At 40.2% G+C, this 221,704-nt stretch overlaps 9 protein-coding genes across 11 annotated transcripts; 3 read left to right on the forward strand and 6 right to left on the reverse strand.

The window, feature by feature from the left end:
* Positions 1-18,202: 18,202 nt before the first annotated feature.
* Positions 18,203-44,164, reverse strand: LOC134491244 (protein regulator of cytokinesis 1-like). 2 transcript variants are annotated; one of them, XM_063294854.1, is made up of 14 exons: positions 44,017-44,164; positions 41,774-41,906; positions 40,007-40,129; positions 38,318-38,551; positions 36,306-36,485; positions 34,585-34,737; positions 33,883-34,030; positions 33,498-33,634; positions 31,278-31,373; positions 30,651-30,791; positions 30,057-30,146; positions 28,423-28,515; positions 23,785-23,886; positions 18,203-18,762 (listed from the first exon to the last, which is right to left on the reverse strand). In XM_063294854.1, the coding sequence occupies exons 1-14, from the start codon at positions 44,037-44,039 to the stop codon at positions 18,688-18,690; spliced, it is 1,728 nt and encodes a 575-aa protein (XP_063150924.1). In that variant the 5' UTR covers positions 44,040-44,164; the 3' UTR covers positions 18,203-18,687. The 2 variants fall into 2 exon arrangements, with proteins under 2 accessions (XP_063150924.1, XP_063150925.1); XM_063294855.1 differs by lacking the exon at positions 23,785-23,886.
* Positions 44,165-48,941: 4,777 nt separating this feature from the next.
* On the forward strand, positions 48,942-96,900 carry IDUA (alpha-L-iduronidase). The gene is made up of 14 exons (XM_063294858.1): positions 48,942-49,172; positions 52,269-52,409; positions 69,963-70,045; positions 71,366-71,473; positions 72,166-72,261; positions 73,747-73,949; positions 75,403-75,582; positions 84,942-85,158; positions 85,733-85,942; positions 87,342-87,463; positions 91,591-91,716; positions 94,027-94,103; positions 94,731-94,831; positions 95,929-96,900. The coding sequence occupies exons 1-14, from the start codon at positions 49,030-49,032 to the stop codon at positions 96,024-96,026; spliced, it is 1,905 nt and encodes a 634-aa protein (XP_063150928.1). The 5' UTR covers positions 48,942-49,029; the 3' UTR covers positions 96,027-96,900.
* Positions 56,687-60,895, reverse strand: SLC26A1 (solute carrier family 26 member 1). Its single transcript, XM_063294857.1, has 2 exons — positions 60,290-60,895; positions 56,687-58,741 (listed from the first exon to the last, which is right to left on the reverse strand). The coding sequence occupies exons 1-2, from the start codon at positions 60,893-60,895 to the stop codon at positions 57,239-57,241; spliced, it is 2,109 nt and encodes a 702-aa protein (XP_063150927.1). The 3' UTR covers positions 56,687-57,238.
* Positions 96,901-100,194: 3,294 nt separating the features above from the next.
* On the reverse strand, positions 100,195-106,071 carry LOC134490180 (purpurin). The gene is made up of 5 exons (XM_063293070.1): positions 105,952-106,071; positions 104,526-104,662; positions 102,682-102,794; positions 100,993-101,205; positions 100,195-100,205 (listed from the first exon to the last, which is right to left on the reverse strand). Exons 1-5 carry the CDS (start codon positions 106,069-106,071, stop codon positions 100,195-100,197), a joined length of 594 nt encoding a protein of 197 aa, XP_063149140.1.
* An 11,788-nt stretch (positions 106,072-117,859) lies between these two features.
* On the forward strand, positions 117,860-147,618 carry PDE6B (phosphodiesterase 6B). Of its 2 annotated transcripts, XM_063294859.1 has the most exons (22): positions 117,860-118,958; positions 123,005-123,157; positions 123,270-123,359; positions 127,556-127,696; positions 128,398-128,472; positions 128,563-128,627; positions 129,860-129,926; positions 130,399-130,446; positions 131,124-131,273; positions 132,535-132,678; positions 132,972-133,037; positions 134,197-134,343; positions 135,945-136,052; positions 137,128-137,237; positions 138,729-138,816; positions 140,044-140,144; positions 141,061-141,168; positions 142,733-142,796; positions 143,429-143,503; positions 144,301-144,384; positions 146,790-146,946; positions 147,485-147,618. In XM_063294859.1, the coding sequence occupies exons 1-22, from the start codon at positions 118,491-118,493 to the stop codon at positions 147,538-147,540; spliced, it is 2,565 nt and encodes an 854-aa protein (XP_063150929.1). In that variant the 5' UTR covers positions 117,860-118,490; the 3' UTR covers positions 147,541-147,618. The 2 variants fall into 2 exon arrangements, 1 of the variants encoding a protein (XP_063150929.1); XR_010067304.1 differs by lacking the exons at positions 146,790-146,946; positions 147,485-147,618 and having other exon boundaries at positions 142,733-142,791; positions 144,301-144,385.
* A 4,876-nt stretch (positions 147,619-152,494) lies between these two features.
* Positions 152,495-157,070, reverse strand: ATP5ME (ATP synthase membrane subunit e). Its single transcript, XM_063294875.1, has 4 exons — positions 156,963-157,070; positions 155,723-155,777; positions 154,519-154,617; positions 152,495-152,621 (listed from the first exon to the last, which is right to left on the reverse strand). The coding sequence occupies exons 1-4, from the start codon at positions 156,996-156,998 to the stop codon at positions 152,599-152,601; spliced, it is 213 nt and encodes a 70-aa protein (XP_063150945.1). The 5' UTR covers positions 156,999-157,070; the 3' UTR covers positions 152,495-152,598.
* Positions 157,071-159,723: 2,653 nt separating this feature from the next.
* On the forward strand, positions 159,724-165,334 carry MYL5 (myosin light chain 5). Its single transcript, XM_063294873.1, has 7 exons — positions 159,724-159,898; positions 160,231-160,338; positions 160,888-160,963; positions 161,476-161,580; positions 162,250-162,328; positions 164,016-164,064; positions 165,181-165,334. The coding sequence occupies exons 1-7, from the start codon at positions 159,896-159,898 to the stop codon at positions 165,277-165,279; spliced, it is 519 nt and encodes a 172-aa protein (XP_063150943.1). The 5' UTR covers positions 159,724-159,895; the 3' UTR covers positions 165,280-165,334.
* Positions 165,335-168,802: 3,468 nt separating this feature from the next.
* Positions 168,803-187,308, reverse strand: TMEM175 (transmembrane protein 175). The gene is made up of 10 exons (XM_063294867.1): positions 187,096-187,308; positions 183,330-183,368; positions 182,091-182,188; positions 180,374-180,425; positions 177,875-177,910; positions 177,262-177,345; positions 176,329-176,493; positions 173,600-173,678; positions 172,339-172,468; positions 168,803-171,232 (listed from the first exon to the last, which is right to left on the reverse strand). The coding sequence occupies exons 1-10, from the start codon at positions 187,240-187,242 to the stop codon at positions 170,569-170,571; spliced, it is 1,494 nt and encodes a 497-aa protein (XP_063150937.1). The 5' UTR covers positions 187,243-187,308; the 3' UTR covers positions 168,803-170,568.
* A 9,736-nt stretch (positions 187,309-197,044) lies between these two features.
* On the reverse strand, positions 197,045-200,490 carry LOC134492513 (uncharacterized). The gene is made up of 9 exons (XM_063296684.1): positions 200,233-200,490; positions 199,762-199,899; positions 199,451-199,627; positions 199,180-199,323; positions 198,949-199,068; positions 198,733-198,841; positions 198,349-198,411; positions 197,468-197,659; positions 197,045-197,206 (listed from the first exon to the last, which is right to left on the reverse strand). Exons 2-8 carry the CDS (start codon positions 199,867-199,869, stop codon positions 197,475-197,477), a joined length of 906 nt encoding a protein of 301 aa, XP_063152754.1. The 5' UTR covers positions 199,870-199,899; positions 200,233-200,490; the 3' UTR covers positions 197,045-197,206; positions 197,468-197,474.
* Positions 200,491-221,704: the final 21,214 nt, after the last annotated feature.

Here is a 221,704-nt window from a genome sequence, read left to right on the forward strand (position 1 = left end):
CTTCCCAGGGCTGAGGGAGAGTGACTGGCCCAAGGTCACCCAGCTGGCTTTGTGCCCAAGGCAGCATGAGAACTCACCCCTCCTTAACCACTACAGCAACCTGGCTCTCAACTTAACTTATAGCTTCTTGTTTTTCCCCTTTGAAAACCTGGGGCAATGGTCACCTCAGACAAGGCATTCAGAGATACAGAGCCTCCTCCAGGGTGTTTTTAGAAACAAGCAGCCTAGACATGCTCAGAGAATCTTCTTCTGGATACATGTGTTTTAAAATGTCATGCTTAAAAAAAATGATGTGACTGTTTTGGAACAATGTGTGTGTGGAAAACAATTGGGGGGCGGGGAGTTGCATTGGGCCCATTATCTGATAAATTCTGCTTGATGCAATCAAATGTTTAAACTGCACACACTAAACAGAGTGTGGTTATTGATTTATTTTAAGTTATTCTGGGTTGGAATAAATTTGTCCTTCACAGATACAGGAACATTGACCTAGCAATGTTTTAAAACATTGACTGATTACCAGCATTTTTGTTTAACTAGTCATGTCCTTGTTCAGTTAATATTAAAAGGAGTAAGGGTAGGTTCATACATCTCTCAGGGCCATTCTGCACAACTACAAGTGGGCAACATTTCAGCAGTCACACTGTAGAGCTCTTAAACCAATGATATCATCCTCAGCATACCTCTGTCCCAACAAGGAGGCAGCAGTCATTACTTTCCTGCATCACTTCAAAAGTGGTGTTTCCATCCATGCAGTTTCTCTGCCACAACCTAGACAATGTCTGTGCTCCTGTTATTCACTATGCGGAGCTGCTTGCATGCCTTTTCTCTCTGGTCACTGGTTGCTGTCCTCCACAGCCATTTTCAGGATGTCTGAATCTGAGGAGAAAAACAAACTCAAAGCCTGAACCCCACTTTTTGCTGGGTACATCTCAAGTCCCTTCTATAACTTCAGTAAGTGGTGCTCTGAAGCCTCCATTATCTGCACATGCAACCAGTGTACCAGTTGTTAGGACAAGTAATAGCTGGAGAGGACCAGTGAATCCCTAGACATTTCCCCACCACCACCCCAGACCTAGATCTCTCTATCTAAGAAACAAGTTCATGAGTGGATCAGTAACAAGTGGATCTTCCTTGGGTTTTTTTCTTTTTGGGTTTTTTTTTAAACAGGATAAAATTGACAAGCATTTTGCCAGTTTCCCATTCTGTCCCAAATGATAAGACGATAAAATTGAGGATGGTACTGTACTGTAATGTGGTTTTTCTACCACTCTGCTGGTAGATGATTTGGATGGGAAGGTGTCAAGTGTGAGGGGTGGTGAGTGGAGGTGGGATCATTAAAGAGCTCTATCAATAAAAGACACATTTCCTCAAGACCCACCCATGGAAAGGAAAGGATTTGGCATTTTTTAAAGAAGTAGAGAAGCAGGGAAATCAATCAGGGCCTGTGGTAACTGCTATCTGGAGAGAACACGTGGCCAAAATTATCGTCAAAGCTTAAAATCCAGACAGAAATTTCCTAAGCTGGTTTCATCTCCAGCCAGTTTCAACAAAGAAGACAAGCAGCTTAAGACTGCAATGCAGAAGAGTCTTTAAGCCACAAACACATTATGTTATGACTTAGAGCTATGTGTGAACCATATCATTGTTTATTTCTGATTACACTGGAAACATCTTCATTTGCTTATTCAAAATCCTGAAAAGTTTTAACATGCACACCTTGAGAATATTAAAATAAAAGAAAGTATCATGGTTGATTTCATGACACTACAGGAAATCAAAAGCTGAATTAAAGTGATATCAGATCTTCAAAATTATTCATTGTAAATACTACTGTCACCCCATATAAAATAGATTTGGCAATGAAAAAGTGGAACATCAATGTATTATTTGAACATACTGCATAAGCTACAGCAGAAAAAAACTGCTTTTAATTTGAAAAGTGGAATTATTCCTACAAACAGATATATACATATACATATACATGTATGCATTAATTCTGTGGGAGTGCAGAACATGGCATCAGACACAAAATAGTTTGACCTCATGAGCTTTCATTTGGGGAGGGATAGATGGCTAGGCAGAACAGGTTTCCAGTTTTGAAGATTGAGAAAAAATGTGCTTGAAAGAGAGCCAGACTGGTGTATCACATTCCTATGCCAGCTAGGAATTATTTAAGGCATCAGGCTAGAAACCAGGAGACTGGGAGTTCTAGTCCCAACTTGGGCACAAAGCCAGCTGGGTGACCTTGGGCCAGTCTCTCTCTCTCAGCCCTAGGAAGGAGGCAATGACAAGCCACTTCTGAAAAACCTTGCCAAGAAAACTGCAGGGACTTGTCCAGGCAGTTTCCGAGAATTGGACATGATTGAACTGATAAAAAAAGAAATGCCTGCCTACATCTTCCATGAGAAAATACAGCTCTGCAATCTCTGCTCTTGTGACATGCAACTCTTCCACACACCCCTCCAGGAGAAACATGCCCATCTATTCCTTCATTTTCTTGCCTGTTGACTACTTATCATCTGGTTACTCATATAGTTTCATTCATTTAATAGAACTGACTTCTATTAAAGTATCATCTTTACTGGATATCAACATTTTACTTTGATAGTTCAGGACGCTCTAAAACATAGATTCAGAATATCTAGGCTTTGTCACAGAATGGCCATGCAACCTAGAAGTTCAGAGGAAATGCCAATCCTAGTAAGTATAGCTTATAGCTTATAGATATTGTGTAGCATATACGTATTTTTGACTACTAGTCAATTCACGACCCAGAGACAGGTTATTCACAGGAGCTTTGCTCACCCCACCAAAACCAGCAGGATTGGCATGCTTCAGGACCCCTCTATTAGTCAGTGTCATCTAGTGGGACCCAGAAAGTGTGTCTTCTTTGTCACTGTGCCTGCCCTGTAGAACAGCATCCTTTCAGAGATCCAGATGGGCCCCAACCCTGTTGGTTTTTTTCTAAGTCAGTAATGATCTGGATGATCCCACAGGCATTTCAGGTGGGAGTTAAGTGAGACTTATTGCTTGATTGTTTGAGTTATTGACTAGAAGTAGAATTATTTTTTGACCCCCAGCTTCTGTTACATTATTGTTTCTGGATATTTATTTTTGGAGTGAGTATATGTTTTTGTTTTTGACTTTTAACCCTCTGTACATCATCTAGAGTCACTTTGGGAATTGATTGATTGTTTCAATTTTGAGGCCAACAAATGCCACAACGACTCTGGGCAGCTTACAAATGAGAAATTAAAAGGAAGCAAAACATAACAAGAAAAAGAAAACAACTGATGGTAGGCAGACCAAACAGCAAAAAACCAGTCCAAAGGAATTCAACTAGCATCCTAACCCAAGGCCGAGGAGAACAACCGTATGAGGTGAACAGCTATATTAATTGTCTAAACATAATAAAATAACATTGCATTTTTAGACATGCATTTGAAAAGAAATTTGGTATATTCCCCCATGCAATAAGAATTGGACATTGATGTGTAAATCATGGATTAAATTCATGGATTAAGAAATATGTGTAGATCATGGATTAAGAAATATAGCGTAGTGCAAAGTATAAATCTAGCTTTTGATTTATGGGCCTCCTGAAAACAAAACAAAAAAAGATAAGAGCAAATAGATTTTGCTTTGCCTTTTTACCCCTTTTAGCAATCGGTGGTATTAACAATTATGAAAAATGGGGTAATTAATCACAGAAATTATTTAAAAGTCTATCTTATAGTACACTGAACTTCAAAGTAAATTTTCTGAATTTTGGGGATATATAGATTTTAAGTTAATCATCTACCACATTAGTTGGGTAACATTTAGATGCAGAATTTACAAATCAGCTTAATTTCAGCAAGTTCTGCCTTTCCCTCATGCAAGAAACCATGAGATTATTGAAATAATTTTAATGCTCAGCGATCCTGCCTGATTTTATAATGGATACAAATCACACACTGCCGTACTTAAACCATGGTTTGAAAGAGAGCATTGAAGTGCTACTTTAAAATTCCTCTTTTGTTTCTATAAATCAAGTTGTCGACAATATAGGCTGACAAGTATTTCATAGTCTATATTTGTTATCTCCAGTCTTACCTGTTGTCCATTGAGTAGTTATGGTGATACAACCTAGGTACCCAAGTGTTTCTTTTATACAGAGTCATCTTATTTTGGCTGACCTTGAAATAAAGGCAAAATCTGCTGCTGTCAGTCCCCTGATCTGAGACATAATACAACCTAGAAAATACTTTCTTAAGAATTCTTAACTCTTAATTTATTTACACCGCTAAAATATAAGTTTTAGAGCAGCCAGAAAGTATTTGTAACCCTTAATAAGGGAGACAGCATTATGCTTGTAAAGTCATGGTGGGACTATGTGTAGGATGAAAACACTCAGTTTTGCCTTAAAAAGTGTAAAGATAAATGGAAGGATTGATTTCCCTTGACGTTAAGTCCAGTCATGTCCGACTCTAGGGGGCGGTGCTCATCTCCGTTTCAAAGCCGAAGAGCCGGCGTTTGTCCAAAGACACTTCCTCCGTGGTCATGTGGCCGGCATGACTACACGGAACGCCGTCACCTGCCCGCCGAAGCGGTACCTATTAATCTACTCAAATTTGCATGTTTTCGAACTGCTAGGTTGGCAGGAGCTGGGACTAGCAACGGGAGCTCACCCCGTCACGCGGATTTGAACCGCCGACCTTCTGATCGGCAAGCTCAGCAGCTCAGCGGTTTAACCCACAGCGCCATCACATCCCCCAAATGGAAGGATAAATACATATAAATGGATTAACGTGATACTGCTGAAATAGCTTGAAAAGCCCAACCAAAAATTCCATATATCAATTTTACCTGTTTCCAGAAGTCAGAGCTGGTCCAGGGAAGCAACCCTGAGTTGTTTAAGGGTCCTCTGCAGTGTTGGTAAGGACCTATGCTATAGCAATTCCCATGCCATAAATTTAATGGGAAAAGACATAAAAGTGACCAAAAGATTCCAGCCGAATATTGTATTTTTTTTAAAAAAGTCATTTTGCCCTTGAGTATTTCCAGCATGGCTGTTTATTTAATTCTGGCTTTCCCAATGTGGTATCCTCTAGATGTGCTGGTGTAGAATCCCCCCAACACCCAACTATGCTAGCTAGGAATTATAGACCTCATACATCAACTTGGTAAGAAGGCTGGCTTAGTACTGTCCCAGTCTAGCCAAGTGGGATTTCCTTAATAATCCACAGTAAACAAATCATAGTTTAGTGCAATGAGCAAAATCAGCCTACTTGGCTGTTACAGGCAGATTGCTACTTAGTAGCCCAGAATGGGCAGCTCAGTAGGAGCTGCTGAAGCTTCCTAGTAGATGAAGGATCTCTTTGCAAATCTGAGTGAAACACTCAACAGATTTTGGAGAAGGTGACAGCTGTCCAGTTAAGGGTGTGAAAGAGAAGGACAAGGAAAGACATAAGGAAAATGTTTTTTTTCCTGCCTTTCTGTAGCTGCTTGGAGGCATCCCACTAGATGGCAAATAAGAGGTAAAACTGTAAAAAATGAAATCATTTTTATAGCACAACCTGGCAGTATAGCATCAAGGTGCATAACTAGAGGATTCAGAACTCCCTTCCCCCCTTTTGATACATAGAGCAATTCTCACAAGAGATAAACAAAATCAAACTTTGTTAAAAAGAAAAAAGATCAAATATTAATAACTTGGTGGCCATTCCTTGTTGAAGGGGAGAAAGTAAAGCTGCTTTGATAAAACAACTGCTTCCAAATGAGTTTTTAAAAAGACAATATCTAAAACATGATATAACAGATCAGGCCAGAAGACTGTGCTGGTCAACTCCAACTTGCTTCTTTACTTTACTGGGCTCAGGATATGATCAAGGAATAACAATGACTTAAAGACGGTAAAGCTATATCCAAGCAAAAGCATATAATAACTGTGGTAATTATGCACTATTTTCCAATTTGTGTAAAGACATAAGCAAAAGAATCAACCAGACTTATTGAACACACACACACACCAGCATAAATCAAAGATCTAATGCAGATTCCTGGCAAAAAAACAGTCCTTTTTCATCACTTCATTGTCAGTTTTAGAAAAGATCTCACAAACCATGTAATAGATAGTGTTTGCACAGGATCACACACATTTTGGCAAAACATACACAATAAAACAGAAAGCATTAAATCAAGTTGAAGGAACACAGTAAGCAGACATTTGAAATAATAATTCCATCACATATGTAGTTTGACACTCTGAGATTCTGCTTTTACTGGCATCTGATCAGTGTAAATAACAAACAAATGATCTATTGTTCTTTGTTGGTTTTGTCTCAGATACACAAGTTTCATTCCAGATCTGGAAAGCATAGTTGAAGAAACATATGGCAACACAACACAAAAACTCCTTGCTTTTCAGGCAATGTTGCTGCTGTTAAACATCCAGCTGGCATACCTGGGCAGAAGTATTTTCTCAACAGGACATTCAGAAAACCATATGGGCCTCACTACATTCAGTTGGCAGAAGACAGAATACTGCATACGGTAAAGATGCACAACCAAACAAATGTATTCAAAATATTTTGGAAGTTCCAGCAGTCTTGGAAAGCCAATGCAACTTATTCTGGAAGCTGAATCCAAACGCCAGAGGAACTGCAATGACAATAATTCCAAAGTACTTCCTTTCATGCTGCAGGATGGGGCAGCTTCCCATTGGATGGAACTCCCAGTTTGTCTGTCTTCCTGTCTCTGGAAGTTCTACTGTCTCTCTGGAAGCCAAGTCACCCTGGCTTCTTTCCCCATTTTACCATTAAGATTGAAGGAGTGGATTTACTATTCCCCCAACAGTAGCTGGCTTGCTTTTTTTTTTTTAACCTCCTTTCCTCATTGCTCACCACAGTGAGATGAAGAGCAAGGATGAAGTGGGACAGAGGGGCTTTTGACCAACTGAGTGGTTAAATGAGCTACTCTACAGAGGATAGGGATCTGTTGGCAGGGCTGGAAGATGACACCTCTCCATTTGGTACATCCTCTACTACAAACTTTGGTAAACTTTTCAAGCCATGGGCAACATCACAAATATTCATGCAATCGCTTAAATGCCTTTGATAAAACATGTCCTGAGATTTACCCTGAGATTTTGCAAAACTTGATGAGAGATTGTCCCCAAACTTTTGATATCTCCCCCAAGATTCTAGTATTGTAATGTAAATTCTTATGAGATGACTCAAGTCTTGAAAAGTTGCAACATGGATAAAAATGAGGCAGAGTTTCAATTGCACCATCATGGCCTCTATCTTGACTTTTTTGACCATACCCTGGAAAAGTCCCAGGATCAAAGTGAAAATAATCTACTTAGCATTCCCCCAACAGTCACATTTTTAAAATAGTATAAGTACGCAGATCAATTGTTAGGTCATATATACTTTTTCTTCCATAATGTTCTTAAGCAGTTATTTCATTGTTGGGGAAGTGAATATTTTGCTTAAAATCAGATTTGATGTAATACTACTATTTAACAAGAAGCTCAAAGACATAAATACTGCAGTAAAGGGACCTACAGTTACAAGGTCAAAAATGAACAACAGGTCAAATTCACAAACAGGGCAGCTGTACTAGAAGTAACTAAATAAAATTTAAACACCTATAATAAATGTCTAAGATCAGAATTGTGCAAGCCATGATATTCCCTGTGATACTCTATGGAAGAGAAAGTTGAGCTTGAAGAAGAAAGATAGAAAGAGTATTGACGCTTTTGAACTTTGGTGTTGGAGAAAACTCCTGCAAATACCATGGACAGCCAAGAAAACAAACAAATGGATCATTGAACAAATCAAACCATTGTTCTCACTCGAGGCACAAATGATGAGGCTCAAATTATCCTACTTTGGACGTATTATTGGAAGACCTAGCTCTCTGGAGAAGGCTCTAATGCTGGGAAAAGTGGAAGGAAAGAGAATAGGACGACTAGCAGCAAGGTGGATGGACTCATTTACAATGCTGATGGGTTCACCATTGTAAAACTTGAAGGACCAAATTAGGTTTTCTCCATGATGTTCTGTCCTTATCTATGTTGTCACTAACAGTCAACACCAACTTGATGGCACATAATCAATCAATCAATAATCAATGTCTAGACTCACTGGTTATCCCAGAACCTTTATACTGAATGGCTACAACAACAACAGAAAAGTTCATGTCTAAGCAAGCAATCTCTGTATTTGATATTACATGTAAGGGACAAAAAATGCAAGAAAAGGGCTTGGTATTTATCTAAATTAGACACAATCACTATCATTCTCTTACCTTAGTTATAGCTGTAATTATTTGATGGGATTATTCTCTGATTTTCCCCTTTCATTATTTTATTGTGACTTCTTTCTTAGTTCTATTTCACCAAAAAGTCAAACACATTTTATTATAGTCTCTCCATGTATAAAAAATAAAAAAGAAAGGATACACTGGCTGGGGTGAGATACCATGCCAAGCTATGGCTTGGTGCAATAGGAATGATTCTTGAGTTCCAACCCCTCCATTTTTTACTGCAGGATATACTTCTTTCCCCTCTTGAATTGGAGGTTGCTCTCCATATGATGAGCTTGGCCTATAACCTAGAACCAAAAGCCAATGGAGAGCTTGGGGTCTATTTTGTGAGCTCCTATAATGACAGCCATTACAAGAGTGGTTAAGATGGAGGAGATTCAGATTCTAGACCATCCTCAACTATGGAAGCCAGCTGGGTACCTTTGGGCCAGACGTTCTGTTTCAGCCGAACCTATCTCACAAGGTTGTTACTTGGGGAAAAATGGGGGGAGGGAGAATATTGTATATCCTCTTGAGCTCCTGAACAGAAAATAAGATATAAAACCAATAAATAAATAATACTAAACCATGCAAATGCCAAACTGTAAAAGTAAACATCTGTCTTTTTTTTTTTAAAGGAAGAATAATAGCAAAATAAACTTGCTTTTTTGCAAAATATAGTACAGATAAAATCTTAGTCTTAAACAGGATGGAGGGAACCCTCTGAGTCACTGGACTAAGCTACAAACTGGTCAGATAGCAGCTTGCCCAAAATTAACTCAATCATGGCTGAGTCAACCCAATTTTCTGGATTTTCTAGAGCAGTGTTTCTCAACCTTGGCAACTTTAAGATGTGTGGACTTCAGCTCCCAGAATTCCACAGCCAGCCATGCTGGATGGGGAATTCTGGGAGTTGAAGTCTTCACATCTTAAAGTTGCCGAGGCTGAGAAATACTGGTCTAGACCTTCTGAATCACAAACTAAACATATAGGCTGGGTTCACATGACATGCTAGGCTAAACTGTGGTTAACTACTTGACAGCTCAGTGTGTCATACAAACTCACTCACTGAGTTGTTACCTTGTCTTAAATGTCACTATTATGTTTTTGCACAGATGCACTTCTGAGGATGCATTATGAGTAGGCAATGTCAGTGCTGAAGCAGCAGCGTATTAAGGATTTGGAAGGACAATTGGATCAGGCTGCCCTTCATAGAATAATATATACAAGTAGTTGATCTTCCTTTTTTAGGTCAATAAGATATCTCAATCAAATAGCTGTCTCCAATTTTAGATCTCTAACACATGTACCTCCAACAGCTGTCCTTGAGGGGAAATTTACATATACATTAAGATTGCCCTTGTAGCAAAGGGACCATTCAAACTACAGCCCATGTTCCACTGTATTAATCTTTTTGTAAAGATGTGTGATTATGCTTTATATCCCCTTTCTAAATAGATTTTCCAGGCCATTCAGGTTTTTTTATGTACAGTTGCTGCAGTCTAATTTTGTTTTATTGAACATGGCAAAATTCTGCTTTGTTGTTTGTAGAACTCACTCTGACTTGATTATGTTGAGTTTATAACTTCCCTGCTTTTGTTGTTCTTTGTATTTTGTATTCATTTTGTTATGTATTTGCAGAATTCTGGTTGTTGACTGCAATAATGTTTTGTTGTTTTGCTGTTCTATAGAATATCTTGGCTGAATATAGACATAACACTGAAGTAGATTTAAAAAAAAACACCATAGTTTGTTGGACAGCCATAATAATCACACAATATTGATCACTGTAACATCAATCATACAACTGATGTAAAGGAAAATAAAATCAGAGCACTTTGCACTAAGTTAGACAAAGGAAGACAAATTTCTTATAGGTAGAGTGGGGAAAAGAAGTTTAGAAAAAGAGCTATTGTTATAAAAAGGATTGAGGGCAACTGGGACAGGTTCAGAGAAGAGCAATGAGGATCATCAAGGGACTCAAAAGCAGTCCTAACCCTAACCCTAAGACTGAAGAATCTGGCATGTCCTTGAGGAGACAGAAGACAGAAGATGACAAATGCAGTCTTCAAATCCCTGAAAAGATAACACACAGAAGGTCAAGAGTGTTTCTCTAATGTCAGAGTGCAGGACCCAGAATAAATGGATTTAAGAGATAAGAAGGCACATTCCAGCTAAATAGAAAAAGCTTCCTAAGAGTTACAGCAGTTTGACAGTCAAACAAAATATTTGAGAAGTAGCAGCCCACTCTTCCCTGGATGTGTTCAAGCACAGGCTGGACAGCCATATAGCAGGAGTGAGTGCTTTAATGTGGACTCCTGTACAAAGCAGGGATTTGACTCAGTGGCCTAAATGGTCTCTACCAACCCTTTGATTTTATAAAGAAAAAATATGGCAGTACCACAGCACAGCTTGGTTTGCATTCTTAAACAGATTTAATTAAACAGATGTCATCTCTGTTTACAAAACTCCCACCTATGCAAGAGCGTAGCCTCTCAACCCAATGGCTTCAAAGATGCTTCAAAGGAAAGGAAATCAGGGACCCTCTTCCCCATCACAGGAGATCAGCTCTGACTCATGCAGCTGCATAACCCCCTAATTTTCCAACAATAAACAAACACACTTGGTACAAAGCAACTACTCTAAATTTTAATTCATCTCTGATGAAATGGTGCTCTGGCCAATAATCAGTATTACTTTCTGTAAAACGAGTATTTCCAGCTTCTGCCAGCCACATATCATTCACAACATGTGGGATCTTGCTAATAGCTTCCACCTAGTCACAAAGTTTTGATTTGCCTCCTAGTTTCTCTAATCTACCTTCTGTTCAGAGTCCACCTGGTTCAGCATCTAATCTAGTTTAAATCTAAAACCGGCTAGCATGCTTCCCCTTCTGGCAAAGCGAAACAGCCTTAAATGTATACAACAGTAGACAAATGGGAAGGTGATAGTGATATGATGATTTTCCGGCAGGTATAGGCATAAGAGCTGAAGCTGCCAAGACTAGAGTCAACAATTCTCAGCCAAACAGAACCATTAGGTAGACACTAAGCAAATGTTCTGACTTTCAAGGCCAGGAAAAGAACTACTCAAAGTTAATTGATTCAAAAAGGCAGCAGCTTAAACTATGGACACAGAGACAAAGCTTGATTTCTATATTCCACAGTAGATGGATCTTTTGCAATAAAGCAATTTATCTGGCCAGGTGGTGTGTATGAGGCTTCTGCTGCAAGCAGGTTTCTCAGTATGACTGGAGAGTTGAGATTCATTGCCCGCCCTTCTGTGAAGTCTGATGACAGAGGGAAGGGCTAGGTATAAAGTTCAGCCTGTTAGCCTTCATGAAGAATCAAGCGGCCTTCCTTCCCTTCCCCAGCACTTTATAGACATACCGTTAGCAAGAGATGGCTATATTAAGCTCAGAGGAGTAGGTGGAATAGGTTCACGCACAGTTAAATAAAATAGCTATTTTTTTCCAGATCCACTTGAATATACCTAAACTGCTGAGACTCTGCCCCGCAAAGCAAGTTCTACTATCCTTTGTCTCTTTGCAGGACAGATGGGCACATTTCCAAACATTGCTGGAAATGCAGATTATACTTTCGGCCGGTGTTTTGCTTTGCAGCGGTTCATAGAATAATATTTTAAAATAAATAGGTCAGTCCAATGAGACAGGGCAAGTGGTGGACAGTGAGAGAAATCTTATTTATTTACTGTTTTGGTAGCTCATCAGATCAGAAGATGCTGGCTGGATTGCAACATGTTAAAATTATAAAAGCAACAACAGAAATACATCAGTAATAATAAGTCACGCCTCCCCCAAAGGTGGATACCAGTAAAATCTAGCTGGGATTGAAGACCCGCTAAATTTACAGTGTTGGGGAGAGGGAGAGACCTATTTTTTTCCTACAGGTACAACATTGCCTGCTCCTGTTCTTGAAAATGTGTGATTTTGAACTACAGAAATAAGTTTGTCAAGGATCCAGGGCAGGCACAACAAAAACTCATTGATAAGGCTCCAGACCCATTATGGGCTATCAGAGATGTTGCCAGCTTGGGATTTCAGTCCAGAGGAATGAAATACCTCCTCCACTTCCTATTCCCATCTTTTTGCATTCTCTCTCTTAAGCTCTCAATTAAAAAAGTATAAAACACTTTGAGTGCCTTGGTCATGAAGAGAATTGCTGGAAATGAGATTATACTTTAGGCTAGTGTTTTGCTTTGCAGTGGTTCATAGAATAATATTTTAAAATAAATAAATAAATATTTTAAAATAAATAAATGTCAGCAGTTGATCCACCAGAATTCATTCATGCTCCTTTCTCCGCACAAATACAAGCTGCCAATATCACAAAACACCTCAAAGCCTTCATCCTCCTTTTTCTTCAGAAGAAGGTCACAAGTTCTTATTTGGATGGACCTGGAGAGTGAGTACCCAGGACGTCTGTGAACCAGGATGTAGTGGAGTCTTTTTGCTTGGATTTCTTTCATGTGATAGAAGCACATCTTGAGATGCTTTTCATTTGACAGCATAACCAATTTCTATACATGCTTATTTCTCTCACAACTGAGCTGAAATACACTTCCTCTCCACCCAGAAATTTCAAAACACCTCCTTATTCAAGGATTGTAAAGCATGTTTTGCCAACAAAAAGTTGACTCCTTTGTTTCTGTTGTCCTCTTCTACACTCAGGAGCGTTCAGAGAGAAAACGAAAATAAGACAGAACTTTCCATAAAACAGCCTTTTCCTGCTACTCTCTTTTTTGTGCTGTGGCTCCAAGGAGATTCAAACAGAAAAAATGCTCTGCTTCCCTCCTCAGAACCGGAGGGAGGGGGGGCAGATTGCATAGCTGAACGAGGTTCCTAATCTGTCCAAATGACATCCTATAGCTTAACCCCATAGCTCCTAATATCATGACATCATCCGTTTTCAGGTTATCTCCAATTGGCTGTGATAAGCACTGTGTCTGTGGAAAACACCAGAATACAGTGCCTAAGGACAGAGCTTAAAGAGGACAGACAAGTTAGAATAAAAGCTAATATTTACAATCATCATCATCATCCAGGCAATACTTTTACTCACTGGGGAAAAAATGCAAAAAAGGCTTTTGGAAGGCCTAGTGCAGCTTTCTCACACAAACAGAAAGCCCCCTTTCATTTCCATGTCTGTCTCTTTGCGTAAAAACGTTCACCCAAAGCAAGCCTCTCTCTGATGGAAAACCAGTTTTCTTACATAATCAGATTTCACAGATTATTTTCCCTGGCTTCACAGTTAAAAGATGGAAAAGAGGACTGGAAATGGTAAAGTATAGAATTGGGGGAGGAGGAGTTCCTTTTTTTTCTTAATTTACCCAAATATAGACAAGAGCTGAAATGAGAAACTTCAAATTAAATTCTTATGTTGGCATTTATCTACATGTTTTGCCTGCTGTCAATGAAAGCTGTCTGAGCATGTTCAGGAAACCTACTTCATACGTGTTGGTGAATCTCATTCTATTTTATGGGCAATTATTTTCAGCTTCATAATTCCAAGTTTTAAGAACATATTCCATTTATAACTTAGGTGAGGTATACTATCGATCTGATTTTATCTTCTGGAAAGTATCTATGTATCTACGTTGACTTGTTGATGTAAACAGAACTTTGAATGACACATAGCAAATCTAAGGCTCTCTTCATGTTCCATACATCATTTGAGTTATTAACCTCTTCAGACACAATGGTCCTTTTATTAAACCAATTCCAATAATATTTCTTTGTTCTGCTAGGAAAAAAAGTCTACGAATAAAAGAAAGTGGTTCGTGTATCATGGATCTAAAAAGTTCTTGTTACGGGATTTATTTTTGAAGTCTGCCTCTGTTATTAATATGTTCCTGTGATTAACATTTCCCCAGCCTTTTACTGCCATGGCTGCAGACTATCTCTCCGAATATCCCAAAAGAACCATTATTCCATCATTCCTCAGTAGATTTCTATTTCTATTCCAGGAAGAATATGGAAGACAAGGGGGAGTTACAAATGCAAGGCATTATCCAGACCTGTGGGAAAATCCTGTGAATGAGGCTGGGTAACCACATGATAAAAGCCCCCTTTAGAAGATCTGATGGTCTTGGTCCCCGTTGTATTGTGTTGCCAAGAAGCAAGTGTCTTAACTGCAGTGGGTTGGAGGTGAGTGCCCCCAAGTGGTTGATTTATGCTCTGCAGATGACCAGAAGGAATCTGCATAAAAGTTTATGCCTTTTAATAGAACGTGTTACAGGTAGTCCTTGTTTAGCAACCACAATTAGAACCAGCAACTTGGTTGTTAAGACAAGTGGTTGCTAAGTGAAACCGTGACTATGCTTATGATCTTACTTGGGCTCTCCTTTGCTTTACAGACCTGCAAAGGAGGATTGGTTGTAAAGTTACTTTTTCATCACTGTTATAACTGCAAACAGTTGCTAAATGAGGCAGTCACTAAACAAGGACTACCTGTAGTCAGAAAAGGTGCTATCAGACTCCTGATTTTTTGCTACCATAGACTAAGGCAAGTCTCCTCCTACAATGCTCTGCCAATGGTAAGTTTCAGCTCCCAAGTCTCCAATTTTCAAGAAAACGAATTAGAAAGATTCTCACCTATGGGTGTGGTCTTCTTTTTTTAGAAGGAACTTAGCTTAAATATATGAATTAATAGTAGTCAACTATTTCATTCTCTCACGGTTTGTGTAATAAGGAAAACAAAATAACTCCATCCTCTGTAATACAGTTTGTGCCATGAAGTAAATAGGAATGTTTACACCTATTTGAGGTAATTTTTCATCCATAAATTATAATTATGCACATCTGATTTTATTAACAAGGAATCAAGAGGAATTAACTACTTCATTAGGTGCTTAAATCCCAGCATTTTAAATACAATTAGAGGTAAGCTAGAAACTCAGTTCTACGGGGACAAGCTGGATGTCCTATTAGGACACTGATCCCTGTCAGACACACTCAATTGCAGTTCCCAAGAAGCCTTCAAGGGGAGCCCCCAGGTAATATTCTTGCAGTAAGAATCCTGAAGTAGAAGCTTCTTGTGAACAGAAAGGGATTTGGTTCAATCAAGATGAAAAAAGAGAAATAGGCTAACTTCTGGGGATTCTCAAACACTGCATTGGTATGACCCCCAGAATAATAAATGCATTTGTGTGCCTCCTCCATGGATGATGATGATGATATGGATATCAATAGTTGCTGAAAGAATTAAACTTTCTCCAGTTGTGTGGTGCTCTTTGTACTGGGCAACTCTGTTTGCACATACAAAGTTGGGGCCTTGGTAAACTTTGCTCAGAGCTTTGCTCCGTCAAGCTAGCCACCCATCCTGTTCTCTGGCTAATCCTTGGTTGTCACACTAGCAGCTTTTTCCACAGTGGGCCCTGGACTCCAGAGACTTCTCAAAACCTGTTGCTGCCCATTGTGCTAACACCCTGCCTGCTGACACTTCTTCTTCCGCTATGTACCTTCCCTTCCCCACCAGCAGACCAGGTATTTGGATTACCAGGAATCCACAGCAACCTTGGTCTCGTGGACACTGCACTAATTGTCACAATAACATCTGAGAAACCCAAACCTTTGCTTAGCATCCTTCTATCTCTGCTGCTACAATCATTATAAAGTCAAGACCTTCAGCTGCTGCTCCGTCAGCGTGTGAGAAGTAGCGCAAGAGGCAGATTGAGTGGGCAATCACTGCCAGAACATGGTTACTGTTACACATGTGGGAAAGAGGAGGTAGCATGTGGAAGAAGAAAAAAGTAGACAGGGAAGGTTGTAGAGATTTTGGAAGGCTGGAATGAAGCTGCTAGATCAGCCAGAGAATCCAACAAGTAGTGCTTGTCCAGGCTGAAGAGGAGTGTGGTCTGACAGGCGCTGGCTTTGTCTGTGCAAGACCTCCCCAACTGTGATCCTCCCCCACCCGCATGGTGAAAGACCCACATGTCTGAAATCACTGATGATTTAGGCAGCTGAGAAGCATATTGCAGTGGTTGGGTTAGTTTTAAATGGATTATTCAGAGACAAGCACTGGGTGTCTTTAGATTTCTAAGTCTGGTACCAACGTACCAGATCCTCTAGAGAGCAGTGTTTAGCTACCGAAGAATGTAGGGTTATCACAAGAAGCCATTAAAACAATGCTAAAATTGTTTTGATTTGTTGATTAGCACTAGCAATTTTACTTTTGGTTATGGTTTGATTTCATTATCATTGCAGTGGTGTTAGTAAAACCTGCATTTGTGCACAGGCATGTACACATTTAAAACTTGTAATAAAATGAAACAGTACAGAATATTGCCAAAACCACAATCAAACGTAGGGATAAAAAATCTTTTTTGCAATACTGGTGTGAGAGACTATGGAAAGAAATTGCTTCAAAGAGAGTCCACCTTAATTAACTCAGTCTAACAGTAGCTGGGAATTTACTCTTGCAGTTTTAAAGATTCTGCTTTTGACCCAAACTAGGTATCTTCCTGAAATACGTGAGAGTTGGTTACTTTGGTTTGTGAGCTACATGGGGTTGGACAACTATAACTTTGTTTTCTAAACATTTGGGGGGCAAATCCAATATAGTTAAAATAGGTTTGTTAATAAAATTATCCCCATAGTTTAATTTCTTGCACTTACCATTTCTTAGAAAATATTGAAATGACGTAAGTATGTGGCATTTATTGTGAGCCTGAGACAAATATAAAAGTTATGGTAAACTACTGTATGTAAGCACTTTTTTCCCCTGCTGGAGTCAGACTTAGCTATAGTAAATGCTATGGGTAGTTACAAGTAATACAGCATCTGTCACATTTATCCCACATATTTAAAATGCATAAACAAATATCTTTCCATATATTAAAGATGCCTTTTCAAACATAGTCTATCCCTTCAAAATTATGAAAATATTTTACTGAGCGATATGTGTTAAAATTGGAAACACAATCATTTATAACCTGTCCTTGACATCCCACTCACTATTGGACCATCTTTTATTTATTCCAGGAACTCTGATACCAGCAGGTAATGTATTTTAGTGATGTGATTACAGATAAGGTTCTAGCTGGTTTGTATGTGTGTGGGGCAGGGATTCTCTGAAGACTCTGAAAATCAGTAGTTCTTTTTTGGCCTTGGAGCCACAATCCACTGGCCCACCAGCTGGCAAGTAGTAGAAATGTCACAAGTAGTGGTGGATTAAATACTGTTTGGCCTAGTTTGGAAGGACTTGGGGGAAGGCTCAGCGGGTTAACAATGGGAATGGAAACATTTCATCCACATACTGTACACTTTGGCTCCTATTCCTACCTTTTTAATCCAAAAATTGTACCACCAGATTTTGTTCATGACCCTGCCAAATTTTGGCATATATTATAGGGGTTCTTGGAGGGCCCCAAATAGAGTGCTTAGAAGGCCACCTGCAGCTAACAGGTTTCCCAACACTGTTTCAAGGAAAAGGTACCCTGAACTACCACTATTCAGAAGCCATCATCATCATCACCATCATCTTAGATTTATTATGGCCATCCACTCCAAAAGACTGGACAATAACCAGCCCCTTAAAAATCAGTATAATTAAACCAGGGAAGTGCATAAAACAAACAAAAAGGAATTTTAATTCCTCTTTGTAGTCTTTCTGAGCCAGGACAACTTCAGTATCAGTGCAAAAGCCATCTTATCAAAGCCATCTCAGAAATTAATTTTATTATTAACAATAAATATTGTTGCTTGATGAATAGCTATAATTACAATGGGCCCATCCCAAATTTTGCAGCAAAACATTCTTATGATTTGAGAAGAGCTGAACACCATCCTTTAAATGCCTCCAACGCATTGCATCATAGCATGTATTACTACATCAACACTTCAGAGAAAGCAGCCCATTTCTTGAAAAACTGTTTTCCAAAATAGATGAACTGAAACGTCAATTCTTTATTTTTTATATTAACATAAAACACATATTTTGTAACCTTAAAATGGAGACAATGGAAACAGGAAAACATATCAACGGATAACCTGAATTTTACATATTCTGTTAAATAAAACGTAAGGTGGTCTGATACTGTACATCAGAGAACAGCTCTGCTCTTTATCACCTCCTCAGTTTATACACAATTGTACCTTTAATCATACAGGGTACCCTTCATTCTATATTTTCATTCTGCATTTAACACAGAGAAAGGAAAGTGCTTAAGCTTTCCATTTGCCTAGATAGCACATGGTAAATATTTGGTGGTATTCCCACATTTTACATACATGTAACCAGAACAGAAACAGTGATTATTACAAAAAGGTTACATATTAGTATCTTGATTATATAATTATATAGTGTTCACATATTATTTATTTACAGTTCCCATTGACTCAACGAGCTTTGTAACAGAGGAATCAAGAAGGGTTCATTCATCCAAATTCTCTTTGAGTGTGGAATTCAGAATCTTCTTGTTGATGCTTGATTTAACTGTAAGTTCCTTCTGTAATATTACAAAAAAAAAAAAAATATGCAGTCGAGCCAACAAGAAATAAATTCATAAATTAGTTTATATCTCAATAAATTTCTTCTTTGTGCTTCAGTGAAGCTGTAAATCGGATGATCATATTGTTCTGGTGACCCCAACAACGCAGTACATTTCTTGAATAGGCTCACATCACATATTGCACTAAACTATGGCTTGCTTAAATACAGGTAGCCCTAATTGCAATTGGGATTGGCAACTCTATCGCTAAGTAATGTGGTTGTTAAGTGAAACATCAAGTGACTGCACCAACTTATGATGTCAGTTCTGGCTGTGGTTGTGAAGCAAATCTCCCATTGGGGGAGATGGGCGGTGATATAAATTTAATAAATAAATAAATAAATAAATAATAAATCACCTGCGGTCGTTAAGCATGATGTGTAACTGTGATTTGCACCTTCCTACCAGCTTCCTCATTCACTTTGCTTATTGGAAGCTGGCTGTGAAGGTCACAAATGGCAATCACATGATCATAGGACACTGTGATCATTGCAAATGTGTGCCAGTTGCCAACCACCCAAGTTGTCTTCACTTGACCACGGGGATGCTGTGATGGTCCTAAGTGCAAGGACCAATCATAAATCTCCTTTTCCAGTGCCATCGTAACTTCAAATGGTCACTGAACAAGTGGTCGCTAAGCAAGGACTACCTGTATAGGTTACTGAATTAATCAAAATTGACTGAGTTTATAGAACACATTCCCTTGGGGTCAGACTTCTGCCCCACCTGACTTAAAAACATTTTAATTAAAAAAACCAGGGAGATGGCACCCTGGAAAGCAAACCACCAGCATCACCTTTATTTTCAGTGCTGTCCCAAAAGCATGATGCAGAGTTGCAGCACAGTGCTTTGCATAGAAGTATCTGTATCTGACTAGATAATGGAGAAAGGTAAACAGGGATGGTAGAGCATGGGCTGGGGTGGGGGCAGCTTTTGGTAAGCCAGTGCTTTGTAGCTAGTTATCTCCCACCAGATAGCTGTACTATGAATGGGCAATCCTCCCAGCACCCATTTTGCAAGCCTACCTACACCTTGTTCTCAAAGTTAACACAGGCCAAAAAAAGATGAGCTCCACACCAAGCAAGCAATGCTATAGTTTAGTGTGATTTGTGAACGGAGTGACTCAATCTGATTCCAGAATATCTGGAGCGCTACTGGTTTACATTCTTGACCTGAAGTTACTTTGATGTTTACAATATTCTTGTGTTACTGTGATATCCAATGCATATTATTTCCAAAGTAACTCCCTACTAGATTTAGTGGGACTTATATACTCACATTAAGCCTATGTGGGACTGCAAACTAAGCTGCTGAGTGGGATTTAATTCATGGTTAACTGTTTTCATCTTTACTTTCAACCATGACAGTTCCATAATACTATCTGGCAGAATTAACCCGTAACAGTGCTCAGCACTGTGAATAACACTTCACAGTATTCCAAACAGTAATGAAATAATTGAGAATAGCACTATTCTAGTCAGTTCTTTTTAGCTTAATTTCTGGCAGTGATTCTTAAAGCATTATTCAATATAAACAAGCATTTTCTAAAGATTTGCCAACATCAGTACATGACAGAGGGACAGATGATCGTATTGTGCCATGCCCTTTATACAGTGCATTATTTGACAAGGCACTTGAAGAGAATTTTTTCACAGGGAGCCAATTATCCAAATTATTGGGAAGCAGAGAAATGGAGATGAGAGTCAAAATGGTATCAGGTAATTAAGCCTAAAGACTCCTTCTCTCTAAATAAAACCTTGGATTTAAGGTAGGACTTGAAGAAAGAGATGACATAATTCGCAGAAGAGGTTCAAAGTGAAGAATGCAGAGAATCCTGAGAGTGAACAGCAGAAGCCATGGGCCAATAAAGAACCTCCTGAATGATTAAGTAGGATATGCTGGGAAGAGCTGTATCTTTAAAACAGGGAACCACTGGCTACTCTCATTGGGGTGAATAGCAATTTTAGATTAGGATACAAAAGGGATTAGAAATTAGAAAATTAGTGAATGGACCATGAATATGCATCGTATTGCCTAAGTATTTTGAATGGTATATTATTTTAGAAAATGGTGAGAAGATTATGATGTGATAGTATTGTCTCACAAAAAAAGACAAAAATAACCAAGAGGAAGAGGATGAGTTGAAAGGTTTTGGCTTTTTTTTAGTGGTAGGCAGCAGGATATATGAACCAAGTTGGGAAAGTGGGAGAGGAAGAAAAGAAAACCAGTGAAAAATATAACCACAGAACTGGATCAAAAGAGCATAGTTTGCATTACTTATCAATCTTACGCTATACCTAGAGCTTCAGTTAGTGTATTTGCCTTATTTTTGATATGCAGCTATCTGGTTACAGTTATCCACGGTTTGGTTAGATCAAGCTTAAGCCTTTGCAACCACACACCCTACAATGGACATTTCTTGCAAAGCACCATAAAGCTTAAATTGGTGCAAAGTTCAAAATATAATAACTAGAAAGAACAGTACTAATTGATGAACATTTTCCAGGCTCTTTATTTGGCCTTAACTATTGGACAGGTTAAGGTCTTATATTCTCCCCCCCTCCCTGTCAAAATGTATAGGGAAAAGATCAAGAAACCATACAGTACTATTATATGTGTGTGTGTATAAGTGTATTACATTATACTTATGCTACTGTGTAATGTATATTACACAGTAATATAAGCATTTACATAAAATATGTATTACAACAGTATTTTTTTTAAACAGAAGCTATTAAGTTTTCATAAAATTGAAATTGAGCTTTGACCACACGGAATAACATTGGTCAGTCCTTCCATTACATTAATAACAAGGACATACAAAGGCAGAGTAAACATATATCTTCAATCCAAGATTGAAGTTAGCAGGTTTTTAAATTGCTGTTTTAGTTTATTTTAATATGGTTATATGTTTTCTTTTCCTTTTAACTTGTGACAACTTGGTGACACTTATAAAGAATATATGCATCAAGTTTTGGTGAAGGCAGTAGACCGCCTATCTCAAAAGAAACTGGGCTAAAAAATACAGTAAATGGGATGTAGATAACTGAATTTTGCCACAAGACAAGAAAATAGGTTCCTAGAAAAAGATGTCAGGGGAAAGAATAGGGCAGAATTTTCATTTGGGGCTAGTTGGAATGGATTCTTTTTCCAGACAGAGCAAAGCATGATTTTTAACAAGCAGTTAGATGTATATTTTCATTTTCTCCAAAAGGTCATTAACAACTCAATAGCATGGGCTGAGGTAATATACAAAGGAAGTAAGTCAGAGGACCTATTATACCCTGCCCTTCTGGTGCAAAGATAGCACTTGGAGCAATTTACAGCATTTTCAAATGAGAAAACTAGAAATACACACACACACACTGTGCAGATGTTCCTATATAACATCTGCACAATGTATGGGCTAGACCCTCCCAAGTCCAGATGGGAGATTCCACAGAAAGTTGTGGAGAATGACAGGGCTAAGATCCTGTGGGGCTTCCAGATCCAGACAGACAGGCAGATACTGGCCAATCAACCAGACATTGTGGTAGTAGACAAGGACCAGAAGACAGCGGTGGTGATAGATGTAGCAGTGCCAAGTGACAGCAACACCAGGAAGAAGGCCAGGAAGAATATGAGATGCTGGAGAAGAACCAGAGAGGATGTGGGAAATGAAGGGAAAAGTGGTCCCGGTGGTGATAGGGGCACTTGGGGCTGTGACTCCCAAGCTGGGAGAGGGGCTCCAACAGATCCCAGGAGCAACATCAGAGCTCTTGGTCCAGAAGAGTGCAGTGCTAGGAACAACTAAGATACTGCGCAGAACCCCCAAACTCCCAGGCCTCTGGTAGAGGACCCGGGGTTGAGGAAGCACATAACACCCAAGTGGGTGAGAAGGGGAATTTATATATAATCTCCAACAAAAATGTATTATCCAAAAAGACAGGACTACACACAGAGACACACAGATTTTAACAGGCATATTAGTCAAAAGCCTCCTAGAATAAAATGATCTTCAGGAAAAAAAATTACACCAAAGACCAATCTCGCTTCAAATGAATGGGCATAAGTTTCAAAATAAGCAGGAAAGGAGAATAGTTCAAAGAAAATATTTGAAAGACATAAATTTATGGGACAGCAAGAAACTCAAAATGTAGCAGCTTGGTTACCAACTGGAACACATTCAACTGAGAATATTTCACAAGTATTAAATGAGGTACTATTTCCCGTATTTGTTTTTAGGTGCAATTAGAAATAGGATTTAACCGAAAATGCCATAAAATTATTGAAAAAGGGACTAAAGAAAGGGACTTAGAACAGGTAAGGGAAGGCAAATCAGATAAAGGGACATCATAAATGTCAACTCCCTAGCTAGAAGAATAATGTAAAATGTAATGATTTCTTAGCCATTGTTGCTAATGAAGACCCCTTGATAAACTAAAATATTTGATTCTGCTTTTTCAATAGAAGTATATTTTGTTAGATTACAGGTAGACACAAAATCAGAATTATGGGTGGAGGAAGAAAAAGATATTAACAGCAGAAACTATACCTGGGTTTCCTACGGTTAGCCTGTTTTGTGCAGAGAATACTATTATTTGTAACTAAGCTGAGAATAAACAAAATGGGACTATTTATATAGCCCTGAACTGCTTGAAGGAAAAAATAGCTAAAAAGCAAGGGCAACTAAAAGGAAGAGTGTTAATTTGTGAGTTTGACAAATCAATCTCACCATCATGGGCCTTCGCTCTATCTTTAGCTAGTCAACATTTGTGAAGCAATCTTCAAATAATCCCAGACAGGATAAGGATTAACATTCCCTTCATGCAAAGCAATCATACAGCCAATGATTATTTGCACTCCCAAGGTAATTTTAGGACTCTTGGCTCCTATCAGTACCATTACCAATATGCAATAAACCAATATTTAGCAATTGCTCTGGATGTTCTGCTTATTTCCTATGAATCTATACAATAAGAAAACACAAGTTAGACATACCAGAAAATCTGAATAACTAAGTTGGTTGGTAGATTTGCTTTTCTTGCACTCTTCTAATGATGGTTGGTACAGGGAATATAGAGGTGTGCTTTTGGAAGGAGTCTGCAAAATGTAATTGTAATACACACCTAGTCTCAAATTATACCAAATACAAAATATAGCTAAGCAGATAGCTGTTGCAGGACTGGAGGAAAAATTGCATCTGATTTAAAAAACTATTTTCATTATCAAGCAAAAGCCTGAAGACAGCTCCTGTTCAGAATGCAGCTTGTAAGATTCATACATTTCCATTTCTCTGCTCATTACTTACACTATCTGCCAGAAAATCTAACTGGTAAACAATATCTATTTGGAATCCATTCCAAGTTTTCCCCTTAGCAACATATCTGATTAGGCCTTATCTTTGCTTTTATGGCCTTTCTTGATATTCAATGAATAAGAGTCTTATTTGAGAGCTCATAAATTACTCCAGTACTGTTCCAATGTCTGCTCTCTAGTTTTTCCAGTATAAACTACCCAACATTTCTCATGAGTTATGAGATAACATAACCATTTAGTTAGAAATGTTTTAAGATAACCACTGACATGGCAAATTGCAGAACCAAGCCAGCCTTGAGTGATTGGGGGAAAAGCCAAGCAAGGTCAGACTGTTTAGTATTTGGATGGGAGACCACTAGGCTAGAATGAAAAAAGAAAGAAAGAAAACAAAAAAGCCATTCTGGTAGAAGGCGATAGCAAATTCGTATGTAATGCTGCCAAGAAAATTTCACAGAAGTGTCCAAGGCGTTGAACACAACTTGAGAAACCTGTTTGATGACTATATTGCCTCCCAAGCCATGGCTTATAAAATCTATTTCATGTCTCGCACAGTTATTGTTCAACTCATTATCTCATCTAGCTGGTTAAGAATCAAAACTTCACTTTTAAAAAGAGGGTAAAAAGTAAATAAAGAGGAGACCAAAAACAGAAACACAGGGAACAGCATCCACAGCGATAGTCTGCTTAAATAGGCCTTTTGCCTATTGAATGCCATCAATGATCATTATATAATGATGGTATTTACTTTAAAGGTAAACTAGACCTTTTTTCTCTGAATAATTTATTTTTAAAATGAATGGGGTCATCCAGGATTCACTGAGAATATACTAGAAAAGAGGCAGCTTTCTGGATATTCTTTCGGGGGATAGGATGTCTACTGAAATTCAGGCTTGTCTTTTAATCGAGATACTCTGGGAGGAAGCTGACAATTACTTTCTCCTTTCTTGAAACAACTGCTTTCTCCAGGAGTTTGCAGCAGTCATCTGCATACTCACAAGAGAAAGTAAGTCATATTTAATGTAATGAAACTTACTTCCAGATATCTATTCAGAGAACTGGGTTGTTAGTCATACAATAACCTGCATAAAGCAACAGTAAAATCACAATTCTTCTTGCTTATAACTGAATATTTATAGCTGAAGCTATATATCTACTTGCTTATAACCAAAAACATCCAGCTGAAGTAAGGATAACTTTTTACATACTGCTGTTTGTTAAGAGAACAATCATCATACATCATGAGCATCTGCAGGATAAAATTGCTCAGATCTGTTCCAAGTTGGACTCCAAACATGAAGCATGGTCTGGGGAGATGCTGAGGGAATGTACTTACCCAGTTACCTGGGATCGGTTTGATCCTGTTGGACCCGAGGAAGTGGACAGGATCCTCTGGACTGTAAATGCCACCACTTGTCATCTAGATCCATGCCCCTCCTGGCTGGTGAAGGCAGCCCAGGCAGTGACATGTGGTTGGGTCCAGGCGATGGTTAATGCACCCTTGAGAGAGGGGGCATTTGCGGCTGCCTTTAAGGAGGCACTGGTGCACCCCCTCCTCAAGAAACTGTTGCTGGACCCTACTGTACTGGACAATTTTCATCCAATCTCCCACCTCCCCTTTTTGGGGAAAGTGGTTGAGAAAGTGGTGGCATTGCAGCTCCAGAGAATTCTGGATGAAACGGATTATCTAGACCCCTTTCAGTTAGGTTTCAGGCCTGGATATGGGACAGTGCATCCATCCTTGCTTTCCTTGACCTCTCAGCGCTTTCGATGCCATCGACTATGGTATCCTTTTGGGACGGCTCAGGGAGTTGCGGGTGGGTGGCTGGTTCACCTCCTTCCTCCGGAGCTGGTCCCAATCGGTGTTGATAGGGAGCAAGAGATTCGACCCTCGGCTCCTCCTTTGTGGTGTGCCACAGGGTTCGGTTCTCTCTCCGCTCCTATTCAACATCTACATGAAACCACTGGGTGAGATCATCCATCACCATGGGATGAGGTATCAATTATACATCGCTGTCCCGAGAGAGGTAAGTGATGTTGTGACTGCTCTCTCTTGGTGCCTGGGGGCTGTGGAGGTCTGGATAGGGAACAGGCTTCAACTGAACCCTGGTAAGATGGAGTGGCTGTGGGTTAACAGCTCCTTGCTATCTGGGAAATTGTCATCTTTAGTTCTGGATGGGGTTGCACTGCCCCAGACAGACCCGGTGCGTAATTTGGGGGTCCTCCTGGACTCACGACTCCTGCTCAAAGAGCAGGTGGCAGTTGTGGCCAGAAGGGCTTGTGCGCAACTTCCTGTTGTGCGCCAGTTATGCCCTTTCCTGGGTCAGGAAGCCCTTTGAACAGTCACTCATGCCCTGGTCATCTCCCATATAGACTACTGCAACACGCTGAACATGGGGCTACCCTTGAAGAGTATCTGGAAGCTCCAGCTGGTCCAGAATGTGGCCGTGTGGGCAATTCTTTGTGCTCCAAGATCACGAGCTGCACTGGGTGCCAGTCTGCTTCTGGGTCCAATTCAAGGTGTTGGTTATCACTTTTAAAGCCCTACATGGCAGGGGTCCAGGTCATCTGAGGGACTGCCTCTTCCCCATTACATCAACCCATCCCACCCAGTCATGTAGAGAGGGCACGCTGCAGACCCCGTCTGTAAGAGAACTCCGTTTGGCGGGGTCCAGGAAGCAGGCCTCTCTGCAGCCACTCCTGCCCTTTGGAAAATTCTGCCCCCAGAGATGAGGCTAGCCCCATCGCTCCTGGCCTTCTGGAAGAACCTGAAGACCTGGCTCTGCCACCTCGCCTGGGGTGGTAAGGGGAGTAGCTATTCTTGGGGATGGCTGGCATCTTAGAGTGTTCCTCACATATATATGAACTGAATTAGATCTTTATTGCCATCTGGATTTTATTTTTATTTTTATATTTTGTATTTATATTTTTATACTACTTATGGTTATTGTTTTTAACTTGCTAGTTTTATTGTACACCAGCCAGAGTCCCTCTTCTTGGGGGAGATGGGTGGTGGCAAAATTTGATTGATAAACAAACAAACAAACAAATAAAACAAAGGTTCTTCATTCTGTACTATGACATTTCCCTAGCAAATAAAAAACCTTATTAAGTTTATGATATTTTCAACTGTATATATTATTTTCAGCAGAACATAAATCTTATGCAAGCACACATTACGAAGAAGTATTTTCTCAGAAATGGAAAAATACTGATCTTTGTTACTTTTCAAAAAAATATCTGAATGTGAGATGCCACGCAGCATACACTTTGGGAAGTCATGTCCTAAACATTTAAGATTACAGCTCTAATCAAGTTTTATACAAGTAATTTTGTATAAACACGTGACCTGAGCACATGCTAAGAATGTGAGCTTTTCTTAACATGTTCAGCTTTGCTCTTTTGGTTCATATGCAATATTTTCTGTAAAATATTTTGTATGCAAAAAATGGACCAGTAAGGTGTCCTTTAGAACTCTGCATGTCATTTTTCCTGGGATTAATAAGACAATAGCTGAGCTTTCATTGGGCAGCAGTCAAAACTTTTTTGCTAAGTTTGGAAAGGTACAAACACCCTTCAATACTCTAAGAAAAACATATAGGTAAATATGGATTATAGTTATATATCAAATAAACTTTCATAAGTAACATCAGAAAAGGCAGCACAATCATTTGCTTACCAAAGGTGAAATAAGACTAAATTCTTTCTCCAAAAAATCTTAACCTCAAATACAAAGCACAAAACTAAATAATGACTTATTTTTCCTGATCTATTTTTGCAATAAAAATTATCTTGCCAGAGCCAGATACAGATGTTAATTATACACATAAACATAGAAAGCATAGCTTGCATATCATTAATATCCAAATCAGACAAGAAATTAGTGGAACATTAAAGTAGATTTATATAAGCTCTTATGGAAAGATATTAACACCTGCCAATTGAAGCAAGTCTGGTTTTTTGGTTTTTTGTTCAAAGCTCTACTAGCTTCAGGTCACAGCTTGCAAGTCAAGTCCAATCTGTCATATGGGGTCTCTCAAACACATTGTTAACTTCTCCCTAATCCTGGAGGAAACTTCCCTGTATTTCAATCACTGAGCAGATCAGTTAGCAATAGTGCAATCAGGGAGAAGGATATATCAGACCAACTCATGTGTCATGTTATCCACAAATGCCTTGCCCACAATGAAAGAAACCCAACCTAGGTTGATCAAGAAGGAATTTGCGTTGTGTCCCCCCAAACCCGAAGATACAACTACTCTTTATTTTATTACCTTCCACAACCAGTCCAAGTTTTTAAAAACCAAGATTCATCTTACTCACCTTGCTTTGAACTGACGGTTTGCCAGCAACAGCAATGTTGGTTGCTATGTTACTGCAGCTGGATGCTTTGAGTACAGTTAGGTTTGAGGCTACCTAAAAAATACAGTTCTAGTCAGAAATAAGAAACTTGTGGACATTTCAATAAGCAGCACACTAAGGTTTAAATCCAATATTAATCTCTAAGAACATAGTCTGAGATATGTGTCTTATCTCAAAGATGACAAAGACCTTTACTCAGCTGAAAGTGTCTTCTTTTTCAGGACTATTATACTAAACTATTATACTATTATAGGAGGAGACAAAATTCAGAAAAAAGACAGAAAAAAATTAACCTCTTCCTGCCATCTAATGGGCAACAACTATACCTGGATTAAACTGTCAGTTACCTGTGCCCTGGAAACCTGCCTTTCAATATTATTTGGAAACTGCAGTTGACCCCAAACAGAATAGCATGTTTGATAACTGGAACCAGGATTATTATGATGCTAATATTGTGGGATTTCCAGCCCTAATACAAAACAGTCTACTGATTTTAATTTGTAAAGCTGTAAGTGATCTAGAACTAGCATACCTAAAAATCAACTTCTTGAGATCTTTATCAAAAGCCAGATGACCTTATCAAGTGAAGTGAGATAGGCAGCTACTAAAGAGTGTATCTTCTTAGTGCCGGCATTAATTGTGAAATGGCCTCCTCCAAGAGAAGGCATCTTTGCTCTGATCATTTGGATACCTAGGCAAAGAGTTTCTTCTAGCCTTTTGCAGAATTTATGATTTTTCTGTTTTGTGCTATTATTGGTACAAGTATTGGTGTTGCTATGCTGTTGTTGCTATTATTATTGTTGCGGTTGTCATTATTCTGTTACGCTGATTTTATTCCTTTCTGTTGGAAATATTTATCTTGTAACTTGTTTTAGAATATTTGAAAGCTGTATTTTTATTATTTCATGCTGAGAGCTGCTGCTCAGGAAACAAAGATCTGAAGTAGCCTATGCTACAGACAATCAAGATAGGATTCTACTAGATTTAGTCTCATTTTTTAAAGTAGCTAATAATCCAGATGTTACCATAATTATAATTCCAATGTATTTATCAAATTTTGTGCAGAATAGTTAAATGGCTATTCTGAAACGATTATAGAAATGTTTAAGACATTCCTGGGGACAATGTACCTGCTAAAATTCCTAAGACATCTGTCAGGTTCCAAGCACCATCTGATTTTAAGATTATTTTAATTTAAAAAAAGAAAAAAGAAAGTTGCTAACTAAAGGGCCAGCTTCAAACATAATCTTTATTTCCAAGAATATTTTTGAGTCCTATACAGCTTTAGAAACTGAAAATGGTGGGTGGTTTCAGTCTAGTGTTTGACTTGAACCTCCGCAGACCTGCCCAGAAAAAAGTCAAAAATAGGAGGGAGGGAGCAGTTGGGGGCCTGGAGGGATGAGGAGGAGAAAACTCAACAATTTGCCTCTTGGGATATAGGAGTTTCAAGACTAGCCATGCCCTTCACAACAGATCCTGCAGTATTGTGTTATATTCCCGGCTTTTCATACCACATCTCATTTATACACAGGACAAACCCCATCCAGAACAGGATGAAAGTTTGTTACCAAGTAAGCATTCAGAAAATATTTTACTTTGCGTATCTTGTTTGGAGTTGGAGTGTGCACATGGGCAGATCTTTTCATAGCTGCTTTTGGAGTTGCAGATTCATCCCACTTCACTGACTGGAACATAAAAAGTTACTTTAATGTAGTTAATGTTGATACATTTTACATTACATCCAATCACACAGAGACACCCATGATCATCACAGAAAGATATGGATCACCTCCACCTTTTAATTATTGTTAAAAGATGGACAAGGGTGCTGTTTTGTGTTTTCATTCTCTCCTTCAAAAATTACATTTAGATAAAGTAATAATTATTGCTCACTAATCTAGCCAAAATTCACCCCTAATATTATATTTGCAAGCAGATGCTAATCATGGTTTGAATTAAGTGACTTATTGACCAACTTCAAAAAAAGCAGAAAGGGGACAAGAAGACAGCAAAATAAAAGTATAATTAAATTAAAAAACACTTTCCTAATGTACAGAATAATTTGCTCAATAGTCAGATGCATACTTCCTATCTTTACAGCTAACAACATGTAAAAGACCTATGACTTCAAGCACAAAAGCCACTTTACACAATAACACCGAAACCATGAAGAATATCTTACAACTTACAGTTTTGGGTTGATCTTTTTTAAGTTTGTGATGTTGCAGCTGATGGGCCATGGAATCCAGAAACCTCTGGCTTCTAATAAGGAAATCTGAACTATGTTCCTTCTCCCAGTTTTCAATTTTTTTCTTCAGTTCTTCCCCTAACTAATTTTGTAAAAGGAAGTGTCTATGTTAATTATTTCTGCAACTTTAATTAGAGTTTCAAATATACAATGGCTTACTCCAAGACCAGTTTCATGTACTACTTAGTACAGAACTTTTACGTCTTGACTGCATTCTACTAAAAGACACAACAGCCACCCAAATCATCAATAATTCTAAGATGTACGTGTCAGTGGCAACGTGTAATTAAACATCTTCCATTTGAGCTCGTTATAGATACATTTACAGACACAGAAGATTTTGCAATCTACAGAAGAACCTTATAAAATGATGCCAGAATAAAAGAGCTAACATGATTATGTTAATTTCATGTTACAACTCTTTTAACTTGCCACTGTTACAGTATTTGCTTTTGCCTTTTTTATTTAGGAAGGTTCATGATTGCTAAGACCTTCCCACTATTACCCCAGCTCAGAATGCACCCACACAAATAAGAGAAGCGACGAGAACATTGCCCTAGCATTTTACCTTTGACAACTGCTTTTGAATCTTCGATCGTTCCCTTTCATCTTTGAGCAAGTTGCCCCCTCTGTTTAGGAGCCGGCTTGGATCTGTTGATTTTTTCTAAACACAAACACTGAATAGATTATATACCGAAGAACTAAACATGCATTTATTGATAGCAACTTCAACATTACTACCAACCCTGACGTGGGGGGGCCCTCCTTCAGGCCTGCAGCCAGATCACAATGCTAAATGCCTCTATATTGGATGCAATTTCTTGATTTCATCAACTGATGCTAGAGTAGCTTTTATTTCAGTTATGCGTTTAACAAGCAAGCAAATCGGACAAGTCTAAAACCTCTGAGAATAACAACATGATAATGACATACTGTTTATTTGGTCAATGACCAGCAAAATTTGAAACTATACAACACAGAAGTAAAATCAAATGGGTAAGATAAAATGCTAGCATAACAAGGAATCAAACGGTAATATTTCTAGGTAAATAAATTTTCCCAATTCAGATTTTGTACCTGAAACAGAGTTTAAGTATGCTAGAAATGAAGAAAAACTGTGGTGTGCCAGGTTTTATGAATGAGCTAATTTCACAAGTCGTTAGGGGTTATGACTGAAATTTTGAGTTGGATTTCTTCTCCCAATCTATTAAAATTTGCAGCTGTAAAGAGCAAGGTCAATAATCAGTTGGATACTGGAATCAGCTTCACTGAGTTCATGGCAAAAAACCTATTACTCTGAATTTTATGATCCACGTATCATAGTTGCAACATCCTTTTCCTAGCATCTACATTTTAAAGTCAAGTCAAATAACTTTCTTCTCATTCAGCTTACCTAGGCTGGCATCCTCCAAATCTGTTTCTCTGGGGACAGTGGGGAGATATTATAATACTTCTGGAAAATACCAGGATTAGGCAAATACTGTGTTCTAACTCGTGTCAGAAAACAGTATTTGCCATGAGTAAAAATTTTAAAAACAGTAAATTATCCCAGACAATAAAAAAAAAAGATCCTTGTTTGAAAAAGGAAATTATGAGGGATTTCACAACATAGCAAGTTATGCTTTCAGTTGCTGGAGTGGCCCTTTTGAAACCTAGCCAGAATATTGCCCTGACCTTCCAGAAAGACTGAAGAAGCTCAGTATTTTAGATAGTGTGATTGCACATTTCTAATCCAAAGAATGCAATGTAGCACTGTGTGGTAATTTACCTAAAATACAGATGCAGTGTGAGTGGTGTGCAGCCCACAAAAGCCCCTCTGAATATTTCCACCAAATCGTAATCTTCAACTGCATGAAATTATTTTAATTTAAATTAATTATATAGTTTAACTATCTAATTTAAATTTAAATCAAATTTAAGTTTTCTTCCGTCCAAAACAGCATGTTAATCTTTGCCTGCTTTTGAGATACAGCACCAACATGCCACTCAAAGGCTAAGTGTAGCCCTAAGCCTAAAAATGTGGTATGTCCATAATCTAAAATTTTTATTTTATTAAATCACTTTAAATCAAATGTAACTTTTTTAGATTACGTCTGCAAGCAAACTGATGTACATTTGGTGACAATAACTAATTAGCCATCTGTTTTGATTAAGTATTTTTGGTCATTGGTTATTGTCTATTTTTCTTAAAGCAAATAATACGATGAAGCATAACAAATTCATTCTATTTATTTATTTATTTATTTTATTATTCACATTTCTATTACTGCCCACCTTCCCCCAATTTGTGCCCTTAGCATATTATTAAAAAACACTGGATATGGTACCTCACTTTTCGTATCAATAGAATTTTAAGGTATGAAAAAGTGTTTTAGGCAAAATAATTTAAAGCAAACATCTTTAAAGATTCCTATAATTAAAGTTATATTTATTCAATATAGATTAGCTATATTAACATAATTGTGCTTAATTGATTACCTTTGTTGAAAAGATTCTGGCAGAAGTATTTAATACAATTATTTAAAATGTTTATATTTTCCTTTAAGATTAAATAAATACTCATCTATAGTTACCCCTAATTTCTTTTTCTTTTATTGGTTTGGCTTTAGTTTTTATCTTTTTAAACTCTGCATTTCTAGTTTTCAATCTGATTTTTTGTTTGTTTAATATTAAGCAAAAAACAAAAGCCTTACCAGCAGGCGGCCTATTAGATTTTACCTTTTCTGTGAATGGTGCCATATTTTTCCCTTCTCCAGTGAGATAATGTAAGAATGGAAAGAGCATCTACCTCTAATTCAATGAAGCGATCCAGGATGGCCTCCCATTTATGAATACTATCATAAAGACACTTGGTTTCCTCGTAAATCTCTTTTATTTTCAGAAGTTCTTCATCATGTTCATTCAACAATTCTTCTGAGAAATTGTCTATATAAGTTGGAAATCATAACTTTCATTAAACATAGCAAAAGGTAACATGGACATCAAACACATCTATTGTAATTCAACCTAGAAACTTTTTAGCATTTATCCCGCTATTCCAACAGACAATACAGTATGTTAAATATTTTTTGAATGACAAAGAAACTTTTCATCTGCTTTCAAACAAAGGACTCATGCCTAAAGTAGATAATGATTACATTCTGAATTTAAAGACATGTGCTACAATCAATTACCGTTATAAAAAGGCTGAAATGCAGCTTTTTGTTCATCAGAATAAAAGCATTTTTGCCAATAGCTGTCAAGCTCTTGCCTGACTTTCAAAGTAATTTCTTTAAGTTTCTCTTTCTTCAGCTCTTCCAGGGTTTGTAATTCTTCTTCCCACTAATGAAAACAAAATGAATTTCTCTCAATGAAAATAGCATATTTCAGAATATATAAGTAGACTTGCAGTTTTCTCATACTTAATTCTATGTTAGATCTGATTTGAAAGAGAACTATGTAGTCAAAACACATTAGGAAACTGAACTTCAAAAGGAAAACCTATCTACTTTCATATTTATCTTATATATATATATACACTTCCATGATATGGTAATGCCCTCATCCCTTACATTCCATCAGTAAATCAAAGGCAGTAGATTTAGATTCCATGGCAAAGTCAATACCCATGGATATTTTAAATAAACTCTCATCTGTCACTTCATCTCCATATAATTCCCTGAAGATATAGAGCTAAAAACCACAAGCCAATAAAATCCTTACTCTGTAAGCATTCACGGATTTTTGCTAGAATGAATTACTGTCTTACATATTTACAGTTCTATACTGATGTAAATTAGGGGCTCCAAACCATTAATTGTGGTGGTTACAAAATATACTTAACCTATGCCATTCATGTTAGTAATGGAGAGATGTCAAAATTCTCATTCTATTACCATCTTTGTGGCTTCACAGATTGAACACTGGCTGGTCATTTTTGTGAATTGTTCTTGTTTTTCTTGTGGCCAATGAAGTCTGTCCCACAGAAGTTGGACCTGTTTCACCAGAACCTCCTTGGTGGCAGTCAGAGACTCTTTCTTTTTCTGCAACTACAGAGGCACAGTCAGTGCATGCAAAAAGGTTACCTAAAGACCGGAGAAATAAGGCAAGTGATCTGTGTATTTCTTTAAACAGTAGCCTAAAGGGGAAAGTAAGTCAGATCCAATATTCTATCAGGAGTGACCTCTAGGGAAGAGCACGTCAACGTGATTTCCTGTCTATTGTACTATGATTTATTTATAGGGAATGCTGTGTTATCAGATTTGTGAAGAGTGTACAGGTTCTTTCCGTAAATAAGCCCAGATTAAAGTCAGTGCCAGCTGTTTTACTGCAATCCTGAAAAACACAGAATGTGGCTCTGACAATAGCATTAACTTTCTTGAAAGATCAGCTTTAATATTTTCCAAAACCAGATGTTTAGTTCTAGCCATGTGATGCATACCTTTACAAACACAACAGGCATACAGTGCTGCTGGGCAGGGCAGATTTCCCAGCATACTGTAGAAAGATCCATTCACCTTCCAGTTCATTGAATTCTCTTCATTAAATGAGACTCCTTTAAGGTAAGGTCTCTGTCTGTCTGTCTCTCCACACATACACTCCTAATACACTTTTTGGTACCATTTAGTCTCCTAAACTGGATTGCCTAACCCCTTCTCTTGCTCTCCTTAGCCATCCTGATTTTCCCACTTTCTTCTCCCACTTCATTCTGTCACCCCAGATTGGCTACAGATCTCACTAGTTTTAAGTATGTCTTCTTCTTTGTTGACTGTTCATCATTATATAGGACAAGCGGTACAAATTTTGCTGATAAAACCTATGTGGCATTGGTAAGCCAATACATTTAGGAGTCAACAGGAAAAAGAGAGACTCAGTTTCCATGTTCCAGGGTCAACCATTATCCTTCAGTAAGTAAAAAGGATCTACAGTATATGTGCATGTATGTATACAGACACACACACACACAGACACACACACACGTACACATACAAGGCCTGTTCAAGTGTTATGAGAGACTGAACAACACAACAGTAACTAAAATGCCATTAAACAGCTTTCCTAGTTGCTGAAAAGACACAAGATAGTTCTTTTTTAGCTGCTGCTGGCACAAGACAAAATCTTCAAGGGTAATTGAAGATAATTGCTACTCTTGCTCAAGGAAATAATGAATGGGGGTTGCAATAAAGGCCAAAATTGCTCCTTCAGAAATGGCCCTATCCACCTTTATGATGCTACAAAACATCTCCACACCATATTTGTAAAGCCTAAAAAGAAAGGAAAGCAATCTCAGGATCTTGCCCTGGTCAAGTGTTTGCACAGGCTGCTGATATTAAGTTCCAAAAGATGGGCTCCAACTAAAGAAAACACTAATTAAAACAGAACCTTCATTTATTACCCATTACTATCACCCCTTAAGTTTTGTAATATTATAAAGTACAGTAGACCGATAGCCCACATGCTATAAATGCTATAAATCTGCACCAAGAGAAATTGGGATTCTTTCACTTGGAGCCTTCCTTGCTTTCTATGAAGTGTGGCTTTAAACAATATTGTGAACTAATAGTTCAAGTAATAGATTCACTCATATGAATATAATCTTTTACGTAAGAAGCCCAACCTGATGGATAAGCAGTTGAAGATCTTCAAGGTACTTTTTTGTAAGGCAAATATACCCTTCTTCTTCTTCATCATCACATAATATATTATTTTCCAGTGTTCCATCAGGTGTGTGCCCAATTTCTTTACTATATAGTTTGATTTCTCTTCTCAGTTTATGAAACTCTTCTAATCTTTGCTCCTGTTCAAATGAATAATTTAAATAGTTTAAATATATCAAATTAAAGAGCTTATTTTATTCAGTTTAGGATCTGCCCAACTCCAAAACAACTCTGGGAGGCTCACAATGTAACAGAGAAAATAAAATACAATATCAATAATCAATATCAAATAACAAATATAAGAAAGAACAAGATGGCTAATCTGATCAACAATATAGAAAATCCCCAAGGAGTTCCAGCCATTCTAGCCCAGGCTCCTGGGAAAGCAGCCAGGCCTTGAAGGCCTTCTGGGAGGCCATCAGAGTGGGAGCCACCCAGACCTCATTCCAGAGGGTGAGCACTGCAACAGAGAAGGCCCACTTCCTGGCTCCTGAAAGATGACGCTGTTTGAGTGAAGGGACCCGGAACATGCTAATCCGGTTGGCTCATATTAGCCAGGCAGATACTACGGGAGATAGGCAGTCCCTCAGACAATCAGGCCCTACATGCAGAGAGCAAGGAAGATGACCTTGACAAAAATATGTAAGAACTGTTACCTAGGCAAAAGGGGCTAAAATATTTCCACGTTCCTGTGGAGCTGATTTCCTGGTCTGGTCTATCTCGTTGAGCTGACACTACAACATGTAGGGCTTTATAGGTCATAATGCACACTTGAATCACACCCAGAAGCAAACTATTTTAATTGATATCATAAGGCTTAAGATACCAAGAACTTCTAAACATTATATTTAATACAACTTCCTATTTCAAAATGCACTGAGAAAATTCACGTTATAGTGTCCATCTTATTGCAACATAGCCCAAAATTAAACCTAGTAAAATAAGACCAGACTGCATACAATGTCATATGCTAAGCCCGTGTATTTTATAATGTTGAAAAGCATGACACTAAATTCTGAACTGAATTTCAGAACAAGTGTTCAAATTAATTCATTAGAAAACAGAGATAAAGCATTTTAGTTCTGCTAGACAAGGTCCTCATAACCTGTATCAGACTGATTAGAAAGCTAAGCTATTCTCCCTACCATAAACTTTAGAAATAGTCTGTTTTATTCACACATCATTCTAAAATCAGAAACCTATTTCATCCATTCAGCCAATTCTAAAACTGTAATTTGCAATCAGGAACTATGGAAATTCTCAAAGCTCACCAGTTCTCAGTTGTAGCTCTTGCAGTGAAATCTTCCTGCAGCTGGAAAGTAATCATTTATTACTTGTGACCTTCCAGAAATCCCTTAAAACATGGCTGCAGTTGTATAATATTCTGTGACCCCCATGCATTGGCTGCATCATATATAATATTCCAATGTGTTTTTGTACACTGTTTTAACTGTTGGTTTTATTGTACGCTGCCCAGAGTCATCTTGTGTGAGATGGGCGGCCATATAAATTTGATAAATAAATCATTTATAGTACAAGAGGGTTAGGAAGCTGCCGCCCTGAAAACACCCAGGAAAAGTGTTCCCACAAGAACCCTGTAACAAGAGGATATTTAACGGAGTTTGGACATCGACATTATATCTGAGTAGAAGAGAAATCTCTTTTCTCAAATAGAAGAGGAGCTCCTATCTACAACGGGAGCTGGCTTTCTATCAATCATAAAACGGAATCCCTGCGTATTCCTCCACTTCATGCTCAGTTTTATTTCAAAATCTTTGTATAGTCTGGATAAAAGCCAAAGCTTGTCTTCTGGAAGCAACCTTTCTAGGATTTTGGGTCTAGATGGGATGAAGAACAGAGAGATCTCACAATATTCATTCTTTTTTTTGCCTAAGAAAGCAGAATGTTCATTTAGCTTATTTTTTATTGCAATGTTTGATTTCCTAATGAAGAGACATAATCAGTACCATACCTTTACTTTCAAAAGATTTGTAACATGTTCTTTTAGTTCTTCCAGTTCTGTGCCACTTGGAATACTGCCAGTAGGGATATAGTAGGGGGTTGCACAAAGCTCTGTGCATAGTTCCTGGTCATCTTGTTGCAGCTGGGTCAACTTCTTCAGCCTCTCCTGTTTTTCTTTAAGAGCACTTTCTAAAGCCAGACGATACTCCTTCTCTAACTGAAGGATAGTTAAACCATCATCAACCTGTAAAGTTGTACAGCAAAAAAATATATATATATATTATTTCTATCTGTGGGGTGGCCTCTCTCTAGTTGTCTGCTTGTTCCCCTAGATCTAGTACAGCAGACATGCTCCGTGTTCCATCTTTAAAATTATGTCATCTTAAGGGGCCTTGGAGACATACCTTTTCCACGGCTACTCCTACCTTACAGAACAGTATCCTCCCACCCTCAAAGTCCACCTGGTCCTGACCCTGTTGTTGTATAGGGAAGCCCTTAAGACGTGGCTCTTTCAGTAGACCAGTGGGTGATTTGTGACCCCATACTGATACTGGGATTTTATACCTTGATTCTTGGGATCCCCCCACACCTGGCCAGTATAGCTAGCTAGGTATATGTCCCCAGGGTGCTGCTGCAGTGGTCATTAATTATCTGTGCTAACTATCTTCCTGCAAGACTGCTTTTTTGGTGTTTGCTTTATGTTTCCAGCTGAGTCTTGATTACAAAATCAGAGCATATGGCTAGAGAAAGACAAATTATTCAAATCGTGGAAGGCCTCTGGGGAGCTGTAGAGCAAAAAACATTTGGTGCTAGACAGGCATTGGGAACTGCAATATTGGGACGCAAGAGGCCTCACACTTAACATTGCTAGCATGTAACTCCAATTCATAGGAGTAAAAAAACAGGAAGAAACCACTTACAAGAACTTTAGCTCCAGTAGAATAACTGAACAGTCAACTGAAATAAGTTTATTACTCCCCCCACCATGTTGAGAAACATACCATTTTCCCCAGTCTGCTTCAAAAAGTAAGAAGCCCCTCAGAGAATTCCTGTCCCAGGCCCACAATTTTCAGTCACTGTCATCAAGCTGCATTCAATTTGAGTTACTCTTATTTCTTACAGTATTTCTATATGAGTGTTACTAATAAATCAAAGCAATTTACATAAAACCAAAAAACCACAATAATAGAAACTGCTAAACCAGTAAAAACACTAAAACATTAAAATGTTAAAAGTAGTAAATATTGAGATCATCAATTTCAATATTAAATTGTATTACAATTTTAAAAATCAGTTAGGGCACTTGATATAAAGAAATTAAGGAGATCACAAAAGAGTCTGGGTAAACAGATAACTTTTAAATTTTCTGCAAAAAACCTTTATTGTAAATGGCAACTTAACTTCCACCAGATTTTTTTTCACACTTTGGATGCTCCTGGCAAGAAAATTACAGTACAGAAACACTGGAAATAAGGAGACTGACATGTTTCTCAAAACATGTGTCATATGTCAGATAATCTCCTATTTTTCATAATACATAGATTCCACATATTCCACCCTAGAATAATGAAATACACATGAAATGTTATTTACAGTATTGCTCTAAGGAGAAATTATAAATAAAAACTCATTTATGGCAGGTAGCTTAATATCACTTTAGTTTTCTGTTCTTGGGAATAATAAGCAGCTGAGAACTTACCTGGTAAGGGTCCAGACTGAGTTGGCATCTGAGCATATTCAGCTGATTTTTCTGAATGTCAATGTCATTTTCAATTTTTTCTTTCAAGCTGATTTCTTCATCGATCATTTCATTCAACAACACCTGTCCAAAAACCCCCGCAAAACATGTCAGCATAGATTTCTAAGATTTAATTTAATTTAATCTGCTTATATGATCAGAACCCATCAGAATCCATAGCTCGAATAAAGGCCTATGTCAATTAGCCCAGGATTTGATATATGTCCAGAGGCAGTCAAAGATGGTATCAATTGTTGTCAGTCACTGATAGTAGGCTTTCATTCATGAATGGAATGAAGAGAAGAGTTTTGCTGACTCCCTTTCCTCTGTATCCCTCATGCCAACTTCTACATGGTTTCAATAAAAACTAATTTGGTGCATGGGGGCAAAACAGAGAATGGTCAAAACCGGGCCTCCCTATCTTCCTGCTATAAACTTTGCAGTCAGAGACATACATCTGGCAGATAAAATGACTGCTTACTAAAAAGTGAAAAATAATTGGTAACCAAGTAGGCTTTCAGTTTATAATACTTTGTTCTAATATATATTAAAGTGACAGTTGCTCAGAGACTTGTTGATACTTGCATTAATTGACTCACTGGGTTTAAAGGTAAATAGCCTCTTCCCTTGAGCAATTTATTTTGCAGGAAAAAAAAAAGAATCCTGCTGTTTCAGGTGCTTTTAACTTCCCTGTATGATTAGAGAGATGTAATGTATTTAATGGATCTTTCAAAGGCCAGGTTTCCAGGTCTTTTAATTAGCTGTGCTAAGAAAATCAACATTTTTTGAAGGGGATATGTTCAAACAAGTGAATTTTACTTGAACCGCAATACATCTTACACTAGCCCCCCCCACAAAAAACCTAGGTTTTACAAAAAGAAATGCTAGCTATCATAATTTGGATATAGCATGCAAACTATTTAGGAAACATAATTTCCATAACATTTGCAAAGGGACTTCTGTGCACAGGACTTCTAAACAAAACAAAAAAAAAGGATAGGAGAAAAAGACGAGAACTTGGTGAGGCACCCCCACCCCAGTTTGCTGTATTTTGAAGAATTCAGACACCATTGTACTTATTTAATGTTTTTCTTATTATTTTCCCATCAAGTAGTGTTCCCTTTCTAGTTTCAAAATCTCTGAAAAGCCTTGAATTTTTATCGTTATAGTGAAAGGCTAGAACTATGCAGAATAGCCTGATCTCTGAACATGTTGTGTATTTCAGAGACTTTATGTGGCATTGCCCACATATTTATTTTCACAGCTGTTATGACTCTTTGTCCCAGAGTCAGCAACTCTACATATTGGAGGCCTCCAAGGACTGCAATTATCATGTCCCGGTGACATTTTGACATTTACAGACATGTGGGGGTGAAATCATGTTAAACTTTTTTTGGGGTGGGGTCATTTTGAAAATGAAAATGGATCTTAAACTTGCAGGAAAAGTATCTAAAAATCACTGTGCTGAAAATGGTCATCTTGGGATACTCCAGTGGCAGCAATTAGGAATCTAGCATGATTATATACAGACTGCCTGTTGCCCATCCCTATTTTACTCCAATGAAACCAGAATTACTAATGAGCAACATTTGATGCCCAATATCACATCATAAAACAAAAATAGCAATTTCCCCCTAAAATGGGTACTGGGAATTGGTACTGGATATTTGTGCAGTCCAGCTTCACATAGAACACTTTACATTTCAAGGCCGTTGCTATGATCCATACCTCAATGTGAACCTTTGCAGCCTGCATGCGTTCTAGCTGCATCTCTTTGCTAATTCCCATTGCATTCCATAAATCTAGAAGCCTTCCCAGTGCTTGAGTCACACTATTAACCAGGGAGGAAGCCAAGGCTTCACTGAACAAGAAAAGAGAGTTAGTAATTTCAACGCCATGATGCCACTTAATACAAACATTGCCTTTGCTTCCCACACCAGAATTCTCATTTGCATTACATTAGTATGAATATTATATATGAATCTAATATAGCAATAGTTTACTTTTGAACAGAAAATGTCAAGGACTGAGCTTGTGACACCTGTATAGAAAGAATGTTCAGGTAGTCCTCACTAAACAACCATTTGTTCAGTGACTGTTCAGTCATGATGGTACTGAATGAATGCTAGTTACGACTGGTCCTTGAAGTTATGGCTGTTGCAGTGCCCCTGCAGTCATGTGATCAAAATTCGGGTGAATGGCAGCCTGCCTGCATTTACAACCACTGTGTGCACTTCAACTCCCCCACCTGCCTATCTCACCTCCATCTCTGCCCTTATGGCTGCCCTGTACTCCGCTACCATCTACCCCTGCCTCCCCCCGCTGACCGCCATCTTCTTCCTCCTGGTGCTGAGGCATGCCCAGCTGAGGCAGCAGCTGGCCCTTCATGAGGACTTCGCAATGGCTGCCTATCTTCCCCTCCCATCTCTGCCCTTTTGGCCACCCTGCACGCCACTACCTTCTATTTATTTATTTATCTATCAAATTTTGTCACTGCCCCTCTCCCACAAAAGAGGGACTCCTGCTGCCCCCTGCCGGCCTCAAGAAATCCAGCTGGGGGTGGTAGGGGTAGACGGTGTGCAGGGTGGCCAAAAGGGCAGAGACGTGGGGGGAGATAGGCGGGTGGGGCAAGTTGAAACGGAGGCAAGCACGGCAGGGCAAGAGAAGCATGAGGTCCTTGCCTAATGACCGCAACCAGGATTACCAGAACTGCCATCCCTAAGTGGGGCGGTCACGTGATGTTTCACCTACCACTTCACTTAGTGATGGAAATTCTGGTCCCAGTTAAGGTTGTTAAGCAAGGACTACCTGTACTCTGCCAGTGAAATTATCAACAGGTCTTAAGAAACAAAAGGGCCAATTGCTATGTTCATATTTCACTATATGCCTCAACCCTTTGCAGTTCTGTTTTATTGAGAACAGTTGTTTGGCTCCTTTTGCCAGGAACTAACAAAATGAACCATATAAACTTCAACTGATTGTTGACCATGCAATGTGATCAGGAGCCCTCAGAAGAACTAGAAGCCAAGGACAAACTTGGCTTCTAACTTGTTAAGGGGTGACCAAAACAGAGTTCCTGATAAGTGTTCAGAGCTCCCCCTACCTCATTTTGAAACAACACTGTAAAATAAGCCAGTGTTGTTATCCTTATAATATACAACAGGAGGATAGGGAAAGCCCAGACGATCTTTCCCAAAGCCACTTGGTGACTTTATAGGGGTTATAAAGTTTATATAGTTGACTTAAAGACCAGTAACCATATACTTAATGGATTAGTCAATTGATCATATCAAACCATAGGCATCAGCTACAGTGAGATACAATTAAACAAAACAAAGTGAGATACAATAAATAAAATAGGCTACAGTGAGATAAGAGAGATAAAATATAATAAGGTTAGATAAAGTCAGGTAAAAGAGTATGAGATAAAAGAGTACAGAAATGTATAATTAGATGAATATTAATTGATATGGTCAATTTACTGATCAATAAACTATACTGTTACTGACTTAAAGAACCACAGCCCACATGTTAGGATAAAGATATCCTGGGACTTTGTGGGCACACCCATGCTGTTTTCTTGGCAACAAAATATAAGTAGTTACTCACTGCCTTCTTTTCACCTTTTTTTAAAAAAAATCTCCCAGTCCACAGCTCTGGTCTTCCCATATGAATTCTAACCAAGCCCAACCAAAGCTTCACTGCTTAGCCGAGAGGGAGGCGCTGTCATTTAAGGAGAAAAAGATGAAACCTGTTGCGTCTGGAGGATCCCACATCGAGCCCCCTTCGGACCTTCCGCTGCTTCTGAGGCTGCTTTACTTGGGGGAGCGAGTCCCATGGCATTAAAGGGGGTCCCACTCACTCCCAAAGGAGCCGACGCAGTCCGGACAGCCGTTCAGCGCTCCAGAGGCAGGCTGTCCCCTTCCCCACACGACACAACCTGGACTCAGAAAAATCCCTCATACTCTCACCTTTCCCGCAGAGGTTTCGCCATCTGAAGCCAAGAGACGGCCGCCACCGCCGCTCCAAGTAAAACCCGAACGGAAGGATTCCAAAGAACGACCCGAACGAGCGGCCCACTGCCGCCAAAATTCAAACCAAGGAAAAAGTTTGACCGAACGCCAGACTGCACCGGAGCGCCCTCTGATTGGTCAAAGGGCCAACCATTGGTGCGTCGCTTCCGGCACCGCCGAGGCAGCAAACCAACGGGAGAGAAGAAAAGGAGGGGTGGAGCTCGTTCGGGTTTAACTGAGAGTTCCGTGGTTGGAGCTTTGCAGCAGGTGATTAGTCGCCGAGCTAGGAGCGAGTTGACGTCTTTCGCCAATTTAAAAACAAGCCGGAGGCGAAGGGGAGGTATTGAGGATGCATGGCTGAAGGAGGGAGGCTGGGGAGGGATTGAGGAAAGCTTACTGAAGACCGATCCGGATTCAGTCTACCTTCGTTTGGATGTATGGAAGAGATGCATAATGGCCCTGTTGGCTAGTCCATATACTCTAGGCTGTTTCAGAAATCAATCCCATTGATTCCAATGGAACTTGCTCGCTAGTAAACGAATTTGGCATCATTGAGACATTACAGCCCCAGACGGTTTCCCCGGATATGAATCCCAATTTGGCCAGAGTCACTCTCTATAGCAGTTGTAAATACTAAATCCCACAGTATATAGGATTAACTGATCGCAGTTTTGAAAGGATGTGTACGTGCATGGTGCTGAAAGACTCAGTCGAGATTGAATGAAACTTGTAGGATTATTTGGGGCTTATTTATTTAACCAATTTGTGAAGCCGCCCGTCTCAGCAAGTGACTCTTATGCGTAAACTTGTGCATCCCTTGTCTGTTTTCTAGGAAGCTAAGGCAGCCAGAAGTTAAGCTAAAAGCTAAGAAAAGACTAACTCCCATTGACAGCTGTTTTTCTCGGCTGTTATGTATGTATGTATATACACATCTGTGGATATATATATATATATTCAGACACACACTATAGAGCAATGTTTCTCAACCTTGGCAACTTTAAGATATGTGAACTTCGGTTTACAACAGGGATAAAAACATTAAAATACCATAAATAAATACAAATACAATATTGAAGATAAATACCATATAAAATCCAGATGACGATACTAGTTGGAATATCACTCATGTGTATCTAAGGGGCCATTTTAGGGCATTAACCATCTCCAGGGGTGATTACTCCCCCTCCCATATAAATTAAGATGCCTAGTACCTATTTCTTCAGCAAAGGATCGTTACCTTGTTGTGGTGCTGGAGCCTGAGCACCTCAATGATGCCATGAGCTAAACCGTGAAGGGCCACCCAAGACGGGAAGGTCATGACAGAGAGGTCAGACTAAATGTGATCCCTGGGGGAGGTAATGGCAACCCACCCCAGTATTCTTGTCGTGAAAACTAAATGGATCAGTACAACCAGAGATATGTCGGTATACCATTGGAAGATGAGACCCCCAGGTGGGAAGATGGTCCAAATGCTACTGGGGAGGAACAGAGGATGAGTTCAACTAGCCCCAGATGTGATGACGCAGCTAGCTCAAAGCCGAAAGGACGGCTAGCGGCCGACGGCGCTGGTGGTGAACGGCGAATCCGATGTTCTAAGGATCAACACACCATTGGAACCTGGAATGTAAGATCTATGAGCCAGGGCAAATTGGATGTGGTTATTGGTGAGATGTCAAGATTAAAGATAGACGTTTTGGGCGTCAGTGAACTGAAATGGACTGGAATGGGCCACTTCACATCAAATGACCACCAGATCTACTACTGTGGACAAGAGGACCACAGAAGAAAAGGAGTAGCCTTCATAATTAATAGTAAAGTGGCTAAAGCAGTGCTTGGATACAATCCAAAAAACGATAGAATGATCTCAATTCGAATTCAGGGCAAGCCATCTAACATCACAGTGATCCAAATATACGCCCCAACCACAGATGCTGAAGCTGAAGTAGAACAGTTCTATGAGGATCTGCAGCACCTACTGCACAACACACCTAAAAGAGATGTTATTTTCATCACAGGAGACTGGAATGCTAAGGTGGGCAGTCAAAGGACACCTGGAATTACAGGTAAGCATGGCCTGGAAGAACAAAACGAAGCAGGACATAGGCTGATAGAATTTTGCCAAGACAACTCACTCTGCATAACAAACACTCTCTTCCAACAACCTAAGAGATGGCTTTATACATGGACTTCACCAGATGGACAACACCGAAATCAGATTGACTACATCCTTTGCAGCCAAAGGTGGCAGACATCCATACAGTCGGTAAAAACAAGACCTGGAGCTGACTGTAGTTCAGATCACGAACTTCTTATTGCACGATTTAGGATCAGACTAAAGAGATTAGGGAAGACCCACAGATCAGCTAGATATGAGCTCACTAATATTCCTAAGGAATATGCAGTGGAGGTGAAGAATAGATTTAAGGGACTGGACTTAGTAGATAGGGTCCCGGAAGAACTCTGGACAGAAGTTGGCAACATTGTTCAGGAGGTGGCAACAAAATACATCCCAAAGGAAGAGAAAACCAAGAAGACAAAATGGCTGTCTGCTGAGACACTAGAAGTAGCCCAAGAAAGAAGGAAAGCAAAAGGCCACAGTGATAGGGGGAGATATGCCCAATTAAATGCAAAATTCCAGAGGTTAGCCAGAAGAGATATGGAATTATTTTTAAACAAGCAATGCGCAGAAGTGGAAGAAGACAATAGAATAGGAAGGACAAGAGACCTCTTCCAGAAAATTAGAAACATCGGAGGTAAATTCCAGGCAAAAATGGGCATGATCAAAAACAAAGATGGCAAGGACCTAACAGAAGAAGAGATCAAGAAAAGGTGGCAAGAATATATGGAAGACCTGTAAAGGAAGGATAACAATATCAGGGATAGCTTTGACGGTGTGGTCAGTGAGCTAGAGCCAGACATCCTGAAGAGTGAGGTTGAATGGGCCTTAAGAAGCATTGCTAATAACAAGGCAGCAAGAGAGGACGGCATCCCAGCTGAACTGTTCAAAATCTTGCGAGATGATGCTGTCAAGGTAATGCATGCTAAACACTAAAGAATGTTCAAACTATCCAACAGTGGCACTCATTTCACATCCCAGTAAGGTAATGCTAAGATCCTGCAAGGTAGACTTCAGCAATTCATGGAGCGAGAATTGCCAGATGTATAAGCTGGGTTTAGAAAAGGCAGAGGAACTAGGGACCAAATTGCCAATATCCAATGGATAATGGAAAAGGCCAGGGAGTTTCAGAAAAACATCTATTTCTGTTTTATTGACTATTCTAAAGCCTTTGACTGTGTGGACCAGAACAAATTGTGGCAAGTTCTTAGTGGTATGGGGATACCAAGTCATCTTGTCTGCCTCCTGAAGAATCTGTATAACAACCAAGTAGCAACAGTAAGAACAGACCACGGAACAACGGGCTGGTTTAAGATTGGGAAAGGAGTACGGCAGGGCTGTATACTCTCACCCTACCTATTCAACTTGTATGCAGAACACATCATGCGACATGCTGGGCTTGAGGAATCCAAGGCTGGAGTTAAAATCGCTGGAAGAAACATTAACAATCTCAGATATGCAGATGATACCACTTTGATGGCTGAAAGCGAAGAGGAACTGAGGAGCCTTATGATGAAGGTGAAAGAAGAAAGTGCAAAAGCTGGCTTGCAGCCAAACCTCAAAAAAACCAAGATTATGGCAACCAGCTTGATTGATAACTGGCAAATAGAGGGAGAAAACGTAGAAGCAGTGAAAGACTTTGTATTTCTAGGTGCGAAGATTACTGCAGATGCTGACTGCAGTCAGGAAATCAGAAGACACTTAATCCTTGGGAGAAGAGCAATGACAAATCTCGATAAAATAGTTAAGAGCAGAGACATCACACTGACAACAAAGGTCGCATATTTAAAGCAATGGTGTTCCCTGTAGTAACATATGGCTGCAAGAGCTGGACCATAAGGAAGGCTGAGAGAAGGAAGATAGATGCTTTTGAACTGTGGTGTTGGAGGAAAATTCTGAGTGCCTTGGACTGCAAGAAGATCAAACCAGTCCATCCTCCAGGAAATAAAGCCAGACTGCTCACTTGAGGGAATGATATTAAAGGCAAAACTGAAATACTTTGGCCACATAATGAGAAGACAGGACACCCTGGAGAAGATGCTGATGCTAGGGAGAGTGGAAGGCAAAAGGAAGAGGGGCCGACCAAGGGCAAGGTGGATGGATGATATTCTAGAGGTGATGGATTTGTCCCTGGGGGAGCTGGGGGTGTTGATGACCAACAGGAAGCTCTGGCGTGGGCTGGTCTATGTAGTCACAAGGAGTCGGAAGCGACTGAACGAATAAACAACAAAAAGTACTTATTTAAATAAGCATATATTAATAGCAGCCGCTTGTTGCTCACTCTCACATTCTCTCAGAAGCTGAGTGAGCTATGCATGGAACTTGCTCACACCTAATTACCGCTTAACATTTGGCAAGTCATGGAGTTGAATGTATCGTTTTCCACAATAAATGGGTTGCAACACTACCGCCTTTGTTTTCCTCTTCCAGCGCAATCTTTCGGTTTTTCTCGGAAATACGTCCCTTGTGCTGGCTGGTGTTCCTTACTCCAGTAAAGATAATTGTTCTTGCGAGGAAGCCCATCCAATCAAGTTTCCTTTTCGGGCAAAATACGAGCCAGCTGAGGGGAAAAGCAGGAAGGAAAAAGGAGGGAACGACCATATTTCGTTAGGGGAGGGGTTGGTTGGCATATATTTACAGCATCTATGGAATAAAACAGAAGGCAGTGATGTCTCCAGCGTCCATTTTCTAATGAAAACTACTCACCACACTAGTGAAGAAATTGGCTCATAAGGTAGGCAAAAGTAGATAGTAGTTTGGACATCAAGGTGCTCCCCCGCTCGAGGAATAGAGCGTGCCGGGAAGTGGTGCAAAGGGCAGCTGAAGAGGCGGGCGAATTTTAGACCCGTTGCGCTATGAAGTTCGGTAAAACATGGAGTTTTGCGGGGTTACTGAGCCTAATCATAGTGAAAGGGACCGTGGGGGCTTTCTTTGTAAACGTGGATCTCTCGCGCGCCACAGGCGAGTTGAGGCATTTTTGGAAAAGCACGGGATATTGGTAAGAAATGACGGGTTGCTTATGCAGTGACGCCATTCACACATGACACTTAAGTCGGCAGGCGGAACACTTGGGCATCTCCTGACTTGGGGAATGACTGGCCGAAAGAGAAAGAGCTGTCGGTGCGTTTGCGCAAATACTGTGCGGCGCAGCTGTGACCGATCCTGAGCCATTCGGATTTATCAGTACTGTAGTTGCACCAAGGTTTTTCACAGGAAAGATGAGAAAGCAGAGTACAGTATTGCGCATTCTTTTCCATCCGCGATCCTATCTGAAAAAGATGGGGTAAGCCTCTAAGCTACTGTACTCAGTTGCAAATAGTGCTACTTAGCCACAGATCTGTATAAAATCATAACTGGATGACATCTTCATCTGGGCCAATCAAATTACCACAACCTATTGGGTTGAAATTTGTGCAAGGAGTGGAATTTCGCAGAACTCTGGCACCTGAAGACAAGCGTTAAGGAACAAGATATTCAAGAGATTAGGCTGTAAAGTTAAAGTCATGAGATTGGTGGTTTCAGGTCAGCAGACCAAGACAGATTGTTTACATATTTGCAGTTAACTTCATAATGTTAAAGTTTTCCCTTACTTCGTTTTTTATAATGCAAAAGTAAGATAAAGCAAAGGCAATCAAAATATGCATTCCTCTAGACCAGTGTTTCTCAACCTTTGCAACTTTAAGATGTGTGGACTTCAACTCCCAGAATTCCCCAGCCAGCTCATGCTTTAATTTGCTAGCTAATTGTGGTTGGGGAATTCTGGGAGTTGAAGTCTATACATCTTAAAGTTGCAAAGGTTGAGAAACACTGCTCTAGACAGTACATACCTCTGGCTTTTCAAAATTGGTCTGTGATGTGTGTTTTTGTGTGAATGGCTTCAATATTATTTATTTGTGAATACAATCTGCTCAGTAAGATTTAATACAATTTGTTTTAGCCCTGAAGTTGGTGTGCAATTCTAAATATAGCAAGATTTTTTTCTTTAAGGAAACATAATCGAATCGTGAAAAAATAAGCTATGAATTCAGAAATATCTGATTCAGAATCTCACACCATGAACCCACTGGCAAGCTATGATCTGATGCAACCCTCCCTCTTTTTGCAATATGTAAATAATAATACTGGCATACCTAATGGTAGCAGAAAACATGAGCACGTAGGGTGAAAGGTTGGAGATCTTAAACCCCTCTCCCAGAATCCTTTGGGACTACCCACTGTAGCTCCCTTCAACCTTGGTGTGCGGCTTGGTAGTTACTGCTGACACCACTTGCTTTCTAAGGGGATGCCTTTATTATGTCTTTTTCCTGCCCAATCCCAGTGTGTAAATGTGGGAATGACCTTGAGAGATGGGAGGGAGAGCCGCAGACTGGACAACTGGTGTGTAAAAGATATCTCAGCCCACAGAAGGAGGGAGGGTGTGGGAAATGTTTTGGAAGGGACCCTGCCTAGTTTTCTGGAGAGTAAAAGGAAAGGAGGGGAGAAATACTTTCAGTCTTGCAAGATTCTATTAATGTAATCCTACAATAAATATAGAGCTAGTGCTCCAACTTGTACTTCTTGTCTGGACTCAGGCTAATAGTATAAGAGAAGAGACCCACAGTCTTTGCATGCTACTGGCAAGTAAAATGGGACAAAAAGAGGGTAGAAATCCTATAACTCCATCTCCTGTAGTGTTTAGGGCACATGTCTAGGGCAGCCTTCTTAAACTGGGTTTCTCCAGAACTCTAGGGTTCCATAAGAGGTCACTTAGGGGTTCCATGAGAGACCATGACTGGAACAAAAAATAAACTTTTTAAAAAAATTTCATGTGCTAGGCTCACAGTAGTGGGTATTTTTATGCACTGCAATCAGCTGCCAGTCTGCCACTTTGCTGCTGTTGTAAATGTTGCAAAGTGTAGATTGTGTGGGTTAGAAGTGAATTCTGTTGTGACATAAAAAGGTTGAGAAAGGCTGGTCTAGGGAAATCAGCCCCTTCTGTGTGGAGAGATGGACCAATCTCACTGGAGAAAAAAATGAATGAATTTTTTTTTTTTATGGAAATCTAAATATCTTTTAAAGTGGTCACCTGTAAAATATTCATTGGCAAAGGGGATAAAAAGGTAAAGCAATTCAAAAGCATCCGAAAGAACTTCCAATAGAAAAAAATATCTAGGACAATATAAATTTCTGAGCAAATCACAAGAGTGAACTGCTACTGATATAATAGCAGCTCTGATGTAAAGAAGTGCCAATTTGTGTAAGGAAAGGACAAGGACTGAGCTTGCATAGAGTAATCACCAGAAAAAATAAACATAAAAACCTTTAAAATAAAAATAGCCTTGTGCATTAGTTCTAACTAAACTTGTTACCTGTTCTTGCTGGCTGAAGCTAAAGTCCTTTGTTTGCTTCGTTGTTGTTGTTCTCTATCCTAACTTCTTGTAATTTTTCCCCCTTTTTATCAGAGGGTGGAGAGATTCCCTGTTCCTAACTCAGCACACCATTTCTTGCCCGTTTTCTGCCTGAGTTCTTCTCCAAACTTTTCCTTTCTAGAAATCTGACTTTGCATATGACTCAGGGCATTCAGTTGTCACTTGTGCAGGTGTAGATTGGGACTGAGAGGATGTCTGTTTGGAATACAGGTAGTCCTTGCTTACCGACCACTCATTCAGCAACTGTTTGAAGTTACAACAGCATTGAAAAAGGAAATTTACAACCAGTCCTCAGAGTTGTGGTCGTTGTGGTGTCTCGCGGTCACCTGATTACCATTTGCGAGCTTCACAGCCAGCTTCCAACAACCAAAGTCAGTGGGGAAGCCAGCAGGAAGTCACAAGTTGCAGCCAGGTGATGTTGCGCTTAATGACTGTGGCTGATTCGCTTAATGAGTTGGGCACGGTCCCATGATTTTTCACTTTATGACCACGTCACTTGGCGATGGAGTTGCCAGTCCCAATTGTGGTCGGTAAGTGAAGACTACCTGTATCTGAGTTCTGCCAGCTGGTAAGAAAACTCCATTTACAAGGATGTTGTATGGATTGCTAAGATATCGGATATGAGGAACTTTGAGCTCTCAGAAGTACTAACTATGTTAAGTAATATATTTTTCTCCTCTTTTCAGTCCTCCTCTACCACACAGGCGAGCAGATTCGTTTAATCTCAGTAAAGACCAAATAATTAATTTGGCTTATATTTCTTCTGTGCCACACAATGGCATTGAACAAATTCGAATCCATTGGCTGCTGGAACTTATTCAAGCTGGGTAAGTTAAATTCTTTGCTCTCTTTCATTTGTGGTTGATTTAGGTTTGTCTAAGTGGTCAGAAGGGGACATGGTGGCGCTGTGGGTTAAACCGCTGAGCTGCTGAGCTTGCTGATCGGAAGGTCGGCGGTTCGAATCTGCGTGACGGGGTGAGCTCCCATTGCTAGTCCCAGCTCCTGCCAACCTAGCAGTTCGAAAACATGCCAATGTGAGTAGATTAATAGGTACCGCTTCGGCGGGAAGGTAACGGCGTTCCATGTAGTCATGCCAGCCACGTGACCACAGAAGTGTCTACGGACAAATGCCGGCTCTTCGGCTTTGAAACAGAGATGAGCACCGCCCCCTAGAGTCGGACACAACTGGACTTAATGTCAAGGGAAACCTTTACCTTTACCTAAGTGGTCAGAAGGTTTTTCTGAACTGAAAAAAGGAGGTCTAATCTTGTAAACTGTGTGGCTGGGAGACAGCTTGGGTACCATTTGTAAGCAATGCTGGTTTTGGAGGAAGAACTAGGTTTTCAAAATAAGGATTGCTTATACCAGACAATGTTTGTTGAACTATGTTTGTAAGACTCCCCAGCTTGCATATTCATAAGGGATCATTTAGCATATTCTAAAGCATAACATCTCAGTTTGCACTGGGCCTGGTTGGTTATTACAAGGGCTACCTAGAAAATGCCTTGGATGGCTTTTTTTGCTTTAAAGATGATTTTATGGTTGAACTAGACAACTCGTGACCCGCTGAGTCATTGTTTCAGAGATATATCTTGACCAGATTCCTCAATGCCTTCAACACTGGCAGAGCTTCTAATGTATTACCTTCACTGGAAAAAGTTCTTAAAAATTCAAGGAGATATTCAGAGATATATCTGCCTTGAAAATAGCCCATGTCTTTCATATTGAACTGTATAGCACTGTCAAACATCAGAAGCTGACCACAGGAATTGTTTTATGACATTTTGTATTACGTCATAAAATGTTTTATGATAATTTTTAATGTCATAAAATGTTTTATAAAAATTGCCAAATTTCTATTCCACGGGAGTCATGGGTCCTGGAATTTGGACAGATTCTGTAAGTTAGCCCATTTGAGGTATCTTGGTTCAAAAATTGTTGCCCTATGATGTGCCGTTTCACCCAGTTAAAGCTTACACACAGACCAACAGGAGAGTTTTAGTAGTATATAGACAATTAAGGAATACCACAGGGTCCCTTGCATGTGAAATCCCTTGGTTAAACATGGACATGTATTTTCTTGAAGTTAAAAAGTCAAAACATGGCCAGGTATGCTATGTAGCCTTTCCAAATACAGTAGAAAGAGGAGATTCTTCTGTTGTTTCCGAGAAAAAGCAGACTGATATGGCTGCTCTGTGGTTACACCCTGGTTTGGCTTTGATAGGAGATGGCAAAGCAGTGAGAAAGTCTTCCAATGAATAGTGCAAGCCAGACAGATAAAACATGTTAATTAAGATGGGAGTCCACTGCTCTAGCCTAACCTTCCAATTTCCAGGCTCAGAAGGTAGGTAAGGGAGGTCTGTATTTGGAGAAATGTGAAAGGGTGATGTTGCAGATGATTACCAAGGAAGATGCAAGATTCCCGTTGTTAGATGTATTCAAACAGAGTTTGGAGAGTCAACTAATGAGAACGTTTTTATTTGGATTTTTGTGCTGAGTAGGGGTATGGGGTTGGGCTCAATGGTCTATGTGGCCTCTTTGATTCTATGTGATTCTGTATGGTACTTTGAATTGTGTCTACTTTAGTAGAAAGTTGGACACTTGGAGGAGCTTAAATTTGCTCGCTGGTATAAGATACAAGCCAATAAGCAGATTTGTGAATTGCAATTAGTTTTTGGTAGAATTTATGTATACTTGCTTCAAGTGTTAATGAAGAACTATGTGGTACACTGCCTTCTGATGGCCCCTGAATCAACGGTTTTTAAAAAATAAATTAAGCATTCCACTTTGTGGGCCTCATTTAAAGAAGCAGCTATCTTCCAGTTCAGAGATTTCCAGGCAATGAGTTAATTGCAAGAACACATCAGATGGTATCAGAACTGTAACTTCCCTCCCTGGTATGAACTCCTGGAAGAAACAGTAGAAAGGTTTCCTTAAATACATGTGGTGTGCACAGTGTTTTTCAGAGGAGATACTAATTTATCTATTACAACTGACACATTCAAGTTACTTAACTTTTCTGGCTTTCAGTTGAGGCCCCTTTGAAGATGGAGGACTATTTTCTTATAAAGCAATTGGGGACATCCATTGGGGAAAATAGAAATACTGGATGGGAACCCTTGTGGGGTGTGGTACAGTGATTTCCTTAATCATTTTTTTGTACTATTGAAGGGTGTTGCATATCATATATTTTCTAAAAGTACACAAAAGGCCTTTAGTGAATACTTACAAGTATTAGTGAATTCTGTGAAGGAAGAGAAGAAGATTGAGACCGATAAATAGAGCGTAGTGGGCAAAATGTAGGAAAGAGGAACTGTATGGAATGATAACTGTAAGCAGTTGGTTTCTTCTGATCAGAGATTAATTTCTTCAAAGCGGTCCTGAGGTTGAAATCATACAGTCTGGTTTTTTGTTTTTTTTAATTTTCAGTGTTTGAGAATAGCCTACATATCTCAAGTATGCTGCGAGACACTATTGCATAAAGTATTTCAGAGCAAAGTCCTGGTTTTCAACAAAAATTTGGAATATGTCCTTAAATCATTGAAGGCCTGCAGATTTAGCCTGGGCTTAGAGGCCAGGTAGGGTCAAGTTTGGTTAGTACATGGATGGGAAACCACCAGGAAGTTTCAGGCTATAAGCTACACTGGGAAGTTGAAAATACATTCCAGAAAAAGGCAATGGCAAATAACTTCTCAATTGTTGCCCAGAAAACCACAAGGATGTGCCATGTAGTCATCAGGAGCTGAGCTTGACTTGAGGGCTGTTCTATCTTCTCCTGCCCCCCAAAAAACAAAATAATTAAGATTTATAAAAAATACAGTCTTCTCTGATATTGCCTAAAATGCCCTAGATAGCAAGACTAATTCCACTAAAGTAAACTGCATCAATTGCAGTTTTGTCTTTGATCACAAAATGCTTTGAGTTGTTTTTGGTTGATGGGTTGTTGTTGTTTATTCGTTCAGTCGCTTCTGACTCTTCGTGACTTCACGGACCAGCCCACGCCAGAGCTTCCTGTCGGTCGTCAACACCCCCAGCTCCCCCAGGGACGGGTCCATCACCTCTAGAATATCATCCATCCACCTTGCCCTTGGTCGGCCCCTCTTCCTTTTGCCCTCCACTCTCCCTAGCATCAGCATCTTCTCCAGGGTGTCCTGTCTTCTCATTATGTGGCCAAAGTACTTCAGTTTTGCCTTTAATATCATTCCCTCAAGTGAGCAGTCTGGCTTGATTTCCTGGAGGATGGACTGGTTTGATCTTCTGGCAGTCCAAGGCACTCTCAGAATTTTCCTCCAACACCACAGTTCAAAGGCATCGATCTTCCTTCGCTCAGCCTTCCTTATGGTCCAGCTCTCACAGCCATATGTTACTACGGGGAACATCATTGCTTCAACTATGCGGGACGTTGTTGTCAGTGTGATGTCTCTGCTCTTAACTATTTTATCGAGATTGGTCATTGCTCTTCTCCCAAGGATTAAGCATCTTCTGATTTCCTGACTGCAGTCAGCATCTGCAGTAATCTTTGCACCTAGAAATACAGAGTCTTTCACTGCTTCTACATTTTCTCCCTCTATTGGTTGATGGGACACACATTTAAAATCCCGTTTGAGGAGAAGACTTACCAATGCCCTGCAGTTTAGCAAGCAAAGAATCGCCAACATTTTATTTATTTATTTATTTATTTATTTTTCTATCCCACCTTTTATTATTTTTATAAATAACTCAAGGCAGGAAACATACCTAATACTTCTTCCTCTTCCTATTTTCCCCACAACAACAATCCTGTGAGGTGGGTTGGGCTGAGAGAGAGTGACTGGCTCAAGGTCACCCAGCCGGCTTTCATGCCTAAGGCGGGACTAGAACTCTCAGTCTCCTGGTTTCTAGCTGAGCACCTCAACCACTAGACCAAACTGGCTCTCTCACATAAGTAAGTGAAGCTATTGTCTCTCTGTGGCTATTTGATTTTTGAAAAACTGTCCTTTCTGAACATGACTTCTGATGTTTCTTGCTTTTATCTTGACTACCCTCAAGATAAAATCAAGAAATAGAGCTTTCATTCACCCCTGCTGGATGAAACTTTAAGAAGAAAAAGAAGTACAAGACCCCATGAAAGAAATATCTGATCTTCATAAAAGAAGACCTACGATAACTGTGTCATATCCTGAGGCAGATATAATGCTAAATAATGGCTTAGTATTATGAATATGTGTTAAACCAAGTTAACAAACTACAGTATGAAACTACACCTTGAACCTTATTAGTTCATAGAAACACTTGCTATGAATCACATTTCCTTGAGGTTGAACTTAATGACAAATTTTGCTTTGTTCAACACTGAGGATGGAAGTTTTGGTCTTCCTTTGCATGAAAAACAGGAAGAGGAACACAGGAGCCTGTGGCAAGATGTCAAAACACTAAACAATGATCAGAGTTAGATTAGAACTGGTTTTGTTTATAGTTACATTGAACAGTAGACCATGTCTAACTTTATTTGACTAAGATTTCATTTTGGGGTTACACATTCACTGCTTAGTTAAAGGCTTTGAGAGTGTATTCCATATTACCAAATGGTTCTCAAGGAAGAACTCAGGTTCAGGCAGGTTGAAAACCACAATCTGTGTTTAATGAACACAGAATCTTCAAACAGCCAATTATTGAACTAGACAACAGAGTCATCTGTTGTAATTTCCCTCTCTCTTACGAACTGGACAGCACTAGATATGCTATGAAACAGCAATTCATGCATGTCTTTGTCTGCACTCTTAAAGTAGCCTCCTTTTTCCAGGGAAGATATCACTGAGGGATTGCAGCAAGCCAAATATACACTGATCTTCAATTCCTGATGGTCTTTGAGGGTTTCTTTCAATGTGCTCACTCCAGCTGTGTCCAAAAATGGAATGGAAGAGCAGTCTATGATGATTGCATGAAAGTCTCTGTCTTTAGTAACCAAGCATGGTGATACTTCTTTCTGTCCAAGTGGCTTATCCAGATTTTTCTGCCCTTTCCTCTTGGACTTCTTCCTTTTGGCAATTTCAAGTGCAGGATCCAGCCCTGTCCTGTTGTGGAGGCACTTTAGGAAGAAGTCCTTGTTCACATAATAAAGTGGTGCTTCAAAACGAAAGATTTTGATCTTTGGAACTGGAAGAAGGTCTTTATATTCCTCATCATCTTCATAGAAGACAGTGTTCCCGATTTGCCCTAACAAGGCAGCATGAGGGCACTGGGTGCGGCCAATAATGCAGAAGACTGAAAAAACAGCTCCAACCAGCAGCCCCATTTCTGTGCTGATCAAAGCAGATGAGAGCATGGTAACACACCAGACCAGCGCATCTACTTTGTCCAGGCGGAAGCGTCGAGGAATATCTTTGAATTTCCTAAGGGCTCCTCTAAGGCTCACTATGATAATGCAAGCCAAAACACATTTCTGTAGATTGAAGAAGAGGGGGGCGAAGAATAGCAGCACCAGCAGTACCACCACTGCACTCACAATGCTGGATACCTGAGTCTGGCACCCTGTGGATGTTTTGACCAGAGTCTTGGCCAGAGCTGCACTGGTGGCAAAGCAGTGGAAGAAAGCTGGAATGATGTTACAGAAGCCAATGGCAAACATTTCCTGGTTGGCCTTGACAGTATAGGCATACTTTTTGGCAAACATTTCAGAGAGTGAAACCGTGAAAGCAAAGCCAACTATGGCAAGAGGGAGAGCATCAACCGCAACTCTTTGCATGAGGTGAAAGCTGGGCACTTGGGGTGGTATAAATCCAGTAGGGATTTCACCTGATATGCTGGATGCGTAAACTTCTTTCAACTTCCCGTAATGGGACACCAGGGTGGCAATCACAATTACCACCAGCTCTGTGGGAAGAGGGATCCTGAGCCTGTGTTTATACTTATCTCCCAGTTCCTTAGCAGTGACCAGCACAGCAATGCAGATAGCGCTTGTGATCACGTCACAGAGATTTGCTTGAGAAACGTTCTGAAAAATGTTAGCCCAAGTGGTTATCAGGATCCCATATCCCTGGGTACGTGGGATTTTTATTCCAATGAGGTATTTAACTTGAGCTGTTAAAATAGTTAACGAAGCACCAGTGGCAAAGCCATCCAACACAGGTTCGGAAAGATACACTGATACAAACCCAAGGTGAAAAATTCCCATCAGAACCTACAAGAAAAACAAGATCAGGTTAACGCTGCTTGGGATATGCAGGGGGGAGATGTTTCTACCTTTAGAATGTCTTATTTTCTCTCAGGTTATCTTAGACCAAAGAAGAGCACATTTTTACAGATAAATAATGGCAAGCCTGGGATGATCCAACCAGTTATTAGTACAATAAAAGTATTCTGCTGTTGCAGAAGTGTTTATCTGTGCATCACACATTTGACATTTTTAAAGTAAACCCCCGCTCCAAATCTGTGGCAGTCCTCTCTTTACTCTTTGAGTACGTTATATAAATAGTTATTACTGTGCCTAGCCCTGTTTGACCCGTATTTCTTCAACCCTACTTTACCTCCCAGTCTCTCTCTTGCCTGGTTTGATGTCTCATTGGAAAAGAGTTGTACAGTATGTGTGTATGAAATTACACAAAATTATTCCTAAGTCCAGATGCAGGGTGTTTTGCTAAGATCCCACCCAGCGACCATCAGAGAGAACTGGGAGGCAAAATGAGCAAGGTGCCACCCTATCTCTCAGTGTGAGACCCAGTTTTCAGAAGGTTGCAAGCAGACAGCCTAAAAACAGGTTAGTCCATTTGCAAAACAAGAGATAGGTGTCCTCGCACTCAGAAGAGGCTGGCTTCAAGCTGGCTAAACAGTGCTATAAATAGGTCTGCATTTGATATGGTATTCTTTAATAATAGCTCAATTCTCTTTTCTGCTGTAAATTTACTTACCAGAAATTCTTTTATCCCTGAGTGCCTGCTTCTCTGTTTCCAATCTAGCTTGCTGGGAGAAGCTTTACACTTGCAAGTGTAGGTTTTAGATAAGTAAAATAATAGGGAAAACAGCCTGTCCTTTTTCTCCTAGCTTTATTTACTTCATCAAAGGCACACTTAATTCTCTGGGCATCCAGATAAGATAAAAACAAACAGACAAAATAATAACATGGCAATAACATGAAGCAGATAAAGGAGCAGATAAAATAGCCTCTTTTGTGCTTTCTCAGTGGTGGTGCCTGCTCTCTGAAATGAACCTCCAGAGATCCATGTTGTTCCCACCTCAATGACTTTCCATAAACTGTTAAAAACTTAGTTGCTCTCCCAGGCTTTGGGAGAAGATGGTGGTCAAGTTCCTATGTTTGTTTTTGTGATGTGGAATTAGTCTTTCAATCAACTGTTTTGGGTTGGTTGGTTTTTTAATATATACATGTAATTTCCTTTTCAACTGTAATCCACCCAGAGTTGTGGCGGGGTTGGATGGCTTCAAAGTTGAATTAAATAAATAAACAAACCTGCCAAGTAACTTAATTTGGATCCATCTGCCGAGCCTTATTCTAGAATCGAAGCATTCACTCTATTGGTCTGTGTGTTTACTATTTCTTTGTTTTACTATGCTTACTTCTGTTTGATCTTTGATCGTTTTTAATTGTCCTTGGAGAGTGGGTTTCCCAATTTCCCTAGTTTCCCTAGAAATGTTTGCCTCTTAAGGTGGACTACACCTTAAGCTTACATTTGCAAATCTATATGTGTTGAGGAAGGGTAGGGAAAGATAATACCTGATAAACTCCCGCCATGAAGGTCAGTGCTGTAGCTACCCCAATAGCATAGCACTCTTTCCCACATTCATTGCTCATCACACCAAGGGTAAAATTGTAGAGGGTGAAGTTCAAATGGACTTCGTCACCAACAACTTGCTGGGGGTCATCGTTCAGGTTGAATCCTGCCAGCAGCAATTCTCGATCCACAACCTGTCCAACCATTAAGCTTAATAAGCTGAAAATGCCAACAGACACGTGTCTGGAGGTACCCATGAGAAAATAGATGATGTTGGCAAAGAACGAGGTGTAAAGGCTGTAAATTGGCTTCAGACCAGCTAACAAAGAATAGGCTATTGCTTGAGGAACTAAAATGATCCCAATGATCAGTCCTGACATAACGTCTCCCCAGATGTATTCTTTGCAGTTGTATTTAGGAAGCCATTGTAACACAGGAAAGAAATCCAGAATGGCCTTTTTCATTGTTTTCATGCTGCAGGAACATTTTTTTCTTAGTTGGTTCTTGATGACTGCTCTTTTGCTAACCTTTTCAGGAATCTTTCTTTCCATATAAAACTGGAGAAGAGGTCCATTTTCTGTTGTGGCTGTCTCCATTTCCTGTTTCATTCTTTAATCAATTCCTGTGATTTAAAAAGATTAGTCTTTGAAATTGGTACATCATAAAAAACACTTGCAACTTTCTTATATTGGGACTCAAGTGAACCAATGCATTACCTGAACATTCATTATTATTTTTATTCAGTATATATCCTGCTTAATCCCACTGATTCTGGGCCAGAGAAACCAAATTTGTAAAATACTGAGTTTACTGAAATAGTGTAGGCTAGGAAAAAAAAATAATTCTGTACTTTGATTTTTATGATTGCTACAACTGCTTATTATGCCATGTGATTTAATAAACCATTCTAAACAATAAAAGCTTAGAAGAGGATCTCGTTGCACAACTTTGAAGCAGTATGTTTAAAAATGTTACACCTGTGTTCGGCAAGGATCAGAGAAATGACACTACTAGATGGAACATATGCTGTTTTCAGTTCATGCTTTGCCTAGGAAAAGGAAGAAATATCAAAAAGCCCCCCCCCCCAGGAATGATGGATGAATGATAGACCATTTTCCGTGTCTTTCATAGGCACTTGGGTTGGTTCCAGGATGCCCTGAATGATTTCTCTGAAGAGAGGCAACCAAATAATTTGCAGTGGCCAGGATACATATAGTTTATCACCTAGGCATAATATACCACAAGAAACCATTGTGCTCCTTGTCCCTCATCCCTGAATGACAACCAATGGCTACACAAATTTGTTTATTTTAGATATTTGGGGGGGGGGAGTTGGAAATTGGAAAAATCAAACTGCAACAGTGTGGCTTTATTGTCCATTTTTGGTAAGATATACAGAATAAAACATCAGTTCCATTTTCGTTGATGGTTACCAGTTTTATTATAAAAACAGTAATACTCTGTAAAAAGCGGGATATAAATCTGCTAAGTGACAATAAAAGTGTGGGAAACAGTATCTCCTGAAAAAATAATGCAACAGCAAAGAGTCTTGAATCTTTTATCTAAGGATTGTTTTATAAATATGGCATTTCTCTTTTATTTATTTATTTTTATCCCACCTTTATTATTATTTTTTATAAATCACTCAAGGTGGCAAACATACCTAATACTCCTTCCTCCTCCTATTTTCTCCACAACAACCACCTTGTGAGGTGAGTTGGGCTGAGAGAGGGGGACTGGCCCAAGGTCTATTTCTTGGTTATATTACCAAAGTAATTGCTAATAATTATCTTCATCTTTACAAGTATCTTTTTAACGAATCTTAAATCTTAAATATAGTAGCAGGCCAACCTTGTTTATAGCAGGTGATAATGCCTAACTGACCTTGACTGATCTTCTAAATGTTAACCAGGATCAGAGCTGGTTAGTACCTGGATGGGAAAGTACCAGGAGACCTGAGGACTGGAGACAAGGCTAGGAACTTGAAAAATATTTTGGAATAAGGCAGCAATGAACCACTTCCATACTGTTGCCAAAAGTACTACAAAAAATGTGCATAAAGTTACCAGGAACTGAGCGTTACCTTGATTATCTTTCTTTAAGATATTCTTGTATATATCCCAGAACTATGTCTTTTTTTAAAAAAAAATGGTCCTATGTAGTTTTGTTGCTGCTTCATTTTTATTTTTTTATTATGCGTTTTTTAATTTCAACATTTAATTAATGCATTTTTAAAATTCAAATGAAAATTATAAATCCACAAATTTTGATTTTGGTATTTTGGGTGTCATTGGGTTTGTTCCCCCCCCCCCCAATTCCTTAAGGAACAGAGAGGCACCTATTTTGTATGTGGGGAATGAGATGGGACAAAATATGGAAATCAATCAGCAGCTCTTAATATTCCCAAACTTTAAATGAGCTGAGCATGAACAGCCGAGGCAGGCAGGAAAGGAGACAGTTCTACAGTCCCCGGTGCCCTAACTGATAACACTATACTCCTATCTACAGATCTAATAGGTAAAGGTTTCCCTTGACATTAAGTCCAGTTGTGTCCAACTCTAGGGGGCGGTGCTCATCTCCGTTTCAAAGCCGAAGAGCCGGCATTTGTCCGTAGACACTTCCGTGGTCATGTGGCCGGCATGACTACACGGAATGCTGTTACCTGCCCGCCGAAGCGGTATCTATTAATCTACTCACATTTGCATGTTTTTGAACTGCTAGGTTGGCAGGAGCTGGGACTAGCAACGAGAGCTCACCCTGTCACACGGATTCGAACTGCTGACCTTCTGATCGGCAAGCTCAGCAGCTCAGCGGTTTAACCCGCAGCGCCACCGCATCAAATAATTAAATCAAATGAATACATCTTCTGTTGAGCTGCACCCTCAGTAGCAAGGTCATTGAAGTATATGGCTGAATTAAATTATAATAAAGATTCCTTATAGTATAAACAGTATATATTTAGAATAATCAAGAGAAAAGCTACGCAAATCTTACGGCTTTGTATGGTCCACTATAACAAAGAGAGTGCCCAGAACTCCTTGCTGAATAAAAATGGAGGAAAGTCTTTATTGAATAGAAAACTGGGCTTAAGATTTTATTTTTTTTTAGAAAATATATTGTATACAGTAAATTCTCAACAGTAATTGTTCTGAGAAATATTTCACTTATTTTTAAGGCATCCTCTTCAGGTTTACTAAAAGAGACCTGAACTATACATTCTGCAAAACACCAAATGTAAATAACCATAGGAGTAGAAAATCTTGTACTGTATTAAAAAACTATTTCTTCTGATTAAAAAAACCTATTGTTCTAATGAATCTGCTGCTGCATTAACATTCATGTGGTTCCTTCATCTGTGAAATGTGGGGAAAAATCTTTATTCTTACTTGTCTTGTTCTGCAGTGTAGGTGTGATATGAAGAGCCCACTCGAATCTCACAGTCTTCCTGGTCTGCTGCATTGAAGCGAGTCAGTGCTAAGGACTGTAGAAGATACATTTTAATACTAGTAGGCGGTAACGAATGTGCAGTAGTCAGAACTAGGTAAACATTGAAGAGCATGAACGAAGGATTACAAAGTACAATCTGAAGCTTCTTCATGTTTCTTCATGTCTTCTTCTAAATTATAGATCAGTTGACCTCAGCTGTTTGTTCAAGTTTCAGTGGCAAACATTAAACAAGCAATATTCCTTTAAAGCATAGACTGTGTAATAATTGATCCAACACCCCCACCCCACCCAATAGTCTTGTAACTGGAAGAAGTTACGAGTTAAAGAGCAATCCCAGTAACTCGGTTCTCTTTACTGATGAACCTTTTAGAAAACTACTTGTACTTATTTTCATGTGATGCACACAGCTGGCTTAATCTATAGGGGAGTCAGCAAGAAATTCTGATGTACTTAAATTGCAAGGATTAAATTATTATTAACAATAATGGCTGTAATTGAAACAAGGCTACAAGGTACAGCTTCACTTACTTTAAATAGAAAATTCAAAAACCCATATTAAAGTAATATATATTAGTCCAATCCAGAGTTCACAAAATTACATGTAAGCCTTTATGTTCTGCAGAATTCTACATGATAAACAAAGAAAGCTGGTATTTGCCTTTAGCCTTAGAATGTGTAAGAAAATTGCAGAAATTGAAACTTGGTATCCTAGGTCATAATTTCAGGTGTCCCTTAGAGCTAATAAGGTGAATAATTACATTGATGTGAAGACACAAACCCATATCCGATATTTTCTGTTTCAAATGTTTTTCCTGGTACTGGAATCAATCAAATGTTTAGCTATTCAACCTTGTATTTGTTATTTTGAGAGTGATCAAAATAACCAGATGAACAGTGAGACATTAGCTGTTTTGAGCAATTAATTATACCCTTGGTCTGAAAATGTCATACCCTGTATTTCTTGGCTAAAGGTATGTCTGGAAATTTTTGCTTATTTTAATATTACCTATCACCACCCTTTCTGGATGCCATTTTTAGTGCATAAATAGCTATTAGAGTTACTACTGAGTGGATTAATAACTCTACCTATCCATCTAAATGACATGTCAAGCAGATTTTCATAATTTATGTTTTGCAAAATTTAGTCTTAGAAGTTATGGTTTAGGTGAAACCACGATGAAATAATTTATAACAAGAAAGCTATTTTTAAAAAATCAAGAATTCTACTTTGCCTTTTCCATTTCCATGATGGAAGATGCATCTATTCATAGGAATTCTTCCTTTCACCTCCCTAATAACTTTTTGTACCAAAATATCCAGAACTTCCTCTGGCTGTAGTTTTTGAGCCAGTTTGTTGATTAATGAATTTATATTGCTTTACCTCTTAAAAAGTTACCACTATGTACCATATGACCTCTTATTGCTGGAATTTAGAACTCTGGTGCCACTTCCAATATTGTCTTCTACTACATCCAAGTAACATTTAACCTAACAATGGTTAGTTTTTAATTTGTGAAACCATTCTTTCAGCAATTGTCTTTGATTTTTAACCAAGAATAGGGTTGGCTCACTGGTTCAGGTGACTGGTCAAATATTGTCAGATTATTTACAGCAGCCAAGATTGCAGCTTTTCTTAGCAAGAGCAGAAGTAAGGGGTCCTTGCACTCTTGTTTGGCAATTATTTGAATCAAGTCTGGTACCATAGAAAAATCTTGCTTATATTGACTGCCTGCTATGATTATAAGCAGGCCTCATACAGTAGCAAATATTATTATTTCAATCATCTCATGTCCCCATACAATTTTACATTTTCTCATGTCCCCATGCAGTTTGTTTTTATTGATAGGAATTTCAGTTGTGTATTTGTAAACATTCTTTTGTAAGCTGATTGAGATGCCCACTGACCATCAGAAAGCAGCCTACATCTTTTATAAATGAATTAGGGACTTTTTTCCGACAGTATCAGCTAACTAATTTGTTTTTGTAATTCACACCAGTATCCAAGCAGGTTTTGGTTGTACAGTAGTTTTCTTGCTCTTCTTATTCTAAAAAGATATTTGGAAAGAATCTTAAGGGGTCCCAATATGACTGTAGAATTAGCTTGATTGGCTCAGAAAACACAGTGAAAAAGAAAGAGGATCATAAACTGTCCCTCTTGCTGTCATGTTTGCTCATACAGAAGTCAGTGTAGCTTAACCCCAGGTGAGTGTGAATTGGAATGCCATCCTCCTGTGTAGGTTCTTGATATGGAAGAGCTAACAGATTTTCTAAAACTGCTAAAAAGCAAGAATAGCCACGATGGCTTGAAAAAAAGATCTAAAATCTACAGAGGCACTGTCTTTATTAGTGCTATTGAAGGTTTACAAAACCACTGCAAACACTTAGGTTTCAACAACTGTCTATGAGGCAAGAGGGTTAAAAAATGGAAGGGAGAAGAACCTAAGTGATCTTACAAACATGTCTTTACCAGACATGTTCACATTATTAGATGAGGTGATAGAGCCTTAGAATATGACAGATACACACACACACACACACACACACACACAACACCTGAGCTCTGCTACTATTTCTACTTTTCTTTTAAAAATTCCACATCCATGTGTATATATCTGCCATGAATATATATGTTGTTTTTATTTCATGTAAATGCAACTTCAGTCTTGTTACCATAATGACATGGAAGGAAGGGAATGTTTAACCTGGCTGTGTGACCCCTAGACACAGCACCAAACACTCCAATTTTAAAAAAATAAAAACGTTTAAAAACAAAATTAAAGATGACTAATCTTTTGAGATAGCAAGATCTTCGTTCTCAAAAGAAGCTGTGTTTTAAAAAGCAGTGCTATTGAATATTTATTTATACCCCATATTTAAAGCAGAATTTACTAGATTTATTGACATATTATCTTTATAGACTGCCGTATTCAAACTGACTCTCAATGGTTTACAGTCCAGTAAGAAACAGACATGCAGTAAAACTGTAATTAAAGCATTAGTCAGTAAAAACAATGAACAAAAATAATAATCAAAAGATAATGCTGGTGCCACATTTCAGCTTTCATAGCCTGAGTCTGAATTCAGAAATATATCAACAAAATTATGGACATATCCATTTCAAGCTTGTTTGCTGATTAAATAGCCTTTGAGACAGTTCTGATTTGCTTCAATTCTGCTATTGTTTTTCTTCCTCTTCTAGAATGCTAGAATGAATGACTCTGAACACTGAGTTACCGTTAATATATTGAAGGCTGATTTAGAAACATACCTCCATCAGGCAAGGAGCTGTAAGGTTCCTGATTTTCATGTCTCTTCTGTTCCCCGCCTCTTGCTCTGTGCCCGTTGCCGAGGGAAGCATGGAGAATTGGCTAGCCGAGCTAGGCTGGCTGAGAAGCAGAAAATAGCAGGCCGCATTCTTTTTTATCGGGTTGAAAGCTCTCTTTGTCTGTTCTCAGTTCTGTGTCTTATGTGTGTCTTGCTTATTTGTAGGCATTTTGCAGTGGCGGTTTGCAGAATTATTGGCTTTCAATGCTCAGAAACCCACTGGAGGGATTTTGTTGGGGGAAGGGGAAAGAACAGCAAAGATACATGGAACTTCCTTCTATGGCTTGAAATTAAATGTGGATGTCAGACTTTATATTCTTAAACAGGGCTAAACAGATGGAAGCTGTTTCATTAGGGACTAGCTTTTGAAGTTTCTTCTGTTCCTTTTACTTTCAAATTAAATATCGGACTTGCTCTGCTGGGGTGGGATTACTTAAAATACTGGGTTCCTTAGGACTACAATACAGTTTGAGCAAAAAAGCTCCCTGCACAGTTTTACTCCTTGCTCAGTAGACTTCTCCCTCTTCCATCTGTTCCAAAGCCTGTAGCCTGAGACTTGATTCTACTTCCTGATTTCAAAAAAGATTAGCTTTTAAGCAAGAATGACAGAAAGAATCAAATACAGAGAGCTAGAGCAGAATCTTGCGAGTGAGTTTGAAGAACGGAAGTTCATCCTACCAGAATCTGGAGTTTATATGTTTTTCAGTACATGAGTTTACTGATTAGACTGATAAAAGCCTTGTTGGTTGGAAACATTAAAGCCTTGCTATTGCTTGCTGTAATAATGTTTGAGGGATTCACACATTCAGCCAGCCAGCTTTGTCTTGGCTGGAAAGTTTATCCTTCTTTATGGAGCTGTCCTTGGTCCTGAGAGCTTGGCCCAACCAATTACAAAATAAAAGGCTCCTTAGAAGCTCAACTCCTGATGATTTGAGATCTTATTCTGCTTTTTTTTTTCATGTGTATATCTGTCATATGACTTGGAAATTTTTTTAGCATGCAAAGGAATTGTCAGCTGCCTGGAACAGCATGGGTTGTATTATAAGCGAGCTGCATTACGTGTGAACCAGTTCTACATGTATATTTCAAATACATTAAGATACTTTAATTGGATCCAAACTTAGATGCCATTGCATTAAAATGAATGGGAATTAAGCTAGTCATGACTAACTTGCACCTCTGATTTCCACTGGTTTATTTCAGTCATGACTGAGTGAGGGTCCCACTCATCACTGCTCACATACCTAGAGCATAATGTGTCTTTAGCCACATCCCATATGCAGATTTAGAATATTTGGTTGGTTCTTTCATGAGATAAAGATAATAATGATCATTTTCTCACAGTATATTATTATGCAGACTAAAGGGTTGTTGAAGATTTCTCCAACATAGTATATTTACTTTTTTGTGTCTGCATGTCACTTGAGATGTATTCAACTAATACAAATTCTAAGGTTTGTTTACAATGCAAGAAACTGTTTAGTGCTGTTTAACAGAGCACCTGGCAGATATTCAGTTAACTAATCTAAATGTATAATACTATATTTTTCCAAAGATGTGTTTTGCAATAGAATAAGGAACTAACATCTTTGCTTAATACAGTAGCCAACTTTCATGAAATCTAGGTCTCTACATCATTCCCACGAGTTTTGTTTACTTAAATAAGAAGAAAAATTTAGGTTCTGATATCAGAAAAGAAAATCTCAGTGATGTCTTTATAGAAGGCAAACAATATCAGAAGTTAAATTTCCCGAATAATATATGTATGTATATATGTATGTATGTATATACATAGGTATGTTTGGGGAATGTAACTTCTGGTTTTGTTTGCAGCCAGCATCTCTGATGCTGAAGCTCTGGTAGCCTATTTGCATGTGCCATTTGCATGTGCCAGCTGTTGTTTGCATTTGCATGTGCCAGCTATTGTTTCATGCTGCAGTCATCAAGTTAGAAATATGCATGTATGAACCAGTTCATAGTCTTGGTATTTGAAGGAAATTATCAAGTCCTGTGTTGCTGGCAAACTGAAAAAGTGAGAACCACATGGATTTCAAAAAGACATCTTTAATGCTAATCAAAGTTAAAAATATAAACTTGAAAACTGAAAGAGTAAGTTCCCAGGCAGACTTATAGTAACTGACTTAAAGCAGAGTCTTTCTGAAACACTTCCTTTCCATGGCCCCCACATCTGGGCTGTATTGCCTCTTCTTTCTTAAACTGAACTCCTCCTCCCCTATAATATCTCACAGAAATAGACTTAGCTTGTAGTGGACACCATCAAACTTGCTTTCTGTAAGAAATGATTCTCAGACTGATGAAGATTCAAGCAACTGTTAGGTAACCAACCAGCTGCAGACATCTCTATTATCAGTTAGAAGACCACAGGCCCTCTGGTGCACCATAAGGCTGGGAAAAAAAGATTCAAAAAGTCTCTGCCCTATTGTAAACTGAGATATATTGTTCTAAGTTGAAAATTGGTTTGCTGCTCTTTTATCTTACTAAAGGGGGCTGTGGTGGCTCAGTGGTTAAGACGCTGAGCCAGGGGACCGTTAAGGTCGGCAGCTCGGGAGTTTGAAACCTGAAAGTGCGAGCCGTACGACGGAGTAAGCTCCCATCAACTTGTCCCAGCTCCTGCTAACCTAGCAGTTCGAAAGTATGCAAATGCAAGTAGATGAATAGGTACCATTTCGGTGGGAAAATAACAGGGACATGAAAGGAGCCCCCTCGGGCATCCCCTGGGCAACGGTGACGTTACTGGCAAATCCTTTCAATACAGAAGCGGCTTGGTAGGTGCTTCTGACACGAAAAGGAAAATCTTACTAAAGAAAAGTTTGTGAAATTATGCTTGGGAAAAAATTACTTTCACTTCAAGCAGCTGTCAAAGACTTGCACTTTCTTTTTCAGGGTGATAAATGGGACACTTCACTACAATTTCACAAACCTGGATAACTTTATGGATCTTCTTTGGGAAAACAAGCTACGTCCTGGTAAATGTAAAATCAGCCAATTCAGAGCTCTGTTTTACAATGTTTAGGTGAAGGTGTCTGGAGTTCTGTGCAGTCATTTGCTTACCTTGAAGACTGCAAGAATTTAACAAGCAAATGTTGCAATTCATGAAGTTAAACTTCCACCATATCTGATGGATATTTTTGCATTCCCTCCAGGACAAAGGGCAGTTGCAAGTTACCACAGCCTTTGCAAATAATATTAACACTGAAGTGCTTATGCTCCACACACCTGAATGATTTTTTTTTTTAAATATCAGATCCCAGGAAAATCTATAGCTTGCATCGGAGAGGCGCATATTCTAATAGGCACCTTATCCCATGCCAGTGAATGTGTTGGCTTTCCATATTTAGCCAATGTTGTCAGAAACAGAGACTCCGCAACTATCGGTTGTGACTAGAAACAAAATACAATGGCCTTGCTATTATACAACTCCATTTTGTGGACAGCAGCATGGTTACATCTAGCCTTTCAATGGATGTGGAATATTATTATGAGACTCTGAATGAATAAAAATTGTAGCATCATTTTAATTGAATACAATATATATTCTAGCTTCATGGGTGCTTGTGTCTTTTAAAGCCAGAGGATTGTGCTCTCTCTCTTTTTTTTTTTTTAGGATGGGCTAAACATTACTCCTGTTGTTCATATGAAACTACTTCTTATCAGCCATTAGCCTATCTATAGGTTAGGCTATTTGTTGGCCTACTTTCTTGGAACCTGCCAGTCTCCCTGGTAAAGCTGATTTTTTTTACATACACACATGCATCCACACACGTGTGGGAATGAAATGGTAAGCTGACATACAGCAGGTTAAAGCAACAATGTTTAGCCTCATTCTTATTTCTAAAAATGCCTGGACTTCATTTTATATTTTAGTGTAAAATACTAAATATTGTATTAAAGTAGATTAATACTTAAATTATATTCTCACTGACCTACTTTGTTCACCCGAACACCAATAATTAAACTGATAGTGTTTAAATTATTGGTAAGAGTGCATGTGGCTATAATTATGGTCTGAAATCTGAAGTGCCACCTTCAGATATATCTAGTAGAGGATTTGAATTTTTAAGAAATTAATTGGCTTATCTCTGTGTCATTATCATAAATTATTAGCTGTAGAGTGTCAGGGTCCCTTCTTGCTTTATGCACTATAAATGAAATTGGTCCCATGGTTCCTTGGATGTTAACTATAGTACACAGTTGAGGACTAAAGTAGGCTTACATTGAAAAATTCAAAACTGCTATCAATTCTTGATTGATTGAATCATTTTGCCTTTGTTTTGTCTTAAATGAAGGTTTTGAATTGATGGGAAGTCCTTCAGGATACTTCACCAACTTTGATGATAAAAAGCAGGTGGTGGAGTGGAAGAACCTGATTGTGCAATTGGCCAAAAGATATATAGGTGAGTTGAACAAACTCAGTGTTGGCACAAACATTCATAAAAAGCAATGCTATGAAAATATTTCTGCATTTTTCATTTAAATTTTATGTAATTGGTTTGGATATGCCGTGGCTTATAATTTATACAGCTGGGTATGGCTCTGGTTGGTTAGGTGGGAGAACATTAGCAGGGAGTTCCGTAGCCCACAGACAACTTTTGGTATGGGATTTAGAAGCTAGCTTAATGCTGAGATAAAGCAAATTTTAGCACATGGATGTACCAGCTTTTGGGTTGAGGATCACACTAGACCTTTGTGTGATAGAGTGATATACTGAGGGTCACACTATACACAGTTGAACTCTATTTTAATTCAAAAATAGTTAATATGGTTATTTTCCTTTCTTTCACATTAAACATTACAATTCAGCAACACATCTTGGAAGGGCTGCAGTGATTATCTGCAAGTCTTTGGGAAAGTTGCATCCACTTCAGAGGTTCCTGGTTCTGTTCTCCTTGTAGACAAATCTGAAGCCCTGTTGTAGAATAAATCATCTGTAAATCTATCCTGTCCTAGTTTGATTGTCCGTGTATACCTCTTAAAGGCAGAGTCTGCTAATGTGGAATAAGAAATTACCTAGCACAAAAGTCCTTCACTTGGGACTTTGCTTATAGCCTAATGAATGAGTTTTAATAACTGTAAGCTTGGTTTCCAGAGAGGTATGGATTGAAACATGTTTCTAAGTGGAATTTTGAGACTTGGAATGAACCAGATCACCGTGACTTTGACAATGTATCAATGACTGTAAATGGTAAGCTGTTTTAAATCCTTTTTAAAAAAAACTGTGAATGGTGTGGGAAGAATTCCAAGAAGTTAGATGCAAGCAAGAGAAATGCTGTTCATTTTAGATCTTGTAAAACCCAGGGTCAATATCAAAAAGATACTGGTTTTGCCATCCAAGCTGTTCCAAAGCTAGATCATTGTGTCTAAGTTAGCAAACAGGTCTATAGGGACGTTACTTGCCTTTTATAACAATTTTAATGATGCTTGTATTACTTGGCCAACTTTTCTTTGTTGTTAAGAATGTGGATTTGAATACATGAAGTGAATCAATAAGGACAGGAACAAAAAACATTTTTTCCCATGCAGTTTCCAGGAAACTATAGTCTATCACTTTCTGGAGGCACTGTAGCCCCATTTTAGAAAATGCAACCATTTCTCAACTTTTAAAATCCTCAGACTGTCTCAGAAAGGAGGCCCTAACCATTTTGCATGAAATGCCTGAGCTTTTCCAGTTGCCTTGTCACTTGCTTGCTTAAGCCTTCAGCTGGTGAAAAAGGTGGAAGAAAATATTTTTTTTCCCCCTCCCAACGATTATTGTTGCACGGTGCTGCAAACACAGCAGCACCCAGCTGACCCTAGCTGATCCCAAAAAGTTAAGCAGGGTCAAGCTTGTTAGCACTTGCATGAGAAATCACTGGGAATGCCCAAAGCTGTTGACTAGACTGCAGAGTTGAAAAACTACCCCTGAAGAAAGTCAAAGGGCGTCTGGTGAAAGTGTGTCTGTTTGAGGTGCTTATGCATGTGCATATAATGACCTGATTATCATAAGGTTCCTGATAGTATCTGGTAGCTCCTGTAATTTGGATGAGAAATCAGTTTTCTGTAAAATAGTTTACACTGTAATTGTTTCCGAATTACGTGTATAGACGGAAGCTAGTACAAATTTTATGCAAATTGGTGTTTATGGGCTCATAGCTCACCTGCTGTTAGGAGTTCTGTCACTGCTGCTGAATAATTGTCCTGCACTCAGGCCCATTATCCCAAATATTTGAGAGGTTGTGCATAATTCTGGCAGTCATATAACTCATTGGATGAAGTGGACTTTTAGTTCATAAAGTCTGAGCCACAATAAAACTGTCCTTCACTCAGCTGCCCCTTTATAGCTTTTTAAAAAGGAAATTGTCCTCTAATTCATATGTCCAGGGCCATGCCTACACAAGGGCTAGCTAGCAGTGTGCTTTGAAACATGTTAGGATTGTGTGCTTTATTGGCATCTGTAATGGAATCTGTAGCCCCAAGTTCCAGAGTCCAAAACAAGGCGCACACGTTCATGCAAATGTGACATTTCTTAATCAGCTGGTGTTAATACAGCAGATGTAATGGAATATGCCCTGCTTTGTTAGATTTCAGCCTAGTGTGTTTTGAGGAGCAAGCTATTTTTCTGTTCCACTGACAAGATACCATGTTGCTATCATACGCTGAGACTTTCACAACTCTTCCATTTTCCATCTAGGATTTCTCAACTACTATGACGCTTGTTCTGAAGGATTAAGGGAAGCTAGTTGTCAGCTAAAATTGGGAGGCCCTGGAGATTCCTTTCATCCATTTCCAAAGTCTCCAATATGTTGGAGCCTCCTCAGTCATTGTTACAACGGCACTAATTTTTTCACCGGGGAGACAGGAGTCCGGCTAGACTACATCGCCATGCATAAGAAGGTCAGCTATCTTTTTTTCATTGCTGAGAATTTAAAAAGTTCCTCATCCAAGTTAAATGCTCTCATTTATTTATTTTTATACAATTAAAAAAAAAAGCACAGGCAAGATGGAAGACGCTGGAGTGAATAAAAAGTGGCTGTTACCTCTTGCAGAGAATTATGTGCAGTGTTCAAAGTGCCAGTATGTATATTACTTGGTTTGCTTGTTTATATCTAAAGCTTTAGCTTCCTGAACTAAACTTGGAAGCTACAGTTAGTGCAGAATGCAGCAGTGTGGGCAACGTTGGGCATGCCTCATTAGGCCTGGGTGACCCCCCTGTTCCATGAGCTGATATCAGGGATTCAAGGACAAGAACCAATGCCAAAATGGTATTCCAACTCTAGTTCTTTATTGCTCTTATCCTATGGACAGAATCTTGCTGGACTGAGGCTACTACACTAAGCTAAAGGAAATAACTCAAAAAGGGCTGTAGGGAGGGGCTGCCTTGAACTTCTTAACCTTCCCAGCCATAGAGTCTGGGCTGCGAAGTCTTTTATCGGCCTGGAATGCTCTGTTTCCCTGGGAACCAGCTTCAGCGCTGGAATCCACCACATCTTCTCTGGTTACCAGTTAACTTCCAGTTGAAATTCAAGGTGCTGGTTATCACCTATAAAGCCTTTCATGACATAGGTCCTTTATCTGAGGGACCACCTGTCTCCAATTGTTTCTGCCAATCTGGTGTGATAGGGCAGAGTGGATACAATCCAGGTCCCATCGATTAAGCAGTGTCACCTTGTGGGATTTCTCCCTGCCCTCTGGAATGATATTCCTCTAGAGATCTGGACAGCTCCCACCCTCATGATGTTCAGGAAGCTATGACAGACCTGGCTTTTCTCCCAAGCTTTGGGCAGGGTTGAGGTTGTGCCCCTGTTGGATGGGTTTTCCTTGGTTATATGTAGTTTTTGAGGCCATTAACTTTGCATGTGTGTTTTGTATTTTATACTTCTAATTTTAAGTTGCCCAGAGTTGTTGGGAGTTGAGTGAACTCTACACTGAATAAATAAATAAAATAAAACCATTTCAGGTGGAAAGACTCCCAGTAGGGATTATTGATCAGGATGGACAGCCTAGTGTGGTCAAGGGCTTAGAGAGCCACACAGTCACAAGTGGGGTGAGAACAAAATAGAAACTTAGTATTATCTGTATCTACAGAAATGTAGTAAAATTAATTACTCACCTAACATTATTTAATAATATTCCTCTTGCACATTTGAGAATCTGAATTTGGTGATAAATTTTGGAGCTTCTGCGGGCCTCAGGTTGTATATCTTTATATAGATCAATAAAAAGAGAGACTCCCTGCTCTCATCTAAAACAGTGTGACACAATAGTATAAGAGTATAAGAGTATAGTATAAGAGCAGGCGACAAGTTGAATAGATAGTAACAGTCATCACAATACTTCTTACCCCCAGGGAGCTGGGAGTTCTCTTCATATCTTGGAACAGGAAACTGAGGCCATGGGACAGATCCAGAAGACCTTTCCAAATTTTGCCTCGGTGCCTATATACAATGACGAGGCTGATCCCCTAGTAGGATGGTCGATTCCACAGGAGTGGAGAGCTGATGTGACCTATGCGGCTATGGTGGTGAAGGTAAGGTTGATGCTGATAGAAGTAGAGGAGTCCTTTTTGTTTTTGCATTTTCATTGGATAATTGGGATCACAAAGTAAACAGCAGCTTGCCTAGATTCTCTTGCACAATTTGCTCTGCTTGCTCTGAGAAACATTCAGCGTGTCAGGGCTAGGCCAGGGCTGTAAGCATTTAGACTTGAATCTAGACCAGGAAGGCACCTTCTCAAGGTTGTGGTCTTAAGAGCATCTGGAAGTTGGTAATATCATTATGATTTCAGGTGACAAATCAAGCCCTTCTTAGCCTTGACTACTACTGCTTGCCAATTGACTACTACTGCTTGCCAATTGACTAATACTGCTTGCCAATTGCAGGAGCCAACAAAACATATTCCTGTTACTTCCAGGTCTCAGGGCTATTCTGTGGCTAAGCACTGCAGCTCAGAAGAACTGGAAGTAAATAGTGCCTTTTCCATGTGTCTGTCTGGGCTTGTTCTTCTGTTAGAAATAGCAGCCAGAGGTAAAAGGAAGAATCTGTATGGGAGGAGTGGCATATGGGAAAGGTGGTCTGATCTTCCCTCCATACTGTTTTCCTACCAATCTTGTCCCTGCTCCCTCCATTATAGCACTATTAGAAGAAACAAACAACATGGAAGGAGATGATTCTCCATGGGAAGAGTGAACTCACCTTCTTCCTGGGTGCTTAGGTCCTTATCTAGATTCAGCACCTTCTCAGTGGGTACTGTTCTTAGAAGAAAAATCCAAGATTGATGCTCCCATGGCAAATACATAGCCCAATCCCATCTTAGTCTACTTGTGAGCCACTGATTTTGATTCAGACTTAAAAAAAAATGTTTTTCTCTGCAAAAGTCCATGAATGTTGTGGTCCACTATGTTCCCTTTGCATCCATGCATTATTCAGAAATACAAAGATACACAGACACACCAAAATAGATTCCCCTGATTCTGCATAAAGAACTGTACTGGAGCTGGATGGCTACTAAATTGAAAGTGGCCTGAGAATGCTTTAGCTTTGTCTGTTGTTTGGTAGGCTTTGCAGTGTTGCAAAGTCAGGACTTGTCCACCACCTAATGGAGGAAAACTGTATCTGCAGCTTGTGATTTTTATAATCATAAACACACTGTAATAATAGTGTCTGCTTACCATATTTAGATAACAAACTACAATTAAAAATACAGTTTGGGGGAAAGGAGGTATTAAGTCTGGCATATGATCTTGACCTAGTCCCACATTCCCCTTTGCCATTTAATCCTACAATTGTCAATCAGTGAAGAGTTCAGCTTGATTTTAGCCAGATAAGAAATCCATCCATCATACCTTATAGCTTGGTAAACAATTGGAGAATGGTCACTCTCGACTTTGTGGCAAGACTAGATGAGACCATTAATCTCCAGGATGGAGTTAGTGGTTTTGAGAATTTATTTGTTTCTCTTCAGTCATTTGCATGCACCTCCCTTCCAAGACTCAAAGCAACTCACAATTCAGTAGTACCATAAAAACCATACGAACAATCAAACAATACCCCAAAATAAATAATATCATAACATTATGTGTCTCAAATAAGGTATTTTAACAATCAGCCAGGCATTCATGTGCGATAATGGGATGGGAATCACCTATCAGCATGTTGGCCATTGTTTTCTGGTTAATATACTGGATGACCTCAAAACAACCAGCTGATGTCCCAGATCAGTTTGTTCAGCTGGGGATCACCAGTGTTTGAATAAATTAGTGAAGATAAATCAAGTGATTTATATACATATGTGGCTCACTATTGCATGAATCCTTGGGAGAAGAGCAATGACAAATCTCGATAAAATAGTTAAGAGCAGAGACATCACACTGACAACAAAGGCCCACATAGTTAAAGCAATGGTGTTCCCCGTAGTAACATATGGCTGCGAGAGCTGGACCATAAGGAAGGCTGAGAGAAGGAAGATTGATGCTTTTGAACTGTGGTGTTGGAGGAAAATTCTGAGAGTGCCTTGGACTGCAAGAAGATCAAACCAGTCCATCCTCCAGGAAATTAAGCCAGACTGCTCACTTGAGGGAATGATATTCAAGGCAAAACTGAAATACTTTGGCCACATAATGAGAAGACAGGACACCCTGGAGAAGATGCTGATGCTAGGGAGAGTGGAGGGCAAAAGGAAGAGGGGCCGACCAAGGGCAAGGTGGATGGATGATATTCTAGAGGTGACGGACTCGTCCCTGGGGGAGCTGGGGGTGTTGACGACCGACAGGAAGTTCTGGCGTGGGCTGGTCCATGAAGTCACGAAGAGTCGGAAGCGACTAAACGAATAACAACAACATTGCATGAATATTAAGCAGCATTTTGAGAAAAACTCCTAGTAAAAAGGAATGGTGGAAGAGGGTTTTTTTCTCATACATTGGTTGTATACTTTGAGACACTGCTATGCATATGTCATTTTTCCAATACAGAATCATCTCCTGACATTGATTTGGGAGGATATGAGAAATTGGCCATTCCTCTGGAATACTGTTAACATTGTCTTTCCAGAGCAAATAACAATTATAATTATCTCCATTAAAAAAACAAAACAGAAACACCCACAAATACTTCAGTTCATTGCTTTCATATAGAATTCCAAGGCTGTTGAGTCCCTAGAGCTCATATTCTGTTTTAAAAGAGGGTGGTACAGAAAGCTAGCCAAACTTGATCAGGGCTCAGCAGTACCTCAAATCTTCTTTGTTTTGTATATTCTGGTAAGATGTAGAAGCTGGAGGACAGTTCAGCAAAGAAATCATCCTAGGGCTTTAAAAGAAACAAAGGTCATCCCCTTTTTTGAAAAGGTCCTCACTTTTTTTTAATTTTTCAATTTAAAAAAACGGTAGATCTCTTGAGCTACTGAGAATCAAGCATAGCTTAAAATGTTCATCTGACAGAGCGTCTCTGTCCCTACTTGTGGGTTTTGTTGACTGAAGGCTAATTTTTGCACTTGGGGAATGAGTATCTGGTTGAGAAGTTTCTCCCAAGATAGCTATTGAAGGATCATCTTGAGAAGCCCACTAGCAAGTTCTTGGTAGTCCAGAAATGGACTGGCTGTTCCCCTAAGTGACACCTTAGAGCTGTTTTCCTCATCTTTCCCAGAGGAGAGAAGAGCCTTGGGTTTCCAAAAAAGAAATTTCCTGTAGGTTTATTATCTGCATCATTGTGTTGTATAAGGAAAACAGTAACTGCTTTTCTTAAATAATTAGACTGAATGCTTAGGGGACCAGAATTATTCTTACATTCCCTGGTGCCCTGGGTACCATGGCTAGATTAGGGCAGAAACCGATGTCAGTGCGTGTCAGAGTTCTTGGAGCCAGTTGGCATCTACATCACCGCAAGCGGTGTGCCTGGCACTGCTCCTGCCTTTTGCCACCAACAGTCACTCCACACTTCCTAGTCGTCGTTACACAGGGGAGAGGAGAGCTAAGCAGTGAGACTTTCAAGCAAACTTGTCATTATTTATATAAGAGGTTTACATCGTACTGCTGAGATGTGTTTCCCACAAAGCGAAATAGATATATGCCATTATTCAAATGTTACTGCTAGTCTGAATGTATTAGGTGGAGAAAGTTTATGGAAGAATGATTGTGACTTGTTGGAAACCAAATTCATACTTGTAGTCAATTCAATTCAATAGTTTATTGCGGTCTTAGACCAGTACACGGATGATGCTCTGTGAACATATACATAATCTGTCTTAAAATGATAGCAATCTAGAATAAAATAAAATTAAAGGTTAAAATAAAGTTAAAATACATTTATAAAACTACCTAGCTAAACTCTATGGGTGCAATCTAAGGTGCAGCCTATACCAGATGATAATATAGTCACTAAGATTATATATAAAGATTAATATAAAATGTCATTTTAGATACTTACATTTTACAACTATGCTAATATATAAAAATTTAAATGAATTACTGTTACATAAGGTACATTACAAAAATTAGCCCATCAGGGTCTGACGAATCTTCGTTGCTGCTGTGTAAAACCTGGCTACCTGCGCTGTAACAATAGGCTTTCCATCTATAAGCAGCATTTGAGTATAGTCTGAATCTGGGTGACCAGGATATTTTCTAATCAGAGGTGAGATGAGTTGTAGTCAATCCCTTTTCAAAATGTATTCTGGAATAACAGGATTTCCATCAATAATTAAGTCACCAATTCTGTAAAATCCTGTACCTTCTCATTTCTTGTATTTGATAAATCCTCTCACTTTAAAAGATCAAGGAAGGACAGAACAGAATGATAAAGAGCCAAACATAATTTGCATCTTTTTCAAACTTCACTTTTCAGTATGGATTTCAGGTAGTAGATGTCAATTTCTGAATGCTGGGAAGGAATGAGAGTCCATTCTTTCATTCATTCATTCAGACAGGCAGGCAGACAGACAGACAGAAAGTCCAGGATTACTTCAGTTTGTACCCAGTGAACTTTATTTAAATGCCATGTGGTATAAATGAGTAATTGTACTTGAAAGATTCCAAACTAATATTTCAAATTTGGTGTACTCAAAACTTCATCACATTTTTGTTTATAGTGTACTGTATGGGTTGCCTAGTCTTCAGTTTCTCTATAGCTATGAATGAAGAACTGGTACTTAGCCATACATGATTTTTTTTTTCCTGAAGAATAGTCATTTTAAATACAGCTCTGTTACTAAACAGTGATAATGAAATGTGTTGCCTTGACATAAATTCCACCTTAATCTTGACAGACCTAACCTCTCTGATCTCCATCCCAAGCCTCAAGCAACTTGCTTATTCTACCTGTTCTGTACTGCAGCTGGGGAGGCATGAAGTAACCAGTGGGGGAAACGTTGGGTTATGGCGTTCTTATTAGGGACAGTGATCTTGATCAGGATTGCTGAAAGGAAGGATTTAACTCTCCTCCATGCCACCTCAGTGACCACGACGGAGCAAAGAGGAAACAGCAATCTTGATTGGGACAAGTAAGAAACTAATGGTTTCCCCAATCTGAGAATCTCATTCTCTCGTGCAGTGTTTCTCAACCTTGGCAACTTTAAGATGTGTGGACTTCAACTCCCAGAATTCCCCAGCCAGCCACGCTGAAGTCCACACATCTTAAAAGTTGCCAAGGTTGAGAAACACTGCTCTAGTGCATTTTTCTTTTTCCAGACAGTTAAATTATTATTTTCTCTGATGTGAGATATTTTCTCCCTGGGGTAAAGAGAAGGTTGTTGTCCAACAAATCATGGAAAATCTGTGTGGGTATGAGTCCAGTATATAAAGATCTCTCCCTTGGCAAACTCTTTCCCCAATTCAGTTCACTGTTGATTTTGTAACTATACAGTGACTAAACAAAGACTAAAAAGTGAATGAGTAGTATGTATTCTGTGTTATTCTGTTGTACAAAATAAGGAGGAAACTGGTGATAGAGTTAGCAGTTCTTCTCTCCAAGCTGGGTGGTAAGATTGTGGGAAGAGACAAAGATCTTCTTGGGAAAGGAATGTACTCAAAGCAACAGAAGAGAGCATTTGCTGTGATTTACCTAGTGTCAACTAGGCCCAGCATTGTTGCAGCTCCCTCCAGGGATACAGTTACCTTGATATTTCTAGATGGTATTATTGCACTCCTCTCTTAGCTTGTGGAGATGAGAAAGTTTAAACCTATCTTCACTGAATTCCAGCATGCATCTTCATCCCTAAATCACTAAGCTGAGTGGTTCCGGGGAAATTGCCATGCAGGAGCAAAAGCGTCTGTGCCGCCTTCGCTATGTTCCTTGTGCTCCAGCTGACCAATCCAACCAATTGCTTGCATGGCTGTTAGAAGCATAGAAGAGATGGGGAGGAAAGCAAACAGGTAGAACTATCACTGTAGGCCTTTGTCCCCAGTTTAATTTTGCTGCATTTAGTAGGGTGTGGGAGCATGATTGGGACAAAGAATGACAAGCAAGGAAAACCATTCCTATGTACCTCCTTGCCATCACAATTCAGTAATGGAATTCAGGGGCTTGGACACAGGGAAGTTGTGCTCAAGGATTTCAGGAACTAGATTAAGCTACAGGTTGATCGTTGTAATCCAGCCAGGAAAATTAACTGCAGATAAAGGGAAAATGTTCCTTGGTTCTCAGTGTTTGCCATTAAGTTCCATGGGATTAAAACAGATTGAAACACAGCTGAGAAGGCCCCTTCCTCACAGGCATTAGAATCATCAGGGTAGGGTACTTGTTTAGCTCCCACCCCTGTGTTGTCCAAAATTAGCCTCTTTCCTTTCCTCCCCTCCCTAGAAGTGAATGGCCACCACTTATTCAGACAGAAAAAATTGTTCATACTGCACTTCAAGTCATTGCTTTCAGTGCAGCAAAAGCTTTGTTCCATCCCTCATGTATCTGAGAAATCTTGGAGGTTGTTCCTGTTTTCAGAAAGACAGAAAAGAGATCTAGGGAACTGTAGATGGTCAATCTGACAATCTGGGAAGATCCTACAACAAATCAGCAAGAGACTGATTTATAAGTACTTTGAAAGCAATGCAAGGATCCCCAGAAGCCAGCCTGAATGGTAAAGAACAAGTTTTGCCAGATTAAATTTATTTCGTTTTCAATTGGGTATCTTGCTTAGTAATTGTGGTGATGCTATAGATATATCTTGAGCTTACAAACCATTTGGCAAAATATTCTATGACATTTTGATGAGCAGTTTGGTTAAGAATGGGCTGGAGGACATAACAAGTGGATATATTGTTGGCTTGCAAATCATACTCAACGAAAGCTTATTAATGTTCCCTCATCAAATTTCATAGTGGAAATGGACACCTGGACCCTTCGTTCTTTAGTATTTTTGTGAGTGATTTGAAAGAGGTGGAGGAAATGCTTATCTTTGCACACAACACAAAATTAAGTGGGATATCCTAGAATATAGAAATAACAATTTCATGATAGAGTAGAGAAATGGGCTGAAAATAATGGAATGAAATTGGGTAGAGACAAGTGCAAAATTCTGCATGCAGGAAATAGCTGCCCAGAGTCGTCGTGTAAGAGTTGGGCGGCAAAGAATTTGATAGATAGATAAATAAATAAATAAATAAATAACTATAAACAACTGTATAAGTTTAAGATACGTTGCTCGGCTTTGTAATAGCACTCATGAAAAAGATCTTGGAACAGTAGTTGAGTCAACAGTGTGATGTTGCTACAAAAAACTCATAACGCAATTTCAGGCTCGTGCAAGAGAAGTATAACTTCTACATCTGCAGAAATAATAGTTTCATTTTATTACATTAGTCTAGTCTCATCTCAGGTCCTTTGCTGGGCACTGCACTTCAAGAAGCACTCAGATGAGCTGGAACTTCAGAGAACAGTGATGAGGATGATCAGCAACTAAGTCATATGAAGGAAAAATGGAAGGAATTAGGAATGTTTAGCATTGAGAAGAAAAGATTTGGGAATATGAAGTTATGCAGAAGAGAGTCATGACCTATGCTGTGTCATCCTAGAGTACAGGACATGGAATAATAGATTTAAGTTACAGGAAGGTACATTCAGATTGAATGTTGGGGGAAAAAGCCTTCATAACAATACGTGTTTGCCAGTAGAACTCATAAACCAGAGAGATGGTGGGTTGTCCTTTATTGGATTCATCCAAACAGACTATAGATTGCATGTTCTGGATGTTTTAATTTGGATTCCTACATCATGCAAGGGGCTCAGATTCAAAGTCTGAAAAGGCCTTTTCCAATTCTGTAAATCCTACAGACAGACAGATAGATAATTTGTGCACTGCATTCTAACTCACTCCTGGATTCTTGTAATATTCAGGTCTTCAGATGACTCCTACCTGTCATTTTGCTGCTCTTATTAATTCATTTGTGTAGATAGCAGTGTCTTACCTGGGTAACATTTCTCAAAACACACATAATTGAGAGAGCCAGTTTGGTCTAGTGGGTAAGGTGCTGGGCTAGAAACCAGGAGTCTGTGAGTTCTAGTCCCGCCTCAGGTACGAAAGCCGGCTGGGTGATCTTGGGCCAGTCCCTCTCTCTCAGCCCAACCCACCTCGCAGGGTGGTTGTTGTGGGGAAAATAGGAGGAGGAAGGAGTATTAGCTATGTTCGCCGCCTTGAGTTATTTATAAAAAAAAATAAAGGCGGGATAAAAAAAAATAAATTAATTAAATAATCCACTGTATTCTTGGAAAAATAGAGAAATGAAAACTAAACAATGTGTGTTTATTTCATTTACACATACAGTCAATTAAGAGTGCTAGAAATGGTAAGAATTGGCTCTGTTTCTTGTGCCTCATTCAGTATTACGTGAACAGTTTTTTGTGATTTTAAAAGCATTTTTACACAACTCCTTTCTGCAGAACTCAGTGTTCTTAAGAGCTAATCTGCTTTTTTGTGAGTATTTTGGCATGGAACATAAATCCTTCTCCATCTGATTAGTTATGTTGTTGCAATCCTCCTCTTAAGTTCCTAATTTTAGCTGGCTCAGGAATTAGGTCAATTTAAGCTATCGGAAAGGCTTTCTTAATGGATCCTGATGCTAAGATGCTACAGTGCCTTTCTTGTTTTCAAATTGTTCACAGTGATCCTGCAACTGGGTTTAATTTCTTCTATAAGCAGAGATAAATATCAGTGCACAGTCATCTGTTTGGAATTAGAAATGAGGCAGAAGAAAGGAAAGCTGTAATCCCAATACTAAATATTTGTGTTCAGAGCTGTGTATATTGTATGGTTCTGTAGGAAGACGGCAAAAGATGATATTTGACCCAGCATACAGCTGAAAATCTCAGCTTTTATTTAAACAGGCTGAAACAACTTTCTAATTTTTTCATTGTTGGAGCATTATACTTGAAAATACATCATCATAAATACCTGTTGAATTCCTACTTTGGAGTTTCAATGCATTGCACAATCCGATATTTCTCCCTACTGCAAACCAAAGGAGACTAAGTTCTGCTAAGCACACACTAAATAGTACTGATGCAGAATAAAGCATGCAAGTTAAGAGGAAACATTGCAAATCCATTTTAATTTATATGGGTTTCAGAATTTGAGTTGCTTTGTTGCAGATTTTTTATTGAATACAGAATACTCACAGCCATGAGTATTTATATACTTTATATACTGTATAATAATTTCATATGAGAGATGTAAATCACTCTTTCCCCAACCTAGTGCCTTTTAATCATTCCTAGCCTGGTTGTAGATGATGAGAATTGTTATCCAGCACATTTGGAGGGCAGCAGGTTAGATAGGATTGATTTAAAATAATGATCTTGTCCTGCAGTAGATTTGCTGTCAAAAATCTTGAAACGTCTCCTGTGACCTATTGTTTTGTTGGACTAACATCATGGCTCATGTATTTTCAAATGATATTCCTTTACTGTACAGGTAATTGCTCAACATCAAAATCTTCTGATCGCTAAACCCAACAATACCATTAACTACACTTTGCTAAGCAATGACAACGCGTTTCTGAGCTACCATCCATATTACTTCACCCAGAGGACACTCACGGCACGCTTTCAGATGAATAACACAAAGCCCCCACATGTCCAGATGGTGAGGAAACCAGTGCTGACAGTAATGGGCTTGCTGGCTCTGCTAGGTACAAAAAACACTCATTCTGACAACTGCTAATTCCACTTAACTGTTCCAGGAAATGAAGTATCTTGTATTTGATAATCAAAGAAGAAGAAGTATATCATGTTGGCCAGCTGATGTTAATTCAGCTGAACTGGGAAATAAGTCAATCACAGTGTCACGATTCCTTAAACCCTCATACTTGCTACCACCTACAATATACTGGGGGAAAACATGGTGGCAGAGGTTGTGGGGTAGTAAGTGATAGGACCCCCCCCTTCCAACAGCAAATAGCTTAGAGGTAGTTGAAAAGGAAGGGGATGTGGCACAGTCTTGGAAGGACAGTTTTTAACAAACAGGAGAGGAACCAATTCAACAAGATCAGGTGTCTTCAACTAAATGTTTATCTGTTATTTCAAAACTTCAGCTCTCCTTATGCCCACATGGAATCTGAATCTTTTGGATGAAATGTTCTATCGTGGAGCTACAGTTCATGTGGCCCATTCCTGGAACTGTGATAACATGCTTTAAATGCTCCTTTGTAAGTTTCTCATTTCAAGCCCCTTTTTTTGGTTCAAGGTTTTCTCCCTCTTGTGCAGGGGAAGAGCAAATTTCTGCCAACATTTCCAGTCACAGATCAGAAGACTGTAATGCCCTGGGAATACTAGCCAGCTTGCACAAACCTTCAGGACTACAGTTGTCGGACAGCTGGCAAGCATCAATACTGATCTATTCAAGCAATGATAACAAGACATCCTCAAACATCAGTACTGTGATTCTAAATGTAGCCAATTATCCTAAACACAGAGGTAAAATTTTGCTATGACTACTTGAAGAGCTGTTGAGCTAATGCCCTCCAGAAACAGATTTACATTCAAGTTGGGGAAAGTAGGCTTCATGCACTATTAAACAAATACAAGAGATGTCCCATCTGTACAGTTCCTAACAGCTACAGCACGACACACATACTGCCTCTTCCTAAAGAGATCATTAAATATTTATTTTTAAATTAGTATTTATTTATTTATTTTTCAAATTTCTATCACCGCCCATCTCTCCCGAAAAGGGGACTCTGGACGGTTTACAATAAAATCACAAAGCATATAAATTACAATATAAATAGATCTATAAAAATAAAATAGATATAAAATATAAAATCCAAGCAGTGCAGATCTTGTTTGTTGGGGAGAGATCTATGATACTAGCCACCCCCAAGATGAACTGGTGGCCCTCCCACACTATTTAGTTTAAATAGTGGCAGAGGAGGGTTATTCTTTAAGAAATATGGGAAGAGGTTTTGAGATTTGAACTCAGAAGGAGCTTGGTCTTTTAAAAAGCCCTTCAAATCTGGGTCAGCAGATCATTCCTGATGGCTTCACTTCACCTAAGTAGGACGTTTTAGATACACAGTTTTGTGACACAATTGTATGTTCTCTGTTAGGGTTTTTGTTGTTGTTGTTGTTCTAGTGGTGAGAATGAGATTTCTTGGTGTGGTTTAATTTCTTAATTTCTAATTGTGGGAAAAATTCACTTGGTGAAAAGCTTGTTACCCTTTGGATCTTTCCCTTGAGCAAAATGTTGCTTTCATTCCCGTAGAGAGAGTTGTTCCCAAGCAGCATACGGAAGAGTCAGAAAACAGTGACACAGCCTCCCAGGTTTTACTTCAGCGATAGCCAGGGTTTGAGTTCTGAAATAACAATTATAATTTATTGATTGTTGTATCTCACTCATCAAGGTACGTTTCAAGAAGTCCCCTGCCTTTTTCGCTGGGCATTGTGTAGGAGAGAGAGAGAAGTTTTGAGCAGCTATTGGAGTCACAGACATCAACTCAGGGGCTGAAGAATCCATTTTGAGATTTGGCTGTTACATCACCTTCATCAGAACAGTTTACTGAGGATTGTACCTCGGTCAAGCTCAGTGTTTTGCTTATTCTTTTCCTTTTCCTTTTACATTTTAAAGTGCAAAACCTTTTCAATGGCCTACAGGATGAAACAGTGCCAGTTTGGATTTTTCAGGCTCCTGATGACCCACTTCTCTGTTTCTTTCTAAAGCTACTCCATCCAAGATTTGAGGCCTAAAACTTACCTCTTGAATTCATTAAATAACAGGCCGTGAACCAGAACACTATATTTGTAAGCTACCGTCTTTGATTTGATGTTTAACTAAAGCCAGACCTTAAACTAGTACATTTTCTTTGTCTTCCCAAAGAACTGGCGTATGTAACATACTACATGGATAACAACCTAACCAATCCATATTTGCAATGGAAGAAAATGGGAATGCCAGACTTTCCTTCTCAGATTCAGTTGGAGCAAATAAGAGATGCTGAGGTATTGTGCATTTGAGAAATGGCTATATGTGAAATCAAACCCAGTGCATGCTTATTCCAGAGCAAATATTCCTGAATTCAGTGAGCTTCTTCCTATTTTGTAGCCCCCGTCTCACAAACATGTACTTCAAAATAATCACCATTGTGTTGTGTATATGTTTATGGTGTAAACCTGAAAGAAAAGAGTTTCTTTTTCATCGATCTGCAAACTGCTCTAGGAACCTTTCTGCTTAAGTTAGCTTTCCCTAACTTCATCCTTCAGATGCATGGGTTTCAACTCCCATAATTCTCAGCCATGGTTGGGGAAAGCTAACATAATGGAAAATTTAGAAGGGAAGGGGAGGAAGGAAATTTCAGCATTAAAACATCCAGATAAGAATAAACATAATAAAGTTTCTCTACAGCTTTGGGGTGGTATGTTGCTGTTAAATGAACAGATGATAGGATAATATAATCCTTGGGATTTTAGCTCAGCCTTGCAACAAGAAGGTCCCTCACATGCCCACAACCAAAGGGTGAGGGGGTGAAAGGCATTTTTATTTCTTCTCTCCATTGGTTTTAGGCTTAACCTTCACAACAAGGCTCAGACTACTCTCTCTCTTACACTGTATATTTTCTATGTACTCTTTTGAGCTGTCTTCTACTGCTCCCTGGTTTCAAATGCATTCTTTGCTCTGCTGGATTAGACCCAGACTGAACCAATCCAGCATTCCCTTTTTAACAGCAGTCCCTTGAACATTTCTGAGAGTTCATAAGGAGAGCCTGACAGGGTGGCTGGATTGGGTATTCAAAGGCAGACTGCTCCAGCAAACGGAGGTTCCATTGACTCCTGGTTGTTCAAAGCAAACTCCCTACCAGCCTTTATTAGGTTCTTTTCATGTTTTTGTAATGTGGACCAGGAACAAAGCTTTCCTTCTGTTTGTTCTCTCCATCGCATTCATAACAGTGTATGCCTCTGTCATACTTTTTCAGTGAATCCTAAACATTAGAGAGTAAGTCCCCCTGGATTGAGACAGATTTACTTCTGAATTTATTTAGGGTTGCACTTATTATTATTATTATTTTTTTAAAAAAAACCCACAATACTTCAAATTCTATCTTTTCTTGACAAAAAAAATAAAACATCTGAACCTCCAGATCTCTTCATGCTAGTAGCCCTTTTGAACATTCTGCTTTTCCTGGCAATACAGAGCTCCCTTGAGAAGGGTTCTGAGAGAAAACTCACACTTGGCTGTCAACCTCCAGCCTTACTTCTGACCGCTTCACTCTGCCATCTGCTCTTGAATTCCTGCCTTTAACATGAATTTGTATTATATGGAAGTCAAGGTTGAATGGCTATAGTAGTTCTGAATAGTACAGGAACTACTCCCATCTGAAGATTCCCTTTCTGGTAAAACTTTAAAACCTCCATCTTCATTAACTACACCTGGTATAATGACAGTTTGTTTATTCTCCAGATGTGAATAGATATGTATATTCGTTGCTTCTCCCCAAGCAATTAAAGGAACTCTAATTCTGAAGGGAGGTGGTGGCACAGTCTCTCAAACAAGAATTGTCATTGCTTTCTCCAAATTAGATTTCCCAGGATGCTTTGTGGGGAGAGTCAAAATGGCATAAAACTAATATATATCTGCAGCATCACTAGCACCATGGAATGATCCCTAAATGAGGGCACCCCCTTCCCCGAATCTACTTACCTATCCTCTATGCCTCTTTTATCTCGTCCTGTAGAGATAAACAAGGGAATTCTCCCAATTTGATTCATCCCTTTTATGCTAGCCAGATGTTTGCTTCCTGTGGGCCAGCTTTTCCATAGATCTGACACTGTGGAAGAGGTTATGTAAACATTTTTGCTAAGAGATATCTTAACAAACAAAGCCAGAAGGAATGCTTTCCTTGTGGTTTTATTTTTCATCTTTTCCCCATGCTCTTTTGTTAGGACATGCTTGAGCACTAGGGAACCTGCGCTCCACCTGTTTCCCCTTGAAGCTGCTCAGTGGTTAAATGCAAACTGGGCTGTTTTTAAAAACAAAAGAAGGCATTGCAGACCATCTTAGCAAAACACTCAGAGAATTGCTGGAGAGAATCAGAGATCAGAAGCGTTTGCTTTGGCTTCTCCCACCTATTGTGAACAATATTCCCTCTTGGGGTGTCACGTGCCAACTAGTGGATGAATCTGAAACAAACAGGGAATGGAGTCTAAGCAAGAAATTGATGGGGTCTCCCATCTATATTTCTCCATATTTCTCTTTTTGACACTGTCTTATGTCTCCCACATCCTGTCCATTAGCTATATGCATACTGTAGGTGGCAGAAAGCAGGGCCAGTTGACATTGCCTCCTCTCCACTTACTCTTTGAATGTGACTTTTCCATTGTAGTGTCTGCCCTCTGGAATGACCTTACCCACATCCATGATATATGGTTGGCCCTGTCCCTGCTGGCTTTTAGAAAGTTTCTAAAAACCTGATTCTTTCCTTGGCCATTAGGGCAAAGTTAATTGGAGTACCTGCCTGAAAGGATGTAATATAAATTTGAGTTCCTGATGTATTGTGTACATGTTGCTAGTTGATTGTACACCCAGAGTCACAATTGTTCAAGTTAGGCATCCATGTATGTTTCTTAAATAAATAAATAAAACTTGGGACATTATTTAATGTCTGGAGAGCCAGTTTAGTCTAGTGGTTAAAGGTACTGGGCTAGAAACCAGGAGACCAAGAGTTCTAGTCCCGCCTTAGGCATGAAAGCCGGCTGGGTGACCTTGGGCCAGTCACACACTCTCAGCCCAAGAGCCAATCAGGCATAGTAGGAGAGTTCTAGTCCCACCTTAGGCATGAAAGACAGCTGGGTGACCTTGGGTCAGTCCCTCTCTCTCAGCTCAACTCACCTCACAGGGTTGCTGTTGTGGAGAAAACAGGAGAAGGAAGGAGTATTAGGTATGTTCCCCGCCTTGAGTTATTTATAAAAATAAAAATTAAGGGAGGATAAAAATTAATTAAATAAATAAATAAAATTTGCCCAGAAACATACATGGATGCCTAACTTGAACAATTGTGACTCTGGGTGGTGTACAATCAATTAGCAACATGTACACAATACATCAGGAGCTCAAATTTATATTACATCCTTTCAGGCAGGTACTCCAATTAACTTTGCCTAATGGCCAAGGAAAGAATCAGGTTTTTAGAAACTTTCTAAAAGGGAATGAGAAAGGAGTCTGGCTAGATTCTGTTAATGTAGCCTTACAATAAAGTAGAATTAACTCATCTAGTCTTGTTTCCTGTCTGGTTGGAGGGCTGACATCAATCTAACAAGTCTGAAAGTACAAACCTCCTGCCCTTGCTATTTACCACCTGAGTAATTAGGGCGGGTCCTTCCTAAGTTTCTTTCTCTGGCCATTACTCTGTTGCGGGCTCCTTTCTCTTTTATCTAATCATTCCCTAGGTGGCATCTCTTCTACCCCCCCGTCTTCCAAGGGCACCCTCACATTCCATCACAGTTACACCTCACCTTTCCTCCAGATGGTGTGCATTACTCTCCCTCCCCTTTTTCCTTAAAATCACAATCCCAAGAGGCAGGTTGGGCTGAAAGAGAGTGAGTGAAGCAAAGTCACCCAGGGAGCTTCCATGGCTGAAAAGAGATTTGGAGCTGGATCATCCTAGTCCAACATCTGAGTATGCAGGAGTGCAAATGTAGCACTCATCTGCAGTTCTTTAATTCAGCTGCATCTCATCCTGGGAATGCATCCCCTAAAGCACCTTTTGGACCTGGTGAGCATATATTCTGCAAAGAGTTAGAAAAGGTAAAGACCTCTGCTCCAGATGGTCATGATAGACTCCCAGAGTTCAACTTATGAGGCCAGTTGATCTTCACAACAGCCATATTTTTCTATGAAGTCTTAAACATAAAATATCTTATGTAAAAATGCAGAAGCCACCCAAATTACAATGAGGGATCTGAGTACAAGAGTCAAGGAAGTGGGTTCTTTAGATGTCCTTGGTGGTCTTCTACTGATAACATTCAACTTGCTTAACTATAGCAGTGCAACTTGTATGTGTCACTGAGGTTCTAGATAATATTCTCCAGCATCTCTGCATTTTTAAAAAATTATTTTTAAATCTATTTCATAGGACCTTTTGGTGAAAGGGCCATTTCCACTACCTGCAAAAGGCCGTTTGATGCTGAAACAAGAACTTCCAATTCCAGCTGTCTTCCTCCTTCATATTTGTGCAAAGCCCCGCTCTGCTCCCAGTCAGGTGGGTGCTCTGTCGTGCCAGTTGCTCGCAAACACCAAAAGTTTTATAAGGCGCAAACCAAGAAACTTTGATTCTGAGCCTGAATTCACTCTGGAGTTAGGAGAGGCTGGAAGATTCTTGGCATTCTTTCAGTGACTCCCACAGTTATTTTATTGTCCTTTATCAGCTCTATCTGATCCAAAAATGGTTTTTACACTGCTGTGCACCAGATGCTGCTTATCTCCCTCCGCCTGCCCCCATGGCAAATATACCATTATACAGAACCTGTAAAAACTATCAAGGTTAGAAAGGAAAGAAACAGCTTTGCAGCCAAAGTGAAAGCCTGCCCTATAAAGCAACTGTGAAGAACTTTGGGCTATTTAACTACAGGTCTCTGGTTCTCTCACCACTGGCAATGCTTGCTGTTATAGTCCAACAATATATGAAAGATTACAGGTTTCTGTTCTTTCTCTAAGACGTACTTGCCACTGAGGCAGTAAATATATGTCTTAGGGATATTGCTTCTGGCTACTCCTAAAGGGTGCACAGGATAGACTGGAGCATCTTCGTTTCCTAGGCCTAGAAGACAAGCAGGTCTCAGAGAACAAGGATGTCAAGTTTGCGCTAAAAGAGCTGCATTCCCCAAGATGCTTTTAACTTGAAAAGAAACATCTGCCTCTTCCTCACTTTTATCAAAGAGTTTGCTGGAGTTGGAGGAAAGGGAAATTGACACAGACATTACATCATGAGTTGTGTCCTTCCAACTGGAGACCGCCTCACGTTTGTTTATTTATTTATTTATCATATTTTTATCACCGCCCATCTCCCTCATATGGGGGAATCTGGGTGGTTCAGAATAAAACAGTTTAAAATTCAGTAAAATCATAAATAATATCATTAATCAATAAATATCAATATCAATAAATAAATATAAAATGTAATGAGATCCAAGTAATGGCAGATCTAATACCACCCAAAGGGGAACAAGACCGGCCTCGGCAGGACTAGGGAGCCAACCAACCCCAAGAGTGGCTCTTCCTCTCCCCACTCCAGGCATGGTGACAAAGCCAGGTCTTCAATCGTTTCCTGAAGTCCAAAAGAGAGGAGGCTAGCCTCACTTCCAGGGGAAGGGTGTTCCAAAGGGCGGGAGCTGCTGCAGAGAAGGCCAGCCTCCTGGACCCCGCCAGATGGAGATGGGTCCGCAGCATGGGACGGGTTGATGTAATGGGGATGAGACACTTGGGGTATTCTGAGATTCTTGTGCTCTGGCTTCATGAGAGAAGAACAGCCTGCTCTGCATATTGCTCCAGATTTTCTCTGTCGAGGTACTATCCTATGTACACTTATCTCAGAGTAACTGTGTCAGAATCAAATCAGATCAACATATCTAGGGCTGCCCTTTTGAAGTGGCAAAGCCACCAAAGTGGATTTTATTATGTTGGACCATTTGGCCAATCTTCTCCCATCTTCTGCTGTCATAAGCTCTGGTGTCTAAGCAAAGCCTACCAACTAGTAGGCCCTGTTAAGAAGCAAAGATAGATTTTTTTTTTTACTTCTGTGTTAGTTGTGAACAATGTGTAAGGCTGTGTTGGGTTTTTCTTACAAGTAGAGCTTTTGCCACATGCCAAGCACTTACAAAAGTTCAAGAACTTGACAAAACGTGTTCTTAAGATCTTTTCCGTAATGTCCCTGAAAGCAAAAGACATCCATCTAGAGTACACACTGTCTTACCCTACTAAGGACTAGCCCTCTGCCCAGTCTTGAGGTTGGGAAAATGCAACCATGATTCACAATCACAAGACAGCAGGTATTTGTGCTCAGCAGTATGCCTAATTTTCAGGGGGTAGAAGGGGTTACCAAAGCATGTGGTTAACAATTACAAGAGCAATCCTCACTATAGGCGTTTTTCAAGTTACCGTATTATTTGTCAATTCCTCAAACTCCTTAAAAGGTGTTGGATTAAGGAGAAAGCATCAAGGTACAGCTTGCAGTCTCCAGGTATGTGAAATGATACTCATATTTTGAGCTCCTTTATTGCACACACATCTAAGTGCATGGACTGAGTGAACACAATAATTGTAACATCCCACTTAATCCTCTCAAGATGCTACGCTGAGAGAAAGTATTCTAGCAAAGTTCAAAGCCTGTATTTTCCTGGTCAGTCAGCCATCCCTCAAGGTTTTGTTATTTTTGTTATTTGGGAGGACTGATGTGTTATCGACTCCTCCAAACCTAAAATGAATCAATTCAAACATTAAATAACCCGAACTGAATCATAGCTCACGCTTTCCATGCGTGCAGAATTTAATCCAAGTGATTCTGTCTTGTCAGGTGAATGGTGTTCGCTTCATTGGTCTCATGAAGGGACAAGTTCTGATAACATGGGATGACAGCTGTGTGAATTCAAAGTAGGTAATTTTCAAGAAATCCATCACTGTTTTCCATTTTTTCATTCATTTTCACGATTAAATGTTGCTAATTTAATAGCTACTTTTAATTTTGCATGCTGTAATGGTTCTCTGTTAGAAAGCAACTAACTGGAAAATTTCTTCCCCATCATATCTCTACCCTCCACTATAGTTATTAAGACTACAGAAACCTGGTATTGATGAATAGTTTCCAGCTCACCTTGACTTGCATCTGTAGCACCAAAAAGTCTGAGTTGTGTAATATAGGAAGTGGCTTGTACTATTTGGGACATTTGCGGGAAAGAGTTGAAATCTGTGTCTCCATCATATTTTCACCAATAATCCTTTTATTAGAAGCAAGTGAAAAAGTGTTCTTTTTCACAAGTGAAAAAGAAGAAGGCTGAGAGCAGAATCTCTAATAACAAAACAACTAGAGAAATGGCCTTGAGACAGTTTAATCTGCCCCCATTTTCCAACAAAATTGATCAGTTACTTTAATATCCAGCATATTTATCAGCCTCAAAGGCAGCTCTTTGTCCAATGCATGAGACTGAATTTTTTTTTTGCAATGTACTACACATAATCCTGTGACCCTTGTGATATATATGCATGTGTATTTTCACACAGATGTTTGAAAAAATTTGAAGTGATGTTTTCAGTGGATGGGAAAGAGTATCACCAAATCAGTGTCAAGGACAGCATATTTACAATGTTAGTCTACAGTCCAGGTAAAACCCACTTTCTGCGTTTTTAAAGATACAGCCGTTCATCTTAAAACCCTTAAGCATGCCTTCAGATTTTTGTTGGAAATGATAATTATTATTAAAACTATTTACAGTATTTATTATTAACACTGTGTTTCTTATTAAAACTATAATTATTATAGGCTTGCTGGTTTTGGAAGGAAAGCTTTAGCTTTAAGCCTTGAAAAGGCTTGAGATCTTTTTCTAAATCAGGAAAAAAGGGGAAATAGTTTCTTTTCAAAAAGTGTCTTTAAGAACTTCCCTAAAATTCTGTTGCTGGATTATTGGTCTAAGCATTCCTCTAGTCCTTACTTAGTAAAACATATAATGCTGCATTCATTTCCAAAGAACACACCTAATGTTTTGAAGCCTCTGTAGGCAGTTTGTGGAATGGAATATTTTTAAAGGGGGAAATTCAAGAGAGATACTGAACATACACACAAAGGACATATCTTTTTTAAAGTGCTTGATGCTAAATCTGTAAATTGATTTTTGAACTGAAGGGAGGATTAATAAACATTTCTGCAGGGCACCTTCTGGAGGACAGTTCCTTGAGTTTAAAGGTGGGGGGAGCCTGTAGTCCTTGCCACCTTTCGAATTTCAAATTTCCTTTGGTAGACAGTCATTTACTGTAGATCTCTGGTGAAAGGGGCCTGTCCCTTTCTTGAAAAAAGGTGCCAGAGAGGAAATGCAGCCCCACCTACCATTCACATGTAATATAGCCCCAACAAATTTGCCTACTCCAGTTGCATTGGAATGCAAATCTAGATGCCTATACCATTGTTCAGTCATTCTGTTTCCAAAATGTTCCATTGGTAACATGTTTTCCTCATTATATTTGAATGCAAAAAAATCATCTTTAAAAAAAATGAATGGATTGACATCTTGATTTCAGGAACTGTCAACACAAGATAAGATTTGCAATGTCAGTTATAACTGGATATTTTTAATGTGGATTAAAATTAAATGGTCAATTGCAGTTGTATTTATAGAAATATTTCAGCCTGCTAAGCCAATTTAGGAATGACTCATAAAGGAATTAAAAATTCACAATTCCTATATTTGTTGGGCTTTCTTTACAGGAACAACAGTCATGGGCCTTTACAAAGTGCGTGCTGTGGATTACTGGGACAGGCCAGGTCTGTTTTCTCTGCCTACATTCTACAGAGAACCATTTTAGAAAGAAGCAAAAATGCCCACTGGAAGTTATGTACTTAAACCTGCTAGTTGCAGGAAGCTTTTTACTACAGGCAAACCATAACTGTTAGAAGGATGATTCTCATGTTCTTGACAAAATTCTTCTGCCTTCCTTGGTTCAGTTTTCTGTTCTTCCTCCACTGATAATATGGAGAGATTCTTCTCTCCCAGATCATCTTGGAGCACCCTTCTGAAATCACACCCAAGAAATTATGAGAACAAAGTAGAGTACTGCTGAACTCTGTTTTCTTCCCTAGTTTGCATAGTTGGCAACCAGCCAGTCCAGTTTTTACCTGGAGTGAAACAATGGTAATTTCAAGCAGCAGAATCTGGGTTGCATGAAAACAAGGTGGATCTGTTAACCTTTCCTTAAGGCTATGTATGTAAGTGTGCGCCATTTAGACTTCCAGCCATAATATGGTCTGTTCATAGAGAACCAACCTCTAAATGAGCACTCGTTCCCACACAACTGGTGCAGCTCAAAGAAGATCCCATTCTAAAAGCACTGAGCTTCTACCCAAGCCTTGGAATAAGGAAGCTTCATCTGCCTCAGTCCATTTCATTCTTTTCTTCAAACTTTGCATCATCCAAATACATCACACACTCTCTTTTTTGTGGCATCAGGAAGGAGGGATGGCCTCACTCTTTCTCATCGCACCTCGACCTTTGCAAAGAGTGGAGGACAGCAGAAGTGATGGATAGCCCAGCTGAATACTTGTATAAGGGGAAATGTCCCTGTGAAGCTTGTAGTAAACAAGGACGTTTTTAGCACAGGGATTATATTTTAAATAAATATTTATTTGCATGAAAAAGAGTTTACCTAGAGGCAGGTGAGATAACATATTCAGTTTTTCCTGTCAGAAGGAATTAGACAATGTATAGACAATGTATTTCTAATAAATGCCTTATTAGAAAATGTGTGTCATTCTAATACACTAGTCTTAAAAGACAACTCTCTTCTCGGTCTGCTGTAACTGGTTCTTTCTTACCTTTTCTCCAATGAGCTACAGTGTCAAGGGGATCCACAAGGTGTGGTCAAAAAAGTCAAGATGATGGCCACGACAGTGCAATCAAAGCTCCATCTGTTTTGTTTGCACATTGCAGAGCTCTGATCGCACTGTCATGGCCGTCACCTTGACATTTTTGACCATACCCAGTGGATGTCCCTGTATTGTGCTCAGCAATTAGCTTTAAGGTATAGGGATCCTCAACTAACATGACAGAGAGGGCTAAAACAATGAGTAGCTCTTTGTGTTGAGACATAAGCAAGTAGAATGGGGAGAAGTTTGAGTCAGGGAATTCCCAACTCAACTCCCATTTCTCCTCAGCTACAAGCTTAGTAGGTTTTCTTAAGTGACCCACTTCCAAGTGTTTGTAAAGATTGCCAATTTTTTTAAAAAAACCAAATGAGCAAAAATGACTAATCTTCTGGGTCATGGTGGGGAACAAAAGATAGAGACCAGAACTGAGGGCATCAGAGCCCAATAGATTTTTTTTAAGTTTTCTTTGAAAAAGTTAAGAGATATCACAGTGATGGTACTAAACTTTTTGCACCTGTCCAAACATGTAAAGTCTGAATTATCAAAAATAACCTTTGCTTTCATTGGCAAAAAGGTATTTTATTTTGATTGTAGGAGTTCAAATGTTCAGCTTTGATGCTAAATGTAAATTTTATATTAATAAAGATTTTCTATGAAAACAAAGTTGCATATATATTTATATGGGAGTGATTGACGATCCACATGGCCTGGGAACGTGTTATTCATGTGGAAGTTATATCATCTAATCCCATTTCAGGCAGGCTTACAATACGCATAGTTCTGACCTGTTCCTACAGTGACAAGTATACCATTCTTGTTTTGCATTTTACATTTGCATCACTGCAAGCAATGTGAAGTGGTCAAGGAAGTGTTACAGTGAAGTGGAAGTTTCTGTACAATCACTAATAGTTGTTTAGTGCATACAAAACGGGTTCATAGGAGTGCAGTCCTTTCCATTGCTTCTCAGGCAGCCTTCGAATCAGTTCTTGTGGTGAATACAAAATCAATGGTGGCTTGCATATCTGAAATGGTCACTGCTGGTCAAGTAAGCCCCCCCCCCCAAAAAACCCCTTCACATCCTCATGTATGAGTACAAGCCCAGTATTTTTCAGTGGAGAACAGTTCATGTGCTTAGGTTGAGAGTCATTAAGTGATGTGTGTGAATCAACAATTCCATGAGGGTGCAGCTGGCTGTCCTGATGAAAACCTACCCCAGTGTACTAGACATGTGAGTCTTCCCCTTCCCTAGTATGGCAGGATTGGTGTGTTTCTCATCCTGCCCACCCATGCTATGCAAGCACTTCATAGAAAAGCTTGTGACTATTATGACTGTTAGATTATTTAAAGGTCTCTCCTAAAGCTATGGTTGCAAATTTAAGTAGAAAGGAAGAAAAAGGCATTTCTATTGACAGGAAAGGATCACAACAAGGTTTATTCATTCAAATGAATTCTTATCCTTATTCATTCAAACGCTTATTCTTACATATTTGTAAATTAAATTGCAGCATTATAAGGATGATTGTGGTGACCATTTTTTTCCATACTTCCAAGATACTTCACCAGTAGGAATTGAAGAAAATGTCTCAAGGAATAAAGGGAAGGAGGAGGTGCCTAACCTAAAGGATAGTTGTGCTCTGATGTCATCCATAAGCTATGTCCGGCATCTGTAGGAGGTGAAATGGTAAATTTTGGAACAAGTGAGGGATCTGGAAATGTTCATAGGGAAGGTATACTTTTGTTTTAAGGATCTTTAAGCATGGGCTAATTAATGGATGTGATGCCCCTTTTGACCAACTTAAATAAAAAACCTAGCTCAAGCTTAGAAGATAAATGTCTCTGTAACTGAGCATCATTTTCTGATAGTCTAGTATATGATTGCCAGCTCTGAACGCTACTAAGAATTTTGGGATGTGCCAGGAGACCAGACAGTTTGTTAAACTATTAGACAAGGGCAATAAGGGGTAAAGCTGAAGCCAGGGTTGAAGAACCACCAAGAGCTCAGGAAAACCTCATCTGTTGAATAAAAAGCTCAAACAAAATAGAAAGCCACGTTGTTCTCTTTCCTTGGTAAGCAGATGCCGTGCATGGCCTGCAGGATCTTTACTGAGAAACTTCTTCAGTTCTATAATTCTCTACATGGGACAGTCACACATGGATCTAGCAGATGCTGGCAACAGCTTATTGGAGATTGTCTACTTTGGATGGAACTCCACAAAGAGTAGTGGAGGTTCCATAGGAAGTCTCCCTTTGTAATACCCAGGTCAGTTTATTCTGTGAACTACAATTTTCAAATGGATTGTCCCCCGCCATGCAAACTCTTGTGTATCACTGATGTTTCAGTATATAAAGTAATTAGTCAAGAGATGAAATGAATGCAGGGCAAGGGGAACTTGGCATAGGATTTTGAGAAAGTTTGCATTAGGAAAATTACATCCATAAGACCTTTATCTCTTGCAGAACGACTCAGCACCAAAAGAGATGAACACTGCCCAGGAAAGATTAAACTAAAATTTAGTTTAGGAGAAAACTAAGAAAAACCAGTTTGGTCTAGTGGTGAAGGTGCTGGACTAGAAACCAGGAGACTGAGAGTTCTAGTCCCGCCTTAGGCATGAAAGCTGGCTGGGTGACCTTAGGCCAGTCACTCTCTCTCAGCCGAAGAGCCAATCAGGCATAGTAGGAGAGTTCTAGTCCCGCCTTAGGCCTGAAAGCCGGCTGGGTGACCTTGCGCCAGTCACTCCCTCTCAGCCCAACTCACCTCACAGGGTGGTGGTTGTGGGGAAAAAAGGAGGAGGAAGGAGTATTAGGTATGTTCGCTGCCTTGAGTTATTTATAAAAATAATAAAGGGTTAAAAATTAAATAAAATAAAAATAAAATTAAGAGATCATTGAAAAAGGTCTATATTTTTTAACTTGTGCATTGCATCATTTTGGTTCTTAAGAATTCATACAAGAAATGATGTACTGCACCCTTGTGCCAATTTTTTTTAAAAACTCCATATACTGGAAGCCATGTGCTTTGAAAAAAAAACTGATTCAAAGAATTTGTGAGGGACATGTTTGAGATGTAGAGATTAGGCCTTTGCTCCATGTCTGGCCTGGAGGAATTTTGGTTTAACAAGCCCCTGTGGAGACAAACAAAATAAACACCCTTTAGTGCAACAAGAAGTTGCTCAGAACATTTATTTACTTATTTCTGTACTGGCAATTCCACAAGGCATTGTTACATTATTTACCTCTAACTATAGGAAAATCAAAACTACAGCTAGGGTTCAGTCCATAAAATTAACTGGCAATAGTACAACTTTAATTATGAGGCAGATTTAATTTAAGGGATTCATTACTAGAAAAGATGACTGCAATCTCTAGCTTGAGAAAGCTTCTAAAAAGCTTAAAGAAAATCATAATCAAGGTTGAACCAACTGCAGAAGCATTTTTGTCATCTTTTGTTGGAGACCTTGGCTGGATTAACTCATCACACTACGGTATAATTGTGTTTATAATTTATTAAACCACAATTTGTTGGATCCTACTATGGTTTACAAAATGCTTCAGCTGGGTTCACACAACATGCTAAGCCAAACCAATCAAACAACATTATGGTTTAGTGCAACATATGAACCAGATCACTTTGCTGAACTGGAGTGATCCTGCAATGGGAATTCCCATGATCTTAGAATCTGAGTCCAGGGCTGGAACTGCCTAGATCAAACAGCTTTTTATTTATTTATTTATTTATCAATCAATCAAATTTATCACCACCCATCTCCCAAAAGGGACTCTTTTCCACATTCTTCCTTTCCATAGACAATACCAGTTCTCCCTTCTGGTAGGTCAGTGACTCATGACCCACAGAAGTCAAATTCATGACTTGTCCTAAGGTGACTGGAGCAACATCACTTTTCCACATACCTGACTGTAGCACAGGCTGGAACTGGTCAGTCATGCAGATTTCTTCCTGCTTCTGGTGCACAATTTGCTGAATGGCGGGGGGAAGACCCCGAGGATTGCGGGAGAAAACAAGGGCGTAGCCATCATCGCAGGACCCATCCTCCTTCAGAGTGCGGCAGGCATATGTGATGGCATAGTTATCATAATCTGTGTCAATCACCCAGTAATTGTCACCTGGAATATCAAATCTAGTATAGGTAACGAGTTCTGATATTACTGATGGTGTCAGAAATAAGAGTATCATTATTAATTCATGTGCACAATGTCCTTCTTGCTTCTTGTTGTTCACACACACAAAAATAGTCCAGAACTTCGAAAAATCCTCCTGAGAGTGTAGGACATAGACCTTGAAGTCATATTCACAGGACAAGAACAGCTGAACATCCAGATTTGTCATATGAGGGGTTAATATCTTAATGTCTCCAAGTTATGGCTCATTTTATTTAACAAAGCAAAAAGGAGAGAGGATAAAAAAGCAGAATAACAGAATTTTTTCTTGCCAGCAAATATAACTGTAGGTTTTCCCACCACTACTAAAATGTGTCTCAAGTTAAGATGCCCACCATTTGAAATACCCTCTAAAGGGAGATCTGCCTGGCCCCATCACTAAGTTCCAGTCTTAGTGGATTGTGTGACTTTGCTTAGAATTTAAATTGAATTTATTTTAGGATGCTCTGCTGGTATTACTGGAAGGGATCGGCGGGTTTTTAGAATTAGGACATAAATTTTCATTCTTACTGAAGCCATCCTGAATATTTTTTAATAAAATATGAGTCATACAATTAACAATAAATAGAGGGGCATGCATACATAGGATGTTGTTTTTAAGATAACGGCAGTAAGGCTGCAAACATTCAAAAGGATATAATTTTGGATTTTAAGCTCTATTTCAGAAATATAGAACATTCTGACATTTTAAGGATTACATGGATGTATGATGCATAATTTTTCTCTAGATTCTTGGCTATAATCTTACAGGAGAAGCAACAATGGCTGGGAACAGGTAGAGTAGCGGTGGTGCCTAAAGTTATTCACAATATGGTGAAAGTAGGTAGAAGTTTCTCTCCCTCTCTCATAATAAGAATCTGGAGTCACCTAATGAAGCTAGTGAGAGATTCAGAACTTCCTGTTTTCTTCTATACAGCACCTAATTAAACTATGGAATTCTCTACCAGAAGATGAAATAATGGCCATTAAAGATATGATATATAAATGGCAGATAATGCAATCAATGGACCATATGTTTTCTCCGTTATCAGAGATGATACGCCTCTCAATTCTAGCTGAGAAAAAGTGTAAGTAGTTTGATGATTAGACAGGATAGATTATAGAAAGAAGAGAATCATGATGTAACTTTAGAGAAAGAGGTAAATTTATAATTGAACTTATAACTGCTGCAATGAAGATCAGAAGCCACTTCTTTGTATCTTTGCTTTCTTTTCTATTTTTCTTCTTTCTTTTTTGCACTTTTAGCTTTCTCTTTGATTTCTTTCTTTTTCTTTCCCTTACTTTATATTAGTTTGTATTAGTTTTTACCTTCATTTTTAAAACTTTTAATAAAAATACATATAAAAAAGCAGAAAGAGTATACAGTAAGTAGGAAAAATGATGTTGTGCCCATGTCCCTGCTTAAAAACTGAAATAACTGACCTCCACTTGACAAATAGCTTGCCAGGCCTTGGTAATTCATGAACATCTTGGCTGGTGTGGTGGGGTCAGGCACCAAGTATTGAGCAGCCATATCAGCACAGATCAGCCAGAATCTGAAACAGAAAGATGGTGAAATGAATTTTAACATTTTAGTGTGCAACTAACATTCTGCTCTTTTGCCTGGAGCATAGTCTGCTTTGATCCTCTTCTGGTTTCAATACAGTATTGTTTATTAAGATGACAGCTCAAAGCCATGCCATGCCAAGTGCAATCTGCTTGCCTTGCATCTGCCCTGCATTACTTCCTGGTTTTTGTTCATACAACATGTGCAACAAAATGCAGCCACTTAAAACCTAGTGTCTGCATTTGCACAACAGTGCTAAATTTAGTATCTTTTCAACTTGGCTGGTTTTTTTTGTGGCTTAGTATGATGCATACTAAGCCACAAAAAGGTATGATGCATACCACATGACCACGGAAGTGTCTATGGACAAACGCCGGCTCTTCGGCTTTGAAACAGAGATGGGCACCGCCCCCTAGAGTCAGACATGACTGGACTTAATGTCAAGGGAAACCTTTACCTTTACCTTATGATGCATAAACCCAAGTCATTCTGTGACTTTCTGGTTTGCTGTATTGTGTAAATTCAGGAACCACGTTCATGTGATAATCCCTGCTTCCCACACTTTTATTCACGTACATGTCAGTCTTTGGTGCTAATAGAACAGGCTTTGGGGAGACATTCAGCTCTTCTCCCCCTCCCTCCCTTATAAATCCACTTACTCCATCAAGCCATGGCCTCAGCTTCCGACCTATGCACGCATTGCTGTGTGATATTCAGTCACCCCTTGCAAGGATTTACATCCTTCCCTAAACATGCTCAGATCCTGTAAACAGTTACTGCACTTCATGAAGGCACAGCACAGCAACATTGCAGCTATCCTACTATATCAGTTGCAGTTGTGAACAGGCCAAAGACTTATGTGAATCTACTGCTAGATAATACCATTTGCCTACAAAGGGGCCATCAAACATTCAGAGGCTTCCAGTTCTAACACAACTTTACTGCTGTTTCAAAGTTTCATAGCAAGGTACATTGAAAATACGGTACATTAAAAAAAAAAACCTAAAAAGCAAGAAAGCTGTTTTTTGTCCATGTTGACTTTTCCATCTTCCAGATGTTCGACTAAAGAAGATCATTTATAACTTCGGCATAATAACATAGTTGCTCTGGTTATTTTTGGCACCTTAATATACAGGTTTAAAAAAAAAGACTGGCCTCCATTAAGCAAGAGTCTTCTGCCTGTTTAATATGAGTATGTTCATAGCTCAATTTTATTCCAGTCATTAGTGACAACAGACAACTGAATTGACACTACTAATTGCTGATGGATCATCTAAACATGCATCATAATTTTCAGCAAAGGTAGGCAACTCAGTGTCCTCCATATCCTTTGATTTACAATTCCCAATTTTCTTGATGGCCCTAGTGTTGAAGGCTTTGATAGCCAAATCATCTGGAAGACCCCATCTTCCCTATTTGTAATCTTCACAATACCTGAATTCACATATCATGTGCTATAACATGGGTTGTTTGGCTTGGCCTTATCATGCTGGGGGAAACCAGTCCTTGTGGCTTGTGAGTCATGGGCTACATTTGTGCAAACTCAGCCAATTCTGTTTTATTCAATGAACCACGGTTAAACAAGCCAGGGTTCTCACTTAGCAACTTCCACATCAGTAGTCATTGGGCATCTTGATCACAAGGATGTAATACTGTATAAAATGAACAAGTGACTAATGTCCATAGAAACACTGGTTACCCATGTGTAGCTGCAACATACCCAAAAAGCTTCATTCTGCCTTTGGAAGATGCAGTCATAATCCCATCCTCCTCGATGGTGTATTCAGCTGAGATATTATCCTGTAGAAACAAACCTTCTGGGTCTTTCTTGGCCAGTGCATACCATTTACCTGCATACTGAAATGCAAAAAATATTTAAGGTTACAAGGACAGTGAATACATCTTCAAGATGAAGACTAGCCAACACATGACTTCAAGACTAGCCAACACAAGATTAACTGGATCTGAAGGGGAGATGGAGCTAAACTTGCGGATTGATTGTGTATGTGTCCTTAATTTAAGCACAAATCATAAACAATTGCCTGATCTGGGTACAGTGAAGCCTAATACCATCTCCTGGAATCCTTCCAAATAATTAATGAAACCTTGCTGAAAGCTACTCACAGCAGAATCAAGTAATAATCCATTTCTTACAGTAGGGAAGTTGTAGTCATCACTGTTGTTTCTGACAGCAAAACTAGATAGCTATTGGCAAGATGATACATTCAGTTGCACATCAAGAAAACACTTGATGTAAGAGACCACTTAATAATGGAACCAAATGCTTGCAGGAAGACTGTTCTTGTTCTTCCTCACTGAAGGCCATCCAGCAGAGTCTGAATTAGGAAATTTGTGGCCTTACAGATTTATTGAATTATATCATCCCTCACTATTGGCCATATAGGTCGGGTCTGCTGAGAGTTATAATTCAGCAAGAACTGGACAGTCACAGGTTCCCCAACCAGTCATTTATCTATGTGGGACATCTAGCTCTGCCCCAATGTTGTGGATTCAGTGGCACAAAGCCCCACTCCATCTTCTATGATCACTGGCCCTGCCTGGATGAGCCTCAGAGATGGCAGCACTTCTTTGGGCTAGGAAACTAAACCAAGTCAAGCATACTTAGAACTTAAATGGGAACCACCAAGAAATGTGAGGACTGTAGAGTAGACTGGGAAGTTAAAACAACAACAACAACAACAACCAAACAATCAGGAGAAAGCAATGGGATGCTACTCTCTCATATTATTATGAAGAAAACAATATGGACCTGTTTATGAAGTCAGCAAGAGTAGAGCTGGACTTGAAAGAGATTTTAGGTTTTTTTACCTGCCTTGGTGATCACCTCCTTCCTAAGTGAGCTGCAGCAGGGGAATGAAACAGATACAGCAGAACATTCCCCGCACCCCATATGTAACATATGTATGTCCTAAGCCAAAACTATAAAACAAAGGAGAATAAGGCTGACTTACAAGTAAGTTCCCAGGAGCACAGTAAGTTGAGATTTTTTTTTTAAAAAAAAATCTGATCCTCTGGTAGACTGACACATTTTAGAAACCAATTATAGTTCCTGTGCACTAATGACTTGCATTCAAGTCATTAAATTTCATTCTTTACCCTTGATATTAGAAAGCATTCAGAGTTACCCGTTTGGGATCAAAGTTGTCCTTCACGGAGAAAGAGTCCACCACACATGAAGGCTGCCCCATGCAATCATTAATCATGAAGATCAGGGTCATCAGGAATGTGTAGTGACTGCATTTCATTCTGTAAAGGAACACAATTCAGCCCAGATTAAAAATCTGAAACACTATCATATCCACCATAATGTATTGGTTTTATTTACTTAACTAAAAAATTCTTGGCTTGCTTTGACATCTAAGTCAGGGAATACATTCCTAAATGTAATCTCTGCCAGATACTGTCACAAAGCAGATAAACTGGGAAAATCAAGAATTTCAGGTCAAGTCACAGAACAAGGTGAGCACTTAGCAACACAAAAGACCAATATAATTAGCTTGCTCACTGCTAACTTCACACAGCATCACAGTATATTTTTTTTAAGAAAAAGAGGTGAAATAGGTCCCTTCCACACCACTCTCCAAATTCATGCCACAGGTTCTTAGAAACAGTTCCCTCTTGAACCACAATTGTCCTCACCTCAGCTGACCTCAAAATTCTGAGATTCCCCACATGATCTAATTAATGGATCCCTCCAACTGACCAATGGTAGAATATTACAAAAGCACCCTGTGTGCCATCCCACCCCCTTTTGTTTGCTTGTTCAGTATTTTGTAAAAAATCACCTCAGTTGCTAAAACACAGGAGAGCTGTCAGAGGACCATCTTTCTGTTCACAATTTTTAAAAAGTGGTAGCTGATGGGATGGGAACAACAGGGCATGGTACCACTGCAGCTAAGTCTTTACGGGGAAAGGGAAGAGCTAAGAGGTTGGAGTTCCTGGCAATGGGAGTGGTCTGCTCCCAAACTTCAGTTTGGTCTAGTGCAGTGTTTCTCTACCTTGGCAACTTTAAGATATGTGGACTTCAACTCTCAGAATTCCCCACTCAGCCATGCTGGTTGAGGAATTCTGGGAGTTGAAGTCCACACATCTCAAAGTTGCCAAGGTTGAGAAACATTGATCTAGTGATTAAGACTCCAGGCTAGCAACTAGGAGACTGAGAGTTCTAGTCCCGCCTTAGGCCTGAAAGCTGGCTGGGTGACCTTGGGCCAGTCACACTCTCTCAGCCCAAGAGCCAATCAGGTGTAGCAGGAGACTTCCAGTCCCGCCTTAGGCCTGAACACCGGCTGGGTGACTCTGGGCCAGTCACTCTCTCTCAGTCCAACCCACCTCACAGGGTGGTGGTTGTGGGGAAAATAGGAGGAGGAAGGAGTACTAGGTGTGTCCGCCAGCTTGAGTTATTTTTTAAAAATAATAAAGGTGGGATAAAAAAAATCTAATAAAATAACCTTCACAGAGTTCCAGCATTTCCATTGGAAAACCAGGCCCTCAGTGTCTTGGGATGCACCACAACAGCAACACTGTAGGCTCACAAGAGTGGGGAGATGGAGCCATGGAAGTGGGAACACTACGTGCAGAGTTGCCCTAGGTTTTATTGGGCCAAAATCTGACCTGTCTGTATCTATTATAAAGCACTTGAATGGTGGCAGACGATTATGGGTGACAGCTACGGCCCTTCTTAAACTGTGTCAGCCAGCTGTGGCTGAGGAAGATAAGGGAACATATTTTCCCTTTCTTGGGGAGGGGTGGGCGAGTACCCTTTTTTCCTTAAATCAAAATGTAGAAATGTGCTATATCAACTTTTGGCTGTGATACAGTTAAGTAATTTTAGGCCATAAATGTTGCAGTCAGATGCTAGGGAGGAGGTTCCCTTTGTAGGCAAAGCATATTATTTAGGCCTAACAAAGGATAAGTTATTTTAAAAGCAAAGGGGGGGGGGGGAAAGCATATTTAATAGTATATATGTCTCGGTGACTCCCTCTGTACAATATAATTTTTTAAAACGGTAAGAAGAAAAGAATGCTGTGGAAAACAACATCAGTCCTGGAGATCCCTGTGGGGCCATGCCAGCCACAGGAAGGGATGCTGGGCCTCTCTGTTCCTGCCCCCTCCCCAAGCAATCACTGTAGCTCTGACTTTCAAAACATTTTGGGAGGGCTGCCCTTGGCTTTTAAAGGGGCATGCTGAGAACCACACTGAAAAAAGAAAAAAAGAAAAAATAGGCAAAGTCAGCACAAAAGAGTGGCTGTGACAAGGCTGTTACAATTTAATGTAATATAATCTAAAGAGAAATTAAAGTGTAATTAAACCAAAATTATATTATACAAAATTATAATTATAAAATTATTATACAAAATTATTGTAAACCGCCCAGAATCCCTCTTTTGGGGGACATGGACGGTAGCAAAATTTGAATAATAAATAAAATAAATATTAGCGCAATTAATATGGTTATTCTCCATGTATGTAGTGATTTCCATGAATGTAGTAATCAAACACTATAATTTGGCAGCAGCTTCGGCGGGGGGGGTACATGTACTTCTGGTTATTTGGGTCAGGTGCATTGCAAGAACCAAGATGAAAATGATTGAGGGCCCCTTTTAGGGCTATATTGAGAGAACGAAGAAATGTGGGACCCTGTAGATCATGGACTGTCCTAAACATACCTCTGACATTCATTATTTCCCCTTTGGGTGGAACACTCCTCCTGCACCATTCGCTCCCAAACTTTCCATGCATGCATTAAATGCCCACTGGTAGAGTAAATCTTTTTGCCATTGGCCACCCTCTCCCTCCCTCACATCCTACAGCCCCTCAGCCAGTCTTTGACTGATTTTATGACTGCAATCTTATTCTTTCTTCTGTATCCATTGAGGTCCTTTCTCCAAAATGTTGCTTTCCTGAAGAGGCCTGCCACCATCTACCATCCCTGAAATGCAATTGTAGAGATTGATAGTTTCAGCATCTCCAGCAGAGAGAATTGCTTGAATCCAAGATAGCAGGTTATTATCTCCCCAGTTAAGATCTGCTTATGATCACAGATGTCATTTATCTCTTGGGCTTTCTAAAGCAAATGGCTCTTGTCCTCACTTGATCTGATTAACTTACATGCACTTCCAAGTTGCTTGTTCCTTTCCTCAAACTGATTGTTTCTGACACCTTTGCATCTTACTCTGAGATTATTTACTCAAAAGACAATTCCAAGAACTTAAAATTCACTGTTGATCAATATTCATTGTCTCAAGAGTTTAACCAAAAAAGTGAGAAAAGGCCTATTTCTCTGTTGAACCTCTGGCCATACCACTTCAAACTGAAGGAGAAATATCACCTGAACAAATGTGCCACCTTGCAAAACTATCAGCACTGCATATCCCCGTCTACTAGTTAGCATACTTTTGAATCTAGATTAGGAAGTGTACTATATTGTAGTCAACATTTGGTGTGCTCTCTCATAAGTGATTCTCACTGGGCTCCCTTAAGCTAGATAAGGCACTCCATAATTTTTCTCAGGCTGCCTCTGCCCTTTTTGAATTGTTTATGGAAAATGAGAACAGCAGTGCTATAAGTAAGGTTGCCCCTTGGTTGTCCTTGGTCTCTGAGCAAGGTCTGGTTTCTGGCCTTCCTGGTTGCCAAAGACTAAATGTGTGTCCTCTTTTGTTCTGTGATGTTGGGATCTAACAATGCCAACAGCCTGCACTGCTGAGAGCTAGTTCACACCTTCTGAAGACTGAAATGAAAAAGTTCTTTTCTGGATTTTAATACTCCAACAACTGAAACTTCATAGAAAGCAAAATGTAAAGTCTCACTTGAGTTGTTGCCTAAACCACAACATGTAATCCTCATTCTTCAGTGTGCTGGCTGGGAAATTCTGGGAATTGAAGTCCATGCATCTTAAAGTTGGCAAGGTTGAGAAACACTGGTCTAGAAAGTCCATTCAGCAGGCATCAAGGTGATGATATCACATATTGTGGCTTCCTACCTAACACTTGGTTAACAGCAGAGAATAGCTTCTAGCTGACCTTAGCTGATCTTGGAAAAGCCATACAGGCTAAGAATTGATTAATACTTGGATGTGAGACTACTAGGAAAGTTGAGGCTTGTAGGCTAAGAAGATGAAAAGAAGACATCTTGGAAAAAAGTAATAGAAACCCACTTCCATAATGTTGCCAAGAAACTCACATGGATGTGTCCATAAAATCTTCATGGAGTTGAGCTCATCTCAGAGAAGACTTTATTTTTTTCCTTTACATAATATTTCAGTTGCTTTACTATTTTGCTGAGACAACATCCTTAATTCTATTGTCCTAATAGGGGAGAATTCACACAGAGCTATCCCAGTGTTATTCCTGCTGCACACCAGAAATCCTGACTTTGTCTGCAATGCCTGATATATCTCTTTATCTGCTTAGACTGGACTGATTTAACCTGGCAAGTTCTTTCCTAACAAGATCTGGCACCTCTGATATTCATACAATTGCTAATACCTTCATGGGCTACATGTTCCAGGCCTAACCCATGAAACAGAGGGCAAATGTCTTTTAGACATTTACCCATGAATCCTGGTATCTGACTTCTGTCTCATGTAATGAAGAAAATAAAGAGGTAACTCATTGCCCTGTGTGAAACAAATCACACCCCTAACATTGTATCTGGGCTTACTCATTATCTGCTAACACAGGAACAATAGTATTTCTTTTAACAGCAAAAGAAAACAGACTTTCCTTCTAAACAAACCTTCTAAAACCTACCTTGATACCTTGTTGGAGCTTCTGAAATTCATTCCAAATAATTCTTGCTGTTGTTGGACTATAGATGGCTCTGCTCTTCTTGCCTTTAAATAAGGTGGCTTGAAAAGACCCTAATTGGCTATTTATCTCCTGAATCTGAATAAGATGCTTAAGTATGGATAATCCATTATATAAAAACCATCATCTGTAATCTTTGTACTAGACTGTCCATCTTCAATTATGAATCCACACATCTTTTACATAACAAAAGAAACCATCCCAACCCAAAAACTTCTGGAACCAAAACACCTTTGTCATTTCAGCCTTGTGAAACATACAGCCAGCTAAATGTGAAGATGTCCAATTTTAAAACTGCACCAGAAGAGCTGCATTGGGTTAAACATATTTTTCCTAGCTAAGCCCATACCCACATAGCTTTTGCAAAATATATAAGACCAGTGAGACCTTTAGACCATTTTAATTCTTTGTTGCCAAAAGCAATAAAAAAGCTGTTTGCTTACACATATCTTGCTAGCTCAGGACTCTTCTTTTTCCCTCCATCCATCCCCAGTACCAACATCCTTCCGTTAAGCAAGGGTCTGTCTTCTTTGCAAAGCACAAAGTACCACAGTGCTTCAGCTATAGTTTAATATTTACAATAAATCATTTTGAAAGCCTGATAATGGAAATATCAGCAAAATTGGATGATGGTATGTACTAAGTCAGCTTTTCTAGATCTTGTACTTCCATTGGGATCGCTACTTCCAGAATCATGGAGGCAAAGAATTCTGTAAGATGTAGTCCTAAGGCACTTGGAGAACACCATGTTGGGAAATTTGGTGGTGAGAAGATGAAGACTACCAGAGGGAGCATCCATCATGCCTGGATACAGCTCTGGCAGAGAGCACCTTCTGTCCATCTGCCATTAGCAAGAGTATTGGAAATATACTTATAGCTTGCTGAAGTTTATTTAAATTTGCTTCATTCCCACCCAATTTGCTTCATTATGTATTAGTTTTTTTTAGATTGTAAGGCTGCAGGTCAAGATTTCCTCATTTTGATACACTATGTGTAGGCCATTCTGATAGCATATCTTTTAAGGCTTTAGAGAAATGTAAAACAAGCTTTAAAAATTCATTAGCAAAGGTGAACAATTCCTTCAAGAAGGTTTAATAATAAACCGTTTACTGTACTTGATTGGTGTCAAGATGTTTCCTTCACCTATATTCTAGTTATCTCCAAACTTCTACCACGGTAGAAGATTGGGATGAAGAGATCATTAGCTGTAAACTAAGAGGGGATGAAGAGTTACAAAAACGTTTATACTTGTGATGAAGGTTGGAAGTCTATTTTTTTCCTCTCTCTCTTCACTATATTTTTATTTTCTTTCTTTCTTCTTTCTATTTTCTATGTTCTTTTTTCTTCTTCTCTTTTGCACCTTTTCTCGTATGTATGTATGTGTGTGTATGTGTGTGTGTATATGCACACACACACACACACATTTATATATATGTATGAAATTCATTAGAATCCATTCACCTCTGAGAATAGATTATCCTATATTTACAGCTATTGTTGGGACTTATTGTTACTGCAGACCAAATCTCAACAGGAAATGTAAACACCCAGAAAACGAGCTTCCTTCATCAATAAACACTCACTCTGATGATACCTCTTTATAACTCATCATTTATATTGTATTTCTATACTGTAGAAATATAATAAACTTCTCCTTACTCTATTCTGCAAAGCTTTTGGGGAGAGGAGATTCACGCATGCCTTGTGGGTTTTTTTACATTACCCTGGTGACATAATTGTTTCTGTTGTGCCTTCTGTGCCATACTTAGAACATAAGAATGGGCTACATTGGACTAGATTATCCACTGACTGTTTTCCTTTCACATGGGATCAACTCACAATAGATAGCCAGATCCAGGCAATAGTAGGTCATAAATCTGATAGGCATTCTAGTTATTCACCAGTTGAATAAGAGACAAAATAATCAGGATATGAAGAGTCTTTTGTGATCACGATTATAGGCATAGGTGTGCATTCACTTTTAAGAGAATGAAATTGTTTCAGACGTGATCTGAGAGTGATGGTGATAGAGATGGCACTGTGATGACAGTAGAATATTGATTAACTATCAAAATTCATCCACAGCTTCATCATTCATATGAAATTAATGTTTATTTGTCAGGATGTTGTTTCTTATCCAATGGCTTGTGGCAACAAAAACAGCATGCAAATTCAGTCCAGAGTGATCATTTTATGCATAAGCTGAGTTCCAAAAATAGGAAAATCCCATCAAAATCCATCCTCAAACTCATCATTCATAAATCATATGAAATTAGCACTTATTTGTCAGGAAATTGTTTTTCATGCAAGTGTGGCAAAAATGATATACAAAACTCTATCCAAAGCTATCATTTTATATATAAATTGAGTTCCAAAAATATGAACAATCCATAAAAATTCATACACATGAATACATGGGTGACAACTTTTAGGCTGATAGAGTTTCTTGCCACTGGAATCATTTATGTACTCCAGGGCTAGGCAGACTGTTGCCCTCCAAATATGGCTGAACTACAAATCCCAACATTCCTCACCATGATGGCTGGGATTTCTGGAAACAGAATTCAGGGAATACTGGAAGACCAAAGGTTGCTCAGCCCTGGTATTGTTCATCCCATGTATGTTTTTCCATTGGGAAAGGGTGAAAAATATTCAAGGGAATAACTAGCAGAGTTTTTCTCACCCCCCTTCCATTGCATTTTCTTCACAGAGTCAAACTGGGTGGCCCAGCAATTTTGCCTTGGTGTAACCAAACTGAAATTTGACTTCCTATACTGTATTAACCAGTTGGAGGTTAAGGAGGCTAGTGAGATGTATTAAAAGAACAGCAAAGGATGCCCTGTGAGTGGGGCTATGTGCATAGGATTGACATCATCCTGATTTTCTGGGGTCCCAGAATTTGAGTTCTTCAAGTTCTTGATACATCTTTTGAGTTCTTCAAATTCTTGATACATCTTTTCAATCAGAAATGTTAGTGGATGAATCTGTACACAACCTCCTATGTACTTCTGTCTTCATTGCCTGCTGCCTGTGGGAGGTCGGGAAATCGAGTGGCCATCACTTAATGCTGCTTTTTTATCAGATATTATTAGGGGTTGCTGCCTTCATTGACAGCAGGCACTCATCCCTTGCAGTATCTTATTTGATCCAATCCTTCCTCAACTGCTCTAACAACTGGGATCAGGGGCTCACACCATCAGACTTCCAAAATTCCCCAGGGATTTCCTTTTCTTGCTCTTCACCTACCTTCTCCAAGGAAGCAAGGTATAAGAGTAGAATCTTTGTCCTGTGGAGAGTTATGTGGATTGGATCCATAGGATGAGAAAAGAGAGTAGAGCAAAGCAGTGGTAGCAGAAAGGAAAAGTATACCTCTTGAGGGCATCTTGCCCAGCAGCTCCTAACTGGTGGCATCTACTTAATGCAGTTGGATGTTTTAAAAAAGAAAAGCTAAGACAGCCTTGATTTGCAAGGGGAAAGGAAAACACAGGAACATTGCCAAATGTATACAGTGGATCCAACTCATTTGCCGTAATTTTGTGTTCTGCACGACAAGCTTCTCTTGGATCAGTCAGTTGGATGCCTTACCACTCCTTCCAGGCCAGAGCAATGAGCTGCCTGCCTACTCAGTTATAGATAAGCTAAGCTGAATGTGATAACTTTCTTGAAGCTAGATTTAAATAGTTGAAGAGTCCAAGGCCGAAGACTTTCATATCCCAGACAGTCAGTGTCTCAATTAGGTATCAAATACTGCTTCAACTGTGGAAAAAGGCATACAGACTTCAACAAAACTTTTTTATGAGGCCACTTTAGGCCAGATTTTGAAGTGAGGAAACATGTGATTTGCTGAATTGCCATCTTCTAAAAATGGACATGGGCGTTGTCAAAACTGTCTTTTCTGTTTTAATGGGGCCAGATTATGTTATATCAGGAGACACATGATAGTCCCATTTCTTTATAAAATATAGTTGGGGCTCTGTTATATTTCTCCTCAAACCATGACTTGTTCTATAAAAGCAATAAATGTAGATGCTATATTTATCTTATATAGGATAAAGAGGAATCCTATACATGTCAACTCAGATGTAAGTGCATTTAGGGCTGCAATTTTAGTAATCACGCTGCAATCAGCATCACCCAACATGGTGGGACAAATGCCAGGTTCCATCTCAGCTAATATTCATCTCTTCCTCTCTCTGCCTGCTTACTTAGATCAGCAGGAGGGGTTCTTCTGAAGGTCCTTTTGCCCCAAACTTGCCTATCTAGTACATGGGAGAGGACTTTTTCTGCATGGCTCTCCAACCTAAGTATGGAATGGTCTCCCCAAGGAAGTGTGCTTGGACCCTACACCCCCCAGTCCCTAGGAAAATGGCAACATCCATCTATTTTGTCCAACTTCTAATGGTTCATTGAATTAATATAAGCTTCTTCTTACAGTCATTTTAACTTGGCCTTGGTTTTCATTGCATACTTTTAATTGCTGTGTTTTATCATTTTAATTTTTAATGGCTGAAAGCTGCCTTAAGTGACATGCAGGCAGAACCACAGAATAGAAATTTAATAAATAAATGCAGAATAATGGCTTACTATTCTGAGGAAAAGATCTGGGCTGTTAGCCACAGCCACTGGAATCTCTCCTGTTCCCAATTCCTCTCTGAACTTTATTTCTTTCTTGATTGGGTTTATTTATTGGGTTTATTTACCACTGACTCAGCCATATCCACAGGGGAAGTGTGAGAGAGGCTGGGAAAGGAATAGAAGAGAGAGTAGGCATAAGTAGTCAAAAGACAGTGAGCAACTGTCCATCATCATCATCAAAATAATCCAAACAGAAATTAGTACTAATGTCCAAAGTATACAGTGGTATTAAAATATCCAAGTAGCAACTAGTGGTTGAGGAAAAAACAGTTTGGTGGATAGAAAGGAAGAGAGGGTGGCTACCAGAATATGCTTCCTCCTGGCCACTGGCAAAAGGAAACCTGCTTTTCTGCTTTTCTCAGCAAAGGAAGCATGAGCTGGTATTTATGGATGATGGATGGGTTGAATGAGAGAAGATGGAGGGGGTATAAAGGTCCAGAGATGGATGGGGAGTGTGGCAACCAGATTTGGCCTTCTCAGCTTACTGCTGGCATCAAGCCCAAGAAGGTTTCCAATGAGGGAAGATGACATTTGGACTGTGCACATGAACTAAGGCATCATAGCAAAACTTACTCTTTTACAAATGTGAGCAAATATAATATAAGGCATTTGGAATCAATATTTTTATAGACAGAGAAAAAATCAAATATTTGACATTAAGATAAATAGTGGATTGGAAAATTATAATATAGTATAGAACGATCCTCAGCAACAAATCTAAACTATTTACTGTAAATCAGGGAGAAAGAAAATAGCCTCAGGACATCTGCCTGGACAAATGTAAGTCAGTGGATATGACCGAACTTGATCTCAGGATGACAGCAATTTTCTCAATATATTTGTCAAAATCCACTGATTTACCAAACGTGATCTTAAAATAATTTATTAGTCATGTTTGTTGAATGGACTACCAAGGTATGTGTTAATATTATCATTTGATCAGTCAGTAATATTAAGGTCATGCACAGTCCATAGGATATGAACTTTGGGAAACCAGCTTCAGAACTTTGGAAGTGTCCCAACAACTTGGACTGAATCAGAGGCAGTTGGTCTACCTGAATCTAAAGTGCAATTTGAAGCTCCATGTTTCCCATTATCTAGTGTAGGAAGAACACAAACAACTCTATCTTTTGGGTAAAAGAAGAAGAAGGAAGTGCCATACTTTTGGTTGACTGGAGATAGATTTAATGATGTTTACAGTGATAGATGTCCATTCTCTGTGAAACAACCATTGAAAATTTCAGAAAGAACTACAGGAGTTCTGTGCAAAATGTGCTCAAGGGAATAATATTATTCCTTGGTAAGGCACTGGAACAAGGAGCTGATTTTGGAGATGGGGAGAAGGGAGGCAATATACAATATAAATATTCTACTTAATTGTTTGCAGGTATAGGCTTCCACAGGTCACTTGATTAACAAGATTTGATAATCATGTCTTCAAAGAATAAACTAAGAAAAAAAGAATCAATTAAGGGGCAATGAACTTTATCTAAACACCAGCAAGTAATTGTAGGATCATCTGACAACACAGACTGTTCATGGTGGAGACTGCTGAAAAATTAGAAAGATACATGTGAAGCAAATCATAATAGATTTATCATTATTCCACTGTGATTAAGTTGACCTCGGTGGTCTAATTTATTAGATCCCTTTGATATGGAGTCCTGTCAAATACTGAATCCAACTGTCTCAATCACTCGTCTCCATAATTTGGTTTTTTCTAAAGAAGCCAAAACAATTTTTTACGGAAGCAATAACCCTCTTTAGCATCTCAGTCTTATGAATTGGATTGGAGCTTCTTGAAATCCAGATTCAATTCAAGCTAGTTGTGTCTGGTCCCAGTTTGCTTCAAAATACTTCAGTTTTGGCCCAAATTATCTTGCTTCTCCTTGGGATTCAAGATTTTTCTGAATATGATGTGCATACTCCTATTTAATCATCTTGCACAAAGCTGAGGATTAACATGCCTTGGTCATCAGTGATTTATAGCTCTCTGGACCTCATAATTTAATTCAAGATCTTCAATATGTGCTGGAAGGAGAGATTACTCTGGATACAATAGTCTTTGGAATTGCAGTTGTTGAGCTGTGGTGCCACCTAAAGGACTGATGTAAAAATGAAACACTCTGACACAACAAGGAAATGTTTTGGTCACATATAAAAAGCAGGTAGAGCTTCTATTGCACCACCATCTAGACTTTTTTGACCACACCTTGCAGACACCTGTGTGCCACATTGCCATTCATCAAGCCTTTGTTTCCCCAGGCTAGACATATCTAAGCCTCCTATTCTTTGTGAGTTTTTCCTTCCAAACACTTTGTTATCTTGGCTGCTTTCCTCTGGAGACATTCAAGTTCTTCAGTGTTTTTCCAGGAAGGCAGTGCCCAGAACTAGAGCCAATATTTTGGGTGCATTCTGATTAATGCAGAATTGAGAGGAACTAGGTCTTCTTTTGCCCCTGACTCAAGATTATTTAATTTCAGGTAATATAACTGAAGTATGTGCTTCTCTCTTTGATTTTCCAAGCTGCCTCAAAAATCTAAGCTAGGGAAGACCTAGAGCATTTTAGTGCCTTAAGCAAAAATCCAAATCATGTGCCCCCCACCCCACTGATAAATAGGCCAGCCTGAAATGAGCCAGCTCTCCCATCAAAAGATAGGTCATCACTTTCTAGGGAAAATGCAGAGTCCAGTAAATACTGCCTCTTCTGGACCTTTCTGTGTCAGTCCATTTATAGAATTAATTTAGCTCATTTTTCCTGGTTTGATATACTGCTGAGAGCAGGTATAATAAGATAGGAACCTGGTTGGCTAAGGATTAGAATTGAACCATGTGTGTTTAATTAGACTCCAAGAAGCTTATTTTAGTTCTACTATCACCATCAGGAGAGGGGGGAAATCATAATCACATATACATATGTCCTAGTTTGAAACAAATTATGGAAGTCAGGATATATGATTAGTATATCCTTCTGATATGAAATGATCAGAGGGCTTACATATGAGAATAAAGAAGCAGGAATTATTGACAGCTTTGGAACCAGTCATTTAAGCTGCTTGGTTAAGAAGATCTGCCCTCCCACACCCTGGCCAAACCATTAGCTTGCTGATGGATAATTGCCTCACTGATCATAGTCTCCACACCCTACACAGAGACAGTATTTCTGGGACCAGGTTATTTTGCACAGCCATTGCCTGAAGGCTCCAGAACCAAAAGCTTCCATCATGAGCATCAACAAAGAGGAAGTTGAAACTTTCTTGGATAGCAATCCAGATTTTGCTAAGCAGTATTTTGAGAAGAAACTGGAGGATAGCGCCTTCTGTGCCAAGAAGAACTGTGAACAGCCCTCAGAAAATTGCACAGGTTTTGAAGGGATGGACCCAGTAGAAACGGAAACTCTTTTTGAACTGATACAAGACATGCAGGAAAGCATCAACATGGAGAAGGTGGTCTTCAAGACCCTAAAAAGAATCAGTGCTCTCATCAATGCCGAGTGGTGCAGCCTGTTTATGTACAGGCAGCGAAATGGCACCCCAGAGCTGGCTAGCCGGCTGTTCAACGTTCACAAGGACAGCACCTTGGAAGAATGTCTGGTGACCTCTGACTGTGAAATTGTTTTCCCATTGGACATAGGCGTATTGGGGCATGTTGCTCAGACCAAGAAGACCATAAACATCCAGGATACTGTTGAGGTAAGGCTACTTAAATTGTTACTCTGTTATTGGTAAATGTCAAAGAATAAAAATTAGCTGGTATTCATATTTCATGAGGATTTTAAGATGGCAGAGGTTCATTCACTATGATTTAGGGACCAGCAGCAACAGCTGACCACTCTTAGCTGATCTCAAAAAGCTAAGCCTGAATAGTACATATTTGGGAGACCGAGGATGTAGGCTAGATTGAAAAGCTGCAAAAAATATCCCAGAAAAGGACAATAGCAAATTACTTGCACATTGCTGGCAAGAAAATTGCATGGATGTGTCCGTTAAATCACAAGGAGATGAACCTGATTAGTAGGAAGCTTTATCTTTATCTAGCGATCCCTTGTGGACTTTCAGGAAGCCCCTGGAGATTCAGCTCCCCTTGAAGAAAGAATAACGTCTTTTTAGCTCAAGATAGACAACCTTATACCAACCTCAGCTGCCATTAGCTCCAATTGGCATGCCCCAAGCAAGTGATTGTGGGAATTACCTTGCAAAACATCTGGAGATCATCAGGTTGCCTATCCTTGGCTTAAGAACATATGTGTATTGAGATACATAAAATAATTCATAGTGAGTTAAAAATAGGAAAGGTTTTTCTTCCTCTCAGATAATATTTAATGAGAGATCATCCAGTGACTTTAAATGTAGGAATTCAGAAGTAATTAAAGACATCAGACAGCTGATTGTTAAACTAGGGAATTTGCTCCTACAAAATGTCCTGGTAGCCATAAATGTAAGTTTCAAAGGAAGACCAGACAAACACATGGGAAAGGACTTTCAGTGGACAAAACTCTTGCTGACCGTGTATCATCCACAGAATTGAAGGCAGAATAGCCTAACTTCCATTGGCTATAAGCAATGTAGAGAAGATAATTGCCCTTATATCATGATCTTGGTTTCCTGGATTCATCTGCCTGGCCAACACAAAATGTTGGACTAGATAGGCCTTTGGTCTGATCCAGTGCAGTCTGCTTGTGTGCTTAATAGAAGAAAATGATACATGTAATGGAAGCTTATATAATATGGGGTTGTGCCTATTTCTCTACTTGGTGTGCCTAGATAGGACAAGAGCAGCAGCTCCTTAAATCAGAGGCCTGCCACACATCATGAGATGTAGCGTAAGAAGTCCATTAGAAATCTACAAAGAATAAGGAAAACAGAACAATTGTGTTTATGTTCTTCTTATGCTTGTCTGTTTTTCCTTCCTCTTGTTGTGGTTTAGAATAGCAAAGGTCTCTTTGTTGGCTTCCTCTTCTCTAGAGGTTAAGTTCTCTTATTTACTCTCTTCGTAATTCTCTCTTTGTTTTTCCTTTGTTTTCCTTCTTGGCCCATTCATTCATTCATTCATTTCAAAATGCATTTTCAATTCTGCTATCTTTTTGGCTAGACTTTCTTATTAGTATTTTGTTATTCTGGACATGTGGAATGTGCTTCCAAGCCAGTGGTTTGCTCCATCTTTCTACCAGTTTGCATTTTTCCTCCTATATTTTCTTCATGGGTTCTTCTTGACTGGTCTGTGGTACATTACTAGATCACATTACTAGGTCTTTTTCCCTCTCCATACCTTTCTTTCCAGTGCCATAGCTATTCAGTTGGCTATCTCTGGCCATGCTGGCTGGGAATGATGGGGTTTAAATGGGACACATTGGGGAAAATATGGACATTTTTATAGTGATGATATGGAATATAAGGCTATTAGCTCTGACTCTGCATTGTTATATGCAACTCTCCCACTTCAGAACAATGGGCTGTTTAGCATCTTCTGATCTTCTCTTGCCAGACTGGTGACTTCTCTCGGAGACTGATGGCATTTGCATGATAGGCCTATGTAAAGGTTTTTTAAAAAATGTATTTATCACAATTATATAGCCACCCATCTCACATAGTGAATTAGGTTGAACATAAGAAGAGTGGTTCACAGCATTGGCTGTCCATTAAATTTTCAGACCACATGAGATCTTCAGGAGAGCCCATAGGAGTTTAGGATTTCTTGCAGAGAATCAATTCTATATCTATTTTCCTAGTTCTAGTCCAAAGTGACTATTTGCTGCAAATGCATACACAAACCTGCTATCTTACTCTCATCCCTCAACTATAAGGGGAAGTAAGTTGAGTGAAACCAGCTCATAAATATCTATCTGAGCATCTATTGTTAATATATAACAGAGTATCGTTGGCAATCACCTTTCCTTGGTCCTTGAAACATCATTAGAACTATCAATAGCCTTGCTTCAAGCAACCAAACTGAAAGTTGTACTCATCAAATAATTTTGAAGACTTGCAATAATTGGAAGGTATCCCTAAGAGGTTCTGAATCAGTAAAGTATGATAGGTGCACAAGAAGGAACATGCCTCTAAATGCCAGTTGTCTAGTAGCATGGACAGGGGATTGCTCTTCCCTTACTAGTGGTTGGACGCTAAAGTAGACGGATCTTTAGTCCAATACTACAGGGCTGTTCCTAAGTTCTTCAAAGAGTTCTCAATGCAAATTTTAGTCACCTTTGAGCAGTAACATTCAAAGGATTTTCAAATATAATTTTCTGGCACTGATTTGCTTAAAGAAAGTTTTTCAAGAGAGACGGGTGTGACTACATTACAAGGTAGTAATAATTTTTATTTCAAAAGCGCTTCCACACTACTAGTTTCACTCTCCAAGCCCACAGAAACAGGTTGAAGCTGACCAGGTTTGCTCACCCTGCAGTTGACCTTGAAGTGCTGAGAATCAACCAATGGTCCTTCTAGCTGACCAGCTGGAGAGCACTGTATCCCTATTGTCATCCATTGGGTAATCACTACTGTTGCTAAGAGGAGGAAGTCAAGCTGCCAGGGTACATCTCCCTGCTAAAAAAAGAAATAGATACTCCTAAATGATGGTGGGAGGGAGAGATCCCAAGAGATGAGAGGTGGAAATTCCTGACAGTGGAAAATGACTCACCTGCACTTAAGCTCCTCAGAACACCAGCCTCTCAAGTTAGAAACTAGAACATTTCCAGTTTGTGCTATCTTGTAGCTGAGCTGAAAGTAAATCAACTTGGTTAGCCAAGGACAACAGAGCAGAATCAACAAAAGTGTTGGGGCAGTCTAGGAATAGTGCCTTGGGGGAAGGGCCTGAGTGGAAAACAAAAGTATCCCACCCCCCAGATGACAAATGTTTGATCTGTCATATGGCACAAACATTAAACATGTTCTTTCCAGTCTTCAAATCCAGATTGTGTCCTTTCATGTCTGCATATGCAAACAGCGTCATTAATTTCAAATCCCTACAGTTCATAAATGGTTTCTGCTGGGATTATTACACTGTTAAGTACGCTTTCAATAACTAGGTCATTTGCTCATCACAGAACTGTAGGTAGGATACAGTAGGTAAGGTAAACAAATAGTTTATCCCACGTGGAATTAAAACCAGCTTGTACTCCCCTTTCCCTGAGGTGTGGCATTTTAAATAGCCTTTATTGTATAATTCACCCTTCCCTGAATGAATGCCCTCTAGATATATTAAGACAGCAGCTCCCAAAATTCCCCACTACACTGGAGAATTTATCATATTTATATTTCCAACACATCTCTGTGGCATCCAGTTGGGTAAAGCGGTGAATTTTACTTTGAAGGAAAGAGCAAATAAAACCTTATTGACAAATATATAATCTGCAGATGAAATAAGACAGAGATGAGTTTGCAGAGAGGCAATGCTAGACTCAGATACTTAAATGTCATGGTAAAATCTCAAACATGGTTTTCCCCCAGGATGAATGTAGCTTTGCTACCTATCCATTCCAAATTTGTATTAAACTCCTCCCATCCAGTGTGACCTGCATGTTAGAGTCTCCCTATCATTGTACCTCTGGAGGATAATCTACCTAACACAACAACATTATTTTTAACAGTATTTTAGAAGTGGTACAAAGATGTTTTTGGAACAAAAAATCAAATACGATTTCTACATAATTATATATTCTGTATTAAGAAGGGTGAAAAAAGGCCAGTCTGTTAGGTTAGATGCTTAGTTTTCTAATTTCTTTTTTTTAAAAAAACAGTGCCAACAGTTTAGTACCTTTGTTGATGAACTCACTCAGTCGGCTACGAAGAACATTCTTGCAACACCAATAATGAATGGCAAAGACGTGGTTGCTGTGATCATGGCAGTGAATAAGATTGGAGGTCCTTTCTTCACCAGTGCAGATGAAAATGTAAGGACTGGGAAAGTGTCTTCTGAGAAATTCTCTAGTCCCCAATCTCTACATTTAAATGTAACTGCATTGTCATATGTTGCGGAACTGAACCAAGTTTTTTATGTCACAGCTGTTCCTGAAGTATCTCAATTTTGCCTCCTTGAACCTAAAAATTTACCATCTGAGCTACCTTCACAACTGTGAAACACGAAAAGGTCAGGTAAGGAAACTTCTCTCCAGCCCCCACCCCAGACTAGATCTTTACCAGATAACTACCCACTTGTTTTACCTAACTCTGTGTGTGTTTGTATTTTATGAAACTCTCAAAAAATTGTAACTCTTCACAAAGCTCTGTTTGAACGAGGAATAAGCTGACTGTGCCACACAGCTATTGGCTAGGACCTGCAAAATCACTGACAAACCTCTCTGAGCCTTCATGGATGTTTAAAAAACTTTTTGTTAAAGGGTTTCCATCAAAGAAATGCAGAAATATCCAGATTTGGAGTGGGAAAAACGAAGGAGAAGCTTAACAATTTAGGCTGATTCTTGTTATTCAAGTTGGTAAAACTAACCAAGATCAGGAATTGTTTCTGTATTTTAGATCTCTCCACAAGGTGCTGGCCCTGTTTTTTTTACTTTCAAATTTTACTTTTTTCACGTTTTGACATATAGCCCATTCATTCCTTCTCCAACCTGGCCTTGATGGAGGGTGTGGCAACTGAATCCACTTTCTGTCTAATATAGGCAAGGAATCGGCTGAAGTTATTTCCAACTTTTTTTCTTTATAAAACCTTGTGAATTTAAAGTTGAGAAACTATTAAAGAAATGGAAAAATAAACAGTTGCTTACATGCTATGAAACAGCAATTATGCACATTAGAAGCATAATTATGAATGTTAGCAGGTACTGTTAGCATCACAATTAGTCTGTGTATTTTAGAAATGGGATCTGTCACCCCAACAACTGAGCAGGAAGGGTAAATGATGTCCTTCTCCATCTCAAACAAAATGAAACACAAGTAGCAACTGGCCTTTTCCTTCCAACAGACATGCAAGGGGGTGTAAAAAAATTAGAGTAGAGAATCTGGGAAACTATTCTACAAATGAGCACTGATTCTAGCTACTATTGACTAGTAAATTAGTTTTAAATTAACTCTGCTGTTGTTTTGAAGAGTTGTGAAGACCTGGCTCTTCACCCAGGCCTTTGGCGAGGGAGAATGAGACCACTTGCTTTGTTGTGCTTGCCATCTTTTATCTTTTTTCCTTTTATTGCTTTATTGTGATTTCTTTGTTTTGACTGTTGTGAGCTGCCCAGAGTCATTGGGCATCTGGCAGTATACAAGTTTAATAAATCATCATTATCATCATCATTTGAAGCTCGTACCACAGTTAACTCTGCTCAAACTCAACATTCTTTGCTGTCTTTGCCACTCCTCTGGAACAGCCTGCTTGATATCTAATTAACCAAAAACTGCATTTCTCTGCTCAATCTTTGGTAATTTGGGCATTAAGAGAACAAGCAAATAAGTCTTTCAAGAATAATAAACAAGATCAGTATGGGTTCTAGTTATTTTTTCTTTTCTTTGACTTCTTGGGCTATCTTGCTGCTGTGACTGATGGCTGGAGTTTTATTCCATAGAAGTTGTGCAGGAAGAAATATCCATCAGTTGCCACAATAAGAATAATGGCTAATATTCCATAACATTTGCACTGTGCAAGTAGAGCAGCCAAAAGAAAGGCAAAGAGATGCCAAGAAGCCATAAAAAGCGGTCTAAACTTACATGTTTTGATTACCAGTCTCAGAAGATATACCAATAAGTGTAGGAGATGAACTTCCACCAAATTCTCAAAATAATATATGTGCTTGTGGCCCAGGACCCCATTTTCTTTTGACAAGAACATCTCCTCCTGTTAAATGGCTTTCAGAAATTATTGACTATTAATATCTGTTGAAGATGATCATAGAAAGGTCTCAAGGCCAGAAAGGGACTGCAACAAACATAATGCTAAAAGAGGTTGAACCTTTCTGCCTTCTTACACTTCTTTTTACTCTTGGCTCTTGTCCTTCTCTCTCTACTTAGTTTCAAAATCTTGAAGAGTTCAGTTCTGTACACAGGAGCCCCTTAACACCCGGCCAGGGAATGAATTATCACAGTAGACTGATCAAATGCCAAATTACAGTAAAAAAAATGCATCAACTTGGGATCTGAGTATTTTCAGAATGCTGATGGAAAATGAGCCTCTCCAAGGCAATACACAATTTGGTATCCTCTGTATTTGTGTGAATGTTCAAAAATAGAGATTTAAAAAGGGTGATTATATTCTATGGAAATCTGAATCGTTTATGCTTTGCCTGTAAACAGTATCTTTCACAATTTGAAATGAGGAGAGTTAGATGAAAGCACAAAGCTACAGCTTCATTTGAAAAAACTTCAAGCTGTTTTTTTTAAAATTGTAAATTGGCTTCATAATGGAGAAGTGTTCATAAAACCATCCAATCCATCTGCATTATCTAAGAAGAGAAGGAAAGTGCCAGTTTTGAGGAAAGAGAAATTTGGAGCTCTCACAAAAGAAGCTGCATCCTTCTTTAAAGAATTCTGACTTTGGATAGTTTGATCAAGTCTTGTCAAGAAACCAAATAGATTCACAATGTCTATATAAACAAAGAAGATGATAGAGATAGAGAGATAGATGATAGATAAAGATATTTCCACCTGTTAGCCTGAAGTTACATTTTCGGTTAGGGAAAATTGATGTATTCTCCATGCTGCAGGTCTTTTACCTAAATTTATGTTTTTTGTAGTGGGAGGACTTTTTTTTGCTTTTTCATAATTTATTTTCATAAACAGATGTAAGGAAGGAAGTAATTCTTTCCCTAACGTGGCATCAAGGTTGAGTTTTTGTAGGATTTTGCTGTCATAGTCAAGTCTGCAAATGACATTATGCCAAAATGTTGCTATAAAAGCCATTTCAAATGCCTTCAGCTTTTTTTACTAAAGAGTTTCTTTATAACTTCAGCACCATTCACAGCATTCTTCAGGGTTTCCAGATGCTGTCATAATATATCAGTTCTTCAAGATAAGCCAGGTGAGAAATGAGCACTGCAGGGATTCCAGGAATGCTCTTTATTATTGTAGGATAGAATAACAAAATCTTGAAAGGCTGTCAGAATTCCTCTCTTCTCCATCTTATACCAGTCAAAATCAAGGCAGGTTTATGTTGATCTTCTTTCTTATACTCTCCACTTTCTCTGGACTGAGTAAACTTTTCTGAAACTCCCTTAACAGTTTGATCATTCTTTCTCCCTTCCTAAGGCCAGGTCTACATTCTTCCACATAACAGAAGACAAGTGTCAGTCATAATTTATTTCAGTCCATAATCAGAATTTTGAAGACAAATATTTGAATGATGTTTGTTCTGCTGGACCATTTGTTCGTGATCTTTTTTTTTTTAAATATGATCTTTGGAGCATTTTGTTTTTCTAGGACCTACAGTATTCAATATTTACTCAAAGTACTTGCCACTTTAGACAGATGCTGAATAGAAAGTATATGCAGCTTGAAGCATCTGAAATAACTTTGCAGCATAAAGGATATTGTTCACACTGTCTGCCCAATCCAGTTCAGGAAATGTCCAGCACAAGGCATAAAGAGAGCTTAGTTGTTCATGCTTTTGTGTGAGTTTGCGGTTTCTGATACTTCCCAGTCATATTCCTTGCATTATCACATACCTGTTTTCAACAACTCTTGAAGTCAAGGTTGTACTTCTGAAAAATGCTGAGGGGGGAAAAAAAGCATTACATGGGACACGCTGAGAGGGAAATGGGGTGGGATAGCCCTTCAGACTAGTACTTGACTGCTCAGAGTCTTAAAGACGTGGCCATGATTCAAAAACTTAAATGATTGTCTATAAATGACCTAGGTTCTGTTCAGTTCCACCCATAAACTCCTAGATTTTGCTGGTTACCACCCACTTTTTCTATTTTCACCTATATCCTGCTATTTTCTCTCTTAACTCTACTGTGTGGCCATCAGAGTCTTCCAATTTGATTGATGGTGTATCTAAATCATATTCATACACACACACACACATATTCATATATAATCATCATCATCAAACACACACACACACAGTCCCATAGCGCGATCATGTTATTTTTTTCCAGAGAAAATATTACTGTACTTAGGAATGTTCAAAGATCATGCGTCAAACGAGTAAGGAAATGTTTAGAAGAAAATGGCAACAAATTTTAACATTTAATGTAATTTATATAATAAATTGTCTATGGAGCCTGGCCTGAGTTTGTCTATGAGGCCTGACTTTTATTAAGACAGAAAGAGAGAGCAGTCAGAAATGATGCTCCTGAATCCACTAGACTGTCTAGGCAATTTATCTTTCTGGTTTTGCTCTTCTGCAGGTTTTACTGTGGTCAGCCAATAAAGTATTTGAGGAACTGACTGACATCGAAAGACAATTCCACAAAGCTTTTTACACAGTGAGAGCATATTTGAACTGTGACAGGTATTCTGTGGGTCTTCTGGATATGAGCAAGCAAAAGGTAAATTGTTCCCAAGTATGGCTCAGTGTAAACTTGTCCGTTTCAGTTCCACAGGTTTTCAAATCCTCTTCCATTTATGTCAAAATGTTTGTGGAGCAAAATCAGAATGAAACAAACACACAAAACACTGCAACATTTACAGTAGTGTTGTCTGATATTTTTCCAAATATTCCCCTAATATATTTAGTTTTGCAAATTGGCCTTTCTGCATACAAACCATGTGCTCAGTCATTGAAATACAGCACTTGCCTGCCACAGTTTCCTACAGAATTGTGCAAGTCGAATGATTTTTGCAGAATCCCAGTTTTTCCAAAATTGAATTGGATAATTATTCATTCATTATTTCCATGGTGGTGGGCAACAGCTCACCTTTTCCAGTCTTGGGATTTTTCACATGCAAAATTCATGTACTTAAACTTTTACTTTGCCCTGGTGAATGTTTTAATGTTAGTGATGAAAAATGTATCTGCTATGGATTTCTGCGAGAGAAAAATGGTGCAAGCTTTCAAAACAGACTCCATTATAGCACAGATGAGTAACTGCAAACTTAATCCACTAAAATCTATTATACTCTACTAAAACTAGTCTCAAAAAGAACATATATTTGGAAAAGATATTTCTCCCAACCAAAAAAAAAGTATATTCATAATAGGTCCACTTTTTAAATTGTATTTCTCTTATAACTTCTATTTACTTTCTAGGAATTTTTTGACTTATGGCCAGTACTAATGGGTGAAGTTCCAGCTTATTCAGGACCTCGAACTCCAGATGGCAGAGTAAGATATTAAACAGATAAAAAAAAAATCTCTCCTTTCTCTATTTACTCTCTTATTATGAATGTCATCTCTGGTTTCTATTTTTTATAGGAAATTGTCTTTTATAAGGTCATTGATTATATTTTACATGGAAAGGAAGAAATTAAAGTTATTCCGTAAGTAAAGTAAAATAAATAAAGTAAAATGTATTGATAAAAAGTTGCATACAGTCAATTCCTCCAATCTATTCTACAGAATACTACGGCATTTCTAACATAAAAATCAGTGTGCTGCTGTGTGTAGAGTCCCAGTGTGGTGCCCTTCAGATGTGTTGAAATTGTATTCCCAACCAGCATAACTAAGAGATACATTATTTAGGAATTTCTGGAGTTGTGATCTTTACCCATCTGGAGAGCATCAAGCTGAGGAAGAAAGAGAGTGATGTGACTCAGCTCAGATGTTCATTCACCTATAAAGATAATTGACTCTCAACCTAACATATTTTACACCTTTTTATGAGAATAAGTAAGTACACTGCATCTTATTTTGGTGGGAGGTGAGACTCTCTCTTTAAAATATTAATGTTTGAATTAAAGCACAGATCCTGAATCTGTAATCTTTGATGAATTTGTAGCTAATAACAAGGCCACCATGTAAGTAAGATAAATATACAGATGTTCTAGAATTATCAGTGAAGAAAATTAAACTGAAAATGTATCTCCTTGGACACTCCAGTGTAATGAGGGAAGGGAAGGGAATTAATATATAGTTTCTTTGCATATACTCCTATCATAAAGTCTCTCAAGCAGTATGTGTTATATAACTGGATCAACTGGAAGTTATCTTGACAAGTAAATGTGTCAGTGACATTGAATATGTGTAAATGGATTAGACTTGCCATGTGTTCTGTGATGAAATGCTATCAGAAGAATATCCAAAGATATACTCTAAGATGACTTCAGTAGAAAGTAATTCATTGTCTCATACAAGCTTCTGTCATTCCTTCCCAGGTTTGATTTGTTCCTTCAGTACAAATCTATTGTTCTGAGGAGTTAAAATGAACATATTCAATATTTAAAATATTTAAAACTCTGAACGATCAACTTCTGTGCCACAATATTTCATAATATTTTCATGTTTCCAACCGATATTTGTAAAACAACTTGGTTTATTCTTGAAATGCTGAGAATGCAGCCATATCTTCACTTCATCAGAAAGTTATTCATTGTTGCTCCTGCCCTCAATTAATTGTTCAGATTAATAGTCTTTGTAGAAATAGTAGACCTCTTTAAAAAGCATGTAAAAAAGAATAAACAGGAAAGTAAATTTCATGATGGACTTAAGTGCCTTCCTTTTCTATCCAAGCCTAATTTGATCGTTATTTTCATGTTTTTTCCTTTCCATTTAGAAATCCCAAGGAAGATCACTGGGCATTGAGTAGTGGCCTCCCTACTTATGTAGCAGAAACTGGTTTTGTAAGTATTTATGTTGACATTTTTGCATAACCCAAAAGTATTTTGGCCAAGAACTAAAGACCTATGTGATATGTTTTGCATGGATAAGAAGCTCTGGGCTTATTTTCACAAACAGGAACTATCTTTGAAGCAGTTTTAATAGCCACTTATCATATGAGGATGGTCTGAGTTTAAAAAAAAAATCAAATATATACAAGTCCTTGGGTACTCTTTGGATTACAGCCAGGCCCGCAACTAGGGTCTGTGTCACCCGGGGCAAACATGGATTCCACGCCCATTTTGGCACTCCCCTGCACTCATTTTGGCACCCCCCCCAGAGCCGCGCCCAGGCACATGCCCTGCTTGCCCCTCCCCCAGTTGCGGCCCTGATCACAGCCATCATATGTCAACCACATGTAAATACTTTCATTTTTATTTAATTTTCAAAAGAGTAAAATATATATTTGCATATAATTTTTCTGCAATTTTTCAGATTTGCAATGTTATGAACGTAGCAGCGGATGAAATGTTTACATTTCAGGTATTGTAAGCATGTTCATAAGGATTTTATATTTGCTCTCCTGGGGAAGGGGCTTTCTATATGAATAGGCAACCAAATGTTTTGATCTACTGCCTAAAGCTTTTTACATATTTTGGCCAGCTAACATGACCAAGGGGCCAGGGACGCAGTGACGCTGCAGGTTAAACCGCTGAGCTGCTGAGCTTGCCGATCGGAAGGTCGGCGGTTCGAATCCGCGTGACGGGGTGAACTCCCGTTGCTAGTCCCAGCTCCTGCCAACCTAGCAGTTCGAAAACATGCAAATGTGAGTAGATTAATAGGTACCGCTTCGGCGGGCAGGTAACGGCGTTCCGTGTAGTCATGCCGGCCACATGGCCACGGAAGTGTCTACGGACAAACGCCGGCTCTTCGGCTTTGAAACGGAGATGAGCACCGCCCCCTAGAGTCGGACACGACTGGACTTAATGTCAAGGGAACCCTTTACCTTTACCTAACATGACCAAAGGTCTCAGTTTAAAGAGCATATCATCTAGAGGGCATCAATTTTTCTATTTCTATGAAAATCACATTAAGTATAAAACTTTGCACACAACATTTGCTTTAGTAACAGATTTGCATTGTATAAATACAGCTTTACTATTGCTAGACCTGCAAGTTAGCACTGGATATGTTTTATACTGACATGCTGCTGTTTTAAGGAAGGTCCTGTTGATGAATCGGGATGGATCATCAAAAATGTTCTTTCAATGCCAATAGTCAACAAAAAAGAAGAAATTGTGGGTGTTGCTACATTTTACAATAGAAAAGATGGGAAGCCCTTTGATGAACAGGATGAAGTAATAATGGAGGTAGGCATAATTAATGGATATGAAAATATAATCTGTGTTTTCTACAAAGCAGTTGATTACACATAGAATTCTGTGGTGGTGAATGTAACTTCCAGTGTGTCTAAACAGAATAAACCAACCCATTCAGCACAATTCTATTTCTCTTGCTGCCTCGAGTTTTGACTTCATACAGTACTTAAAGAAATACCAGGCTGAGAACATCTAACTAACAAGGTTAGGATCCATATTATAAATGGTGGTTTTATATTATTTCCATCATACCTCTCCTCTATAGCCCACTCATTTAACCTGCAAGCTGATGTCTCATTTCTTCCTTTGTATCAATCTTGAATTGGCCATTGGCCATGCTGTGAGGAATTTTGGGAGTTGTAGTCCTCTAGATAAGGGACGTGGTGGCACTGCGGGTTAAACCGCTGAGCTGCTGGGCTTGCCGATTGGAAGGTCGGCAGTTCGAATCTGTGTGACGGGGTGAGCTCCCGTTGCTAGTCCCAGCTCCTGCCAACCTAGCAGTTCGAAAACATGCAAATGTGAGTAGATTAATAGGGACCGCTTTGGTGGGCAGGTAACAGCGTTCCATTTAGTCATGCTGGCCACATGACCATGGAGGAAGTGTCTACGGACAAACGCCGGCTCTTCGGTTTTGAAACGGAGATGAGCACCGCCCCCTAGAGTTGGACACAACTGGACTTAATGTCAAGGGAAACCTTTACCTTTACCTAGTCCTCTAGATGTCCTCAAGCACATCTAGAGGATACCAGTTTGGGAAAAGCTATTCTTTTCTGTTATACTTACCAATTTTTTTTTACTTATCTAATCTCCCATTCTTCCTGTCTATCTTCTCATCATTCACTTTCTTTGCCTCATATACAATTTGTTCCTGTTTTGAGCTCAAATTCCCCTTGAGACTCCTTATCAGTGAAATGCACTCATAACTTCCTGGGTGTGTTATTGTGTTTACCAGTCAGCATTATTAACAGATTATGACTGACAACAAAACAGTCCCATCAATCCCACTGCCCCGAAATCCTTTTTGAAATCACTGCTGGTTGTTTTTTATTTGCTATTCTCTGACTTTAATCAATGAAGATAGCACTTCATTTTCACATGGAAAGGGTGGTAGTGATGTACAATTCCATAAAATAACCAAACATATAATCATCAAGAATATTAAAAATTGAAAGCTCAGAGAAAAAGAAATGGTCAGAGCAAAAAGAAGATCAGATCATGTTTAGTAATAAACAAAATACTTTTGTTTTTCAAGTCCCTGACACAGTTTCTGGGATGGTCTGTGCTCAACACTGATACTTATGATAAGATGAATAAACTGGAGAATAGAAAGGACATTGCACAGGATATGATACTCTACCATGTACGATGTGACCAGGATGAACTTCAAGAGATCTTGGTATGACTTTTAAAGCTTTGGCTCAATTCTCTTTCTCTCTATTCCTTATTTGTTCATTAAGTCTATTTCAGCTGTTAAGGGATTGGGAACCATTTGGCTCTTCAGTGCTACAAGGCCAGCTCTGTCATTAAGCATGATTAGATAACAAGCATTAAACAGGGGGTTTTTTTTGGAAATCATTAACGTGTGGATGGTACGGGAGGGTAGCAGGCTTCATCCATCTCCTGCTTTAGACTCCAAAATGTCCTTATAGGCTTCTAGCTCATAACTTCAACATGCCTGTTTTTCCACAGCCAACACGAGAGAAGCTTGGCAAAGAGGTAGACGAATGTGAAGAGGATGAACTAATCGAAATTCTAGTGAGTGCCAACTTGCCTTATTATGGCATCGTGCCCCCTTTTTAAATGTTATAGATCTAAATTGGGAAACCTTTTATTCTGTGTGTATTACAACTGAGAATACTACATAGGCAGATACGATGTCTTTCCTGATATGTCTCCTCTGATACATATAAAGTGTGCTTCAGCCAAGTACAATATCAGCCATCATTATTGGATTCATAGTTCATTAAGCAAGGACCATACATGGACAAAAATGATTTGATTTACCATATTCATCACAGCAATTTTTCTAGACTTTAATTAAAACCGTTCTCTATTTCACCCATGAGTTTTATTGAAAGAATGAAAACTGTTTGCAAAAATAATTAACTTTCAGCAAAGTGTTTCTTCTATAATAATTCCCTAGAACTTTCCAGTTTCACTTACTGACATGCTTTGCACGAAGCAAGAACCTCAGTTCACAAACTTAGAGCAGGAAAGTAGGCTGGCAATGTGGATTCTGCATTAATATGGCATAATCCCTGCCAGAAAAATATTACCCATTGTTATAAAAGTAATTCCATTACAGAGGAAAACACTGGCATCATTTGCACATAGTGGTCATAGATTACAAATGTTGGCCATGTTTCAATGCAGGAATGGACAATTACCTGCAAACACATGCACACACATGGCTAGAGGTGGCATGGCAGTAAGCCAGGAACCTGGAAACAGGCAAGACAGTTATTTAAATACAGCACACATGCCATCAAGAATTCATACTGAGAAATTGGCTATGAGTAGTCTTCCTATTTCACAATATCATTGTGAGTTTGTAGATGATTACAAGCTCTGATCAATTACAAAGCAAGGTAACTACAATAATGGATCTGTAAATGGTTTGTTTAGCTAACCAGAGCTTAAGTAAATCACAGTTCCAGTTTTGCAAACACTAGCAAATCAAGATCACGGTAAAGTAAAATTAAATGCTGGCAAAGCTGTTCTGCAAGATAGGAATAGGACAGAAGTGTATCTAGACCTGAAGTTTGGCTTGGTTCATTCCAGTTATGCAGTGTTTGCTAACGCATGGTGTAGCTTTAGATGCAAGCATAGTCCCATTTTATGGCAGTTCAGAGAGCAGAGCTTTTGCTTCAGCTTCGGAATCTAAACTAGAAGTGCTATTCTTTTTTGCCCCCAGAAAGAAGAGCTTCCAGATCCTGAAGAATGTGAAATCTACGCCTTTCACTTTTCTGATTTTGAATGGACTGAATTTGATCTTGTAAAATGTGGCATTCAAATGTATTATGAACTTGGAGTGGTGAAAAAATTCCAAATTCCACAGGAGGTAAACAGCAACATTAATGCAGACCCTTTCTCACATATGAAGAAGTGAAGAAGTTAAATAATGAACCCGCTGCGGCTTTGCACTCATCCACTTTTAAGTCGACAGTGCCATTTTGAACTTTCCACAAATGAGTTGGCTTTTTAAAAAGTATTTCTCAGTCAGCCATTATATCCCACCTTTCCTTCAAACGTTCAAAGCAGAATTCATAGCGTCCTTCCTCCAAAATTTCCCACAACTCTAGGGGATAGATTGGACTGAGAGGTAGTTACTTAACCCAATGTCATCTTGCGAGCTTCCATGTCTGAGAGTAGACTTGAACCTGGGTCTCCCAAGTCATAATCCAACACCTAGCCATTCCATCATGGTTGTCCTAACAGCCAGGAACCACGCTGAGACAAGGAGTAGGTCTCTAGTGCTTTATTACTGCTACATTAGACAGAAAATCCTACCAAACTGAAGAAGCGTGGGAAAAACCCAGACAGATAAACCCCAAAGGTTAAGGCAGGTCTGATCTGTGTCTCTTTGAATGGCTGCTTAACTCCTCAGTACTACGCCTGCGTTTTTCCCCCCTGGATAGGGGCCCCCTCCTGCTCACCATCAGTGCTCATGACAATGGTGGTATAAAATAAAAGCCAAAAATCTGCATAGAAAGGGAACAGGAAATCAGATATACATATTGGATGTAAATAATCCCAGGGACAGTAGGAACATCTAAGGGCTGCAAGTAGATTTGAAATATCTGTGCTCCTTGGGTGATCCTTGTATCTCTCACTAGACTCAGAAACCATAGGAGCTTCCAGATGGCCAGACTTTCTGTACCCAAACCCTCTAATTTCAATCTACAGTCTTTTCAGTAATGCTTCAGGCTGTTCTGGTCCTTCCATTTTTGAAAACCAGGATGCTGTGAGAACGCAGCATGTTTACCTGCAAGAGTCCATCAGCCAGTCAGTGCTGGCTAGCACTTTTTGACCACCTGTGGAGCACAGGGAACTGCCAGTCAATCAGTACTTGGATGCTGGCCACTAATTGACTACATACTTGTTTTCGTAAGCCTCCAGCCATGGCGTCATCTAATCTGCAGGGGGATCACCGCAATCCTTTTTGGATCTGCATCTATCTGGAAATGACCTGTGAGAGATAGTAGTAGCAGAAATAACTGCTAAGTCTAAGCTGGGGCTCCTCTGGTAGCCATTTCCAGAGGCCAGGCTGATTTCTTCTAAAACTTCTAAAGTTGTAAAACTTACTAGGTTCCCAAGGTTCAGAAGCCAACTGGCCACTGAACATGGAGGCCAAGGAGTAAAGATATGTGTGCTTTTACCCTTCCTTAGTACTTCTTTACCCGAATGCATTTTAGATAGATCGTACACTGCTTCAAAACCTTAAATTAACAGGTGGGGTATCATTGATCCAAATTAATAAAGAAAATAAATTGTGGGGTCACTAAGGAAGAAAGAGTAATATATTTCTCCTGAACATCTGAATACCGAAAATTTGATAAGAAACTTTTTTAGAAGTTTCTTACTTCACTTTGAGACAATCATTGCTTGCATTCCCATAAAGCTGTGCAAGTTTCCACTGATTAACTGTTCTTATTTTCACAGGTACTGGTGAGGTTTGTTTTTTCAGTCAGCAAAGGCTACCGAAAGATTACCTATCACAACTGGCGCCATGGCTTCAATGTTGCCCAAACCATGTTCACCCTTCTTATGGTACTTTTTACTGACTCTTCTCTCTCTGCAGAAACTGTTTCAGTTTAGAGCAAGTGGCATTTCCTGATAGAACAGAACAGAACAGAACAGAACAGAACAGAACAGAACAGAACAGAATAGAATAGAATAGAATACTTTATTGGCCAAGTATGATTAGACATACAAGGAATTTGACTTCAGTGCAAGAGCTCTCAATATATTTACATAACATCAGAAAATAAACAATAATAAAGTAGTAATGTTATTTACTAAAACTATACAATCAAGAAAAGAATTAAAGGAAAATAATACTATGGCTATTCATTAACACACACTCATATTTAAAGGGAGAATTAAGGGACAATATACTGCATCTGTTGTCTAACATATGTTTACATTTAACAGAGCATTACCAGTCCCATCTTAGCAGTATAACTCTTATTCTACCGTTTAGTGGTATATAATTGCCTCTGTCCTTAAAACAATGAAATTCATAACTCACTCCCCCCCAAAATTCTTAGTTTGTCTATATATCTGCAACAATTTCTAGCTGAGACTTTCCAACTTCCTTCTTGCTTAAAAGCCTAAATTCACATATTCCATCCACTTGACAAGAAACCAGGAGACACAGTAGTTTCTACAGTACAACCAGTGAAATCAAGTATTCATGATTTTCGTGGCCACACTATTTCAGGCTACCAAGCCCTTACGTGAAAATTAAGTTTATTTGGGTGCAGATTTAGGAATGTTGAGATGAGTTACTTAAGCATCCTCAAGGCTTCTGATCCTAAGAACATGCCCAATTGCCCCCTCCCTCCCCCCAAAAAAGCAAAACAAAGGCCCACGAGCTTGGTTCCACTAATTCTCGAAAGGGCTTTATGGGTTACAAAAGGATGGTGGCAGGCCACACATATGCAGCTGTTTTAAGATTTTTGAATGAATTACTTTCATTTAATTTTAGTGCAAAGACTAAGATACCATGTAATATGGCTAGCAGTGGAAATTCAGCCTGTAGGGTTTTAAAGAAAATCTCTAAGAGAATAAAAGCTAGATCTGATGAGAATACTTTTTAAAAAAAAATCTTTGCTTTGTATAGACAGGTAAATTGAAGCAGTACTACACAGATCTTGAAGCCTTTGCCATGGTCACTGCAGCTTTGTGTCATGATATTGACCACCGAGGAACCAACAATCTTTATCAGATGAAGTAGGTACTTTTCTTTTAATATCAATGCAATTTATATTGGGACTGATTAATTCAGAATAGATTTCATATTAAATTCTACAGGCTGCCCCAAAAAAGTAAAATGATTTTCCCCCCAGATAGGAAAAATCGATTGTGTTCACGTACAGATTGATGGAGAATCATGTGCTTCTTCTCAGTGATAGTCTAGAAGATTTCCACCAGTGGGTTTTTAATGATCCCAACCAATGGAACTTAAGAAATTGCCATCTGAAACAGACAACAGATTCCTACCTTCTTTCCCCCAAACTAGTTAGCCATTTCAGAAATGTTTTGATTTTCCTCTTGAATATCCACAAGGCTATTCAACTGTGCAGAAGTAGCACCCGGCCCTTCAAGAAGTATTTTAGCTCTTCACCAAAGGCAACTCCAGTCACTACAGACTGTCAAGCAGAACAACTCCATTAGTGGTGGTAACAGAAGCGTCAATTCATTTTCCTGCCCATTAACAGTGTCCCCCTCCCCCATGCAAATGAAATAAGCCCAGTGATAAGGCCAAGGTCGGGTCTTTCCCTACTGTACTTACCTTTGTAGTAAAGGAGCATTTGAAATCATTTTCCTTTCACTTTTTCTTGAGATCAGTAGGCAACTTACAGTACTGGGTTGCACCCACTGAATATTTTTATTTTCTGAGAGGCATTCTTGGAAACAGAGATGATGTCTCTGGGGGAGGAGGGAGGTGAATAGTGCTTTGCTTGGCAGCATGCTAGCTTTCAACTTAAAAGAACAGTAAGGAGAAGCAGAAAGCTTCTGATGCAGGTGTTCCAGTCACCCTAGGCCCTGTGGGCACACGTTGCCAACAGCTACCAGATGTGGCGTGCAATAATGAAGAGGACCACCAGATGGCATCAGAGGGTTTCTGAATCTTTTTGTGGTCATCAGATTTTGCAGCCCAGATTTGATAGTCACAGCCCATGTTTGTGATGGCATATAGCCTCTATAAATATATTTAATAACTTCATAAACAACCATTTTTAAAGACTGTGGCCTTCCTCACATGAATTTATCACTCTTTGCATAAAGAATCATACGGAAAAAGAATGATTCAGTAGATATGCAGCTGTGCAGTGGTGATGTATATACTTCTAACGTGTATTCACATTTAAATATCTGTCTGACATTTTTGCTGTTTAGAATTTTACAACTGATTTTCTTATTGTTTCATTTCTGCATTGTTTGCCTGTTATTGTTTAAAACAGCCTTGTAAACTGCTTTGGAATCAGTGAAGCACAACCAAATGTATTAAATAATAGTTGTAGTAATATACCACAACTCAAGGAAATCATCATTTTGGACAGAGCTTTCATCAGCAAAGATTAGAGCAATGTCTGGTTGCTGTTCTTGCACCTCCAATCTTAATGCAATCATTTACAAAGCTTAAGGCTAGAGATAGGGAAGTATTTGGCATTCTTGTGATTATTCCGTTCTTTACTCTTCCAATGTGTTGGCTAACAGGTCTCAAAACCCCTTAGCAAAACTTCATGGCTCATCCATTCTAGAGAGACACCATCTGGAATTTGGCAAATTTCTGCTCTCAGAAGAGGTGGGTGACCAATATTTTGAATGGGAGAAGTAATTTGGTGGATCCACATTTTGTTTTTATGAAAGTGTAATCTGTAATAGACACAACTCAAATTTTGATCAGAATTAAGTATTGGCTTAAAACTCTGCACCAATTACAATGCACCTATTAACCTTGTTTTCCCCCCAAATACAGGATTTATAGAAGTCAATTCCTCCCATTCCCAAGTAGCATAGCCTGCCTTGGGACTGCATTTAACTTCCATGTTAATATCCTGTCAGTAGAAAATAAAATTGGCATGTTCACAATTCAACAGCTACCAGGTTCAGCTGATCATTTTATCAGAATCCTGGTGGTTCAGGGTGCACACACACTTAACATTAATTGGATTTAAGCCAGTTAATTGGGAATTTATGCTAGCTCACTCTATTTCATAATTTAGATTATCAGTACTGAAATTAAAAATGAGGGTATTTCTATGCAAGGACCACTTTGAAAGCAGCATCTCAAGTTGGTAAAAGTGAGGAGAATGATTTATCACCTTCAAATAGGAGCTGGGAGTAAAATTGGTGGCAGTATTGAAGCGCCCTGAGGAATAACAGGCATCAGCACACTTCAAAATCAAGTCTGCAGAATAATTGGAGAACTACCAAAAAAACCACCATCCTATCTAAGGATCAATTTCTCTGAATAAAACACCAATAAAAACTCCATGCTCAATAGTTATGGAATGATGGATCAACTGGGGGAAAACGGAAATTGGAAAAGTCAGATGGGGGTAATAGAATGGACTGGAAGAGACCATGTTTGATTGGCTGGTATCTGAACATGATCCATCTTGTTTTTCTATATGCTGTTCTTTCCAAATGATTAAGGTGTTTACTTGCATTTTTTAATATATTCTTAGCAGACAGCAGAGCACAGAGGTCGTTGAACACAAGCCCAGTAAAATCAGTTCAAAAGTAATCTGAACACTTTCCATTGGCTTCTGGAAAATTTTCCTTTGGCTTCTGGAAAACCATCAGCAGAAATCCATTATGAGATCTGAGATAGTGTGTGTGAGAGAGAGAGAGAGAGAGAGAGAATTTTAGGCCCTGAGAATTAGTACATTTCTCTGCATCCACTTGCTATAAAAATAATCCATGGCTTTGAAGGAAGTACTGTGAGGAAAAGGTAGAGGTACCCAATATGATGCATGACAGGAAATTATCAATCTTCCATTCTGATTTATGTATTTCTCTCCTTTAGTCCCTGAACATTTACCAGAATCTCAACAGGAGGCAGTATGAACACGTACTTCACCTAATGGATATTGCCATTATAGCCACCGACTTAGCACTGTACTTCAAGTAAGTTAATTATGTGTTAATTTCTACAGGTAGAACATGGTTGACACAGTTCTTCAAAATATTTCTACAGTTTGAGTGAAACAACACAAATAGGAAAGGAATAGTGGAGTGGCTTCAGTATCACAAGAGCTTTTGTGGTCTGCTTAGGTTCTACTCAATAAAACACAGGCAGGAGTGAGAGGATCTGAAGTATAATTTGAAGTGGCTTTCGTGTCAATTGCTGTTCAGTTTTTCTCCTCGATAACCCTGTAATTTAGGTAAGGCTGAGAGAGCGACTGGCCAAAAGTCACCCATTTGACTTTCATGGACAAGGATGTTTCTCTGATCTTAATCCAACACCTTAATCCCTACACTACATTCCTGATGTTTTCTATATACAGACTATAGTTTCATTGTGCTGGGATAAATTAAGCTAAGCTAAGGATAGGACTGCATTGGGTTTATTCTCCCAGAATAGCATTTGCTTGTAAATCTTAATGAAGTTCCTGATTTCTTGACATAAAGGCAATATTCTGTTGTCTTTGGGTCTCTAAAATAATCAAGGGTGAATCAAGACATTTATACACCCAAGGCATTAAAGAACAGGGACTTGCTTATATTTCACAGGTATCAAATTCTGCTTCACACTTCCAATATTACGGCTAATCCCATGGAGAGTCTATAGAGGGGGTTTTGTTTGATTTTTTTTATAGGTAATGCTTGGGGTAGAGGGGTGGGGTTGAACCTTTATCAGAAGGAAGTGAGCCCAAGAGAACAGTCTTTCCCTGGATTATGTGAATTCCTTTCCTTTCTAGGACTTTTGCTTATACTACTCAGTTATTAAGAAAATTCTGTGAATTTTGATGATACTCAAGCTACAAAAAGTGGGTTAATGTCTCTTGTTTGTTTGCTGTCTGCAATCTTCTTTTTTTTAAAGAAAGAGAACAATGTTTCAAAAAATTGTTGAAGAATCAAAGACCTATGATGATCAGAAAAAGTGGGTGGAATATTTGTCTCTGGAAACAACAAGGAAAGAGATTGTCATGTAAGTAATCTTTTTTTAAAAAAAAAAAAGCTGAATAAATAAATGGCAACAATTAGAAAACCAAAACAGCACATTATCTCAGGTTAAATATTTGTCTTGAGACAAGGTGTACTATTTTGGGGAGGCAAATGATGCTCTTGAGATTCTTTTATTGTGTGACTTGTATCAGAACAGGCCCACAGCAATAAGGAAAGGGTAATAAGTAGCCAGGGTTACTAATCTATAAAGGAAGATGCCTCTCACACACAGTCTTCACTTGGTAGTCTAACACAGTGTTCCTCAGCCAGGACCACTGGTGGTATATAGAAGTCTTCTGGGGAGAAGCCATCCCCTGACTTGACCCAAGAAAGAGAAAAGAGGAAAGCAGAAAAGATGGATGGTGCAACTAATCTCTAGTTGAGGGCACTCAGGCAAAGGGAACTTAGCATCTCAGGAAGAGATTCTTAAAATCTGGAACTGGAGTAACCTCTAAGAGGTTTGAGTTTAGGAATTAAAACAGAATAAAATGCTGTTTTACATTGGTCAGTTGTTTCTTATTATTTGGAGGTACAAGGTAGAGATAGAGATACATTTTTGGTTTGGGGAAGACTAGTTCCACAATGGCAAGCATCTCTTGAACCCCAGTTACTCCTCAGTCATTATTTTGCTATTACAGTTATCAACAGTTTTATTGCAATTTTTGCTATAACTGATACACAAAACGCCTGTAAATACAAAATGTGGGTATGTATATATGGGCATGCATGTGCACACATTAGGTGCTTTTGGAAAAACTGGCTCTCTGGGTGGGACCTAGGTTCTTTGACAGAGTTGTTGGTGTGACTTAAGATATGGAAAGTTGAGAATTACTGATGTGTAGGTTCTCAGTGTTTGTCCTAGGAGGGATTACACTGAGGGCGGAGCATACATTGAAGTAATTTAAGCCACTTGGATTGGATGAGAAAATTTTAACAGCTGCCTTATGGAACCAACAATCCTAGCATTGCTGTAAATTAAAACATCATGGTCATAAAACCTTAAAGGACTCAGGCAATCTGGCCAGAAGCTACCTAGAAGCTACACACACATGTATGTATACTGACCATCAGAAACACATGGAAAGAGGAGGTTTTGCCAAGTCCTTTCTAAGAATTATACATGTGCAGAACTATGATTTGAACACTGGGTCACTGGAGGAAAATATATCATTTTGACATATCAGGGTGCCATTTCTAACTCCAACTCATTTTAAAAATTTAACTCAGAGTAAAACGATGTGAGCACTTTGATTCGGAACCCCAAGAGTGACCTGATGGAGGCGTCTAAGCATTCTAGAGCTGTTTCCCTTTTCCTCTCCACTAGGTAGCTTTCTCCCAAGGCACAATTCCCTGTTTCTCAGTGGGCAACTTTTGGGTCAGGCCTTCCTGGTATCCTCTTAAGGATATGCATGTATCTGCCCTGGAGGGCTACTTGGAAACTGGCTTTGTGCAAAACAGAGCTATGGCTGTGCTGCTTGGGAGAATGTGAATGGATAGTGAAACACACATTCCCTGATTGTGTTTTCCTTCTGGCTTCTTCCCTACAGGGCTATGATGATGACCGCCTGTGACTTATCTGCTATTGCAAAACCCTGGGAAATCCAGAGTAAGGTCAGGTGCCTTTCACACAGTGACCTTTCTTTAACGGTTAAAAGCAACCTACAGATTGTGTGTTTTCCTTGTCATAGAGTTGAATCATTTTATCTTTGTAGGGTTCAACAAGGCATAAAATGTTTGACCAAGTAGCATAAGCAAAAGACTGGATCTTGCCCCAATAAGACAATATAAACTTTACTTTGTGATTGTTTTCCTTTCTTTATCACCTTGCTCTCCCCAGCTCCCATTTGTAATCTTCCATATGATGGAGCTCAGGTTCATTAGAAATACTATCAACACAATTTAAAACCAGTCTAGCACTTCTGTTTAACAAGTCAGGTTTGAAAAAGTATTGTGTTCCAGAGATCTGGCTTTTTTTACAGGTAATAGTCACAGGTTGTGTTTAAGAAGATTTTTAAGTGATGCTCTACAAATTTTAGGTTTTTAAGATCTCATTGACCTCAGTGGCCTTATGTGAGCATAAACACAGGAAACAATAAGGTGGTGGAGAAACACTCAAACACATATAATCCTTCCAAGAGTGAGAACTGATAGTGATAACTTGATTTTGTAGCTGCTAAGATGAGACAACAAGAGTTGTTAAATGAGAATGCCAACATCATGAACATTTTTTTTTCAATGTACAGGTGGCATTACTTGTAGCAGCTGAATTCTGGGAACAGGGAGATCTGGAAATTTCTGTACTTCAGCAGCAGCCTATTGTAAGTTCATCAAAAACAGCCACTGAGTTGCTTCCGTCCTTCTTCTACTTTGCCCCCTAGTAACCCTTCCACTTCTAGAAGGTGAAAGCCTATGCTGTAGGCTGCCCTCCTTTCCAAATGTCCTCTTAGCAGAAGGAAAAGCCAGGGTTATCTCAATTCTGTTTCAGCGGGCATCAGCCAGAGGTGCAGCAAAATAGCAGACTTGACAGAACATATAGTAGAAGCTAGTTTGGGACCCTTCCAAGTAAAACAGTAGTTTCACCCCATTTTGTAGTCAAAGAGAGATGAAGACAAAAATGGGCTAACGTTTCTCAGTGTAAGATTTTCTCATTAAAATGGGCAGAGGGGCTGAGAAGGCAAAACAGCTTTCTATGTTTCAAGGACAGATGGTCTCTCATCGGTAGATCATCTTACTGGTAAGCAGTTCACTCAATTTCAGGAGCAGATGTGGTGGTCACTAAATGGGAGTCACACAAATATATACTGTTCACAGATCGTGAGAGAAATGTTTTCCCTCCTTTTCTATAGAAGTAAATAATAGCTATTTGTGTGAGAGGAAGGTAAACCTGACCAAAATGACCTCAATTTTTTTTCAAGAGTGATCATTTTCCTCCTCCATTTTGCTGATTCAGAATCCCTGTCTTTGTCCCACTAAAGTTATTGGGCCCACTGATAATAGGGTGTGCTCTTATCCCAGGTTTCATGGCCACACTAGAGTTCAGACTCCAAAACTCTGTTTCCTTAGAGGATTTAAGAAATAAGACTATTCAAAAACAACAATTGCTATTTTCTCCTAGCCTATGATGGACAGAAAAAAAGCTGCTGAGCTCCCCAAACTTCAAGTTGGTTTCATTGACTTTGTGTGTACGTTTGTATACAAGGTAAGCAGTTGCACGATCTGATTTATGATCTATTAGGTCCAGGAACTCTTAACTAAGTTTAAGTCACTGTAGGAAACCTAGTGCCCTCTAGATGGTTTAGACTTCATCTCCCATCAGTTTCAGGCAACATGAGCAATAGCAAGGGATTATAAGAATTATAATCCAAACCATCTGGATGGCATTAAGTTGTCTATACCTGGTTGAGGCAGATATTTTTATCACCACCAATGTCTCTGCTTAAAGCACATTAGTACAAATCCTTTGGGATTTAGAAAGTCAGATTTCCACTTCCCTTGTTTATTTTTTTCTTCAGGAATTAACATTTTTGTTCACTATTTTTAAAATGGGAATCTAGCATTGCACTCTAGTATTTTCTGAGCTTTTTATTCTCTCCGGTGGGATGTTGGAAAGAAATTAATGGGTTGGACTCTCTCAGGATAAAATTCGAGGGGTGGGGGAAAAGGATCAAGTTTGAAAATGAGCAACATCAGGCTAGGAACAAAGATATCTCCCCAAAATCTTCTTTGCATCCCTCCAAGACAGTCAGTAGAGCAGGGGTTAAGAATTATGTCAACTGCTACATTCTAGGTCCCCCTCCTTCCCTCCTAGTCATGTGACCTACTACAGGGCTATATTTAAGGGAAATACAGAACCCATGCATTGTGTCCCTACCTTCTTTCCAAAGCAACCGCTGCAGGGTACCTATGAAATGTGCACATGCAACATTTACAAGATACCATGATTATAGAGCAAATTCCACCCATTGTTGCATTAGTTCAGAACAATCATGAAAACAATGGCTGAACTACCACTAGTTAGCTTCTGGAGCCCCCGGATAGGGTCATCATATTAGAGTTTCTACAAGGTCAGATGGGTTAACAGAAAGATCATGGTACTAAATATATTTACTATTGTATTGCCCACTAGGTGCTTTGCATCTGCTTCTGACAACTACTTCAAGAGTCCTTTATTCTGTTTATTCTGGGATTTATTTATATTTCCTTTTCAGAATTAAGTTTGCATTTATCTGAGGTTTTCTGTTGCTCCTGTAATATAGCTCTTTTCTTCTGCTCAGTTAAGGTGCAGTTTGTTTGTTTGTTAGTTTGTTTATTGTATTTTTATACCGCCCATCTCAAAATGACTCTGGGCACTTTACAAAAGAGTTAAAACAATAACAGTTGAATATCAATTAAAAATACATTATAAAAATATAAATCTACAAATATAATAAAGACTGTAAAATATTAAATATAATATATAAACCCAAGATGGTGAAATTGCAGTCTTGTTAAAATTTCCTGAGGCCGCGTCAGGGCACCAGCCACCCCCATGATGAATTATCTCCCCTCCTGCTCCAAGCAAGGTGGCACAGACACATCTTGAGGCCCTTATTGAAGGCCAGGAGAGTGGGGGCTTGCCTTATCTCTGGGGGTAGCTTATTCCAAAGCTATGGCAGAGAAGGCCCTCCTCCTGGACCCTGCCAATCGACAATCTCTCATGGACAGGGTCCGTAACATGCCCTCTGTCGGACTGGGTGGGTCAGGTCGATGTGATGGGGGTGAGGCGGTTCCTCAGGTAACCTGGACCCATGCCATCTTAAGGTGCAGTTAGAAGAGTCAGCTATGTGGGTATATATCTCTAATTTCTTGATGAATAGATGATAGAGATTTTGAAAGGCTACCTCAAAGCTGATAGAGTAATAAATTATGCTCCTTAACTAGCTTCAGACTTCTTGTTTTTTTTTCCTATTGTTGAAGAGCATGAATTATTTAAGGAATACTTCCTATTCCATTTATCTTGGAAAAAATCTTTTAAAACTGCTACAACATCAAAAGTAAATTTACTGAGTATCATAGATATTTTTAGAACGAATGAATGAATCATCAAGGAAAACAGTAAATTATGTGTTTTATTTACAACTAAAGGTTGTACTTCTTAAAAATACCCTTCTCTCTTCTTAAAGCAAAAGTTGTTTTTAATCTTGGATAGATCTTTGCCATATAATTGATGCTTTATGCAGCTTGTAATATTGTGAAAATGACCCTAAAATGGAATTAGCTTTCCTGAGGAAGTCTTCAAGATTAATAGAGAAACAGTTTCCTCTACTGTAGAGGAAATTATATCCCAAATCATAGAGCTAAGGCTTATCATTGTTCTACATACCAAAATCAGACAGGTAAACGATCCACATTTCACCAAAAACTGCTTGGCTGGTGGTGATCCTACAGTTCCAACTTTAGAGGAAGGGAATGGTTCAGCAATTGAGCTCAAGATGGCTATAACAAGGGGACATTACAACTACTGGTAAAGGCTACAAACAGTGCAGGAGGCTCAAGTCTTCCTTTTACCAAAAATCTTGGAGACAGTTCATTCTGGTTTCTTCTGTCTGTTGTTTGCTCATTTAGGAATTTTCACAGTTCCACCCTGAAATTCTGCCGATGTATGAAAGACTGCTCAACAACCGCAAAGAGTGGAAAGGTCTGGCTGATGTGTACGATACAAAGGCAGCAGCCCTACAGGAGGAACAAAAGAAGAAGGAAGTGAAAACAGCTGCCCCTCAAGGTTAGGAAAGGAATAAAACTTAGGATCTCTAATATTCTTTCTCCTTCCAGCTACTGGCTTTAGGTAGTCCTCACTTAATGACCACAATTGGGACCAGAATTTCAGTTGCTAAGCAAAGTGGTCATTAAGCAAATCTGACCCGATTTTACGACCTTTTCGTGGCAGTCATTAAACAAATCATGCAGTTCCCCATTGATTTTGCTTGCCAGAAGCCAGCTGGGAAGGTAAAAAATGACAATCATGTGACCATGGGACACTGCAATGGTCATAAACGTGAACCGGTTGTCAAGTGCCAAAATCTTGATCACATGACCATGGGGATGCTGCGACAGTCGTTAAGTGTGAGGACTGGTTGTAAGTCAGTTTTTCCAGCACTGTCGTAAGTCCGAACTGTCGCTAAATGAATGGTTGTTAAGCGAGGACTACCTGTAAAACAGTGCCTGGCATGCAAACATTAAGTAGGTCATTCTTCGTAGCCAGTTTTTAAATCAACACCCGTTAAAGAGCTCAGCTAATCATTGCTTTTTTCTTTCTGCAGCACAAATGGCCAATGGAGGAACTGTTACCTCATCTTCAACTTGTTGCATTCTTTAAGGCAACGCAGGGCTGTTTCACATTTATAGCATCAGGCCTAGATTTGCCACATCTACAGCTGATCAAGAGCCATAGCAACTTGGAATCTAGAGAAGCGCATTTTTTTTTTTTTTCAAAATGTGCTTCATGCAAATTCTGTATTTATATGTCTCCTTGAAAAAGTTAGATGTATAGCTAAATAATTAGCTGAAGATGCTGTTGTATGTTCTAGAGTTGCCCTGGAACATGGCACGCATATATATCTGAGCTACATAAATGTCCTGTGTCACTGAATTAACATTCTGCCTCCTTTGGTATTTTGCGGCTTTATTACTAGAGATCTAGAATAAACTGCTGCTCAATTCCTCAAGACTGGTTTATAAAATCAAAGGCCCATCATGCCTGAGTAGTTTGAAATTAAGTCGACTCATTGCAAAGCTTTGGAGAATAGAAGGTATTCTCATCAAAAGCCTCTGCAATGAATTATCTCAGAGCAGCCTGCACAAGGGAGAGGTTAATCTGCAGGTAGGGATGCAATCAACTGTCAAAGGGGGAAAATGAAGTCTATCCCTGTGCAAATCACTGGGGAACAGACCCACCATGACCACAAATCCAGCTTCTGCAAGCCGTAAGTTGCAAGCCATAAGCTCCTATGTACAGTAGAAGGTCTAAAGCTCCAAACTGGGCCTTGGACATTTGCCTTTACCTGCTCTTTCAGAACACTTCCTGCTTGTACTGACAATCCCAGATAAAAAAGACAAAAATGTATGTGGATTTTCCTCTCAGATCCAAAGCAATCATTGGTGTGTGAGCAGTTTCTGTTTACAGACCAGGAAAGGGCTAGAACTATCTGGAAAAGCTGGTAGTTATTGGCAAATGTAGTTTATGTTCATGAGATAAAAAGTCAGGGATATACTTGGACAGCAGAGCAGACAAGCATTCAAGATTTGAATTTATTTAAATTTATTGGATGCCCAACTCCAGTGAAGTAAAATGAAGTAAATTCCATAAAAGCATGGGAAGAGTCAGGGACTGACCCATCCAGAATTATAATTTAGTGCTATTGAATGAAATAAAACTTAAACTGCATGTAAGTAAATTGCTTTTACGTGTATCTTACATCACAAATAACAGCAAAGCTAGAGACTGGTTCCTGGTAGAAGATCGTATAACTGTAGTTAAATCTTAGAAGCTTATGTACAAATTAATTTGAACAAAATTGTTTTTAAAATAAAATATTGAAAAGACCTTCCATTTGAACATTTTGTTATTTCGTGTATTCATCTGCCCGCCTTAAATCTTCCAACGTAAATGCAGTTATCAAGAGTTTTTTTCTCAGCACATGCCCTGTATCTAAGCTGCCTCTAACATGGAAATAGAACATACAGATGGATACAGAACCAATGTCTAGGAATAGAGAGTAGAGAAAGGACAACAGAATAGCATGAGGTTTATGGATGAGCTTTGGCAGGGGGCATCAGGAGTGGAAATGTATGACATCATCATCATCATCATCCCCCCTAAGGCCAGATAGAAATGGTAGTTTTCTACGAGGAAACATGAAGCTAAATGGTAGTAGTTCAGAGTGAAGAAAATCTACGAACGAACTGGTGGCATGATCCTCCCCAGTTCAGAGAATTCACACTGGACAGCTAGTTTGCAATTTCCACACAACGGGGCTGCTGTAAAAAGCAGAAACTGGAATGGACGTTCTTTGGATATCAGATGTTTCTCTTCTTAATAACATCAGCTTACTTCACAATGGACCTCAGGACAGTTTTATCTAGTTGCAAGGAAAACATTTGTGCTTTAACCACTTACTTAATACAGTATACAGCTTTGACCATATATATAGTCAGCAGATATTCAGGGTATCTCCAGACATTGTGAAAGATCATCTAATGCAGATTATCTACCTAACACAAGACTAGTAGCTACCTAAGCATCTTCCAAATGCCTGTTCCTTAACAAATATGCCTTCTGATTGTGTCACTGTATTATTTAGTTGAATATGGCCTTTCCAGTCAACCTGTGTTGATATCTTGGGGACAAAAGATCTAACCTGTGTTCACTGGATAACATTTCTTTAGCTATCAATACAGTTTCATTTAATTCATTATTATTACTAGTATTGTAGTAGTTTTAATAGAAAATATAGCCAGGACATTTGGAAAAACCAAAATTTCAGTTATATGCTCAATAATTAATTGCTTTCTTTGAATTATTATTAGTCATTAATAAATATTTATAATTCTTGGGAGTACATATTCTAAATGATCTAACATATGTACATTTAGAAAAATGTTACCAGTGGAACTGAATTACCCCTTTCCAAGCCCCTTAATAAGAAAAAAGCACTTCTTCCCTCACCGAAGAACTGAGCTGCGGTACTTTAAATATTTTCATCAGAATACAACATTGATTTCAGCAGGCTTTACCTGATTTTTCTGAACTTCTTTCTCAAGTATGCAAATATGAATGGTAACATAACTGTTTTTAATGTCTTTACAATCAGAATCTGTTAAAAAAAACTACAATGCAGAGAAACTCAGAAGTACACTATATAAACCCAGGTAGCCAGTGACATAGCCAGCCACGCCATCGTAAAATCAATACAACAGCACTTGATGTATCAGTCAACAGCTCAAAAGTTTTTCAATCAATACATTTATTTTTATTTTATAATCTTGTTTCTCTTCCTTGCACATTATGCTGTTGACTTTCTGTTCATTTCTAACACGCACAACTGTGGTTAGTGTCTTCATAGTTTGTTTCAGTGTTTATTGGAAAGAAAGCCACCATATCATGAAATGTAGTTGAATCTGCATGTTTGTCCTGTCCAATCTAAACTCTTTTCCTACTTCTCCTGATTGCTACAATTAGGAAGACATGCACAAGTATTTTACACATGAAATCATTAACAGCTGACCTCTTGAATACTAGGCAAAAAATGTAGAGCAGTGGTTTGCAACTATTGAGTTAAATCCAGATTGAATGTCAAATGGATATAATTTAAGAACAGCCAAGTCCAATATTTTAAAATCTCTGAATCACAATCTTATAAATTTATTGTAATATATGATTTCTCTATGCAAAGAGCAAGGGAATCATGGAGAAAATAGGTTTCTAAATAAAAACAAACCTAGCTTCACTGAAATTCTTCTTGGTTAGAAGTTCTTGTCTGATAAATTTCCAATCAAATAAGTCACATGAAACGTAATATAAAGTCTATTTGAATACTAATTCAGATCAAAATGCTTTTGTTGATATAGAAGAAATGTTTAAATAAGCTTATTTTATAAGCCAGCGGTTTCAAGAAAAAGAAACATCCTACAGTCGTGGGAAAAAGTACACCCTCTTTGAGTTCTATGGTTTTACGTATCAGGAGACTAAAAATCATCTGGTCCTTAACAGGTCTTAAAATTAGGTAAAGACAACCTCAGATGAACGACGACACGACACATTACACCGTGTCATTATTTATTATACAAAAATAAAGCCAAAATTGAAGGTGTTGGTTATCACCTTTAAAGCCCTGCATGGCATGGGACCAGGCTACCTGAGGGACCATCTCATCCCCATAACATCGACCCGCCCCACCCGGTCAGGCAGAGAGGGCATGCTACGGACCCCATCAACAAAGGAATTGCATCTGGCAGGGTCCAGGAGGCAAGCCTTCTCTGTAGTGGCGCCCGCCCTTTGGAATACCATGCCCTGAGTTGAGACGGGTTTCCTCACTCCCGGTCTTCCAGAAGAAATTGAAGACCTAGTTCTGCCACCTTGCTTGGGATGAGGAGGGTAACAGTTCCACCTGGGGGTGGTTGGTGCCACAGCACCCCCTATTGATTGATTGGGATTCCATCTCCTCTTGGATTTTATATTTATTATCTTATTTATGTTTTTAAACTGTGATTGAGGTTTAGATGTTTTTACTATCCTTTTTATTGTAAAATTTTATTTTATCTCCTCTCATTGGGGGAGAGGGTGGTAATATAAATCAATCAATCAATCGATCAAATTGGAGAAGCCATGTGCGAAAAACTAAGTCTATCCTTACCGCTTCCATAGGTATTAAGAGGCTAAGTAGCAGCCAGGTACTGCTAATCAAATGCCCTTGATTTATCAGCAAGTGTGCCCACCTCTATAAAAGCCAAAGTGTTAGGAGTTTGCTGTTCTCTAGCATTCAGGTGTTAACACAATGCCAAAGAGTAAAGATATCAGCAGTGATCTTAGAGAAGCAGTTGTTGCTGCCCATCAATCTGGGAAGGGTTATAAGGCCATTTCCAAACAATTTAAAGTCCATCATTCCACAGCGAGGACACTTATTCACAAGTGGAAAACATTCAGTCCAGACCTCAATCCGATTGAAACGCTGTGGCAGGACCCTAAGAAAGCTGTGCATAATCAAATGCCCACAAACCTCAATGAACTGAAGCGATGTTGTAAAGAAGAGTGGGCCAAAACTCCTCCACAAGGATGTGAGAGACTGATAAAGTCATAGAGAAAACATTACTTCAAGTTATTGCTGCTAAAGGTGGTTCTGCAAGCTATTGAATCATAAGGTCTATTTAGTTTTTCACACATGGCTTCTCCATTTTGGCTTTATTTTTGTAAAATAAATGACACAGCGTAATATGTCATGCGTTGTTGTTCATCTGAGGTTGTCTTTACCTAATTTAAGACCTGCTAAGGACCAGATGATTTTTAGTCTGTCCTGATACGTAAAACCATAGAACTCAAAGAGGGTGTACTGACTTTTTCCCACGACTGTACATATATAAAATTCAATCAGTACACAAATGGACTGGTTACTTCTCCAGCATAGTAGCTGAACCGTTAACATTCTATCATGTTAGAAGGGCTAGATCCCAGCTATTAACACAAAGGCTTCAAGAATAAACTCAGATCAGCATGTTATGTTTGATTCTGTCATTTTTTTTACTTAGCACTGTGCACATTAAGGAAGCCAACATTGTTGTGAATGTCTGTTTATTGATGTAAATAAATGTGTTTTAGACACTTAGAATTATCTACTTCAACATTTCAAACATTGGAGATAAAGGTGAGCACCAAGGTGGTTTATTTCAGTATTGATTCTTGAGCTGAAAAAGAAAAAAAGGCAATTAAGCAAAAACAGCATCCAGATACATTCTAAATACACAGGTTTTAAAGAGATTTTTGAAGAACACTATATAAAATATATTGTTGTCAGCTGTTCTGGCAATTCTCCTTAATTGATGATACTTTAGCTGCACGATGATCAAGGACACAGTTGTTGTATTCTTTTCCAAATGTGGAAGAACTATAGCATATTAGTTTTAAAGAGTGGTGTAGTGAAGTATAGTTTTTCCCCAAATTAAAATAGATATTTAGAATCATCTGCAACCAGACTTAGCCACCCCTGAAGCACATTCATGGAAATCAACAACTGTCCTGGAGAAGCCTCTGATGCTATAGGACTAGTTCCTTCCACTTATGCCTGAGACCACAGGCATCCAGTCGTCAATAATGGAAAAACAACACATGCGTGGCAACATCTGATCCAAGTATGTAAGCTATGCTGTTTGCATCATGATATATGTTTCATCACTTCCCCCAGGGTCCACAGGAGCGTATGCCTGAAGTTCTACAGCCACTGGCGTGGGAGTGAGGTATTCAATTTTTTTTTATGTTCTCAACACAGCAACCGGAAAGAACCATAAATCATGCAGACTCCTCTTCAGATAGGTAATTATACATTAGGAATCTCAGATTTCATGGGACATTATTTTGACATTATTCAATATAGGAAGCTTAAAGCTACATGAGTCCTCCACTTGAAAGTTTTGAGAACCCAACACAAATGTCACTTTTAATAAAGAATAGGGATGTGCATGAGACAGAAAAAAAATATTTTGTTTCAAATGCGTAACAGACCACTATGTTCTAGGAGTTTTGTCAAAACAACTTGGGCCATCCACAATTCGACTGAACCAAAACCTGGAACACAAGCTAGGGTACATGTAATAAAAATGCCAATTTTAGACTATAAGACCTTTTGAATTTAGTACTTCTTTTTAGTCATTCTGGAGCCATTTACCACTAAGGACGTAGAATCACCAAGAAAAATGTTTTCACGTGCAGTGAGAATATTGTATGCAAAAAGATGGAAAAGCAACAAAATACCTAAAGTGGAAGATTAGATTATAAAATTAACTGAACTTGCAGAAATGACAAAGCTGACCACTCGGGTCAGAGGAAAAAAATGAGAAAGATTTTTTTGAAAGACTGGAAACCTTATATGGACTTTTTGTTGAAAGAAAAAAGATCAAATTGATTATTTTGGGATTTGTGGATTAAAAAGGGATAAAGAGGACGGGGAAAAGATTAAGATGATAATTACTCAATAGCAAGACAGGTGGAAGGTACATAATTGCATGTTTTCTTCATTTCCTTCCTTTTTCTCACTATCTTTTGTTTTGTATACTTTTTACTATATTGAAAAATTCATATAAAAAAAATTCCCTTCTCACCCCTATGGATGGTATGTGTCTTCCTCAACCTCGGGTCCTCTACCAGAGGCCTGGGAGTTTGAGGGTTCTGCGCAGGATCTTAGCTGTTCCTAGCACTGCACTCTTCTGGACAGAGAGCTCCGATGTTGCTCCTGGGATCTGTTGGAGCCCCTCTCCCAGCTTGGGAGTCACAGCCCCAAGTGCCCCTACCACCACTGGGACCACCCTGGCCTTCACTTTCCACATCCTCTCTAGTTCCTCTATGAAAAATGTGTTCACTGAAATCCAAAACATCAAGCTTCTGTTGACATACCAAATCCTCAAAAAAAGACTCCCAGGATAAACTACGGAATTTCAGTTTCTGATTCTTTCATTAACTAGATTCTTGATAAGGTGTCGCATGACCATTTCCAATATATGAACTGGGTAACTGGAAATATTTTAAAATAAAGAATACAGCATATGAATGATTCTGAAAAATTAGAATGAACATGTTTATAGAAAATACCTTCTTCCAATGCTTTTGCAATTCTTTTCAGTTCCTCCTGTTTCTTTTTCTCCTCTGCTTCTATTCTCCTATCTTCCGCAGCAATAGGCTTTAAATAAGCTATTGTAAAGTAAAACAATATATATTCAAAGAAAATATAAATGCATTATAATTTATTGTTTCACAGTTCTTTGCTTTCAATTCATTAAAAGCACGTGGAGTTTCAAGGTATACCATTAAATATTTAACAGAGGTCTCTGGAATAATTTTAGCCTCACAATGGACCAGACTTGTTCTCCATTTTTAGCATTGCTAACATTTAACTAGGGACGCGGTGGCGCTGCGGGTTAAACCGCTGAGCTGTCGATCGGAAGGTCGGCGGTTCGAAACCGCGCGGCGGGGTGAGCTCCCGTTGCTCGTCCCAGCTTCTGCACACCAAGCAGTTCGAAAACATGCAAATGTGAGTAGATTAATTGGTACCGCTTCGGCGGGAAGGTAACGGCGTTCCGTGAGTCATGCTGGCCACATGACCCGGAAGTGTCCTATGGACAACGCCGGCTCCAAGGCTTTGAAACGGAGATGAGCACCGCCCCCTAGAGTCGGACACGACTGGACTTTACGTCAAGGGAAACCTTTACCTTTACTAACATTTAACTAAATTACTAAGATGCAAGTTTACAAAAATAGAAAGGGGAAGTATAGAAAGATAGTAATAATATACTATTTCCTACTTTATTTAATTTTTTCTTTTACTTATTACTACTAAACTCTGAATTTCTACATTCAGAATGGGTTTTTTTTAACAAAATTTTTAAAATGCTTTATAGAAGTATTTAACTGAATATGCTCATACTGTTCATGCACCAATAAATAAATGCATCAAATCTTAACTTTGGAAGTGCAGACGTAGACTCCAATAAAGAGCAATCAAAAGCAAATGGACAGCAATATGCAATAAGCAATCTTGTGCACTCACTTTTTTCACACAAAGTGATCTAAGACTTCTCAGAATGTATTATTAGAACAGAAAAATGCTTGTGAATTGTTGTTAAGAAGTCAAGAGGAAACAGCTCGATCTAAATGCATCTACTACAAAAATATTACAGTACTGTCTAACTGCATATCTGCTTAACTGCAATGTATTTTTCAAAACCAAATGTCAGCTACTCACAATTGAAACATGACCAAATAAAAGATTAGATAATTGCTTTTCTTAACCACTTACCATATCTTCTTGCTCCATAAATGATTCCCAACAGCAGTGCTGAGTATCTGCAGAACTTTAAATAAATTACAGAAATATAAAACATGAAGAACATATTACACTTAATTCATACAGACCAAATTCAGACATTACAATGTGATTATATATACTTAGACCATTCTGTGTACCCCACTATTAATTATTATGAAATGAATAGACAGAATGGTGTAAATACTGGAATTTTTCCAGTGCCTACCCCCACCTGAGTAAACAAATTCTATGACTGCATCAACATGATACCTCTAATAATAAAGCCATCATTTAAAACATCCAAACACGCTAAAGGGCTAATAGGAACTTTATACAATTTTATCACATTTGCTTTCAGTAGCATAAAAGCAGAGTGAGAATACAAGAATGTTAACTCAGATTATACTTGTTTGAACTTTTTGACCATGTTTTCAAAAGGTTTCCCAGATATTTTCATATTGTAATGGTATGTGGGAATGGCCATGGGAGACAAGGGGGAGAGCTGCAGACTAGACAAGCATCATGCAAAAGATATCTCAGCCCACTGAAGTAGAAGGGATGTGGGAAGTGTTTCAGAAGGGATCCTCCCTAGTTTTCTGGAGGGTAAAAGTAAAGCAGGGGAGAAATACTTTCAGGCTTGCAAGATGCTGTTAATGTAACCTTACAACAAAGACAGAGCTAGTACTTCTGACTGTGCTTCTTGTCTGGACTACCGCGCAGGGCTAACACATTTATTCTTTGGCCAAAATAAAATGATCTTTAAACAGCGTTCAAAACAGACTCTCGTGATGGGTGTATCTAGTTGTCATTATTACATTTCATCAGAATATTTCTGATTGACACAGCTAGTTTGTAGTTGGGGATCTTTTTAATTCTTCGGGCATGTTTAGATCTTGTTAAGCGCTCTGACTGAGAGGCCAGCTAAAAACGCTTTTTAAAAAAGGAAGTTTTGCAAAGATGAGAGAGATTTATTGAACAAGACGTCATCTGAGCAAAGGGAAAACGAAAACCCAAGAAAGACGAGGCATGTGGAAGACTCTGGACCTAAAGGGCAGGAGACAGGCCAACCGTTCCACGCCAGCCATTCCCCTCGACCTCCACGGTCACCTTCCGACCACAGGGGGACGCCGGCTGCCTCCCTCGTTTGCAGGCCTCGCCCATCACGAGGCGGAACGCGCGCAAACTCGGCCTCGCGGAAGCCCGAAGCGACACGCGCAGCGCCCCCGCTCACCTTGATCAGCGGGGAAACCTCCACCGGCGCAATCATCTTTTTCTCCCAGCCGAAGGAAAACGGACGTGACGCACCGGCCGCTTCGAACGGAGGCACGCTGGGAGCGCCGTGACGCAGGGGCGTCGACGATACAAAGCGAGGGAGAAACGTAGAGATAGAAAATGGAAGAGTCACCGCGATCGCAATTTTTTATAGAGCTACGACAGATCAAACGTGCTGCTGGGCATTCCAATGCAAACTCTGAGGGATTCCCAAACTCTTTAAGCGTTTGGAGAACCGCGGCCAAGGGGCATTTTTAATACTGACAGGACAAAAAATAAAATAAATAACATAACATAACATAACATAACAAAAATAAAATAAAATAAAATAAAATAAAATACTGACTTGTCCATAAAAATAAAATGTCACTTGTAAATGTACTCTAAAGGCCCAAAGTAGGAATATTTCCCCTTAAACTCAATGAGAACATTTCTTTCAGTAGATGTACACAGGGCTGGTTTGTGAGCCAATCTGGCTCTGTTGTGATTTTTGAACTGGCACAATAAAAAAAAAATCTGGGAGTTGAAGTCCACACATCTTGAAGTGGCCAAGTTTGAAATACGCTGATCTAATCCAACTCCCTGCAGAAATCCATTACATCAGCATCCCCAAGCGATGCCATCCAGCCCCTGCTTAAACACCTTCAGCTACAGCAAGGACAGCGCCTCCCGAAAAAGTCTGTTCCGTTGTTGAATTACTCTTGCCATTAACAACATTTTCCTGATGTCCAACTGAGATCTACTGCCTTGTAATTTAAGCCCACTGTTCCTTAGCGTGTCTTCTGAAACAACGCTGAACCGTTCTACCCTGGCTTCTGCATGACAGCCCTTCAGATACCCGAATACACCTATCGGGTCTCCCCGCAGTTTTCTCTTCTCCAGGCTAAATATATCCAATGTCTCCACCCTTCCTCATACATTTTTCCCTGAGTGTGCGCGCGCGCGCGCGTGTGTGTGAATCCGTCTAAGATGAACCAGTTTGACAAACTGCTGAATTGGGGCCAAGTTAGATCTTCGGTTCTCTGCTCATCCCTTGTATAAAGATGATCCCATTTTTAACTTTGTAAAGTATATCTAAAAGCAAATAAAAGGAAGCTTTTACCTTTCTAAATAACATCAACATTTTTATATGGTGACACTTCTTAAAGTCTTGGAATGTATGGGTTATTCAACCAAATGCCTTCCCCAGAAGGAGGGTACACAGCAGTCTAGAGTAAGCTGGAAAAGCATAATTTTTACTGGCTCAGGAATCCTACAGCATTTATGAATTTAATCATTTTATATAAAACTAAAGAGTGTTTTATACTATACATTGTTTGCAGAAATAAAAAATTATTTGCCATGATTAATTCATCAAACAGTTTGTGCAAACCTTTTGAAAAGTTTATTATTGTTGACTTACTTAGAAGGAACAATACATGTTTTTGAAAGATACAGACTGAAAAAGTTTTCAAGGACTCTATGACGCAGCATCTTTAAAAGTTCCTTAAATTGGATCCTAAAGAAGAGAGCACTAGCAGAGGCTACAGATACACACACACCCTTCCAAAATCCCAGAGAGAATATCACAATGCAATATAATTAGTGAATATTATGAGCATGAGCAGCTGCAAGCAGACGATCTGAACCGCAAGAAACCACTCCACAAGAATATTGTGTGTCCAGAAATGTTTCTAACAAGGCACATCATTTTAATTATTTGATTTAGTGAAGCCACGTTTCTTTTTGCAATTAATCATAAAGTGATTCATTAATTGCATGAATCATTTAAGTTAAATTAAATTAATCATTTAAAGTTTTAAATTGGATGTCCAAAACACACTAAACCCAAATGCAATTTGCTTATTATGGCTCAATGTGTTGTGTGAACCATGACTGTATGATTATGATTTAGAATTTACTATGCTGTGTGAACCCAGATACCCAAGGGATATCTGGCTTGCTGTAAATAGGAACAGCTGAGACTGAATATGTTAGCCTGTTTTGCACCATGCCCCTAAGTCAAAACCAACCAAATCAAGGTCTACTCTACTCCCCCTAGTTCATCATGAATTCTCCAGGATTCCTTTGTATTTCTATCTTATACCAGACAAACAAACAAAAAGGCATGGAGGGAGCTTCAAAATCAAATTTGTCTAAACCTAACAAATCATGCCCAATTATATCTTCGAGAAATGGCCCCTCCCCAACCTAGCATCTTCCAGATGCAATTCTCAGAATATCCACTGGTAGCATTTAGGTGAAGCGTTCCTCAAAAATATAGTACCTCTGGGATAATCCAAAGAAGAACAAGAGGTTCTTCCTTCCATTTATATATTGCATGATGGTATTGTTAACATGAAGAATTACATACAAATTTCTGGACAATTTCAGATCATTAAAAAATTAAATGCATTTAATTGCACCCTACAATTGTGTATGGAAGAATATAGTATTTGTGTTTTAACTGATACTGGTATACATGGTTGTGTGATGAATTTAATACTGTGATGTTCCTTTGTTGTATGTTTTATGTAGTATACAACTTAATAATATAAAGCTTGTTTAATCCCTGCACAGCAAGGAACTGTTCTTACCATGTTATAATATGAGTTCAAAAGGTGCACAAAAATAGCCTGAGTGGCAGTTGAGTTCACCACCATATATATTGCAGCCCATAGTAATTGAAGGAATGTCTTACCAGGCAATTTCAAGTAACTGTCGTTTGTTCACCAGGGAATAGAAGGTATCTTGCAGCTCTGACCAAGTATGGAGTCATCTTGTGAGCGAAGGGTTCTTGCAGCATTTGAGATCTTCTTTGGGAGTGCCATCTGCAAAGACAAGATCCTCTACATATAAGAAGTGCTTGATACAAGCAGCTTCCCAGAGAAACAGAGAACCTTTCCAGGAAAGATGGTGAGTTTGACCTGTATAACAAAATGATCTCTGTATGGCTTTCATGACACAAACTTGATCGATTAGCCTTTTAGAGGCTAAACGTTTACAGGATAAATATATATTTTTTTTTTAAATCACTGGCTTCTTTCACATACAACTCCAAGCTACAATCTGGGTATCCTGTTGCTTTTGTACAATACAGTATGTATAAAAAACAGTGTAGCATGAAGGCTGCGTTTTGTTATTTAGAAAAACAACCTGAGAATTATCATCAGCTGCCCTGTCTGCTTCTAAATGCCTGATCAGCGCAAGGTATGATCTAACTGAATTCATAATCCTCTTCATTTCAGGCCAGCCGAAAAACCAAAAAGAAGGAAGGCGGTGCCAAACGTGCTCAGAGGGCTTCCTCTAACGTTTTCTCCAACTTTGAACAGACGCAGATCCAAGAATTTAAGGAAGTAAGAACATTTCCCTTTAGGATATTTTAAATTGCACATGAGGGGTATTTTATAAGAACTGGGCAAGATTTAACCCATTGTCGTCCAACATTCTGGAAACCAACAGGATTATTGTTAACCCAATTTAAGCTGATTATTTGAAAATTGATATGTTCCATTACTTCACATAGAACAATTTGCAACTCTAAACTGAGTTTAGCATTTAAACTGATATATAACCAAAAAAGCATTGACTGTGTACACATCTTGTGTTAAAGCATCCTGAGGCTTTTTTGGCTATGGCTTAGTACTGTGGGTGAATTCAAAAAGCATAGTTAAATTATGGCTTCGTGGTATGTTTGAATGTTTTTACTAGGTAAAAAAATGGAAGTCTGTGGCTCTAAATTTAAGCATATCCATCACGTTTTTGCTTTTCCAAGTGTTGGAGTACAGAAAAATCTCTGAGGCTGATATCCTATCCACTGAAATACATGGGACTTGGATCCAAGTAAATATGATTAGGATTGAGATGACATTAGTTACTACAAAATACCTTTTTTAAAAAAATAGGCTTTCACCCTAATCGATCAGAACAGAGATGGCTTCATAGATAAAGAAGACCTAAAAGATACCTATGCATCATTGGGCAAGTATTATGAAATTATTTCATCTCAGTTTAAAATCAGTCTTTCTTCCTTTCTTTCTTTTGTAATTTGATACAATAATAATGGTAGTTACAGTTAGGTAGCATACAAGTAACAAAAACAAACTGTAATAAATTAGATTAGCATTTAATAAATAATCAGAATCCTTTCTGTTGGGCTAATGTGTTTTCTGCTCTTAATGTAATTTAAATCTGTTAATTAAAACTCATTTCTCAATTCATTCCAAGTATATTATCCTATTGATTAAAGGAGAATGCAGATAAGTTCAATTTAAACTCTAATTTTGTTATTAATAGCTTGAGCTCTTTATGTTCTTTTAAGCTGCATATAAATTGAATAGGAATGGGAAATAGGACATTTCTGAAACTGGTAATATTAGTTTTTGCTGGCACTTATAAAAGGAAGGTTGGTGGAATTTACTATTGAAAAGTTGTATGTAAATTTGATAACTATATCAAAGACGGATGCAATTAATTTCTTTGTTTGATTTTAGGTAAAACAGATGTCAAAGATGATGAATTAGAGTCTATGCTTAAAGAAGCTACGGGACCTATTAATTTCACCATGTTTTTGAACCTATTTGGGGAAAAGTTAAGTGGTACGTTTAGCAGTATCTTATCTTATAAGGCCATTTTTTTCCAAATACCTAGCCTGAGTTTTTTTGTTCCTCCTGAATTAGGTCTATGAGAGCTCAGTAATGATACTACAAATGTGTTTATTTGGAGGGATTGTCCTATAACATTACTGGCTATAAGAATTAAAATGAATAGGAACTGTTGAAAACTTTGGTGGTTGCCAAATTCATTCTTCACCACTTTTGATGCCAACAGATCCACATAGATCCATGTCCTTTTGGATTGTGTAGTGGCATTTTTGGCTCAAAATGTGTGCAGAATTATGTTTACAACCAAATACATTTGGAAAAATGTGCATCAAGTTGAAAAACTGAGAGAGGCATGAATTGTTTTATTTGGAAATGGACTTTAGTTGGAGCTCCTAATTTTAGTTTTCCAAACCAAAGGAATTGTTTTCCTTTTAAACAATTCACTTTTATAGATTAATGACTTGTCAGCCCATCATGGGACCACAGACAATGCTGATGTGTTAAGCTGTTTTCACATAGTCCTATGAGGCAGCTCAGCATCAGAACTGCAACAAACTGTTGGAAACAACTGAAGTTGATACTGTGTTCTCTGGTCCAGCATTTTATGGCTCACAAGGAATAACAGTGCCAACAAATTCAACTGCATCTCACTATTTTCTGCAGGTACAGATACCGAAGAGACTATACTGAATGCATTTAAAATGTTTGACCCAGAAGCTAAAGGCAATATTAACAAGGATTAGTAAGTATTGGATGCCTAAAGAGTCACTGAGAGTTGGCCTGCATACAAAATTGATAAATAAATAAATAAACAGAGCCTGTTTATTGTGAAGCGGTTCATATTGTCAGTTAGTATTGCACGTGGCAGGGGCGGTCTTTAAACAAGTTTCTGCCCAGCTGCGTATAGGCCAGAATCTAATATCATTTAAAGTGCAAAAAAATGCAATCATGCCTAAGTAACGATAACTCCGTCTCTGCTCTTGACTTCTTCCTCAGTGGGCCCACAGAGGAGGAAACTGGTTATAGGAGGGATATGGGGATAAAGAGAACAGATTTGGCACCTCCTACCAATCTTGCCATTTTACTTGTCCTCATCCCCATTTACCCAGTTTGTGTAAAATCATATTTAAAGATGCTAGTGCACCAATAGAGCATGTAGTTTGGCCCTAATAGCTACTGCAGCCTACCACTACTACTGTTATTGGCCCTAATAGCTACTACTACATGGTGGCTGGGGAATTCTGGGAGTTGAAGTCCCCACATCTTAAAGTTGCCAAGTTTGAAAAACACTGAACTATTCCTTGAGACCATCAGTTATTTTTATTTATATCCATCTTCCAGCTAAAAATGATCCCAAAGCAACCTACAAGCATTATAAACAACAGTAAAAAGAATACAGCATAATTTAAAAAGCAAACCCACCAAATGGCGAGGTGTATCCAACAGGGCAGCTGGCAATAATGGCCTTGTACTGGTGGGGGCAGAGGGAGGGGGGAAAGAGTTCAACAGAAGCAAGTTTTTCTGAAGATTATCACCTACTTTCTTTAATCTCTCTTTAGAGCTCTTCCTGACAAAACATTTGGTAGCAATAGAACATGCATGGCCTAACTGGCCTTTTGCATCATGCTCTTATCTGTAATAGTCTTGTTTGTGGCATGAGGCTTGTAAACCATGGTGTGGAAAGTATGGCCCAGGAGCTACAAGTGATCTTTCAGTGTCCATTTTGCAGCTCTCAGAATGGATAGGGCTAAATGGACCTTGGGAAGAGGGCTTTAAGAAGCAAACTGCAGGCCTTAAGCCATATAAAGGCTTATGGAACCCATTTCACCTCTTGAAAGTACCAGCTTTGCCCAAAAGCACAGGTTCAGTCCCTGCCCACTTTCAGAATGTGGCCTTTGAAGTGCCAAGCAAAGCCCGCTGTGGCCCTTGAGCCGACAGAATGTGGCCCTTGTGCCCTTGCTTTTGTGCCTTAGACCATAAACTGGGGGAGCTGACTAACCTTGTCTTTATAATTTCTGTCTATTAGCACTGTAAAACTTGGTTTCCCCAAATCTGCCTTGCATTTTTATTTCAGCCTCTATCCCACTTTAACCATGGTCAGCTGAGGCAGAAAGCATGACAAACTTGAATGTGTTTGTTCATAAGGAATGTGAAATTATAATGTAATGTTTAGTGACGATCTCCAACCTAGAAAGATGACTTCTTCCTTGGTGCCATTAAATAATCAAGTACACCAAGACACCCACATTGACATACTGTAACATACATTGCAAGTAATGTACAAGGCTTCAGTGGTACATATCCCATAGCAGGAAAGATGCAACTGGGCTTTTGTTGTACAGAAAACATGGTCCAGTATGTAATTTTTTTCCCATATAACATGCAACCCTCTATAAAATTTAAAACAAATCTCTTTGTTTCTTCAACAGTATGAAACGCTTAATGATGTCACAAGGCGATAAGTTTACTGCAGAAGAGGTTTGTATTTTTGTCATCCAAAATTCAAGTGTCAATCACATTTTAAGAATGACATTTTTCAAAGTTCAGAGGAACTTTTTAAAATGCGGCCAGAATCATCCCAATTAAAAACCAATTTCTGTAGCTGCTGTGGTGGGGTGTTTGTTACTCGGTTCTGCTAAATGATTACTGTTATTCCAACAAGTTCAAAAGAAATTTCTTGAAACAAATAGCTGTTATTCCAAACTCCTCCTTTAAGTCTGAATTGCTAAACTACAACAAATTTGAATAAATAAAACATTGAAGGCAAAAGGAAGAGGGGCCGACCAAGGGCAAGATGGATGGATGATATTCTAGAGGTGACGGACTCGTCCCTGGGGGAGCTGGGGGTGTTGACGACCGACAGGAAGCTCTGGCGTGGGCTGGTCCATGAAGTCACGAAGAATCGGAAGCAACTAAACGAATAAACAACACAAAACATTGAAGGTAATGTAAGGATCCATGAAGCTGCCTTGCATAATCCAGACCTGAAGCATCTGTCACACTGCTGAAGTTGAATGGCAACAGCTGTTCAGCTGAGGGGTACTAAACTCTTGATGCCAGAGATTAAATCCATTTGCTTTAGTCTGCAACATGCACATGTAGACACCGAACTATGGATTCTTTGATAAAGGCGACAGTACTGGCTTTCACTGAAAACTTCAAGTTTAATCTACAGGAAGTGCAGATGACTTCTAAATACTCATTTGTAGTTATAACCAGTAGCTAATGTAATATGTATTTAGTGGCCACACTAAATTATTGCCCTTTAGAAAAATTATTACTGTTAATACATTTTTCTTAAGTGGGAAGGTAGCTAATGAAGTAAGTTGCTTTTGTTGAAGTTACTTTTTGTCCTAATAAATAGCAATTTCAGGCATGTGAAAACTTTTAAGGAGAATTCTGACATAGAGACTTCTAGTTTTGTTAATTCTGTAAACAAAATGTATGCTTTTTTTTGAGTCTAGCATATATTTTTAGTAGGCATGCTTCTTCAGTGTCCAGCTTCAAAGACTGAAGAATCACTTGGCTGTGGTCTTCGGGCTTGTTCTGCTCATGTTCGTTGGCTAAACTTGTCCTTTTTCTGTTGTTGTACAGATGGATCAGATGTTTCAGTGCTCCCCTATTGACTCGGCAGGAAATCTGGATTACAAAACTCTCTGCTACACCATCACACATGGAGATGAAAAAGAATAAAATTCATAAGCTTTAGGAAGTTGTGTCAGCATCTGTCACATTAATTAAACAAAATAACAAGCATTTCTTGCCTTCTCTGTGGCTTCAAACACTTACTTAAACAGCCATCTTTCCAAATATTGATGTTAACAAGGTCACATGTTACACACAAATTCTTTCTTTTGGTTGTGTTCTTCTGCCACTGAATGGTTGAAAAACAGCTACAGTGTGCAGAAACCTTTATTTTCTGTAAAAATTTGTATTTGTGTTCGAAAGATACTTCGAAATTAGCATTTATTGCAGAGATACTTTTATGCAGAACATATATTCAATTGGCGCATCTTTGTATATTCCAGATGGTCATCAACTCTCTCTTCCTGGTGAATGAGTATTTGAAAGAGTGGAACAGCAGCAGTTGCCTAAAATCTTGTAGCAGAATACTCCTTGTTCTAGTTTCATATACGGCATTTGGGATAGCAGCCCCCTGGAAATGTCCCATCCGCAACACTTGAGTATCTGCCACTTAATGCAATTGAGATTTAAAATCGATCTGGGAGCGGGGCTGCCATCAAAAAGCTTTCTCCTGGAATATTCCAAACAATCGATTACACAGCAACCTCTTTGTGTTGAACAGAGATCATAATGATAAACATGGTTCTGTTGTGATTAAGAGACCTACCTTCTAGTCTACCCTCAGTTATGAAAGCTCACTGAGCAATTTGGGCCAATCACTGTCAGCCCTTCAAGGTTGATCAGACTAGGAATCCAATGTCATGTAGATCAGTACTTCCTTTATTGTAAAGCTAGGGTAACAGAATCTTGTTAAGTCTGAATGCACTCCCCCCCCCCCAATCTTTGTGAGAACTACGGAGGGTCTTGTCTGAGATGTTTACTCAGGTTACCTTCCTGCTCCAGACTCAGTCCTCTTTTATCTGATGGTTGTCTTGGTAGTGGCTCTTTCAGCGAGTTTCCAGTCGGGGCAGCCTGTGAAGTATACTAGGTCCAATATTAGAAGTCTTCTGCTAAGCAGCATACAGACATTTTCCACAGTGCAGTTTAATGAGTCAAAGTAACAGCATCCGTTGCAAGGTGAAGAGAGAGAATACACAGACCATAGTATACTCTTATACAATCTATTGTCCAACAGAATCATACATTACAAAATCTCATTACACCATGCAATCATATTACACATGTCATCTTCTTATTTCATTAGCTTCCTCCTATGTCGTCCGCTTCCTACTCAGTCATAATGACACAGCTAACTTGCAGATTAAATGACTTGGCAATTTCTATCATAATAGTTTCTATTCTGTTGTGTAAATTTTGATGTATATTTTTACAAACATCAACAGGCTCTCCTCCCATCCTTCAAGGACATCTCCTCCCCCCTCTACATTCACTCACTCAGCCCACCCTACTTTACAGGATTGTTATTATGAGGAAAAATAGATAACGTACTGTGCTTAGATAGAAGTGCATATGAACAAAAATTAAAACTCTGAAATACTATGATGGACTCAGTGGGTATCTCTTCCACAACAAAATGCATTTTGTGTGCATATATATATATTTGCACAATAAGTAATTAGGCTCCTCCCCTGCGCTTTGTGATTTTTGCTCCCGGTTTTCATGAAGGAAGCAAAGCAAAACTACTCTTCCTTGCAGAAGCGCTCCAAATCTGTCAGATTGTGAGGGCATCTCCTGTACTTCTAGTGATGTGCGATGTTGTTTTTGGCCAAACATACTTTTTGGAATTATGGCCAAAAAGTTCAACCTTGGTCTCATCCTACCATAACACATTTTCCCACATGCTTTTGTCAGACCTGATGTAGGTTTTTGCAAAATGTAGCCGGGCTTGGATGTTTCTCTTTGAACTTTTTGGCCATAATTCCAGAAAGTGTGTTTGGCGCAGAAACAACACTGCGCATCACCAAAAGTAGACCATACCCCCAGGGGAGCCTGGTGGTGGCAGCATGATGCTTTGGGGCTGCTTTTCTTCAGCTGGAACTGGGGCTTCAGTCAAGGTGGAGGGAATGATGAACAGGTCCAAATACCAGTCAATTTTGGCACAAAACCTTCAGGCCTCTGCCAAAATGCTGAAGATGAAGAGGAATGTCACCTTTCAGCATGACAATGACCCAAAGCATACTTCCAAATAAACCAAAGAATGGCTTCTTCACCAGAAGAAGATCAAAGTTTTGGAATGGCCCAGCCAGAGCCCAGGCCTGAATCCATTTGAAAATCTGTGGGGTGACCTGAAGAGGGCTGTGGCCAGGAGATGCCCTCGCAATCGGACAGATTTGGAGTGCTTCTGCAAGGAGGAGTGGGCAAAGGTTCCTGAGGCAAGATGTGCCATGCTGAGAGACTCCTACCCCTGACTGACTGCTGCCATAAACTCAAAGGGTGCTTTAACAAAGCATTAGCTTAAGGGTGTGCACACTTAGGCAACCAGGTTATTCTAGTTTTTTCATTTTTATTTTTTCACCCTGAAAGCTTTCAATTTGTTTTTCAATTGAATTGTACAGCTTGTATGTTATTATTAAAGGTGGAAAAAAATCTGAAGTGATTTAGCTTGGTCTGATTTTTTACGTCTCAAAACCCTGGCATTTTAACAGGGGTGTGTAGACTTTTTATATCCACTGTAGTTTATCTGGCATGTCCCAATATTTCTTAGCCTTTAAGTAAATGTCCCTTTCTGCAGAATATAGTATGCAACCAAACTGGATTATGTACAATATTTTCAAAAGCTGGTATATACATAGTCTTTCTTCAAATGGAACTCCATGGAACCATGTTGTTCAAAACGTGCTCTAAAGAAAGGTCTTCTAAGATATTTTAACTTATTAAATACTTTTCTATCTGGGAGGCTGATTTGCCACTTCAAAGACTTTTGCTTGTCACTTTTGCACAACTAGAAGTATCTGTGTGCCGAGTTAAATTTTTTTATATCTATCTAATTTTATTAAAAGTTTTAAAAACAAAGGCAAAAACTAATACAAACTAATACAAAGTAAGGAAGAAAAAAGAAAAATAAATCAGAGCTAAAAGTGCAAGAAAGAAAAAAAAAAGTAAAAGAAAAATAGAAAGAAAAGAAGATACAGTGGTTTCCAATCTTCTTTACAGCAGTTATAGGCACAATTATAAATTTACTTTTCTCTCTCTAGTTACATCTTTCTATACTTGTTCTATAATCTATGCTATTTAATCATCAAAACCAAACACCATACGTTCATTTTTTTCTGTTTAATGTGAAAGTCTGTAAGGGCTTTCCAGTCAGCAATAAAGGTAGATACTGTCTTTTCTCAAACACAAAGTCAATTTGGCCATTGTGCTGAGTCAAATGCTGGCAAGTGTCTTAACTGGGTCTTTCCTAGTTCAGGAAACTGCAGGTGGTTTCTTCCTCCAATTGAGTTAAGAGAAAAGATACCCGGAAGTTTCACCCAACTACATAAGCGATGGGATTCACGGCTGTCCAGAAGTTCTTGAAATACTTGTCAAGCTACTCTAGATAATGGTGAAGGAAAGTGTGTGGGAAGCCACATTCTCTTTCTCCCCATGCTTGGGCAACAGGTTTTATTTGAAATAGTTACAAAGACATTTTGAAAAGAAACACTGAAATGATACAAGATACCAACTCTTAATAAATGCAACAGATTTAATAAAAAAAATAAGACTCAATTCAATTAACACATAGGTCAAATAATAAAGGATCAAACAGCATTCAGGGACTATAGTTGGATCTTAATATTTTATGCTGCAATTCAACCTATCCCAAAGCAAATGTATCATATCTCTCAAACACAGGTTAGTGAAGTATTGTTAAGTTCATTTTACATTTATATAGTATAGTGCACTGCTGACAGAAAACAGAAGCTACTTCACAGCTTGCCCATGTAATGCTTTTGAAGAAGTTCCACTATTTATTATTTTTTTGAGAGGAGTAATGCTGAGTTTCGATTGAGAAACTACACCAAGTATCAAGTGCAAAAATTCTCATATCAAGTTAAGGACAATATTAAGGATTAACCGGCCACCTTGCAGAGTAGCCAAAATCTCAATGGCTTGATATTGAAAGCAACTTTGTTAAGTGGAACAGAGGAAAATAATGTTGAAGAAAAAGGACACAAAACAGGGCTAGAAAAATACTTCACGTCTGCTGTATGCTATGAGCCAACTTTCTTCAAAAATCAGCATGAGGCTTGCAAAGGATTATGTTTCAAGGCTCTAGCATCAAATAGCATCTTTTTTTTAAGGTTTGTATTTGTTTTAATATACAAAATTGGGGGGGGGAATGGAAAGTGAACACAAACCAAGAAAGTAAAAGGACAAACATGTTACCACATGTATAGAAAAGAGATCAGTTTTAAATACAGCATTTAATCTTGAGGATGTGGAGTAATATTAATCGGTCTTTCCATTACATCCATAGGAAGTCAATTCATGAGCAGAGTGAACACGTATCATCAAGCCTTGTAGTAAGTTCAGGGTGGCACATTTTCCCATCATAATAGAGTAATCTTCCTTGCTTCATAAATCTAAAGCTCTTCGTCTACTGGTAAGTTCCAAATGTCTGGGATATACAGTAATTCAGCGTCACAGCAATATCAATTTATTTTCCAAAAACCATATTAATAAATTTATGGCTATTAAATCCAAATGAGGCAATTGCGGGACAAGCCCATATCATATGTATCCGCTCATCAGGTTCTACTTCCAGCAAACTCTGATTATACCGACAGCCAACCCTTTCTAAACATTCTCTAAATATTTAGCATCCTGAACGAACAGGTTTCTTTACACGTTGTCAGTGTTGAACAAACTACTTCTTGTATTACACTTGATAGTAATTTGTTGAGTCACAATTCATTTGTTTAGCTAGTCATGTTACTTTACACTGATTTGCTAGATTACATATATCAGATAGCAGCTGTTAGGGTTACAACTCAAGACACACATGGAATTATATAACAGCTTAATACATCCTCCAGGTCATTTAATTGCCATGGAATGGATAAGGACATTCATATTATCGCCTTCAGTGGCTATGACAAATGGCACTTCCCAAGAAACTGCTGATGCCCTTATTTTCTCCCAAGGATCCTATGATTTCTCCACAACTAATCATCTATGATCAGTGAGGCTAGTGAGCTGGTAGGTATTCTAGCCAACTCACTGATCCAAATGCCAGTCCGCAATAAAAGTTACAGGTGAAAATCTCTGAAGAAAGGAACAATTCAACTGTAGCTGAGTCCAGCAATCTCCAAGTCATAGCAATATCTTGATTTTCCATGTAAAGTGCAAGGAAAGCTATGATAGTGTTTCAGCCGGGGATAAGCATTCTTCCTCTTCTTCCAAAACATTGTTCCTTGGTCTGGCCAGTGACATTATAAAGTTTAATATCACCAAACCAAATCTGACAAAGATGCGCAATGCAAGAAAAGCAAATGGGACAATTATCTGTGTGAGGTGAAAAATAGTTGTACTTAGCTCGCTCACAACACATGTCAGGAAGAAGACTGCAAGGCTCACACAGGGGTAGAGAGAAAGCTTTGCAAACATGAAGGCATGTTCTTTGCCACCATATCTAGCAAAAGGATGCAACGTCTCAACTTCGTGGAACAACGCAGCAATCCATATGCCAAACTGGAAGATGCTTGCAAAAAAAATGGTGACACAGCTAACTTGAATGGCTTCTATTTCGTTGTAAGACTTATCAACAAACTCACTGGTCAGCTGGTAGGCAAGAGGCAGTCCACCAATAAAAGCCAAAGACAGGGTATTAAGGAGGCTCATCAGTCGAGTGGCTTTTGTCACATGGAGGAAGAGTGAATGGTGGACAAACCAGAGAAGGCCAATGGTTACAAACGATCCGAAGTAGGCAAGGAGATCTGGACCATATTCTCTCAGTGCTTCAACAAGATGACCGCTGTATTTCTCTTTAACCTTGTTATCATCAGGAACATTATCTTCACTGTTGAGTAAAGAAAACAACACACATATATAGCACATACTTACACCAAATAATCTTATAGTTTTACATTTCAAGAATTTCACTTTTGTTGACTGAGTTTGTTTATAAACTCAATAACCTCTTGGACACATTTCATTCCATACCTAACCAAGAAGAAAATGTAAATGCATCAAACTAATTTCTGCAGTTCAGACTACCTTTTTGTAATTGTAATAAAGCTCTCCTCCAGGAATAGCCACATCTGACTACTCTGGAAACCATCAGCCAATGTTGATATGCAATGTAGACCTATACAGACTCAGAGATTCCTTTATGAAAGTATATATAATTTACCTTCTGTTGTATCTCTAGCAACTTTAACTATTTAAAGCAATAAATCTTGCAGATAATACTTAAGTGGAGGAAGGACCAAAGCATACTTTTCATTGTCCTGATTACATAATAGGATTTTTTTCCTATCAAGAACGAACAAAAGATTATAAATCTGGGAAGCTTTTATCATCAATATAATAACCCTAAGCAATCATATATGTCTTTTGCAATTCCAACAGGATTCAGAATTCAGTTTCTTAAGAAGGTCCACTTTATGTTTTAAAAGAAGCTAATTAATAACCCTTACAGATGAAACTATGGGTGAGCTGCCATCGTATGATAAGCCAAAACCAAACCATGTTAGTGTGATGTATGAATGTTGTCACAGTGCTTGAAAGTATCTGCACAATGCTCAGTGAGAAACCACACAGTTGGTTGAAACTCAAATAACCACTGCAAATCCTGATTAAAGCTGTACAGCGAATGAAACAAAACAAGAAGTGGGGCAAATTGTCCCACAACTGGTCCTTTTCTTGACACAGCTTGGATTGCTTGGGCACAGAATGTTAAGCCCTTACATAATTGGGGTAATCAGCATATGTATTTCCCATAGGGCTGAACAAATCCTAATTGAACACGACACTACGGAGATCACAGAGTTGAGGCATGTTAATGAGAAGTCCAATTCATGATAATAAATATCCTCAGTTACAGATACTTTTATTTTTTTCCCTTAGCACTATACCACACTTGAAGATACTGGGTGCAATTGTATTCTATTGCTGAAGACTTACCATATATCCAGAATTAACAGAGTTGCAACAATTGCATAAACTCCATCACTGAAAGTTTCCACCCGTTCCTTACTCAGGGGTTCCGTAAAATAAGAAGTAACATACTCTACAGGGACTTCCTCTTCTTGACCTGCCAGCAAAAATGATCATGCTTAATAAAAGTAATTGGTTTCTACGCTAAGATGATTTGTTTCCCTATCCAAAATGCCCCCAAAATCCACAGTATCAATTTGAACTATCATCATTCTTATTCTATAGGGGTCCTGTTTATCTAAATTTGTTGGGAGTGTCACGTCTGCATAATTTTTATACAGGCAGTCCATGCTTACAACCATTCATTCAGCGACCATTCAAAGTTATAGCTGTTGCAGCACCCCTGCAGTCATGCAATCAAACTTCGGCTGCTTGGCAACCCGCCCGCACTGATGACCGCAGGGCGAGTTTCGGTTCCCCCTACCTGCCTATCTTCCTCCCATCTCTGCTCTTCTGGCTGCCCTGTGCCTTGCTGCTGCCTACTCCTGCTGCCCCAGCTGACCTTCACCATCGTCTTCCTCCCACTGCTGAGGCTTCGGGGAGCCTGCGCAAGAGCCTTGCAAAGGGCCAGTTAGCTGCCTCAGCCGGGCATGCCTTGTCAGCAATGGGAGGAACATCAGTACACATAGAAATAAACCATATTTACACACCATTCAAGAGAGACAACAAAACACTTAGAAGGAAAAAAAAAAAGACCAGAACAGATCCGCTCCAGCAGCCTACACCCAGATAAGCAGGGATTAGCACGAGGCAAACAATCAAGCAGAAGACAACAAAATACCCTAATCAAGGACCTACCAAGGAGAAAACCACACCCCACCAACACTGGCAGGCCAAGCGACTGTATATAACAGGGAGCAAGCCCCACTCCCTTCTAGCACTGATGATGTTACCTAGTTGGGTAAAGAAATGTCTGCAAGCAAACAACCAAGCTCAGAGAGCACCAAGGACTCCACAGACATTTCAGTTCAAAGTGGATCAGCTCGTGAAACGGATCTTACTAAGAGGACCAGAAAACTATCCAGGGAAGAGGACGGAATCAAAACATTTATGCTTACAGTAACACGTGCTCCTTTTCTGTTCAAGCCATTATTTATTTATTTGGTATTTTGTACTGTGAGTCATTATTCATTTTGCATGATGATGATGCTGATGATGCTGTGGGTATAGACCATCTAGTTCTTAAATTTCCCTAGGGATTTTTAAAAGCTTTATAAGCAACACTCACCAAGAACTCTGCTTCTAAACCATCTGGTTAGGTGGCTGAGATGGGGGAAAAAAACAACAAGCCCAAGAAACACGTATGACTGCAAGGGAACAGAGACATGTTTACTGCAAGGAATCTTGTATGTTTTTGCAATAATAGGATGGTAGTAAGAAGAAAAGGATACACTTCCATTTGCTCTACTAATCATGTACTGTGTGTTCCATAATTAAAATAAAGGGCTCCAGGAAACTGACTTCTCTTGAATTGTTCAGTAAAAGTGGGTTTTAGAGGAAAAACAGCACTAAGTTCACACTTTTCAGTTAATGCTTTATCACAGTGAAGAAGCATGGCAATTGAGTGTCAGGTATCTTCACAATTCCTTGTACAGGATTTTCAGCAGTTCCGTATGCATACGGACATCTTCACGCATACGTCCCCCCGAGAAAGACATCTGCTTCTTTTATGCAGTCTGCATAAAGCAGTGCATTTTTCCAATATGGTACCATCTTCTTGTATCTTGTAATTCATTAAGAATTCTGCATACTAATAGCAAGGGTGCACTTCAAAGGCTTTACAGAGCCAGAACAGAATACTCTTGCATGAAGGAAGGCATCAACAAATTTGGAACAACTCCGAGACTGAAATAGTACAAAAACTCTTGGGTGGGGGGGGGGCAGGGAACATTTAAGGTTTGCAAAATGCTACCACTAAAATGGTCCATCAAGACTGAGCACGCTCAGTAGGTAAAGAACAGTCATTCATTCTCCTGGAAGAGGATGTGACTGGCCTGTTGGAATGCTGAACAGAAACACTGTATACTGCGACATATACAGTATACACTAAACCATGTATCACTTCTATCGTTATTTATTTATTAAATTTATATGCTGCCCAACTCCCAGCAACTCTGGGAAGTGTATTGTATTGTGCTGTGTTGTACTGTGTTAATTATGTTAATGTAGGCTATAGTATAACCTACATTCTCATTTCCTCTTGACATTGTGTGGCAGGGTGACTTGTCCTGATGGACATGGGATAAATCAATGGTCTCAAGATTAAAGATTAAAGGGGCTTGGGGGTTGTTGTCCTGTGGGCCAAAACCAGGCTCAGTGTCTCAAAGACATCAAGCATCTTCCTATGTGTGTACTTTGTTACACTAAGATCACTATCTATATTGGAAATCCACACAAATGATCTACAGGTAGTCCTCGGTTAACAACCACAATTGGGACCAGAATTTTGGTTACTAAGCAAAGCGGTCATTAAGTGAATCCAACCAATTTCACTTTTTTGCAGTGGTCGTTAAGCGAATCACCACGGGCATTAAGCAGACCATGTGTTTGTTGAGCAAATCATGCGGTTCCACACTGATTTTGCTTGACAAAAAGGTCAAAAATGGTGATCATGTGACCACAGGACGCTGCAACAGTCATAAATGTGAACCAGTTGTCAAGTGCCCAAATTGTGATCACGTGACTGTGGGGACACTGTGACAGTTGTGTGAGGACCAGTTGCACGTCGGTTTTCCAGCACCGTTATAAGTCCAAACCATTACTAAACAAATGGTTAAACGAGGACTGCCTGTACCTCAAAGCAACAACAAACATCACTGAAATTTACAGAAGAACAGCAAGTGTGTTTCTGGAAAACTCCTGTCCTTTTTCCCATCCTATGACAGGATGTCAGTTCCTAATAAAGTATCTGATTCTGTGAGATCACACGTCCATAAGCAGCCTTTTTCAAGAGAGGATCTAGCTGTTCTTTGCTGTTGAAGTTAGCTATGCTATCGTTGCATTGGTCTCTCTTCAGAAGTCAGGCAAAATACTGGCTTCGGTTTGGTTTTTCTCCACCCATCCAGCTCCAAACAACTATGTGCTCAAGGGTTTGGCTTTTCACATTTATTATTTATTTTCTCCCCAGCTGACTGTGTGTGCTTTAAAAACAGCACTGAGGAGGAAACAGTTTTGTATCTGGTGTACAGGCTAGTATTGTAATTAGCATTGTGCAAACCTGATGTCTGTTCCTATTCAGAAAGTCCATTTCCTCACAAACCCAATCTGGGAAGATAATATTAAGTGCAGTTTAAATTTCCATAGGGACCTCATTGCTAATAGGTCTGGAAATATTCTGAAAAAGCAAGGCTCTGCCCCTTTAGGATTCCTCCTTTTAAAGGTCTGATACTATTAACATACAATGTATTTAAGCATGGCAGCAATGTTTTACTATTTTAAAAGTCCATAAGCAACTTCCTGGATTTTAGACCTCTGTCACAGTTTACCTTAACAAATGGATAAAATTCAAGATATTGTTATATAGATTCTCTTCCCACCATCAGCTATTCTCTAGTTATGGTGACAGGACTTTTAGTAGCTGAATTATAAACATGAATTGTCTGGCAAGCCAATGGTTGATTATTTGACCTATGAACTGAGTTCAAATATGCATTTACATTAGTACCTAAATTTAATCTGGGAATACCTCACTGATTTTTAAATATAATTTATTTGCCATACAAATATCAGACCATACGAAAAGGTCATCTACTTATCTGCTTTCAGTGCAACGATGGATACTGAAATTCTTCCAGGATCAGTGTTAAATCTCAAAGCAATGCCCATTACCCAGAAATTCCAATGCATAGACCCTCAATGCAGAGCAAAAGCATCTTGCATAGTCACTAAATTTAAGGCCCACCAAAATATCATAGTACACCATACGGGGAACACTGCTGTAATTCAAGGGGAACTTACCAATGGGATGAAGAAGAATGAAAAGATGGCAGCCAAAAAGCTCAGTGTTGGCCCTCTCACGATAATCTTTAAGATATGGTATTTATAAAATGCCTTGTTTTCAGATTCCTGTATCTGATGATTCAGTAAATATGAATGTTTGAAGCCATATAATACAATGATTGCCTGTAAAACAAGAAAATATTGCTGCACTACAGAGAGCAAAGAGTTGTTCGGATCTAAATTCAAATCATAGTTTGGGTGTTCAGAAAATTCGCCTTGATTTCTCATAGGTGTACACTGCACTTTGGATCCAAAGCTGAAAAGGTGTTTTTGGAGCAGGAATAGACATACATACCACACCTTTTGCTACCTCCTTAAAGAAGCCATATACTTTTTGGGGCTTACAGAGCAGCTGTGTGCCCACCCACACCAAAGCACCTTACTGTAGCATTCTTAATGTAAACTTGCATTTTCTTGAGATCCCGCAGCTACTATACGAGAAGAGAAAAGGATACAGCTTTTTAAAGGAGGTATTAACAGGGTGGTGTGCATACTGACGACCACTCAGAAGCACTTTTTCAGCTTTGGATCTGAAGCACAGCACACCCCTATTTCCTCTGCTTCTTACCCCTTTTCCATTCTCCCACTACACGCTGAGTCTTAAAAATCTCAACCTGCAACAAACCATATTTGCAATTTTGCCTACACATGCAAACTCTGCTTTCAGCTAGCTGGTAAAGCTGGATTTCAAACCTGAAAGCACAAGACAATGCAATTCCCATAAATCTTATTGGGCAATGACAGAGGAGAATTTGTTGTCTTCCTAGGGAGAGCTAAGATGAATATATTTTCTCACAAATGAAAAGAGTGTCAATCTTGTAATAACTACCCATCTCATTTACAACTATGGTTTATTAAACTATACAGTACTGAAATATAAAGCAATTATACCTGGATAACACCAATTACAACAGCACAGCTACTAAACATAAAAATGCCGAACGGCACGCCAGGAAAAGAGGCCATTAAGGAGAACTGCAAGATAAGAAATTAGATCACTTCTGTGTTTCCAAACACATTAAAGCAAAGTGGTTAACCTGAGGTCCTAGGACTAAATTTGTCTCCCAGAATCCCTTCTGTGACTCTCCATGCCAGTGCTTCTCAACCTTGGCAACTTTAAGACATGGTAATATATATAGTTACTTACATACATACATACGTCCGTACATACATACTCTTACCCATTGTGGCTTTTGCATCTTCAAAATGCATCTGTGTTAGATCTGCAGTTTTAATGCTTTAAATCTCTTTAGTTCATCTCAAATGTATCAGCGTTGGCTCAAGACTCCAGGAACATGGGCCTAAACTCTATTAAATAGACCACGCTTGCACAATACACTGAACCACAAATTAGCACCTGCAATGGTGAAAAACATAGCCTGTGTGGTCAGTTTATGGTCCAATGTGATGTACAAATCTGGAAATCTGGGTTATCAGGTAACCAACTCAGGCAGCAGCCTAAACAAGAAACTTAATACATGAAAGAAATAGAGCACTTACTTACCGTATATGGCAAAAAAGTAATGATCATCATGCATCCCTATGAAAAGGAAAAAAGTGATTCAGAAGATGAAAAGAAACCATCTCCTGTTCATATAAATATAATTCATTTCTAATCATACTGTGGAGGCAAGTGCAGCTCAATTCTTTTTTGAACTGAGAAAACATCAGACACTCCAGGCCACACTGGAAGACTCTACTGTACAGTACATGTCACCAATATCACCCCATCTTCTGGGAGAGATTGCACAGGTCTGGGAAGGACCCGAACATGTTCTGGAACTTCTCATCATACTTCTGCAACCCCAGTACTGTATGTCCCCTTTCCTTCCCCAAGAGTCATTTAAGAAGGAAACTACAGGACACGTTTTAGCCTATGAAACTCTCCAATGTACAGTACCCAGTACCATTCATGCTAATCTTGGTATTTCCACTTTAATGAAATACAAAAATAAAGATATTAACCTTTCAAGCACTAAAGTATTATTTTGACTGTAATCAACCAAGAAAACATCCTGTGTGCTGCCTGAAATCATTTCCCCATCCAATGCATAAATAACACTTCTTTCTTACGTTATGGCCTTCACATGTAATGTGAGATATACAGGAAGAACAGCTATGGGACCCCAATTTGGAAGATCCATATCAAAGTCCTGCACTCCTTTGCTAAAAACACAACCTCCAGGGTGTTTTTTGCCCCTCAAAGTGCTGTTGATCAAAACCAGAATGTTTAGATGCAAACGGCATCCAGGTATCAGGCAACTTCCACCATAACAACAAGATGGCTTCCTATCCAGTTGAGGCCTCACAGCACCTTTCTAGCCAAACAGGAACAAATCTAAACCTAACACAGGCCATGACTTGGAAGCAAGTTCCTCTGCACAAGCAAGACTGAAGTGAATGAGATCAGAGAAATATTCTTGTCCAAATGAGCGTTACATAGCACATCCCTTTACACTATCTGATTTTGAGTAAGTGTGTGCAATCACTCAAAATCTCCAGTGTCAATGCTAAAAATGAGCACAATTTGCAATCAAGTTTTTTAATGAAAAAGTGTAACAAAGTTCCCAAGAGGGATTTTTCTCTGCAGAATTAACATACTTTCACATACAGCCCTGCTCCACGGTTACTTTTAAAATCAGCCCAAGTCAATAGCTTCACTTAAACCTCAGAAGGGCAAGGGGGATCTGCATTTTTTTTAAATGCAGGTTTCTTGTAAGAGCCAGTTCGGTCTAGTAGTTAAGTCACCAGGCTAGAAACCAGGAGACTGAGAGTTCTAGTCCCATCTTAGGCATGAAAGCCGGCTGGGTGACCTTGGGCCAGTCCCTCTCTCTCAGCCCAACTCACCTCACAGGGTTGTTGTTGTGGGGAAAATAGGAGGAGGAAGGAGTTATTCAGTACGTTCCCCACCTTGAGCTATTTATAATAAAGGTGGGATAGAAAATAAATAAATAAAAATTAAAGGTTTCAACATTCCTGGCTGAGCCTATTGTCTAGCTTCCCCTATAATCTTTCGGTTTCTCTTATTTCCTTTTGCATCATCTTATTTTCCCCTTTAATGATCAGTATCACTTGCCATAAACATCAAATTGCTCTGAAGTGTCTGTCAAAGGAAAACATATAATAAGAATACTTTCACTAGGTTGCCAACTGAAATGTTCCTTTCCTCCTAGAAATGCAAATTTTTCTGATAAAGGACCCTGAGGATCACTCACCATTCTTTAACATTCTGACTGCAAGGTTCAGGAGATACCAAAGTAAAGAAAAAACTACTATAATAATTTACTTAGGTTTCTAAGATATAAAAACCACTAGTCTCTAGATATCTTTGTGCCCAAGAAATCTGAAACATTTGGAATCTATGGTTTAGAGATACAGTATGCGTGAATGAGACAAAGACAAGTTATTTGTGTTTGGCTTAACGCTATAAACAACTTATCACGATGGCTTAGCATCATACACTAGACCTTAGATCTAGTGCAAAATCACCATTCTGAATCTGCCTCACTTTTGATTTTTATTTAAGGGAAGGACAGGGTGGTGGTGGGGAGTCCCTGCAAGTCTCTTTCACACAGAATTGCTAGGATCAGCATCCACAGTATTTTTAAGTGTAATAAAACCCTACAAATGCCATTTTCATGTACACTGTTAATTACAAACTAAGATATAATGAAAAGATAAACAGCATATTCTGCTTCCCAGATCTGACATCCTTATTCCCTTAATACCTGAATGGCCATTTTTCAAGTGATCTGACTTCAGTTAAAAGCTCTCCTAGGCCTGGATCCAGGGTACAATTTATAGACTGCATGTGCAAAACAGGTTAGTCAGCATATTTAATAATAACATTTGACAATTCAAACCCCCAAAATACCAATGCAGTGATTCACCAGTACAATGATTTAAAAATATCAAGATCCATTTCATCTCTTATTAAGAGCCAGGGCTGGAAACATCTATCTTTTAAAGAGACAGATTTAGCATTCTTTTAAATTTCACTCACCAAATTTGCAAGGGCAAGTACATCATCAATGCGTTCAATCACCTGAAAAAGTCTTGAGGAAAAAACAAACTATTAATTGTGTTAGCACAAAGGCCCACAAAGTTTTAACTGAATACTAGACTCAGACTTCAAACTGACAAATCTTAAATTTGATGAATAACATCAAATATTCTACTGTGTAGTAAAAATGGAAACAAGAGTGAGACGCAAAGGAAATGGCCAGTTAAAATTCAGAAACTATCCTTCCTAAAATGCCTTTAAGTCAGATCCTCAATTCTACTTATCAGCAGCATGTAGACTTTCTGCTGAAGTCATCCAAGAAATTCAGATGTTCCCTGCTACAATTCTTGCTTGTTCTGTGATTCAGATAAAGTAAGACACACTAAAATTTATTCTGCTATTTCTTACCTTAAAGGAATTACTACCTCTTTCTTGTGTGAGTTTGCTGCAAAAGACAAACAAGGGTAGTTCTCTGGAAACTTGCTCTCCCCTCCCCCTCTGGCATGTACAGTGGGCTCAGCACATTATCTTACTTCGGTCTATCATATTTCACCTATACTGAGTTCCAGGTAAGATAATAGAACTCTTTCTCAATTAGTCTTCATTTATTTATTTATTGCCTTCGAGTCAGTTTTGACTCCTAGAGATTGCCTGGAAAAGACCTTGCAGTTTTCTTGCCAACATTTTTGGAAGTGGTTTGCCACTGCCTGCTTCATAGGACTGAGAGAGGGGGACTGGCCCAAGGCCACCCAGCTGGCTTTGTGCCTAAGGCAGGACTAGAACTCATGGTCCCCTGGTTTCTAGCTTGGTGCCTTAACTAGTATTTATAAAATAGCACAAATGAGAGAACCCTGGCAAGAATTGGGACCACTGTAAGGATTTGAACCACTATTTGAACCACTATAAATAGGGCTTGCATTTAACATGTAGCAGTAACCGGAATTATTCCATAAGTTTTCTTAGGTTTTCTTACAATAAAGTCTACTTATCGGAGATTTGTGTCCTTCAGCGCCTACGCCTATGTTCCAGTTCTAGTGTTTGCTGAGAGAAGCTTACAAAAAGTTTTTTTTCCAGTTGACAAATGGCAGAGGACTATGTAGACAGGTGAACTGGTAAAAAGGTTTTAAATGTGATTGCTTTGCAGAATTATTTGTCATCAAAGGTGGATAAAGTCCCTAATAACAGGTTAGATGCATTTGAGGAAGCAGATTCCAAAACAATTGTCAGAACTAAATGAAACCCAATTGCCTTTTGTAGCATCCCTCTAAGTTGAAAAACAAGCAGCAAGGTAGGGTGACAGAGTTTGAGAAATGGGATGCTGATGGATTTTGTCTTGGTTCTTACAGGGCCTTATTTTCAGGACGAGTCTAACTGGTTGGGAGAAGCAATTAACCTAATTCATAAGGCAGAGTTTAGCAAATTTTGCAAGCCAGGCCATAAGATTCTGTGGACAAAGTTTGTTTCTAAGCTCGGCAGTAACTTGAGCATGGAGCAGAATCGTGTAGGAAAGAATGAACTTGATCATAATGAAAGGAGAATGAAGGAAACATAATTTATGTCAAGCTAGATGCCTTCTTCACACCTACTTTCTTTGGCTACATAAGATTAGCTGTTGTTATACTATGCTGTTGCATTTCTAATACCTTCTTCCTGGTAAAGTTAGAGCTTTCAAGTGCTTGATCAATGTATACTTTCTAAAACATTCCAAACTGCATACCTGACATGAGCTGCCCAGGCAACCGTTACTATTAAAAAGGTCATCAGATAAACAGCAATTTTGGTGGCTAGGAGCTGCTGGACACTTTCTCCAAGTTTCTGGAAAAAAGCACAACACTCATCAAAAAAGCCCACACACTATTCTTCTATGTAACAGAACTCCTTTCAAACAAACAAATGCATGAAAAAGTGCATTACATAATAAATATTTTTTACGGTGATCCTAACTATAATTTTTTTAAAAGGGTGAAGGTCTCTCCTCCTCTTCAAGGACATAAAGCTAAGCTAGCTCATGAAATACACAGATCACTGCATAAGAACTCATCCAGTCTGTAAATACTTCTTAAGAATCTCAAACCGGCTTATAAGCTGTGTTTTCATTTTCAGAACTGCAAGTAAAGCTTAACCTTAAAGATATGCCCCTTGTTTTGCTCAATCCTGCATTATCCCTGTGCATTAGAAAGCAGACTCAAATATTCAGTGCAGTTTCCAAATTACGTATCATATTCAAATTCCCTGCTTAGAATACCCCACCCTTGTCTTTCAGAATGAAACCCTTGTCTTTTCTGTACAGTACTTTAAAATACGTATCACAAAATGCAATATATCACAAAATGCCCAATTTCCTGAAAAAATTCTTCATTACATATTCAATTCCTGATACACCTCAGCCATTTTTAAGCCTGTAACTCCCTGAGATCCAAATTCTCAGCTGTCTTCCTGACATAATGTAATCCCTCTGGGGAACTTACATCACTGCTGAAAGTAGTCAAGTAGTAAGGGGGAGGAAGAAATGTAATCTATTGTTTTTTGTTCTCATGGACTTTTATCCCCTTCTGGGGAGAAACATCATAGCAGCATATATCACCGAAACAATAAACAGAGTTGGTTCCCAGGCTGATGAGAACAATACTTAGGGATCTCTCTCAGGATTGGGTGGAAGGGCACCAACCCAATCTTTGTTCCGATCCATCTCTAGGATTCTTCTTAAGGGAGAAGCAGTGGATGAATTTTGTGGAATCTATAGGCTGGAGGTCTAGCTCTCCGACAAATTATGACATACTCTACACACTATGGGCCTGACAGATCAAAGGAGGCTGAATTTCAGTGGTCAATAAGAGCATGACCTACTATACTAGACCAACCTTACTGGAAATTCAAACTGCAACTTTAGTTATTAAACAGAATCACAACTGGAATATGAATGTACAGAATATGTGGAATATCAAATATACGGTACCTGATCTGGATGTACCTTTGTATGTGCCACAGGTAAAATCTGCAACAGAAGAATCATATAGCTAAAGCAATATACAAGTTTTAATTTGCAAACATGAAATAAATGGGCAGAAGAGAAAATACCTATGCTTCTGAAAAGAATTCAAAAGCAGAAGTCTTTGTGCTGAATCTTATTTCTATACCTTTCAACTGAAACATTTTATGGAATATAATTTTGTATGGCAAGGATAACGGGTTGTGTTGGAATTGATGAAGACACTTAACAGTAATTATTTTCTATATCGACAAATCTCAATAGTTGAAATACAAAACAGTAAGAATCCCTTTTTAAACTGTATTTTGACCTTGCAGTCCAAAAATCAACCTAAATGAATGCCAACAATATCCCCATTAACTAAACATCCAGATTTTTGTAGAGTCTTATCACAAGCAAGGCTGGCTAGACTTCAAGATTTCTGCCTGAAAGACTGCTATTGTAAGGACAAACAGCCCAATATGGATGAAATTATTGCATTTAGGAATCTCTCTTTAAATGAATGGCTAATCACCCATGCCATTAACCATTTTTTTGTACCACCAGCCATTAAGACTGCTGCAACGATAGATCAATGATTGATTTTGAGTCACTTTTTGCTACTGAGGCTTTGGTGGGGAAAGTGTTATGTCCAAGATATGGGCTGTCCTTGTTTAGTGACCATAACTGGGACCAGCAAATTGATTGTTAAGTGAAGTGGATGCTAAGTGAAACAGTGACTGTGCTTATGATCTTATTTCAGCTTTCTTTTGGTTTACGGACCTGCAAAGGATTTTGGTTGCAAAGTAACTTTTTTAACACCGTCATAACTGCAAATGGTTGCTGTATGAGGCAGTCGCTAAATGAGGACATGTATATTCAATTTTAACTGAAATGGAAACAGACCCACTGAATGCACTACGACAATGCTGGGAGGTTGACTTGGCTTTTTTGTTCTCAGACCAGGACTAGAGTTCCATTTGGTCCAGATGGTAAGTAGCTTACTCCTCAGCTAAGACTCCAGAAAATTTTTAAAAATTAAAAAGTGTGCCATAGGTGGTACCAAACTCTGTTGCAATTAGCCTGTATTATTGAGAATACACCATCTACCTGCTGGAACAGCTGCCAATTCTTTGGCAGCTGAATCCTTTGGCACCTGTTTGCATATGTGGTGGAAATATCTTTCCATTGCTAGGTTTTGGCAGGAAATCCAAAATGATATTTATTTATCACATTTAGCTGCCCATCTCATGTAATGACACTAAGTGGTGTACATAATAAAAATATTATTACAGAATAAAATACAAAATATTGCTGTCATAATGGTAGAACCACTTATTTTCCCCCTGAATCACATTTACTGGACATGTATAAAGATTGCAACAGAAAGATTAAACACAAAAAACACTCCTCTGTGCTGCTGGTTGCATAACAGACTGTGGCCAGATGTTGGAAGGATCCTTCAAATTTGTCCAAGACTATTTGGTATGCTAAAGTACAGAATATAATCCTTGTGGAGAAAAACACCTGCCAACTCAAGATTATTAAAGGTTCATCTACAAAAGATATTTTTGAGCAAGTGTGGCCTTCAATGAAAGCAGCAGTTCCAAGGCTACAAAAAAAAATCTATTGCCTGTTTTTCACAATTTCAGATTTTTAGTTAATTCTTGTGCTTTTTTCTTTTTTTTTCTTTTGCACCTGGATGAATTATGTTTATATATCTACAGTATATATCTACATATCTTCCATTCAATCATGTCTGATTCTTGGAGACTGCCTGGACAAGTCCCTGCAGTTTTCTCGGCAAGGTTTTTCAGAAGTGGTTTGCTGTTGCCTTTTTCCTAGGGCTGAGAGAAAGTGACTGGCCCAAGGTCAACCAGCTGGCTTTGTGCCCAAAGTGGGACTAGAACTCACCGTCTCCAAGTTTCTGGCCTGATGCCTTAACCACTACACCAGACTGGCTCTGTCATGTTTACGTAGTTAATTTTAAAAAATAAAATAACTAAAAAAGAGCCCAAAAGCTGTGCAGTGCAGTGCTTTACAATAGGATGCCAAGATTCCTGTTTGGATCAACCAATTCTTTTATTTTTACCATCATCTTGCCAGATGAAGAATTTTCAAAAACTCGGGGGGATTAAAAAGGGTCAAAGAGGGAGGGAAAAGAATAAGATGGCAATTACTCGATAGAAAGAAGGGCGGAAATCATAATTCTGTTTTTTCTTCACTTTCTTTTTTCTTATTTTTCTTTTAATTTTTAATGCTTTTATTGTATTGAAAAATTCTAATTACATATATACAATACACACTGTAAAGAATTTTTGAAAACTTGGAAGCTTGTGGATTCTTTTCCAACTAGCACCCACTATTCCCCATTCTACCTTGATGCCACCATTCCTACTATTCCAGTGTCCAGCCAAAATTCTAATAAACAAACAAATCTATATAATATAGAACTGAATCCATTAATCATGAATAACATTGGTCCATTATAAGCAATGAAAGGGGGAAAATAGTATGAAAAAAGATCAAAAGGGAGTTTGGGAGAAGTAAAAGCCATCAATCCAGAAGCAAAATCATTTTTATTTCAAAGATTATATACTGTCTATCATGACAGCATCCTGACATGATAACTGGCTTGGTTAACGTGAAAGTTTGGCTTTTTCAAACTTTTTACTATGCTATTGTTATTAAAACAAGAATATGAACGTAGAGCTAGCATGCTATAGAGCTCAAGCCTATGCAGAAATATCTAGACAGAAATACTATTCCATGGGATTTTTATTTATTTTTATTTTTATTTTTCCCAGATAAGCATATAAAGGACTTTCACCATACAACACGCGAATTTATGTTAAGGGAAATATGGTTTAATAAACTAACCCAGGTGCTTGGGTTCACATAATACACTCAACCACACAGTCTGGGTTCTCAAAAGCCTGGCATGCTGATTTATTTACAAGACTTACAAGCCTCTCCCTTTGAAGCCAACTCTGAGCAGCACCTACAATTCTCATCTTTGTAATTCAAACTGAAAACGAACAACGAACATAACAGTATCAGTAATAGCAGTGTTGGTGTGTGAATGCGATAGTCATGAACAGAACTGGAAGTAGCACTGTTCAAATTTCTACTGAGCAGGAAAGCCGTATTATCTCAGGCCTGTTGCGGTGCTGCCTCAGCATAACCATCTCACGCTGTTATTGTGAGGAAAGAGGACGATTTTTTGCATAGTGCAAATTGATTTGTTCACTATTGATGGAAGGTAAACGCTGCTTGATGCATTGCAGAAGAAAAGTTAACGTTTCACAAGTTGATAGCTCACTCCCATCCCGACGCTCCCATGATCTTCACTGGCCATACCTTCTACCTTCTTATTGTTTCAACTGTTTTTTGCGGGGGGGGGGGTAACACTGCTTGGAACCTTCCAGGAAGAAGAGTGTTGAAAAAAAGATTATTTTTAAAACTAATGTCCAAAAGAATTGCTCCTTTGGTGCAGGCAGGCTGCACCACAGCTGTGAATCCAACCCACGGTATAGATTTTATTTTGTTTGCATCTGCACGACAGAAGTCGCTTGCACCGTGCAGGGAGGGAAAAAAACCCGTGCACGCAACACCACCCCAGTTCTTGCGGCACGCCGCCCTGTGCGGAGCAAGTACGCGCCTGTAGGGCTCCTGCCTGCCGGCCAGCGGGACTCCGTCGCAAGGGGAGGACGAGCAGAGCCGCGCGGCCGGTGCGCAGCGGCCTCCGACTTACCATAACGGTGGCGATGATGGAGAACAGCGCGTCGCTATACGCCAAGAGCCGCTGCGAGGCTTGAGTGCTGCCGCCCAGCTCCCCCAGGTGCCTGCCATGGCTAGGCGGCGTCGGGGCAAGGGGGGCACGGCCGCCTGCTTCTGCCATCGCCCTTCGGCTTCGCGAGAGGGCATGGGCACAAACAGAGCCGCCGGCCGCCGCCCGCACCGTCGCTTCCGCCTTCGTAGCGCGGCTTGAGAGCGGCCTCGCCGGCAAGGCGCCCGCCCCCCAACCGCCCTGCCTTCGCTTCGACGCGAGGGGGCGCTGCTGGACTTGGTCGGCGCGGCGGAGAGGGGAAGGAGGGAACCGCGGGATTGAACGCTCGCTGGTCCTTGCTGCTCGGGCGAGCGGCCCTCTTTTTCGACAGTTTTCCTCTTGCGCGCAGGATGTTTTTATTTCATTTCATTTCATTTCATTTCATTTCATTTTACTTTACTTTACTTTACTTTACTTTACTTTATTTTACTTTATTTTTCAAAGTAACTTTTTTAACACCGCAGTAACTGTGAATGGTTGCTGTATGAGGCAGTCGCTAAACGAGGACATCTCTAATGGAAACAGACCCACTGAATGTGCTACAACAACGCTGGGAGGTTGACTTGGCTTTTTTCTTTTTTTCTTTTTAACATTTATATGGCTGCCCAAGTAAACTCTGGGCGGCTCACAACCCAAAAGTAAAAACAAAATGTATCAACAGTGAAATTAAAACAAAAAACAAACAAAAAAGACCTGATGACAACTTGTTCACCACATGCCTCCTCCTCCTCCTCCTTCACTCTCCTCCTCCTCCTCTTCTTCTTCTTCTCTTCCTTTTCTTCTCATTCCCTTCCTCTCCTTCTCTTCTTCCTCTTCCTCTTTTTCCTCTCTTCCTCCTCTTCCCTCCCTTCCCCTCCTCTTCTTCTTTCCCCTCCTCTTCCTCTCCTTCTTTTCCTCCTTTTCTTCTCATTCCCTTCCTTTCCTTCTCCTCTTATTTCTCTTCCTCTTCCCTCCCTTCCCCTCCTCCTCTTCTTCTTTCCCCTCCTCTTCCCCCTCCTTCTGCAAATGCAATGAATGCACAGTCGGTATTTCACCTGCCAACCTTGGCTGAACAAGGCTGTCCCGGGGTGGATGGGACATCTCAAGATAATTTCAGCACCTACAAGATAGATGGGAAGTTAGCAAAATATCGCAGAAGACAACCGGAAGTATTTCCTTATTGCTGCCAAGAAAACTACATGGACGTATCTATGTCACCCTCAGGAGTTGACCCTGACTGGAAGAAGACTTTATTTCAAGTATAGACAGGTCTTTTCCCATTCACATGACCTCGCCAAATGGTTGAGCATGAAAGGAAGAAAAGGAGAAACAACAGCAACATTGGCATGGAAATAAAATATATTTATGAAAAATAAAATAAAATACCCTCACTAGTTAGCACTGAAAATGTCACTCTGAAGCCATCATACTCCTCCAGGCATTTATCCTGATTCCTGGTGCTCATTCAAATAGTTTGAATGGGTCAACACATATTCTGAGAGAAAGCTGTTGCATACATAATGCATGATACTGTTGCCAATTTGCATTCTTAGTGATCTGATCAGAGATTTCTTCTATAGAAAGGTTAACAGAGTCCCCCTTTTGGGGGAGATGGGTGGTAGCAAAATTTGAATAATAAATAAATAAATAAATAACAGTCCAGAATGCAGTTATGGGCAGCTCTCGTTACACCCAGGTAACACCGCTCCTCCGTGAGCTGCCCTGGTTCCAGGTGCAAATCCAGGTGAGGGTTATAAGGCCCTACCTGCCACAGGGTCTAGTTATCTGAGGGACTGCCTGTCTCCCATGAGTTTTCCCCTCCTGTATGATCACATTTGGGATGCTCCAGGTCCCCTGGATTAAACCGCATCACCTAGGAGACCCAGAGAGCAGGCCTCCTTCGCTGCAGCACCTTTGGAACAGCGTCTCCCCAGAGATTCAAACTGCCTTTATGAGCCTGGAAAACCTGTCGATTCCCCTAGGTTGGGCATTGTTCCTTCTGGGCCACTGTTCTTCTTTTCTGATATTGTAATGTTTCTTGCTTTTTCAATTTGTAAGCGACCCCAAAGTTGCATCCTATCACATTATTTTTAACTTGCCCAAACAGGATGTGGGCAATTGTTGTGAGCTGCGTAGAGTCACACTTAGGAGATGATGTACGGCACTTGGTTTATATAACACACCAAGCCAAATCTGTTATATTTTGGGGTAGAATATCCAACTAACTTATTTGTTATTTATTAGAAGTAGGAAAGTCCTACTTTCTCACAGTAGGAAAAAATCTGAAGCAGTGTACCAAAAATTATTAAATGATTTAAAATAAAACAGTGAAAGCAGAGTAAAACAAGATAGTAATAGAAAATAATCCATTAAAAGAGAAACACTGGGGAGAGTTAATAGCTGGGGAAGGTCACTGCTAGAAGTTATTGTAAGTTTTTAAAAGGCATTGGAAACACATTTGTATTTGAACTTGGAATATTGTAGGGGAGGACATACTAGTACAGATAGGTAGAGAAGACCTACCTCCATGACATTGCACAGGCCACGCGCAGAGAACAAAAGCGGCCTGAAGGTAGGACATGCCTGCAGGCCTGAAGAAATAAACCACAGTTTACAATAATGTAAACTGTATTGGCAAAGTTGCAGAAGATACCACAGTGGCAGTGTTATATAAAGCCTATTCTGAGCCATTTTAATTTTCTGGACTTTGATGAATACATTGTATGGTGAACACAGCAATTTAATGATAAAAGTAGCCAACCAGTCCTTAAAGTTGTACCCTATTTTCTCCCAAGTAAAAAACAGCCATGCAGATTTCTTCCTGTTTCTAGAACTTTCTTTGAAAACATCATTTGGACAAGGCGATGTGAGCAATATGGGAATAAAAAAATGTTGTTTACATCTGAGTCTCTTGCTCAGGTGAGTATACACAGCTTTCTTCTCCAGCACCAGATGCTCTTAAAATGTAACTTCTTAATTGTTTTCTTTTTTAAAAAAATCCAGATTTCTCAAATAGAGCACAGTTTCCAGCAATAAAGATTTTCATTTCCCACTTCTATTCCCTTGCAAAGGTTCAGGCTGCATAATGTGGTAAGGCCTGATCGTTATATTTCCTCAGGAATGGGTAATGTATTGCTTAGTGTACTGTACTGTACTTCAAAAATGTTCTTTGGTTTCCTTGCAGTTGGGCTACCAGATTTGGGCTGCAGCACTCCAGATGACCATTAGAGGGAAGCAAAGTGAATTTCCCAATATTCTAGCAGTTATCTGGATTTTTGCAGCCCAGATCTGGTGGTGGAACATGAGAGCCTGCAGGATCCTTTTGGGAGATTGGGAACTTGTAAACTGCCCAGTCATTGTTGAGAAGGGCAGAGAAAAATGCAATAAATAAATAAATAAAAATAAACTTCAATTGTCAATGCAGAATGCCAGCAAATGCCTGAATTTCTCAAGCATTCAGCAGTGTGATTTCTTTACCTAACCATGTCCTAATATCCCTTTGCATATATTTTTAATGTGTACAGGGAGGATGTTTGCCTGCCAACATGTTCCTTTAACTCCACCTGCAATGTCTACTCACAGAGAAGGTTTTTACAGGCAATCTCCCTTGCTGCCCTCTCCCCTCAAAGCTAAATGGCAAAGGCATTCAGCTAAGATGTAGCCAACCTGACTCTCAATGATGCCATTAATTTATTCAGTAGTGTTAGGCAAGATTCCACCCAACAGGCTGAACCCTACTTGCTGTCTCATTTGTATTATGTGGAGAGTACACCATTCAGGGCTGTTGAAATTAGAAGCTTCTGTGTGTATCCACTGCTTTGAATACTCAAATTGCTAAACAAATACAGTACTTTTTTTTTTTTAATCGTATGGCATAGCAGTTTGGTGTTCATGCTGCTTTTTTCTTGCTGGGAAATCCTTGTGAGGTCCAGCAGCCAGATATGTAGACTATTTAACCGTGACAAGTCACGTTGCCCGGGGTGTACCATGAGGAAGCTAGTCTACATTGCAGAGTTGGGCTGAGAGAGAGGGACTGGCCCAAGGTCACCCAGCTGGCTTTCATGCCTAAGGCGGGACTAGAACTCACAGACTCCTGGTTTCTACCCCAGCACCTTTACTACTAGACCAAACTGGCTCTCAATACAGTACTAAACATTACAATTAAATATCTGTGTAAGGCCAGTTTAAACATATTCATCTCTGATACTTCTGACTTTTGTACAGCAAGTTAAAACAAGTTTCAGCCAGAGGACAGGATAAATTATAAAAGCATGATTTATATACAGGAATTTGCATGATGGCATTGTACTACTTTTAATCGTAAGCCACCCAGAGTTGTTGGTAGTTGGGCAGCCTATAAATTGTATACATAAATAAATAATACATAAATAATACAAATTATGTAAATTGACCCAAATGATGTAAATCACTAGTCTCCAATTTACCACATGTTGTGAATAGCAGACACCTCCCTACCCCAGTTAGTGCCTGCCTTCCGGAATGAGGTTTCCCATGAGATCTGGACAGCCCCCACCCTGCTGGTGTTTCGAAGGGCCTTGAAGGCCTGGCCCTTCCCCCAGGCCTTTGGGGAGGATGACTGAAGCCTCCTTTTAACCCAGGTTGTTTTGTTTCCACTGGATTTGTCAACCTGCCATCTGTACCTTTCTTATTGTTTCTTGTTGCTTTTAAAGTCTTGTTCTAATGTTTTAAATAATTTGTAAACCGCCCAGAGTTGCTGGGTGTCTGGTGGCATATAAAGTTAATTAACAACAGCAACAATATAGTACTGCATAGTGTCCTTTCTCAGGTTGCACAGCCACAAACGCACAGAGAGGTGGCTGCAAACTTTACTGAGAGGTTTGTAAAGCACTTAAACAAGTGGCAAAGGAAATGTGAGTGGAAATTCACACACGTACACACTGGAGAAATCAAGTCCCCCAAAGTCCAGCAAGCTTGCCTTGAGAGAGTTCCAAATCCAAAACAGCAGGCTCAAGAGTGGTCAAGTGTCCAAACATTGTAGAAGGGTCGTCAGCCGGTCCAGGTCCAGAGTCAAAGTCACGAGGTTTCAAGTCAGGAGTCAAGGCACACGGAGTCTGGGTAAATGAACGGCTGAGGCTTGAGCTCACTGCTCTTCTTAAATAGAAGCAACCCCAGTGTTGCTCATTTGAAAGGGCAAGGCTCCTTTCTTGCGAGCAGCCTTGCAGAGCGCCTTTGCTCTGCTCTGCTCTGCTCTCTGCACAAGGAGGCCTTGCACTGGGAGCGGGTGGCAGCTCGGACTCCTCATCTTCAGAGATCGGCAGCTGTGTCTCCTGGTTCCCAGGCAGCACAGCCTTCTCTGTCTGCAGCTGCTCATTGTTGGTCTCCTCATCAGAGTCTGAGCTGGCCATGACATATAATATATGTGTGCGTGTGTGTGCGTGTGCGTGTGTGTGTGTGCATGTTTGTCTGTGTGCCTTCGAGTCAGTCTTAACTCCTGGTGACTGCCTGGACAAGTCCCTGCATTTTTCTTGGCAAGGTTTTTCAGAAGTGGCTTGCCCTTGCCTGCTTTTTAGTGCTGAGAGAGAGTTCAAGGTCATCCAGCTGGCTTCGTGCCTAAGGCAGGACTAGAACTCCCAGTCCCCTGGTTCTAGCCTGGGGCCTTAACCACTGCACCAAACTGGCTCCCAAGTACTAAATACATTTCCATTTCCCAAACTGCTTCTCAGGTATAATAAATTATCAGAACCTTTTTCAGTGCAATTATACTTACGGAGTGTACCAGGGGACATGTAAAAACCCATATATGCAGCATTTGTATCTCTGAGAGTTTAAGAGAAGGTAGGCTATACCCATCATTCTGATTACGTATAGGACATTGTGCTATAATGTTCTTTGAAACTATTTGTGCTCTCTATTTTCAGTTAGTAAGTGCAGTTACATGATGTAAACTTTCTGATGTTTTAATGGTAACTATTTTGACTAGCTGGTTTGATGTTTTTGGGCAAAAAAGAGATATGAATTAATGGTTAAATATAGCATTGGCTACGAAGCTGCAAATAACACCATTTGTTGTTGTTGATGTTGTTGTTGTTGGACTGAACTACTTTGGGCAGTTTCTGTCCTAACAGCCAGGAACCACGCTGAGACAAGGAACAGGTCTCTAGTGTTTTATTACTGCTACATAACAGAGAATCCTAACAAACTGAAGAAGCGTGGGAAAAACCCAGACATATAAACCCCAAAGACTAAGGCGGGCCCGATCTGTGTCTCTTTGAATGGCCACCTAATTCCTCAGTACTACGCATGCGCTTTACAGCCTGGATGGGAGCCCCCTGCTCGCCATCCTCACTCATGACAGTTTCCCCACACAATACTGCTGTACCTTGAGTATAGAAAACCACTTAGGAGATGGGATTAAACAGAACCCTCTTCTAGTTTCCTTTATATAGGATATACCTTATGGGAGGGAAATGAATATAAATATATTTTTGTCACATTATAAAATGATACTGCTCAGAATCTGTTTTACTATTTTAACTTTTTCTGTAAATATGCTGAGCAGTGACACTGAATTTCATATATCATATTTCTAAGGAGACAGATATGCATGGGATGTTATTTCCAAGAATGTCAGGGGAATTAGGCACACTTTGCACCCACATCGACTATACAGCCCAGGGCTGTAATTTACTACTAACTTCATTGGATTAAATTACTGTACAAGACTTACACCGTGTTCGTAACTTTGGAGCAGCGGTGTCATAAAATCAAGCAGGCTGTCTCCTCTAGAAAGAGTGGAGATGATATAGAAGCTGAAGACTAGGGGATAATTTATCGTTTGTTTTGGTATGATGAAGGTCTGGAGGGCCATTAAAGAGCCTTCATTTTCCAAAGAACATAACAGGAGATTAAAGCTGCACCCAGTACTCACTTATTTGAGAGTAAGCTCCATTAAATTTAGTGGTGTTTATTTCTAAGCAGACCTGTACAGGATTCCACTGTAATTCTAACTGTTCAAAGGCATGACTGTATAAGGCTATACGACTTTCTAAATATTAACCCAACTATTAAAATGGCTGTTGTCATATTGACACTTTTATCACTATGCTTTACAAAAGAGGTCTTCTTCCTGGGAAGCTTGCCATCTGAATTTCAACTGGAGTGGGAGGTACAAGGAAAAGCAATGGATCAATGTGATGAGGAGACAATGTATGTGTGATAGAGTATTTATAACCTGCTATAAAACCAGACCATGGTAGTTAAAACCAAACATCAGCAATAAGAGTAAATAAAATAGTAAAGATAAACTTCTTTTTAACCTGTCATTTTCCTTTTGACCCTTCTTGTTTTAATTCTTTCCATGGAATTCCCTTTCCTAGAAATAACTCTTAGGAAGAAAAAGTGGGAGCCAGCTTTAATATTTCACAGCTTTCCACTTTAGAGGGATTTGGCCGTATCCTGATCCTCAAACATAAGCTTACCTTGGTTGCATCTCATTCGGCCCTTAGGGGTTTATTTTTCTTTTCTAAAATGAGAACTAGAAGATTAAACTAAAGTTTCATGGAGGTGTGAAGGAAGAGAGAAAAATGGCACTACGGAGCTACCCTGGGCTGATATTTTTGCTACAGAGTTTCAGGGTTTAAAGGTAATTATAAAGTGTAGGAAATGTTATCACATATGATTAAGTAAATTAAAACCTACTGGAGAAGCCATTAAGCATATTCTAATAACCATGTGAATTCCGCTGCAGGGTATGATGTTTGGCTATAGCCAATGATGAGCAGAAGGCCTTAACTATCCTGCTTGCACATAAAAGAAAAAGTTCGAATAACACAAGAGACGCAGATCCATCCTTCTGTTACACTGATTTATAGCCAATTTATAGGCAGACAAGGCACACTTCTTGTAGTCCACCATTTAAAATCTGGAATAGGAATATCTTTCCATCATAACAAAACAATTGTTTTTGCTGCTGCTGAACTACGCTGCAGCTCATGAAAACTTATTCCTTAAAAATGGAATGTGTTAGTCTTAAAAGGTACTACTACACTCTTTCTGATTCATGGAATATCAAGAGATTGGTGGTGTACTGAAACCAGTTTGTAAGCCTACTGTACTTCCATCTTTTTCTGTACAATGTGCTTCTGGAGTACTATTCCAGGAAATTCAGAAAGGGCTGATGGATAGAGTGATAAAAGGAATGACACTAATAAAATATCTGATAAGAAGAGAGTCCATCACCTCCTCCTGAAGAAAACATCTTCAGAAGATGGTTCTAAAGTGATGGCTTTCTGACAGGGGTATCAATAAATGAAATGCTGACAGACCAATGTGCCTCTTACAGCCCTACCCCCTACTAAAATACAGTTACCAGATTTTATTTCCCTTCTCAGCACTTCATTGGGAAGAAGAAACTTGAAGATTCTCAAATTTTTTTGCACCAGCAGGGACAGGTAACGTATTTCATATAGTTTGGAGCCAAAAGCAATGCATTGCAACTTTGGAATTTGGGCAGTCTTAAAATGATTTCGCTGTTCTGAGTTTCTGACTTTAATGAAGTCATTAGGATATTTATAAAATCCAGAGGGAGAGTTTGAATAAATCTATTTTCTAGCTGAAAGCTCCCTGTAACAGGATCACAAGATAAAGAAAAAACATAGATACACTTGTGTTCCTGCAGAGAACTGACTGGCCATTATATTTTTAAGTGTGTAGCTTTTATAGGAAAATGTATACACCGCGTATAGTATATGAAGCTTCCATAATGCATTAGTCATATACTCTTGACTGAAAACAGTATACTCTTATCTGGGTTGGTCAGCCTCCTCCATTGGGAAGGATACACATGGAGTGATGGCAGAGGAAAGCGAAACCCACCTAGTCAGCATGATCATCCAGATCAACCGTGGTGATCAAGAGGATGACAGATGTTGCAGGTAGATTATCCTCATATCTAGCCATAATGTGATAATTGTATCTCTCGTTCACTGAAGTTGTACATATTAAAGTGTAGCTGATGTGCTTCCAGATGACCACCATATGGCATAACTTGAAAAACATTTGTATTAAGTGCATTTGATCATCTGCGGATCTTTATGAAATTCTTCCTAGGTAGAAGTATTTTGGGTTTCTGTGGTTCCAGATTATTAAACTTTTTACCAGAATGGCACTGATATCAGGACCCACTGTTCTTCTGCATATATATTGCAGGGTTTGATGGACAGTCTCAAACAGAAAAGAATCCATTACATTAAGCTATATTCTAGAGCAGGGTTTCTCAACTAGGGTCCAATGGAACCCTAGAGTTCCGCGAGACATCACTAGTGGTTCCCTGGAAGATCACAATTTATTTTAAAAGCTGCCGTCCTCTCTCCTCCATGGCTCAGAGCCTGCTTCATCTCAAGTCTCAAGGCCTTTGCCTGCTCTGCCCTGCCTCCCTCTCTTTTCAAGGCCATCCCAACAATGGACACGAACAAATGAAAGGTGCTCTAAAGCATGCGAGGGAGAAAGGGCTCCGTGTGAGCAGGGAGAGAGGAAACGGTCCCTGGGTCTTCTGACATGAACCCGCATGATCCCTCCTGTCCACTGGGATGGGGGGACTAGGACTCCCTGTCCCAAGGCAGGTGGATTTGCTCCTTGGCTCCAGACCTGCCTCTCAATGGACTACCATAAGGAAAAGCAGCACTGATTTCTCTTCCTTCTACACTCTTAGTGGTATTTCAACACCAATGTTCACACTGATTTTAACAATATTTTCACTCTTTGATTAGAGGCAGACTGATGAAGAAACAGAATGGGCCAGACACATGAAATAACCTAAGCCACAAGGTCAAAAGTAACATTTTACCATTTATTCAACAATTTTAACTGGAAACCTCCAACATAGGGTGAACGTTGCTACGGGGAAGGCAAAAACCCCACTTGCCAAGTCCAGTGGCAGATTTGGGGTAAAATTCCTTCCCAGCCCCGTCAACCGGCGACTGACTTTCGTCCGTAGCAAGGAGATGGTACGCACCCTAGTGGTCTTTCCTGCGGTGCTGCAAGGTGTTCACTGGCACGGGAGGAAGGGCTCGAATCCCTGAAAAGACACAGAGATATCAGGCAGTCAGTTTCTCCGCTTGCTCGCAAGCCTTGCCTCAACCTTCACTGGGAGGAAGCCCATCAGTGGACATTCCTCCCTTCACGGGAAGGTCCTCTGCTTTTGCCCCCCACCCTAAGAGAGCCGACTCAGGCCACGGCAAGTCCCCTCCCATCAGACCCAACCCTGGCCCTCTTCCCCTGCTTTCCCGCCATTGGCCTCCATCCTACACCTGGGGCAGAGTTTCCCAGCTTCCCTCACCGGTCCATCAGGCGGAAAGGCCTTCATACTCGGGGGGATAACGTTGTCTCCTACAGCCTGCCGCCAAGCGCCGAAGGGCAGCCACCAGCCCGTGTGCAGAGTGGAGGGAGAAGGCCTTTTGTACCAAAGCTTCTGTTCTCTGGGCGACTCGCCTGACTGCAGGGTCCTGGTCACCCAGAAGCTTCTCCACATCTGCAAAGACAAAAGTTAGACCAGATCATTGAAATGCTTCCTGAATCCTTCCTTCCTTCCTTCCTTCCTTCCTTCCTTCCTTCCTTCCTTCCTTCCTTCCTTCCTCCCTCCCTCCCTCCCTCCCTCCCTCCCTCCCTCCTTCCTTCTTTCCTCCCTCCTTCCTTCCTTCCTCCTTCCTTCCTTCCTGCCTCCTTCTTTCCTTCCTTCCTTCCTTCCTTCCTTCCTCCCTCCCTCCCTCCCTCCCTCCCTCCTTCCTTCTTTCCTCCCTCCTTCCTTCCTTCCTCCTTCCTTCCTTCCTGCCTCCTTCTTTCCTTCCTTCCTTCCTCCTTCCTTCCTTCCTTCTTCCTCCTTCCTTCCTTCCTTCCTTCCTCCTTCCTTCCTTCCTTCCTTCCTTCCTTCCTTCCTTCCTCCTCCTCCTCCCTCCCTCCTTCCTCCCTTCCTTCTTCCTCCTCCCTCCGCCCCTCCTTCCTTCCTTCCTTCCTTCCTTCCTTCCTTCCTTCCTTCCTTCCTTCCTTCCTTCCTTCCTCCCTCCCTCCCTCCCTCCCTCCCTCCCTCCCTCCCTCCCTCCCTCCTTCCTTCCTTCCTTCCTTCCTTCCTTCCTTCCTTCCTTCCTTCCTTCCTTCCTTCCTTCCTCTCCCACACTCCTAACCCAAAGCTGTTCCTCTTGTCTTTGCACAGGCATTGCTTACAAGCAAGGTAGACAGGAAGCGTCCCTCCAGTGAGGAGGCTGCCGTTCTGATGAAGCAGGTGACCTGCAGAGGAAAGAAGGGAGAAAAACACACCACAGTCTTTTTCAAAGCCCACTTCTCAACTGAATGCAGCCCTAACTCCAGAATACCCCGCTCCTTTCATCCTGGGGATAACGAGAAACTCAGCAGGAGGACTACAGGCTCACGCCTGGCGTGGGCTAAAGGAAGGTCCATGGCCCAAACAGGCGAGTGACTCCATGAAAGGCTGCAGGGGGCTGTGCCTTTCTGGCTGGAACGTGGCTATCCCTGGGCAGGAGAAACCCTGAACCTGGGGGATGAGACCTCCTGCCTGATTGCCCACAAAGAGCCTTCTCTTTCCGTTACCAATGAACATCGCAGCCGTTCTCCTCACTGAAGCCTGCTTGCTCTTGAAGTACCAAAGGCAGGTGAACACTTCCATCTCCAACTGCGACTCCGGGATGGGGAACTGAATCTAGGAGATGAGGCAGAAAGGCAGAAGTGGGAGATTCCCAAGTGCTGCGCGCCCCACCCATGCCTCTCACCTCTAGAGGGGAACGGGAGCCAGACAAGGGCTCTTACCAGGCGCTTGGTGATCTTATGAAGTAGCTCCTGCAGGCTGTAAGTCCCCCCCGCCAGGAGGGTGCCCCCAAGGTGCCAATGGAGGGCCTGTGCCAGGTGCCGCAGGGTAAGCTTTGCTGCCTTCAGAAAAAGAGGAGAGAAAAAAGCTGGGGCCATTCCTCTACTGCTCTCCTTGAGTGAGTCGGCTAGCCAAGCTGCCACCCTCTTTCCCCAGGCAAGCTGGGCCCTCACCTTCGCCACCTCCTCCTCAACATCCTCCACGTGCATCAGCACCGCGATGAGGGTATGGATGGCTGCTATCCCCTCAAGATCTTTCCGGTGCTGCAGAAGAGGCCAGATGTGATTCAAGGCTGCCCTTCGGATGGTTGCCGCCTCCTATGAAGGACCAAGGAAAAGGCTTTTTTCCCTTGCCCTGCAAGAAATGGGTCCCGTGTGGCCTCACAGTTAAGGTTCCCATTGACCTTTTCCTCCTCTTCCAAGCGAGGAGGAGCTGAGGACTCACATGGTGGAAGAGCGAGCGGTACTGGGCAGCCAAGGAGGCATTCAGGGCAGTCCATACTTCCTCTCCTGCCTGGAGGCCGAGCTGCCCCGCCAAGCCCAAGAACTCCAAGGTGATGGCGGAGCTGTCACTGCCGAGCCCACCGAGGACAGCATGGCAGAGCTCCTCGGGGGTCATCATCTGCAGAGAAAATGGAAGATCTGAAAAAATCTCCTCCATTGAAAGAACGAAGACAAGCCTAACCGTTTCAACCATTGTTCCCGAAGAGGAGAAGCTCCGTGTTTGTCTGTCCCCTGTGGGTGAGGGCCACTTACCACCTTGTAGTTCTCGCAGAGATGGAGAAGACCCTTCCTGCTCAGTTGGTGAACGGTCTGGCTGGGGTGCTCCAGCCAAGCCATTAGCAGCTTCCAGGTCTTCTCCATGGGGGCTTGGCTCTTGTAATTAGCCAGCAGCTGAAAGAGAGCAGAGCAGTCGAAGGCCCGTCAGTGGCCGGAGGAGGAAAGAGAAGGGGTGAGCCAGCTGCACTGGGGAGAAGGTGCCCAAAAGGCCCCCTGGGAAGATGCTTCACCCTTGCTCTTTGGGGAAGCAGGAACATGCCTCTAGGCTCTCCCTTAGCTGCAGGGGAAGTGAGAGGAATGGCTTTTGGAGCTTGATTGCTCCCAATGGGACCTAAAGGTGGCCCGGGGAGACTCCCGTTTTCTCCTCCACATCACCCTGCTCGGCCAGGTCCCATTGCCTCCCTGGCTCAGAATCCTACAGACTGGGGGTGGGGGGGATTTTCTCACCTCAACAAAGAAGGCCACCACTGCAGCTGAATGCTCCTTTGCCTCTTCCTTCTCCAGGACAGAACTCAGATGTCTCTGGAGGCTGCACGTGGCAGAGGGGGAGGTCTCCGTGAGGGCCCTGCAACACACCAAGGCTCTTTTGAGAAAAAGCCATCAGACGGACAGGCCAGGCTGGGCCGGAAGAGCAGAAGAAAGGTTCTCTGTGGGGAGAAGAGCTGCCCTTTGCCCTCTGACTTACGTCACCAACATGGCCATGCCGTGGAGGCAGCAGCTGGGGCTGCACAACATCTCCGTGCAGCTCTCTTCCAGGGTCAGGTTGGCCACCCTGGCTAGCAGCACCTGGATGGTGTCAACCGTCTCCCTGCAGGGAAAAGAAGGCCAGAGTCACCAAGGCACCAAGCCATAGTCTGAGGGGCAGAAGAAACCCTTTGGGTGACGCCCACAGGGAGGCTTCCCTCTGCAGGTTCTCTCCCTCCTTTCCCTGGAACACCAGACACGAGAAGAGCAAAGAGGAAGGAAGCTCCAGAGGGGCCTTTCTTCTCCCTTGCAGCTGTTCACCACCAAATGGGAGTTGCTGCATCTCTGTGAGTTTAACCCTCCCCACCTCAAAGGCATTCCAGAAACATCACGGAGGCCACAGATTCCGTCCGCTTCCTTTCCCGTAAGCTTTGGGACAAACCCCATTAGAAGAGCAAGGAGCCCAAGCATAGCACTGCGTGCTTAAGAGCTTTCTTTCCTGGGGTCTATGCAGCACCCGGCCTGGCTAAGGGGAGGACCTGCAGGGCCAGAGCGGCATTGCTGAACCAGAAATGTTGCTTGGACGTGCAAAGAGAAAAGGAGGAGGAACTCGGAAGCCCAAGAAGGAGAGGGAGGCTTCTCCCTTCCAGTGCCGCTGCTTACTCCAGAGGCAGATGGTCCCCTCCTTGGGCTGATGTATTCTGCTGCCTGGTGCCTGTGATGATGGTATCCACCAGGCAGAGCAGAACTTCGGGGAACCAAGCCTCCAGCACCACGGGGCACTCCTCGGACCGGACGATCCTCCCGATGAGCCTCGTCGCTCTGGCCTGAGGAGGGAAGGAGAGTCTGCCTCACCCACAGAGCTCCTTAGGCAAGTTGGCTAATGGAGCCTACCCTGCCTCTTGGTAGAATCACTCTCTCTGCCAACCCTCACCACCTTCCTTCCTTCCTTCCTCTCTCCCCCCCTTCCTTCCCAAACTCCTTCTCAGCAGAATTCAAGAAATGCCCATAGACACAGAAGTCACAATGGCATCTCCCAGAGGGAGAGGCTGACATCTGGGCGTACAAGAGGACCACCTCCTTCCCAGCTCTACCCCTTACCGTAGCTGCAGGAAGAGGATGGGTGGTCTGTTCCTCTCCTTGAGGCGGCCAAGGGCCCTCCCTCTCCTTGGCCAGGAGCAGGGACAGGACCGCATCCCCGCTGCAGTACGGCGAGGTGACGATGGCCCAGAGCAGCTCGCCGCAGGTGCTGGGAAGAAAATCGAGAGGAGACCAAGTCAGACCCCTCTGCCTGTCTCAGGTCCACTAGAAGAAATATGGAATGGTCGGCCTGATGCCGGACTTCCCTGGAACTCAAGGGAGGAAGAACCTGCAGCCCTACCTACCTCCATGGGAGCTCTAACAGGCGGTACGTGACCATTTCCAAGTTCTTCCGGGCCACGCACTGTAAGCATTGAGCAACCTGGCTCGGTCTGAGGGAGGGAGGAGAGGCCAGGCGGCAGATCTTATCCAGTACTTCCTGCACATGCAAGGGAGAAAGAAAGAAGAAATGGAAGGGGATGGTGAATAGGTCCTTCTCTGGAGAAGCCTTCAGTTTAACCCTGGGTGTCAAGCCTTACTCGACATTCGTGCAGACAAGTTGACTGCTTCTGGGTCCGGGTCCAGGTCCCTGTTGTATTCCCCTCTTCTTCCAGGGACGTGCTGCTGAGAGGAGACATACAGGATGGTTAGCTCTCGATTAGGGGTCAGTTTGTGGAAAGGGAGTCATAACTGAGGTTCTGAAGCAGGACAGAGAAGTAGAGCTTTGATAGAACCGAGCAGGATCCGACCAAGGGCCCCTCTGTTCCCTGGAGAGGTCCCTCCACCACCAACTGGTCGGGTGGCATTTTGCCTCACACCCACAGCGCACCAGCATCGCCGTAGGTCCTTCGCTCCACTGTGAGAAGAGAAGAGAGAAACATTTCTACCTGCAATAGCCACCATCTTGCAAGGCTTCCACCAAATACAGTTTGAAATAAACGAGCAGAAAAGACCTCACGCATTTCAGCCGTGTGTTGTGGGGAAGGGGTGGCAGTCCCTCAGCGGCTGTAGAGGCGAAAATAGGGCACCTGTTTGAACTGAGACTAGGGTCCCAGGTCTCGTCCTGCAGGCTGCTGACATCATCCAGGGTATCTTGGGCTTCTTCGGGGGAATCCTGTGAATGACAATGACTCATCTGTGTCCGCAAAGGGAGAGGTGACCCTGAATTGCTAACTCCATGGAACTTGTGGGCTCCAGAATAAAGAGAAGGCCTTTTGAACTCAGGATGCCTGACCAGAACAGTGCTTCTCTTGCATAACGGATCTCCCGAGTTGGAGGAATCCCCTGCCCCCCCACCCATCCCCTGGAAAGGTAGGCTTTCTATGCTTCGCCTGTCAAAGCCCTGCCTGGAAGCAACGGGGCGCTGGAGAGGATGAAGCAGAAAGAGGAAAGGCGTGGGCAGGGGTCACACCCATTTAGGCCACCAGTCAGCCACAAAGGGCCAGTCCCTGCTGCTTTGCAGCGAATCAGCTAATCACATGAGCTTGGGTACTCATTTCCAAGTTGCCCCAAGGGTCAGGCTTTCTCTCACCCCAGCTGCCCACAGCAGCCCTGCAAGGTACTCTCAGGTGGGAGAACTGAATTGAGGGGCCCCCTCCCCATGGGCCTCCCCAGCAGAAAACAGTTTGCCCTTCTTTACCCATGCGCTGGAGGAGATGTTGGAGGAGAGCTCCTCAATTGTGTAGGCCCCCTTCCTCTTCTGGTCTGGGTCCTCATCCCTGGGGAGAGATTGAAGGGCCCAAAGATCAAAAGTAGCCGCGGGCCCTCTTTCATGAGTGGCCGCACAGGTGCTCTAAGAAGCCTGTCAGCTGGCCTGCCGAGGGGGTTGTCCTGAGTCACTCTTCCTTTTATCAGAAGCAGGTGTTGAGAAGGAAAGGAGGCGAATCTCCCTGAGAAGGTGGCTCAAACAGGCTTTGGCCCCTCCCCCATCGGCCAAGCGGCAGCCCTTGCGACCGGCCAGGCCAGAGAGCATGATGGGAGCCTTCTTGTTTTCCTTTTCCCACCCTTCCCTTTTCCTTTTGTGCTCTGTCATTTGAAGTTAGGCTTTGGACAGTCAGAAGCTTGCTTACTTTACTGTGCTTTAAAGCACGCACTCCATGCCCAGGTGCCTTCATTGTCCAGTCCCCCCTTGGCCCCAAATGGCCCCACATCCCATTGATTAAGGAGAGAAGAGGAAGCTTCCTGGCCAGGGGGTTGAGCACGCATCCCATAGAAATCTATCCCTCCCCTCAGCAGACGATTCTCGTAGCTTTTTTTCTTGGGGGCGGTACTGCAGCCGTCTTCTTGGGGGCTTCAGAATCCCTCAGCTGAGAGCAGTACCTTGCCGAATCCGGAATGGACTCCCCGTCTTCAAAGCTCTGGTCTAAGGAGCTCCCCTGGTCTTCCATCGAATCCTGCAAAGGACATTTGTTCCTATTAAGACATAAATCCAAAGCCCTCTGCATCCCAACGGGATGGCTAAAGCCTTGGGCACAAGGTTCGGTCCCAGTGCTGACAGGAAGAGAGCCTTTGGAAGGTCAAGAGGATATATAATCATCCACAGATTGGTTTTTAAGGGGCTGTAAACCCTTGTGTGTATTGCAAACCAGCAGATGCGTAAAAGGGGGCAGGTCAGAAACCCAACTGTTCTTTTTTCTTTTCCTTTTTTCAATTTTTTACGCTCCTTTTTTACTTCCTTCGTTTATTTTTTTTAGTACGTCAAATTAGCTAGATTCATTTCGTCTGGTTCACTTATTTTCCTTTGTCAAGATGTATAAAAACACATATATACATATTCATACATATATAGTACAAATGTACATACACATACACCAATTAATAACAACGTGGAGACTTTAATATCGTGTAATTCAGCTTAAGTTCCGAGCCCTTATCAGAAAACAATATCTTGATGTACGCTCCTCCTTTAATTGCTCAGTCCTATCAAACGCAGATGCCTGACCAGAACGGTGCTCCTGGTGCATGATGCATCTCCCGAGTTGGAGGAATCCCCTGCCCCCCCACCCATCCCCCAGAAAAGTAGGCTTTCTATGCTTCGTCTGTTAAAGCCCTGCCTGGAAGCAGCGGGGCGCTGGAGAGGATGAAGCAGAAAGAGGAAAGGCGTGGGCAGGGGTCACACCCATTTAGGCCACCAGTCAGCTGCAAAGGTCCCGTCCCTGCTGCTTTGCAGCAAATGAGCCAGACGCACAGGAGCTTGGGTACCCATTTCCAGCCTAAGTTGCCCCAAGGGTCAGGCTTTCTCTCACCCAAGCACTCTGGAGCACCCCTGCATGGTACCCTCAGGGTGGGAGAACTGAATTGAGGGGCCCCCTCCCCATGGGCCTCCCCAGCAGAAAACAGTTTGCCCTTCTTTACCCATGCGCTGGAGGAGATGTTGGAGGAGAGCTCCTCAATTGTGTAGGTCCCCTTCCTCTTCTGGTCTGGGTCCGCATCCCTGGGGAGAGATTGAAGGGCCCAAAGATCAAAACTAGCCGTGGGCCCTCTTTCATGACTGGCCGCACAGGTGCTCTAAGAAGCCTGTCAGCTGGCCTGCCAAGGGGGTTGTCCTGAGTCACTCTTCCTTTTATCGGAAGCAGGTGTTGAGAAGGAAAGGAGGCGAATCTCCCTGAGAAGGTGGCTCAAACAGGCTTTGCCCCCTCCCCCATCGGCCAAGCAGCAGCCCTTGCGACCAGCCGGGCCAGAGAGCATGATGGGAGCCTTCTTGTTTTCCTTTTCCCACCCTTCCCTTTTCCTTTTGTGCTCTGTCATTTGAAGTTAGGCTTTGGACAGTCAGAAGCTTGCTTACTTTACTGTGCTTTAAAGCACGCACTATGAGCTCACTAATATTCCTAAGGAATATGCAGTGGAGGTGAAGAATAGATTTAAGGGACTGGACTTAGTAGATAGGGTCCCGGAAGAACTCTGGACAGAAGTTGGCAGCATTGTTCAGGAGGCGGCAACAAAATACATCCCAAAGAAAGAGAAAACCAAGAAGGCAAAATGGCTGTCTGCTGAGACACTAGAAGTAGCCCAAGAAAGAAGGAAAGCAAAAGGCAACAGTGATAGGGGGAGATATGCCCAATTAAATGCAAAATTCCAGAGGTTAGCCAGAAGAGATAAGGAATTATTTTTAAACAAGCAATGCGCGGAAGTGGAAGAAGACAATAGAATAGGAAGGACAAGAGACCTCTTCCAGAAAATTAGAAACATTGGAGGTAAATTCCAGGCAAAAATGGGTATGATCAAAAACAAAGATGGCAAGGACCTAACAGAAGAAGAAGAGATCAAGAAAAGGTGGCAAGAATATACAGAAGACCTGTATAGGAAGGATAACAATATCGGGGATAGCTTTGACGGTGTGGTCGGTGAGCTAGAGCCAGACATCCTGAAGAGTGAGGTTGAGTGGGCCTTAAGAAGCATTGCTAATAACAAGGCAACAGGAGACGACGGCATCCCAGCTGAACTGTTCAAAATCTTGCAAGATGATGCTGTCAAGGTAATGCATGCTATATGCCAGCAAATTTGGAAAACACAAGAATGGCCATCAGACTGGAAAAAATCAACTTATATCCCCATACCAAAAAAGGGAAACACTAAAGAATGTTCAAACTATCGAACAGTGGCACTCATTTCACATGCCAGTAAGGTAATGCTCAAGATCCTGCAAGGTAGACTTCAGCAGTTCATGGAGCGAGAATTGCCAGACGTACAAGCTGGGTTTAGAAAAGGCAGAGGAACTAGAGACCAAATTGCCAATATCCGCTGGATAATGGAAAAAGCCAGGGAGTTTCAGAAAAACATCTATTTCTGTTTTATTGACTATTCTAAAGCCTTTGACTGTGTGGACCATAACAAATTGTGGCAAGTTCTTAGTGGTATGGGGATACCAAGTCATCTTGTATGCCTCCTGAAGAATCTGTATAACGACCAAGTAGCAACAGTAAGAACAGACCACGGAACAACAGACTGGTTTAAGATTGGGAAAGGAGTACGGCAGGGCTGTATACTCTCACCCTACCTATTCAACTTGTATGCAGAACACATCATGCGACAAGCTGGCCTTGAGGAATCCAAGGCTGGAGTTAAAATCTCTGGAAGAAACATTAACAATCTCAGATATGCAGATTATACCACTTTGATGGCTGAAAGTGAAGAGGAACTGAGGAGCCTTATGATGAAGGTGAAAGAAGAAAGTGCAAAAGCTGGTTTGCAGCTAAACCTCAAAAAAACCAAGATTATGGCAACCAGTTTGATTGATAACTGGCAAATAGAGGGAGAAAATGTAGAAGCAGTGAAAGACTTTGTATTCCTAGGTGCAAAGATTACTGCAAATGCTGACTGCAGTCAGGAAATCAGAAGACGCTTAATCCTTGGAAGAAGAGCAATGACAAATCTCGATAAAATAGTTAAGAGCAGAGACATCACACTGACAACAAAGGCCCGCATAGTTAAAGCAATGGTGTTCCCTGTAGTAACATATGGCTGCGAGAGCTGGACCATAAGGAAGGCTGAGAGAAGGAAGATCGATGCTTTGGAACTGTGGTGTTGGAGGAAAATTCTGAGAGTGCCTTGGACTGCAAGAAGATCCAACCAGTCCATCCTCCAGGAAATAAAGCCAGACTGCTCACTTGAGGGAATGATATTAAAGGCAAAACTGAAATACTTTGGCCACATCATGAGAAGACAGGGCACCCTGGAGAAGATGCTGATGCTAGGGAGAGTGGAGGGCAAAAGGAAGAGGGGCCGACCAAGGGCAAGATGGATGGATGATATTCTAGAGGTGACGGACTCGTCCCTGGGGGAGCTGGGGGTGTTGACGACCGACAGGAAGCTCTGGCGTGGGCTGGTCCATGAAGTCACGAAGAGTCGGAAGCGACTAAACGAATAAACAACAAACCATGCCCAGGTGCCTTCATTGTCCAGTCCCCCCTTGGCCCCAAATGGCCCCTCGTCCCATTGATTAAGGAGAGAAGAGGAAGCTTCCTGGCCAGGGGGTTGAGCACGCATCCCATAGAAATCTATCCCTCCCCTCAGCAGACGATTCTTGTAGCTTTTTTCCTTGGGGGCGGTACTGCAGCCGTCTTCTTGGGGGCTTCAGAATCCCTCAGCTGAGAGCAGTACCTTGCCGAATCCGGAATGGACTCCCCGTCTTCAAAGCTCTGGTCTAAGGAGCTCCCCTGGTCTTCCATCGAATCCTGCAAACGACATTTGTTCCTATTAAGACATAAATCCAAAGCCCTCTGCATCCCAACGGGATGGCTAAAGCCTTGGGCGCAAGGTTCGGTCCCAGTGCCGACAGGAAGAGAGCCTTTGGAAGGTCAAGAGGATATATAATCATCCACAGATTGGTTTTTAAGGGGCCATAAACCCTTGTGCGTATTGCAAACCAGCAGATGCGTAAAAGGGGGCAGGTCAGAAACCCAACTGTTCTTTTTTCTTTTCCTTTTTTCAATTTTTTACGCTCCTTTTTTACTTCCTTCGTTTATTTTTTTTAGTACGTCAAATTAGCTAGATTCATTTCGTCTGGTTCACTTATTTTCCTTTGTCAAGATGTATAAAAACACATATATACATATTCATACATATATAGTACAAATGTAGATACACATACACCAATTAATAACAACGTGGAGACTTTAATATCGTGTAATTCAGCTTAAGTTCCGAGCCCTTATCAGAAAACAATATCTTGATGTACGCTCCTCCTTTAATTGCTCAGTCCTATCAAACGCAGATGCCTGACCAGAACGGTGCTCCTGGTGCATGATGCATCTCCCGAGTTGGAGGAATCCCCTGCCCCCCCACCCATCCCCCAGAAAAGTAGGCTTTCTATGCTTCGTCTGTTAAAGCCCTGCCTGGAAGCAGCGGGGCGCTGGAGAGGATGAAGCAGAAAGAGGAAAGGCGTGGGCAGGGGTCACACCCATTTAGGCCACCAGTCAGCTGCAAAGGTCCCGTCCCTGCTGCTTTGCAGCAAATGAGCCAGACGCACAGGAGCTTGGGTACCCATTTCCAGCCTAAGTTGCCCCAAGGGTCAGGCTTTCTCTCACCCAAGCACTCTGGAGCACCCCTGCATGGTACCCTCAGGGTGGGAGAACTGAATTGAGGGGCCCCATCCCCATGGGCCTCCCCAGCAGAAAACAGTTTGCCCTTCTTTACCCATGCGCTGGAGGAGATGTTGGAGGAGAGCTCCTCAATTGTGTAGGCCCCCTTCCTCTTCTGGTCTGGGTCCTCATCCCTGGGGAGAGATTGAAGGGCCCAAAGATCAAAACTAGCCGTGGGCCCTCTTTCAAGGGTGGCCGCACAGGTGCTCTAAGAAGCCTGTCAGCTGGCCTGCCGAGGGGGTTGTCCTGAGTCACTCTTCCTTTTATCGGAAGCAGGTGTTGAGAAGGAAAGGAGGCGAATCTCCCTGAGAAGGTGGCTCAAACAGGCTTTGGCCCCTCCCCCATCGGCCAAGCGGCAGCCCTTGCGACCGGCCAGGCCAGAGAGCATGATGGGAGCCTTCTTGTTTTCCTTTTCCCACCCTTCCCTTTTCCTTTTGTGCTCTGTCATTTGAAGTTAGGCTTTGGACAGTCAGAAGCTTGCTTACTTTACTGTGCTTTAAAGCACGCACTCCATGCCCAGGTGCCTTCATTGTCCAGTCCCCCCTTGGCCCCAAATGGCCCCTCGTCCCATTGATTAAGGAGAGAAGAGGAAGCTTCCTGGCCAGGGGGTTGAGCACGCATCCCATAGAAATCTATCCCTCCCCTCAGCAGACGATTCTCGTAGCTTTTTTCCTTGGGGGCGGTACTGCAGCCGTCTTCTTGGGGGCTTCAGAATCCCTCAGCTGAGAGCAGTACCTTGCCGAATCCGGAATGGACTCCCCGTCTTCAAAGCTCTGGTCTAAGGAGCCCCCCTGGGCTTCCATCGAATCCTGCAAAGGACATTTGTTCCTATTAAGACATAAATCCAAAGCCCTCTGCATCCCAACGGGATGGCTAAAGCCTTGGGCGCAAGGTTCGGTCCCAGTGCCGACAGGAAGAGAGCCTTTGGAAGGTCAAGAGGATATATAATCATCCACAGATTGGTTTTTAAGGGGCTGTAAACCCTTGTGTGTATTGCAAACCAGCAGATGCGTAAAAGGGGGCAGGTCAGAAACCCAACTGTTCTTTTTTCTTTTCCTTTTTTCAATTTTTTATGCTCCTTTTTGACTTTAAAAAAAAAAAAATTAGTATGTCAAATTTGCTAGATTCGTTTCATTTGGTTCACTTATTTTCCTTTGTCAACATGTGTAAAAACACATATATGCATATTCATACATATATACTATGAACATAGATACACATACACCAGTTAATAACAATGTGGAGACTTTAATATCATACAATTCAGCTTAGTTCCAAGCCCTTATCAGAAAACAATATCTTGATGTACGCTCCTCCTTTAATTGCTCAGTCATTCCTAACGTTACATTTAGTTTTGAAAAAAGGGTTAAATAACCGTAATGCTTGTAATAGTAATATCCAAACTTATAATTAATATTGACAGAGTATTCACTTACCTATACACATTATTCTAAGGCACCCAGATCCCAGAACATTAAGAATTTCAGTTTATCATAGAAATGTTATTGTACTGAAATAATATATGGTATTTAGCCTGAGAAGATGGAGCAATAGAGTTGGCCTCGTTGCCAGGCCTTCCTTACCCCTGAGGTGGCAGAGTTGTCCCCATCACGGGAGTTGTCCTGCTCCTGCTCCTCGACTCCTTCCTGCACCTCTCGGGTCCTGACCAGAGGAAGGAGGTGAGGCGTGGAAGAACATCCAGCCAGCTCCACCTCCCCTTTCCCAGACTGGCTGGTCAGCCAGTCGGCCTTCGTTCCTCCGCAAGCCCCTTGTGGACAGGAAGCGGCCTGGGGGCCCGGGGGCTCCTGCAGACTCACGCGGCCTGTCAATGGTGCCCCACTGAGCCCAACCCAGGTTTGGGAGAAGGCTTTGGTACCTGGCAAGGGGCACAGGAAGGTCTTCTACTCTGTTGTCCACATAGCAACAAAATGGACACCTTCTCAAGACATTCTGTGAGCAGAGGAGAGCAGAGAAAGAGTCCTGAGCCAGGGAGAGAGAGTCGGGGCCCCTGACTTTCTCCCCGCTTCATGGTTTCGTGGCAGCCGGGAGGGTCTGGCTTACTCTGAACAGCCGTCGTAGCGCCATAGCAGGGGCTGGATGGCGCGAGGAGAGGGCACCAGCAGGAGAGGCTCAGGGGAGTGTCGGCCAGCCAGCCGGCAAGTCCAGAAAGGAAGTGAGCCGCCTGGGTGTTGGCTGGCGGCTTTATAGGCAGGCTCGGAACCTCGTTCCCTCGGCAACTGGGGAAACAGCCCCAACGGCCACTTTTGAACATACACGATGGTGGACCTATAGGCAGGCTCGGAACCTCATTCCCTCGACAACCAGGGAAACAGCCCCAACGGTCTCATCTGAACATACACGATGGTGGACCTATAGGCAGGCTCGGAACCTCGTTCCCTCGGCAACCAGGGAAACAGCCCCAACGGCCACTTTTTGAACCTACACGGCGATGGTGGCTCTCTAGGCAGGCTTGGCACCTCGTTCCCTCGGCAACTGGGGAAATAGCCCCAACGGCCACTTTTTGAACCTACACGGCGATGGTGGCTCTCTAGGCAGGCTCGGAACCTCGTTCCCTCGGCAGCTGGGGAAACAGCCCCAACGGCCGCTTTTTGAACCTACACAGCGATGGTGGCTCTCTAGGCAGGCTTGGCACCTCGTTCCCTCGGCAACTGGGGAAATAGCCCCAACGGCCACTTTTTGAACCTACACAAGGATGGGGGCTCTCTCGGGGCCAGGAGTGGCCAGGCAGCCTGGTGGCTGACTCTCTTGGTGGCCTTTGGCCTCTGCCTTTCATGTGGGAAGCTGTCTGTTCGTGAGCAGCGCAAAAGCACAATCACGCCTGGCACAAAGCACAGAGAGGGGCCAGAGAGGCCGACTTGCTTCTCTGCGGGGCCTCTTGGGAAATCTGACTTTCCTTTCCCCTTCGGGCCAGCACAGCCTGGTGTCTCCCGCCCTCCACTTAGCGGGGTCTGAGTCCTGTCCGCTCAGAGGAGAATTCCCTTCTTTTTCCCGGCGTGGGGGCCTGGGGTCCAAACATGGTGACAGAGTTTGGGGGCATACAAGAGGGGCAGGGCAGCCTCTCTGATGTCACTCAAAGCCACCTTCCCTGCTGCTGGTGGTGCTGGTGGTCGTGTAGGAAGCCCAAGAAGGCCACCAGTCACTCATCAGAGATGCAGGGCAATGGCTGGTGGGGGCTGTGCAAGAGGTGGGAGATCACAGGAAGTGAGAACCGTGAGATGGGGAAATGCCCTTCAGCCCTTCAGCAATACTCTGGGTGAGGGAATCATTTGCTCCATATGCCCATGGAAGGAGCAGCTCTCAGATGGCTGCAAGACTCTTTCGAACCCAAATTAAGACCCCACCTGCCTCCTTTTCAGAAAGACACCTGTAATCAAATCATAGGAAGCTGGCCTGCTAGCAATCCAAGTACCTCAAAACATTTGTAATAAGAACCTGGTAATCAGTCTGGTCCAGGTACCTTTCCTACTTTAGTCTTTTTTTATAGCTTCAGAAACTTCCCTTTTTCTTATAGGCCCATTCATATTCTGTCTCTGTCTCTCCTTAATCCTCAGTAAATTTTCTTGCTTTAGATATTCATCTATCTTCTCTAGCGAGAAATCCATCAAATCAAAGAAAACTTTTAGTAATTTGCCTTGAGTGATTTTAATGTTTTTGTCAGAAGTTCTACCAGTTCTGGGGAGATTACTCCATTGCAATCCCCAATCAAACACCAATTTTCATAAGAAAAACCTATTAAACTTATGGAAAGTCATCTATAAAACAATACTTTGTCTTCATTTGGGGCCTAAATTCCCAGTATCTTAGTCAAGTCTTAGTCCCACACAAATTAACTTCCATACTACCATCTACCTTACTTATCAGTCAATACAAGTTCTCGTTTTAGTCGGGGATTTTTATATAAAACAACTCCATTTCTTTTTTCTTTTTTTGTTCCTCCTGAAATAAATTGTTCACCAAATTTTTATCAATCAAATATTTTATGTCCTTTTTTTGAATATGTGTCTCTTGTAGGCAAATTATTGTTGGTATATTGTTTTCTGCTACAGAGATTAAGGTTACTATGGTAACTAATCATTCTGGCTGGGTGAAGAGGTTGAATTTAATTGCCCTCAGTTTAGGTGTTAATAGTTACATTGCCTGAGGTGAAGGCAGCTTGCTTATTACTTAGTTTTTCTTTTAGCCTTGCAGCCAGTAAGCAGCTCTCTGAGAGAGCTCTCTCCTCTCTCTGAGCGTGTGCGAATGCACAAAGCCTGTAAATATGTTTTTGTGCTTTCTGTAAATAAATTTATTTTTATAGAAATGCCTGGTGTGTGACTTTTCTGATCTCTCCTGGGCCAAATGCTTTCCAGCACTCTGCCAACAGATTATGGGCCCAGTAAGCAGCCCAGTAAACCCAGTAAGCTCAGTAAAACCCCAGAGAGAATAGAGAGATCAGCTCCACACCTCATGCACAATTTAAAGGCAGGTAGCAAAGACCTGTGAAGATTTTCTTTGGAGCCGCCTGGAGATTTTCCAGCAACTGCTGGTCTACAGGACAAAGAAGCCAGCTGAGGTGACTTGCAAAAGAAGGAAGAAGCCGTGGCCACCTCCCAGCCCTTAGTGATGACTCTGGAGCGCCTATCAGAGACCAACTATTTGAATTGGGCCCTGAAGTTGGAGATGTATCTTCGCAGAGAGAATCTTTGGCTGCCAGTTGGTGAGCAAACCCCCCAAAATCCCAGTGCTGAATGGCTGAGACAGGATGAGCAGGCTAGAGCCACCATTATCCTGGGAGTTGAGGACAATCAGCTAGTCCACGTGCGAGGTATGCAGTCTGCAAAGCAACTTCGGGACACTTTGAGAGACTTGTATGTAAAGGCAACAGCAGGGAGTAAAGTTACCCTGACAGAAAAGCTGTACAAAGCCTACCTTGCAGAAGGAGATAGCCTTCCTGAGCACCTGCATCATATTCAGCAGCTGTTTGTTGAGTTGCAGGAGAGAGGAATGGAATTTACACCTCTCACAAAATCCTATATCCTGCTGTCCTCACTGAATGAAACATGGGACACACTGACTTGTACCCTGGAGGCTATGCCTGAAACAGACCTCACCCCATCGTATGTTACATAGTGCTTACTCGCTGAATGGGAGAAGAGAGAGGAAAGATCCCCCCCTCTCTCTTCTGGAAAGCTGCAGTACCAGAAAACAAGGGAAAAGAAGGGAAAAGAAGCTGAGGCCACAGCGCTAGCCAGCCAGCGATGCTTCACTTGTGGTTCAGCTGGACATTTGCAGAAAGACTGTACCTTGAGACCCAAGAGTAGAAAGACAGAGAAGAAGAACACAAGGGCAACACAGAAGAAGGCTCTTCAGACAACCCAAATTGCACAGGTTGCTGAGAAGGGTAATTCTGATGTATGGGTGTTAGATTCTGGGGCCAATTGTCATTTATGTAACTGTAAAAGCTCTTTTGTGTCACTGTCTAAAACAGACAGACAGTGTATCTTTGGCTGATGGGTCTGTGACCAAAATTATGGGACAAGGTGACTTGTGTTTATCCTGCTTGGGAGAAACTGTAAAAGGTGTGTTGTATGTGCCAAATTTACAATCAAACCTTTTATCTGTGCCACAATTGGCTGCAACAGGGTATATCATAACATTTAAGAAAAATGGTTGTGAGATACGTAAAAATGGAAAATTGTGTGCTACTGGTATGTTAAAAGACTCCTTGTACATTGTGCAAAATGCAAGGAAGCCAAGCTGCAAGGCTGCAGTTGGCAACACACCATATCATGACCAATGTGTACAGCTGATGCATAGAAGATTTGGTCATGCTAGTTTCAAGTATATAGCACAAATGCCACAGCTGTGTGCTGACCTAAAGATAAAACCCTGTGACAAATACTTAGATTGTGTAGTTTGCAAAGAATGCAAAACACTAAAAGCTCCTGTGAGTAAGCACAGTGACAGAGTTACAACTTGTTGTTTATTTGTTTGGTCGCTTCCGACTCTTCGTGACTTCATGGACCAGCCCACGCCAGAGCTTCCTGTCGGTCGTCAACACCCCCAGCTCCCCCAGGGACGAGTCCGTCACCTCTAGAATATCATCCATCCACCTTGCCCTTGGTCGGCCCCTCTTCCTTTTGCCCTCTGCTCTCCCTAGCATCAGCATCTTCTCCAGGGTGTCCTGTCTTCTCATTATGTGGCCAAAATATTTCAGTTTGGCCTTTAATATCATTCCCTCAAGTGAGCAGTTTGGCTTTATTTCCTGGAGTATGGGCTGGTTTGATCTTCTTGCAGTCCAAGGCACTCTCAGAATTTTCCTCCAACACCACAGTTCCAAAGCATCGATCTTCCTTCTCTCGGTCTTCCTTATGGTCCAGCTCTCGCAGCCATATGTTACTACAGGGAACACCATTGCTTTAACTATGCGGACCTTTGTTGTCAGTGTGATGTCTCTGCTCTTAACTATTTTATCGAGATTTGTCATTGCTCTTCTCCCAAGGATTAAGCGTCTTCTGATTTCCTGACTGCAGTCAGCATCTGCAGTAATCTTTGCACCTAGAAATACAGTCTTTCACTGCTTCTACATTTTCTCCCTCTATTTGCCAGTTCTCAATCAAGCTGGTTGCCATAATCTTGGTTTTTTTGAGGTTTGGCTGCAAGCCAGCTTTTGCACTTTCTTCTTTCACCTTCATCATAAGGCTCCTCAGTTCCTCTTCGCTTTCAGCCATCAAAGTGGTATCATCTGCATATCTGAGATTGTTAATGTTTCTTCCAGCGATTTTAACTCCAGCCTTGGATTCCTCAAGCCCAGCATGTCGCATGATGTGTTCTGCGTACAAGTTGAATAGGTAGGGTGAGAGTATACAGCCCTGCCGTACTCCTTTCCCAATCTTAAACCAGTCCGTTGTTCCGTGGTCTGTTCTTACTGTTGCTACTTGGTCGTTATGCAGATTCTTCAGGAGGCAGACAAGATGACTTGGTATCCCCATACCACTAAGAACTTGCCACAATTTGTTCTGGTCCACACAGCCAAAGGCTTTAGAATAGTCAATAAAACAGAAATAAATGTTTTTCTGAAACTCCCTGGCTTTTTCCATTATCCAGCAGATATTGGCAATTTGGTCCCTAGTTCCTCTCCTTTTTCTAAATCCAGCTTGTACAGCTGGTAATTCTCGCTCCATGAATTGCTGAAGTCTACCTTGCAGGATCTTGAGCATTACCTTACTGGCATGTGAAATGAGTGCCACTGTTCGATAGTTCGAACATTCTTTAGTGTTTCCCTTTTTTGGTATGGGGATATAAGTTGATTTTTTCCAATCTGATGGCCATTCTTGTGTTTTCCAAATTTGCTGGCATATAGCATGCATTACCCTGACAGCATCATCTTGCAAGATTTTGAACAGTTCAGCTGGGATGCCGTCGTCTCCTGCTGCCTTGTTATTAGCAATGCTTCTTAAGGCCCATTCAACCTCACTCTTCAGGATGTCTGGCTCTAGCTCACTGACCACACCATCAAAGCTATCCCCATTATTGTTATCCTTCCTATACAGGTCTTCCGTATATTCTTGCCACGTTTTCTTGATCTCTTCTTCTTCTGTTAGGTCCTTGCCATCTTTGTTTTTGATCATGCCCATTTTTGCCTGGAATTTACCTCCGATGTTTCTAATTTTCTGGAAGAGGTCTCTTGTCCTTCCTATTCTATTGTCTTCTTCCACTTCCACGCATTGCTTGTTTAAAAATAATTCCTTATCTCTTCTGGCTAACCTCTGGAATTTTGCATGTAATTGGGCATATCTCCCCCTATCACTGTTGCCTTTTGCTTTCCTTCTTTCTTGGGCTACTTCGAGGGTCTCAGCAGACAGCCATTTTGCCTTCTTGGTTTTCTCTTTCTTTGGGATGTATTTTGTGGCTGCCTCCTGAACAATGTTGCGAACTTCTGTCCAGAGTTCTTCTGGGACCCTATCTACTAAGTCCAGTCCCTTAAATCTATTCTTCACCTCCACTGCATATTCCTTAGGAATATTAGTGAGCTCATATCTAGCTGATCTGTGGGTCTTCCCTAATCTCTTTAGTCTGATCCTAAATTGTGCAAGAAGACGTTCGTGATCTGAACTACAGTCAGCTCCAGGTCTTGTTTTTCCCGACTGTATAGATGTCCGCCACCTTTGGCTGCAAAGGATGTAGTCAATCTGATTTCGGTGTTGTCCATCTGGTGAAGTCCATGTATAAAGCCGTCTCTTAGGTTGTTGGAAGAGAGTGTTTGTTATGCAGAGTGAGTTGTCTTGGCAAAACTCTATCAGCCTATGTCCTGCTTCATTTTGTTCTCCCAGGCCATGCTTACCTGTAATTCCAGGTGTCATTTGACTGCCCACCTTAGCCTTCCAGTCTCCTGTGATGAAAATAACATCTCTTTTAGGCGTGTTGTCCAGTAGGTGCTGCAGATCCTCATAGAACTGCTCTACTTCAGCTTCTTCAGCATCTGTGGTTGGGGCGTATATTTGGATCACTGTGATGTTAGATGGCTTGCCCTGAAGTCGAATTGAGATCATTCTATCGTTCTTTGGATTGTATCCAAGCACTGCTTTAGCCACTTTACTATTAATTATGAAGGCTACTCCATTTCTTCTGTGGTCCTCTTGTCCACAGCAGTAGATCTGGTGGTCATTTGATGTGAAGTGGCCCATTCCAGTCCATTTCAGTTCACTGACGCCCAAAATGTCTATCTTTAATCTTGACATCTCACCAATAACCACATCCAATTTGCCCTGGCTCATAGGTCTTACATTCCAGGTTCCAATGGTGTGTTGATCCTTAGAACATCGGATTCGCTGTTCACCACCAGCACCGTCAGCCGCTAGCCGTCCTTTCGGCTTTGAGCTAGCTGCGTCATCACGTCTGGGGCTAGTTGAACTCATCCTCTGTTCCTCCCCAGTAGCATTTTGACCATCTTCCGACCTGGGGGTCTCATCTTCCGATGGTATACTGACATATCTCTGGTTGTACTGATCCATTTAGTTTTCACGGCAAGAATACTGGGGTGGGTTGCCATTACCTTCCCCAGGGATCACATTTAGTCTGACCTCTCTGTCCTGACCTTCCCGTCTTGGGTGGTCCTTCACGGTTTAGCTCATGGCATCATTGAGGTGCTCAAGCTCCAGCACCACGACAAGGTAACGATCCTTTGCTGAAGAGAGGCACAACTAGACGTTTGGAAATTGTACATTCTGACATTATTGGTCCTTTTGCTCCAAGGCTTGGACAAGCAAGGTATGCAATGACCATCATTGATGATTTCTCAAGATACACATTTATCTACATCTTAAAACATAAAGATGAGGCATTTGAGAAATTTAAAGTTTTTGTGACATGGGCAAATGGAAAATTCCCTAGGCCTATATCTGCACTCCAATGTGATAGAGGAGGAGAGTACCTTTCTCACAAATTCAAAAGGTTCCTAGCAGAAAAGGGGATAGAACAAATTCTTTCTAACCCTTCCACCCCTCAGCAAAATGGTGTTGCTGAAAGAAAGGGCAGAACCTTGCAAAATGCAATGGAATGCATGCTTAAAGATTCACATTTATCTTTTAAGTATTGGGCAGAATCAATATCTACTGCCTGTTATGTACAAAACAGATTGTATAACTCTGTGATTCAGGACACTCCATTCCATTTGTTTTATGGTGTGAAACCAAAGGTAAACCATCCTAGAGTGTTTGGTAGCACTGCATGGGTTCATATTCCAAAACAGCAGAGAAGGAAAGGAGGCCCCAGAACAAAGAAAGCCATCTTTGTTGGCTATGAACAAAGCCAGAGGAGCTACAGGTTCATAATGGGAGAGAAATTAATAATTAGCAAAAGCACTTCTTTTGCTGAACAAAACTGGGGGAGATTAAATTCTAGCTCTCCAGTTGATCTGACTACCACAAGAGAACAGCAAGGACTTGCTGATAGTGATCTTTTGCCTGATGAGGACATTAAACCAGAAAAGCAAACTGAAGTTCTGTCTGATGAGACAGATGCTTCTCAGGAAAGTGACAGGAGTCAAAATTTAAGCCCTGTATTACCTCGCAGATCTCAGAGAAGTAATAAGGGCATTCCTTCATCATGTTTTCAGGCTGAAACAGTAAAGGCTTTTCACATATTCACAGAACCTGAGTCTTTAGAACAAGTGAATGCTTTACCACGTGAGATTGCTCAAAATTGGCATTCTGCCATGCAACAGGAGTTAGCATCCTTGAAAGAAAATAAAACATGGAAACTGGTAAATCTACCTCCCAATGAATGCTGTCTAGGTTGTAGGTGGGTTTTCAAACTGAAAAGGGATGCTGATGGCAAAATCCAAAAATATAAAGCAAGGTTAGTTGCAAAAGGGTTCACTTAAAGGAAAAGTTTAGACTTTGACAAGACTTTTGCGCCAGTTACTAAAGGTGAATCAATTAGATTACTGTTAAAAGTTGCTGCACTGAAAGGACTGTCAGTTCACCACTATGACATTCAAACTGCATTTCTCTATGGTGATTTAGATCACAAATTATACATGCAGCAACCCCCTGGCTATGAAAATGGGGAGAATCTGGTCTGTGAACTGCAGAAGTCAATCTATGGGTTAAAACAAGCTGCTAGATCCTGGAACCAAAAATTAGATGAAAAACTGCAGAATTTTGGTTTTGAAAAAGGAAAAGCAGATCCATGTGTATATATGAAGAAAGACAAACAAGGCTGTATGTATCTGTGCATTTATGTTGATGATTTGCTGCTGTTCACATCAACAGAAAAACAAAGGCTTGATTTTGAAGCCTGCATGAAAAGCCATTTCACAGTAAAAAGCCTTGGAACAGTAACAAATTACCTAGGCTTGAAAATACACAGGGAGCAGGATGGTAGCTTTCTGTTAAGCCAATGTAGTAAAATTCAAAAGCTCCTAGAGGATTTTAATATGCAAGACTGTAAACCAGTCTCTACTCCGATGATAACAGATTTTCAGAAAGATATAGGAGAAACTCAATTAACTGAGGCAGAGAAATATAGATCTGCAATTGGAAGTTTACTGTACATTGCAAATCACTCTCGCCCAGATATCTCAAATTCTGTGTCCATTTTAAGTAGACCGGTAGAGAAGTCTACATCTACTGGAAAAGCAGCATTGAAGAGGTTAATGAGGTATTTGCAAGGAACAAAGAATTATTGCCTGAAGCCTGTGGAATGCCTGTGGAACAGAGAAATTGCAGGCTTTTGCCGATTCTGATTGGGGAGCACATGTCAGTGACAGGAAATCCACTTCTGGGATTTTGATTCAATTTGCTGGGTCTTGCATTCTAGAAAGCAAACACTTGTTGCTCTTTCCACTGCAGAAGCAGAGTTTTATTCTCTAACACAAACCTGTAATGAGGTTATATGGTTTAAACATTTGTTAAAAGACATAGGCATGGAAGTGAACCAGCCTATAACTGTTTATGAGGATAATCAAGCTTGCATTGCTATGGCAAAATCTGAAGCCTGCAGGAATAGGACAAAACATACCGATATTAGATATCAATATATCAAAGATATGATAGCTAAAGGAGAAATAATGTTGAAATATTGTGAATCAAAATACATGATGGCTGATATTTTCACCAAACCTCTTGCTCTATCAAGACACAAAGAGTTAACCAAGCAAATTGGTCTGCATCTCATTCCGTAGCATAAAAAGGGAGTGTTGGTATATTGTTTTCTGCTACAGAGATTAAGGTTACTATGGTAACTAACCATTTGGCCGGGTGAAGAGGTTGAATTTAATTGTCCTCAGTTTAGGTGTTAATAGTTACATTGCCTGAGGTGAGGGCAGCTTGCTTATTACTTAGTTTTTCGTTTAGCCTTGCAGCCAGTAAGCAGCTCTCTGAGAGAGCTCCCTCCTCTCTGAGCGTGTGCGAATGCACAAAGCCTGTAAATATGTTTTTGTGCTTTCTGTAAATAAGTTTATTTTTATAGAAATGCCTGGTGTGTGACTTTTCTGATCTCTCCTGGGCCAAATGCTTTCCAGCACTCTGCCAACAATTACATCTTCTTTTTTTAAATAATGATTTTTTCTCCTCTTTTGAGGAGCATTTGCTCCATTTATATTCCATGTTAAACATTTGTACTCCACGATCAAGCCAAAACTTTAGAAAAACCGATACCTGTAGCGCCTAGTTTGGCATCATCCTTTTCCATTTCCTGCTGCACCTGTTCGAGTTTTGTGTTGTCTCCTCTGACACCTCCATTTGAATCTCCTCCAATTCTTCTTTGAGGTTTTCTAGAAATTCCCTCTGCCTTCTCGACAGAATTCAATCGAAACGTCTGCTGTTGAAAAGTAAAAATCACACCTTCCAATTTGTCCCATTGAAATGGGATCTTTTTTCTGCTTTAATCTCTCAGTAAAAAAAAAAAAACTCTTTTCTCTTATGTAAAATTCTGATAGGAATTTCTTTAAGGACAAATAAATCTCTATTATCAATCTTCAGTCTTGTATTAAAATGCTGCTGCAAAACTTGATCCCTTCTCTTCTTCCTGACAAAGTGCACCAAAACATCCCTTGGAACATTTCTTATTCTCACAAATCTTGAATTTATTCTATATTCTTTATCAATTTCTGTCTGTCTCCTCCTCTTCCCAATCCAAAACATTTGCCAAGACTTTAATAATCTTTTCTCTAATATCTTCACCAGAAACCTCTGTGATTGCTCTAAGTCTCAAACAAAATTCCTTCTCTCTCCTACTGGAAGTAGTTCTAAAGGAATTCCTAACTGGAATTTTAGGCCTCATTATTAGCATTTTAATAAAGGTGATGTTAGCGGCCTTCTTGGAAGTTCAGGAAACCATGTTTTCTCCTTACCCAAAACCGTTTCTTCCTTCTTTGTGCAAAAACTAGCCTTTTCAGCAACTAAACAATAGAGAGCACGTTCTGAATGTCCTGGAATACACTTGCAAGTTTTAAGATGGATACAAACCCGCCTGGGAAAGGGAGTGGCGTAACCCATAGATTTGGCACTTGTGGAATGTTATTTGTAATCAATGTTCTCTATTTAATTCTCATATGTAATCAATGTCTTTTG

Source organism: Candoia aspera, chromosome 2 (assembly GCF_035149785.1).
Source record: "Candoia aspera isolate rCanAsp1 chromosome 2, rCanAsp1.hap2, whole genome shotgun sequence".
Taxonomy (NCBI): Eukaryota; Metazoa; Chordata; class Lepidosauria; order Squamata; family Boidae; genus Candoia; species Candoia aspera.

Excerpts from the sequence above, each read along its gene's own strand:
- LOC134491244 (XM_063294854.1), bottom strand. The coding sequence starts at position 44,039 with ATGGCGAAACCTCTGCGGGAAAG. Across the intron at positions 34,738-36,305 it reads TTCAACTGCTTATCCATCAG|TTGCAGAAAAAGAAAGAGTC; the intron begins GTTGGGCTTCTT and ends GTGCCTCTGTAG. Across the intron at positions 33,635-33,882 it reads ATTTCAGCCTTTTTATAACG|ACAATTTCTCAGAAGAATTG; the intron begins GTAATTGATTGT and ends CAACTTATATAG.
- IDUA (XM_063294858.1), top strand. The coding sequence starts at position 49,030 with ATGAAGTTCGGTAAAACATGGAGTTTTGCGGGGTTACTGAGCCTAATC. Across the intron at positions 85,943-87,341 it reads CAATTATCCTAAACACAGAG|AACTGGCGTATGTAACATAC; the intron begins GTAAAATTTTGC and ends GTCTTCCCAAAG. Across the intron at positions 94,104-94,730 it reads GACAGCTGTGTGAATTCAAA|ATGTTTGAAAAAATTTGAAG; the intron begins GTAGGTAATTTT and ends ATTTTCACACAG.
- SLC26A1 (XM_063294857.1), bottom strand. The coding sequence starts at position 60,895 with ATGAAACAGGAAATGGAGACAGCCACAACAGAAAATGGACCTCTTCTC. Across the intron at positions 58,742-60,289 it reads TCATGGCGGGAGTTTATCAG|GTTCTGATGGGAATTTTTCA; the intron begins GTATTATCTTTC and ends TTTTTCTTGTAG.
- LOC134490180 (XM_063293070.1), bottom strand. The coding sequence starts at position 106,071 with ATGAAATGCAGTCACTACACATTCCTGATGACCCTGATCTTCATGATT. Across the intron at positions 104,663-105,951 it reads ACAACTTTGATCCCAAACGG|TATGCAGGTAAATGGTATGC; the intron begins GTAACTCTGAAT and ends TTTGCATTTCAG. Across the intron at positions 101,206-102,681 it reads AAGCTATTTGTCAAGTGGAG|GTGACAATTACTGGGTGATT; the intron begins GTCAGTTATTTC and ends TTGATATTCCAG.
- PDE6B (XM_063294859.1), top strand. The coding sequence starts at position 118,491 with ATGAGCATCAACAAAGAGGAAGTTGAAACTTTCTTGGATAGCAATCCA. Across the intron at positions 127,697-128,397 it reads TGGATATGAGCAAGCAAAAG|GAATTTTTTGACTTATGGCC; the intron begins GTAAATTGTTCC and ends TTTACTTTCTAG. Across the intron at positions 131,274-132,534 it reads AGGATGAAGTAATAATGGAG|TCCCTGACACAGTTTCTGGG; the intron begins GTAGGCATAATT and ends TTGTTTTTCAAG.
- ATP5ME (XM_063294875.1), bottom strand. The coding sequence starts at position 156,998 with ATGATTGCGCCGGTGGAGGTTTCCCCGCTGATCAAG. Across the intron at positions 155,778-156,962 it reads AGGTTTCCCCGCTGATCAAG|TTCTGCAGATACTCAGCACT; the intron begins GTGAGCGGGGGC and ends ATTTATTTAAAG. Across the intron at positions 154,618-155,722 it reads TTATGGAGCAAGAAGATATG|CTTATTTAAAGCCTATTGCT; the intron begins GTAAGTGGTTAA and ends ACTTTACAATAG.
- MYL5 (XM_063294873.1), top strand. Across the intron at positions 162,329-164,015 it reads GGCAATATTAACAAGGATTA|TATGAAACGCTTAATGATGT; the intron begins GTAAGTATTGGA and ends TTTCTTCAACAG. Across the intron at positions 164,065-165,180 it reads ATAAGTTTACTGCAGAAGAG|ATGGATCAGATGTTTCAGTG; the intron begins GTTTGTATTTTT and ends GTTGTTGTACAG.
- TMEM175 (XM_063294867.1), bottom strand. The coding sequence starts at position 187,242 with ATGGCAGAAGCAGGCGGCCGTGCCCCCCTTGCCCCGACGCCGCCTAGC. Across the intron at positions 182,189-183,329 it reads CAAAGGTACATCCAGATCAG|AAACTTGGAGAAAGTGTCCA; the intron begins GTACCGTATATT and ends GCTTTTTTCCAG. Across the intron at positions 177,346-177,874 it reads TTACTTTTTTGCCATATACG|TTCTCCTTAATGGCCTCTTT; the intron begins GTAAGTAAGTGC and ends CTTATCTTGCAG.
- LOC134492513 (XM_063296684.1), bottom strand. The coding sequence starts at position 199,869 with ATGGAGAAGACCTGGAAGCTGCTAATGGCTTGGCTGGAGCACCCCAGC. Across the intron at positions 199,628-199,761 it reads TCTGCGAGAACTACAAGGTG|ATGATGACCCCCGAGGAGCT; the intron begins GTAAGTGGCCCT and ends TTTTCTCTGCAG. Across the intron at positions 198,842-198,948 it reads ATAAGATCACCAAGCGCCTG|ATTCAGTTCCCCATCCCGGA; the intron begins GTAAGAGCCCTT and ends CTCATCTCCTAG.